Below are 288,358 nucleotides of genomic sequence, written 5' to 3' on the forward strand. Positions count from 1 at the left end.
CAACACGTTCTGTGGATAAAAAGGGATAGAGCGTCTAGATAAGTTTGAGAACCACTACACTAAGCTATGCCTTGGGGGCATATAAAATATATATAAAAAGGGTGATCATATAAACTTCAGAGGTGGATCATTGGATTGGTAATCAGAAGTTCTGGTGCTCTTTTTAAGATTCAGAATGATCGGAGTGTGGATACTCCCCCCACACCTCATATCTTCCCGAAATGCATCTGATAGAAAATTTTAGATGGTCATTTGTTGTCTTATAAACTTTGAAAAGAGCTCATTCGATTGCAAATTGAAAAGGCTAGTGCCCTTTTTAATAGTCGAAAGTGATTGGAGGGCGACCAACCCCTCTTCCACGCCCACCATTTCCCCAAACACATCCAATCAAAGTTTTGAGATAGCCTTTTTGTTCAAAGTAATGAAAGGTCCGGAAATTATGTCTTTGAAGATGACCCCCCCCCCCCCAGAGCCCTCAGGGTAAGGGTTGTAAGCTATCCTGTAGGGATATATAAGGTATATATAGAAATGGTGATCGTATAAACTTCGGAGGGGGCTTGTTGGATTGTTGATCAGAAGTTCTAGTGCCTTTTTTAAGATTCAAAGTAGTCAGAGAGTGGATAACCCCCCCACACACACACACACCTCGATATTTTCCCGAAATGCGTCTGATAGAAATTTTTAGATGGCCATTTGTTGTCGTAGAAACTTCAAAAACAGCTCATTCAACTGTAAATTGAAAGAGCCAGTGCCCTTTTTGATAGTCGAAAGTGATTGGAGGGCAACTAAACCCCCTCCCACGCCAATGATTTCCACAGACACATCCAATCAAAATTTTAAGATAGCCATTCTGTTCAACGTAATTGGAAGAACTGGAAATTATGTCTTTTACAACCCCTATACCTTCTCAAGACCAGAATATAGTTTGCACTTTACTGAAAAAAAAATGGCTGTGGATTGTCAGTTTAGTATACGCATACTGATATATATATTCCTTAAAGTTTTTATAATTTATTAAAGTTAAAACATTTTGAACGTATTTTGTTTATTTAAATCATACAATAGATCACCGAGTCAAACTCAAAACGAGCAAAAATTAGCACGAATAGGGCTGACAACCCCCATGCCTTCTCAAGACAAGAACATAATTTGCACTTTACTGAAAACAAACACATTTAAAATATTTTGGCTTTATTTTCACTTGTTTAAAATGTTTTTACTAGATTTATGAAGGGGGAAGTCCTCCCCCTTGCACTCTAATTACAGAGCGAGTGTCTGGTGCCCTTTTTAAGAGTAACAAGAGATTGGAGGGGGGCAGCCCTTCTCTCAGGCCCATTGATTTTCCAAATGCATCCTGTTAAAATTTTGAAACAATCATTTTGTTCAGCATAGTAGAACGGTCCAGCAACTATGTCTTTTGGGATATTAGGTACCTCTCTACAATTATGCAATTGGTCCATTATGCTTTAAAATAAATCAAAAGGCATTGTGTTTATGGTTGCAAATAAGACACCTTAGCAATATATCGAGAACAACTGGGGGTATTAAGTTGAAACTTTGGGGGGGTACTACTATTACTACTTGTGCTCTTACAATTTAAATAAATAAAAAGAAAGTGAATCCAGGTTGTCAAATAGCATATATATAATCTTTTGGGAATGATATTGAGTTTTATTTTTCAGGTCAACTTCAGAAGCTATAAAATTAAATTAAAAAATAGAGTGTGTCAGGATTGAAATTTGTTGAAAAAGTTTCTCCAATATTCAAATAACAACCCATACTATGGATTCTTATTGAAGAAAACTGAAAAGATATACAATATTGTTTTTTCCATGAAAAAGACTGTGTTAATAAAAAACAAACAGAAATTAACTTCAAGAAAATTTTTCCACAAGACAAGTTTTCCAAAGAAACGTAAAGCTCCATTAAGCCAAAAATAAAGTCAAATAATCTTTCGAGCATAAAACTACCACAAATCAATATCAATAAATAAATGAAACTCAAAACGAACAGAAATTACCATAAATAGCCGAGTCAAACTCAAAACGAGCAAAAATTAACATTAGTAGGTTCTGATAACCCCTATGCCTTCTCGATACCAGAACACAATTTGCGCTTTACTGAAAACAAAATACCTTTGAAATGTTTTCACCCTTCTTACTTTCATAAATGAAAAATCATCAAAACCTTAATGAAAAAATGTCAGTATATGTCAATTAAAGAGCTGGGCACACGCAGCTGATTTCGGGAACTGATTTTAAAATCAGGGCCGATTTGAAAAAAAATCGGCGTCGATTTGAGCTTGAAAAATTTTCTAGTTTTCGGCGCCGATTTAAAAAATCAGCGCCGATTTTCATCATGACCATCACAAGAAAAATAGGGATACAAATAAATAGTCAGCCAGAGATGTATGTTGTGAAAGACCCCGCTACTGAGCTGAGATCAAATCAGGCAACTATTAATAAACTCCAGTTGTGTGCATGATTTTTTGTTTTGAAAATTTCGCGCAATAAATTTTTTCTTTCAACAAATGTTTCTTACTGCTATCGTTTGTCTACTGATGCTGAAATCGGTTTCCGAAATCAGCTGCGTGTGCTGAGCCCTTAAACTGACAATCTACGGTCATTTGTTTGTTTGTTTGTTTTTTTCAGTAAAGCGCAAATTGTGATCTGGTCTTGAGAAGGCATAGGGGTTATCAGCCCTAGTCATGTTAATTTTTGCTCTTTTTGAGTTTGACTCGGCTATTTGTGGTAATTTCTGTTCGTTTTGAGTTTCACTTATTTATTGATAGTGATTTGCGGTAGTTTTGCTTGGAGGATTATTTGACTTTATTTTTGCTCATTCTTGGCTTAAGCGGCGTTCACATACGTCTAGCTAGAATCTTATGTCTAGACACGTGTCTGGCCAAAAATCAATGTCGAGGAAATTACCGTTCACAAGAAGAATTCAGTGATTAGCTAAAACTACAAATTTAGTTTCAAAAAGATTGCAGTTGTGATTTCTAGCCAATCAAGAGAGCTTATGTGGGCAAAAATGAGATAATCCAAACAATTGCCTTAATGTGCTTCACTGTTATGTTTGGTGTTGCATATTTGCTTAAAATGAATAAAAAAAACAATTAATGAGAAAACAAAATTAAATTTCAGTTTAACAATGAAAACAAAAATGATGAAAATAGTGGAACTTGGCACATTCTGACTGGCTGTAATCAAAAATCCTAGACTTTGAGTTCTAGAGTCTAGAACTGAATGCTTAGCTGTAACTTATCTAGTCAAGCACCCAAATCTTACTTGTGAACGGGAGTTGTATAGACATTGATGTTTGGCGAGACAAATGTCTTGACATTGAATTCTAGGCACGCATGTGAACGCCGCTTTATTGGAGCTTTTTAATCTTCTTTGAAAAACTTGTCTTATGGAAAAAGCTTTTAAAATTAACCAAATCAAGAGTAGCATTACCTTTAGTAGTTGAGACGATTTATTTTAAATTAAAAGTACTGCAGGTAGAGTCAAGTTTTAGTTCATTCGCATCACCTAACACGAAGATTCCGGCATTTGGGTAGTTTGATAATACGTAATCAGTACTGGCATGTAATTTTTCGATAAAATTTATTTTGTCAGCAAATTTCTGATTAGAAGAGTAATAAAAATAACACAGGAGAATTAAAATTGAAAGGGTGCGGTAAGATTTTAGGTCGAAAACTCACCCACATTACCTCATCAAAGGGAGCTAAGCACGGAATTGAGATGTCAGTTGGATAAAGATCATTACAGACAAGGAAAAGAATTTGATCACCTTTCTCACCCAGAAGTTGGATTTCAGTTCTGAATTTAATAAACTGGAAGAAATTATTAGTTTTTAACCTTTCTCACCCAGAAGTTGGATTTCAGTTCTGAATTTAATAAACTGGAAGAAATTATTAGTTTTTAATAAATGTGAATTTTTAGCCTGTACTTCAGTTATAGCGATTATATCTGATCTATATATTTTAGAAAGGGAGTCTAATTCATTAAGTAATTCTAAGTTAAGACTTTCAGTGTTGCTTAACAAAAGTGTGGAGAATTGAAAACGACTTGTGAAGGTAACGTTTTTACACTGGACTTTAATTGTTCGGTCAGTCCCTTTGGAACAAGTTTTAACTTCAATTCTTTTGTCAGTGATCGTAGGATGCACAATTTATCCCTCATAGCGGGGTAATTTACAGGACAAGTCGTCAGTGGAGGGGTTGTTGACTTCACGATGAGTAAGAACTGGATTATAGGGCCTTAATAATTGCCCTGCGTCGAAAATAGATTGCTGGTAGCCCAGTTTCAAGCTTTCGGATACGTCCTTAAACTTGTCAATTTTTTGGTGATCGTTCAGCTCAGACAGACTGTTATATAGGAATTCAAGGTTACGTACAAGTTGATTGAGACATCGGTATTAGCAATGAAAGGGAGTAATGCATGGGGAATGTTGTTGTTTTCATGTACATTAGAAGATAATGAGGAGGAATAATCCACAATGGAGGCGAGGGTATGTCCGCCAGGGGTGGATTTAGAACAAAATCGGGGGGGGGGGCAATGTGGCAAGGGTGCCAATAATTGACCAAATCAACAAATTTATTTAAAAAAATAAGGGTTCCAGAAAAATCTTGGGGGGGGGACAGAGTACAACCCCACGACCTGCCTCCTGGATCCGCCACTGTGCACCTCTAAGGTTATTTTCTCAGCTCTATTTTGCTGATGTATCTCGATTACATTAAAGAGGGGATTCTCATCCTATTTAACTATGGAAATATTTGACCATGCACAACCAATTAGGATCTCTTAAGCGATTGCTCTTAGAAAGATCAGCACAGGCCGGGTGTAGCCAGGAATTATAATTTGAACATTGGAACGAGCCAGTTCCCCGATTCCTATAGCATTCACCCACAAGGGCGAATAACGACATTTCCTATAATGACATTTCTAGTCATAATAAAAGGCAAAAATAAAATAAAACGAGAGACAGACCTTATTTACACAAAATGATGATTCTTCAACTAATCTTCGTTGCCTAAGCCAAGATTAGCACTGGTACTTCACATAAAAAAGTTCATAAGGGTGTCCTCTTCACTAAAATACACTTGTTCGCAATTTATTTTGCAAAAGTTAATCCAAGGTAAAAGAGTGTACACGACAAGTGCTAGATAAAAACCGAGTGCTAGATGAATACAGAAATTTAAGGAGAAATTGTTAATCATTTAAGGAGGATTTGCTTGATGTTTTCCAAAGACATTGCCTACGGATTGTTTTGGGTACCCAACTAACTGATCGTATCTCAAACAGTAAGCTGTACGAAAAACATGGGTAAGTCCTGCTTTCTAGAGCTATAATGAGAGGAAAGTTGAGATGCCTAGGACAAGTTCTGTAGATGAAGGATGACAGATTGCCAAAGATAGTGTTTGTCGGCCAACTGCCTAGGGCCAAACAAAAAGTAGGTCGTACTCCAATTAGGTGAGAGGACATCGTAAGGGAAATAGGAACTCTTTGGGAGGTTTATACAGGAAGCCTTTAAATATATTGGGATGGAGGAGTGTGCGCAGCTGTGTTGGCCTGAGACGGCTTGGTACTGCAGTGAGTTGCTAGTATCAGTAGTAACAATTTAAGCATATAACACTTTGACTTACCTGAAATTATTTTTATAAGTAAAAGCCCTTCCTCCATTACATTCAGATAGCATATTCCGTATACGTCTTTGTGTGAGTTTGTCCTTTGATTGTCCGTTGAAGAAATACTCCCGGATAAGATGACTGTAGTTTTCTTGTGAGAGGAGTGATCTAACCAGAACATTTTTGGATATGATAAAACTCTAGTTTCAACATAAGGGGTTGAAATGGCGCATTCTTTATTTTGTGGAAAATTTTGCTCTCCGTCAGTTGGGCCAAAAACCAAAGAAGAGGACTGAGCCACTCGTGCAGCAATTTATGTGGGAAGGAGGGTTGAATTCATAAGAAAGACAAATAAAAAAAACATAGGATGTGATGCATACATTTAAAAGATACTGGTGGTTTTGGGGTGTCACCTTTACACCCCAAGGCTAATAATTGGAAGATCTGTTATGGATGGTTCTATAAAGAAGCTTATGTATGTATGGTCAATCTCTTTCTTTTTTTAAATTAGAATTGTAATTAAAATTGAAATTAGAAAGTCTATTGCATTCTGTTTATTTTACTAAAGGATGGGGATTAAAGTTTCCAGGTTGGAAAGGGCGGGGGAGGGGTGTTGGTAAGCGTCAACAATTTTATAAAGGATGAGGATTAAAGTTTCCACGTTGGAAAGGGCGGGGGAGGGGTGTTGGTAAGCGTCATGCATTTTTGTAAGATATTTGTAAAATTATAAATATCTGACCTTCAATCTATTTCAGAATTGCCAATCCCATTGTAGCTACTGTTCCTTACTGCGGAGACTCGGGAGTGTTTTGGCGGCAAATCATCTGGGTTTTGCTTTTTGACGTAATTTTTGGGCTTTTCAACTACCTGGGATGCTATGTTTTCCTATAATGACTGCAGTTGTATTTTGGTGTCAGGACTTCTGGTGCTTCCTCTGTTCACTTTGCTTCGAACTTCTTAACCAATCATAGGTGCTCTTAGGTTGCCTAGAAATTCTTTAACTGGTTCAAAGTGAATGTCTTTTTTATGTTCAACCTCTCTTTCAGAGTTTCTGGGTTATCGTCAAGGTTTTTTCGGCATTTGTTTGTATAATGGCTCTTGCTGTATTTAATACTTTATTTGCATTATGTTTTAAAATGATTGACCCGATCCTTGTTAGAGTTCTGTCCCTTGGACATTCTTTAGCTCCATGTTCGTGGCAAAACTTCCAGTTTTCCTAGATATAAGGTTCTTTAATTAGCGTGAATAGTCCTCAAAATTCTTTACGGTGCTTTGGCGTAATTATTTTGCTGAATTCGACTCTTTACTTATTTTTACCTCCATTTCGGGTATTTTAATATTTTTTGATGATTCCTTTGCTATATTTGGCTCTTGAATTAGATGAATATTTACAATTCTCGACCCTATCCTCTATCGTCTGATGATTATGTAGTTGTATTTTCGTGCCAGACCTTTTGAGTCTCCAAATCTTGCTTTTTAGGGACAAAATCATATATTGTGAACTTTTCTTTCTTAAATTAGTAGTTTTTCATTAAAAGTCTTTCAGTTAAGAAAATAAGCAGTAAAAAAAAAAAAAAACATATTCAAACATAAATCATAGTTTCATCTATAGACCCAGTCTAGGTTTGCATGAAGCAAGCTTTCCTAGAATTTTTATTTTAGACACTAAGTATCTGATCTTTTGGTATTCTTCAAAGAATTTGAGGCATCAAGTATGCTATCTACCTCCCTCAAGCGAATCGCTATTAGAGCTGACCGGGGTCCATCCGCAAATGCAGGTTTTATGCCTTCAGATCTTAATTGCTTTTATTTCTTTGTCCATTGTATTCCATCAGTTCTATACCTTCTATTCCATTTAACTTTTGTTTTACATGTTTTTTTTATTTTGGTTTACATGTTTTTTTTCCTATCTTGCCATATCATTCTCGATATGGCAAAGCTGTTATGACCTGTGTGAAAATTACTATATATTATTTTCATGTCTTTAGGTTGTTTATCTGTTGGATCTGTGACTACAAGGTTTTGGGGATGAGAATTGTCACTAGATCCTTTCGAATTCTCATAATTCTCTTCTTCTTTAGTAGCCCCAAACACAGATTATACTTCAGCTAATCAGGAGGTCAACCAAGAGTCAAAACTAGCGCTAGTGTCAAAAGAAAAATCACTATCGCCGTCTTCCGTATAGCGTTTCTTGGCATATCTTCAGTGTAATACAAGATCTCAGCCTAATCTCAGTTTCTGAGAAATAAACTCAATTACGAAGCTCGAAAAAAAAACACTAATGAACGCCAAACACTAGATGGCGTTGCTGGTATTTTTATCGATACTAGCTCCAGTTCCCACTCTTGTAAGTGACCAAAACTCTTTGAGGTCAACTGTTAACCAACGCTTGGCGAGTAACGTTAGGATTTTCAATGGGAGACAAAACATTATTGTCGGATCTGTGATGGGACAGAACTAAACCTTCTGTCAGTACTGTCAACGTAATTTATTTTTAATTGATGTTTCTATACCAACTAGTGTTCTAAATCAGCGGCAGCAGATGCATTCTAGCTGAACGCCAAGCCGTTCTACCTTTTTCCTTAATCATCTTGATGGACTTTGTAAGAATTACAGAAATTCTTCCCTGTCAAGGAATTCGTAGTTCAAGTTAAAGGATAATTGTTTAATGGCACAGATAATGATACTAAGCAGTTCATAGTTTGGATTTGTAACATAAGAATTTTTCATTTTTCTATAAGAAATCCAGGTTTATCAGATATTGAGGCCCAATATATTGCAGATGCGCTATTTTGACAACTTATTGAATCTGTTCGGTTGACGTCTGAAATCTGCTCGAGCAAAATCGTAATATAGAACCCTGTGAGGATTAAATAAAACATAGCCAACTATACTGGCTGCCAAAAATTAGTCTATAAACCATCACCGGAAATCTGTGTAATAAAAAAGTTTTTGGTGACGGATAAAATCGGGAGAAATTACAGTAGAATAAAAAGCTTTCGATGGATTCTTTTTCCAAGAACATAATGCATGTAAAACTCAATTTATCTGTTTTAGTAAAGCCTCTTTTTAGCACAGCGACAACACTATTTCCATATAAACTCTTAATACATCCTGAAAAATTAATGTGCTTAAGCCTAGTATAGATTATAGATCTTGAAGCCATCAAAATAATCAGTTTCCTATTTTGTTTTTCCTGCGAATTTTGACGCTATGATATCCCAAGCACATAGTACCTTTTTTAGAGACTTATATTTGTTATTTTAGAAAATTCTCATGTAATAAATGGTTTTTCTAAAAAAAACGTGAACTAACTTCCCAACATTCCTAGTACCGGCATGACATTCCTAACTGGGAGCTTAAAGTTAAACAAGTTACCATAAAACATCTAAATGCTAGAGGGCAGGTGTGGCAGAAAACACCTGGTCCCGCTGCAAATACCCTCTAAAAACAATAAGAATATAAACATCTTTTACGCTAGACAGGGCAGTATACACGAGTCGTCAGAAATATAATCGGCAAGAAAGTTGATGTTGAATCCTAAGTTATGCTTAAAAACTGTATACAGAGATTAAGTAAAAGTACAATGGATGAAATTTGAACCAAGCAATTAGTACCTTTTTTTAGACCCGTGTCATTTATTTTATAGTTTCAAGGAGTTTCTAAGGGATAAATGGATTTTAAGCAAAGGAATGTGGTAAATTGCCTCCCCAACATTGTTTAGTAGGTGGTATATTCCTAGTAACCTAATCAAAACATTAAAATGAGAAAGGAAATCGATAAAAGACTTTCATGCGGCAGTATAAGTCTTAAAGATATTATCCACACCAAGTTTGATGTTAAAATCTAAATTATTTTTAACAAATGGATACCGAAATTAAGTCGGACTACAATGTATGCAATTCTAAATCAGCACTTCGTACCCTTTTTTAGACCCATATTATTCATTTGGTAGCTTCAGGGAAACTAAGGAATAATGGATTTTAAGCAAAGGAAAATGGTAAACCATCTTCTCATCATTGTTCGCCGTTGGTAAAATCCTAGTATACCAATAGTGCTTGGGTTACGAAGTTGAAGTTTTTGGATATAAGCCTTATAATCTTTGAATTGTAAGCTTACCTGCTAGAGCGCTATTTGGAAAGCGTAAATTTGCAGGTGGATTAAATCTCAATACAGAAAATACTTCTCCACTTGTTAGCTAACAGTCAGTCCCAGGCCTTAGGTCATTTACAACAGAGCAAGACGTCTCCGACCACGCTATACCTCTCGGTTGTCAACCATGCAACAGAAAAGGATATAAGACAACCGAAGGTAGTGTCAGAGACGTCGCAGGTCAATAATAATAACAGTTGATAGAGGTTGACGTTAGATAATTAAAATGTTTTCCGAAGGAGCCTCATATCCTTCACAACACCCCTCCCCCCAAAAAAACCTGTTGACAATTATTAAATAGCTCAACTAAATAAATAAAAAAGCTACAGAAAAGTGGAACTGATATTCGATTTAATCTCATTTTTACTATCATCCAGAATGCCGGTCGCGTTTTACCAACATCACTATAAAACCAATTGTAGCCATTGTGAAAAATGGTCACACCTATATTCGAAATGCGTTGGCGCTGGGGATACGGTTTTTTACCCTAATTGGCATTAAAGAGGATCTTTAGTGTTTGGAGATACGTCTGTTAACCATAGTTGGCATTAAAGAGGATCTTTAGTGTTTTTAAATTCATTTGGTGTTTAGAGATACGTTTGTTTACCCTAGATGGCATTGAAGAAGATCTTTAGTGTTTTTACATTCATTTGGTGCTTGGAGATTGGTTTCTTTCCCCTAGTTCGCATTAAAGAGAATCTTAAATGTTTGGATATAGGTTTGTTTATCCTAGTTGGCATTAGACAGGATTTTTAGTGTTTTTACATTCATTTAGTGTTTGGAGATTGTTTGTTTACCCTAGTTGGCATTTAAGATGATCTTTAGTGTTTTTACATTCATGCCTTGAGAAACCTAGTTGAGAAATAGACAAACGTCTAAAGGAGGCCCGAGACGGTCAATCATTTTGATCAAAAGCATCCGTCAATCGATTGATTCAAGCATGGTTCACCGTCTAGGAGCCTATTTGACGCTCGAGTCAAACGTTGACGGTGATTAATAGAAATTTTGAATGACTCAAGCAGTTGACGAGGGTGATTGACCGTACAGACTAGTTTTGCTCAAGTATTGCGTCACTCGCGTGCCAACAACAATGGAAGACACATCGAAAGTAAGCAAAAATGCGGAACGTGAGTTTATCTGTTTATTAAAAGAGTTATACCGGGATCACCCTGAGTTATGGAAAGTTAAAAGTAGAGACTATTATAATCGCAATAACAAAAGCGTGGTGTTTGACAGGATATTGCGGGAGGTAAAGACATTGAAACCAAATTATACAGATTCCGAACTAAAAAAGAAAATTAGTGTTCTTGGAACAAATTTCAGCCGCGGGTACAAGGCGATCGAGCAGAAAAAGAAGTTGTAAACCAACGACGTTTTCTATTTTCTTTTTGTTTTCGCTTGAGCACAACCAAAGTACATGCAAGAAAGCCAAACCAGCATTCGACTGCATTTCACACACGGTAGACACTTCACTACCCGATTCTGAACTGAAACTATAAATCTGGCAGTGAGTTAAAATTAAACTTGAAATTAGCTTTGGTCGAGATTGAAGGGTTGATGGAAGGTTGATTGAAGCACACGTCAATCTATTGACAAAAGCTTTTGATCAAAATGATTGACCGTCTCGGGCCTCCTTAAGGTTAGGGATTTGATATCTTAGCATTTTGATTAATAAAATAGGTCAAATGATTGATGAAAAAAAAAATGTAGTTAAAGGCCTTAAGACAGCATGGAACAAAACAGTCTAAAAAAAACTCTGAAAACAAACATGGCAGATATTAATCACTGCATACAAATAAAGTAACAAAACATGTTCAACAATCAAATCTTTATCAACTCCTGGGTGGAATTAGATGTCCCATTATGGGAAATGGCAGGAATCAAATTAATAGGATTTCTATCATATTGTGTCGCAATACTGTCTTGACTTGTTGCACTATTTAGCACGTGCGGTGCTTCGTTGAATTCTTCTAATTCTTCATCGTAGAACTTTTCATGAGAAAGTAAAAAATATTGTTCGGATCTTGTTGGCCATAACAGTTGCACTAAGGCAGCATTTGCCAAAAAATTCGCAGAATAAGTAATTCCTAAAAAAAAATCGTTGATGAACAATTTAACCTGAAAAACACATTTTGTATGTCATGTGGCTGTCGGAAGACAGTGGCGGTTCAAGGACTGGGCAGGGGAGTACCCTCCCCCCCTATTTTGTTGACATATGACAATAATTTATTTCATTATAACCCTTACTAGACCCTGAGGTGAACCTCCCCCCCCCGCCAGATTATGAGGCCTAAAACTGCTACTGTCAGAAAAGCGGTGGCCAAAATAATATACTAGGCCATTCCCTTGAAAGTACAGCAAAAATGTAATAATCTGTGAACTTTGGCCAAACAATTTTCAGTATTGAGGTCAACTATTGCTTAAAAGTCTAAAGGCAGAGGAAGGCCTAAAATTAAGTTAGTATCGATTATATAGTGCGTACTTTTATTAAAAATAACCACAAAAAAGATTTGTCAAATAAGAACCGCATCCTGATTTTTTTTTTTGGGGGGGGGGAGGGGGGAACTGTCTATACAGAACTTTCGAAATATAAAGAATCACTGCCATTACCTGTCGCAATTGCGCTCTCGTCAAAAAAGAAAAAAAAGGTTATCGGAAGCTTAATACGTTTGAAGAAGCAATCTTATTACTTTGATTTTTAAGATACAGAGAGTGCATAAGAAACAGAGTTCCATGGGAAATAAAACCAGATCTGCAACCCGAGTCCCACAGAGGATAGGTATCCCCCTTCAAGGTTGTAACAATTTTATGATTATTATTCGCAAAAAATCAGAAATGGAGGATAAACATACACAGAATTCGCATTTCCAACGAAATTTGAAGAAACATACACTAAATATGACAAATAACAAAATTTTCCGCATAAAACACAATCAAATGCCATGCTCCCTTATTCCCCCAAAAAATCTACTGTCTTTCTAAATATTTTTTGTTTCTATTTTTGGAAGAAACTAAAAACTCATCTACGAGCACGAAGCACTTTTGATCATGCAACTTCGAAAATTAATACCCGATTCCAAATTACATAAGAGTCTACTTGCCAGAGGCGTCATTTGGAGAGAGCCTAGATTTTGAAAAACACTTTTTGTACTTTCATTAATAAGTCGAAAAAAATGAAATGCCCCTCCCCTCCCCTTCCCAAATTTTGATGTTTTTTTTGTAACTTCATTAAAAAGAAATCCTTGCTTCATTAAAAAGAAATCCTTGCTTCATTAAAATGAAATCCTTAATTAAAAAGAAATCCTGACTTCATTAAAAAGAAACCATCTTTGAGGCCCTTTTGACCATGCAACTTGCTATACAACCCACTTGGAACATTTGGGCATGAAAAGGTGACTTCAGGATATTTCATATCCCACGGAGAGGGCCCTCTGACTGGTAACACTATTAGTATTGGTGGTTGTTTTCAGTGAAGACGTAAAATTTAGAATTTCAAGGATTCTTTTTCACAGTTGGAATTTTTTTTTTTACAAGAACGGAAGATATGTTTCAGATTAGGACACTAGAAGCCGAGATAATGACAGTGGTCAGGCAAGGCATTGTAAGGTGGACACTTCAAAACTCTGAGGAAGATTGGCTAGATTTTGTCCAGATGAATGTTCTACGGAATATTTTAAGTACCCTTTTAAACGACCTTATAGTTTTGCGAAAATATGGTTTAATCCCATTATGTTGGGGCATAAAATAACATCCCAAGCTTTCGGGTATTTTATACCACTATCTTGGGGTCAAAGAATAACCTGTGCGAAAATGGGGTCTAACTTCAATGTCTTGGGGCGTAAATAAATGAAGGTTTATATGGTTAAGCCGTGTTTTATAAATCTAAAGGGATGATACGCCGCCAAGAAGTGTGTTTATTGGCAATCCAGCGGGGGCCACCTTAAACGGGGTGATGAAGTAGTAGAAACTGGGTAGAACAGAGTGAAGCTTTTAAAAAGTGGAGTAGGAGGACAACTCAAGCTCCTATGTTCGTATGAAGTTGAACAATTTGTCAGTAGTAGTAGTGTAAATTAAAATGAAAAAGGTGTTACCATTCTGAACAAATTGGTGTCAGCAATTGAAATTCAAATTCTAACATTTTTATCTGACAATATTTGAGACTGTGAATAAATATCTATAAATATTTTAGTAGTTATCATGTCAGTTTCTTTCAACGGAAAAAAAAACACCTAAAAATATGTACAGGCAATCGACACTAGGCGGAATGGATGAAAATAATTTCAGTGATGAATGGCTAAATAGCAATACGTTAACAATAACAATATATATGCCATAAACTATGAGAAGGGGGGAATGTGTCAGAAGATATTTCACAGGGGAAGAAGTAAAAAACAGAAAAAATCCGTATTATCAGTCCATTGTTTTTTCAAATTTCGGGGAAGAGGAGTTTCTCTTGACCCATCTCTAGTAAGTAGCCCCCCTCTCTGTCTGTAGGCATGCTTTTGCCCTATACCTATTTATTGTCCTGGCTATTTTGAAGAAGTTTCCTTACCAATCAATAGCTTTTGTCTGAACAACGGCGAGACTTGAAAAGAGATCAACGCAACAATTGGCAAATATATAAACCAAACAAGTGACGATGCACCAAAATGAAGGAAAAAATCCAATTTTCGTCTGTTTTTCTCCTGAATCATCGTTTGACGAAGACAAAGAAGAAACCAAATCATGATGGCGACTCGCAAGACTAGAATAAGCCAACCGGGTAATGTTTGATAGGGGTTTATATCTTCAATTACAGCTACTTCAATCTAAAAGGAAAAAAAAGAACTGTAGTTTTATTTTCCTTCCCTTTTTCTTCACAAGCTGTCATATCTGCAACAAAATATTTCACATACTGCAATAAATTTAGAGGCAGTTTTAAGGGGGGCAGAGGGGGTACTCGCCCTGGATGCAGAAAATTTAGGGGCACAAAATTTCAAACAAATAATGTAATGGTTATAATCTTCGTAATTTTTGAAATTTTATTTTTATTAAAATGAAGTAGAGGGCGCAGTTGGCAGTAAGTATAAGCAAATTGAATCCGAAATTTTCATTTTCCCCATATCTTCGTCACCATTCCTAGAAAATAAAATTATGTAGACCGAATTTAATTAATTTTATTGTTTTTTGTGATAGTTTGTATTCAAATTTGTTTAGTAAATGAAAATTTTGTTAATAAGTGTTTTTTTTTTAATTTAGCCTGACAATTTTTGGGAGGCAGGGGGGAAGGCTAATCAAGATTTTGTCCCGGATGCAAGAGAGGCCAGAACCACCATTGAATAAATTAATCTGAAAGAAAAAAGAGCTTCTTTTTAACCAATTTTTGGGAAAAGAAAACAGTCCAGCTGTCAGGCAGAAATGCAGAAACTTATGGAGCATTGGGGGAAGATTCATCAAAAACAACCTAAAACCAGACAAATCATATGCAAATTAAAGGTAACCTATTTTTTTAGAGAAAAAATGAGAATCACAAATCAGGAGGGGGAAGGTTCATATTATATGTCTATGAGATGATCATTAGTAATAAACAAAATAAAATTGTAAATTCAACCCACGCACAAATTATTCCAGAAAAAAGTGCAAATGGATTTTCCATTAGCAAACAAAATAAAATTGTAAATTCAACCCACGCACAAATTATTCCAGAAAAAAGTGCAAATGGATTTTCCATTAGCAAAAGAACTATCAAGACTATAAAGAAATTGTTAAAATAACATGAAAGAAGGCACTCCGTAAATCATTGGGAAAAAATCTAGAGATATCTAGAGTTTCACTAGAGAAAATCTAGAGTTTGAAGTTACTTTTTAATCTTGAAACTTCTTCCTAAATAGAAAAATCACATTAAAATTGGAAAAAAAAATAATTAAAGAGCGTTTCTCTAAGGCTAAGGAGAGCAGTGTTCTCGAAATTAAAAGGGAGCAGTCGTCTGCGTAGTTCGTCATAAAAGGCGCTTTAAATACATATCAGCACTTTTTTATTTAGGAGGACACGTTATACCACACGTGACATACGTCATATCTTGTCCCCCATAATACGTTCAAAAACCAGATTTTAAACGTCAAACCCATCGCAATAGATGGGAAAAGGAAAATTTTGTTACTTTCAAAAAAGTTAAGATTTTGTAGGCAGAGAGGCTTGACCATTCCTTAAAGCTATGAAACGGTCACTAATAATCTTCCTATCAAAATTATACAATTAATTTCAAGGCCATATCTAGGGGGGTTTGGGGGTTTGACCCCCCCCCCCCCCCGAAATGTTTGTCTGACTCGTAAAAACGTAACAAAATGGACATAAACAAATTTTGTATACGTTTTTTGAGTTTTTTTGTGTAAACCCCCCCCCCCCCACAAATTTTTTTTTCAGTAAAACCCCCTCCAAAAAAATCCTGGGTAGGCCTACGGCCTTGATTAATTTACAGGTTTTTAAAAGGATTTTTTTGCGTAGGTTTTTATTGATGTTTTTGAAGCGATATCACGCATGACTTATGAACTTAAATGCGCGTGGTCTACGTTAGACCATCCGTAAAAGTCACACTACAGTTGAAATATATTTTTCCAAAAAGAAGAACAAATCACTATAAGAAACAATATCGGTTGGGAGAGATAAATAAGTAGGGATGGCAATCCTGGGCATAATTAGATCATAGTAAAAACTCCACGTTAACAAAAAACAATGATGCCTAACAAGCACGTAGATGGTTAAAAAACAGACAAAAATAAAAGCAAAAAAACAAACACTACTTCAGAAATTAATTCATTACGCTATAAGTTAAAAGAATCACAAAGAGTTACACCGTGCCAACGGTTTTAACAGTATAACACATTTTTAAAATTTTCGATTTGTTTATGTTTTTTTCTTTTTCTTGTTGCAACAAACTCTACCAGTCGTTTTCGTTATTGGTAGGAAATGGATATTGATCTAAGACAGGCCAGCCAAAAAAATTCAGGTACAGTAATTCGCAAGTTTATTCTAAAGGATACTAAGAAGTTAACTTTCAAAAACTTATAAGTTCAGATGTCTTTATTAAGGCCCAAAATCACGTCTGCTTACAGATTAGGACTGTTTGTCCCTGACCAGAATAAATAGACATGTAAATAGTTTCTATATTTGGGACGCATGAGGATTTTTAATTTCAGAAGTTCAAGAACTTGAAAAAAAAAAAAAAATCCGTTTAGAATTTAAAAAAATTCTATACGGATTTTATTTTGCTACAAAACCTACCATTGTTGTGTGTAAAATTCATGGTCTTTTTCTTGCTAGACTGATAGCTCTATTCTAGCTCCAGCGCTGGGGAAAACATTCTCTGTGTTTTAAATTTATTCCAGTGCATCACCGGAATTTCAAAATTTACAATGAATTAGGAAAACTTCTAGATAAAAAAATTAAAAATTTTTTAGTTTTTAATTTTGACTTTTTCTAAAAAAAAAGAAGCCAGTTTTCAATGCAAATTACCAAACCCTGCAAAATATGTTGTTCATTAAACTTTTTCTTCAAAATACCAAAAAGTACCCCCTCTCCGACCAATTTTTGTTTCTTTACGTCAAGTAAAAACAATGAAGACAAACGAGTAACTTACTCTATCCCAAAAATAAAGTAGAATATGCACAATTCCGTAAATAGTCCACACGCTAAATAACATGCATTTGTTGGTTACTTCAGTCTTAGTTATCGCCCAGCCTTTTGCTAGTAAAAGTAGGACCAACATGAATAGAGCCTAGAAATAAGAAATGAATAAGATGGTTTGATTGTTCTTTCTCAAGTTGACATAGCGGCGTAGAAGGGAAGGAGAGAGGGTGGTTTAAGAGTAAAGACGCCCATGGAAACCAAAAAAACAGTGGAATATAACAGAGAGGTAGGTGATACTTAACTGTATTTCTTCACCCTCTAACTTTATTCTTTATATATAAAAACTACTATTGCTAGAACTACTACTGGCAACTCATCCTAGCAAAAAGCCACATGAGGGCAGTAAAGCAGCATATGCTCCTTCCCAGCCTCACCTTATTCAGAGCTCTACACTCTATTCCCTCCTATGTGGTTTACACCTCCTTTAAATATTTTCTCAGAGCCTTTTACTACCTCATTTGAGGACATCATGCTTTTCTTTTCACCCAGGCTAGGTTGCATTAAAAAAGTAAAATTTTACTCAGTATATTACACCGTATTATTCCTTAAAACAGACATACTCCATAAAACGCAAACCATCATGAAACTTATTTCATCATAGCCCTAGGCAGTAGAATCGAACCGTATTTTTGTCAAGCCTATTGCTCGATATGCAGTTGCTCCAACGCGTTTCTCAAGACTATCCTTCGATAATTCCTCTGGAAAACGAAGCAGATCACCATATCCAATAGTAACAAAATACTCCCCTTAATTTGAAAGTTCATTGTCCTAATTCTTGGTATTTTCGCTTGATCCAGCAAGACTGATCAGTCATTTGACGCCTGTTCCTGGGTTATGACGGGTTGGCGCATGTGCTGAAATGTTTCATTTTACCAGTTAATATGCACGTACCAAAGACCCAAGTTTAGAAATTGTATAGACTAATTTTAAGATAAGGAAGGATAAAGATCCTCCAGAGCCACTGATGGCGCGTAGGGCTTCGAAACAACGTTTCAGTTGCTGAGTATTTTTTACAGGTAGCAACACTGTCACCCAACCTTGCGGCACCTGGAATCGAGTCCTGGGCTCTATATTGCCAAGCAAAGTATCAACCCCCTATGCTATCCCCCCCCCCGGGTAAGATGTATTACACTGAGAAATTAAATTTAGTTGTAAGATGTAAGCCAATCATGTAGGATTAAAATACAATCATTGATGTAAACTCCATTTCCGACTCGAATGGTTATCTTGAAATTTGAGTCTGTTACCATAGGGGGTCCCAGACTGCGAAAGAATGGTTGGTTACCATTCGATCCATTTTCTTATTGAAAAAGGGCCCTATTTTTCACCATTTGAACTCGAATAAGCGCTGTCCCAGCCTTCTGAGAGCCTCTCTCGTGCAAAGCGTGTGATGAGACCAAAAAAGGGGGGAAGGGCCACAGTACAACGAATTAGAAAGTGTAAGAGAAAATAAGACAAATCGTTATTTTAGAAACCTCTCTATTATTTCAGAGACCACTTAACCATTTCTAGCAAAACAATCAGATTCGCCAATCTTAAAAAAGCCTGTCTACAAAAAAGTTTACAAACATGAAATTACACATTACACAATAACCACAGGGAGATAAAAATGTGGTCATTACATCACAATGATACGAAGAATTTGACTAAGACGAATGTACTATGTAAATATATGAAGGCCTATTTTAATCTTTACGTGATTATCCACAAATTAGACTGACAACAAGATTTATCTTAACTTGGCAACAATTCAATTTGTGTTTTTCTTACAAAGTAGCTGTTAGCGTCATTAAATTTTTTAAAGCAGTTTTTGGATGTAATGTTAGTTACGCCTGATACATTGCGATAATCAAGATACGAAATCATTCAAAAACAAACAACGTCAACTGAGCATGAAATAAAATGGGTCTTTTTTCCCCAGGTACTTAATGATGTAAGTTCCAAGCTGTTCGAAAAAATATTCCGACTATTTTTGAGAAAAGTAAATAAAACTGGAAAATGACAGAAGGAACGGATGTTTAGAGGCTTTTGAAACAGCCTCTAAACATCCGTTCCTTTATTAAAAAAAAAAATTCCTGAATTCACTTGAGATTTCTAGGAACGTAGCTACATTAAGAAAGACGATTCTTAATAAAAAGTAGGCTACAGGCTGGTCTGGTTGTTTTATTTCCTTTTTTGCTATATATATGTGGTCACCCAGTATCAAATGCTTTTATGTCTTTCTTTGGGCAGCCACTTGGATTAATGTTGTGTGTTATATCATTTTGTAATTAAATGAATTGAACTAAAAAAAATTGAACTGAAATTGAACTATCATTCTCTAAAGTTTCAAAGTCAGAGGAACATACTACAATTGGAATGGTAGTAATTATTAATATCGGAAAGAGCATTGGATCGCATGTTTCATTTTTGATTATCTGATTTCTGCAGGTGATCTTAGCGCAAGATTTGCCCTTCAATCCTCGCTTTGATCCTCCCGTTTCCTTTCATGACTTTTTAAGGATTTTTTAAATTGTGCGGCATAGTTGTTGAAAAAATAAGAGATGGCTACATCACTAACAAAAGAGCATTTTGACCGGAGAATGGATGAGTTAACTGCTACGATTTCGATGCTACAACAAGAAAATAAGGTGTTGAAGACTGAAAATAAGCTGTTAAAATTGGAACTGATTAAAGTGAAAACGTCTGCACTTCGAGTGGATTTACATACACGGAGAAACAATATTCTGCTCCACGGGATCGATACGCCAAATGAATCTGAAAATCTTCGTGATACAGTAAAAAATTTCTTCGGAAAAAACTCGGGATTTCAGATCCTGATCAAATAGGTATCAGTGTTGCGTATAGGGTCAAAAAATCCACCGCGTCTGATGATGGTGTTGGTCCTAGTCTGCGGAGCGGTAGGAAAAAAAACAGTTGAGCCTATTTTCGTGCAGCTCAAGAATTATGAGTAGACTAAGAAGTACCATTTCTATGGGGCCCCCGTACAAACAGGTTTTTCTGTTAATTTTACTTCTACTGGTCATTACACTGTTTGCCAGGGAATGACGCAATTTCAAAAGTTCAGTCTACGGGTCATTACACCTTTGCCAAGAGGATTTACGCAATTTCAAAGTTCAATGTCTTTTTTTTTAGTGGTAAACCAAAACCAGTGTCTCTTTTTAGTTGCCAATTATTTTTTGTATATATTCAGGTTTCATACTAGATTCTCCACCAGTTTTTTGAATAGTTTATATTCGAGATAACACTACAAGCATTTTTTTTAAAAAACATTTACATAGAAAAATGGATAATTCTAAGCAATTTCTGGTGAGTAAAAGATATTCTCTTTATTATTTTAAAAAGAAATTGTCTTGTCATTAAGTTAAGGAAGAAATTCTTTCCTTACACTAGAACTAAGGGTACTTATGCACTTAGAAGCCTGTTGTTTTTAGGAGCTGAAAAACCTCTAGTTCTCTTATAGGTCGAAATTTACGGTGTGATTTTTATCAAGATCAATGGGTCTTTTTTAGAGATGTTTTTTGAAAAAAGTGCTTAGCTTTCGATCGGTAATTTGGGTTTAGAATAAAATGTTGATTTTTTTAATGTATTAATTCTTACAAAAGCTTCCTTTTTATCAAGATCAGTGACCCTTTTTTAGGGATGTTTTTGAAAATACTTCCAGGCCAGTCTGCAAAAAAAAAAAAAAAATTGTCTTGTCATTAAGTTAAGGAAGAAATTATTTAATTCCACTGTGTGGTTACCTGTTTTAAAAATTTATTAATTGTTACAAAAGATTCCTTTTTATCAAGATCAGCGGCCTTTTTTTTAGGAATGTTTTTGAAAATACTTCCAGGCCAGTCTACATTTACGGTGTGATTTTTATCAAGATTAGTGGCCTTTTTATGGCTGTTTTTGAAAAAGTGCTTAGCTTTCGATCGGTAATTCGGGATTAGAATAAAATGTTGATTCTTTTAATGCATTAATTGTTACAAAAGCTTCATTTTTATTACAGTGTGATTTTTTTTTTTATCAAGATCGGTGGTTTTTTTTTAGGGATGTTTTTTGAAAATATTTCCTGGCCCGTCTGCGTTGAAGAATATATTCCTTAAATTTAATGCATTCAAACCCTCACCCCTCCCCCCATTTCCACAAAAAAAAAATTTTTTAATTTATAACCCACATTAAAAAAAGACAATGTTAGCTTAGCTATCCTTTTTATTTTACGGACCTTATTATCTCATAGGGGGGGATTGACTGAGCCATGTTAATTAACTTTTCCACTTCTTAGTTATGTCTATTTATGTCTACATTTGATTGAAATCTGATAGTTTAAAACAGAAAAAAAGGCTGTTATACCAAAGAGTTTAATAATTTCTGACTAAATTGACTTTGAGTTTCACAAAATGTTCATAACCGCATGATTAGTAACAATTTTACGCTTGAGTATACAAAGAGGGAGGCTCGCTGAAGGAAGTGTCAGTGACCTGATAATCTTGAATAAGAAAAAACAAATCTGTTCTTCATCTTATGAAATACGGAAGTACTTGACTGTCACATGCAATTCTTCTCCATATTGTATAATAAGGAACGAAAATACTTCTTTTTAAGTTTGAATTTACAAATACAGTCACGGAAGCAAGGACGTAGGGGGAGGCCAGTTTATAAAAGGCCCTCCTTCCCACTATCAAAACCCCTGATTTTGAAAATCAAGATGTTTTTTACACTACTTTAAATGTCTAACATAAACTGAATTATTTTCCAAACCCAAAATGCATTTTTGCTACATGCTAAATTTTTGTCTTTTTTTAAAGGAAGAAGAGACGCGCAATAATCCCCCTTCTGAGAAGAAAGCAAGATATGGCGAACCTTCATTAATACATAGCGAAAGGGCGTCTGTTGTCAAATTTGCTGGAAACGTTAAACGTAATCTGGACAATCCATCGAGCACCCAACTTATAGTGACAGAGCCCTCTGACCCCCGCGTTAGCTCCATGGCAACTGGAAGGAAGTCGAAAAGGGAATGGGGTACTTCATACAATGTCACAGCTCAGCCTACTGAAGATTGTGAGCTTGACTCCCTTCAAGTTTTGCAAAGGAGTTCAGATATAGAAGCCCAGTCAGAATTTGTAAGTATATACATAATTTTTTCTATCCCTATTTTCAAAAATAAGACAAAATTTTCTCAGGCGCATAGCTTTTTATTATTAAAAACTTAAAATTTGTTTCTAAGCTATTTCATTTTCTTTCATTAACCAAATTAGCAATATATATATATAAAGGAGTGCTTATCATCAATTTATATAAAAAAAAAAAAAAAATTAAATTGTAACTTATAACCAATATAAATTCTAATGCAATATTTCCTTTTAAACAAAAACAAAAACGATTTGGTATTTCACGCTTGGCAAGTCACCCTTAAACTGATATTATTGCGCTAAAATCATTTGCGCCTTATCAGATCGTCCCATCGCTTTTTAATCTGCTTTGAATTGTAAATGGGTTTCCTGTGACAGGAAGGTTTTTAGTAATCACCAATTATGGGTTTCACATACGAAGAAAATATTATTTTGAACCAACTTAGACAATTATTCTCGTTTTGAAAGGTTCAAGAAAAAGAATTTGAGACTGTTCTTTTTGAACAGTGTTGTGGAGTCCGATATCCCCTCAACTCGGAAAGGGTATCGATCCTCCTACCTCGAAGGAAGCTCCCGGTTCCCAAGGGTTCTCCCCGGGAGGGGTTTGGGGTTTGGGGGAGGGGGGCTCTAAAAATATATATATTTTTTAACATGTTCAGTTGACATTATGAAAGACATAAGGCAATGTAACTTTTTTTTTTCTTCTTCTTACCAACTCAAGCAATTATTTTCGTTTTTGAAAGGTTCAAGAAAAGAATTTGAGACTCGTCTATTTGAACAGTGTTGTGAAGTCCGATACCCCCAACTCGGAAAGGGTATCGATCCTCCTACCTCGAAGGAAGCTCCCGGTTCCCAAGGGTTCTCCCCAGAAGGGGATTGGGGTTTGGGGGAGGGGGGCTCTAAAAAAATATATATTTTTTAACATGTTCAGTTGACATTATGAAAGACATAAGGCAATGTAACTTTTTTTTCTTCTTCTTTTAATTGTTCAGGGGATGATGATGATGGGGCAATGACTATGAGAAATTGACAAAGTTTATTAACTATAAAAAAAAAATGGTTTTTTTACATAAAAAATAAAACTTTTTTTTTCTACAGATTAAAAATATTTCACCACCAGTGGTACCATTGAATGATGAAGCAGGAATATTTACAGTACTAATTCGGTCACCACCAGCAGAGTTCAGGGATGAACCTACACCTGTTCTAGATAATTTGGAGTGGCATGAGAGATTCCTTAACTATGTTTTTTGGGAAATGATCAGCATGGAGGACTTAACTTGCGATATTGACTTGCTTGAGGACCCAGAGTGGGCAAATAGTTTTATGCGTGAATATTTAGATGATGCTACATGTAAATCTGACATGGGTCCTCATAGTAAAATTCAATCACATGACACTACAGTCTGTATCGACCAATTTCCCCCAAACACCTTAGACCATGTACTATTGGCTATCATGTCACATACCTCCACGGTTATTGACCAGACTGGGAGTGGAGATAATGAAAATTCACTTTCACCCTCCTCCACCGTTCACTTAATAGTAGTAGTAGTATTAGTAGTACAACATTAGCTCATTTTTTCGGGGACATTTTTAATGAGAACTTTACAATTAGTGAATTGAGTCCTGAACAAACAGGGTCAGGACATGAAAATAGTGTTACGTCCCCGGAATTGCCTGATTTTTATCTGTTAGAATCTGCTCTAGGTCATTTGCAAACATACAGGGTAGATTTTAGCCTTCCCGAGGAAAACGCGAGCATTATTTTAACTGACCCCGTGAAAGTTCTCCATAGCTATATCGACAGAATTCGAGCGTAAATTGAGATTCAGATCCAGAAATGGGGAGGCCGAGGGGGACTTAAAGCATCGGTGAACAAAAAAGTTTACCTACAAAAGTGAACATCTGGGGACATTTTTTATTTTCATTTTTCGATAGGCAACCAGACTTTTTACCCAGGTCTAAATGATTTTGAAGACAGTTTTTTTTATCGGGCGCATAAAGTGATTTCTACTTTAGACTCGTTTAGTGAGAAAGGGAGTGGGTTCAAAAGTTAATAACTTGAATGAATTGATCTGAATCTTAGCAGTATTAAAAAAAAACTTTTTTTTTAGTGTAGGGCGGGGCAACGAAATAAAATGTCATCCGAATTTATTGACTACCAAAGGAGTTCAAAGTTTTTATTTTGACAAAGGGCTTCAATGCTTTAAGTTCGCATTTTTAGCAGCGGCCCATAAGAAATTAAAAAATTAATCATCAATAAAAAATCTTTAGTAACTTGCACGCAACGGTGGGAAAAATGTCCCTAAAGTAAATTTTGATTGTTAAGAGAGAAAGTATCCGGTGTCCTTTAACGAAATAAGCATAGTCGAGAACTTAAATAAAAATCTCGGGGTGGGGGGGTTGTGTCGCCACGATGACTTAGAAGGGGTCGCTGGGGGGAAAAAAACAATTTAACATGTGTTTTTGTATTCAGCTAGAACACCGAGAGTAGAAAATGGAAAAAATTTGGTCTTAATTATTTACGAACCCCCGACAGAGGTAAATTCTTATGGCAATTTTTTCCCCGTTGTGGCAATCCGTCGGCTCTTCTGTCAAGGTATTCAGAAAGGAGAATGTTTTTATTGCCCCATGTGCCTCTCCTCATTTAGATCTGAGCGAACTTTTTCAGATCACATGGGGCATTGCAAAATTCACGGAAATCAGAGAATAGAAATGCCGGTAGAGGGCAAAGACACAAAACGTCGTTGGTTTACAACTTCTTTTTCTGCTCGATCGCCTTGTACCCGCGGCTGAAATTTGTTCCAAGAACACTAATTTTCTTTTTTAGTTCGGAATCTGTATAATTTGGTTTCAATGTCTTTACCTCCCGCAATATCCTGTCAAACACCACGCTTTTGTTATTGCGATTATAACAGTCTCTACTTTTAACTTTCCATAACTCAGGGTGATCCCGGTATAACTCTATTAATAAACAGATAAACTCACGTTCCGCATTTTTGCTAACTTCCGATGTGTCTTCCATTGTTTTTGGCGCGTGACTGACGCAATACTTTAACAAAACTAGTCTGTACGGTCAATCACCCTCGTCAACTGCTTGAGTCATTCAAAATTTCTATTAATCACCGTCAACGTTTGACTCGAGCGTCAAATAGGCTCCTAGACGGTGAACCATGCTTGAATCAATCGATTGACGGATGCTTTTGATCAAAATGATTGACCGTCTCGGGCCTCCTTTGAGACGTTTGTCTATTTCTCAACTAGGTTTCTCAAGGCATGAATGTAAAAACACTAAAGATCATCTTAAATGCCAACTAGGGTAAACAAACAATCTCCAAACACTAAATGAATGTAAAAACACTAAAAATCCTGTCTAATGCCAACTAGGATAAACAAACCTATATCCAAACATTTAAGATTCTCTTTAATGCGAACTAGGGGAAAGAAACCAATCTCCAAGCACCAAATGAATGTAAAAACACTAAAGATCTTCTTCAATGCCATCTAGGGTAAACAAACGTATCTCTAAACACCAAATGAATTTAAAAACACTAAAGATCCTCTTTAATGCCAACTATGGTTAACAGACGTATCTCCAAACACTAAAGATCCTCTTTAATCCCAAACCCCAAACCCCTCCCGGGGAGAACCCTTGGGAACTTGGAGCTTCCTTCGAGGTAAGAGGATCGATACCCTTTCCGAGTTGGGGATATCGGACTCCACAACACTGTTCAAAAAGAACAGTCTCAAATTCTTTTTCTTGAACCTTTCAAAACGAAAATAATTGCCTAACTTGGTTCAAAAAAATATTTTCTTCGCATGTGAAACCCATAATTGGAGATTACTAAAAACCTTCTTCCTGTCACAGGAAACTCACTTACAATTCAAAGCAGATTAAAAAGCGATGGGACGATCTGATAAGGCGCAAATGGTTTTAGCGCAATAATATCAGTTTAAAGAGTGCTTGCCAAGCTTGAAATAGCAAATTGTTTTTGTTTTTGTTTAAAATTTATTTTTGCATTAGTAAGTTTATTTTGTTTTATTTGAAAGTTAAGTTTTTTTTTTTTTATAGAATATTTATATAATCCGTCATTTATATATATATTGCTAATTTTGTGACTTAAAGAAAATGAAAACTAGTATAAACAAATTTTATTTTTTTTTTAACTAATAAAAAACTATTCGCCTGAGAAAATTTTGTCTTATTTTTGAAAATAGGGATAGAAAAAATTATGTATATACTTACGAATTCTGACTGGGCTTCTATATCTGAACTCCTTTGCAAAACTTGAAGGGGGTCAAGCCCACAACCCTCAGTAGGATGAGCTGTGACATGGTATAAAGTACTCCATTCTCTTTTAAACTTTCTTCTAGGTGGCATGGATATACCTTAGGGGTCAGATGGTGCTGTCGCTCTAAGCTTGGGGGTCGATGCCGGGTCCATATCGCATGTAATTTTTCCAGCGAATTTGATAACAGACGCCCTTGTGCCCTGTATTAATGAAGGTTCGCCATATCTTGCTTTCTTTTCAGAAGGGGGATTATTGCACGTCTCTTCTTCCTTTAAAAAAAAAGACAAAAATTTAGCATGTAGCAAAAATGAATTTTAGGTTTGGAAAATAATTCAGTTTGTTAGACATCTAAAGTAGCGTAAAAAACATCTTGATTTCAAAATCAGGGGTTTTGATAGTGGGATGGAGGGCCTTTTATAAACTGCCCCCCCCCTACGGGCATGTGTCCGTTACTGTATTTGTAATTTCAAACTTAAAAAGCAGTATTTGCGTTCCTTATTATACAATATGGAGAAGAATTGCATGTGACAGTCAAGTACTTCCATATTTCATAAGATGAAGAACAGATTTGTTTTTTCTTAGTCAAGATTATCTGGTCACTGACACTTCCTTCAGCGAGCCTCCCTCTTTGTATACTCAAGCGTAAAATTGTTACTAATTATGCGGTTATTAACATTTTGTGAAGCTCAAAGTCAATTTAGTCAGAAATTATTAAACTCTTTGGTATAACAGCCTTTTTTTTCTCTTTTAAAATATCATATTTCAATCTAATGTATAAATAAATATAAATAAATCCTAATTGGAAAATTTTATAAAAATGGCAAATTCAATCCCCCCCCCCCCTAGTATAAAATTCTTCACTACAAAAAAAATGTTAATAAAAGAAAAAATATTTTATGTTTAATAAGGTTTTTAAGTAAAAAAAATTTATTTTTTTGTAACGGGGGGGGGGGGTGAGGGTTTGACCGCATTAAATTTAATGAAGAGATTCTTAAATGCAGACTGGCCAGGAAGTATTTTCAAAAAAAATCCCTAAAAAAAACCACTGATCTTGATAAAAAAAATCAAACGGTAATAAAAAGGAAGCTTTTGTAACAATTAATACACGCAAATAATCAACATTTTATTCTAATCCCGATTTACCGATCTAAAGTTAAGCACTTTTTCAAAACCAGCCCTAAAAAGGCAACTTACATTTATCAAAATCGAACCTTAAATGCAGACGGGCCTGTAATTAATTTAAAAAAAATACCTAAAAAAAAAGCCACTGATATTTATAAAAAGGAAGCTTTTTTAACAATTAATAAATATTTACAAGATGTAATCACACTGTGTAATTAAAGAATTTATTCCTTAAATTAATGACAAGAAAATTTTTTTTTTTTTTTGCAGACTGGCCTGGAAGTATTTTCAAAAACACCCCTAAAAAAAGGGTCATTGATCTTGATAAAAAGGAAGCTTTTGTAACAATTAATACATTAAAAAAATCAACATTTTATTCTAATCCCAAATTACTGATCGAAAGCTAAGCACTTTTTTTTTCAAAAAACATCTCTAAAAAGGCCATTGATCTTGATAAAAATCACACCGTAAATTTCGACCTATAAGAGAACTAGAGGTTTTTCAGCTCCTAAAAACAACAGGCTTCTAAGTGCATAAGTACCCTTAGTTCCAGTGTAAGGAAAGAATTTCTTCCTTAACTTAATGACAAGACAATTTCTTTTAATATAATAATGAGAATATTTTTACTCATCAGAAATTGCTTAGAATTATCCATTTTTCTATGTAAATGTTTTCTACAAAAAATGCTTGTAGTGTTATCTCGAATAAAACTATTCAAAACTGGTGGAGAATCTAATATGAAACCCGAATATATACAAAAAATAATTGGCAACTAAAAAGAGACACCGGTTTTTGCTTTATCACTAAAAAAAAAAGACATTGAACTTTGAAATTGCGTAAATCCTCTTGGCAAAGGTGTAATAACCAGTAGACTGAACTTTTGAAATTGCGTCATTCCCTGGAAAAGAGTGTAATGACCAGTAAAAGTAAAATTAACAGAAAAACCTGTTTGTACGGGGGCCCCATAGAAATGGTACTTCTTAGTCTACTATTATGATCGCTCATTGATTCTTAAAGAATGTGGTAAACTAAAGAAAACGGGCCACAGCGTGTCAACTGACTTACCTGCTGAATTAGGAAAGCGAAGAAAGGAATTATTGGCTCTCGGTTACAAGCTAAAAAATGCAAAGGGAGCCGAGAAGGTCATTGAGACTCGTGTGGTCCAACGTAATGTGAAACTCGGGCTGGAGACAAAAAAGTCAAAACGCACACAGATGTGGTTTAAATCCGATTATTACTGTTTCGATCCAATAAAACTTTTGGCAAAAAATGATCCAGAGGAGGCTGTTTCCGAACAGTAGTTTTGTCATTTTTTTTTTCTCTGATATTTAATTTTATGTATGTGATATCGTTAAAAGTTTTTTTAATCATTTTTGAAGCCACACAGTAATTCTGTTTTAAGTTGTATGGCAGAGAAGGATGTAAAGCGAAAATTTTGTTTTCTTCTTTTTTTGTTTCATATTTGTTCAATTTTCTTTTCTCTTTTTTCATGTTCCCAAAATTCAAGGTATCTAGTTTATTTTTGTTTTCTTTCAGTGTTCCATAAAGAAGTTCAATTGGGTATGTTCATTGTTTTTTACTCCTTGCTCTTCTTGAATTTTCACGACGGACCGCCGATTGCAGTTGGTAAGTGATGACTTTTTCTTCAGCTTCATCCCCAATAGGTATCAGAGATTTTTATATAGATGGATTAAAGAATTTAGAAGAGTATTATTTAAATCTCAAGCTTATTTTTGATCAAGAAATTGGTCAAGAAAATGATTTCCATTTGTTTGATGATAAAAATGTTCTTAGAAGTAAATATGTAATTTCTAATTTAATTACTGGGAGGTCTTCCGATTCTCCGCCTTTGGTATTTCATTTGAATTGCCAAGGACTGTATTCCTCATTTTCTGATCTAGAGTCGACATGTCGGGAGCTTAGACCAGATTGTATAGGTCTATGTGAAACATTTATTACACAACAAACCGAAAGCCTTTTGGATATTCCAGGTTACACTAGCCATTTTCTCCACAGAAAACAGATGAAAAGGGGTGGTATAGCAATTTATATCCGCGACACACACACTGTTCAAATTAGGCAAGACCTTACACGAAATACTGAAGGAATTTTCGAGTCGTTGTTCTTAGAAGTACGGCTGTCCCCAAATAAAAAATTTATTGTGGGTGAAATTTATAGTTCTCCGTCAGGGTCAACGTCTCAGTTTATGGAACATATGGCTCAAGTTATGGAGCTAGCCCAGTGTAAAAAAATGAGCTTATTCTCATGGGAGATTTCAATATTAAATTCAGTGGTCCGCTACAGGCTAAAGCAGCAGATTTGCTAAGTAATATGGTAGGTTTAGGCCTATACCCTGCCCTCACGGGTCAAACACGGGCTACTGAGATTATATTTTCACTTTTAGACAAAATATTTAGCACCTTGGTCAAAAACTCAGTTACGGTCTTCGTCAGTGACACATCAGACAACATCCCCATTTATGCAACACTCGGCCTTTCAGAATCAGCTAAGATAAGGTCCCGAATCAACCCTATGTTACCGATTATATGTTTAACAGAGGAAAACTTGAAGAATTTAAAACAGGAACTATAGCAATTAAACTGGGATAACGTAATGGAGATTCAAGATGAAAACGAAGCATTTGGGTCATTTCACTCGACGTTCTTGGATGTATACAGTAGATGTTGCGTGAGAAACCCGAGAACTAATAAACGAAAAAAAGACCAGCCAATTAGCCCCTGGATGACGGATGATATTCTGCCCTGTGTGAATAAGAAAAAGCCCATTTTGGGAAAGTATAGACGCTTTCCGAGCTTAGCGCGGCTAGAGGATTAAGAGCAATACAGGAAAGTCCTTCGGACTGTGTTACGAAGAGCAAAGCGTGGCTACCTGCAGCAAAAGCTGACTGAAAGCGGGAATGATGGTCGAAAAGTTTGGCGAAGTATCAACTCAGTACTACGGCCAACCAATAAGTCTTCCACATTACCAGCGAAATTGGTCATGAATGATGAAGAAATTACAGAACCTACACAGGCTGCCGCATAGCTAAGCAAATTTTTCACAAATATCGGCGATACCACAGCAAATTCTGTCGGGATAGCATCTAAGTCATACAAAGAATACCTTGGCCCGAAGTTTATGAAATCAATGGCAGTGAGTCCTGTAACACCAGGTGAGCTCGAATTACTCGTAAAAAATTTGAAGGGCTCTTCTTCTTCAGGTTTCGACCTGGTCCACACAAAGGCACTGAAAGCAGTAGTGACGACCATTGCTGAGCCGCTAACTTACCTTATAAATCTTTCATTAGATAAAGGGGTTTTTCCTGAAATGTTAAAAAAGGCAAAGATAATACCTCTTCACAAAGGTGGAAGTCATATAGACACAGAAAATTATAGACCAATCTCAATCTTATCAGTTTTCTCGAAAGTCTTCGAAACGCCAATGAAAAACCAGCTTTACCAATATTTAGAGGCCAAAGGATTTTTTAACAGCCGCCAATTCGGGTTTAGGGCTGGCCATTCAACCGAAGACGCCCTTACTTCACTAGGTTTATTCGTAAACAGAATCCTAGATTCGGATGCTTTACCTGCAGCAGTGCTTCTAGATATTAAGAAAGCGTTTGAGAGCATGCACCACGAAATATTACTAGGAAAGCTGGATCATATTGGAGTTCGTGGCCAAGTCCTAGATTGGTTTAAGTCTTACCTGGAAAATCGTCGAATTTACACAGGAAATGACCATACAAATGATGTCGTAGTTAAGTGCGGGGTGCCAGAGGGCTCTACATAGGGACCGGTCTTGTTTCTTGTTCAAGTAAATGATCTTCAGCAAGTACTGACTCCTGCAAGTTGTAGCCCATATTGCTGCAAACTATGTCACCCACAAACGACGCCGGGGTCTATGGTAGAATCCGAGGACGAACTAACGGCATTTGCGGATGATTCACTTATGGCAAGCTCAGAATGGAACATCAAGTCTCTCAAAACGAAGCTCCAAGACATTCTTGAAGAAACGTACCTCTGGATGGACGCAGATCGTCTAGTCATCAACATTCACAAATCAAGTGTTTATTTTTTTCACATATAGATTCACTGGCTTCTGATGTGATTGGGATTGAAACCTCTCGTGGACTTATCAAGAGACCAGAAAAAGGACACGTTTGTTACCTAGGGGTTTTGATCGACGAAAACCTCTTGTTCAGACACCAGATAGCAAGTGTCGAGACGAAGATTTCAAGGAACCTTGGAATCTTGAGAAAAATCAGTCACCATTTCCCTAAAAAAAATACTGATCCTGATTTACAATGCAGTTATCAGGCCTCACATTCAATATTGTTCTACGGTTTGGCAATCTAATTTCAAGACACATTTACAGAGACTAAACTCAGTTCACAATAAAGCACTTCAAATTTTAGGCCCAGCACCGAACAGACTATCAATGTCATCACTTTACAGACTTTCTTGCACCGTTTTTTGTTTTAAATATTTTTCAGGAACACTCCCATCACCATTTAGAGGCTTATTCACACTAGCATCACAAATCCATAGTTTAAATACACGATCTTCATCAGATATTTACATACCCCCGACACCGACAGCTAGGTCGGAATTTTCTCCTAGAATTGCGTGTGCTAGAGAGTGGAATGCACTTCCGCAAGAGCTGAGGTCATATAGGTCTCTCGGCTGCTTTAAAAAGAATGTGAAAAAAAATCTAAAAGATTAAATATTTATTTATTAGATTTATTTTATTATTATTATGTTTATAATTTTTCGGTATTATTATTAATTATCATATTTTAGTTTGATACTTCAAGGGGTGTGAGCAGAGGAGAAGTTGTATTAAATTTATCTTTATTTCATGGTAGGTCGGGTTGGAAATTGGAAAGGATAGGAGGCCACGCTGTATTTAGAGTTTGCAATTATTACAGGCCCAAACGTGCATCAATGCACAAGGAACTAAGTTAAGTGTATTTTTATATATATTTTTTTGAATTAAAACCCATATTGAACTGAACTGAACTGAACTGACGCGTAAACCCAATTGAAGCCCCAGGAATGAAGTGTTTCTGCTTGAAATATTCATAGCGTGAACAACAAATAAAGAGAGAGCTCCTCTTGAGCTCGCATAAACGACAGATAAACATGAATCTTGGAGACTCCTGTTATGTTGGAGACTTTCGAAAAAAGCAGCTGTTTGCTTAATATAATTCCTTGTAATTTTTCAGCTAATAAGCCGTTTTTATCGCTCTTAGCGGTAATTAGTTGCACGCATTTCTTTGGATGATTCAAAGGCTATTAGTTCTTTTTATTAATCCTTATATAGGTAGGTTAGTTGAATACAGTAAATTCAATAAGAGTTCTGACTGTGGTTCAGTTATAGGTATGAACGATACAAGTTAACACATGCAAACTTCTAGCAGATTAATAACTTTTAATTAAAAATAGTTTTTGACCCCCCCCCCCCTAGATATAAAATAATACTTTTGCCGTATCTTCAGGAAAATTAAAAAAAAATTCTACCCCCCCCCCCTCAATTTTCGTAAAAAAGTCACCCATTTTTTTTCATTTTAAAGAAAAGGCTAACAATCACATTTTTCCAGTCTAAGCAGCTGTTGCTGATTATGCCAGACTCTCTTCCCTACTTCAATATTAAGTCGAACACTTACGTTATTTGATGTTACTCGTCGAGTTTTAAGAATACTTATACGTCATTAAATTTCAGTTTGATGCTTAATGAATCAATCTCAAACAAAATGAGAACATTAGTAATGATAAACTCTACTTGCTTTTAACCCTTTTCCCAGATAAACATCTAATTCTAATTAGATTATACCTCCGAAAGAAATATGAATCCAGAAAAACTTTAGCTGTGAATAAACGCGTAAAATCGCAACTGTAAAAACACCCTAATGCGGCAAAACATTTTTATGGAGCATGTGACACTTACCTCCCCTCCCCCGGCACAATAATATTCCGTCCTTTTCTTCTTAAACCCAAAAATACAAACAAAAAATTTCTCATCTCCATCATTCGAATTTCTTAAATCAAAATGATGAATTTCCTAGTCTTGGCCATTAATCAACTCACCTGTGACAAGATATCTAAAATATCACCAAGAATCTGAAGCCCGTCTATCCCTGTGCCATCACCAGCAAATTCAATGGCTTGGACCATATTGAAAAATAGACCGGTAGTGACAAGCAAAATGCTGGCAGTGAAGAGCTTGGGAATGGCGTGCTTCTGTCTCCAAATGGCGTATAATTGTAAGGGTGCAAGGAAACCATAACACGCAAAACAGACTAGATAAATTTCTGCTATTCCCTAAAAAAGAATAACGCAATAAAGAAAACCAAAAGGACTCATTTCCCTGACCTTTAGGCTAGCAAAAACATAGACCTTCGCGGCTTTTCGTTGCCACCCTCCAATCCCATGGGCCTTCAGACTCGCACGCATGGCATGTTCTTTCAGTACGTTCTTCTCTTTTAAACCTTAAACTTTGTGACATTTTTTATTCAGCTCCAAGAACTGCCGACACCTCACTCAGTTCTTTGGCCTGCATACTCCAAACCATTAAACAAATAAAAGATGTTTTTCAAACTGTAGAAAATATTAAGTGATAAAACAATAATCCTTAATTACTCTTATTATAACTACAAACAAATCTCTGATATTCCTAAATATTCTTCAGAATCTTAGCGAAACTTACTATGGATAGCTTCAATTATCCGTTGTATACGTTTTAGTCACGCGAGGTTTCCAAACAAATCCAAAAATTGCATAGGAAGAGCATAAAAGTCATTGAAATAATAAAAGCTACTGTGCAGTTAAACTAACATTTTGATAAAAGGTGTACAAAATGTAATTTTCTTTTACTTTACAATTTTCACAGAAATATTTTCGATGCCCCCCCCCCCGTGTATCGATAATTTTTTTTTCATCTACACTATCGGGCTTAAAAGGGTCTATATAATGTAATGTCTATTTAGATTTTACTTTCCAAAAATATACAAAGCAATTCTTTAATTACTACTACTACTACTAACAATTCACCGCAGTACCAAGCCATCTGAGGCCAACAAAGCTACTCACACTCCTCCTCCATCCCAATCTATTCAAATCGTTCCTTTTTACGTCCGTTGACCAAGTTTCTATGTGCCTGAAATATGTCTGTAAAACGTCCTCCCACCCCAGATGAAGACAACTTTCTTTCTACTCAGCCCTAGGCGGCGGGCTGAAAAGGGCAATCTTCAGCAATCTGGCACTCTTTATTCACACAAATTACCCTAGCCACCTCAACCTTTCTTTCATTATAGCCCTAGAGAGCGGTATTGAACCACACTTTACGTATAGCCTATTGTTAGAAATACGGTCAGCCAGCCGGTTACCCAGAACAATCCTTAAGCAATTTCTCTGGAAAATATCTAGCAAATCTTCATTCGCTTTTCTGAGCGCCCATGCTTCAGAGCCATATTTAACCACTGTCATCAATGTAGCTTCGAATATTCCAATCTTGGTTTGCAGACTTATCTTCCATTTCTTCCTAACTTTTTTTAATCGTGAAAAAACACCCTGAGCCTTGGCTATTCTACTTTTAACATCTTCACTGCTTCTACTATCTTTACTAATAATACTACCAAGGTAAGTAAAGCTGCCCACCTGATCAATCTTTTCGTTACCCAATTACAGCTTGTCGTCTTCACTTTCTCCTAGCCTAAGTAACTTAGGATTTCTGGCATTAACATTTAAACCAATACTTGCACCCTGTGCTTGCAAAGCCCCTAAAACTTCATTCATGTTGCTCACACGTCACTTTAGAGTGATTAAGTCATAAACACAACCACAATTCAGGGGAATTTTTCCTTTCCATTTGATTCTACGGTTTCTTGGTGCAGTTTATGTGCTCCTTAAGACAAATCCATCAAAATAATCCATATAAAGGGGGATAGAACACAACCCTTCTTAACTCCTGATTTAATGAAAAACCAGCTGATAACCTTATTTCCTACTTTAACCGCAGCAGTGTTATTCTCGTACATAGCACTAATCACTTTAATGTATTTGTCTGGCATACCATACAAGGATAAAACTTTTACTAAAGCTCTAATATTAACAGAATCGAACGCTTTCTTATTATCTATCAAACTGAAGACCAAAGCTGTTTGACAACTCATGAACTTCTCAATTATTAACCTAAGAGTAAAAGTTTAGTCGAAATATCCTTTACTCTTTCTGAAACAAACCTTTTCAACTCTTAAAGCTTTTTTAACAACATCTCTCAGTGTAAGAACTATTATATTACCAATTGAATTACTACCTACAGAGACTAGACTAATCCCTCGATAATTACCACACTCACATTTATCACCTTTCTTATAGAGGGTTCAATTAAAGTTTCCCTAGAATCGCTAGGTACATCTTTTTTTCAAAATTATTCATATTCTTCAGTAACTTATTTTTAACCTCATAGTCACTATACTTAAGAAACTCATTTACCACCCTATCAGGACCTGGGGCCTTATTATTTTAATCCTTTTAGTACTGTCGCTAATTCTTCCGCACAAAACAATTATTCTTTCGCATCCAACGTATCACAAACTTTTTCATTTCTCTCTATATCTTTCCCTGCAACTCTCTCAGTTAAGCAAATTCTCAAAATGTTCGGCCCATTTCTCTTTAGTTCTTTCCTTATCGCTAATTGTGGCCCCATTTCTGTTTTAACTGGGCCAAGTCCCGATTGGCTACCCCCTCTCAACTTATTAACATGGCAGTACAATATTTTACTATTATGCCGTCTAGCTGTATCTTCCAGATCCTTGGCAATTTTATCCATGGCCTCCACTTCACACCTTCTTAGTTCATATTTTAATGCTTTCTCCACTTTCTTTACATTCCTTTTATTTTCATATGATCTATCACTCAGATAATTCTTGTACAAGTCGTTTCTCCATTCTATTAAACATAAAGCCTTTTCACTAATATTCTTAGCTGCAATCCTGGGTTTCTTCCCTATGATACCTTCAGTAACTTCACATATTTATTTTTCTAAAATACTTACAACCATCCTCGAAATTGCAGAATTTTAAACTCTGAAGTTTAGTATTCAACTGTTCCTGGAAAGTTTCTCTCAAATTCTCATCCTGGACTCTCCCAACATCATAACTTCCCGGGAGGTAATTATGCTTCCGATATTTCAGTTTTAAATTAACCCTTGACACTAGTAGATGGTGATCTTTACTTTAAACATCAATAACAGCACTCCTATACACCCTAGTATCTTGTATTGATCCTGCCAGTCTTCGGTTTACTATAACATAATCAATAAGGTTTGCTGTTTTACCATCACGTGAATACCATGTTAACTTATGAGCCATTTTATGACCAAACACCGTATTGGTAATAACTATATTGTTATACCTACTAAATTGCAAAAATCTGTATCCATTACTGTTTTCTTTTCCTACGTCCAATATACCTAAGCTAGGATATCCTCTATCCTTATCTTTACAGACCTGGGCGTTAAAATCTCCAAGTAAAAACATCATATTTTTACCTGAGTCCCTGTCTATTTGCTCCTGTAACTGTAAGTAAAATTCATCTGAGTCACTAGTATCTCCGTCAGTCTGTTCTACAGGGGCGATTGTAATAGCCTTTGACCTTCACAGACTACCAGAGAGATCAAATGTACAAACAAAATCGGATGACCCGAAAACTTTTTGATGTTTTGACTGGTATAAAATGTTACACGGACAATCCAATAAGCTTCTAGACGATGGGGCTCTTCAAATCCTTTCAAATGTTAAAACTGATAGATTAGACTCCCTTTCTGACGGCGGACGGCGTGTGCCCCCCCCCCGGAAAATACCCCCGTGGAAAATAAGGCTTTCCAAAATTGCGAATTTTATTTCAGTTTAATTTTTTTTTAATTTTCGTTGGGGGAAGGAGTTTTGGTGCTTGTGTATTATGCGCCACTCGCTCAAGTTTACGCTGTTGAAAACTAGAGAACCAACCGGTTTCTTCGTTAGTTTTTTTTTCAGCTTAGCGAAAGAAGACAAAGACAAGTAACAGAAGATATGGGAAATATATAATTTGGGCTATATATTTGCACATAAGAGGGGGGGGGGAGTATTTGGACAGTTTGAAGTAAGAAAACAATTCTTTCTAGGTATATGGTCACTAACAAAATTACGTAAGAATAGCGAGGTATCTGTAAATTTTGTTGTTAAAAAAAAAAGAAAAAAAAAAAAAAAAAAGAAAAAAAAATCCCAGTATAAAGTAAATGTAATGTTTCATTTCAGTGTTTTTTCCAAGCGTTAAGTGTTTTTTTTTTGTTTTAATGACCGTATTTCCAAGTATTAAGTACTATTATTAGGTTAATGTTAGTGTTTCATTTATGTGCTTCATGATGATTTCTGATCAAAGTTTATGTTATTTGTGCCTTTCATTTATGTTATTTTACTGTGTTCATGGCCGTATATTTGGCTTTAAAATACACTTATTTATCTATCTATTTAATATGCCGAATAATTGTGTCAAACATATTATGCATGCACACCCGTTATAATTTACCCCTCCCCCCCCCCCTAATGTGCAAATCTATAGCCCAAATTTATTTCTAAAGTAACGAAGAAACTAACGACAAAAACGGTTTGTTCTCAAGTTTTACATAAGTACCAAAATTCCTTCCGCCTACGGAAATTTGGAAAGCCTTATTTTCCACGGGGGTGAATCTTACCGGGGAGGGTATTTTCCGCGGGGGGGGGGGGGTATTTTCAGCGGGGGTTATTTTCCGGGGGGGTATGCTATATAAATAAAATGATTGGCTTACAAAGCAAAGAACAAGAGAGCGGACCAGTTAACTTAAGGGTTAGGCTACCCTTGGTTCACATTGATCCATTTTTTTTTTTTTTTTTTTTTACACAAACGGCTCATGGGAAATAGCAAAAATTTCCACACAACGGTATATTGCAGCGGTTGAAGTGCAAAAACGAGTGTGAGGTATTTGAACAGCATATGCATAGGAATAGGCTAAATTAAGTTCTAGAAGCCAAGAAAACAATATTCAAATGGCCAGCCTGTATTAGACTAAGCTACCTGTGCCTGGTTAATAATATAATTATTATCTTCTATGTTCATTTCCCTGCAAATGCCCTCCCATGCCTTGAAATTAAAATGTTTTTTTTTATGGACATCATTTCCTTTTTCATTAATGGACAACTTCCGATAAATATGAGTAGTTTCTCATTTATTTGCATTGTATGGTTCTAAAAGCGTTCAATTCAAAATAACGGATGTGTTTTTCAATGGCTCAGTAGAAATACTTAAACACAGCCGTTAAATGTCCTGCGATCATGGTTGCAGTAGTAGCTGCAACCTAATAAAGAGCAAACCACAGCCCATAGTAACCAAAAGATTTGAAAAAAAACTACCTGATGAGAAATAATTGCCATCTGAAGCTGATTCAGGAATGGTAACAGATTTTTCAGTTAATCTTAAAAGTAAAAGTATATTGCGGAAACAAGTTTATGGCGATTCCGAAAAAAAACTGAAACCCCTCAAAAATGACGTCAGATAGACATGAAAAGTGCATGCGACATGCATGGTCCTGCGACAAAAGTCCATGCGACACCTTGTCTGGGAGAATACAGTCCTCCACCTTGAACAACAAGGAAATCACTTTTTTGCATGGGTAGCACTGATCTGTTTCCTTTTTTATTTCTTCTTTTTTCTACCAGAGCTAGCGGGTTACCAGATCATAAGAAAGAGATGTTTAATGTCTCACTTAAAAGCTATTGCTCATATCTATGTGATTTTTAGAGGTTCCACCGTCTTTAGGTGCCATATGGCACAAAAATGGCAGTTTTGGTGCCATTCCTTAAGTATTGGGGCTAGCAGGCTACCAGAATGCTAGTTTTCTATAATTATGCAGACATTAAGAAATATCATCATTTGGTTCATTTGTACTAGTTTTATCAATTGTGCTTTTTTAATTAATAATACAAAAGCCAGCCGCCAACAAAACATTTTAACCTGACGGTATGAAAGGACTCCTGCCAGTTTTCGCAAGCTTTATAGGGACAATTTCGTGGTTTTTCCAAAATAAAAAAAATACTAACAATATACTAAAATCTTTGTTCAGAGTAATAGTTCGCGTTATAGAATAACTTGGAGCTTCAATATTTGTACTAGTAGAAGAATTTTGGGAAAATGAATTTAATATCCTTTGAATAAACTTAAGCACTAAGAGTGGTTAAAGAGTATATTCTGGGTTATTGGGAATAATATTGAGATTATTTGTAAGCCCAAAAAGAAGAAATTTGTTTCTGCATAGCAAGATAAAGATAAGACACTGACATAGATGAATAAATCAAGCCTAAAACGAGTAAAACTTAAAATGGATACCGTACTCAAGTCAAACTTAATATAAACATAAATCACTACAAACAGGAGTTTGACTACTGCCACGCCCCCCCTCCGGTCAATAGCCGTAGACCTTGAAAATTCTATTTGCGTCATTAAAAAGCCATTTGCGTTTAACTGAAAACTACATACATTTTAACAGTGTGCTTTCGTTTTTTAAAAACATTGACAAAAAATAAAATCACTATAATAATCAGGATGACAGGAAAGAACTACGGTAATGAAAATGAAATGAATATTTAATATATAATGATATTATATATTTTAAGGTATTCAATTATTATATACTCTGTACACATATTTAATTATATTTATGTTTTACGTACCAGACTTCATATCCCAAGAAAAAAATATTGTACTGACTGTCGATGATATAATTTGTCTCGTTTCTGCAAAGAACCGGGGATCAAATAATCTTGATCAATTTCTAGTTCTCAAAATTCTTATAGTAGAACAAATACTGAAGCCCGAAGGCATTCAATAGTAGTACCTATTCTTCCAGACAGAGATAAAAATATGTTCTAGTATCACCTTGTGCAGACTTTTGCAAAAAAAAAAAAAAAAAAAAAAAAAATGAATAGAATTAATTTCGTGTTGCTGATTCCTAGTCAACTTTATGGGAAGCCGGGGGAAAAAAATAATTGTAAGGAGTTTCATATGGGTTCCTTAAGCCTTTAATTTATACCCTTAGATATTGCGGATAGGTATTTTTGACAATCTGAATACGCATAGTGTCTATTGATTTAGTCGAAATTCCCCTTCGACATTCCCTGATAAACTTGGCCGTTCCTTAGACATTACTGATACGCCTTCTTGACAACCTGGAAGAACATGGTGAGTTTTGATTTAATTCAACATTCTCCTCAACACTTCCATAAAGTTTCAACTTAAAACCCTTAGCCATTTATGAGATTTTGCAAATAAGCTATTTCAACAAGCTGGATACATATACTGTCTTTGGATTTGGTTCAATATCCCCCTCAACATTTCCTGAAAGTTTCAACTTATCACCCTTAGCTGTTCCTGAAATATTACATATATCATTTTGATAACCTGGATGCACATGGTGTCTCTTGGTTTTTATCCACCCCCCCCCCCCCAATATTCCCTGAAAATTTCGACTAAACACCCTTAGCCGTTCCAGAGATATTGCAGATACATCCTTTGCTAAAATTCAAAAAGGTTTACGCCTTCCAAGGATCAGACACATAGTCATCATTGCGTCAAAACGTAACCTAACTACTTTTATCTCATATAAATAAGAAATGGGCAAAAAAGTCTAGTAACACGGCTTTTTCCATAAAAAATTATTAAACCAAAAGGGTACTAAATCGAGCTTTATTTTCCTTTCGTTAGCCTACTATGTCTGTTCCAGGTTTGAATAAATATGTTTATCCCAATAAAAGTTACAGAACCACACTTGGCAAGATCAATTTACTACCTACAGTATTAACAAAGAGAAAAAGAGTTATAACAGTCCTATAATTCCATGTTAAAAAGTGTACTTTAATCTTATTGGCCTATTTTTGTGACGTAAGTCAACGACGCATCGTGAACCAGGCATATTGTCCTTCTAGCAAATGTCAGAAAAAGAAGCCAAATAACTCTGTATTCTTTATCCTGTTTTCGTATTTGCCGGCTGTTGCTGCTACGTCAAACTATAAACCAGGAAAAAGAACAGAAAACCTGATTGGTTTAAAGTTTAAAGTACCAAGGACAGTAAAAATGAAATCCAATTCTTTAAATCGGTATAGTTGGAACTAACACAACCATAAACACCTAAAACATTAGAATAAATATTTTCCCTCCAGCGCAGAAAAAAATCTACATACGTGCCTTTCCAACACTCCTAATCACCCTCCCACTGACAAAATTTAGAAGAAAGGTAGATTTGTTTTACCTTGTTTGAACTGTAATCCCAAATGACTTTGAAGGTGTATACACAAAGTTGGCCCTTGGCTGCTTAAGAATCACCATCCACTTTTAAATCTTCAGTGAAAAAGTAGGCAGTATAGAGTCAAGTGCCTTTCGTGAATTATTAGTTTGTTTTCCTGGACCCTTCGTATCGAAGGTGTATTAACGCAGGTTTATACAACACAGGTGTGTGTTGTATAGGCTACGAAGTGATAGTTTTTGTTCTTTTAAGAATCAGCAAATCTCTACTTCAATCAGAAACACTTTGTCTATAAATTAGGATAACCCAAGAAATCAATTTTTAATGAAAAAAAGCTCCATGTGCGGTTATATAGTTTTAACACTAAGCGGGAGCCAGGTTAAAAAATAACGAACGCCTGTGAAAAATCAGCAGAAAATAAAAGAAAAAATAAATCATCATGAAGCTCCAGAAAGTGTAACTTCCTGATTGATGTTGCAAAAGACAAACATGCTGATGTTGCAAAAAACAAACAGTGATTGAATAAGGAGAATTGTATAAATATATAACACTAAGATATTATTATCAAATAGGAACTAAAATGAAATACATAAATCATTGAATAGCTAAAAATATAAGTTATACATTAATATACTTTTTATTAAAATTGGTCGCGATTAAAGACTTTAAATTGTTAGTTAATTGATTTACTTACAAGAAAATATTTTTAGATAGACCGATTATTCCATTTTACTATATTTATCCCTTGTTTCGAGCTTATTCACATGTCAATAGAATCCTTATTTTCTTCTTTTTCTGAAAATATCACTTCTATTACTTAATGGCTTTATGGGTGAATTACCCTATTAGGCGTCAGACTTGCCAGTCTTATGTAAATAGAAAAAGTATTGTCAAATTACCGAATTAGTTTCCGATTATTTTTTCACTGATCAATGTGGCAACAACGGTGATACATTGCGCAAGGCTTGTAATCTTCATAAATATTGTAACAACCGAAGGAAAGTAGATATGGAGCAAAGGAGGAGGGGGGAGGACGAAAAATGTTTGCACGTTAATGTCCTTGGTACTTTAAGCTGGTGAAAATAACAAAACTTTTTTTTTTATTTGTATCTTTTTTACAAGTAAACTCTATGTTTCTCTGTCGAATCAATTTCCCTTAGGCAGCTGCCAATATACAGATCTATTACAGAATCAATCTTCATATTGTAAATGAAACCAGATATAGGTACACCTACCTGCTAAGACAATATTGATATCAAATTACCTATAGCCTAAATCAAATCAACAGGAAAATCAATACAGAATAGTTAATTTCTCATTTGCCAAAGAAATAAACATAACCAAGAATAACGCAGGGGTGAAACAAAGTGCAAAACCCCTTTCCGGAACTGTACAAGAATTTTCTTTTTTTATAATCACAAGTAAAAGAGCAATAGCCGACTATCTTACTCTTCTTTTGAAGGATCATAGCCCTTCCCTGAAATTCTCTTCTGACAAACCTTCTTATCTTCCGCTCCAATCAAAGTTTGATTTAGTGTAGGCTACTTGCATTTAATACACTTCAAAAAAGGACCAAAATTAATCTTAGAGGGTTGAAAAACTTCTTTTATGACAAATTATATTTAGTATAAAGCCAAATTCATTAATTCATTAGTATAAAGCCAAATTCATTAATTACAACATAGTGTTTTTATGTTATTGCAATTATATTTGATAAGAACTCCACGCATCAACTCCATTATTTTTTTTTCCTTTTTTAAACTATGCCTTAGTAGGATCAAACGTTTTTTCTTCGGCTGCAGAGTATATGTATATATATATATATATATATATATATATATATATATATATATATATATATATATATATATATATATATATATATATATATATATATATATATATATATATATATATATATATATATATATATATATATATATATATATATATATATATATATATATATATATATATATATATATATATATATATATATATATATATATATATATATATATATATATATATATATATATATATATATAAATACAGTAAAACACCTTACCTGCATTTCAACCGAAAAATGATACTCAAAAGTTGGATGACTATTTGTGCGAGGATTTCCATTTACTAGCCACAGGTCATAGTTTATAGTTGCATTATCTTTTACAGTCTCCCATTGACATGTGGTTGAATTTCTTGTACAAGCAACAAGACTCAAATACCAAAACCTAAAAGAATGATTTGTTCAACATATAATATGTATTGCTAAGCCTAAATTTGATATGAATTTAGCCCTTTCTATTAGTCATATAACCTTTTGTCCAAAACCAAAACAGGACAATGAAACAACTATTGTCCAAAAGCAAAACAGAATACAAGCAAAAATTATTTTGAACCAAACAGTTACTAATATGATTCTTTTACTGGAATTCAAAATCACTAGCACTACTGACAGCAAGGCCGTATCCATGGGAGGGGGCGTTGTTTGAACCCCCTGCCCCCTAAATTTTGTCTGATTTGTATAAACGTAACAAAAATTTACATAAACAAATGTTTGATGAGTTTTTAAAGTTTTAAAGTTTATTAAAAAGTAAATACTACACTAGCACCATAAGCAGTACATGGTACATTACCATGGTCAAAATAATTCTTGACTTAGACAATGAAAATGAATCACCCATGTTTTTTTCTTCTGGACTCATCATAAAGAATGGATGATCATAGAATAAGGGAGGGGACTCAGTCGATTACGAACTCTGAGATTTGGTTTTCTGTTTTGTCACAAAACTAACTGAACTTTTCAACCCCCATCTTTACCGCCCTGTCCCCTAAATTTTTGTCCGATTTGTATAAACATAACAAAAATTTACATAAATCAAATGTTTGATGAGTTTTTTAAAGTTTTAAAGTTTATTAAAAAGTAAATACTACACTAGCGCCATACAGCAGTACATGGTACATTACCATGGTCAAAATAATTCTTGACTTAGACAATGAAAATGAATCACCCATGTTTTTTTCTTCTGGACTCATCATAAAGAATGGATGATCATAGAATAAGGGAGGGGACTCAGTCGATTACGAACTCGGAGATTTGGTTTTCTGTTATGTCACAAAACTAACTGAACTTTTCAACCCCCATCTTTACCGCCCTGTCCCCTAAATTTTTGTCCGATTTGTATAAACATAACAAAAATTTACATAAACAAATGTTTGATGAGTTTTTTAAAGTTTTAAAGTTTATTAAAAAGTAAATACTACACTAGCGCCATAAGCAGTACATGGTACATTACCATGGTCAAAATAATTCTTGACTTAGACAATGAAAATGAATCACCCATGTTTTTTTCTTCTGGACTCATCATAAAGAATGGATGATCATAGAATAAGGGAGGGGACTCAGTCGATTACGAACTCTGAGATTTGGTTTTCTGTTTTGTCACAAAACTAACTGAACTTTTCAACCCCCATCTTTACCGCCCTGTCCCCTAAATTTTTGTCCGATTTGTATAAACATAACAAAAATTTACATAAACAAATGTTTGATGAGTTTTTTAAAGTTTTAAAGTTTATTAAAAAGTAAATACTACACTAGCGCCATAAGCAGTACATGGTACATTACCATGGTCAAAATAATTCTTGACTTAGACAATGAAAATGAATAACCCATGTTTTTTTTTCTGGACTCATCATAAAGAATGGATGATCATAGAATAAGGGAGGGGACTCAGTCGATTACGAACTCTGAGATTTGGTTTTCTGTTTTGTCACAAAACTAACTGAACTTTTCAACTACCATCTTTACGTCCCTTATGCTCTAGGGCCTGAGCTAAACCACGTTTTAACTTGTAATCACTTTTGTGAATCATGGTTGCTTGATAGCTGCAACCTATTAAAGAGCAAACGAAGGCGCAGAGTAACCAAAAGTTTAAAAACACGTTAAAAAAAAATCTCCGAATTGTATCTGATTCACGATTGATAACTATTATTTCGGTTAATCTTCATAATAAAATTTTATTGCAAATCCAGATTTATAGGCATTTCAGGAGAACCTTAAAACCCTCAAAGCAGAATTGGGTCAAAAAGAAAGTGCACCATTGGAATCACCATGGTCGAAAATCCTTCTCAGAAGAATCGCAACTCAGCAAAAATACATTTTATGTATGGGAAGCACCAGGGGCAAATCTCTAACATTTTTATTGGGGGGGGGGGGGGCAAGAGGGGTCCATATCTGGATGGTCAAAAGGCATGGGATCCTTAATATTTTTTTTCTTCACATCATTGGGGGGGGGGGGCAACGGCCTCCCCCCTCTTGCCATCCCCAAACGACGCCCCTGGGAAGCACATATGTATCTCCTTTTTGTCTCTCTGCCATTAGTGAGGCACTGGAATATCATAGAAAGTAAGTTTGATGGCTAATTTTAATGTTAATTTTTACATCTGTGTTTATTTCATTAACCTCATTTGGTAACGCCATCAGTGCCATCACAAAGTGACATATAGCACCCAGAAATGGCACTTTGCGCATCATTTGATAATGGAAAGCATGGAAATCCATCATAATCATTAGGGTATAAAATTGCAAACTTGAGGTTTATGATCCCTCATCTTCTGTACTCCCCCTAACAGCCCTCTCAATAGGTTTCGGAGATCGTCTGCTGACTAACAGAACAAGACTAATTCTAACTGCTAGGGAAAGCTAGTTCTAGGCTAGAGGGGTCAATTAGCAAAAAAATTAGGGAGTGGAAGTGACCTATTTTTCAATATCTAGGGGGGACAGATTTTTCATTTTTTGTTCAATCTGTTCACTAAAATTACCAAAAAGGGGCATTCTTCAACGAAAATACACTGAAAAGGGGAAGTTTTCATAATGGGGGGGGGGGCAAAACCTAGGGGGCCAAAGCCCCCCCCCCCACAAAGACTTGATGCCACTAGAACTAGCATACAAATGCAACATCGTAAGAGATATTGGAAGCCTTAATTCAAACCTCTTCCTCAATGCAAATGTGCATTTTAAAAAAAAAGTCACATTGAGTGGTGACAAAACCTTCGAGTTCTATGTTATCTAATAGTCATAAATTTCTAACCCGTAATATTCGAGTGATTGGGAACAACAAAAAGCATAAATATAATGATCTATCTGGGCTTTTTGCGAACTAATCAGGAATTTTTCGAATTAGTAGAGGCTATGTGACAAAACTGAATATTTTTAAAGGGAAAGTTTAAGAGGGATGTGAAGTAAAACGTAAAATTAATGTCAATGTCTTATTTTAGCAAAAACTTGTATGGACTTCTATAGTTTTTTCACCTCTGCCATTAGTGAGGCACTGGAATATCATAGAGAGTAAGGTTAAGGGCTAATTTTAATGCTAATTTTTATATCTGTGTGTGTTTCATAAGCCTCATTTGGTAAAGCCATCACAAAGTACTTAACGGGTTTAGTCCTATGGCGAAATTTAAATCCAGACTTCTTGAAAGCTGGGATAGTTTATGGCAGCAAAAAAATTTACTTGCTCTTTGGATCACAATCCCTACAGGTTGGAAAATTATTTCTTCCTTAACAGTTTAATTCTGAAAAATATATTTGTAAAAAGGTTCCATGTCAGTATTTCCATTAATATGTATGATACAATTTTTCTACTACCATGTAAACTTTTTTCTTAAATTTCATCAAAAAAAGTTTTTCTTTCTTATTTACATAATTAATTATTTTATTTAATTAAAAAATCATTTATTTAATTATTTTTTTGGATAGAGATCTTTTATACAAGCCCTTTTACATTTTGAAAAAAAAAATGTCTTCTTAGGGGGTATTTTCGTTGAAAAACTTTGGTAATTAAACTGAAAATAAAAAAATTTACCCCTCCCTCTAGATATGAAGAATTCATCTGCCACCCCCTCTCCTAAATTTTAATGAATCGACACCACTGGAGTATATTCATCAAATCAGCTCAGGGGCGTGCTCCAGAATTTTTTATCACTGTTGCCTACATTCAATTTTACACATCTTCTTCTTCATAACTTTGCGAGGTCTGTGGATCCAGTGGGAGGTCCATTCACCTCTATGAAATTCCTGGAAGACATTCACTGGTTATGAATTATTCTAGCCATATTCCAAAAAATATCTGCTAAATGATTACAATCAGCGTGCTGCTAGTACTAATGGCATCTTTTTAGGATCATTCTCAACGACCTATAGATTGTGGCTTCCAAATCATGTGAAAAAGAGCAATTAATAAGAGTATCAAAAGATATTGGGATCTTCAATTGATGACAGTAATTTCTCAGTTTCCTCGAATCTTGATCCCTTGGGTTGCGTTCAAATAGACCATGGTGTGCATTTTCCAAAGTCTGATAGCAATTTCTGCATAGGGGTGTGTGGTGGACTCCCCATTTAAAAAGATCAGAATTAAGTAAAATAGTTCCAGCTTTTAGTTTATAGTAGAGCAAATTAAACTCCTTAGATTGTAAAGGAGGATGCACAAAACGTTGGTAAGCAATTTATGTTTGGGCTCTAACCACCTCTCTAAAATTGAATGTCTTTACATTTCTTGGGTGAGGGATACCTGCTACCTTATTTGCAAAATTATCAGCCATTTCATTATATTTGATTTCTTTATGGCTTGGAATATGAAGAAATGCTATGGAATATCCAGTTGAAAATAGATAACTGGTCTTTTGACATACCCCTTTCAGGTCAAGGTCATCTGCATGATAATTTATTTGGCTAAGAAGATGGATTGAAGAAAGAGAATCTGAAAGGGACAGAAAGTTCCTTGAAGGGGTCTTCAGATCAATTAATGCATCTAATGTAGGTCGTACTGCATATAATTCAGCAGAAAGTACTAATGAATTTTTTGGAATGTGGGCATAAATATTCAAGTTTAGGTCCGGGATACAGGCAACTGCCCCAGCTTTTGAATCTTTAACAGAACCGTTCCTGTAGACACGTACATGACTGGGAAAACGGGTATTCATGCAATTTTCGAAGATTATATTAGCATTTTGGGCAGCATAACATGATTTATTTTTTGTTAGCATGCCCGTAAGCCATTCAACATGGACCATCTACCATGGTGGAGAAATCATAAAGGTAAAAGGGTCCACCACCTGAGAAGACCACTCTGGAAACTCTTTTAGATAGAGATTCCAGGAAGAAGATAAAGAACTCAGAGGGGGCGGATTATTGAATATTTTCTTTTATACAAAATGCTGATACGAAATACCGTCTTGTCTGAATCAACGCTCTTTCCTGTAGAGGGGTGATCCCTGATAGTTTTCTTATTTTAAGAATTGGTATATGCTTATGAAATCCCATTGCAATGCAGACTGCAGAATTTTGCAGTGACTCCAGCATGTTAAACATACGTGAGGAACTATTAGCAAAAAACTGGATGCCATATTCCATCTTTGCTCTAATATAAACTTTATAAAAATCAATCATTGTTTTAGGTGGTGACCCCCATTTGGAATTAGCAAGACTTTTTAGGAGAGCCAGTTTCTGGATAATGTTACTCCTGAGTAATTTGATGTGATCCTGCCATTTTAATTTGGAATCAAAAACAATTCCCAACAATTTTACTGAAGATACATAATTTAGGGGATAACTATTCAAAACAATATTTGGCAGGGATGCATGTTTTTGCCTAGTAAATAGGATTGTTTTGGTTTTAGAAGTGGAGATAGACAGACCTAATGCTTCTAAGAAGTAAGAGATTATGTTGACGTCTTGTTGAGGATCTTGGACTTATTCAACGATGTTTCTGCCATACTTTCATATTACTAGGTCATCTGCATAAAGCCCAAGCGATGCATGGCGTAATTGGAACTCAGATATATATAGATAAAACAGAAGGGGACTAAGGATTGCTCCTTGGGGTAAACCTTCTCTAGTAGGGTATTCATGGCTCCTGGAATTACCAATCTGTACAGCAAATGTTCTGTTGTTAAGAAATCCTCAATGAGGGCCACAACCCCCACGGGAAAGTCAAGATTTAATAGCACTTCCAGTAATTTCTGGTGAATAACACTACCATAGGCATCAATCCAATCAAAAAGCATGACAATGGTTGAATATCCTTGATTAAAGGAAGTTGAAATGTCAGGCTCTAGGCAAGCAATATTGTTCTATGAGCAGTGTCCCTTTCGGAATCCTGTTTGTTCAAGGGGGTATAGGTTGTTTATTTCTACAAAACATTCAAACTTAGTTAAAATCATTTGCTCCAGTATTTTACCTAGTGTTGTTAGCAATGAAATTGGTCTGCAAGATTTAATATTGTTTGACAGCTGGTTAGGCTTAAGGGTGGGGTTAACAATGGCTGTTTTCCATGATCTTGGAATTTTATGATGGGTCTATACATGATTATAGATGTGCAAAAGTGCAAATTTAAATATCTCTGGAGCTTGTGTAATCCCCCCAGGATGAATTTCAGCCCCCCCCCTATATATGCCAATTCAGGGTTAGGCTAGGTATATATAGGGGGGCTGAAATTCATTTCTGATGTAAATGATTATTATATTTGAAAACAGCATAAAAAAAAGGCATCGAATGGTATATTAGCTTTATTTCTAAATAACTAATATGATTTTGTAGAATTTTACCCTTTTTTTATGCTGATAAAAAATATACTAATCCTTTTTATTAGAAATGTATTTTAGCGCCCCCCCCCAATACATACCTAACCTAACCCGGAATTGGCATATAGAAGGGGGGGGGGGGGGGTAAAATTCATTTCCGATAGAAATGATTATTATATTTGTAATAGTAATAGTATATTGTGTAATAGTGTAATAGCATATTTGCATAAAAAAAGGCATCAAATGGTGTGTTCACTTTAGTCCTAACTCAATAATATGATTTGGTAGAACTTTACCCACCATTCAATGCCTTTTTTTATGCTGATTACAAATATAATAATCATTTCTATTGGAAATTAATTTTATCCTCCCCCCTATATATGCCTATTCAGGGTATATATTTCTAGATTAGGGGGGGGGTAAATGTTAAACGTACATCTCAAGTACATCAGAAACAAAATTTGCCCCCCCCCCTAATTCAGAAAAACGTACCTGAACATTATATATATAGGGGGGGGGGGCTAACATTCACTTACAAAATAAAATATTACTATAGGCTATTATTAATCAGCATAAAAAAAGGCCTCAAATAGTGTATTCACTTTATTCCTAACTCAATAATATGATTTGGTATAGCCTATATTTACTGGTTTATAATAACAGACTATTCAGTTAGCTAAGAATACAAATAAAGTGAATATACCACTTGATGCCTTTTTTATGCTCTTTCTAAATATACTAATCATTTTTGTTAGAAATTAATTTTACCCCCACCCCTATATATACCAATTCAGGGTATATATTTGCACATTAGGGGGGTGACGGTAAATTTTATTTCTGATGTAAATGAAAGGTAAGTTTAAACTTATTAACAAAACAGTTCTTGTTTTGTAGTATGTAGGAAAATTGCAGTTAACACATTTTGACTGAAATTCCACAATATTTTACCCTGTCCTCCTCCTTAATGTGCAAATATATAGCCCAAATTATATAATTCCTATGCATTTTTCCATTTAAAATTTAATCAATGTTGATTCAATTTACAGGTTTTAAGTTGAAACACGAGTAAAGCATAGAAAATATATAGTTTGGACTGTGTATTACATTCATTTGCACCAGAAATAAACTTTATATACTCCCCCCTAATGTATAAACATATACCCTGAAACATATATGTGCAATGAAATTTTTATTATTTTGACAAACTGCAAAGTCAATTTTAAGAAAAGAGTCAGATGTAAGGCTAAATCTGAGGCTGTTGAGAAGGAAACATCTTAAGAAAACAATTTTTACTTCATAATATGTAGGAAAATTGTAGTTAACATGTTTTGACTACAATTCTGCTACACTTCATCCCCAACCTTCCCTGTAATATGTAAATATGTAGCCTAACATATATTTCTAGTGTATTTTGCCATGCATCACTCTTGCTTCAACCTGTCTACCTGCAAATTGAATCCACAGGGATTAAATCAAGGAATTAAATCAGGATTAGGAGCAGAATATCCTTAAGTAGCCTGCAGAAAATAAAAGATTAATTTATAAGTATACCAATAGTCCTTTGACAGCCATGAAATCAATAAATTTTATTGTACAATTTTAATTCTCTAAAGAACTAAAGGAAGCTTAGTTTTTAGTAGATCACTAGTTTTTGCAAAATTCTACCAGTATAGGGAAATATGATAAGCCAGTTCATTTGAAGCAGTTTTTCAAAAATATTCTACATAGACTGTGAAGCAGTAATTTTTGTTTGTTTTTAGTTTTAACTTCACTCTTTGCTCATGTCAGAAGGAATTCATTAAAAAAATTATGTTTTTTTTTTTGGTTTTGGAAGTATACACGGATTCTGTCAACATTGAAACAAAACCAGTAGATAAGATAAGATAAGATTTATTAAAAAAATGAACTATCACTAGCCTTTGAAGGCCGAATTCGCATTCTGAGTCAAATAACAGACAATAACACACAAAAAAAACAAAAAACAAAACAACTAAAGTAAAATAAAAAGATAAAAATTCTGAGGGCCGTTAAAAAATAAAAATAAGAAGTAAAAAATAATTTCGAACATGAAATTAAAAAAACAATTTATTAAAAACTTGCTACACTGGCAATACAAGAAATTGGTTAGGTACAAATTAGAAACTATTAATTGTGTCAGTTATATCTAAAGATAATATAAAGATAAGAAAGTAAAAAAAAGAAACTATTGGAACATTTTGTTAAATTTTCCTGTAATAAAGGGAAGAAAAGTTTTTTACTATATCAAAGTAGCACAGTGACTGGGGGACAAAGCAGGGGATAGGATCAGAAACAGCTCGAGGCGGGCGTAATCTGGATGGGGGTGACATTTGGGGAAAATACTTGCCGTCCGAGGGTTAGTTATGGCATTTTTTTGCAAAACGGAGGCACAAATTATTTCTTCCTCTCTCGAGGGTCTCTAGGTTTGAAATATTTAACAAATACAAATACGGTATCTTGCTCTCTTTAAAAATAATTTTTAGAGCTCTCTTTTGGACATTTTCAATTTTTTGTGTTGCTTCATTAGAGAGGCCAGGGTGCCACACAGGACAAGCATACTCTAATATGGGACGCGCAAAAGAAATGTATACTTGTAGTAAATGTGATTAGGGGCAACTGAATTTATTTAAAAGTTTAAGAAGGGAAAGCGAGGAGTTTGCTTGTCGTAGGATATTATTTATATGGACATCCTATTTCAAATTGGAAGAAATTGTAACACCAAGGAGTTTAAGAGATGTGACAGAGGTTTCAGGAGGTATAGGAGTAAGAAAAAGGGGAGGGGATTTAAAAAAACTTACTGAGACTATTGCAGATTTAGAAGGGTTAACAGTCATTTCAAGGGAAGAGGCCTCACAGGCAATATCTTGGAGTATGCCCATTGGGTTGCTAAAGATGTTTTTATGACACATCTCTAAAACTGTCAAGTCATCGACAAATTTCCATCTATTGTCATAAAGGGTTGAAAGGCTATTAATCATAAGTGAAAAAAGAAGAGGGCCTAGAATAGTCCCCTGAGGAATGCCATTAAATATGGGGAGATGATCTGAGAAATAATTTAGATATTTAACTGCTTGAGATCTATTAGAAAGAAAAGAGGCAACGAGCTTAACAAGGAAAGTTTCAATGTGGAAAAATTCTGAAGATGTGGAAGATGTCATTGTTTGAAGTATGTTCAATCACACATCTGGATATTATATCCAGATGTGTAAAAATAAAATTTCAAGAAGAATAATGAAGAATAAAAATTTCAAAATCTGAGCATGCTAGGTTAGAAGCCAAAAATTGAAAAAAGCTTAACTGTTGGACATTTCGAAAAATATATTGTTATTTGGTTTATCCTGTTTTCTACTTTATTGAGGAACAAGTTCATTAATATCCTTTTTGGCCAAGTATTTTTCTTGTTCTATATATATATATATATATATATATATATATATATATATATATATATATATATATATATATATATATATATATATATATATATATATATATATATAGAACAAGAAAAATACTTGGCCAAAAAGGATATTAATGAACTTGTTCCTCAATAAAGTAGAAAACAGGATAAACCAAATAACAATATATTTTTCGAAATGTCCAACAGTTAAGCTTTTTTCAATTTTTGACTTCTAACCTAGCATGCTCAGATTTTGAAATTTTTATTCTTCATTATTTTTCTTGAAATTTTATTTTTACACATCTGGATATAATATCCAGATGTGTGATTGAACATACTTCAAACAATGACATCTACTGGTTTTGTTTCAATGTTGACAGAATCCGTGTATACTTAAAAAACCAAAAAAAAAACATAATTTTTTTAATGAATTCCTTCTGACATGAGCAAAGAGTGAAGTTAAAACTAAAAACAAACAAAAATTACTGCTTCACAGTCTATGTAGAATATTTTTGAAAAACTGCTTCAAATGAACTGGCTTATCATATTTCCCTATACTGGTAGAATTTTGCAAAAACTAGTGATCTACTAAAAACTAAGCTTCCTTTAGTTCTTTAGAGAATTAAAATTGTACAATAAAACTTATTGATTTCATGGTTGTCAAAGGACTATTGGTATATTTATAAATTAATCTTTTATTTTCTGCAGGCTACTTAAGGATATTCTGCTCCTAATCCTGATTTCATTCCTTGATTTAATCCCTGTGGATTCAATTTGCAGGTAGACAGGTTGAAGCAAGAGTGATGCATGGCAAAATACACTAGAAATATATGTTAGGCTACATATTTACATATTACAGGGAAGGTTGGGGATGAAGTGTAGCAGAATTGTAGTCAAAACATGTTAACTACAATTTTCCTACATATTATGAAGTAAGAATTGTTTTCTTAAGATGTTTCCTTCTCAACAGCCTCAGATTTAGCCTTACATCTGACTCTTTTCTTAAAATTGACTTTGCAGTTTGTCAAAATAATAAAAATTTCATTGCACATATATGTTTCAGGGTATATGTTTATACATTAGGGGGGGGGGAGTATATAAAGTTTATTTCTGGTGCAAATGAATGTAATACACAGTCCAAACTATATATTTTCTATGCTTTACTCGTGTTTCAACTTAAAACCTGTAAATTGAATCAACATTGATTAAATTTTAAATGGACAAATGCATAGGAATTATATAATTTGGGCTATATATATGCACATTAAGGAGGAGGACAGGGTAAAATATTGTGGAATTTCAGTCAAAATGTGTTAACTGCAATTTTCCTACATACTACAAAACAAGAACTGTTTTGTTAATAAGTTTGAACTTACCTCTCATTTACATCAGAAATAAAATTTACCCCCACCCCCCTAATGTGCAAATATATACCCTGAATTGTTATATATAGGGGTGGGGGTAAAATTTATTCCCGACTAAAGTGACTATTATATGTAGAAAGAGCATAAAAAAGGCATCAAGTGGTATATTCACTTTATTTGTATTCTTAGCTAACTGAATAGTCTGTTATTATAAACCAGTAAATATAGCCTATACCAAATCATATTATTGAGTTAGGAATAAAGTGAATGTACTCCTTGTTGCCCTTTTTTATGCTGATCAAGAATATAAAAATCATTTATATCGGAAATGAATGTCAGCCCCCCCCCTATACATAACAATTAAGGGAATATATTTGTACATTAGGGGGGATGGGGGCAAATTTTGTTTCTGATGTAAGTGGAAGGTAAGTTCAGGGAGGATAAAATTCATTTCCAATAGAAATGATTATTATATTTGTAATCAGCATAAAAAAGGCATTGAATGGTGGGTAAAGTTCTACCAAATCATATTATTGAGTTAGGACTAAAGTGAACACGTTGATGCCTTTTTTTATGCAAATATACTATTACACTATTACACAATATACTATTACTATTACAAATATAATAATCATTTCTATCAGAAATGAATTTTAGCCCCCCCCTTATATATGCCAATTCAGGGTTAGGTATATATAGGGGGGGGGCTGAAATTCATTTCTGATAAAAATGATTATTATATTTTTTATCAGCATAAAAAAAGGGGTAAAGTTCTACCAAATCATATTATTGAGTTAGGAATAAAGTGAATACACCATTTGATGCCTTTTTTTATGCTGATTAAAAATATAATAAACATTTCTATCGCAAATGTATTTCAGCCCCCCCCATATAATATACCTAACCTAACCCTGAATTGGCATATATAGGGGGGCTGAATTTCATTTCTGATAGAAATGATTATTATATTAGTAATCAGCATAAAAAAAGGCATTGAATGGTGTATTCACTTTTGTCCTAACTCAATAATATGATTTCATAGAACTTTACCAAATGGTGTATTCACTTTATTCCTAACTCAATAATACAATTTGGTAGGCTATATATTTACCTATGAACCTTACCCAAATTTTGTGGCTTAGCATTTTGTAATATAACAATAATTTTTTGTTAAAACCAGATTTGTGTTTTTTTTTGTTTGTTTTTTTCAACTGATGAGTTTTAATCTTTGTTGATAATAAGATATTAAGTAAGTGAGACAAACCTTGGCTGTACTAAGTCCTGCACAGCAAATGTCAGTTGAGATCCTAGTATCACATTATTAGGTAGATCTTCATCTAAACAAACTTCACTAACTGGACATGGGACTTTTCTTAAAAAATCTTCCTTTCCTTCATCATTACATGTTGAATCATAAGCTATACTATTAATTTTATAAAACATTGTTTGACATGCTTTATTCCTATCTATTAATGAAGAATTGCCATAGTAGCCAAGAAAATATCCTCTATCAAGGAGTGCAAATGTATATGTTTTAGATACATGTCCATCTGAAGATATGTTCCCAAAGACATAACCTTGAGTCTCTAATTGATTCTGTAGTAAAGTCTTTTGAAAGCCAAACTTTGTGATAAAATGAAAAAATTGCTGTCCAGTATCCCATGTTCCTTGAATCCTGAGAAGCTCAACTGAAAGAAAGGAGTGGATAAAAACAGTGAGTGTGAAAACTCCAATCATTCTGTTCCATATCTTCAGTAGGATTTTTCAATAAAAAATGTCCAAAGAGTTATTTGGTTCATCACATAAGACTATCAAACACTTTAAGTCAAAGCTGAGATGAGCAATTATCTGTAATACGTTTTCTGTTATTTCTTTCCTAAGGTACTACAGTTGAAAGACAGAAAGTCAGGACGAAACCGAAAAAAATATCTTTCGTGCGAGCGAAAATTCCATTTATAAGGATCACCATTTACATTTCTAGAAGAAGAGTTTTGTTCATCGTCCTATTGAAGTTTTCCTCAACCAAAGCGCTTGAGTGCTAAAAACTATTTATAGTTCGGAATCATTGACACTTTTGCACCATTGGTATTATCCTTTTGTATAATAATTTACTTTAGGCCCGATGTAAAAAAAGAAAAAAAGAAAGCGGAGTAACAAAAAGAAAAGAAACAAACGCTTAGACCAAGGAATTTTATTTCTAACCACCGAAATATGAAGCCGACGGTATAGAGAAGTACCTTCAATAAGTAAATTAGCCAAAATACGATGAGCCTGCTAACAACAACTGGGTATGGGTAAATGTGATCACATCTAAAATGGTACTGCCTACGGTGTGAAAATTGTTGCCAAAAGCCTAACAGATTCATTATTTTTGACTAGCCAAAGCGTTCTGAAATATTTACATCAATTTGGCCTGTAGTAGCATCTTACTTTAATATCGTCCAAAATGTCTTTATTAAGCCTTTAAAGTGAAGTCCCTTGAAATCACCGAAGTATTGCAAGGAAGAAAAACAAATGTACTAGTCAAAACTTCTATTCAGAATACTTTACTGTAATGATTGTAAATTATTCTTAATAAAACTTTCGAATGCGATTTATTTTCGTAGTTAAAAATTCTAACTTTACTGGATTTTCGGATTATTTAAAATGAGGGAATATACTCAGTTTACATGAACAATTGATAGATATCTTTGAAATAAAAGTGTGAGCAAAATGAATGAACTTTTAGAAGTTTTGTGAGTTGAGGGTGCAAGAATATGTTTAAAAATTAATATTAAGACGACAAAGTCACTAAGGCTAGGAATAAATGAAGATGAAAAGGTGACATTCCCTAACGAAAAGAATCATCTGATGGACCGCTTCACTTACCTTGGTAGTATTATTAGCAAAGGCAGTATGGGCAGTGAAGATGTTAAAAGTATAATAGCTAAGGCTCAGGGTGTGTTTTCAGAGTTTAAAAAAGTTTGGAAAAATAGGAGGATAACTCTGCAAACCAAGATCAGAATTTCAGAAGCTACAGTGATGACTGCTCAAATTTGGCTCCAAAGAATGGGCACTCCAAAAAGCGGATGAAGATTTGCTAGATGTTTTCCAGAGAAATGGCCCACGGATTGTTCTGGGTACCCGGCTGACGGACCGTATTTCAAACAGTAGGCTGTAAAAAAAGTGTGGTTCAATGCCACTTTTAAAGGCTATAACGAGAGAAAGGTTGAGATGGCTATGCCTCGTTCTGCGGCTGAAGAACGACAGATTGCCAAAGATGGTCCTTCTTGGCCAACCGTCTAGGGCTAAACGGAAAACAGGTCGTCCGCGGTTGGGGTGGGTGGATGTCATAAAGAAAGAAAGATTTAAAGGAAATGGGAACTTCTTGGGAGTGTATAAAGAGGGAGGCTTTGAGTAGATTGGGATGGAGGAACGTGCGTAGCTGTGTTGGCCTCAGGCAGCTTGGTGACGTGAAGAGTTGTTAGTAATAGTAGCAGTACAATGGGCAAGCCATATGTAGTTAAAAAACGAGTTAATACAAATAATAATAAAAAAATAAATACAAAAGATGTTTAACAATTTATTGAAAAAATAATGGTTTTAGGTAAACAAAGACGAAAAGTGGGTCAGAAGTAAGAGCTCCAAATAGGGTGAAAATTTAGCTTTTGAATGTCAATTATTGATATGCTTGTTTGAAACAATGAGAAAATTTACCTATTATGTATTTAAACCGATTTAAAAAAATCAAATCAAAAAAAGTAACTGCCTATATTTGTTTGAAGACTCAAAATAACAAAATGCAAATTCAAAAATAACAAATACAAAAGACAGTTAAAAATTCATTGGAAAAAGGGGCAAGATTTAGCTTCTGAATATCCATCATTAAAAAAAGAACAATTTCTGAGAATGGAGAAAAATACTTAGCGTTTGAAATCACAAGTACGTTTACTTATTTTGCATGTAAACCGACCATCAAAAAGAAAATTCAGGTCAAAAAAGTAACCATGCCTATATTCCTCTAAAGACTTATTACTATGAATCCCTTGATTCCTGTTCATTTTTAGTTACTAATGGATCTTATTTTGATAAAATTAGCATTTTCTTATTAGACGGATCTCAGTTTACTAACAATTCGAAAGCCGTGAAATCTTTACAATACGACTTGAAACGTGGACAGCAGGGGATAATATCACTAAAAAAAGAAGCTTATTCGATGACAAAATATTTGAGAAGCTGTTGCTACTAAAAGCAAATTCACAACTACATTTCCTACTCCAAATCAGTTTGACATTCATATTTAATCTAGTAATGTCAATCATACATTGACATGCTTTATTCGAAGTGCGTCTGAAGGAAAAGCAGACAATAAATAATGCGAAGTGTCTAGCCTAGTCTTGACTGGCATTATTCACCCTGCCAGCAGCATTTTTTTTAGGTGAATTAATTTTGGACAGCCGCCTGTGATTGGACGGCCTTCTAATATTTCGAAGGCTATAATTGGCTATCGAGTCAAAGCCCGCCCTGTTCATAACAGGGTAAATAATGTCAATCAAGATGAGCCTTTTGGGTATTTAAATACAGGAAAACTCTCCCTTGGTGCCAATTAAAAAAAAATAGAGGGAGGGGGCAATTTTTTTTTCTTTCAATGAAAATACCAAAAAGGTATTACAAAATATACTACCCCATTGGGAATGACTAAATGCAAAATAATTAGTTCGGCTAGTACTTGTAAGAGACTATTCACGTATATTTTTCGTCAAGTCCTTAGTTTTCATGTTTAGCTAGTTTTTAAGTATTTGTTACAACATTACTTAAAACTGGAAAAAGGCAAATCTTTACCTTTACGTCCACAAGGACGAGTGGTGAAGTAAGAGGGGGTTTGCTTATATAAAACAATAAATTAACTGCATATTGTTTAACGGTTTTATTTGATTATATATAAGAACTTATATATATATAAGAGAGTTAAACAATAGTAGGGGGAGAGGTAGTACCACCGTGCGAACAACGGGACAAACAAGAAGACAACCAATCAGTGGAATAGAATCCGTGTACGAACAAGATCAACGACCGGGACATGTGACATCATCAGATAAGGAAATTTCACATCGTGAATATTCTTATCAGGGAGTTAGAAATACTGACGGGATAAGATATCTGTTTGACACAATTTCTCCATGAGACATGTTTATAAATTTGGAAGGTTTCATAGGAATTTAAAATGTATCTGTGCATACTTGCCAGAACATAGGAAACGTCAGAGATTAATTGACATTTGAGGGGATTTGAAAGTAGAAACAGAAGGGTAAGGCATCTCAGGGAATGCTAACTCAATTAAGAGATAAATAATAATTTTTATTTTGGTGGTTCTCGACTGTTTTCTGTATAATACATAAGTACCATTTAAGCAGCGTTGTCAATATAAAATATGCTTTAACATTCTAGGATACTAAAAAGTTGATACTAATAAAGAAATTCAGAACAATCTTTAGAAAACAACTCATGAGACGATTATGAGTATGAACCATCAAGGACTGAAACCACCAAGGACTTCAACCTCCAAGGTTCCCTCTCCGCAACCTCCAAGGAGCCCCCGCTCCCTTCCCCACCAACTTTTTCGGCCCATCTCCCCATTTTTTTATACTTTTTTGAAGGGTATTCTTTTAACATGATTATTTTATTTCGACTTTTTTTTTTACATGTCTTAGAATGAACTTAGAGTGAACTTATAGCACAATATGAAATTAGTGAGATGATTATAGGTTTGAACATCAAGCACCGCAACCACCAATAACCCTAGCCACCAAGGACCTCAACCTCCAAGGTCCCCTTTCCTCAACCTCCAAGGGGCCCCCTCCCCCAACTATTTGGGCCCATCCCCCATATTTTTTTTACACTTTTTTGAAGTTTATTTTTTTAAGATGATAATTTTATTTCAACTTTTTTTTACATGTCTTAGAATGACATAAAACATACTTAAAGCATAAAAAATTCACTTTTAAGCTAGATTTCTTAACGTATGTAGATGTATGTTGCCTCAAACCTATGATGTGGGGTGCATGGTTTACTATTTCGCACTTTTATGACCTAGGTTTCTTAGCCTGTCGTAGGTGTGTGTTGTCTGAAATCTATGATTTGGAATGTTTGGTTTACTATTTTAGATTTTTCTTAGCTAGGTTTCTTAACCTTTCGTGGATGTGTGTTGCATGAAACTCATGATTTGGGATGTCTAGTTTTCTACTTTGGACTTTTCTGAGCTAGATTTCCTAACCTTTCGTAGGCCTATGTCTGGTTTTATTAATAATATTTGGTTTTCTAATAAAGTTGGGTTTTAATTTTCAGAAATAAGAAAATCCATGTTTAAATACATCTGATGATTTTATTAATAGTATTTGATTTCCTCTAATAATTGGGTACATTTTTGAATAATTGTTTAGTAAAGTCGGGTTTTAGTTTTCAGAAATATGATCATCCCACTTTAAAATACATCTGATTTTATTAAAAATATTTTCATAGCTAGGTTTCTTAACCTTTCATAGGTGTTTGTCTGGTTTTATTAATAATATTTGATTTTCTAATAAAGTTGGGTTTTAATTTTCAGAAATAAGAACATCCATGATTAAAATACATCTGATTTTATTAATAACATTTTCTTAGCCCAGTTTCTTAACCCTTCGTAGGTGTATGTCTGGTTTTATAATATTTGATTTTCTAATAAAGTTGGGTTTTAATTTTCAGAAATAAGAACATCCATGTTTAAAATGCATCTGATTTTGTTAATAATATTTGATTTCCTTTAATAATTGGGTACATTTTTGCATATTTTTTTAATAAAGTTGGGTTTTAGTTTTCAGAAATATGAACATCCCAGTTTAAAATACATCAGATTTTATTAATAACATTTTCTTAGCTAGGTTTTGCTAACCTTTCGTAGGTGTATGTCTGGTTTCATTAATAATATTTGATTTTCTAATAAAGTTGGGTTTTAATTTTCAGAAATAAAAGCATCCATGTTTAAAGAACATCTGATTTTATTAATAACATTTTCTTAGCTAGGTTTCTTAACCTTTCCTAGGTGTATGTCTGGTTTTATTAATAATATTTGATTTCCTAATAAAGTTGGGTTTTAATTTTCAGAAATAGGAACATCCATGTTTAAAATACATCTGATTTTATTAATAGTATTTGACTTCCTTTAATAATTGGGTACATTTTTGCACATTAAAAAAAATAAAGTTGGGCTTTAGTTTTCAGAAATATGAACATCCCAGTTTAAAATACATCTAATTTTATTAATAACATTTTCATAGCTAGGTTTCTTAACCTCTCGTAGATGTGTGTTGCATGAAACTCATGATTTGGAATGTCTAGTTTGCTATTTTGGACTTTTCTGAGCTAGATTTCCTAACCTTTCGTAGGTGTATGTATGGTTTTAGTTTTCAGGAATAAGATCATCTATGTTTGAAATGTATCTTATTCTGTTCATAATATTAGATTTATTTTAATAATTGGGCGCATTTTTTCATACTTTTAAAAATTAATTTGGGTGTTATTATTCCGAAAGATGGACATTCCACTTTAACATACATTTTGTTTTATTAACAACATTTTCTTAGCTAGGTCCCTTAACCTTTCTTAGGTGTATGTCTGGTTTTATTAATAACATTTGATTTTCTAATAAAGTTGGGTTTTAATTTTCAGAAATAAGAACATACATGTTTAAAATACATCTAAATGTTCAAGTTCTCTTCTGAATTTTCTTAAAGAAGAGAAAAAGTCAGTTCAATTCTGAATTTTACCAACGACGAGTTACAGTTTAATTCTAATTTTTCCAAAGAAAATAAAAAAAAGCTTCCACTTCACTTCTTAATTTAGAAAAGACATAAAATAAATTTTAAGCTCCGTTCTAAATTCTTCCGTAGAAGATAGAACAAGTTATACTATTGTTGTGAATATTCTCCACGAAGATAAAAAGTTGCACTTTAATTCTAAAACTTTTCAACGAACTGAAGAAAAATTCCAGGTATCTTCTGAGGTTTCCCAATTAAAAAGAAATAGTTTAAAGATTAATTCTAAGTTGTTCCAAGAAAGTAAAAAGGTTCCACTTCAGTTCTGATTTTTCTCAAAGAGATGAAAAAATTTAAAGTTCTTTTTCAAATTTTTCATAGAAGACAGAAAAAGTTATACGTTGATCGTGAATATTCGCCAGGAAGATAAGGAGCTCCACTTTATTTCTGAGTTTTCTCAAAAAAGTACAAAATTGTTCAAGTTCTCTTCTGAATTTTCTTAAAGAAGAGAAAAATTTACCTCAATTCTGAATTTTACCAAAGAAGATTTACAGTTCAATTCTAGTTTTTCCAAAGAAAATAAAAAGCTTCCATTTCAGTTCTGAATTTCCCAAAGACATAAAAAATTTAAAGTTCTGTTCCAAATTGTTCGTAGAAGATTGAAAAAAGTTATACCTTGTTTGTGAATATTCGCCATGAAGATAAGGAGCTCCACTTTAATTCTGAATTTTCTCAAAGAAGTGCAAAAATGTTCAAGTTCTCTTCTGAATTTTTCCAATTAATATGGACTAGGATACGTGCACGCACGTAACCTAGTCTAAATTAATTGAAAAAATTAGAATTGAACTGTAACTCCTCTTTGGTAAATTTCAGAATTGAGCTAACTTTTTCTCCTCTTTAAGAAAATTCAGAAGAGAACATGAACATTTTTGCACTTCTTTGAGAAAACTGAGTATTAAAGTGAAGCTCCTTATCTTCATGGCGAATATTCACGCTCAAAGTAAAACTTTTTTCTATCTTCTACGAAAAATTTGGAACATAACTTTAAATTTTTTTCAACTCTTCGAGAAAAATCAGAACTGAAGGGGAACCTTTTTATTTTCTTTGGAAAAAATTAGAATTGATCTGTAACTTATTTCTTTTTTATTGAGAAAATTCAGAAGAGAAGTTGAACTTTTCTTCAATTTGTTGAGAAAATTTAGAATTAAAGTGCAACGTTTTATCCTTATGCAGAATGTTCACAATCGTAGAATAACTTTTTTCTATCTTCTACGGAAAAATTTAGAAAAGAACTTTATATTTTTTATGTTTTCTGGAAATTAAGAAGTGAAGTGGAAGCTTTTTAATTTTCTTTGGAAAAAATAGAATTGAAATGTAACTCTTCTTTGGTAAAATTCAGAATTGAGCTAACTTTTTTCTCTTCTTTAAGAAAATTCAGAAGAAAACTTGAACGTTTTTGCAATTCTTTGAGAAAACTCAGAATTAAAGATGAGCTCCTTATCTTCATGGCGAATATTCATGATCAAAGTACAACTTTTTCTATCTTCTATGAAAAATTTGGAACAGAACTTAAAATTTTTCATCTCTTTGAGAAAAATCATAACTGAAGTGGAACCTTTTTATTTTCTTGGAAAAAATTAAAATTGATTTGTAACTTATTTTTTTCACTGAGAAAATTCAGATGAGAACTTGAACTTTTTTTCAATTCGTTACGAAAATTTAGAATTAAAGTGCGACTTTTTATCTTCATGGAGAATATTCACAACCATAGCATAACTTTTTCTATCTTCTACGTAAAATATTTAGAACATAACTTTAAATCTTTTTAGGTGTTTGGGAAATTACGAAGTGAAGCGGAAGCTTTTTTTTATTTCCTTTGGAAAAATTAAAATTGAACTGTAAATCGTCTTTGGTAAAATTCAGAATTGAGGTAACTTTTTTTCTTCTTTAAGAAAATTCAGAAGAGAACTTAAAACATTTAGATGTATTTTGAACATGTATGTTCTTATTTCTGAAAATTAAAGCCCCACTTTATTAGAAAATCAAATATTATTAATAAAACCAGACATACACCTACGAAAGGTTAAGAAACCTAGCTAAGAAAATGTTATTATTAAAATCAGATGTATTCTAAACTGGGATGTTCATATTTCTGAAAACTAAAATCCAACTTTATTAAAAAAATAAACAAAAATGTACCCAATTATTAAAAGAAATCAAATATTATCTACAAAATCAGATGTATTTTAAACATGGATATTCTTATTTCTGAAAACTAAAACCCAACTTTATTATAAAATCAAATATTATTAATAAAAGCAGACATGCACCTACGAAAATTTAAGAAACCTAGCTAAGAAAATATTATTAATAAAATCATATGTATTTTAAACTGTGAATGTTCCTATTTCTGAAAACTAAAACCCAACTTTATTTAAAAAAAACATGCAAAAATGTACCCAATTATTAAAAGAAATCAAATATTATTTACAAAATCAGATGTATTTCAAACATGGATGTGCTTATTTCTGAAAATTAAAACCCAATTTTATTAGAAAGTCAAATATTATTAATAAAACCAGACATACACCGACGAAAGCTTAGGAAATATAGCTCAGAAAAGTCCAAAATAGCAAACTAGCCATCCCAAGTCATGAGTTTCATGCAACACACATCTACGAAAGGTTAAGCAACCTAGCTAAGAAAATGGTATTATTAAAATCAGATATATTTTAAACTGGGATGTTCAGATTTCTGAAAACTAAAACCCAACTTTATTAAAAAAATATGCAAAAATGTACCCAATTATTAAAGGAAATCAAATATTATTAATAAAATCAGATGTATTTTAAACATGGATGTTCTTATTTCTGAAACTAAAAACTCAACTTGATTAGAAAATCAAATATTACTAATAAAACCAGACATACACCTACGAAAGGTTAAAAGATCTAGCCCAAGAAGTCCAAAATAGCAAACGTGACATACTAAACAATGAGTTTCATGTAAGACACACCTACGAATGGTTGCTAAACATAGTTAAGCAAACATTATTCGTAAAACCAGACTCATTTTAAACTATGAATATTCTTATTTCTGAAAACTAATACACAACTTTATTTAAAAAAATACAAAAATGTACCAAGTTATTAAAGAAATCAAATATTATCAATAAAATCAGATGTATTTTAATCATGGATGTTCTTATTTCTAAAAATTAAAACCCAATTTTATTAGAAAATCAAATATTATTAATAAAAATAGACATACACCTTAGAAAGGTTAAGAAGCCTAGCTAGGAAACTGTTATTAATAAAATCAGATGTATTTTAAACTGGGATGTTCGTATTTCTGAAAACTAAAACAAAAATTTATTTAAAAAAAATATGCAAAAGTGACCCAATTATTAAAAGAAATCAAATATTACTAATAAAATCAGATGTATTTTAAACATAGATGTTCTTATTTCTGAAAATTAAAACCCAACTTGATTCTAAAATCAAATATTATTAATAAAACAAAACATACACCTACGAAAGGTTAGGAGATCTAGCTCAGAAAAGTCCAAATTAGCAAACTTGACATCCCAAATCATGAGTTTCATGCAACCCACATCTACGAAAGGTTAAGAAAACCTAGCTAAGAAAATGTTATTAATTAAATCAGATGTATTTTAAACTGGGATGTTCTTATTTCTGAAAGCTAAAACCCAGCTTTACTAAAAAATATGCAAAAATGTACCCAATTATTAAAGAAAGTCAAATATTATTAATAAAATCAGATGTATTTTAAACATAGATGTTCTTATTTCTGAAAATTAAAACCCAACTTGAATCTAAAATCAAATATTATTAATAAAACCAGACATACACCTAGGAAAGGTTATGAAATCTAGCTCAGAAAAGTCCAAAATAGCAAACTAGACATCAAAAATCATGAGTTTCATGCAACAGACATCTACGAAAGGCTAAGATACCTAGCTAAGAAAATGTTATTAATAAAATCAGATGTATTTTAAACTGGGATGTTCTTATTTCTGAAAACTAAAACCCGGCATTACTAAAAAATATTCAAAAATGTACCCAATTATTAAAGGAAGTCAAATATTATTAATAAAATCAGATGTATTTTAAACATGGATGTTCTTATTTCTGAAAACTAAAACCCAACTTTATTATAAAATCAAATATTATTAATAAAACCAGACATACATATACGAAAAGTTAAGAAACTTAGCTAAGAAAATATTAATAATAAAATCAAATGTATTATATACTGTGATGCTCATATTTCTGAAAACTAAAACCTGGCTTTATTAAAAAAATATGCCAAAATTTGTCAAATTGTTAAAGGATATTAAATATTATTCATGAAATCAGTTATATTTTAAACATAGATGCTATTATTTATGAAAATTAAAACCCAACTTTATTACAAAATCAAATATTATTAATAAAACCAGACATACACCTACGAAAGGTTAAGAAACCTAGCTAAGAAAATATCATAGGCAGCGCGCTAGCCCTGCCTAGGTAAAGAACGATGGGGCCACAATGTGTTTTTGGTTTTTCCTCTATACCCGGGCACTTGGAATAGAAGGATTTGTCGTAGAAGCTTCGAAAAGGGCTCATTCGATTGGAGTGTCTAGTGCCCTTTTTAATAGTCGAAAGTTATTGGAGGGCAACAAGCCCCCCCCCCGCCCGTCATTCTCCAAAAGAAATCCAGTCAAAATTTTGAGATAGCCATTTTATTCAGCGTAGTTTATTTTCAGATAGAAAATATCTTTTTTAGGAGGACACTCCCCCACAGTTCTCAGGGCAAGGGTTTTAAGTTATGCCCTGAGGGCATATAAGATCAATGTTGACACAATGTACAGTTTATTATTTTTTTTCTTTAAAGCAGGGTACTTCATATAGAAGGGGTGGTCAGATTTTCATAGAAGGCGTTGTTCAGCGTAGCCATTTTGTTCAGCGTAGTTGATTTACCGATAGAAAATATGTTTTTGAGGAAAACACTCCCCCACAACCCTCAGGGCAAGGGTTTTAAGTTATGCCCTGGGGGCATATAAGGTTTTTATAGAAGGCGTTTTCGTAGAAACTTCAAAAACGGTCATTCAATTGGAAATTAAAAGGGCTAGTAAAGAAGGATGTGGGCACAATGTGTTTTTGGTTTTTTCTCCATACCCGGGCACTTCGTATCGAAGGAGTTGTCGTAGAAACATCGAAAAGGGCTCATTCGATTGGAAATTGGAGTGGCTAGTGCCCTTTTTAATAGTCGAAAGTGATTAAAGGGCAATTAGTCCCCTCCCCCCCGCCCGTCATTCCCCCAAACAAATCCAATCAAAATTTTGTGATAGCCATTTTGTTCAGCGTAGTTGATTTCTAGATAGAAAATATCTTTTTGAGGAGGACACTCCCAGACAACCCTCGGGGCAAGGGTTTTAAGTTATGCCCTGAGGGCAGATAAGATCAATGTTGACACAATGTACTTATTATTATTTTTTTTCTTTAAAGCAGGGCACTTCATATAAAATGGATCGTCATAGAAACTTCAAAAGGGGCTCATTCGATTAGAAATCAAGAGTTCTAGTGCCCTTTTTAATAGTCGAAAGTGATTAGACGGCAACTAGACCCCCCTCCCCGACGCCAATCATTCCCCCAACCACATCCAATCGAAATTTTGAGATAGCCATTTTGTTGAGCGTAGTTGATTTCCAGATAGAATAAATGTTTTGAGGAGGACACTCCCCCGTAACCCTTAGGGCAAGGGTTTTAAGTTATGCCCTGGGGGCATATAAGGTTTTCATAGAAGGCGTTGCCCTAGAAACTTCAAAACAGGTCCATTCGATTGGAAATTCAAAGGGCTAGTACCTTTTTTAATAGTCGAAAGTGATCGGAGGGCAACTAGACCCCCCTCCCACGCCCATAATTCCCCCAAACATATCCAATCAAAATTTTGAGATAGCCAATTTGTTCAGCGTACTTGATTTCCCGATAGGAAATATGTTTTGAGGAGGACCCTCCCCCTGAATCCTCAGGGCAAGGGTTTTCAGTTATGCCCTGGGGGCATATAAGGTTTTTATAGAAGGCGTTTTCATAGAAACTTCAAAAACGGTCATTCAATTGGATATTAAAAGGGCTAGTAAAGAAGGATGTGGGCACAATGTGTTTTTGGTTTTTTCTCCATACCCGGGCAATTCGTATCGAAGGAGTTGTCGTAGAAACATCGAAAAGGGCTCATTCGATTGGAAATTGGAGTGGCTAGTGCCCTTTTTAATAGTCGAAAGTAATTAAAGGGCAATTAGTCCCCCCCCATGCCCGTCATTCCCTCAAACACATCCAATCAAAATTTTGAGATAGCCATTTTGTTCAGCGTAGTTGATTTCCAGATAGAAAATATCTTTTTGAGGAGGACAATCCCAGACATCAGGGCAAGGGTTTTAAGTTATGCCCTGAGGGCATATAAGATCAACGTTGACACAATGTAGAGTTTATTAATTTTTTTTCTTTAAAGCAGGGCACTTCATATAGAAGGGGTCGTCATAGAGACTTCAAAAGGGGCTCGTTCGATTAGAAATCAAGAGTTCTAGCGTCCTTTTTAATAGTCAAAAGTGATTGGAGGGCAACTAGCTCTCCCCCTCACGCCAATCATTCCCCCAAACACATCCAATCGAAATTTTGAGATAGCCATTTTGTTCAGCGTACTTGATTTCCAGATAGAATAAATGTTTTGAGGAGGACAGTCCCCCGTAATCCTTAGGGCAAGGTTTTTAAGTTATGGCCTGGGGGCATATAAGGTTATCATAGAAGGCGTTGCCATAGAAACTTCAAAACAGGCCCATTCGATTGGAAATTCAAAGGGCTAGTACTTTTTCTAATATTCGAAAGTGATCGGACGGCACCTAGACCCCCCTCCCCGTCCAAAAATCCCCCAAACACAGCCAATTAAAATTTTGAGATAGCCAATTTGTTCAGCGTACTTGATTTCCCGATAGGAAATATGTTTTGAGGAGGACCCTCCTCCAAAGCCCTCAGGGCAAGGGTTTTAAGTTATGCCCTGGGGGCATATAAGGTTTTTATAGAAGGGGTTGTCGTAAAAACTTCAAAAAACGCTCATTCAATTGGAAATTAAAAGGGCTAGTGCCTTTTTTAATAGTTGAAAGTGATTTGATAGCGACTAACGCCCCTTTCACGCCCACCATTTTCCAAAACACATCCAATCTAAATTTCTGATATCCATTTTGTTCAACGTAGTTGAACGTTCTGGAAATTAGGTCTTTAAGGATGATACCCCCCTCAGAGCCCTCAGTGCAAGGATTGTAAGTTAATCCCTGGGGGCATATAAGGTTTATATAGAAAGTTGCTGTATAAAATCATAGGCAGCACGATCGCGCTGCCTAAGTAAAGAAATGGGGACATTCAAGAACGAGACAAGAAACGGGGACTAAGTAAAGAGGAGGACACTCCCTCACAACCCTCAGGGCAAGGGTTTTAAGTTACACCCTGGGGGGATATAAGAACGATGTTGGCGCAATGTATTATTTATTGATTTTTTCCTTTAGAGCAGGGCACTTCGTATCGAACAAGTAGTCGCAGAAACTTCGAAATGCGCTCATTCAATTGGAAATTGGAGTGGCTAGTGCCCTTTTTAATAGTCGAAAGTCATTGGAAGGCGACTAACACCCCTCTCACGCCCACCATTTCCCCAAACACGTCCAATCAAAAATTTTGATATAGCCATGTTGTTTAACATAGTTGAAAGGTCAGGAAATTCGGTCTTAGAGGATGAAAACCACCCTAACAGACCTTGAAGTAAGGGTTGTAATTTATGCCCTGGGGTCATATAAGGTTTTTAGAGAAAGCGTTGTCGTTTCCAAAAGGGCTCATTCGATTGGAAATCGAAAGGCCTAGTGCCCTTTTTAACATTCGAAAGTGATTGGAAGGCTGGACATTTTTATAGTAAAGATCGAAGTGGGTATAATGTATTATTTGTTGTTGTTTAGACCAGGGCACTTCGTATCGAAGGAGTTGTCGCGAGAACTTCGAAAAGGGCTCATTCGATTAGAAATAGAAAGGGCTGATGCCCTTCTTAATAGTCGAAAGTGGTTTGAGGGCAACTAATCCCCCTCAAACTCCCACCCTCCCACTCCAACCCACCCATTTCAGCTCTTAAAATTTAACCAAATCAAAATAGCGCAAGGGTTCATTTTGTTCAAGGGTTTATTTTGCCCAAACGTTCATCTACAGCAGCCCAGAGGTCTCCTGTTTATAAATCAATTCAATTATGGAATTCAATCTCACCGGATGTCCCGTTATTTCTGTCTGCAAAGGCAGTTATTCGTCGTGTCTTTCCATTTTAGTAATTTCTCTCTCCTTCGTTTATTTTCCCTGTTTTCTCTTTTCCTAGTGTTTCTCCTTTTTTTTTTTTCCCTTATATATCGTTATTATTTTTTTTTTTTTTTTTTTTTTTTTTTTTTTTTTTTTTTACTGTATGGTAGTGCTTATTCTCTTTAATCTTTATTTCATATATATTGTTTGATTTAGAGTAATATTTACGGTTGTTTTAGTACTTTATTATTGTGTTGTAAGGCCCACAACAAGCCAAGCTTCTTGGGCCAAATAATTTTTCTTTACGTTTGTAATACAGTTTAGTATTAATAAAATGATTGATTGATTGATTGATTGGGTATCCAAGCTATCAAAGAAAGTAAATTTTTTGCGAATGGTATCAAGTTTTCTATTTCAGTTCAACCAGAGGAGGTATGAAAATAAATTAAACAGTACTATTTGTGTCAAGATTTTTAAAAGGGTGTATGTTTTCAGTAATATTTGATTTTCTAATAAAGTTGGGTTTTAATTTTCAGAAATAAGAACTTTACTGAAAATTGACTGCAAAATTTGCATTTTACTGAAAAAATACAAACGAATGTGCATTGTCAGTTTAATATAGATATACTGATATTTAGTCATCAAAATGTTAATATTATTTGATTAATTTAAGTTATAAAAGTAAAAACATGTATATATTTTAAAGTAAAGTGCAAATTTTGTTCTGGCCTTGGGAAAGAACAGGGGTTTTGTGACCAACTTATGTTAATTTCTGCTCGTTTTAAGTTTGACTCGGTTAATTATTGTAAATTCTGTTCGTTTTGGGTTTCATTTATTTATCGATGCTGATTTGGGGTAGTTACACGCTTTGTAGATTATTTGATTTTATTTTTGCTCATTTTTTGTTTAATGGAGTTCTTTACTTTTCTTTGAAAAACTTGTTTTGTGGAAAAATTTCTTTAAATTAATTACTAATAAAATCAGATGTATTATAAACTGGGATGTTTATATTTCTGAAAACAAAACCCCAACTATATTAAAAAAAAAGAAGCAAAAATGTACCCAATTATTAAAAGAAATCAAATATTATTAATAAAATCAGATGTATTTTAAACATGGATGTTCTTATTTCTGAAAATTAAAACCCAACTTTATTAAAAAATGGAATATTATTAATAAAACCAGACATAGACCTACGAAAGGTTAGGAAATCTAGCTAAAAAAAAAACAAGTCCAAAATAGCAAACTAGTCATCCCAAATCATGAATTTCATGCAACACGCCTCTACGAAAGGTTAAGAAACCTAGCTAAGAAAATGTTATTCATAAAGTCAGGTGTATTATTAAGATGTTCATATTTCTGAAAACTAAAACCCAACTTTATTCAAAAATATTCAAAAATGTACCCAATTATTAAAAGATATCAAATATTGTTAATAAAATCAGATGTATTTTAAACATGGATGTTCTTGTTTCTGAAAATTAAAACCCAACTTTATTACAAAATCAAATATTATTAAAATAAAACCTGACATACATCTACGAAAGGTTAGGAAATCTTGCTCAGAAAAGTCCAAAATAGCAAACTATATATCCCAAATCATGAGTTTCATGCGACACACATCTATAAAAGGTTAAGAAACCTAGCTAAGAAAATGACATTAATAAAATCAGATATATTTTAAACTGGGATGTTCATATATCTGAAAACTAAAGCCCAACTTTATTAAAAAAAAATTTTGCCAAAATGTACCCAAGTATTAAATTAAGTCAAATATTATTAATAAAATCAGATGTATTTTAAACATGGATGCTTCATATTTCTGAAAATTAAAACCCAACTTGATTAAAAAATCCTATATTATTAATAAAACCAGACATACACTTACGAAAGGTTAAGAAATCTAGCTAAGAAAATGTTATTAATAAAAGCTGCTGTATTTTAAACTGGGATGTTCATATTTCTGAAAACTAAAACCGAACTTTATTTAAAAAAAAAAATGCAAAAATGTACCCAATTATGAAAAGAAATCAAATATTATTAATAGAATCAGATACAACTTAAACATGGATATCCTTATTTCTGAAAATTAAAAGCCAACTTTATTAGGAAATCAAATATTATTAATAAAACCAGACATACACCTAGGAAGGGTTAAGAAACTTTACTAAGAAAATGTTATTAATAAAATCAGATGTGTAGTAAACACAGAGGCTTTTATTTCTTAAAAATGAAACCAAGCTTGATAAGAAAATCAAATATTATTAATGAAACCAGTCATACACCTACAAAAGGTTAAGAAACTCAGCTAAGAAAATGTTATTAATAAAATCAGATGTCTTTTAAACTGGGATGTTCATATTTCTAAAAACTAAAACCCAAACTTAAAAAAAAAATGCAAAATGTGCCTAATTATCAAAAGAAATCAAATATTATTAATAAAATCAGACGTATTTTAAACATGGATGTTCTTATTTCTGGAAATTAAAACCCAACTTTATTAGATAATCAAATATTATTAATAAAACCAGACATACACCTACGAAAGGTTAGGAATTCTAGCTCAGAAAAGTCCAAAATGCAAACTAGACATCCTAAATCATGAGTTTCGCGCAACACACATCCACGAAAGATTTAGAGACCTAGCTCAGAAAAGTCTAAAATAGTACACCAAACATCCCAAATCATAGATTTCAGACAACACACACCTACGACAGGCTAAGAAACCTACGTCAGAAAAGCGCAAAATAGTAAACCATGGACCCCAAATCATAGGTTTCAGACAACACACATCTACATACGATAAGAAATCGACCTTAAAAGTTAATTTTTTATGCTTTAAGCATGTTTTATGTCATTCTAAGAAATTTAAAAAAAGTTGAAAGAAAATTATCATGTTAAAAAAATAAACTTCAAAAAAGAATAAAAAAATGGGGGACGGGCCCAAAACGTTGGGGGGGGGCCTGGGAGGTTGGGAACAGGGGACCTTGGAAGTTGAGGTCCATGGTGGCTAGGGTCATTGGTGGTTGCGGTCCTTTATGTTCAAATCCATAATCGTCTAACTAATCCCATATTGTGTACTTGTTCATTCTAAGATATGTAAAAAAAGTTGTAATGAAATTATTATGTTAAAAAAATAAACTTCAAAAAAGCATAAAAAATGGAGGGATGGGGCCAAAAAGTTGGGGGGGGGGTCATTGGAGGTTGGGAGAGGGGACCTTGGAGGTTGAGGTCCTTAGTGGCTAGGATCATTAGTGGTTGCGGTCCTGTAAGAAAAAGTTGAAATAAAATTATCAAGTTAAAAAAATTAACTTCAAAAAGTATTAAAAAAATGACGAAATGGGCCCAAAAAGTTGAAGGGAGCCCCTTGGAGGATGGGGTCCTGAGTAGCTAGGGTCATTGATGGTGGTGGTCCTTGATGTTTAAATCAATAATAATCTCACTAATACCATTTTGTGCACATTTTCATGGTAAGACATGTAAAAAAAAAGTTGAAATAAAATTATCATGTTAAAAAAAACTTCAAAAAAGAATAAAAAAATGGGGGAATGGGCCCAAAAAGATGGGGGGGGGGTAGGGGGCTCCTTGGGGGAGAAGAGACCTTGTAGGTTGAGGTCCTGGGTGGTTGCAGTTATTGATGGTTCACACTCATAATCGTCTCACTAGTTGTTTTCTAAGGATTTCCCAGGATTGTCCCGAATTTCTTTATTAGTATCAACTTTTTAGTATACTAGAATGTTAAACCATATTTTATATTGACAACACTGCTTAAATGGTACTTATGTATTATACAGAACACAGTCGCGAAACACACAAAAAAAAAATATGTATCTCTTAATAGAGTTAGCATTCCCAGAGATGCCTTACCTTTTTCGTTTCTACTTTCAAATCCCCTAAAATGTCAGTTGATTTCTGACGATTCCTATGTTCTTACAAGTGTGCACAGATGCATTTTAAATTCCTATGAAACCTTCCAAATTTATATACACATTTCATGGACAAATTGTGTCAAACAGATATCTTGCCCCGTTAGTATTTCTAACTCCCTGATAAGAATATTCACGATGTGAAATTTCCTTATCTGATGATGTCACATGTCCCGGTCGTTGATCTTGTTCGTCCACGGATTCTAGCCCTCTGATTGGTTGTGATCTTGTTCGTACACGGATTCTAGCCCTCTGATTGTATTGTATTGTATCTAGCCCTCTGATTATCTGCTAAAGATGGACATTGCATATGTGACCGAAATATCCAGAGATTTTGTTGTTGTTGTTTCATTGTCAAATAAAAGGATTTGTCACAACTGAACTGTTATTTGTACGTCATGAAAAGGCAGTGTGGTCTTCGAAAATACCTACTTCTTCCTTGGGTGTTAAGTCTTCTAAGAGGACTGCTTATTTAATTTTCTACTTCAAATTATTTGTAAATAAACAAGCAGTTTTCGATAGCATAACATAGCTAGAGCACGACAATGCAAGGCTTCATTCTGCACGTCACACTCAAAACTAGTAGAGTTTTGTGCTAGTATTTTGTGCAAGCTAGACTTGAAATCCTTTGTCCGTAAGGAGGGAGGTTGGAGTCCTGATGGCGCTGGTATTTCGGTTTGGAAGAGGGTCAACAGCCTGACTCTGTAAGCTCAGTCAGAGTCGACCTAGCTCTAAATGGGTACCTGGAGAAATCTAGGGGAAGTAAACAAAAAAGGTGTGCGAAAGCACAGGATGACAGGCCCCGAGCCCCCCGTTGCACTTCCAGGCTCAAGGGCAATCAAACGGAGATCAAAGTAAAGTTAAATGCCATGTTATTTTCCCTCACCTTATTCCCACGTTTTTGTTGTAAGCAATTTTCAAGTTTTTTAAAAGATCATCTTAAGCCGGAAATTTTTTATCATAAAATAAATTTTACCAATTAAAATAGGATAATAGACCAATTCCAAACATAAGTGGTCAGTAGACATTAGAAGATCATCAAAAATTAGTACTTGTATTACTATATTAGATTAAAATGTACTTCCAAATGACAAATGACAGACATGAGGGGGATTGATTTTAAAAATCAACTTTTTATCAACACTTTGTAATTTTGAAACGTACTTAATGTCAAGAGGCTATTATACAGAGGTGTACCAGGGCTAGGGTAGTTGAGAGAGACACGAACTTACATTGCGTGCGCCCCTTGTGCCCCGACCCCAAATTTTTTAAATTGACTAATACCATCATCCTTTATTTTTTAAATGTATATAATATCAAGAGCCTACTAAACGGTAACGCATAATTTACAGGTGCTTTATTTCGTTTTCAAGTCTGTTTCGTTCAAAATGGCAGCTATGAATCGTGCAAGTAGGCGAAGAAAACAGGCACATAAATTCACTTTGCCAGCACCTATGGTACTCCACTTCCCAAATTTTTTCATCACAAAAATTAGTACTAACCATCAAAATCATCAATTGACACAGCTACTAGCTGATTAATATAATAATAAACAGAGCGAGTTGTTAATATTCTTAAAGTGTTCATATCAATTAGACAGCAACCTTCGACATTGGTTTCGGATAATACTCATAATGTTATGTATAGTAGTTAAAGATCGAAACCTGACACATAAAAAAAAAAAAATGCACATAGACTGGAACTTTGAATATAAAGACTATAATTAGATTTAAAGTATATGCTTTAATGTTTTAAATTTTAAGGGCTATATTAAAAATCTTAAATCAATTGATGATCAAAATTCAACATTAAAACAAGAACCTAATGCGAAAATTAGAAAAAAGGAAGCAGAAATTAATTCTAGGGTTCCAAGTAAATACAACTTGAAAATGCGAAAATGACAACTCTGAAATTGGTGTTAAAGTATAACCTAAATGTTAAACAACATATTTTGAATTTTAAGTCCTATGTTAAAATTTCTGTATTAATTGGAGAACAACCTTTGACATTAAAAAAAAACTTCATGTACAAATTAGAAAAAAGGACGCAGAAATGAATTTCAGGGTTTGAAGTGCACACAACTTGGAACTAAGAAAATAAATACTCCAAAATAGGTTTTAAAGCATATCCCTAAATGCTAAACAACATATCTTAAAATTTAACACCTATATTAGAATCCCTATATTAATTGGAGGACAATCTTTAACATTAGAAAAAGAACTTAATATCATAATATAAAACTAATGTCCATGGAACATTGTCAAGAATAAAGGTAAAACTGATCCAACAACAAGACAAACCAACTCTGTCTTAGTGAAACCATTTTTTTCTCTTCTAGAAGAATCTCGACTAGACGAATGAGATCCGCCCCCGTAAGCGATTTCTGGTAGCACGTGAACTGCGGCTACGTATAAAAACGTACCAGCACTAAATAACATTGCGATCGCAGTACCATTGACGGACGATAATGTGGCCTTGCCCTCCTAGAATAAAAAAAACGATTTGATAATATTAAAATTAGCAAGTTTAAAACCATAAATTTTTCAAGTATAATTGTTGGCTAATATGATGTTTCAAGAAATCAATTAAAGAAAGTTTTTCCCCAAAATAAATTTTTCAAGGAAAAGTAAAGAACTCCTCTAATCAAAAATGAGCTAAAATAGAATCAAATAATCTACCAAGCGCAAAACTACAACAAATTATTATCAATAAATAAATGAAACCCAAAACGAAAAGAAATTACAATAAATAACAGAGTCAGACTCAAAACGAGCAGAAAATAACATGATTAGGGCTCACAACCTCTACGGCATCTCAAGGCCAGATCATAATTTGTACTTTACTGGACAAAAGCAAATACAAATGAATAAGTATTGTCAATTTAATATACATATGCTGATATTAAATCTCTAAAATCTTAATAATTTTTGATTTAATAAAATTGTAAAAGTGGAAACATTAAAAAAAACTTATATTCAATAAAGTGTAAATTATGTTCTGGCCTTGAGAAGGCATAAGGGTTGTGAGTCCTAATCATGTTAATTTCTGCTTGTTTTGAGTTTGAATTGGTTATTTATTGTGATTTCTGTTCAGTTCTGTTCATATTTATTGATGTTGATTTGTGGTAGTTTTACGCTTGGTAGATTATTTGATTCTATTTTTGCTCATTTTTGTTTTAATGGAGTTCTTTACTTTTCCTTGAAAAAATTATTTTGTGGAAAAAGTATTTTCAATTAATTTCTGTTCATTTTATCACTGAGGGTAAAACTATCTGAACATGATACCCCTGAGGTTTCCTCTTGATACAATAATATGTTCTAAAAATATTGCTGATATGCCCGTATCAGCAATCTGTTTGAACATAATATGCTTTGATTTAGTCCAACGTTTCCCCTGAACGTTTCCTCACCTGTTTATTTCAATACCCTCAGCCTCGGTAGTACCCGCCACAGAAGTAGTAGTTTTAGTGATAATAGTGGTAGTAGTTGTAATAGCAGTAGAAGCAGCGAAAGTTGTAGTAGTAGAAGCGTGCAAATATTGCCTCTTTGGTCAACTGATCATCTCCCTTATCATTTCCCTGAAAGTCCCAAATTAATATACTCAGTCATTTCTGAGTTACGCCTTATTGACAACCCATATACACATAACATGTTTTGATTTATTTCAACACTCCCCTCAACATTCCCTGAAAGACTCACCTTAGTGCCCTCCGTATTTTGGGGAAGCAGTGGTCAAACATGAATATCTTTTCTCAATGTCATATACTATGTGTAAACAATGAACAAATTGCCTAACTTACAGCCCTTGCCCTGAGGCCTCGGGGGGTTGACATCCCCAAAAGCACAAATACTGAACCTTTCAACAATACTGAAAAAATAGATGTCCCAAATGTGTGTTTGAAGGTTTGTTTTTGGGAAATGATGGGCAAGGGGATGAGGGGGGAGCTAGTTGCTCTCAAATCACTTTTGACTCTTAAAATGTGTATTATAACTCTCAATTTCAAATCAAATGAGCCCCAGCTGAAGTTTATACAACAAGTCATTCCAAAAAACCTTATATGCCCCCAGAGCATAACTTACAACCCTTGCCCCAGGCTCTGGGGGGTTGTGTCAACCCTAGAGGCATTGTTATAGGCTTTTTGGGCTATTTTAAACAAAATGGCTATCTCACAATTTCAATCAGAGGTGTTTGGTGAAAAGAGGGGTAGTCAGGGGGGGCGTCTAGATGCCCTCCACCACTTTTGACTCTTAAAAGGGAACTAGGACCAATTTTCAACCAAATGAGACTCCTCTAAAATTAATACAAACATCCCTTCCATAAAAACCTTAAATGCACCGGGGCCATACCTTACAATCCTTGCCCCGTAGCTCTGGGAGTTTGCTTCGACCCCAAAAGCCTTGTTATATGATCTTTGGAAATTTTATTTTGAATAGAATTACTTTCTCAAAATTCAAATTGGATGCATTTCGGGACAATACGACCTGTATGTGGGGGGGGGGGGGGGGTTAGCTGACCTCCAATCACTCTTACTCTTAAAAAAAGACTGGAAATTTTAATAACCAATCCAATGAGCCACTTCAAAGTTTATACGACAACCCTTTCTATAAAAAACTTATGTACCCCCGGGGCACAACTTACAACCCATGCTCTGAGGACCGTGGGAAAGGGGTGGTCATCTTCAAATGCATAATTTCCGGAGTTTTCAACAACGCTGAACAAAATGGCTATCTCAACATTTTAATTGGATGTGTTAGGGGAAATGATGGGCGTCAGGGGGGCTGGTTACCCTCCAATCACTTTAGACTATTAAAAAAGACACTAGTACGTTCAATTTCTAACCGAATGAGCCCTTTTTGAAGATTCTACGACAACTTCTCTACAAAGTACCCTGGTCTAAAAAAAAAAAAAAAACCAAAAAAAACACAAACCCACCCCAAATATATACCACAACAAAAAAAAAAGATAATACATTGTGCCAACATCGTTCTTTACTTAGATTATTTGAAAAAAAAATACGTTTTCTAAAGAGTTAAAGAGGCTGAGTCAAAAGTTCGAACCTTAAAACGTACAAAGATTAGGAGGTACAGTTGGGGGGGGGGGCTGCCGCCCCCCAAACCCCCGCTTTTGCAGCCTCTTTTGTTAAGATCTTTTAAGTCATGTAGCCTGCAAAAAGTTGGTCGTAGCAACACGAATGAAACTGTTTCAACGGCACTTTTTTTTTAATCTTCAGAGAATTTAGCAATGACAACTCAGTCTGTTACAGTTATAACTACAAACTTGTCTCTGTGCCAGGTATAGTTATGTATTCAGTGTGATTATGTATGATGGAAAAATAGATGAACCTGAACCTACCTGAAACTAAACTGCTTGTTTATGCTGAGCCCTTCTTCTGTTCCCTGTTTTTTCTGTTCAAACTTGTTAAGTTCACCACATTATAGCTTGTTATCGGTTAGGTAAAAATTACCTGTAAAAAATCCAGCAAACAGGCTCAGTACTGTTTCTAATCAAAGAGATGCAATAGGATGTTCTTACGGTAAAAAATTCAATCAGACTTAGTTCGTGTTGCAAAGCATTTCTTTGCAAAGGAAAAAGCGGGGGTTGAGGGGGGCGGTAGACGCCCAAAATAAAAATCTTTAAAAAAGAGGCTGCAAAAGTGAGGGGGTTGGGGGGCGGCAGCCCCCCAACTCTACCTCCTAATCCCTGTACGTTTTAAGGTTCGAACTTGTGACTCAGCCTCTTTAACTCTTTAGAAAACGTAGTTTTTTTTCAAATAATTTCTGCACGTATTTTTACAGTTTATTACTTATTATTGCTTGATTAACTGTTAGCTGATCGTGTCAGGAGTTAAAGTTGGGGGGCTGCTGCCCCCCAAACCCCCCGCCTTTGAAGATTCTTGTGTTAAGGCTTTTAATTCCCGAATACTCAAATCAAATGCACAGTAAGATTTTCTTTTTTCAACTTTTCTTTGAGCATGTGGGTATACGGCATCTTATCAAAAGCAGGGGAGACTTGCCTGTAAGCTGAAGGCCGACTGTGATACTCTTCTGGAGATGTCTATTGAGCCGAAGAATTTAAAAGATTGGATTTGAAAAAGAAACTGAGTTTATTTTTTAACTTTAAATTTAAGAGATACTACTTTAAATTCAATATATAAAACATTTACTATGACGGGGAATCGAACCCGGGTCTTCCGCATGACAGACAGGAATAGTGACCACTGTGCTATAAGAGACTCTTGCTGAGTTATTTTTATTGGTTCGGCAACAGAAAAAAACCAAACGGTTTTTTTTGTCGAAGTCTCTGCAATCTATTTTCGACGCAAGCAAATACAAAGTATGATTTTCGTTTTTCGACAAAAAAACTTCTGGGAAAGAGCTGGAATTTTTGGAAGCTTGCAGTCGGTCTTGTCATGTTAAGAGGACTTTTTTGATCTAATTTAATAATGAAATACTATGCTTTTAGGAATTTCAAAAATTAACATGGGCTCTTATGGGAAAACGAGGTTTTTCGTAAATGTAAATTCGGGGGAAAATTTTTTTGTCTGAAAATATCAAAAGGCGCTAACAGGTCAAACTCCTCTTCGAATGAGTCCTCATTCACCCGGATACGTTGTCAACTGTGGCCTGTAGGCGTGGCTGATAAAAAAAAACTTGATGAACATTAAAAAACATTTGGAAAACAGGAGTCATCGTATTGAGCTGAAAATTTTGAGGATAAGCTCCCAGGTCCTAGGAAAGCTTATCCTATAAATTTCAGCCCGATCGGACAGCGTGAAAGGGGGGCTGTGGTGGGAGGGTCGAAACTTCCGGCCCACTTTCCTCCTTGAAAAACGAGGTTTCTCGTAAATGTAAATTCGGGGGATAATTTTTTCGGTCTGAAAATATCAAAAGGCCCTAACAGGTCGAATTCCGCTTTGAATGAGTCCTCATTCACCCAGATCTGTTGCCAACAGTGGCCTGTAGGCGTGGCCGATAAAAAAAATAACTTGATGAACATTAAGGGGCTATATTTGGTTTTTGGAAAACAGGGAAGGAGAGATCGGATTGAGCTGAAATGTTAAGGGTAAGCTCCCAGGCCCTAGGAAAGCTTATCCTATAAATTTCAGCCCGATCGGACAGCGTGAAAGGGGGGCTGTAGTGGGAGGGTCGAAACTTCCGGCCCACTTTCCTCCTTGAAAAACGAGGTTTTTCGTAAATGTAAATTCGGGGGATAATTTTTTCGGTCTGAAAGTATCGAAAGGCCCTAAAAAGTCAAATTCCAGTTTGAATGAGCCCTCATTCCCCCAAATCTGTTGCCAACTGTGGCCTGTAGGCGTGGCTGATATAAAAAATAACTTGATGAACATCATATGGCTATATTTGGTTTTTGGAAAACAGGGAAGGAGTGCTCGGATTGAGCTGAAATTTTGAGGATAAGCTCCCAGGCCCTAGGAAAGCTTATCCTATAAATTTCAGCCGGATCGAACAACATTAACGGGGGGCTGTGGTGGAAGGGTCGAAACTTCCGACCCACTTTCCCCCATGAAGATAAAGTTAGAGGGGGTTGAAGCTTTGCATGTTTCTTAGTTTCAGCTTAGGCTACAAAATGCGATTACCGCCGTCTCTCTGCGATCGCTAGGACCGGAAATCGCTTAACATTGTGGTGGGTCGCCTCTTTAAAGAGACACAAGTGTGCCTCCTTGATTAAATAAAAAAAAACAAGTTTTTTCAACTGAAAGTAAGGAGCAAAACTAAAACTTAAAACGAACAGAAATTATTAAGTATATAAAGGTGGTTGCCGCCTCCTCAACACCTCGCTCTTTGCGCTAAAGTTTTTTTTAGTACTTTTAAAAAAGCGTCTTATTGTTCTAATTAAATGGCCATAGTGTTTCAGGGGTCATTATTAAATATTTGCGACAAACTCCAAACTTCAGAGCTAAGAGTAAAGTTTTAAGTAGCGGGAAACCCCCTTTATATACGTAATAATTTCTGCTCGTTTTAAGTTTTAATATTGCTCCTTACTTTCAGTTGATTTGTTTTATTAAATTTAATTTCTGATCGTTTTTTAAATAATATCAGGAAATCTGGCCCCACTTCCATGGAGAAACCCCCTCTCACTGAAATATCCTCTAGACAATTCAATCCCGGTGAAAATTTACTGCGGACAAATACTCTTAATCACTCCGTGCGTAAAATTGAGACGGAAAAGAGAAAGCAAGACATACATGTATAAGAATTCTGGCAAATTCCCCCAGTGTATAGTTTCCCTTGACAAGTTCACTCCCTGGAATCTTCCCTCCCCACGGAAAATTTCCCCGTGGAAAAACCCCCAGCGGGAAATTTGTCCCCCCCACCCGAAAATGTATGCCAACATCCCAATAACAAATATGATGCGCAAATAATGGGGAATTTTTTAACTTAAAGACCTTTCCCCTGGGACTTTGGATGGGGGGTCATGTTATATCCAAAGGCATAGTTATTGGGCCTTTCAACTATGATGAACAAAATGGTAATCTCAAAATTTTGATCAGACAGTTTTGGGGAAAAAGGGCGGGGGAGGAGGCCTAGTTGAAAAAGGTCATACCCAAACTCTTGTTTGTGGTGATTTTTGTTCGTTTCAAGCTTGATTTACATATTCAATTTAAGTTACACTCGTTTTAAGAATTATTTATTGATTTACAATAATATCTATTGTATGTTTTTTTGCATTGATTGTTTATTTAATTTCTGTTCGTTTCTAGATTCAATTACACTTCAATAGGAAAATATTTTTTTCGCTTTAAGCTTTATATTCATATTCAATCTAAGCATTACTCGCTTTAAGATCTGTTTATTCATTTATATTATTACTTGTTGTATGTTTTTGCTATGATTGTTTATTTAATTTCTGTTTGTTTTGGGTTTCATTTATTCTTTAATAGTAATTTCTGGCCGTTTTGAGTTTGAATCTTAAAAGGTATTTGTATCTGCTGAGCTTAAGTTTAAAATGGCCTTTACTTTTCTTTGAAAAACTTATTTTTCGCCCGGAAAGTCTTTTTTTAAATAATTTTTGTTCGTTATTGATTGCAAAAAATTTCAAGTTTTAAAAATTTCCTCATTTCAAAATAAAGCTTAAAAAAAAAAATAATCAAGTATTCATCGAAGTAACAAAACTGATATCAAAGTAACAATATAAAAGTGAAATAATTGGCTTGTGTCAACCTCGGAGTTTTTATTATGTGATGTTTGAACTATTTTTAACAAAATTTTTATCGGATGGGTTTGGGGAAAAATGGCGTGGGAGGACTACATTGAGATTCGGTCTCTTTTGTCTCTTTAAAAATGAACTAGAACTTTCTATTTTCAATCAAATGAGCCCTCTCTGAAGTTTATACGAGTATCACTTCTATAAAAACCATATATCCCCAGAGTATAACTTACAACGGCTATCCCTGGGCCCTGGGGGGTTGTGTCGAACCTGGAGTTTTAATATCTGATGGTTGAAATATTTTTAACAAAATGGTCACCTGAAATCTTTATCGGATGGGTTTATAAATCCGATAAACTCAAAGGCGTGGAGGGCGGGAGGGGCTAGTTGCCTTCTGATCTTTTTTCATTTTGAGAAAATGAACAACAACTTTTAATTTCCATTCAAATGAACCCTCTCTGAAGTTTATAGGAGCATACCTTCCATAAGAACCATATATGCCCCCAGAGCAGAGCAATACTTACAACGCCTGCCAAGGCCCTGACGGGAGGGGGGGGGGGTTTGTCAAAACAGGAGTTTTTCTTATCTGATCTTTGTACTATTTTTAACGAAATGACCATATGCAAGGAAGTTTTTGTTATATGATCTTTGAACGATTTTTAACAAAATGGCTATCTCAAATTTTTTTTTATCGGATGTATTTGGGGAAAAGGGCTGAGGCGGGGGGGGGCAGTTGCCCTCTGATCACTTTTGACTCTTAAAAGGGCACTACAACTCTCGATTTCCAATCGAATGAGCCCACTTTGAAGTTTATACGACGATCCCTTCTAAATGAAGTGCCTCTGGGAAAAAAATAAATTGAGTGTGGGGGGAGGCTAGCTGCCCTCCAATCTATAAAATATCATTGGAGTATATTTTATATCATCAGATATAAAATATCTGGTATTTTTTGTGAATTTTCTATGCACTGTCTATTAAAAAGGATTTTATCCCTATTTTGAACTTTTATTCTATCGACTCTTAAAAAGTGAATTATAATTATCAATTTACAATCAAATGAGCCCTCTAGGAAGTTTATACGAGCAGCTTCCTTAACAACCATATATGCCCCCAGGGCATAACTTAAAACACCTACCCCCGAGCCATGGGGGGCTGTGTCGACACCTGAGTTTTCATGTTATCAGAACTTTGAACTGTTTTTAACAAAACATCTATCCCAAAATTTTTATCTGATGCATTTAGGGCGTGGTGGAGAGGGGGGAGGGGCTAGTTGCCCTCTGATCTCTTTTGACTCTTAAAAGTGGACAAGAGCTTTCAATTTCCAATCAAATGAGCCCTCTCCGAATTTTATACGAGCATCCCTTCCATAAGAACTATATATGCCCCTAGAGCATTACTCATAACGCCTGCCTCCGGGCCCTGGCAGGTTCCGTCAACACAGGAATTTTTCTTATCTGACCTTTGAACTATTTTTAATGAAATGGCTATTATAAACAATTTATCGGCTTGGCTTGGGGAAAAAAGGGTGTGGGGGGGGGGCTAATTGACCTCGGATGTCTTTTGACTCTTAAAAATTGAACTAGAATTTTCAATTTCAAATCAAATGAGCCCCCTCTGAAGTTTATACGAGCATCCCTTTCATAAGAACAATATACGCCCCCAGGACAACACTTACAACGCCTATCCCCAGGGCTTTGGGGGGCGTTTTGTTATCTAATTTTTTAAAAATTTCCAAAACACTGGCAATCTCAAAATTTGTAGCGGACGGGTTTGGGGAAAAAAGAGGAGCTAGTTTAACTCTCTTGACTCTTAAAAAGTGAACTGGAACTTCCAATTTCCAATCAAATGAGCCCTCTATGAAGTTTATACGAGCATCCCTTTCATAAGAACCATACATGCCCTTAGAGCATAACTTAGAACACCATCCCCTGTGCCCTGGGGGGAGGGGTGTATTGACACTGGAGTTTTTCTTATCCGACCTTTGAACTATTTTTTAACAAGATGTCTATCTCAAAATTTTAATCAGATGGATTTGAAAAATAAGGAGTGGGGGGATAGATTCCCTCGGATCTCTTTTGATTATTAAAAAGTGAGCTCGAACTTTCAATATCCAATCAAATGAGCCCTCTCTGAAGTTTATACAAGCATCCCTTCCGTAAGACCAATATATGCCCTCAGGGCATAAATTACAACCCCTGTCCCCGGGCCCTGGTGGGATGTGTCAACACCGGAATTTTTGTTATATGATCTTTGAACTATTTTTAACAAGATAGCTATCTTAAAATTTTTATTGGATGCATTTGGGAAAAAGGGTTTGGGGGTGGGGGGGGCTGGTTACCCTCCAACATCCTATGAAACTTAAAAGTTAACTAGAAATTTCAATTTCCAATCAAGTGACCCCTCTCTGAAGTTTATACGACAATTTTGTCTATATAAAACCTTACATGCCCCCAGAGCATAACTTACAACCCTTGCCCTGAGGGTTGTGGGGGAGTTGCCCTGAGGGCTGTGGTCATCCACAAAGATCTAATTTTCAGAACATAAAACTACGTTGAATAAATTGGGTATATCAAAATTTTGATTGGATGTGTTTGGGGAAAAGGTGGGCGTGAGAGGGGGGGTTAGTTTCTGTACAATCACTTTCGACTATTAAAAAGGGCGCTAGCCCTTTGAATTTCTAATCGAATGAGCCTTTTTTGAAGTTTCTACGACACCGCCTTCTATAAAAACCTTATATGCCCCCAGGGTATAACTTAAAACGTGCCTTGAGGGTTGTGGGGGAGTGTCCTCCTCAAAAACGTTTTTTCTATCTGAAAAAAGTTGATTTTTTAAATCAACTACGCTGAACAAAATGTCTATCTCAAAATTTTGATCGGATGTGTTTAGGGGAATGATGGGCGTGCGGGGGGGGGGGGGGGCGCTAGTTGCCCACCAATCACTTTCGAATATTAAAAAGGGCAGTAGCCCTTCCAAATTACAATAGAATGAGCCTTTTTTGAAGTTTCTACGACAATGCCTTCTATAAAAACCTTATATGCACCCAGGGCATAACTTAAAACCCTTGCCATGAGGGTTGTGGGGAAGTGCTCTCCTCAAAAACATATTTTCCATCTGGAAATCAAATATGCTGAACGAAATGGCTATCTCCAAAATTTTGATTGGATGTGTTTGGGGGAATGATGGGCGTGGGGGAGGGGCTAGTTCCCCTCCAATCACTTTCGACTATTAAAAAGGGCACTATCCCTTTGAAATTCCAATCAAATGAACCTTTTTTGAAGTTTCTACGACAACACCTTCTATAAAAACCTTATATGTCCCCAGGGCATAACTTAAAACCCTTGCCCTGAGGGTTGTGGGAGAGCGTCCTCCTCAAAAACATATTTTCTATCTGGAAATCAACTACGCTGAACAAAATGGCTATCTCAAAATTTTGATTGGATGAGTTTGGGGAAATGATGGGCGTGGGGGGGCTAGTTGCCCTTCAATCACTTTCGACTATTAAAAAGGCTCTAGCCCTTTGAATTTCCAATCGAATGAGCCTGTTTTGAAGTTTTTACGACAACGCTTTCTATAAAAACCTTATATGCCCCCGGGTTATAACTTAAAACCCTTGCCCTGAGGGTTGTGAGGGAGTGTCCTCCTCAAAAATTTATTCTCTACCTGGAAATCAACTACGCTGAACAAAATGACAATCTCAAAATTTTGATTGGATGTGTTTGGGGGAATAATGGGCGGGGGGGGGGGGCTAGTTGCCCCCAATCACTTTCGACTATTAAAAAGGGCACTAGAACTCTCGATTTCCAATCGTATGAGCCTGTATTGAAGTTTCTACGACATTGCCTTCTATAAAAACCTTATATGCCCCCAGGGCATAACTTAAAGCCCTTGCCCTGAGGGTTGTGGGGGAGTGTCCTCCTCAAAAACATATTTTATATCTGGAAATCAACCACGCTGAACAAAATGGCTATCTCAAAATTTTGATTGGATGTGTTTGGGGGAATGATGGGCGTTGGGGGGGGCGCTTGGTGCCCTTCAATCACTTTTGACTATTAAAAAGGGCACGAGAACTCTCAATTTTCAGTCGGATAAGCCTTCTTTGAAGTCTGGACAACAACCCCTTCCATACGAAGTGCCTCTGGGAAAAAAATAATAATAATAATAATAAATAAATAATAAAACACTGGAGCCGTGTGGTCTTTACAATAGGCAACGCTATAGCGTTGCCTGTGATAGGAGCTTGAAACCTTTACAGTAGGGTCTCTGATACGCTGAATTTGATGGCTTGATTTTCTTTGAGATCTCTTGACTTTTAGGGGCTGTTTTCCCCTTTTTTCGAAAATCAAGAAAATGTTCTCAGGGTCGTAACCTTTGATAAGTAAGATTAAACTTAATGAAATTTATATATTTGGAATCAGCATAAAAAGGCGATTCTTTTGATATATCTATTTGTATCAAAATTTTAGTTTTTAGAGTTTCGGTTACTATTGAGCCGGGTCGCTCATTACTTTCAGTTCATTACCACGAACTGTTTGATAAATTGAAACTACGAACCTATGACACGTTAATATGATAAATTGAAGAAATTAAGTTAGAGAATGGGTTTTTTTTTAAGGCTAACGAAAATACTGGACGAAAGAAAACGAATATTTTGGGAGGACGACCGCTTCGCTTCTTCAGCGCTATAAGTGAAAGTTACGAGGAAACAGGTCCACGTTTTCCGAACGAAACAAAGCGGATAAAAACAAAAATAACATGGGAAGCAAACACAAAAAAACAAATAAAAACCAAAATTGGAACAAATTAAAAACCTAAAATAACAAACAACGCGGAAAAACCAACAACAGATATTCAGAGACAACAAATTCAAAGAATTTAAGATTTTAAAAGCAAAAAAAAATTAATTTCAAAACTGAATCACTCACCAATATCTACGATTAACAAAAACAACGTTATCGCTTAATAACAGATAAGTGACTAGTTATTTAAAATTATATATAATTTTTCAGATACATCAGTATTTTTAAGGCCCTATTAAACAACAGTGCGTATCCAAAACGCTCTTAAAATTCCAACTTCTACATTTCTAGAGTCGAAATTTCACAAAAATCAGTAATTAGTTGATGAAAAATTGACTACTAGAAATTAAATTGAATGCTAAGAAGATAAAGAAAATTAAGAGCTACGCTAATATTCACAAGCGTCTATGAAACCGCTATTAAATCTGTTCTCGTCTATGCAGCTGAGACTTGGCCATTGAAATGGCCTCATGTCCGTGATTTGGAAGACTTTGACCAACATATTCTACAAAAATTCCTGACGTTTATGATACTCCAAAATAATTTCAAATGTTGATGTACGCCGCCACAGCCGCTGTATCATCAAGCCCAGTGACATGATTGTCAAACAGAGAATACTACGTTGGCTTGACCATGCCAGAGAAGACTCAATGACCGGATAAACAAGCAAGCGCTTCTAGCTGCTCCTTGGCCTGATTGGCTTGGGCGAGCAGGTGGTAAATTGAAAAATCGGTGGAAAGCTCTCGGAAATAACGTCAAACTCATTTGCAGATTTCGAAAGTTTGGTAGAAGTTAAGAGATATCAAAACTGGATCAAACCGGTAAGAGAGAGCTGTTTGATCCGGTTTGTCGAAGAGCTGGGACAAGATCATGAGAGATGGGAGTCAACTATACGGAATCTTCTAGATGCCGAGCAAGGCGTTCGGTTTGGTCCCGCAACAAGTACAAGTAAGGACAATAATCCCAAGATCCCCGTTCAAAAATATTGCAAAAAGAAATTGAGAGTGGGATAGACCACCCTGAGACTAGACTGGCTAATATAGTAGTAAACACAAAAAAAAACTTTCGTCAGCTCAACTCTGATTTGGGCACAACTGGCTGGCTACTGGAAATAGACAGTAGAATAGATTGAAAAGCTTTAAGGCTACACTAGCTAGATATAACAGTCAAACAAATGAAAACAAGAAAAGTTTGGCTAACACTAACTGAAAATTTCCTCTTTTTTGTCTAATATTGGCTACTAAAACAACACTGCTTTGGCTAAATAATTTGGGCTACCATATTATGGCTCACACTGGCTGGCTAGTTTAAATAGAAAATTAGGCTTAGGATAAACTAGTAAGTTTTGAGACCAAAATGGCTAAAAATAATAATCAAACAAACAAAAAACGAGGAGGATTTTGGCTAGCACTGGCTGAAAATTACACTTTTTGGCCAACACGGGCTGTTAACTTTATAGTTGTTTGTCTAAAAAATTTGGCATTTTGGCACTTGCTGGCTAACTGGAACAAAAGTAGGGTAAATTGATAAGTTCTGAAACTAGACTCACTGCATATAAAAATAATAATGAAAAAAAGGAAAAAACGTAGGAAATTCTGGCTAACACCAAGTAAAAATTTTCAAATTTTTTCTCTTATTTTTTGTTTGGACAAACTGATTGTTTCTTTGTTTCATTTCACTTTCACTTTTTAGCCTTGACAGCAGAGGTAGTATGTTCTTTTTTATTATTATCTTTTATTATTTTTTCTTTGTTGTACTCTGCCTTATTATTTTTATGATTCATTATTTTCTTTTCCTTCATTAGTACTCCCCAGTATATATGATCATCGACCATTTGACAATAAAAAAGTAAATTACAAAAAGGTGAACCTTTCAGGTTCACTTTTTTGGTAACTTTTGACAGTAAATCGCAAAATGAAATGCACTTAGCAGTAACGAAAATTCCAAAAAAGAGTTTTTTTCGATGATGCTGAGTACAATCCCTGACGCCAAGAAGTCGATCAAGATTCTGCAATGGTTTTAAGCACACTGTTTTAGCAAGGCCTTGTCGTTCTGTTTTATATTATTTTCGGTCAAAGATTTGAACGCATTATACTTTAGCAAGGCACTAACATTAACAACCAACGCTACACTGTTACATTTTTACAAGTAAAGCTTTTCAAATGTCAAAAAGAGTTTGCAAGAGAACATTATTTCTTTCGATGCTGCATTGTATCAAAAAACTTCTATACTACGTAAATGATTGAAACTGTTAATAATGCGGCACGATTTACATAATAAACTCTTTATTACAATTTACTTTTTATAGTTACTTAAAAAAAAAAACTGAAAGTGCTGAAAAATATTTTTGCAATGTCCGTCTTTTCTTATTATTTTGATAGTAAAACGAAAGATACTTTAGTTTATTAAAAAACTTCCCTTTTACCATGTTAATCTAACGCCGAGTTGCAACCTGTACGTACTCAGGGGCAGATACCGAATTACTGTTGGGGGGACGGGCAACGAAAGTTGGGATCCCTCATTGGTATTTTGCAACTCCACTACTTTAATTGGTGCAACTTTCAAAGTTCTGGACGAACACACACTCCAAAAACCACCCGTGTACGTGAAGGATAGGTAACGTCTAAAAATGTTTATAACAAATTATCCTAATATAAAAGATACACAAGGATTTTGAACTAGATACAGACAGCTTCAGGGTAAAGGTTAATTTTTCTTCATTTCTGATCATCCATCTGAGGCCAAAAAAATGCAGTTTGGCCCAAAATGGGGAGGGAAGAGGTCATAAGCGATGATTTAAAGAAAATTGAAACTTCACAGGGGCAAAGAGAGTAGCTTTGGGTAGATTATGACGGCGGGAGAGCGTATACAGCTGTGTTGGCCTCAGGTAGCTTGGTCTCGCAGTGAGTCATTAGAAGTAGTAGCATCAGTTCTGAACTTTAACGTCAATATGTACTTTAATTTGGGAAAACATATTTTTTTTTACTATTTTACGTATTCTACACACTTGTATACTTTAATTTAAATAATATTTTTTATTTGAGCTAAATTCAAGGGCTAATTTAAGAATCCAGGATTTGTTAATCATATTCCTGGCTGAAAATCTATCATAAACAGTAGATCCGATCATGTGAGTTTTTAAAACAAGCTGTGGAGAGGGGGAGGCGGATTCGTCAAAATAGCAAAGCACAGGTGAAATACACAAACATAAATATAAAATAGGGAGGGGACCTAGAAATAATGATGTTTCTTAGGGTAATCACAAAGACTACCCCTGCATTTATGGCTTATTTAGTAAGATTTGTGTAGCCTATACAAATATTTTTTTTTTAAATAAATGTGTCTTTTGTGGAATATTTGATAATAAATATAAAGAGGGCCTTAAGGACCATAAGTATCATTATAGCAGAAATATAAGGATTTAAAGATTTAATCTTGACGTATTACTCTCATGGACGCTTGCGCAAAAGCCAGAAGAACATATAATCCAATGAAATTTTATGCAATGTTAGCATACTTAAATGAATTATTACAGGCTTTGCTCATAGACTCATACCATAAGAAGAAGAACAAGAAGAATTTACCTGACTTAATCCATAAAAAGTGATGAGTGCTGCCATTGGTGCAGCTGAAGAAAATACAAATAAATGTCTTCTTATGGTATTTCGAACCAAATTTTCATGCATCAAAAATTTAACTAAGCCAAAAGCATCAGGTGCCTGAATTTGTAAAAATTTAGTGATTACATTTTACGCACATCTATACAGAGAAAGGAGTGATGAGGGGGAGGGGGGTAGCTCAACATAAAATTTAAAACAATTAATTTTTAGCAACTGAAGAAAACATAAAAAATTATCATTTTGACACATCACTGCCAGGCCAACAACCATAACTAAGCCCGATCATATAATATCTGAATCGGAATAAAAGTGAATTTTTCTATCAGTTCTCGGTCAGTTTAAAATTCAACTTAACTAGAATTGGAGTCATTGACAATAGTACATAAATCCAGTCCCTGGTAGGTCTTCATTTACTTTCAATTTAATTGGAATCGAAGTGATTGATAAGAAGTAAACCATATTTTTAGTAGTTTCCCAAACTGTAATTCATAGACAATAGAAAAATCCAGTTATTAGTAGCTTTTCAAGCTTCAGTTTGAATTTGAATAGGATCAGAGTTAATGTAAATGCGTAAATCCTGTCTTTAGTGGCTTTTCAAACATAAAATCATAGGCAGCAAAATAGAGCTGCCTAAGTGAAGAGCGATGTGGGCACAATGTATCGTTTATTTGTCGTTCTTCTGACAAGGTCACTTAGTATAGAAGGAGTTGTCGTAACAATTTCGAAAGGGGCTCATTCGATTAATAATAGAAAGTTCTAGTGGTCTTTTAAGAGTTGAAAGTGATTGGAGGGAAACTAGCCCCCCGCTCTCATCACTTCCCCAAACACACCCAACCAAAATTTTGAGATAGCCCTTTTGTTCAGCATAGTGAAAGTTTCAGTAATTACATCTCTGGTAATGACACTACCCCACAGCCCTCAGGGCGATGGTTGTATGTTATGCCCCGGAGGCATATAAGGTTTTTATGGAAGTGGTGGTCGAATAAACTTCGGAGGGGGCTCATTTGATTGGAAATCTGAAGTTCTAGTGCCCTTTATAAGGGTCAAAGCGATCAGGGGGCAACTAGTCCAACCACGTCCCTTTTTGACAATACCTCCAGGGTGGACACAACCCCCCAGAGCCCAGGGGAAAGGGTTGTAACTTATGCCCAGGATCATATGTTTTTTATGGAACAGATGGTCGTTTAAACTTCGGATGGAGCCCATTTGATAGGAAATCGGAAGTTCTAGTGCTCTTTTTAAGAATCAAAAGTGATTGGAGGGCAACAAGCCCCCCACGGCCATCATTTCCCAAAACACATCTGTTGAGGTTCCATCCCTGTTTCTTTTCTTTTCAGATAAATGACTCATTTTCTTTTCTGTAGGTACATTTGCCTATAAGATAATTTTTAATCCTAAGTTGAATTCTGGTTTCTAAGTTAGATTCTGTCGCAATAAGTAAGCTTTGAATTAAATTCTATTTTGGACTTCCTGATTTGAGTCATTGAAAGGTAAAGTTAAGAAAAAGTAGAATGGATTTTGAATGGGGATTTAGAGGATTAGCTAGGGCCAAGCGAAGGTCCACCCCTATGCAAAGTTTGTGTACAGAATGAATATTATTTTTTGGTAGTCTATTTTGAGACCCCCGTATGGGAGTCTGTAATGAGAGTTTATAGTTGTGTTTGTTGTGACATTTTGGAAGAATACAAGTAAGCTTCGAACTTGAATTTTCTACAGCCGTGTAAGATTATTTTTCCAGGAACTCAGACAGGGTAGGAACAGAGTTACGAGATACTGTCATTATTATATTGACAGGGGGGTTCGTTACCTCCAAGGAGATATTTAGAAATTAGAGGTAACCCAGGGTGGGTAGCCTTGGCCTTAAAGTGGCCATTTGACCACTCGATCACGTTATCATACCCTGGGGCAGGGTATACTGTAAATTGGGTATTACCAAACCCGATATTTACAGAACCGGTGAGGTAGACGCGGGCATCATATAATATTTGGCGCCGCCAGGGGCTTTCCCCTCCAGTAAGTGGTGTAACACCATTTTTGCACCAATAAGTGGTGACACCCGTACCTTACCATACCAATACTGGTGGCATCGTAACCTACCGGTATAACACTGGTGGCAAGCGGTGGCCTACCAGTATAACATTGGTGGCAGCAATAAAAGGAGCTATCAACAGCACTGATAGTAAAAGAATTCCGCGTATTCGAAGAGACAAGTTAATTTAGCCTAAGAGTGGCCTATTGTGATTACATATATAGAGAAAAAAAAAATACAGAATCAATTAACAGAATTATGAAGGTCTATAATGGGCTGTGCCTGGTTAGACAAAAATAAAAAAGAATAACGTGAAATTAACTGAGTTTGAGTTTACAGTGGGGGAATCTCCGTATTGAAAAGTATTAGAGGGTTTAAGGACAGATAAGAACACGTTGAAAGGTGGGTTATTATTTGAGTGAATTGGCGGACTTATGAAGATATAATCTTCAGTGACGAAGGCTATAAGGGTATTGAAGACGGCAAAAAAGGAGGATTTGGTTTGTGCGCACATTGGACAAGGAAGGTGGGAGGCACCTGTCCTATTGAGTAATCTGCCCAGGAGGAGATTATATTTGGAGTACGAGTATCCAGGGAGGAAATGTGGTTTGTTTTTCAGGGTAGTTCCCCTGTTTGAGTTTAGTCCGGCTAATTCACTAGTGGAATATTCGCGCGGTTTTTCGGTTAAGTTTCTCGTTCAAGCCCTGTTAATTTATTTTTCGGAGATATATTTCACTCACGTAATATTGCTTGCTGCGAAAGAAGTCGTTATTCCCTAATGAAGTCTAGATATTCCAGTTATTTAAAAAATTGTTGAATCTCATTACACGGAGCTGATAATTCACGATCATTCACAATCGCGGTAAAATGAGGGGGTACGAAATAAGCAAGGAAGAAATAATACGTGAAAAAACAAAACGAACTCACCCCTCAGAGGCTGTGCCAAATGAATCGGATTTACGGGTAAGAGAAAATACGGAGAGAGAACGAACAGATTCAGAAAATGAATTAAGAAGAAATAATGACAGAGGGAATCAAAGTAGTCCGAATAGAAGGAGCAGTGTTGAATCGAGATCCAGCAGGGGCTCGCGAAAAAGTAGTCAGAGTAGAAGGAGCAGTGTTGAATCGAGATCCAGCAGGGGCTCGCGAAAAAGTACTCAAATAGGTACGACACAACAACTATTGAATTTCATGGAGAAAGAGAGAATAGTTAGAGAACGAAAGGAGAAGGAAGATAGAAAAGAAAGAAAGAGAGATACAAAGGAAAGAGAGAAAGAAAGAATAGCCAGAGAACGAAAGGAAGAGGCTGATAGAATAGCCAGAGAACGAAAGGAAGAAGCAGATAGAGAGGATAGAAGAGAACTAATGCAAATAATTGCAGGGAAAATTTTCAAATGTATAAGAGAACCGCATGGGTTAGAATCCTGGAAAAATATACAACTTCGTTGACTACGGGGTGAGGTGGGCCAGCCCATAAAACAAATTGGGAGGCTGTGTCGCCCTGTCGGAAAAACGAAATACTTGATACTCGTGTTCAAAATGTTGATAATCCACAAAAATGGGAAGCGGAAGTAAAAAGACAACATAATAGTGAAAATAAGACGCGCAAAAATGATTTTTCGGGAAAATTTCCAGAAAATGGAAAACTTGAGAAAATTTTTAACGAGTGGGAGACGCCGAAAAATGTTTGCCAAAATGAAGCGCTGATTGTACCAGAGAAAAAGAAGACGAAATTTATTGTACGTGTTTTTCCTCACGAAGTTCGAGAAATTTTAGTACAATATGAAAAACCAAATGTCAGAATTCAGTTCCCATTTGATAAGTAACTATTTGTTTCGGTGGTTAAAGTAAAGAAAACTAAGAGGGAGAAAAGAGATATTAAACGGAGCTACAATGAAATAATGCAGTTAAAGATGGTGGACACTGGAGTCCAAATCAGATTTAACGATGATTGATTTTTTTGCGCGAATGACAAAATTGAGAAAAGTATAGATGAAAAGAGAAGTATAAAAAAGAGACAAAATTTGGAGATTCAGCTAGCAGTGGCGAAAAATAAAAAAATGTTGGATGCATAAATAATAGTTTGACTTACTAATTTGACTCAAAGTTCTTGCTCGGCAGCGTCGCCAGCGTAGAGGGAACCAGACGTCAGCGCGGTCAGTCGTCTCCAGAGTGGCCTGCTTTGTGCCAGGGTAGGAGCTTCACTAGGGTCAATGCAACACGCCGTGAGTCGATCGTGGATGATATCCGCCCATCTCATACGTGGTCTACCTCTGGGGCACTTCCAGCCGTTCGCAGTTGGATCGAAGTCAAATATAACTCGGGCAGGTGTTTCAGTGGGTAGGCGAAGTAGATGACCGTACCAACGCAGCGAGCGGGACTCAAGTTGTTCGGACAGGGGTGGTAATTTAAAAGACAAGAGGATATCCATGTTCCGTACCCTGTCTAGCCACCTAACGTGTTCAATTTTGCGGAGGTGTTTTGTCTGGACAGCATCTACCTTCATCATCTGCGACTGCGTCAAAGGCCAAGTCTCTGACGAGTACAACACGACACTTGCTACTGAGGCATAGTAGATGCAAACTTTCGTGAAACGACTGATCTGGGTTTTGTGAAATATTGTTCTCAGTAAGCGGCCAAAAACGGTGTTCGCCTTTGCCACCCTCGCTGTTATCTCTGCATCTAGATTTCTGTTTGAGCAAGCAATTGAACCAAGGTAGGTAACTGCTTGACTATCTCAACATATTGGCCACATACTTCTGTAGATGTCTGGGGGCTGCATGGTGCGTTGTCCACAGGCAAAATTTTGGTCTTAGTCCAGTTTACATTTAAAACAAGTTTTCCTGCAACATATGCAAGCGTTTCCAGTGCAGTTTTGATGTTAGTAAGATTTTCGCATACCAATGCAACATCGTCAGCGAAGTCGACATCTGCAAGAACTCTTCCAGCAAAATCGATGCCAAACGGATGCACCAGCAGTGTTTTGTTGAGAACATGGTCCATGACACAGTTGAAGAGTTCGGGAGCAGCAGCGCAGCCTTACCGAACACCATGTCTAATTTGAAAATCTGATGAGAGCTGGCCATTACAAGATCAACAGTTTCGGTCTTATTGTATAGTTCTTTGAACAGATTGACAATTTTCTTTGGTACACCAGCAGATTGAAGGATCAACCACAGTGACTGTCTGTCGACTGTGTCGAAAGCAGATCGAAAATCGACGAAGGCAATGTATGCTTTCCTTTTATATTCTAGAGTTTTCTCTGTCAGCTGTCTAATTGTATGGATTTGCTCAGTAGTGGACTTACCCAGCATGAATCCAGCTTGCTGGTGGCGACGAAGCGGATGGAGGTACTTTGTTGCCCGCTTGAGGAGCAGCATGTTGAAGAGTTTGCCGGGTACCGAGAGCAGAGTTATTCCACGATAGTTACTACATTCTGCTTTACTTCCTTTCCTCTTGAAAACTGGCAAAAGTAAACCAGTCTTCCAGTCTGATGGTATTATTTCAGAGCGCCAAACAGTATTAAACAGCATTTGTAGACAGAGGGTCATGGATGAATCGCCATTTTTAAGGAGTTCTGATGTCAGGCCACATATTCCAGGCACTCTGTTCTTCTTCAGATTTCGTGCTACTGCTTTAATTTCTTCTGCCGTAAATTCAGTTCCATCGGGGGCAAGTGTAGCATTCTCAGCAGCAGCAGTAATCTGGTCGTTAATTTGGTCCGGTGAGTCTGAGTTTAGTAGCTTTTCGAAGTGTTGCTCTCACTGGCGAAGGCACTGTGATTTGTCGTAAATATTTTCGTCACTGGCGTTACGGAGATACGATATAGTTTGAGTGTATTGACCTGAGAGCTCATGGAGGATCTTATATGTGGCTCCGATGTCCTTTTTTGGCGGCCTCTTGGAGCTCACGTGCTTTTTTTTCAATAAAGGTCTTATGGCCTTTGTGCAGCATGATGTTTTACTATGTATTTAATTGCTTATACGCTGTCATATTCCCGCGGAAGCGGGCTTCCCGTCTGTAATCAATACTGGTAAGGGACTTGTTACTGATCAAGTCTTTGTGCTTACACTGATTCATTCCAGCACCGCTAGTTGCAGCTGCAAGAGCATTCTATTTGAAGACCATCCACACACCTTCACTATCATCACATTGCGTAAGAAACTCAAATCTGTTACTGCTTAGTAACAGATGTTACTGCTTAGCTGTGACCTGATACTGCTTAGCCAAAGCGGGGTCTTGCTGGATACGGTAGGTATCAATTTTCCGAGGTTTCTGGCTGGCTTTTGTAGCTTTCAGGCGAAGCCGGATTTTGGCAGCAACAAGACGATGGTCGGTGTCCAAGTTCGGCGCCTCGGTAGGTGCAACAATTCTACATAGACGACAGCCATCGCCGGCGTATGATGATGTAGTCCAGCATCTTCTTCGTTGGTCCATAATTGCTATACCAGGTGTACTTGGCTATATTGGGTCTCTGAAACCATGTGTTTGCAATGTTAAGATTGTGGGCGAGACAGCAGTTCAACATTCTCTCTCCGTTGTCGTTTAGGCTATCTACTGTTACGGGTTCGACAGCAAAATCCCACAGGCCAAACTCATTTGAAATGCTAGCATTCATATCTCCTAGAAGGACGAGGTAGTCATGAGGAGGTACTGACGAGAGCTCAGAACTTAAAAGGGTATAGATGTCATCCTTATCTTCTTTCTGGGCTTCATTTGTGGGGGCATAACCGGCGATTATGGTTATTTTTCTATGTTTACCATAGAGCCATGCTCTGAGGAGCCTGGGTGTAACTGGTGTGAATGACAGGAGGGCCTTGCGTGCTGTACTGTTCAGCACTAGCCCAAAGCCTGCTCGTTTCTGGTGACCACCAGAACAGAGCAGTGTGCGCCCTACACCGATATATTCCTCACCATCACCAGATAGATGTATTTAAGTAATGCCAGCAATTGTAGCTTTATATTTTTTTAGTTCTTTGCCTAATAGAGGCATTGAACCGGGTTGGTTCAGTGTAAAAACATTCCAGGTGGCCACATTGACGCCACCCTGGTCAGCAATATTCAGAGGGAAGTGTCCGTGGGCGTTGCGAGGTCGAGACGGGGTTTGAGATGATATACATGAGGCTGAGAACCAGGGGTCCAAGAACCAGGGGGAATAAAACAAGATGATTACAAAACAGAGATGAATGACTTACAACGGGTTGGGGGAAAGTTGGGAGATATTGAATGTCGAGTCGGTTTGGAAAAACTTGGAAAGGAATCTAAGATTAGTATTATCAACTCAAAAGATATGTCGATCCTTTATGAGGGGGAGGAATCCCTTGGGGAAGATCCCCTGCGGGAATTCGCGAAAGATAGCCATTTTCCTAAATGCAAAACTGGCGGACAAATTGTGATCCCTTTACCGAGGTTTTGCCTCTCTGATCTGGAGTCCTTGGGGGATACTCTCTACCAGTAACTTCACATTTCATCCAAACCTTTTTCCAGTAACCCTATTCATAGTTTTTACTCTTCATTGGAACCGAAAATTATTATCGGCAAATAGTATTCGGTGCGAGATGTATCTAGATTTCATTTTCAATTAGGATCAATACATATTCTGCATTTGATTATCCAAGAGGAGGGAGCCCAGAAAAAAGGCGAGTCATGGCTCGCTCAAAATTGTACTTCAGTCACAGTACCCTTATCGTTTTCACTGGCCTGTGCATTTTTGACCTTATATTATTTGACATTCTGCCAAAGGACAACTTACAGTTTAATTGAGATGTGGAGTTGTTTCCACAGATGGAAATTAAGAGGCTAGTACAGTCAATTTTTCAGGATGGTTGGCATCATCGAATGTGCCAGAAACTAACTCTTTGCTCCTCTCAAATGTAAATTTCGTAAGAGCGAGAAATTTTTTATTTTGCTGTGCAAGATAAAGTGCCAGAAATCTCGTGGATTATTCCTTCTTTGAAATCCCAAGCTTGATGAATAGAGCTGTACAAACAATATCTTTGATTGGTTGGACAGAAATACGGAATGGCAATAGAACAAAGCCAAGGGGATGGTATAGTCGTGAAGCCATAAGCCAACGGTTAGCTGCAGTGGAGATGTACAAAAAAAGGAAGAATAGAAGATAGAAAAGTTTGGTGATTTGGAAGTTAGGTGTTATATTTGTACGGTGGGACCAGCGCGGCGCATGGGTGGTCGTTTATCTTACGGAGGGAGATACTGGGGTTACAGCCCTTGTTTCTTTTCTTTTCAGATAAATGACCCATTTTCTTTTCTGTAATTATAGTTGCCTATAGGATAATTTTCAATCCTAAGTTGAATTCTGGTTGCTAAGTTAGATTCTTTTGCAATAAGTAAGCTTTGAACTAAATGCTATTTTGGACTTCCTGGTTTGAGTCATTGAAAGGTAATGTTAAGAAAAAGTAGAATGGATTTTGAATGGGGATTTAGAGGATTGGCCAGGGCGAAGCGAAGGTCCACGCCTATGCAAAGTTTGTGCACAGAATGATCATTATTTTTTAGTAGTCTACTTTGAGACCCCGTATAGGGAGTCTGTAATGAGAGTTTATAGATGTGTTTGTTGTGACTTTTTGGAAGAATACAAGTAAGCTATTTTCTACAGCCGTGTAAGATTATTTTCCAGGAACCCAGACAGGGTAGGAATAGAGTTACGAGATACCCTCATTATTATATTGACAGGGGGGTTCGTTACTTCCAAGGAAATAGTTAGAAATTAGCGGTAACCCAGGGTGGGTAGCCTTGGCCTTAAAGTGGCCATTTGACCGCTCGATCACGTTATCATACCCTGGGGCAGTTTATACTGTAAATTGGGTATTACCAAACCCGATATTTACAGAACTGGTGTGGTAGACACGGGCATCCTATAATATTTGGCGCCGCCAGGGACTTTTCCCTCCAGTAAGTGGTATAGCACCATTTTTGCACCAACTAGTGATGAAACCCGTACCTTACCACACTAATACTGATGGCATTGTAACCTACCGGTATAACACTGGTGGCAAGCGGTGGCCTACCAGTATAACAACATCCAATCAAAATTTTAAGAGAGCTATTTTATTCAGCATTGTTGAAGGGTCTAGTAATTATGTCTTTGGAGATGTTAATCTCCCCACAGTCCTCAGGGCAAGGGCTGTAAGTTAGGCAATTCATCCATCGTTTACATACAGTATATTTTATTAAGAAAGGTGGGCATGTTCGACCTTTAATTTCCAAAAAAACGAAGGGCATTTTGGCGAGCCTTTCAGAGAAAGTTGAGGATAGTGTTGAACTAAATCAATACATCTTATGTGCATACGGGTTGTCAAATGAGCGTAACTCATAAATGACTAATTATATTAGTTTGGAACATTAAGAAAATGATAAGGGAGATTATGAATTGACCAAAAAGGAAGTATTTACACGCTACTGCAACTACTACAACTACAGCTACTACTACTGCTACCGCTTCTACTGCTACAACTCCTACCACTGAAACTACTGCTTCTGTAGCGAGTACTATTAAGGCTGAGGATATTGAAACAAATCTCTGAGGAAGCGTTAAGGGAAAGTTGAACTAAATAAAAACATACGATTTACAATAAGATTGCTGATACAGGCGTATCAGCAATATTTTTGGAACTGCTCACCTTACCAAGATGAAACTTCTGGGACATCAAGAGGGGATACTCAACTGACCAAAAGGCAACATTTACCTGCTACTACTGCTATTAATACTGCTGCTACTGATACTTCTAATACAGCATAATTACTGCTACTGCTACAACTTAATTTGTAGTTGTACAAATTAATAGGCTACCATAAGGCTGCTCGTATGAAGATGAAAATTTGACTGAATATTGAGGGGGATTTAAACTAAATCAAAATGCACTATATAAATGCAGATTGTCAAGAGGGCATAAGTCAAGAATGGATTTGGGTATTAAGTTGGACCCCTCAGAGAATGCTTAAAGTGGAGGATTAATCGACCAAAAGTGTTGAGGGGAAAGTTCAATTAACTTGTACCCCAGTTATAGCGCAAGTTTCATTTGTGCTTTACTGAAAGCAATATATATTTTAAGTGATTTCTCTTTTATCATTACAACATTGAGGAATAAATTGATTAGCGAAAGCTCCCAAAATTAATGCGATTATATTTTTAAATATCAACCTAATTCTATTGGTCTGATATGCGCTAAAGTTCCATTCATGCTACTATTACTACCACTACTACTACCTCTATTACCACTGCAATTACTGCTTCTTTAGCGAGTACCACCAACGCTCAGGATATCCAAGTAAAATTTGAAGATACGTGCCCCCCCCCCCCCGCGGAAGATTCCCCCTGGATAATCTCGGACGTTCATTAGAAGGGAAATCGAAAGTTCTACTCACCTGTTAAAGTCAGAGGCAGTCTTATAGCGTTGCTTATAGTAAAGAGCCATAAGGGTTCAATATGTTGATATTTATTTATTTTCAAGCTGCTACACCAAGTTTAGAACAAAAAGTGCCCAAACCTGGGTACTGAAGTTCCGATTTAAGCGATAGTCCAATAAATGCATTCATTTTATACGCGCATTTTTACATTAAAAAAATCTCTTTTCCACTTCACTTATGAGGTAGAGGTGCAGACACCCTTTTTTAAAGAGGTATCGCCAGTTTGTTTTACTCGTTAATACTAGTCAAAAGTTACTTGTAACTAGTCCAAGCGAGTAAGAAACTATTAGCCAACTTATTAATTGGCTACTGTAGCCGCTAATCCATTGTTTGATTTTTACTAATTGTACTTATTCAAATTTAATATATGTATATTTTGAAAAAGTATTGAATATTGTCCATTAAGGCTACATAAGGCTACCCGAATTTTTCCATATGAAACACTTTTAAGGGACAAGTTTTTTTTAATACAATCTAAAGAACATGTAACAGTCAGTGTAACTAAAAAAAAAAAATCCAGTTTTCGAACTCTTTTAGATATTTTAAATAGTAGATCTAGAAAATAGCGGATCTCTGTTTGAATATGAATTAAAAGTCTTGCTCACTAAAAACGTATTGGGTATCATCCACTGAACATACATCAGAGCCCCATTTAGCAGTAATGACAATTTTTTATCGTTAGTGGCAATTCTTATTGCTATTTGTTTCTTAAATGTTTTTATTAATTTATCTTGAACGGTATACAAATAATTTTGTCATACCTAGAGTACTGATTACCTGGTTTTCATAAAAGACAGATGGGAATGCATGGTTATGTTCTTACAAAATACAATAGTTTTTTTTTACAAAATCCAATATAGTTCTTAAAATCCAAAATAGTTCTTGCAAAACCCAAAATAGTTCTTACAAAGTCCAAAATAGTCCTTATTTTCCACCCGGAAATCCCCCCCCCCCCATATTCCCGCTGAATAATTTCGGATGTTCATTAGAAGGAAAATTGAAAGTTCTACTCCCTGTTTAAGTCAGAGGCAATCCAATAGCGTTGCCTATAGTAAAGAGTCATACGGGCAAAAGTTTTAGGGAACGTTTGGGGGGGGGGGATCAATTAAATGAAAAGACTATGTGCACGCAGGTTTTGAAAACGGGATACAAACAATATCATAGGCTCAATCATGGATAGCAACACTATCAAAACTTTTAAAGGAGCTAGTTCGATTGGAAATTAAAAGTTTTAGTGCCCTTTTCAAGGGTCAAAAGTGACTGGATGGCAAACAGCCCCTTCCAAAACCCTCTAATTTTCCAAAGACATCCGATCAAAATTTTGAGATAGCTATTTTGTTCAGCATAGTTGAACGGCCAAATAACTACGTCTCTAGGGATATTGGGTTTTTCAATCCTCGCCCCCCCCCCCCACACAGCTATACAATTTGCCCATTATGCTGTAAAACTAAATCTTTCTTTAAAACTAATTCAAAAGGCACTGTGTGTAAGCTGGTTGCAAATAAGACATCTCAGCAATATCCCAAGAACGACAGAGGGTATTAAGTTGAAGCCTTCAGATATGAAATATTATTTTCTTTTTCCATGAAAAACGAAAAAAAAAATAATTTAAAAACCTGCTTAGTACCATGGCCCAAGGGCTTTTAAACTTTAACGTTTACGGGCTTTTAATCTTTAATTACGTACTCTTTTCAATTTTGCAACTTGATCTCACAGTTCATTTACAATTAATTGCAATATTATTGCAAACATCCCAAGTACATATGTTATATAAGCTAGCACACATATAGGGTGGGAGAGGGGCCTCCAAGTCAACGCTTACCCGAGAGTTCAAGATTGTTACAATTGCCCCTAAATTTTTCTATCATTTGCATAAACTGGGCAAGGAAGCAGATAGAAATCGCCCCCTTACATTTTAAAACAAACCTTTTTTTCACTGAAAATACCATTTTTGAGATTTTACATAGACAAATAAATTCAAGATAACAACAGATTTCTCTCCCAAATTTTTTAAAATACGTTTCGTTCCCTCTACATTTTCGTGAATTGGTACCCCTGGGTAAGGTAAGTTTCGTTTTGTGGGGTCAGGGCCAAACGGTTTTCTCCGGTGCTCAACTAATAGTATACTCTACATTTTCTTACATGGGCGTCCATAGGCTGAATTTTAGGGGGGTGCTTACCTGGTCTAATTGGCACTTCCAATGTTGTATAATAGAAACCTCAAAACAAAAATTTAAAAATATAATGCAACGTCATTCAGCCAGGGGGCTGGCACATCCTCCCCCCCTCTTTTGGGCACCCATGTTTTCTTATACCTATCGACCGAAAGGCTCTTTGGCAAGTTATAAATGTGCGAAACACAAACAAACACAAAAAAATAGCAGAAAGTCAGAAGAGAAAATCTCGGAGAAAAAAAGAGATGAACTAAATCAGATGAGCTTATGATAATACCTTATGAAGCATAATAGCTAAGAATACAATTGCTTCAACATCTTTTTGTGCAGTTGTTGCAGCTGCTCCAAGCGCAATTCCATCAGCTAAAAGAAATAATAATTTTATTAGACAAGTTTTATGAATAAACAACGACTATTCGTCTATGATTATACTTTTTCGCAACCCAGCAGAGTTAAAAAATAATAAAAATTAGTGGCTCCTTGAGTGAGGCAGGAAATTGTCATGAGAAAAATTTTAAGGAAGAGGGAACTTGATCGGAAAGAGGAATATAAAAGCTTTAATAGAGTCGGGTAGAGTAGGAACGTCGTAGCTGTGTTGGCCTCCGGTGGCTTAATCCTGAAATGAATTTTAGCAATTAAAAATTTGACACATATTAATCAATCTAGTCCCAAATCTATGGAAGGACTAAGAAGGTGTCAAATAACTTAATTGTGGTACTTCCCCCCTCTCTTTCTCTCTTATCTCTCTTACCTGTTTTTTTTTTTTTTTTTTTTTCTTTATTTGACAAAAAAGTTATCCTAGTCATGATCTAACACTTTATTTTTTCGTAATGATGTTTTACTACCAATGTTTTCAAAGTGTATTTACTACCATATTCTTCCTCTATTATTAATGAATATCAGTGTTATTGCTCTTTTTGTTTGTGTTTGCCGAATAGACAGTTAGCCTTGCGGTGGGACGCTATTATTCTTTTTCAATTGGTATTTTTTATTCACTAGCCTAATTCAACTAAGTTCTATTCAACAATGTTTGGAGCGCTATTCTGATCTCGACAGCATTTTTCTTTCCCTAAGGAAACTGTTGAAGCTCGTACGAACAAGTTCTGGCGATTTACTAAAACAATCCCCCCCCCCAAAAAAAGACATTACAGACGTTTCCAGAAATTAATATTATTATATTTCAACCAATATATTTGTTCCAATCCATCATTCCGGTATATAAATATATAATATGCTCTGTATTGCTATAAAAGCATAAAGCTAGTAGCGAACACCAAACGACAAGAAAATATTACATACAATAAAATGAAAGACATAAAAATTAATTTTCAAAATTTTAAACAACATTTTCAAGTAATTCCTCATTGTAGTACAGAACAAAGGACTATATATACCATTTTGATGCCTTTTGGGGTGGAGGAAAGGTATTCGCATGACGAAGTGCTACATCTTTTTGGTCGACTGGTTTGTGGTTCTTGAAAATCTGGTTAAATTTTGAGGTGGGCATAAGAATTGAGGCATTTAAAAAAAAACGTGAGATGGTGGCTTCAGATAGCTTCTGAAGGCTCAGTGGCTGCAGGCTGTCCTAATAAGATGTGTAATTCGCCCTAAGCATTATTTCGCACGCCGGCTTCTGAATAGGCATAGTAAATTTTTAGTGAATAAACAAACACGAATATAGTATATATTCATTATTTATATGTATTTACAAAATTTTTATTATATAGTTTATAATGAAATATTATAAATATATATATATATATATATATATATATATATATATATATATATATATATAAATATATATATATATATATATATATATATATATATATATATATATATATATATATATATACATATATATATATATATATATATATATATATATATATATATATATATATATATATATATATATATAATGTTTATCCATTCTTTCTTCCTATTAAACATACTTGTTCCAAAAGTATTGTAAATCAATCAGTAAACCATGTATTGATTCGTCAATTCAAAAAAACACCACAACAACTATCGAGATTTCTTAGAAAGTCACTAATATTAATTTTAAAATTTTATTTAGGTATCAATTTTATTTGAATTAAATAGGTTCAAAAGGAAAAGTTATAACAAAAGAAGTTTCTTTTAACATGCTAAAATTAATTGAAAGTAATTAATGAGTTATTGATAAGTTTTAATTGCTATAACTTTATTTAAGCTCGTTTTAAGTTTTAATATGGCTCCCTATTTTTCTTTGAATTTTTTTTGTTGAAGAGAATATTCTTTTACATGAAACATTGAAAAAAAAAATGGCAAAGTATTCAATTGTTTCCAGTTTCAAAAATACCAGATCCAAAAAAAAATCCAAAATACTCGTACTATACATAATGAGGGGAGCCCCCCTCCATAAAAGATACAAAAGTATCCTTCAGAACTGATACATATAAACTTTCTAATATCCTCGATCCATTAAAATTTGAGATCCATCTCCCCCTCCCTGGTGAAATTAAAACCTGTCACGCATGATAATTTAAAATATTAGACTATACCTGCTGCATGGACAACAAGGCCGACAGTGGCAGTAAATGTTTTCTTGGTTGAACCTTCGGAATCTAAAAGAAAGAATAAAATATAATTTCAACAAGTAAAACATTGTAATTATATTCAGATAAAATGTTTTTTTTACGAAACTACGATCACGGATCTTAAATAAAATCAAATTCGTGTTTCCTGCCATAAAATAAATCAAAGCGACGATTGAAAAAAATATAAAAGTATTAAAGTGATAGGCTAATTCAGTATCAGGAATGATCAGAGTTAGTGCTGAAAAAAGAACCAAAATCTGTATTTTCTTTTTTAAACCAGAGTACTTCCCGTTTTATTAAGCTCTATACAAACCATTCTTGGAAGAGCAGACAGGGAAGAGGAAGAGCCAAACACGAAAAGGTACCTCCTTCTAAAAAGCTTCCTTTCCTTGGACCAGCATTCGTAAAGGCATTCAGACAAACTTGTATGCGAACGGCTAGCTCTGACTGGCATAAGGAAGAAACGTCTAGCGAAGAGGTCCTGAAAAGTTTATTATTCCAAGCAAAAGTTCTATAGATATCCAAACATGGTGCTTAATCTGAGGTGACAGGCTCTCATGAAATGCCTAGCACCTCGACCTGCCTAGCACCTGTGAAAAAAAGTAATACTTCATCCGTGCGTACTTTGAAATAGATGTATACCCTGCAACATTGCACCCCCCGCCAACAAATTTCGGGCACATACTTCTGAGAAGATGCTATACTCAATTATCCTTGGGCTGCTCAATAGATATACCTGCATACAGCTGAGACCCAAGCCCCCAAAATTAACTCAAATATTTCTTGCGGAAACGTAGTTTTAGTAGAGTCCTATGTTCCATTTTGGGGGCATTATGTTCTTTGCCATGCTATTTGGGGGCATTATGTTCCTTGCCATGCTATTTGGGGGCATTATGTACCTTGCCGCCTTTCCAAGCAAAGTGATCAAACACGTTATATTTGGAACTAGGGACGAGATTGTATAATGTAACCAGACTGGTTTATGTTCCTTGACATGCATCAATTGATACGGACAGTACAAGACTTGGCACACATATTTTTCTAAGTTCAGTGGCCAAAACTAGAGATCGTCAAATTGCGTATTCAAAGGTGGTCTCTTTGAAAAACTACTAGTTTTCAGCTGGAGGGCTTATAATCAAGTTGAATCATTTACCAAAAAATAACTCTATTTGCAAGAAAAGGATCGCATTTGCGAATTGGACTGTATGAACGATATTAATTGTTGATGGAATAAAAGGGGTGTGAATGATCCTAATTAGTGATCGGATGGTATGAAGGTGGTAAAAAAAGGGCTAAACTGATTATCAGTTAAGGTAACTGTAAAGGGCTTATTAGCTCAAAAAATATGTTCTTAATGTGAAAAAGAACATATCTACAAAAATGGATAACGAAGATAGAATGACATTGTGACCTGACCTAACTTTACTTCTTCGATGTGTTCTGCATAATATACAAGTGGCGTTTGAACATGTTGCCAATTTAAAATAGGGTCTAACGTTATAGTATACTAAAAAGTTGATACTAAGAGAGATTTTGATAGCAAGAAAAGAATTTTAATAAGGACATTCAGAACAATCCATAGAAATCCTTACAAATCAAGTAGTGAGGTGATTATAGATTTGAAGCATCATGGATCATAAGCAACAATGACCCTAACCACCAGGGATCTCAACCCCAAAGGTCCCCTATCCCCAAACTCCAAGGGGGCCCCCTCCCCTCCAACTTTTTGGCCCCCTCCCCCCATTTTTTATTTTATGAATTTTTTTTAGTTTTTTAACTTTTTTTTAATTTTTTTTTAACATTTATTTTTTCAACTTTTTATTACAGGTCTTAGAATGGCATGAAACATACTTAAAACATAAAAAATCATATTTAATACTTTCCAGAATCAAAATGAGAATGGTATAGAAATGTTAGTCGTGACTTTTACCATTAGAAAAATATTATCTGTAGTAGCACTTTTTTTTTAATGGACAAAATTTTTTTTTGGACTTAGAAATGATTCAACTTTTTTTTCACGTATCTTAAAATGATATGAAATATGCTTATAACTTTAACAATTCTACTCTGTGCTTGCTCAGAGAGACGATGCGGCTTTCCCACTGATGCTTTATGGCGGGTTATCGACACTACCTAGTTTATCGCATGTATTAAATCAGTATTTTTTACGCAGTGGAATGATAAACACATAAGTCATATCTTTAAAAAAGTGAAGATGGAGCATTTTAATAAAGTGTGTTCACATGCCTGTGTTATTGTAGCATTGAATGCTGACAAGGAGAAGTATTTAAACTATGAAATAAGTGCAAGTGGTAGCACTATCGGAAACGTATGCGTGCATTGTCATGACAGTAAGGAATTAAATTTCTTTGAGGTACTGAAAAAGTTCAAATCCTGTGAAGCTGCTTATGCGCGATTCAGCTCCCTAGAGACTATTGCACTCGAAAAGAATGCAAACATAAAAATATTTGTTGATGTTAGAGTACAACTTCTTGCTACTGTTGCAGGTAACACATTACCTACTGATACATCCTATCGTCAGCTTTCGGGCATTAGCATTCAACGGAAGGTCAAAAGAAGAAAGGTCTACTCTTCTACTAATATAATAAACCATATCTTGTCAACGTGCCAAAACTGTTACCTTTATAAAAATAATGTTGTAATAGACAGTGAAATTGCCGGAAAAATAAAAAGGGCATTTGTAGAAAATATCACTAAGGAATATAAAGATGAATCGATTAAAAACAAAGTGTCAGCAAGCGTTACTACCATTAATCAAACAGTCAATGAATCAAATAGTACCAAAGACAAAAAGCATATTGAACCTTTCGGTGACACACCAGTAAATATTGTGTATGACTCAAAATGGAATAATGATTATTCTACCGATTACGAGCTAAGAGAAGACAATAGCTACAATATCAAGAAAGAACATGTTGAACTATTTTATGGAACAGATTCAAAATGCCAAAAGTTGCACACTGATATTAATAATTTATCATAATAAATTTTTGTATTAATATTTTACATGTCATTATTTCATTAAAAATATACTATGAATTACATTGCTATGCATTCATTATTATTAGAGTTTGCTAACATATCAAACGTTTAGAATGTCCCTTGAAACATCGGAGATGTAAGAAAAGGATTTTGCATGCATCTATTGTCAGACACATGGGATAACATCGACAAAATCTATGTATTAGAACGAATAAATTCTTTATCAACATCCGTTGTTGGATATGTCATTATGAAAAAATTGTAAGTAAGTAAGTAACAAACTCTTTCTTGAATTCACCTCTTGGATACACAATACGGAAATTTAATTAAGGAAATTATGAAAAAAATTGTAAGTATGTAACAAACTCTTTCTTGAAGCCACCTCTTGGATACACAATACAGAAATTTAATTCAGGAAATTATGAAAAAAAATTCTAAGTAACAAACTCTTTCTTGAATTCACCGTTTGGATGCACAATACATAAATTTAATTCAGGAAACTATGAAAAAAAATTGTAAGTAAGTAACAGACTCTTTCTTGAAGTCACCTCTTGGATAAACAATGCAGAAATTTCATTTAAGAAATTATGAAAAAAATGTAAGTAAGTAGCAATTTCTTTCTTGAATTCGCCTGCTGGATAAACAAAAAAGGCATTTCATTCAAGAAATTATGACAAAATTCTAAGTAAGTAACAAATTCTTTATTGTTTTCACGTCTTAGATACACGATGCAGAAATTTCATTCAAGAAATTATAAAAAAAATTCTAAGTAAGTAAAAATCTCTTTCTTGAAGTCCCTTCTTGGATACACAACATGAAAGTTTCATTCAAGGAAATTATGAAAATATTTGTAAGTAAGTAACAAACTCTTTATTGATTTCACCTCTTGGATACACAATACAGATATTTCATTCAAGAAATTATGAAAAAATTGCAAGTAAGTAAAAAACTCTTTAATGTTTTCTCCTCTTGGATATACAATACAGAAATTTCATTTAGTAAATTATGAAAAAATTGTAAGTAAGTAGCAAACTCTTTCCTGAAGTCACCTCTTGGATACAAAAGGCAGAAACTTCATTTAGGAAATTCTGAAAAAATTGTAAGTAAGTAAGTAACAAATTCTTTCTTGAATTCGCCTCTTGGATAAATAAAAAAAACATTTCATTCAAGAAATAATGACAAAATTCTAAGTAAGTAACAAACTCTTTCTTGAATTCGCCATTTGGATGCACAATACAGAAATTGAATTCAGGAAGATATGAAAAAAATTACAAACAAACTCTTTCTTATACTCGCTTCCTGGACAGACAATACAGCGATTTCACTTAAAAAATTATGAAAAATTGTAAGTAAGTAACAAACTCTTTCTTTAATTCTCCTCCTGGATACACAATACAGATATTTCATTCAAAAAATTATAAAAAATTTGTAAGTAAGTAACAAACTCTTTCTTGAATACACCTCTTGGATACACAATACGGAAATTTCATTCAAGAAATTATGAAAAAATTGTAAGTAAGTAACAAACTCTTTCTTGAATTCTCCTCCTGGATACCCAATACAGATATTTCATTCTAGAAATTATAAAAAAACTTCCAAGTAAGTAACAAACTCTTTCTTGAATTCGCCGTTTGCATGCACAATACAGAAATTTTATTCAAGAAATTATGAAAAAATTCTAAGTAAGTAACAATCTCTTTCTTGAAGTCCCCTCTTGAATATACAATGCGGAAATTTCACTCAAAAAATTATGAAAATATTCGTAAGTAAGTAAAAAACTCTTTCTTGAAGTCACCTCTTGGATACACAATGCAGAAAATTCATTTAAGAAATTAGGAAAAAATGTAAATCAGTAAGTAACAAACTCTTTCTTGAATTCACCGTTTGGATGCACAATACAGAAATTTAATTAAGAAAATTATGAAAAAAATTGTAAGTAAGTAACAAACTCTTTCCTTGAAGTCACCTCTTGGATACACAATGCAGAAATTTCATTTAAGAAGTTATGAAAAAATTGTAAGTAAGTAGCAAATTCTTTCTTGAATTCGCCTCCTGGATAAACAAAAGATATTTCATTCAAGAAATTATGACAGAATTCAAAGTAAGTAACAAACTCTTTATTGTTTTCACGTCTTGGATACACGATGTAGAAATTTCATTCAAGAAATTATGAAAAAATTCTAAGTAAGTAACAATCTCTTTCTTGAAGTCCCCTCTTGGATACACAATACGGAAATTTCATTCAAGAAATTATGAAAATATTTGTAAGTAAGTAACAAACTCTTTATTGATTTCACCTCTTGGATACATAGTACAGATATTTCATTCAAGAAATTATGAAAAAATTGCAAGTAGGTAACAAACTCTTTATTGTTTTCACCTCTTGGATACATAGTACAGATATTTCATTCAAGAAATTATGAAAAAATCGCAAGTAAGTAACAAACTCTTTCTTGAAGTCACCTCTTGAATAGACAATACAAAAACTTCATTTAAAAAATGATGAAAAAATTGTAAGTAAGTAACAAATTCTTACTTGAATTCACCACCTGGATAAACAAAAAAGACATTTAATTCAAGAAATTATAACAAACTTCTAAATAAGTAACAAACTCTTTCTTGAATTCACCATTTGGATGCACAATACAGAAATTTAATTCAGGAAATTATGAAAACAAAAATCGTAAGAAGTAACACATTCTTTCTTGAATTCACCGCTTGGATACAAGATGCAGAAATTTCATTTTAAGAAATTATGAAAAAATTGTAAGTAAGTAGCAAATTATTTCTTGAATTCGCCTGCTGGATAAACAACAGACATTTCATTCAAGAAATTATGACAAAATTCTAAGTAAGTAACAAACTCTTTATTGTTTTCACGTCTTAGATACACGATGCAGAAATTTCATTCAATAAATTATTACAAAATTCTCAGTAAGTAACAATCTCTTTCTTGAAGTCTCCTCTTGAATACACAACACGGATATTTCATTCAAGAAATTATGAAAAAAATTCTAAGTTAGTAACAAACTCTTTATTTATTTCACCTCTTGGATACACAACACGGATACTTCATTTAAAAAATTATGAAAAAATCACAAGTAAGTAATAAACACTTTATAGTTTTCACCTCTTGGATACATAACACGGAAATTTAATTCAAGAAATTACGAAATAATTGTAAACAAACTCTTTCTTGAATTCACCTCTTCGATAGACACTACAGATACTTCATTCAAGAAATTTGGAAAAAATCGCAAGTAAGTAACCAACTCTTTATTGTTTTCAACTCTTGGATATACAATACAGAAATTTCCTTCAATAAATTATGAAAAAATTGTAAGTAAGTAATAAACTCTTCCTTGACGTCACCTCTTGGATACACAATGCAGAAACTTCATTTAAGAAATTATGAAAAAATTGTAAGTAAGTAAGTAACAAATTCTTTCTTGAATACGCCTCTTGGATAAACAAAAAAGACATTTCATTCAAGAAATTGTGACAAAATTCCAAGTATGTAACAAACTCTTTATTGAATTCACCGTTCGGATGCAAAATACAGAAATTTAATTCAGGAAATTATGAAAAAAAAAATCGTAAGTAAGTAACCCATTCTTTCTTGAAGTCACCTTTTGGATACACAATGCAGAAATTTCATTTAAGAAATTATGAAAAAATTGTAAGTAAGTAGCAAATTATTTCTTGAATTCGCCTGCTGGATAAACGACAGACATTTCATTCAAGAAATTATGACAAAATTCTAAGTAAGTAACAAACTCTTTATTGTTTTCACGTCTTAGATACACGATGCAGAAATTTCATTCAAGAAATTATGACAAAATTCTAAGTAAGTAACAATCTCTTTCTTGAAGTCCCTCTTGGATACACAATACAAAAATTTCATTCAAGAAATTATGAAAATATTTGTAAGTAAGTAACAAACTCTTTATTGATTTCACCTCTTGGATACACAATACGGATACTTCATTCAAGAAATTATGAAAAAATCACAAGTAAGTAATAAACACTTTATTGTTTTCACCTCTTGGATATATAATACGAAAATTTCATTCAATAAATTACGAAATAATTGTAAGTAAGTAACAAACTCTTTCTTCAAGTCACCTCTTCGATAGACACTACAGATACTTCATTCAAGAAATTTGGAAAAAATCGCAAGTAAGTAACCAACTCTTTATTGTTTTCAACTCTTGGATATACAATACAGAAATTTCCTTCAATAAATTATGAAAAAATTGTAAGTAAGTAATAAACTCTTTCTTGAAGTCACCTCTTGGATACAAAATGCAGAAACTTCATTTAAGAAATTATGAAAAAATTATAAGTAAGTAAGTAACAAATTCGTTCTTGAATTCGCCTCTTGGATAAACAAAAAGACATTTCATTCAAGAAATTATGACAAAATTCTAAGTAAGTAACAAACTCTTTCTTGAATTCGCCGTTTGGATGCACAATACAGAAATTTAATTCAGGAAATTATGAAAAAATTGCAAACAAACTCTTTCTTGAACTCGCTTCCTGGACATATAATACTGTAATTTCACTTTAAAAGTTATGAAAAACTGTAAGTAAGTAAAACGCTCTTTCTTTATTTCACTTCTTGGGAACATAATACATACATTTCATTTAAGAAATTATAAAAAAATTGCAAGTAAGTAACTCACTCCTTCTTGAACACACCAGTTGGATACACAATACAGAAATTTCATTCAAGAAATTATGAAAAAATTGTAAGTAAGTAACAAACTCTTTCTTGAATTCTCTTCCTGGATACACAATACAGACATTTCATTCAAGAAGTTATAAAAAAAATGGTAAGTAAGTAAAAAACTTTCTTGAATTCACCTCTTGGGTACACAATACGGAAATTTCTTTCAAGAAATTAGGAAAGAATTGTAAGTAAGTAAGTAACAAAATCTTTCTTGAATTCAACTCATAGAAACACAATACAGAGATTTCATCCAAGAAATTATGAAAAAATTGTAAGTAAGTAATAAACTCATTGGATACATCAGATAACATTCATAAGATCCAAGTTCTATTTATTTTGACTTTATGCATCATTACGTTGGATTTAGGTTAGACTGGTTATAGATGGCAGCACACCTGCTCAGACAAACACTCATAGTAAGAGAGACATGCAAAAAGTTGGGTTAATTCAGGTTCACTTAGAGCGGGGCCACTCTAAGTGAACCTGAATTAACCCAACTTTTTGCATGTCTCTTTCACTACGAGTGTGTTTTTGAGTGACAGTTCTGCCATCCATAAGTGGTCTAAGCTAAATTCAATGTAATTGTGCATAAAGTCAAAATAAATAGAACTTGGATCTTATGAATGTTATCTGATGTATCCAATGAGTTTGTTACTTACTTACAATTTTTTCATAATTTCTTGAATGAAATTTCTGTATTGTGTAACCATGAGTTAAATTCAAGAAAGATTTTGTTACTTACTTGCTTACAATTCTTTCGTAATTTCTTGAACGAATTTTCCGTATTGTGTACCCAAGAGGTGAATTCAAGAAACAGTTTGTTACTTACTTACCATTTTTTTGTAATTTCTTGAATAAAATGTCTGTATTGTGTATCCAGGAGAAGAATTCAAGAAACAGTTTGTTACTTACTTGCAATTTTTTCATAATTTATTGAATGAAATTTCCGTATTGTGTATCCAAAAGGTATATTCAAGAAAGAGTTTGCTACTTACTTACAATTTTTTTGAATGAAATATCTGTAATTGAATGAAATAATTTTTGAATGAAATATCTGTATTGTGTATCCAGGAGGAGAATTCAAGAAAGAGTTTGTTACTTACTTAAAATTTTTTCATAATTTCTTGAGTGAAATTGCTGTATTGTCTGTCCAGGAAGCGAGTTCAAGCAAGAGTTCAAGAAACTCGCTTCCTGGACAAACAAGAGTTCAAGAAAGAGTTTGTTTGCAATTTTTTTCATAATTTCCAGAATTAAATTTCTGTATTGTTCATCCAAACGGCGAATTCAAGAAAGAGTTTGTTACTTACTTAGAATTTTTTCATAATTTCTTGAATGAAATGTCTTTTTGTTTATCCAAGAGGCGAATTCAAGAAGGAATTGTTTACTTACTTTCCTATAATTTTTTCACAGTTTCTTAAATGAAATTTTTGCATTGTGCGTCCAAGACGTGACTTCAAAAAAGAGTTTGGTACTTACTAACATTTTTTTCATAATTTATTGAATGAAATTTCCGTATTGTATATCCAAGAGGTGAAAACAATAAAGAGTTTGTTACTTCTTGCGATTTTTTCATAATTTCTTGAATGAAATATTTGTATGGTGTATCCAAGAGGTGAAACAATAAAGAGTTTGTTACTTACTTACAAATATTTTCATAATTTCTTGAATGAAATTTCTGTATTGTGTATCCAAGAGGGGACTTCAAGAAAGAGATTGTTACTTTCTTAGAATTTTTTCATAATTTCTTGAATGAAATTTCTGCATCGTGTATTTAAGACGTGAAAATAATAGAGTTTTTTACTTACTTAGAATTGTGTCATAATTTCTTGAATGAAATGTCTTTTTCGTTTATCCAGCAGGCGAATTCAAGAAATAATTTGCTACTTACTTACAATTTTTTCATAATTTCTTAAATGAAATTTCTGTATTGTGTATCCAAGAGGTGACTTCAAGAAAGTTTGTTATTTACTTACATTTTTTTTCATAATTTCCTGAATGAAATTTCTGTACTGTGTATGCAAACGGTGAATTCAAGAAAGATTCTTTTAATTACTTAGAATTGTTTCATAATTTCTTGAATAAAATGTCTTTTTTGTTTATCAAGCGGGCAAAATCAGGAATTAGTTTGCTGGTTAATTACAATTTTTTTCAAAATTTTTGGAACTGAGGTTTTTCATCGTTCGTCTATGTAGTAGCTTCATGAAAGATTGCTATTTATTTACATTTTTTTCATAATTTCTTTAACGAAATTTCCATATTGTGTATCCAAACGGTGAATTCAAGAAAGAGTTTGTTACTTACTTAGAATTTTTTCATAATTTCTTGAACTAAATGTCTTTTTTGTTTATGCAGGTGGCGAATTCAAGGAAGAATTTGTTATTTACTCACTTACTTGCAATTTTTTCATAATTTCATAAATGAAGTTTCTGCAATGTGTATCCAAGAGGTGACTTCAAGAAACAGTTTGTTTCTGAAATGCAATTTTTTCGTAATTTCCTGAATGAAATATCTGTACTGTGTATCTAAGAGGTGAGATAAACATACAGTTCGTCACTTACTTGCAATTTTTCAGAACTTCCTCAATAAATTATTAATAATTAGTGTCAAAGCGGTATAATCGGTAAAGAGTTTTGTTCTTGCTTAAAAATATTTTCATAGCTCCTTGAAGGAAATTTCCGTATTGTGTATCCGAGAGGGGCCTTTTAGAAAGGTAATTCCACTTGATTTGAATTTTTCATAGTTTCTTATATATCATTTCCGCATCATGTATCCAGGAGAGGCTAATATTAAAGAGTTTGTTACCTACTTATAATTTTTTCATAATTTCTTGAATGAAATGTCTTTTTTTGTTCATCCAGGAGGCGAATTCAAGAAAGAATTTGCTACTTACTTACAATTTTTTCATACATTCTTTAATGAAATTTCTGCATTGTGTATCCAAGAGGTGATTTCAAGAAAGAGTTTGTTACTTACTGACAATTTTTTCATAATATCCTGAATTAAATTTCTTTATTTTGCATCCAAACGGTGAATTCAAGAAAGTTTGTTACTCACTTACTTACATTTTTTCCTAGTTTCTTAAATGAAGTTTCTGCATTGTGTATCCAAGAGGTGACTCCAAGATAGAGTTTTTTACTTAATTAAAAATTTTTTTATAGCATGTTGACTGAAATTTCCGTATTGCCTATCCAAGAGGGGACTTAAAGAAAGAGATTGTTACTTACGAAGGATTTTTTCATAATTTCTTGAATGAAATTTCTGTATTGTGCATGCAAACGGCGAATTCAAGAAAGAGTTTGTTACTTACTTAGAATTTTGTAAGAATTTCTTGAATGAAATGTCTTTTTTGTGTATCCAAGAGGTGAAATCAATAGAGTTTGTAACTTACTTACCATTTTTTTAATAATTTCTTGAATGAAATGTCTGTATGGTGTACCCAAGAGGAGAATTCAAGAAAGAGTTTGTTACTAACTTGCAATTTTTTCATAATTTCTTGAATGAAATTTCCGTATTGTGTATCCAAGAGGTGTATTCAAGAAAGAGTTTGTTACTTACTTACAATTTTTTTATAATTTCTTGAATGAAATATCTGTATTATGTATCCAGGACGAGAATTCAACAAAGAGTTTGTTACTTACTTACAATTTTTTCATACTTTCTTGAGTGAAATTGTTGTATTGTCTGTCCAGGAAGTGAATCCAAGAAAGAGTTTGTTTACAATTTTTTTCTTAACTTTTGGAGTGCTATTTCTTTTCTGTACATCCATGTGGCGAATTCAAGAAAGGGTTTGTTACTTGCTTAGAATTTTGTCATAATTTCTTGAATGAAATGTCTTTTTTTTTATCCAAGAGGCAAATTCAAGAAAGAATTTGTTACTTGCTTACTTACAATTTTTTTTCAGAATTTCTTAAATGAAGTTCCTGCATTGTGTATCCAAGAGGTGACTGCAGGAAAGAGTTTGTTACTTACTTACAATTTTGTCATAATTTATTGAATGAAATTTCTGTATTGTATATCCAAGAGGTGAAAACAATAAAGAGTTTGTTACTTACTTGCGATTTTTTCATAATTTCTTGAATGAAGTATCTGTATTGTGTATCCAAGAGGTGAAATCAATAAAGAGTTTGTAACTTACTTACCATTTTTTTAATAATTTCTTGAATGAAATGTCTGTATTGTGTACCCAAGAGGTGAATTCAAGAAAGAGTTTGTTACTGACTTGCAATTTTTTCATAATTTCTTGAATGAAATTTCCGTATTGTGTATCCAAGAGGTGTATTCAAGAAAGAGTTTGTTACTTACTTACAATTTTTTTATAATTTCTTGAATGAAATATCTGTATTATGTATCTAGGAGGAGAAATAAACAAAGAGTTTGTTACTTACTTACAATTTTTTCATACCTTTTTAATTGAAATTGGTGTGTTATCTGTCCAGGAAGCCAATACAAGAAAGATGGTTTACAATTTTTTTCATAGTTTCCTGAATTTTATTTCTGTATTATAAATCCATATGACGAATTCAAGAAAGAGTTTGTTACTTACTTAGAATTTTGTCATAATTTCTTGAATGAAATGTCTTTTTGTTTATACAAGGGGCGAATTCAAGAAAGAATTTTTTACTTACTTACTTACAATTTTTTTCAGAATTTCTTAAATGAAGTTCCTGCATTGTGTATCCAAGAGGTGACTGCAGGAAAGAGTTTGTTACTTACTTACAATTTTGTCATAATTTATTGAATGAAGTATCTGTATTGTGTATCCAAGAGGTGAAATCAATAAGGAGTTTGCTACTTACTTGCAATTCTATCATAATTTCTTGAATGCAGTATCTGTATTTTGTATCCAAGAGCTGAAATCAATAAAGAGTTTGTTAGTTACTAACAAATATTTTCATAATTTATTGAATGAAATTTCCCTATTTTGCATCAAAGAGGGAACTTCAAGAAAGAGATTGTTACTTACTTAAATTTTTTTCATAATTTCTTGAATGAAATTTCTGCATCGTGTATCTAAGACGTGAAAACAATAAAGAGTTAGAATTTTTTCATAATTTCTTGAATGAAATGTCTTTTTTGTTTATCCAGAAGGCGAATTCAAGAAAGAATTTGCTACTTACTTAAAAAATTTTTCATAATTTCTTAAACGAAATTTCTGCATTGTGTATCCAAGAGGTGACTTCAAGAAAGAGTTTGTTACTTACTTACAATGAATTTTTCATAATTTCTTGAATGAAATTTCTGCTTCGTGTATTTAAGACGTGAAAACAATAAAGAGTTTGTTACTTACTTAGAATTTGTCGTAATTTCTTGAATAAAATATCTTTTTCGTTCATCCAGCAAGTGAATTCAAGAAAGAATTTGCTACTTACTTACAATTTTTTCATAATTTATTAAAATGAAATTTCTGAATTGTGTATCCAAAAGGGGAATTCAAGAAAGAGTTTGTAACAGAAATTATTCCGTTTATGAAGGGGGATGTCCCCTCCTCAACGCTTCGCTCTTTAGGCTAAAGTTTTTTTTATTGTTTAAAAAAATAGAGTTGTGAGAAAGTCAAACTTTAGCGTAAAGAGCGAGAAGTTGAGGAGATGACATCCCCCTTCATAAACGGAATAATTTCTGTTCGTTTTAAGTTTTAACGTCGTTCATTACTTTCAGTTAAAAAAAAACTTATTTTTCTTGTTTTAGTTTTGAATGTTTTTTTAAATAATCCAGGTTTTGATTTTGGCTCACTGAAAATGAATAATTAAAACAAAATTTGCGTGTTAATTTGAATTCTATTTGGTTAAATTGCTTCCTCAAAAGTCGTTAAATTTTATTTACGAACGTTTTAATTAGTAATATATATATATACGTAACTTACGAATTAACTTACGTAACGAACTTCTATATCCCTAGATTTTTAATACGTATTAATTTAAATAACTTTTTCCACAAAATAAGTTGTTCAAAGAAAAGTAAAGAACTCCATTAAACAAAAAATTAGCAAAAATAAAATCAAATAATGTACCAAGCATGAAACTACCACAAATCAGCATCGATAAATAAATGAAACCCAAAACGAACAGAAATTACAATAATTAACCGAGTCAAACTCAAAACGAGCAGATATTAACATAAGTTGGGCGCAAAACCCCTATGCCTTCCCAAGGCCAGAACAAAATTTGCACTTTACTGAAAAATTATAAATGTTTTTACTTTTACAACTATAATAAATCAAATAATATAAACATTTTGATTACTAAATATCAGTATATGTATATTAAAATGACACTGCACATTCATTTGTTTTTTTTAGTAAAGTGCAGATTTTGCTCTGGCCTTGGGAAGGCATAGGGGTTTTGCGCCCAACTTATGTTAATTTCTGCTCGTTTTAAGTTTGACTCGGTTAATTATTGTAATTTCTGCAAACGTCTGTATACTTCCCAATAACCAATAACATATGTTAACATTGGGTAAAGTTCATAACTTTCAGCGCTCCCCCCGGGGACTTCGGGGGATTAAGTCATCCTAAAAGACACTGTTATCATATTTTCGACCATGCTGAACAAAATGGCTATCTCAAACTTTTGATCGGGTGACTTTGGGAAAAAATGAGCGTGGGAGGGGCCCTAGTTGCCCTCCATTTTTTGGTCACTTAAAAAGGGCACTAGAACTTTTAATTTCCGTTCCAGCGAGCCCTCCCACGATATTCTAGGACAATTTGGTCAATAAGATCACCCCTGGGGGAAAAAAACAAAAAAACAAATAAACACGCATCCGCGATCTTTCTTCTGGCCAAAAATGCAAAATTCCACATTTTTGTAGATAGGTACTTGAACCCTCTACAGTAGGGTTCTCTGATACGCTGAATATGATGGTGTGATTTCATAAAGGTTCTATAACTTTTAGGGGGTCTTTCCCCCCTTTTTCGTAAATCAGGCAAATTTTCTCAAGCAGTTAACTTTCAATAAATATGACCAAACTTGACGAAAGTTATATATTTGAAATCAGCATTAAAATATGATTCTTTTAATGTTTATATTGTTATCAAAATTCTACTTTTAAAACTTTTGGTTACCATTATGTCGGGTCCCTACTTAATTACAGTTCATTACCACGAACTGTTTGATTAGTGGCATTACTATTAGTGGGATACGTAATGATGTAATTAATGGGATAACTAGCATGGGTGCCGCCCGGAGTGAAGTCTAAAATTGCCATCCCATTTCTAAATCTAATAAGAAACCATTCTCCCTCCATGCCTTGAAACGGACCATTTTAGAAAATGATAAGGATAACAATAACACTATTCAACCGCATAGATTTTTTTTTTAATGCTACTTAGAACAGAGTGGAACCATAAATACAATTAATAATACATAATAAATGGCTGGATTACGTCCATGATGCTCTAGGATGAAAATAAATTAATACTGTGAACTCCAGGTTTGTAAATCCCTGTGATCGCGGTTTCGGAGGCGTAGTCTCCATCGTCAACCTTGGCTAATACTGGCATATTCTTCTCTGTTGACAATATCACAAAGCTTGGCGAGGAGAGCTTGAGGAGGGAAGGCGTCAGGACATCGACACGTCAGGACCACTAACGTCAGGACATCGAAAAAATTAGTCATAACATGGACAAAAAGATTATTAGAACCACTAACCGTCAGGACATCGACAGTCATAACATCAACACGTCATTTCATCAACAGTCGCAATAGCTACCCATCAGAATGTCGACAGTCATAACATCGACACGTCAGGACATCGACAAAATCTGTCATAACATTTAAAATTTTAAAACTTTATTTTTGTGGGTTTAGGGGGGGAAAGGTACCTAAGTTAGGTTAGGTTACGTATTTAATATGCTATGCTTTACCCCCACCCCCCTAATGTGCTAATATATAGCCGAAATTTGTTTTTAAACTATTATATAACTTATTACTATTATATAAACTTATATAGACATTCTGAACTAGTGTTAGGATTTAACACTGAGTGCATAGGCCCACTGAGTCAACTACGCTAGTGTATACTCTGGTTTTATGATTGAACCTTACTCTAGTTTCAAAACAGATGCTTCTATCAGCCAAAAGACTTGACGGATTTTGTCGTTGTCCTGACGTGTCGATGTTGACTGTCGATGTTCTGACGGGTAGCGATTGTGACTGTCGATGTTATGACTGTCGAAGTTCTGACGGTTAGTGGTTCTGACGGATTTACCTTGTCGACGAAATGACGTTTAGTGCTTGTGACGGTTAGATGAAATGGTAAAACCCCTGTTTCTACCGTATCACATTCAACTTTAGTACCAACAATTTCCACATTTGTATACAGACCACGATTTATAACGATAATTTCTAACGGTTGTTACGATGTCTTCACAAATCAGACCTCGATCTTTCGTGGTCTTACTATACTTCAGAAGAGACTCTTGACCCTTTTTGTTCTTCTGTTCTCTCCGTGCCATCCCTGGAAAGTCCTACTCGGAGCATTTCTCACCCCCTCCCTAGTTACGCCACTGATCACCATCATGGACGAGACAAATCGGACACATTTTGTTCTAGAGGAGGGACATTCTGAACTAGTGTTAGGATTTAACACTGAGTACATAGGGCCTATGTCAACTACGAAAGTGTATACTCTGGTTTTATGATCGAATCTTACTCTAGTTTCAAAACAGATGCTTCTATCAGCCAAAAGACTTGTTTAGACAATTTTGCCATTGATGCTGATCAAGTTCGAGACTAGGATGAAATATGACAACCACAAGTTAGAAGTTGCCTAAGGAAGACATAACGGTCTTACGGGCCGCGCACCATTTCATGTAAGGGGGATAAAGAGTACAACTCATTCTCCAAATAATGATTGGAAATTTTGTTACACTTTTTAGACTTCAGCAATTTTTATAGCCATTGCGCAGATCATTTCCATGCTTTTTGCCTCAACAATACGCACTTCAGTCACAGAGAAATAAAAAGTTTCCTTTAAAAAATGTTATTGCGAAAAAATTACATTTTTGAATTGGCTTAAGATCATAGGCAGCGCGACAGCGCTGCCTAAGTAAAGAACGATGTGGGCACAATGTATTATTTTTTTTCCTCCATATCCGGGCACTTCGTAAAGAAGGAGTTGTCGTAGAAACTTCGAAAAGGGCTCATTCGATTGGAAATTGGAGTGGCTAGTGTCCTTTTTAATAGTCGAAAGTGATTGGAGGGCAGCTAGCCCCCTCCCCATGCCCATCATTCCCCCAAATGTGCCCAATTTCAATGTTTAGATAGTCATTTTATTCACCATAGTTGTTTCCCCCATAGAAATATCTTTTTGAGGAGGGAACTCCTCCATAACTGTCAGGGAAACAATTGTAGTTTTTGCCCTGGGGAAATCTAAGGTTTTTATAGAAGGCGTTGTCATAGAAACTCAAAACAGGCTCATTCAATTGGAAATTCAAAGGGCTATTGCCCTTTGTAATAGTCAAAAGTGATTGGAGGGCAACTAGCCCCCCCCAACGCCAATCACTCCCCCAAACACATCCAATCCAAATTGTGAGATAGCCATTTTGTTCAGCGTAGTTGATTTCCAGATAGAAAATATGTTTTGAGGAGGACACTCCCCCTCAACCCTCAGGGCAAGGGTTTTGAGTTATGGCATGGGGGCATATAAGGTTTTTTATAGAAGGCGTTGTCCTAGAAACTTCAAAACAGGCTCATTCGATTGGAAATACAAAGGGCTGTTGACCTTTTTAATAGTCAAAAGTCATTGGAGGGCAACTTGCCCCCCCACGCCCATCATTCCCCCAAACACATCCAATCAAAATTTTGAGATAGCCATTTGGTTCAGCGTAGTTGATTTCCGGATAGAAAATGTGCTTTTGAGGAGGACACTCCCCCAAAACCCTCAGGGCAAGGGTTTTAAGTTATGCCCTGGGGGCATATAAGGTTTTTATAGAAGGCTTTGTTGTAGACACTTCAAAAGGGGCTCATTCGATTGAGCTAGTGCCATTTTTAATAGTCGAAAGTGATTGGAGGGCAACTAGCCCCCCCCCCCACGCCCATCATTCCCCCAAACACATCAAATCAAAATTTGGAGATATCCATTTTGTTCAGCGTAGTTGATTTCCAGATAGAAAATATTTTTTGAGGAGGACACCCCCACAACCCTCAGGGCAAGGGTTTTAAGTTATACCCTGGGGGCATATAAGGTTTTTATAGAAGGCGTTGTCGTAGAAACTTCAAACAAGCTCATTCAGTTGGAAATTCAAAGGGCTAGTGCCCTTTTTAATAGTCAAAAGTGATTTGGGGGCAACTATCCCAGCCCCACGCCCATCATTCCCGCAAAAACAGCCACTAAAAATTTTAAGATAGCCATTTTCTTCAGCGCAGTTGATTTCGGGATAGAAAATAAGTTTTGAGGAGGACACACCCCCACAACCCTCAGGGCAGGGGTTTTAAGTTACGCCATGGGGGCATAAAAGGTTTTTATAGAAGGCGTTGTCCTAGAAACTTCAAAATAGGCTCATTCGATTGTAAATTCAAAGGGCTATTGCCCTTTTTAATAGTCGAAAGTGATTGTAGGGCAACTTGCCCCCCCACGCCCATCATTCCCCCAAACACATCAAATCAAAATTTTGAGATAGCCATTTTGTTCAGCGTAGTTGATTTCCAGATAGAAAATATGTTTTTGAGGAGGACAAACACCCACAACCCTCAGGGCAAGGGTTTTACGTTATGTCCTGGGGGCATAGAAGATTTTTATTGAAGGCGTTGTCGTAGAAACTTCAAAACAGGCTCATTCGATTAGAAATTCAAAGAGCTAGAGCCCTTGATAATAGTCAAAAGTGATTGGAAGGCAACTAGCCCCCCTCCCCCACGTCCATCATTCCCCCAAAAGCATCCAATCAAAATTTTTAGATAGCCATTTTTTTCAGCGTAGTTGATTTCCAGATAGAAAATATGTTTTTAAGGAGGACACTCCCCCACAACCCTCAGGGCAAGGGTTTTAAGTTATGCCCTGGGGGTATTTAAGGTTTTATAGAAGGTGTTGTCTTTGAAACTTCAAAAGGGGCTAATCCAATTGGAAATTCAAAAGATTAGTGCCCTTTTTAATAGTCGAAAGTGATTGAAGGGCAACTTCCCCCCCCCTAACGCCCATCATTCCCCCAAACACATCCAATCAAAATTTTTTACATAGTCATTTTGTTCAGCGTAGTTAATTTCCAAATAGAAAATATATTTTTGAGGAGGACACTACCCGAGAACCCTCAGGGCGAGGGCTGTAAGTTATGTCCAGGGGGCATATAAGGTTTTTTATAGAAGGCGTTATCGTAGAAACTTCAAAACAGGCTCATTCGATTGGAAATTCAAAGGGCTAGTGCCCTTTTTAATAGTAGAAAGGGATTGGAGAGCAACAAGTCCCCCCAAGCCCATCATTCCCCCAAACACATCCAATCAAAATTTTGAGATAGCCATTTTGTTCAGCGTAGTTGACTTCCAAATAGAAAATGTGTTTTTGAGGAGGACACTCCCCCACAACCCTCAGGGCAAGGGTTTTAAGTTATGCCTTGGGGGCATATAAGGTTTTATAGAAGACGTTGTCGTAGAAACTTCAAAAAAGGCCCATTTGATTGGAAATTCAAAGGGCTAGTTTCCTTTTCAATAGTCAAAAGTGATTGGAGGGCAACTAGCCCCCCCCCCCCAACGCCCATCATTATCCCAAACATAACCACTCACAATTTTGAGAAAGCAACTTTCTCCAGCGTAATTGATTTCCGTATATGAAATATATTTTTTAGGTGGATACTCCCCCACAGCCCTCAGGGCAAGGGTTTTAAGTTATGCCCTGGTGGCATATAAGGTTTTTGTAGAAGGCGTTGTCGTAGAAAATTCAAAAAAAGCTCATTCGACTGAAAATTCAAAGGGCTAGTGCCCCTTTTAATAGTCGAAAGTGATTGGAGGGCAACTACCCCCCCCCCCCCAATGCCCATCATTCCCCCAAACACATCCAATAAAATTTTTGAGATAGCCGATTTGTTCAGCGTAGTTGCTTTCCAGATATAAAATTTGTTTTTGAGGAGGACACTTCCCCACAACCCTCAGGGCAAGGGTTATAGATTATACCCTGGGGGCATATAAGGTTTTTATTGAAATCTTTGTTGTAAAAACTTGAAAAAGGGCTAGTACCCTTTTTAATAGTCGAAAGTGATTAGTGATATTTTTTGTTGTTGTTGTTTAGACCAGGGCACTTCGTATCGAAGGAGTTGTCGTGGCAACTTCGAAAAGGGCTCATTCGATTAAAAATAGAAAGGCTGATGCCCTTTTTATTGGTCGAAAGTGATTGGAGGGCAACTAATCCCCCGTCCACTCCCACCCTCCCATTTGCCCATTATGTTTAAAAACTAAATGTTGCCTTAAGATTAAATCAAAATGCACTGTAATAATGCTAATTCTCAATAAGGCATCTCAGCACTATCCCAAGAACTACTGAGGGCATTATGTTCAAGCTTTCGGCGCTACTTCTGCTCTTAAAATTTAACCAAATTAAAATAGCGTAAGTGTATCCAAGCTATCAAAGAAATTAAACAGATTTTTTTGCGAATGTTATCTAGTTTTCTATTTCAGGTCAACTAGAGGAGGTACGAAACTAGATTAAACACTACTATTTGTGTCCATATTTTTAAAAGGGTGTATGTTTTTAAAAATTGCCGAAAATGTTTCTCCAGCATACAAATAGCAGGCCAAACTGTAAAGTCTTAAAAAAACGAAAAGATTTTTTTTCCCTCAAAAGACTATGTCAATATAAAATGAACAGAAATAAATTTAAATAACTTTTTCCACAAAATAAGTTGTTCAAAGAAAAGTAAAGAACTCTATTAAACAAAAAATGAGCAAAAATAAAATCAAATAATCTACCAAGCGTGAAACTACCCCAAATCAGCATCGATAAATAAATGAAACCGAAAACGAACAGAAATTACAATAAATAGCCGAGTCGAACTCAAAACGAACAGAAATTGACATAAGTTGGGCGCAAAACCCCTATGCCTTCCCAAGGCCAGAACAAAATTTGCACTTCACTGAAAAAATACAAATGAATGTGCATTGTCAGTTTAATATACATATACTGATATTTAGTAATCAAAATGTTAATATTATTTGATTTATTAAAGTTATATAAGTAAAAATATTTATATTTTTCCAGTAAAATGCAAATTTTGCTCTGGCCTTGGGAAGGCATAGGGGTTTTGCACCCAACTTATGTTAATTTCTGCTCGTTTTGAGTTTGACTAGGTTATTTATTGTAATTTCTGTTCGTTTTGGGTTTCATTTATTTATCGATGCTGATTTGTGGTAGTTTCACGCTTGGTAGATTATTTAATTTTATTTTTGCTATTTTTTTTAATGGAGTTCTTTACTTTCTTTGAAAAACTTCTTATGTGGAAAAAGTTTTTTTAATTAATTTCATACAAAAACAATAATAATCAGCTTTTGAAGAACACACTTTCATTAAAGTCTAGTAAGTTTTAAAAGACAAATAGTTATTTAATGGTTATAACACACAATTGGTAATTAAATGGCAAAGTCGTTTGGTAATTAACTACGACTTGAAATCCACAGAAACACACTTAATATTGTATAATTTTGTTTTTCGTACACAGTTTTTGTCAAAAGTAACCATGAAATCTGCAATTCCATAATTTTGTTATCGACATAAATGAAACTCAATAGGACAAAAAGGCGTATAAAAGCAGAAAAAAATATTCAAAAAGCATTTACTACAACTTTGCAAAAATAGGTTAAATTTTTTATTAAACCTACTGACAGTATACTCGCTTGTGAAATACATGTAAAATACTCACTTGGCTTCAAGGTACCCCTTAAATACCGTCACAAGTTTGTTTTCAGATCTGAAGATTGATGATTGGCTGAAAGTAACCGAATTCTCACAGAAAGTTAGTAGAAAGTTAGAATTCTCCACATTTGCTAAATCAGGGAGATTATAATGGAATCACAAATTGCTTTTTAACAGTAAATACAAATACAGCTACCATACAGTGCTTTCACTGCTACTATTACTACTACTAGCAACTCAATGCAGCACCAAGCCATCTCAGGCCAACACGGCTACGTATGCTCCTCGTCCATCCCCATCTATTCAAAGCCTCCCTCTTTACACCTTTCCAAAAAGTTCTCATTTCCCATAGATCTTTCCTTACCATATTCTCTCACCTTTTACTATCCCGGAAGAGGTTAAGATTAAAATTAGGTTCTAAGAAATTAGGTTCAAAAAGAAAATTAGGTTCTCAGAAATCTCTGGTGCTTAAATTAGCTGAAAAAAAAGAAGAAATAGATAATTTCAGGTCTTAAAATTTAATTAAGGTAAAAAAAAAATACAAACAGAAAATGCCTTCAAATCGGGATTGTCATAAAAAGTTAATTTCAATAATCCAAGATGCACCAGAGCAGTAAATAAATAACCCATACAGGCAACCTAAAGGCTCTCCATCAAATGTTCACTATCATATTCAGGACTGCAACAACTTCACGGGGACCACAGTTCCCCTCAAATCTTCAGTCTTCGAAATTTAAACTAAACTTTTTTTTAACAATACTATCTCAATAACCATAAAAACTGAACATGCTGGCGGGAATCTAGTTTAAATAAGGTACATGAAACCAACCTTTTTTCCCAGAATTTCATCAAAATTTCCCGAATTTCCCCTTCCACTTTCCCAGAATTTCCCCAAAAGAAAATTGGGTTCTCCAACTCTTCCCAAAAATTAATGTTAATTAAAATGTACGATTTATATATCCTGTTAACGTTTGTCATTTACGAACGTTAATTTCCATTGAGATTTCAGATAACCTAATTTTCTTTTGGGGATATACAGAAAAATCCCAAAAATTTGAGGATAGTGGAAGGACTGCTTTCATATCACGCAACATACCCTTAATGCTTCCATTGATTACCAGTTTGCCAACTGTAAAAGAACCATCGCAAGTAGGCAACAATAGCGTCAGTGTCCACGTTACTCCACACAATATAACTAAAAAAACAACAACATAGTTTTACAATGAAAAAAACTTACCTTTTCTTTGACTAGACAATTGATCCACTAACATCATAAAAATGAAACCAAAGACGAGCGATGCTCCAATATAGATATGTAAATTTGGATTCCTATTCTCAGGATCTTGACCCACAACAGTAACTCCTGGCGGAAGAGTAGCAATCTTCAATTCTATTCAAAACATATAAAACAATAAAAACAAATATACTGTAACAAGTACACATAAATCATGTTTGAATCTTAAATAAATTGAAATGTGACCCCCTTTACACAGCTTTTGTAAAAATTAATCATTTATTGAATAGAAAAATAAACACAACAACAAAACGAAGGTCCTTGTGTGTTCTTCTGCAACATAAAGCATAGCAGACCACAGATATCACAAGAAATCCCTCCAAGAAGGGGAAGAGGAATGAGCCTAAAAAATATTTCCAAAGGGAGGGGTCAAATGTCACACAGAGGCAGTTTCCGTATTATATATATATATATATATATATATATATATATATATATATATATATATATATATATATATATATATATATATATATATATATATATATATATATATATATATATATATATATATATATATATATATATATATATATATATATATATATAATATATATATATATATATATATATATTGATCTTCCCAAAGGGACGGGGTAAAAATTTGGTCAGGTCCCCCTTGCATAGGCAACAATGGTCGACACAAATTGTTAACAGTACACACAAATTTCACTCAAACAAATCTAAAGACAAAAATGTTAAAGAAGAAAATAGGGAGTGACACCGTTTTAAAAGCTTTCAAGATGTTAAACCAGGTGTTGAAAAACTATAATGTGTTGATCCCATTCACAATATGGATACAACATTTTTTCTATTGATGGGACACGAGATGGGAGAGGGTTGAGAGTTGAAGGAAGCATGCTGTAAGCTGGATATCCAAGCTTGTTTGAACTCTACAATTTTCATTTTCCAGGGTACTTTCCAGTTTTCTAATCCATTGTATTCCAGAAATGACACCAAAAATCGGCAATTTGTACTCTCATCTGGCACACAAACGGGACACTATCAGTACCAATTTATAATAAGTACACGACAATTAGCCCTACTTTCTTACTTGAACTAGATTTTCTTACTTTGACTGGAAATAGACACTGCCCCACCTCGCCCAATATACAGAATTTTCCTAGCAGAAGTTATCCATGAGGCACAGTCCATTGCAACGCTTCGATAATAGTACATCCAGTCACTGTCTCACAGCCGGCTGACGAGGCGAAGGCCTCCAAAAAACCCTGTGTTATTTTTCACCAGTTAACGCCATTTTTTCCAGATTCCAGGTCACATTTGCAGTTTTCATGAGACTAGGCTTTAAAAGTGGATTTAGAGACGCATCGCTCGTCATGACGGTGTAAACATAGGCCCAGCCATTAAAGGTGTCGTCTCTTTACAAATTCATAGATTATGTGCTGTTGTTTAGAGCTCTCACTGATTTCCTTTTTGAATATTTGCTCATAGCATTGGAGAATTAGCATTCGCTCTCATACAACAACTTCTCGTTCTCTCTATGATCATTTGTTCCATTTTATGAACCCATGAAAAAAAGAGGGAAAAAGTAAGAAGGAGAAGGAAAAAAGATACATCAGTGCTAAGGGAAAAAGCTACCTATCCAAAGATGTGGTTTTCCTTATTTCATAGATGGAGGACTGCAAATCTCCAGTTAAGCTTCTCAACGATGGAAATTTCAATGGTGTGCCTTTTTTTATTTTACGTCACGTCTAAGGTGTTACAGGTTCTTCCAGTTATATCAGTTATTATGGACCTTGACTTGCTTTTTGCTAAGTTTCAATCATCACTACGACCATGATTTTCAAAATTCGTTTCGTGATAAGAAAAATTACTGTTATGTTGAATCTGAATAGAAAATCATTGCACCTGAAACAGTGTCAATTAGGCAAGCATTCTCACAAGACAGTTTCTTTGAAAACATGCTAATTTTTGTATGATATTTCAGTTTCCTGTTAGCACTTGAAATGAAGGAAAAAGGGAGACACATCCTTGCTACTTACTGAATAACGTAATTTTCAATATTCTTTCAGATAGCGGATTGTCGAATTTTCGACAATAGCAATTTAAGTAGCTTTGACAGTTCTAATAAAATTGATTATTTCTAAATGAACATTACACAAAAAATTGTTTTATTAGAGAGTTTCACTGAACTTTTTTTTTCATATTTCTGTTAGAAGGGGCAATAGTATGATTTTGCCTAGGTTGCAACTACTACTGTAAACATGAAATGAATAATATATATACATATTTTTTTAAATAAAATTTGTTTTCATAATGAACAAAATATTTTTTTCTTTCGAGAATCTATGAATATAAGTAAAAGCGAGGAGCAAAAAACGGATTGGGATTTACATAATATAGAAATCAAATCGATCAAAGTTATAAATGGGTAAATGAAAAAAAATCGGTGAGTTGAGGAAAACAAGCTAAAAAGACCAAGTTGTGTAAGGCCCAGTCCGTTTGGGCCCCTTGTTTTCACTCATATCTTTATATTCTTGAAGAAAATATCGTTTTCTACTTCTAAGTCCATTTTAAAAACGAGAGTAGTAAGGGTATAATAGATTGAAAAAATACATGAAAAAATACATTGAATTGCGCAAGGAAAACCCATGCCTGAGACACTAAATTTACGCGTGAACATTTTAAAAGTTGGCAAGGTTTTTGTTTTTGATAAGAATTTCATAAGAATGTACGTCGTGAGTTCACGTCCACATTCTTAAAAACTGGTATGATATAAAGTAGTCAAACATGTTTTGGGAGCATGCATGAAATTATGTAACTCAACCAGTGTGTTTTCGAGTCAACATCCGTTTTTATTCGTCCTTGAAATTCCGTAAAAAATGTTAATGCATAACAATTTAATTTTCATTATGTTTTAACATTTCGTACAATACACTGAATTTTATTAACTTTGAAACAATGGATCCGTCAATAGTCAATGTGAGTACAGCTTACTAAATTTCTTAATTTATTTCCAGATAAAAAAATCATTTTACCAGTAAATTCAAATTTCAGGGGGACTTAGCCCCCCCCCTCCCACCAACAATACAAACCCAAAAATATGATGTATATACTCGTTAGAAAATACTAAGTATGCTTTTTTCTATTATGCAAACCAAAAACCACCTCCTCCATCGCTTTATTGCGACCATAATTCCTTACTTTTTAGCTCTTTCGCTCAACAATATTCTTTTCCCATCGTCCATCTAAAATGTGCTGTCTTTTCCCGGTTTGAATAAAACCATCCGTGTTTATAATCCTGTTAACAAGAGGGGTTGGTTTCAAAACAACATTGGCATGCATCTTATCGGGGTTAAGATAACAAAGGATGGATATGCACGATTCAAGACTCGTTGACATGAGTTTCTTTTTTTGGCCAAATTAGATGAGATGAATTTGATGAATGCAAAAGGATTTAACAGATGATTAAGAGGCTTTTATAGAAATATAAGACAGGGACGGGGGCAATGAATCAATTATAACACGTTCAATGTAAGTTTACAAAACACTATTTCTTCGAATGAAAGGTAAAGGGGGGAGGGGTGAGTTCTTTGTGCAGAAACGTATATCCTTTGACAAGAAAACTAATGTGGTCATTCCGACAAACACCACTGAAGTTTAGTGTTTGGTTAGGTTTTAATATAGTTGACTATTTTTTAGATCTATATTTTAAATCATTGTATTGGATTTGGTGCACTGGGAGGGGAGGGAGAGGGGGATTCTTTGTGCAGACTAATTTTTTCTTCTGTAAAAAAGGGAATCGTTTTTTTTTCCATACTATATTTTTTCTTATTTTTAATAAAGAGGATTACTAAAATTAACCCCCACCAAAAAAGAGAACAATACGGAATGCTACCACATCAATGCAATCTACACGGCCATCCATTACAAGTTTTTTGGACCAACCAGGACCCTCTCATGCCAGTGCCAGCCCTGCACAGACCACTATGCAACCTGGTAGAAAATTCAAGAGGGAATGGATGCTTTCTCATAATGCATCGGTCTTGTCTGCTCAAGATCGGGAGGAGCTCCCCCTTCATGCTATGCCAGGGACTTTAGATGTACAAATGCAGTCTGAATATGTATGTGTATATATTTTACCTCTAGCTTATGCGTGATTATCTACTTTAAAATGCTAGGATGACCTGGGTTTTGTTGGATGGTATTGATAACTGGTATGTGTTAAATATTCGGGAAACATACGAGTAGAAAAATGCTTCACTACAGATAAGACTATTGTGTTTTTTTCTGAACTTTCTGAGGGAGGAGCGCGGGGATAACTTTTTAGTTTTAAAAAATAGTTTACGACTAGAAAAATGCTTCACTACAGATACGACTATTGTGTGTTTTTTTTTAACTTTCTGAGGGAGGAGGGCAGGGGTAACTATTTAGTTTAAGAAATTAGTTTACGACTAGAAAAATGCTTCACTAGAGATAAGACTATTGTGTTTTTCTGAACTTTCTGAGGGAGGAGGGCGGGGGTAACTATTTAGTTTAAGAAATTAGTTTACGAGTATAAAATGCTTCACTACAGATAAGGATATTGTGTTTTTTTTTCTGAATTTTCTGATGGAGGAGGGCAGGGGTAACTATTTAGTTTAAAAAATTAGTTTATGAGTAGAAAAATGCTCCACTACAGATAAGGCTATTGTATTTTTATGAACTTTCTGAGGGAGGAGGATGGGGGTAACTATTTAGTTTAAGAAATTAGTTTACAAGTAGAAAAATGCTTCACTTAAGGCTATTGTGTTTTTCTGAACTTTCTGAGGGAGGAGGGGGTAACTATTTAGTTTAAGAAATTAGTTTACGAGTAGAAAAATGCTTTACTACAGATAAGGCTATTGTTTTTTTCTGAACTTTCTGAGGGAGGAGGGCGGGTATAATCTCTTATTTTTAAAAATTAGTTTACGACTAGAAAAATGCTTCACTAAAGATAAGGCTATTGTGTTTTCTTCTGAACTTTCTGAGGGAGGTGGGCGGGGGTAACTATTTAGTTTAAGAAATTATTTTATGTGTAGAAAAATGCTTCACTAGAGATAAGGCTATTTTGTTTTTTTTTCTAAACTTTCTGAGGGAGGAGGGCAGGGGTAACTTTTTAGTTTAAAAAATTAGTTTACGAGTAAAAAAATGCTTCACTACAGATAAGGCTATTGTGTTTTTCTGAACTTTCTGAGGGAGGAGGACGGGGGGGGGGGTAACTATTTAGTTTAAAAAATTTGTTTACGAGTAGAAAAATGCTTCACTACAGATAAGGCTATTGTGTTTTTTTTTCTGAACTTTCTGAGGGAGCAGGGCGGTGGTAACTATTTAGTTTAAGAAATTAGTTTACGAGTAGAAAAATGCTTCACTACAGATAAGGCTATTATGTTTTTCTGAACTTTCGAGGGCGGGGGGTATGTATTTAGTTTAAATAATTCTAGGAGGAGGAATTGAGTTTTATGGGGGGCTGGTGTGGAAAAATGGTACATGTTAAATATTCAGGTAAACACACGACTAGAAATGAACGTGATTTTTCAAATTTATGAAATAATGCGTATTTCACATAAAAAATAAAACCTTTTTCTATAGATTAATGATATAGCACCGCCATTGGGTGATGAGACATCAGCATTTACTGGGCCAATTCTATCCCCACCAATGAAGTTCAGGGACGAACCTTCATTAGTTCTAGAGAATATGGAGTGGCATGGAAGTTTTCTTAATGATGTTTTTGGGGATATGGCTAGCCTAGACGATTTAACTTGTGATATTGACATGTTGGAGGACCCGGAGTGGGCAGATAGATTTATGCTTGAGCATTTAGGGGATGTTACTAGTGCATCTGAACTGGGTCCTCATAAAGAAATTCCAACACAGGACAATACAGGCTGGCTCGATCAATTGTCCCCAAACACCTTGGAATATGTGCTATCAGGCTTAGGGGACCTCATGTCATCTCCAACCAATGTTATTGAACAGACTGGGAGTGGTGTTATTGACAATTCTGTGTCACCCCCCACCATTCCGATTAATGATATACCTAGTACTAGTAGTAGTAGTAGTAATACAGCAACAACAACAACACTAGTATCCTCTCTTCCATATTTTTTTCCGTCAAACTCTGCCTTGCACCACACAAAGTTCTACTGTACTAAATTCCCTGACCCCTTCAACTCTTCAGGTTCGAGGGATATAACAAAAGATCCCTCGGCACTTCCACGTTCATATAATAATAATTTTTAAGCAATTTTTAAACAACAGATGGGAGTGTGGGGAGTGGCGGCCAGTTAAAAAGCAGCAATAACGGTAAAAATATTTTTTTTTAATGAGAATGTGGGTGAGATGTATTTGAAATAATTGCACACAGAGATGTTGGCAATTCACCCGAATTTATCAAATTATGGGAATGTTTTTATAAGTTGGGATAATAGTATTAAAAGTATGTGGTAAAATTATAACGAGGGGGGTAGTGGATCTGTGGTTTTATTTATTGAAAGTTTATATGTTAATATTTGTAGATTCAAAAATGATTTTATTGTAAGAAGTAGGGCGGTGGAGAGGATTATAGTTTTAAAATATCACTCAGATTTAGAGGAATGTAGGGGGATACAAAGAATCTGTTTCGATACGAGGTTAAAGTGTTTCAAGTATGCATTTTTAATTGCAGCATACAAACTTCTTCAAATATATTTATCTAAGAAAAAATTAGATGAAATGGCAGATAATGGTAGGGAGGGTTCAAAGTTCCCCAAAGTAGATTTTAATTGTTTAAACGGTCAATTTCCCATGACACTAAAAGGAATAGATAGTTTTGAGCTGGATAATGAACATTTAAAGACTGGTGTAACGGTGTTTCATCATGAAGCAGAATTGGAAGAGGGCTAGCAATCTAATATGAAGGGTCTATTATTTCCAGTGTGAGCACCTTCAACTAAATCAGTAGAATGTTGGGTGTATCTTCTATATCCCAAAACCATAGACCCTGATTCAGTCAGTTATTTTAATCTGATTACTGATATTAGTAGGGTTCTAAGTGAGGGTAAAAAGGGGAAAGGTGTGTGTTATTACTGTCCAACATGTCTCTCAGTATTTCACTCTGATTTAAAGTTAAAGTATCACATGAAACACTGAAAACGTCATGGATACCAGGCTGTGGAGACGGTAAGCGGAGATAGAGCGATCTTACGTTTTAAAAATTTTCAAAACACGCTCCTGCAGAGCAATAAGATCGCTTTGGACTGCGAAGCTAAACTGACAGATGTGTGCGATTCGTCAAATTCAAATCGTGTGAAAATACATGAAGCCATAGGGGTCTCTTACGCTCACGCACAACGAGATTCAAATAATACCATGCAAGTGCTGGATGTAGTTGAGATGTTGGGTGACGGTGAAGACTGCATACGCTCGGCATTGGCCAGTCTAATCAAAAAAGTAGACGCTACAATTTCGCGTCTTCGTAATACAAAATATCTTATAATCTTATCAACAGATTACAGAGTTGCTATTAAAAATTGTAAAATGTACGGAGTGGTCAAGTAAAAATTTGATGATTGTGTTAGGACTGGGGGGAGGAGGACTGTGATCTAACAGGATTATTTTTTCCATGAATTTAAATATGGAGGGATTAACTTTAGGGGGATAGCACACCAGTCATGCAATTTAAACTTTAGACAACAACTTTGCGCGCCTGCTTCCCTATGATAGTCCGATGGTGACATAAAGTTTGTTTTTCTAGTGTGGGCCCGCATAGTCTATGGAGGAGGTATAAGTAGTACTGGAACGGGTGGTTCGTTGCCATGTATTATCCTGCCCAAATCATCGGAGAAACTATTGCATCTAGAATGCATGTGAAAGTAACCTATCAAGGAACGCTCGCGTCAGAATAGAATCCGTTTCGTAGACTCTTTCAGTTTCTTTTCCTGGTCCTCCTGCCCGTTGATTACGGTGCAGAAAAGAGACGATTTTAACAGAGCTCTTCTCTACGATCAGCATGTTTCCGAATATGACATGTATGATTTCTTAACGTGTAAGGGTATATATCCATATGATTATTACAACTCTGTCTCGAGGCTAGATGAGGTGTCATTACCGCCCAATGAAGCTTTTTACAATTCTCTTACTGAGAGTGAGTGCACCACTAGCGACTACGAATTTGCTAAGAGGGTTTGGGAAAAGGGTGGAGGTAAAAATGGGTAGGATTATTGTAAACTATACGTGGCCAGTGACGTACTCACTCTTCTGGACATCGTGTGCAAAAATACGGATAAAATCTATGAGGAGTTTGGGTTAGATTTTATGTTATGTTTAAAAACTCTTCAGTTGGTAATATAATTTATAACGATAATAATAAAATATGGAATAGTGCGAACTATTGTTGCTTATAAACACTTATTTGTACCACTATCAATGCGACAGTAGTATGTCTTTAATGGTGACTTCTTTAAAAAAGCTGATCTGAGCAGACAGCACATCGGTGAAAAGTTAGACGCAGTTTTTTTAGATGTGAATTCTCTTTACCCATCGGCAATGTCTCACTACTGTTTGCCGTGTGGCAATTATAAATGGCTTGACAATCCATGTGCTTCGAATTTCCCCGACATTGCCTGTGTTGAGGAGAATAGGGCACAAGGATGGTTTTTTGAAATTGACGGTGAAATACCCATGGAAATCCATGACTCGATAAAAGGCTTTGTTTTTCCGTGCATAAATAGACCGGTGGGTAGGAACTCTCTGAGCCCCTAGAATTTATCTTTAGTAGAGGACGGGAGTATGCACTGGGTACCTTCAAACAAAAAACTAATTGCCGACCTCAACCCGAAACAGAATATCAGTGTTCATCACGTGCTATTGAAATGGATGGTGTCCAATGGTTTCAAGGTCACAAAGATTCATAGAGCCTTCCAATTTGATCAAAAGTCTTACATGAAAACGTTTATTGACACCTTTGTCAGTCAGCGTTCATAAGCGAAAACGAAGGTTGAAAAAGAAGTCTGTAAACTCATTTTGAACTCAGCTTTCGGTAAAATGTGCGAGAGCGTACGAAACAGAAGTAGATGTGACATTGTAACCAATCCCAAAGATTGTGCTTGAATCATTGCGGATCCAAACTTCACATCGTTCACAATCATAGACTCTGATATGCTGCTCCTACATCGTAAGAAAAGAATCATTGTTTTAAATAAACAATACCAAATGCTGTAAATAAAAGTGATATTATTTCAAGTGCTTTATTCTAATAAATGTTGTATTTTTTCTATAAATAAACAATTTAGGGTATTTATTTAAGTGTTTTTTTTTCTCTGTGCCTATGTAAATATTGTATTTCTTATTATAAATAAATTAAAAAAGTGTATTTTTTCATGTTTAATGTCCTTTCATGTTCGATGTAATATTTTTTTTAAGTATTGTTACTTTTTTATGCGTATAATAAAAGAAAATATGATTCTTTATTCGTCTTCTTCTTATTATTCTTGAACTGAGTAGTAATAGAGGTATTATTTACTCATTAGACAGCTATAGTCTACAGTTAGTTGGCTAGGTGAACTGTCGAAGGGAACATGCATCAATATCAACCACCAGTCTGATAGTTTCTGTGTGGGCCGTTAATGTCAGGCAAAACAAAACTCCTAACTAAAAGAATTAAAAATGGCGATAAAATGTTTGTGGAAAAGCCGAAAAAAACCTACTATTGTTACAGTATTTGGCAGGAGTCATACGATAAAATAAAAGCAATTGCCACTACGGGATTTGTACAGATACAATTCACGCAGGGACTATAGGTTTTAAGAATTGTTGAACCGGAACTTTAGTAGATTATTGACGATCTGTTACAGCCTATTGAACAATGGTCCTAGGACGGGATGCAGTTATTTAGCGTTTGCTGTCATAATGAACAGATTTCCTTTACTCTTGTTCCACAAACTCTCTCATCTGAGCAAATGTGTGCGAACACTTGCATTGAACTGCACCTATTATATCATCTACAGAGTTGTTCGTGATTCTATCTCGCTAATAACCCTCAATAAAAAAATCTATCCGGGCGCCCCCAAATTTCTGCTCTCAGCATACAATCAGGCAACAAATAAACCCTACGGCTACATCCTATTAGATCTTAATCAAAATACACCCGAGGATCTGCGCGTAGTCACAGACATTTTTGACAATAAAATTACAGTATATCTCCCTGTGAAAACTAAAAAGAACTATTAGTTGCTATCATGAGCCTGAAGAAAATAAATTAAAATAGCCATCTGTTTTCAGTTCTAAGCAGTTCACAACCTTTGCCTAAGACAGCTATACTGAAACATCGTATTGACAATGATTTCATTAATCTAATGTCTGAACTTTGTTTAAATTTGACCGAGGGTAATGTTCAACTGCCAAAAGTAGTTAAGCAACAGGCAAAGCAACATCGTTCCATTGTACGTACATTGGCCTCTAAAAAGAAACGAAAGCATTTTAAACAGAAATTACTTCTTCAGGCGGGTCGTTGCCTTTTCCCACTTTTAATCCCAATAATTTCAGGACTCGTAAATAGTTTTCTGTAGAGAATGGCAAAACATTATCAATTGACCCCGAGAAAACTCAGCCTCTCAGCTGTTGAACACCTTGAGAACAATCTGAGCAAATTCCTTGACACTGAGAATATTAAGCATGTTACAAAGCTACTTTTACTTCAAGATGCACTTCGCTGAGTGGACAAACATAGGGACTATAGTATGAAGACCATTGCTGTTGCTACTGATCACCAAAAAGAATCATCTCAGTATTCTGCTGCTGGAAAAACTTTAAATAAGTAGTAATGATTTTAATTTTTATTGAAATTTATAATTATATTGCCCGACTCATATCGTGAAAAAATTAAACGACTCATAATCTATCTCATAGAAAGTGGTCAAGATCATATTCAAGTTGAGAGCAATGGGAAAGGGATTATAATTCAGGGCAAGAGCTATAATCTGGTTGATTTAATCTATGATATGGTTACAAATCGTAAAGGACTATTATCATTTGACGATCATCTATACAACTTTCTAAATACATTAAACTTCCCCAAAAGACTTATTAGCAATAGACAAATTATAAAAAAATTAAATGAACATGCATCATCATCTACAGCAACAACAACACCATTAAAATATGAAGAAGAAGAAGAAGAAGAAGAAGAAGATTTTAAATAAATCTTGGAAAATAACAGCACATCTAGTGGAAATTTGACAATGGTGTCAAGGAAAAAGCGAAAATGTATCATTTCACCAACCACAACTAGTATACAAAAGGGTAGCGGAGGTGACACAGCGTGTTTTCGTTCGAAATGGTTGAAAATATTATTGCGATGAGGAGTTTAAGTTCATCCACAACTCTTTCCAAAGTCTATGATTTTCAAACTAAAAGTTTACAAGACTATCTACACAATTAATCAATTTACACTCTCCATAGAAATCATATACTTCTTGCTAATAATTATCGAAAAACTAAAGCCTTCTTCCCACTGCATATAAGGCAAGCAAATCTCCTGACTCTATATGAGATTCAAAAACGACACAAAACAGCGTAAAAGTACACTCTGGCTACTATCAGTGCTCTTATTCGCTTTGCATATACCTCTCTTTTGCAATCTAATACATGCGCTGAAGTTCCTCAGGCCATAGAAAGTGTTCTCGAACAGGATTTGTATAAAAAAAATTCAAACAGATCACGATAGTGAATTCGTTAATCCTCATGTTACAAAAGTACTAGTGAAATATAATACACTGCACTATCCTAGTCATAGTCCTATAAAGGCTGCATTGGCCGAACGGTTGATCAGAAGTATTCAATTTTTAATTTCAAGATATTGCACATTGAAAAATACACCTGCTTTTATTCATGATCTAGATAAAATCATGTTGATTTATAATCAACAAGCTCATCGACCATTGTCCAACTCTACGCCAACGGAAGTTCATCATTCTGATCATGATACAATTGACACCTTTCTTAAACAATATTCCAATGAAACGATTGTCAAGAAGAAAAATAAATTTCATGTTGGTGATATTTTTCGAATTAATAGAACAACTAGTTTTTTTGAAAAGAGTGATTATTTGTGGTTCACAGAACTTTTTAAAGTGGCAAAAACTCTAGACTAAACCCATAGCTTATCGTCTTCGTCATACCAAGGATGAAGAGATTCTTGGCGGATTTTATCATTATGAGTTGTAAAATGTTAAAAACAATATTGGAATAAATAGAACTTAAAAGTTATTGAATACACGTACTCGAAGGAGTAAGAAATAGTTACTTGTTTTGGGTCTAGGATCGATCTAGGATTTTGATTCTTGGATCGGTGTTGAAGATACTGAAAATGCCCAATGATTTCTATTTAAATTTTAAGTCAAACCTTTCCAATCACCTCTAGAATAACTAGAATATAACAGTGAATTTGTGGACAAAACTCTCTCTTGCCGTGAAACTTCAAAGTATCTATGAAGTGGCTTCTTTCAATTGTTTTCTCAAAAATACTTTTGACTTTCATGGAAAGGCATTCGCGTACGATATAAGGATTATACCCTTGGATTGGACACTCTTTGTTGATTGTGAATGGTTTGAAGCACTTAAATCTAGCGAATATCCACATGCCAAATTGAAATATATTGAATACGATAATAAGACAGATTTGTGTCTTACAATCAATAGAAAAATCTCATATCGTAGGAAAGGCGAAGCTCATTTGAATGATTGATTGGAAAAAAACAGGACTACAGTTGGTACACCTCTTGACAGCGAAATAATAATCTTCAGCGACACTATTAGAAATGTCCTTGTATTTTAAAAAAAAACGATCCATTGGGATAGCGAATTTGCTGATTAACGGATGAATCAAGTTTTTTTTGCATATTAACAGCTCAGTTATACTTCATAGTTTTACATGTTTTTCTAAGCATCTTTTGCGGAAACGTCGATAGTCGGTAATTCAAATGTCCCCCTCCTACATTTTCTTGAACAAGAAACAAATCAAGAACCTTCTTATCACGGTAAGATGAAGAGTCTTCATTATCCTCCTATAAGAATCGTAAATTTGGAACTGCGCCAGTCTATACTACGAAGGGCCTTGGGTGATCCTCTAGCTATAAAACAACGCTTAACAGTGATTACATGTCATTTTCGACCCATTGTTGGCGATAGCACAATCACCTAAAATGAACAATAGAAGAATTCCATTTGTCTGTCCCAATATCGATTGTTATATTTGGGCTCTGAGTCCACGTCAAAGAGGCAATGTATTCAACTACTACAAGGGTCGCACTAGAGTGTCTGGCTATGATTTTGGTAGTTGCTTTGATAGGCCATTTCGTTCTGAACTACACCTCGCCAGAAAATATCTTTTAAATGCTGCATCAACTATTGCTGCCTCCACACTACAGGACTGGGGGTCAGGCAAGAATTTCAAGGAGAGTGTTAAGGAAAATATTAGATCTTCAGCAAAAGCCGTTGGTGAGCAATTAAAATCTCGACAAAATGGGGAGGGATTGAAAAGGATGCGTGCAGGTCATTCACTCATCAGTCTCCACCCAGGCGGGAAGCGAAGGACATCAACAAGGACTTTGAAAAATAAAACAAGGAAGACCAATAAGCAGAAAAAGAAAAAGAAAGATTGTTAGATAAAGAAGGATTTCTTCTTTAAAGATGACTTATCTCCCCACAAGGCATCGTGTCCATCAACCAAGTTTTCATTTAATCCATTCAATGTTTAAAATGTGGATGTTAGTGTAATTAATGAATATTCTTATTAAGTTCACCCCCAACAACCCCTCTTAGGACATATCCAATGTCAAATATTTTATAATGAAGACTATTGCATTGATTTGCCGTCAACATTTATTGATTTAAATGTTGCGGTGAAGAAAAAGTCAGATAATACAACTCCAAATGCTGGCGATGGTCTCTCCTATGAAAACTGTATTCTACACAACCTATTCAAACAAATTAATGTATTCATTAATGGAACATTGGTGAGTACTAGCAATAATTTGTCCAACTATGCAAGCTACACACAGTTTATGATGATTACACCAAAGACATAAAAGGAGTTGAGAGGAGAATCATTGGCCTATGATTATCGATTAGGTTTTGATACTGACGGCAATTTGACTACTGCAGTGACCCAGGAGTAACATCTGGTTGGAAAATTAAATCATGAGATATTCGATATATCCAAATATCTCCTCCCAATGTCAAGATTGACATAAAGTTACAGCTTGCCCCATCGAATTTCATTTTAAGAAAAACACTTCCTGCGGCACCCGATGCACATGTCATTATCACATCGGCAATTCTCCACGTTCGAGAACCACGAGTTATGAGCTCTGTTGCATAGGCAGTGGAAAAGCTAAGAGCCAATGGTAACAACATTAAACTTCTTGTCCCCCACACGATCACCAATCAACGTCACATTGCCACTGACTCTCGTAGCTATAGCGATTCATCATTTACGAGGTATCAATGGAGAAATTCCATCAAAAGTAGTTTCAGCCTCTTTAAAGAGAGGCAGTGCGATTGAATCTTGGACTAAATCCCCCCAAGATTTTAATTTATTCGGTATGTCTAGCCTTTTGTGTAAAGTGAATAGTATTCCACTGTACACTCTATCTTTTGACAAAAAATCCTATAGAACTCTGTACAAGTTGACCATGCAATCCCTAGATCATGACTCTCAACTATTTGAAAATGGAATAACCGATTTAATGTTTTCAAAAAATCAAGGGGTAAATGTTTTGGACTTGTCGGGGAATCAGGACATGAACATAGTAAAAACAGGGAATGTACTATTCGAGTGGACATTTGCCGATGCTTTGGCTGAGAGTATCAAACTAATGGTATTTTCTTTCTTGAGCTATCTGGAGATCAGGTTCCTTTGGGAGCATTTACCATGGAGACTGGCGAACTAGTTACCTATTATCGGACTAGACTCAGACATATAAGAGAAACAAACACATGTGAAAGGACAAGAGATTTATTTAACTTACATGCTTGGTCGCATAGGAAAAATTCACTTCTATGACAATCACGGTGACCAAAATACATTAAATTCGTCAGAATCTCTCTAGTTCTAAGTTACTAATCGCTTCAAATCTGGATAGAGATTACAATTAAAAAGGCACATTTACCCCACTCCCAAACGCAGTTCTTTCGTCCTGCGCTATAGGGACTGCCTGCCATTGGCTTACGTGGCCCAAGGACGCGACCCCGCGTCCAGTAATACGTCTTAAATATTTTTGATGATTTAGGCGTTCACACGGTTCTTATCGTTTACACTTCCTTAAAAATATTGTGCGTAGCACTTTTCTTATTGCTCACTGTCTTAGCGAAATCCAAAGACTGCAGTTTCTTTTCTTTGCTGATTAAAGAATTTTTCATTTTTGAAACTAGATTTAGCTTAATTATAGGAGTCCGAATTAAAGAAGGAACTTTATTTTTGTATTTCAAATATATCGTGTTTTACTCCCGGTACATAAGTAAGTAACAAACTCTTTCTTGAAGTCACCTTTTGGATACACGACGCAGAAATTTCATTTAAGAAATTATGAAAAAATTGTAAGTAAGTAGCAAATTATTTCTTGAATTCGCCTGCTGGATAAACAACAGACATTTCATTCAAGAAATTATGACAAAATTCTAAGTAAGTAACAAACTCTTTATTGTTTTTACGTCTTGGATACACGATGTAGAAATTTCATTCCAGAAATTATGAAAAAATTCTAAGTAATTAACAATCTCTTTCTTGAAGTTCCCTCCTGGATACACAATACAGAAATTTCATTAAAAAATTATAAAAAAATGGTAAGTAAGTAACAAACTCTTTATTGATTTCACCTCTTGGATACGCAATACAGATACTTCATTCAAGAAATTATGAAAAAATCACAAGTAAGTAACAAACACTTTATTGTTTTCACCTCTTGGATATATAATACGAAAATTTCATTCAATAAATTACGAAATAATTGTAAGTAAGTAACAAACTCTTTCTTCAAGTCACCTCTTCGATAGACACTACAGATACTTCATTCAAGAAATTTGGAAAAAATCGCAAGTAAGTAACCAACTCTTTATTGTTTTCAACTCTTGGATATACAATACAGAAATTTCCTTCAATAAATTATGAAAAAATTGTAAGTAAGTAACAAACTCTTTCTTGAAGTCACCTCTTGGATACACAATGCAGAAACTTCATTTAAGAAATTATGAAAAAATTGTAAGTAAGTAAGTAGAGAATCCTTTCTTTAATTCACCTCTTGGATAAACAAAAAGACATTTCATTCAAGAAATTATGACAAAATTCTAAGTAAGTAACAAACTCTTTCTTAAATTCGCCGTTTGGATGCACAATACAGAAATTTAATTCAGGAAATTATGAAAAAATTGCAAACAAACTCTTTCTTGAACTCGCTTCCTGGACATACAATACAGCAATTTCAGTTTATAAGTAATGACAAAATTGTAAGTAAGTAACACACTCTTTTTTTATTTTTGCTCCTGGATACACAATACAGATATTTCATTTATGAAATTATAAAAAAATTGTAAGTAAGCAACAAAATCTTTCTTGAATACACCTTTTAGATACACAATACGGAAATTTCATTCAAGAAATTATGAAAAAATTGCAAGTAAGTAACAAACTCTTTCTTGAATTCTCTTCCTGGATACACAATACAGACATTTCATTCAAGAAGTTATAAAAAAAATGGTAAGTAAGTAAAAAACTTTCTTGAATTCACCTCTTGGGTACACAATACGGAAATTTCTTTCAAGAAATTAGGAAAGAATTGTAAGTAAGTAAGTAACAAAATCTTTCTTGAATTCAACTCATAGAAACACAATACAGAGATTTCATCCAAGAAATTATGAAAAAATTGTAAGTAAGTAATAAACTCATTGGATACATCAGATAACATTCATAAGATCCAAGTTCTATTTATTTTGACTTTATGCATCATTACGTTGGATTTAGGTTAGACTGGTTATAGATGGCAGCACACCTGCTCAGACAAACACTCATAGTAAGAGAGACATGCAAAAAGTTGGGTTAATTCAGGTTCACTTAGAGCGGGGCCACTCTAAGTGAACCTGAATTAACCCGACTTTTTGCATGTCTCTCTCACCATAAGTTTGTGTCTGAGTGGGTATGCTGCCATCTATAACTGGTCCAACCTAAATTCAACGTAATTAAGCAAAATGTCAAAATAAATAGAACTTAGATCTTGTGTATTTTATCTGATGTATCCAATGAGTTTGTTTCTTACTTACAATTTTTTCATTATTTATTGAATGAAATCTCTGTATTGTGTATCCACGAGTTGAATTCAAGAAAGATTTTGTTACTTACTTGCTTACAATTCTTTCGTAATTTCTTGAACGAATTTTCCGTATTGTGTACCCAAGAGGTGAATTCAAGAAACAGTTTGTTACTTACTTACCATTTTTTTGTAATTTCTTGAATAAAATGTCTGTATTGTGTATCCAGGAGAAGAATTCAAGAAACAGTTTGTTACTTACTTGCAATTTTTTCATAATTTATTGAATGAAATTTCCGTATTGTGTATCCAAAAGGTATATTCAAGAAAGAGTTTGCTACTTACTTACAATTTTTTTGAATGAAATATCTGTAATTGAATGAAATAATTTTTGAATGAAATATCTGTATTGTGTATCCAGGAGGAGAATTCAAGAAAGAGTTTGTTACTTACTTAAAATTTTTTCATAATTTCTTGAGTGAAATTGCTGTATTGTCTGTCCAGGAAGCGAGTTCAAGCAAGAGTTCAAGAAACTCGCTTCCTGGACAAACAAGAGTTCAAGAAAGAGTTTGTTTGTAATTTTTTCATAATTTCCTGAATTAAATTTCTGTATTGTGCATCCAAACGGCGAATTCAAGAAAGAGTTTGTTACTTACTTAGAATTTTTTCATAATTTCTTGAATGAAATTTCTTTTTGTTTATCCAAGAGGTGAAGTCAGGAAGGAATTGTTTACTTACTTTCCTATAATTTTTTTACAGTTTCTCGAATGAAGTTTATGCATTGTGTATCCAAGACCTGACGTCCAGAAAGAGTTTGGTACTTACTAAAATTTGTATTATAAATTATTGAATGAAATTTCCGTATTGTATATCCAAGAGGTGAAAACAATAAAGAGTTTGTTACTTCTTGCAATTTTTTCATAATTTCTTGAAAGGAATATTTGCATTGTTTATCCAAGAGGTGAAACAAAAAAGAGTTTGTTACTTACTTACGAATTTTTTCATAATTTCTTGAATGAAATTTCTGTATTGTGTATCCAAGAGGGGACTTCAAGAAAGAGATTGTTACTTGCTTAGAATTTTTTCATAATTTCTTGAATGAAATTTCTGCATCGTGTATTTAAGACGTGAAAATAATAGAGTTTTTTACTTACTTAGAATTGTGTCATAATTTCTTGAATGAAATGTCTTTTTTGTTTATCCAGCAGGCGAATTCAAGAAATAATTTGCTACTTATAATTTTTTCATAATTTCTTAAATGAAATTTCTGAATTGTTTATCCAAGAGGTAACTTCAAGAAAGAGTTTGTTTTTTACTTACATTTTTTTTCATAATTTCCTGAATTAAATTTCTGTATTGTGCATCCAAACGGTTAATTAAAGAAAGAGTTTGTTACTTACTTAGAATTATGTCATAATTTCTTGAATGAAATGTCTTTTTTGTTTATCCAGCAGGCGAATTCAAGAAATAATTTGCTACTTACTTACAATTTTTTCATAATTTCTTAAATGAAATTTCTGTATTGTGTATCCAAGAGGTGACTTCAAGAAAGTTTGTTACTTACTTACATTTTTTTTCATAATTTCCTGAATTAAATTTCTGTATTGTGCATCCAAACGGTGAATTAAAGAAAGAGTTTGTTACTTACTTAGAAGTTTGTCATAATTTCTTGAACTAAATGTCTTTTTTGTTTATGCAGGTGGCGAATTCAAGGAAGAATTTGTTATTTACTTACTTACTTACAATTTTTTCATAATTTCTTAAATGAAGTTTCTGCATTGTGTATCCAAGAGGTGACTTCAAGAAACAGTTTGTTACTGATATGCGATTTTTTCATAATTTCCTGAATGAAATATCTGTACTGTGTATCTAAGAGGTGAAAACAATAAAGAGTTTGTTACCTACTTGCAATTTTTTCATAATTTATTGAATGAAATAACTACATTTATTTTTTAATATTGGTAATCGATAAGGAGTTTGTTACATACTTAAATTTTTGTTCCTAGTTTACTAAATGAAGCTATAGTGTTTTTTATCCAAAAGGTGATTTAATGAAAGATTTTTTTACCTACTAGGAATTTTTTCACTTTATCTTAAAAGGCATTTCCAAATCGTGTATCCAAGACGTGAAAACAATAAAGAGTTTGTTACTTACTTATAACTTTGTCATAATTTCTTGAATGAAATGTCTTTTTTTGTTTATCCAGGAGGCGAATTCAAGAAAGAATTTGCTACTTACTTACAATTTTTTCATAAATTCTTTAATGAAGTTTCTGAATTGTGTATCCAAGAGGTGATTTCAAGAAAGAGTTTGTTACTTACTTACAATTTTTTCATAATTTCCTGAATTAAATTTCTGTATTGTGCATCCAAACGGTGAATTCAAGAAAGAGTTTGTTACTTACTTACATTTTTTCCTAATTTCTTAAATGAAGTTTCTGCATTGTGTATCCAAGAGGTGACTTCAAGAAAGAGTTTTTTACTTACTTAAACATATTTTCATAATTTCTCGAATGAAAATTCCGTATTGCCTATCCAAGAGGGGACTTCAAGAAAGAGATTGTTACTTACTTAGAATTTTTTCATAATTTCTTGAATGAAATTTCTGTACTGTGCATGCAAACGGCGAATTCAAGAAAGAGTTTGTTACTTACTTAGAATTTTGTCATAATTTCTTGAATGAAATGTCTTTTTTGTGTATCCAAGAGGTGAAATCAATAGAGTTTGTAACTTACTTACCATTTTTTTAATAGTTTCTTGAATGAAATGTCTGTATGGTGTACCCAAGAGGAGAATTCAAGAAAGAGTTTGTTACTAACTTGCAATTTTTTCATAATTTCTTGAATGAAATTTCCGTATTGTGTATCCAAGAGGTGTATTCAAGAAAGAGTTTGTTACTTACTTACAATTTTTTTATAATTTCTTGAATGAAATATCTGTATTATGTATCCAGGAGGAGAATTCAAGAAAGAGTTTGTTACTTACTTACTATTTTTTCATAATTTCGTGAGTGAAATTGCTGTATTGTCTGTCCAGGAAGCAAGTTCAAAAAAGAGTTTGTTTACAATTTTTTTCATAATTTCCTGAATTAAATTTCTGTACTGTGCATCCAATCGGCGAATTCAAGAAAGAGTTTGTTACTTACTTAGAATTTTGTCATAATTTCTTGAATGAAATGTCTTTTTTTTTATCCAAGAGGCAAATTCAAGAAAGAATTTGTTACTTGCTTACTTACAATTTTTTTCCGAATTTCCTAAATGAAGTTCCTGCATTGTGTATCCAAGAGGTGACTGCAGGAAAGAGTTTGTTACTTACTTACAATTTTGTCATAATTTATTGAATGAAATTTCTGTATTGTATATCCAAGAGGTGAAAACAATAAAGAGTTTGTTACTTACTTGCGATTTTTTCATAATTTCTTGAATGAAGTATCTGTATTGTGTATCCAAGAGGTGAAATCAATAAAGAGTTTGTAACTTACTTACCATTTTTTTAATAATTTCTTGAATGAAATGTCTGTATTGTGTACCCAAGAGGAGAATTCAAGAAAGAGTTTGTTACTAACTTGCAATTTTTTCATAATTTCTTGAATGAAATTTCCGTATAGTGTATCCAAAGGGTGAAATCAGGAAAGAGTTTATTACTTACGTACAATTTTTTTATAATTTCTTGAGTGAAATTTCTTTAGTGTGTACATAGCAGGTGAAATAAAAAAAGAGTGTTCTAATTACTTACAATTTTTCAATTGCTTTGTGACTTACAGTAGAATGATATCTTTCCGAAAGGTGAATACAAGAAAGAGTTGGTTTATAATTTTTTTCATAACTTTCTGAATTCAATTTACTTAGTGTCCATCCTAGTGATGAAATCAAGAAACGGTTTTTTACTTACTTAGAATTTTTTCATAATTTCTTGAATGAGATGTCTTTTTGTTTATACAAGGGGCGAATTCAAGAAAGAATTTTTTACTTACTTACTTACAATTTTTTTCAGAATTTCTTAAATGAAGTTCCTGCATTGTGTATCCAAGAGGTGACTGCAGGAAAGAGTTTGTTACTTACTTACAATTTTGTCATAATTTATTGAATGAAATTTCTGTATTGTATATCCAAGAGGTGAAAACAATAAAGAGTTTGCCACTCACTAACGATTCTTTCATAATTTATTGAATGAAGTATCTGTATTTTGCAATCAAAAGTAGAAGTCAATAAATAGTTTGTTACTTAGTAACAAATATTTTCATAACTTCTTGAATGAAATTTCCGTATTGTCTATCACAGAGGTGGTTTAAAGAAAGAGATTGTTACTTACTTAAATTTTTTTCATAATTTCTTGAATGAAATTTCTGCATCGTGTATCTAAGACGTGAAAACAATAAAGACTTAGAATTGTGTGATAATTTCTTGAATTAATTGTCTATTTGTTTATCCAGAATGCGAGTAAAGTAAATAATTGGATAGTTACTTACAATCTTGTCATAATTTCTTAAACGCAATTTCTCCTTTTTGTATCCAAGAGTTGATTTCAAGGAAGAGTTTTTTACTTACTTACAATTTTTTCATAATTTTCTTAATGAAATTTCTGCTTCGTGTATTTAAGAGGTGAAAACAATAAAGAGTTTGTTACTTACTTAGAATTTTGTCATTATTTCTTGAATGAAATGTTTTTTTATTTATCCAGCAGGCGAATTCAAGAAATAATTTGCTACTTACTTACAATTTTTTCATAATTTCTTAAATGAAATTTCTGCATTGTGTATCCAAGAGGTGACTTCAAGAAAGAGTTTGTAACAGAAATTATTCCGTTTATGAAGGGGGATGTCCCCTCCTCAACGCTTCGCTCTTTAGGCTAAAGTTTTTTTTATTGTTTAAAAAAATAGAGTTGTGAGAAAGTCAAACTTTAGCGTAAAGAGCGAGAAGTTGAGGAGATGACATCCCCCTTCATAAACGGAATAATTTCTGTTCGTTTTAAGTTTTAACGTCGTTCATTACTTTCAGTTAAAAAAAGAACTTATTTTTCTAGTTTAATTTCTGAGCGCTTTTGAATAAATCATGCTTTTGAAATCGGCTCACCGTCCATGAATAATTAAAACAAAATTTGCATATTAATTTTAATTTTATTTGGTTAAATGGCTTCCTCAAAAGTCGTTAAATTTTATTTACGAACGTTTTAATTAGTAATATATATATATACGTAACTTACGAATTAACTTACGTAACGAACTTCTATATCCCTAGATTTTTAATACGTATTAATTTAAATAACTTTTTCCACAAAATAAGTTTTTTAAAGAAAAGTAAAGAACTCCATTAAACAAAAAATGAGCAAAAATAAAATCAAATAATGTACCAAGCATGAAACTACCACAAATCAGCATCGATAAATAAATGAAACCCAAAATGAACAGAAATTACAATAATTAACCGAGTCAAACTCAAAAGGGGCAGAAATTAACATAATTTGGGTGCAAAACCACTAAGTCTTTCCAAGGCCAGAACAAAATTTGCACTTTACTGAAAAAATATAAATGTTTTTATTTTCATAACTATAATAAATCAAATAATATAAACATTTTGATTACTAAATATCAGTATATGTATATTAAAATGACACTGCACATTCATTTGTTTTTTTTAGTAAAGTGCAGATTTTGCTCTGGCCTTGGGAAGGCATAGGGGTTTTGCGCCCAACTTATGTTAATTTCTGCTCGTTTTAAGTTTGACTCGGTTAATTATTGTAATTTCTGCAAACGTCTGTATACTTCCCAATAACCAATAACATATGTTAACATTGGGTAAAGTTCATAACTTTCAGCGCTCCCCCCGGGGACTTCGGGGGATTAAGTCATCCTAAAAGACACTGTTATCATATTTTCGACCATGCTGAACAAAATGGCTATCTCAAACTTTTGATCGGGTGACTTTGGGAAAAAATGAGCGTGGGAGGGGCCCTAGTTGCCCTCCATTTTTTGGTCACTTAAAAAGGGCACTAGAACTTTTAATTTCCGTTCCAGCGAGCCCTCCCACGATATTCTAGGACAATTTGGTCAATAAGATCACCCCTGGGGGAAAAAAACAAAAAAACAAATAAACACGCATCCGCGATCTTTCTTCTGGCCAAAAATGCAAAATTCCACATTTTTGTAGATAGGTACTTGAACCCTCTACAGTAGGGTTCTCTGATACGCTGAATATGATGGTGTGATTTCATAAAGGTTCTATAACTTTTATGGGGTCTTTCCCCCTTTTTTCTAAAATCAGCCAAATTTTCTCAGGCACGTAACTTTCAATGGGTAAGACTAAACTTGATGAAACTTATATATTTGAAATCAGCATTAAAATCTGATTCGTTTGATGTTTCTATTGGTATCAAAATTCCGTTTTTTAGAGTTTCGGTTACCACTGAGCCGGGTCGCTCTTTACTTACAGTTCGTTACCACGAACTGTTTGATTAGTGGCATTACTATTAGTGGGATACGTAATGATGTAATTAATGGGATAACTAGCATGGGTGCCGCCCGGAGTGAAGTCTAAAATTGCCATCCCATTTCTAAATCTAATAAGAAACCATTCTCCCTCCATGCCTTGAAACGGACCATTTTAGAAAATGATAAGGATAACAATAACACTATTCAACCGCATAGATTTTTTTTTTAATGCTACTTAGAACAGAGTGGAACCATAAATACAATTAATAATACATAATAAATGGCTGGATTACGTCCATGATGCTCTAGGATGAAAATAAATTAATACTGTGAACTCCAGGTTTGTAAATCCCTGTGATCGCGGTTTCGGAGGCGTAGTCTCCATCGTCAACCTTGGCTAATACTGGCATATTCTTCTCTGTTGACAATATCACAAAGCTTGGCGAGGAGAGCTTGAGGAGGGAAGGCGTCAGGACATCGACACGTCAGGACCACTAACGTCAGGACATCGAAAAAATTAGTCATAACATGGACAAAAAGATTATTAGAACCACTAACCGTCAGGACATCGACAGTCATAACATCGACACGTCAGTTCATCAACAGTCACAATAGCTACCCATCAGAATGTCGACAGTCATAACATCGAAACATCAGGACATCGACAAAATCCGTCATAACATTTAAAATTTTAAAACTTTATTTTTGTGGGTTTAGGGGGGGAAAGGTACCTAAGTTAGGTTAGGTTACGTATTTAATATGCTATGCTTTACCCCCACCCCCCTAATGTGCTAATATATAGCCGAAATTTGTTTTTAAACTATTATATAACTTATTACTATTATATAAACTTATATAGACATTCTGAACTAGTGTTAGGATTTAACACTGAGTGCATAGGCCCACTGAGTCAACTACGCTAGTGTATACTCTGGTTTTATGATTGAACCTTACTCTAGTTTCAAAACAGATGCTTCTATCAGCCAAAAGACTTGACGGATTTTGTCGATGTCCTGACGTGTCGATGTTATGACTGTCGATGTTCTGACGGGTAGCGATTGTGACTGTCGATGTTATGACTGTCGACGTTCTGACGGTTAGTGGTTCTGACGGATTTACCTTGTCGACGAAATGACGTTTAGTCCTTGTGACGGTTAGATGAAATGGCAGAACCCCTGTTTCTACCGTATCACATTCAACTTTAGTACCAACAATTTCCACATTTGTATACAGACCACGATTTATAACGATAATTTCTAACGGTTGTTACGATGTCTTCACAAATCAGACCTCGATCTTTCGTGGTCTTACTATACTTCAGAAGAGACTCTTGACCCTTTTTGTTCTTCTGTTCTCTCCGTGCCATCCCTGGAAAGTCCTACTCGGAGCATTTCTCACCCCCTCCCTAGTTACGCCACTGATCACCATCATGGACGAGACAAATCGGACACATTTTGTTCTAGAGGAGGGACATTCTGAACTAGTGTTAGGATTTAACACTGAGTACATAGGGCCTATGTCAACTACGAAAGTGTATACTCTGGTTTTATGATCGAATCTTACTCTAGTTTCAAAACAGATGCTTCTATCAGCCAAAAGACTTGCCTAAGTTAGAAGTTAGAAAGTTAGAAGTTGCCTAAGGAAGACATAACGGTCTTACGGGCCGCGCACCATTTCATGTAAGGGGGATAAAGAGTACAACTCATTCTCCAAATAATGATTGGAAATTTTGTTACACTTTTTAGACTTCAGCAATTTTTATAGCCATTGCGCAGATCATTTCCATGCTTTTTGCCTCAACAATACGCACTTCAGTCACAGAGAAATAAAAAGTTTCCTTTAAAAAATGTTATTGCGAAAAAATTACATTTTTGAATTGGCTTAAGATCATAGGCAGCGCGACAGCGCTGCCTAAGTAAAGAACGATGTGGGCACAATGTATTATTTTTTTTCCTCCATATCCGGGCACTTCGTAAAGAAGGAGTTGTCGTAGAAACTTCGAAAAGGGCTCATTCGATTGGAAATTGGAGTGGCTAGTGTCCTTTTTAATAGTCGAAAGTGATTGGAGGGCAGCTAGCCCCCTCCCCATGCACATCAATCCCCAAAACACATCCAATCAAAATTTTGAGATAGCCATTTTGTTCAGCGTAATTGATTTCCAGATAGAAAATATGTTTTTGAGGAGGACACTCCCCCACAACCCTCAGGGCAAGGGTTGTAAGTTGTGCCCTGGGTGCATATAAGTTTTTTATAGAAGGTGTTGTCGTAGAAACATCAAAACAGGCTCATTCAATTGGAAATTCAAAGGGCTATTGCCCTTTTTAATAGTCAAAAGTAATTGGAGGGCAACTAGCCCCCCCCAACGCCCATCATTCCCCCAAACACATCCAATCAAATTTTGAGATAGCCATTTTGTGCAGCGTAGTTGGTTTCCAGATAGAAAATATATTTTGAGGAGGAAACTCCCCCAAAACCCTCAGGGCAAGTGTTTTAAGTTATGCCATGGGGGCATATAAGGTTTTTATAGAAGGCGTTGTCCTAGAAACTTCAAAACAGGCTCATTCGATTGGAAATACAAAGGGCTGTTGACCTTTTTAATAGTCAAAAGTCATTGGAGGGCAACTTGCCCCCCCACGCCCATCATTCCCCCAAACACATCCAATCAAAATTTTGAGATAGCAATTTTGTTCAGAGTAGTTGATTTCCAGATAGAAAATGTGCTTTTGAGGAGGACCCTCCCCCAAAACCCTCAGGGCAAGGGTTTTAAATTATGCCCTGGGGGCATATACGATTTTTATAGAAGGCGTTGTCGTAGAAACTTCAAAAGGGGCTCATTCGATTGAGCTAGTGCCCTTTTTAATAGTCGAAAGTGATTGGAGGGAAACTAGCGCCCCCCCTCCCCTACACCCATCATTGCCCCAAACACATCCAATCAAAATTTTGAGATAGCCATTTTGTTCAACTTTGTTGATTTCCAGATAGAAAATATTTTTTGAGGAGGACACTCCCCCACAACCCTCAGGGCAAGGGTTTTAAGTTATACCCTGGGGGCATATAAGGTTTTTATAGAAGGCGTTTTCGTAGAAACTTCAGAACAGGCTAATTCAATTGGAAATTCAAAGGGCTAGTGCCCTTTTTAATAGTCAAAAGTGAATTGGAGGGCAACTAGCCCAGCCCTACGCCCATCATTTCCCCAAACACATCCAATAAAAATTTTGAGATAGCCATTTTGTTCAGCATAGATGATTTCCGGATAGAAAATATGTTTTGAGGAGGACACACCCCCACAACCCTCAGGGCAGGGGTTTTAAGTTACGCCATGGGGGCATAAAAGGTTTTTATAGAAGGCGTTGTCCTAGAAACTTCAAAATAGGCTCATTCGATTGTAAATTCAAAGGGCTATTGCCCTTTTTAATAGTCGAAAGTGATTGTAGGGCAACTTGCCCCCCCACGCCCATCATTCCCCCAACCACATCAAATCAAAATTTTGAGATAGCCATTTTGTTCAGCGTAGTTGATTTCCAGATAGAAAATATGTTTTTGAGGAGGACAAACACCCACAACCCTCAGGGCAAGGGTTTTACGTTATGTCCTGGGGGCATAGAAGATTTTTATTGAAGGCGTTGTCGTAGAAACTTCAAAACAGGCTCATTCGATTGGAAATTCAAAGAGCTAGTGCCCTTTTTAATAGTCGAAAGTGATTGGAGGGCAACTAGCCCCCCTCCCCCACGTCCATCATTCCCCCAAAAGCATCCAATCAAAATTTTTAGATAGCCAATTTTTTTCAGCGTAGTTGATTTCCAGATAGAAAATATGTTTTTAAGGAGGACACTCCCCCACAACCCTCAGGGTAAGGGTCTTAAGTTATGCCTTGGGGGTATTTAAGGTTTTATAGAAGGTGTTGTCTTTGAAACTTCAAAAGGGGCTAATCCAATTGGAAATTCAAAAGATTAGTGCCCTTTTTAATAGTCGAAAGTGATTGAAGGGCAACTTCCCCCCCCCTAACGCCCATCATTCCCCCAAACACATCCAATCAAAATTTTTTACATAGTCATTTTGTTCAGCGTTGTTGATTTCCAGATAGAAAATATGTTTTTGAGGGGGACACTCCCCCACAACCCTCAGGGCAAGGGTTTTAAATTATGCCCTGGGGGCATATAAGGTTTTTTATAGAAGGCGTTGTCGTAGAAACTTCAAAACAGGCTCATTCGATTGGAAATTCAAAGGGCTAGTAACCTTTTTAATAGTAGAAAGGGATTGGAGAGCAACAAGTCCCCCCAAGCCCATCATTCCCCCAAACACTTCCAATGAAAATTTTGAGATAGCCATTTTGTTCAGCGTAGTTGACTTCCAAATAGAAAATGTGTTTTTGAGGAGGACACTCCCCCACAACCCTCAGGGCAAGGGTTTTAAGTTATGCCTTGGGGGCATATAAGGTTTTATAGAAGACGTTGTCGTAGAAACTTCAAAAAAGGCCCATTTGATTGGAAATTCAAAGGGCTAGTTTCCTTTTCAATAGTCAAAAGTGATTGGAGGGCAACTAGCCCCCCCCCCCCAACGCCCAACATTCCCCCAAACACATCCAATCAAAATTTTAAGAATGTCATTTTGTTCAGCGTAGTTGATTTCCAGATAAGAAATATATTTTTGAGGAGGATACTCCCCCAGAGCCCTCAGGGCAAGGGTTTTAAGTTATGCCCTGGTGGCATATAAGGTTTTTGTAGAAGGCGTTGTCGTAGAAAATTCAAAAAAAGCTCATTCGACTGAAAATTCAAAGGGCTAGTGCCCCTTTTAATAGTCGAAAGTGATTGGAGGGCAACTACCCCCCCCCCCCCAATGCCCATCATTCCCCCAAACACATCCAATAAAATTTTTGAGATAGCCGATTTGTTCAGCGTAGTTGCTTTCCAGATAGGAAATATGTTTTTGAGGAGGACATTCCCCCACAGCCCTCAGGGCTAGGGTTTTAGGTTATGCCCTGGGGGCATATACGGTTTTTATTTAAATCTTTGTCGTAGAAACTTGAAAAAGTGTTAATCTGATTTGAAAATCAAGGGCTAGTACCCTTTTTAATAGTCGAAAGTGATTAGTGATATTTTTTGTTGTTGTTGTTTTTTAGACCAGGGCACTTCGTATCGAAGGAGTTGTCGTGGCAACTTCGAAAAGGGCTCATTCGATTAAAAATAGAAAGGCTGATGCCCTTTTTATTGGTCGAAAGTGATTGGAGGGCAACTAATCCCCCGTCCACTCCCACCCTCCCATTTGCCCATTATGTTTAAAAACTAAATGTTGCCTTAAGATTAAATCAAAATGCACTGTAATAATGCTAATTCTCAATAAGGCATCTCAGCACTATCCCAAGAACTACTGAGGGCATTATGTTCAAGCTTTCGGCGCTACTTCTGCTCTTAAAATTTAACCAAATTAAAATAGCGTAAGTGTATCAAAGCTACCAAAGAAATTAAACAGATTTTTTTGCGAATGGTATCAAGTTTTCTATTTCAGGTCAACTAGAAGAGGTATGAAACTAAATAAAACACTACTATTTGTGTCCAGATTTTTAAAAGGGTGTATGTTGTTAAAAATTGCCGAAAATGTTTCTCCAGCATACAAATAGCAGGCCAAACTATTAAGTCTTAAAAAAACGAAAAGATTTTTTTTCCCTCAAAAGACTATGTCAATATAAAATGAACAGAAATAAATTTAAAAAACATATTCCCCAAGATGGGTTTTCTAAAGAAAAGTAAAGAACTCCATTTAACCAAAAATGAGCAAAAATAAAATCAAATAATCTACCAAGCATGAAACTACCACAAATCAGCATCGATAAATAAATGAAACCCAAAACGAACAGAAATTACAATAAATAGCCGAGTCGAACTCAAAACGAACAGAAATTGACATAAGTTGGGCGCAAAACCCCTATGCCTTCCCAAAGCCAGAACAAAATTTGCACTTCACTGAAAAAATACAAATGAATGTGCATTGTCAGTTTAATATACATATACTGATATTTAGTAATCAAAATGTTAATATTATTTGATTTATTAAAGTTATATAAGTAAAAATATTTATATTTTTCCAGTAAAATGCAAATTTTGCTCTGGCCTTGGGAAGGAATAGGGGTTTTGCGCCCAACTTATGTTAATTTCTGCTCGTTTTGAGTTTGACTCGGTTATTTATTGTAATTTCTGTTCGTTTTGGGTTTCATTTATTTATCGATACAGATTTGTGGTAGTTTCACGCTTGGTAGATTATTTGATTTTATTTTTGCTCTTTTTTTTAATGGAGTTCTTTACTTTCTTTGAAAAACTTATTATGTGGAAAAAGTTTTTTTAATTAATTTCATACAAAAACAATAATAATCAGCTTTTGAAGAACACACTTTCATTAAAGTCTAGTAAGTTTTAAAAGACAAATAGTTATTTAATGGTTATAACACACAATTGGTAATTAAATGGCAAAGTCGTTTGGTAATTAACTACGACTTGAAATCCACAGAAACACACTTAATATTGTATAATTTTGTTTTTCGTACACAGTTTTTGTCAAAAGTAACCATGAAATCTGCAATTCCATAATTTTGTTATCGACATAAATGAAACTCAATAGGACAAAAAGGCGTATAAAAGCAGAAAAAAATATTCAAAAAGCATTTACTACAACTTTGCAAAAATAGGTTAAATTTTTTATTAAACCTACTGACAGTATACTCGCTTGTGAAATACATGTAAAATACTCACTTGGCTTCAAGGTACCCCTTAAATACCGTCACAAGTTTGTTTTCAGATCTGAAGATTGATGATTGGCTGAAAGTAACCGAATTCTCACAGAAAGTTAGTAGAAAGTTAGAATTCTCCACATTTGCTAAATCAGGGAGATTATAATGGAATCACAAATTGCTTTTTAACAGTAAATACAAATACAGCTACCATACAGTGCTTTCACTGCTACTATTACTACTACTAGCAACTCAATGCAGCACCAAGCCATCTCAGGCCAACACGGCTACGTATGCTCCTCGTCCATCCCCATCTATTCAAAGCCTCCCTCTTTACACCTTTCCAAAAAGTTCTCATTTCCCATAGATCTTTCCTTACCATATTCTCTCACCTTTTACTATCCCGGAAGAGGTTAAGATTAAAATTAGGTTCTAAGAAATTAGGTTCAAAAAGAAAATTAGGTTCTCAGAAATCTCTGGTGCTTAAATTAGCTGAAAAAAAAGAAGAAATAGATAATTTCAGGTCTTAAAATTTAATTAAGGTAAAAAAAAAATACAAACAGAAAATGCCTTCAAATCGGGATTGTCATAAAAAGTTAATTTCAATAATCCAAGATGCACCAGAGCAGTAAATAAATAACCCATACAGGCAACCTAAAGGCTCTCCATCAAATGTTCACTATCATATTCAGGACTGCAACAACTTCACGGGGACCACAGTTCCCCTCAAATCTTCAGTCTTCGAAATTTAAACTAAACTTTTTTTTAACAATACTATCTCAATAACCATAAAAACTGAACATGCTGGCGGGAATCTAGTTTAAATAAGGTACATGAAACCAACCTTTTTTCCCAGAATTTCATCAAAATTTCCCGAATTTCCCCTTCCACTTTCCCAGAATTTCCCCAAAAGAAAATTGGGTTCTCCAACTCTTCCCAAAAATTAATGTTAATTAAAATGTACGATTTATATATCCTGTTAACGTTTGTCATTTACGAACGTTAATTTCCATTGAGATTTCAGATAACCTAATTTTCTTTTGGGGATATACAGAAAAATCCCAAAAATTTGAGGATAGTGGAAGGACTGCTTTCATATCACGCAACATACCCTTAATGCTTCCATTGATTACCAGTTTGCCAACTGTAAAAGAACCATCGCAAGTAGGCAACAATAGCGTCAGTGTCCACGTTACTCCACACAATATAACTAAAAAAACAACAACATAGTTTTACAATGAAAAAAACTTACCTTTTCTTTGACTAGACAATTGATCCACTAACATCATAAAAATGAAACCAAAGACGAGCGATGCTCCAATATAGATATGTAAATTTGGATTCCTATTCTCAGGATCTTGACCCACAACAGTAACTCCTGGCGGAAGAGTAGCAATCTTCAATTCTATTCAAAACATATAAAACAATAAAAACAAATATACTGTAACAAGTACACATAAATCATGTTTGAATCTTAAATAAATTGAAATGTGACCCCCTTTACACAGCTTTTGTAAAAATTAATCATTTATTGAATAGAAAAATAAACACAACAACAAAACGAAGGTCCTTGTGTGTTCTTCTGCAACATAAAGCATAGCAGACCACAGATATCACAAGAAATCCCTCCAAGAAGGGGAAGAGGAATGAGCCTAAAAAATATTTCCAAAGGGAGGGGTCAAATGTCACACAGAGGCAGTTTCCGTATTATATATATATATATATATATATATATATATATATATATATATATATATATATATATATATATATATATATATATATATATATATATATATATATATATATATATATATATATATATATATATATATATATATATATATATATATATATATATATATATATATATATATATATTGATCTTCCCAAAGGGACGGGGTAAAAATTTGGTCAGGTCCCCCTTGCATAGGCAACAATGGTCGACACAAATTGTTAACAGTACACACAAATTTCACTCAAACAAATCTAAAGACAAAAATGTTAAAGAAGAAAATAGGGAGTGACACCGTTTTAAAAGCTTTCAAGATGTTAAACCAGGTGTTGAAAAACTATAATGTGTTGATCCCATTCACAATATGGATACAACATTTTTTCTATTGATGGGACACGAGATGGGAGAGGGTTGAGAGTTGAAGGAAGCATGCTGTAAGCTGGATATCCAAGCTTGTTTGAACTCTACAATTTTCATTTTCCAGGGTACTTTCCAGTTTTCTAATCCATTGTATTCCAGAAATGACACCAAAAATCGGCAATTTGTACTCTCATCTGGCACACAAACGGGACACTATCAGTACCAATTTATAATAAGTACACGACAATTAGCCCTACTTTCTTACTTGAACTAGATTTTCTTACTTTGACTGGAAATAGACACTGCCCCACCTCGCCCAATATACAGAATTTTCCTAGCAGAAGTTATCCATGAGGCACAGTCCATTGCAACGCTTCGATAATAGTACATCCAGTCACTGTCTCACAGCCGGCTGACGAGGCGAAGGCCTCCAAAAAACCCTGTGTTATTTTTCACCAGTTAACGCCATTTTTTCCAGATTCCAGGTCACATTTGCAGTTTTCATGAGACTAGGCTTTAAAAGTGGATTTAGAGACGCATCGCTCGTCATGACGGTGTAAACATAGGCCCAGCCATTAAAGGTGTCGTCTCTTTACAAATTCATAGATTATGTGCTGTTGTTTAGAGCTCTCACTGATTTCCTTTTTGAATATTTGCTCATAGCATTGGAGAATTAGCATTCGCTCTCATACAACAACTTCTCGTTCTCTCTATGATCATTTGTTCCATTTTATGAACCCATGAAAAAAAGAGGGAAAAAGTAAGAAGGAGAAGGAAAAAAGATACATCAGTGCTAAGGGAAAAAGCTACCTATCCAAAGATGTGGTTTTCCTTATTTCATAGATGGAGGACTGCAAATCTCCAGTTAAGCTTCTCAACGATGGAAATTTCAATGGTGTGCCTTTTTTTATTTTACGTCACGTCTAAGGTGTTACAGGTTCTTCCAGTTATATCAGTTATTATGGACCTTGACTTGCTTTTTGCTAAGTTTCAATCATCACTACGACCATGATTTTCAAAATTCGTTTCGTGATAAGAAAAATTACTGTTATGTTGAATCTGAATAGAAAATCATTGCACCTGAAACAGTGTCAATTAGGCAAGCATTCTCACAAGACAGTTTCTTTGAAAACATGCTAATTTTTGTATGATATTTCAGTTTCCTGTTAGCACTTGAAATGAAGGAAAAAGGGAGACACATCCTTGCTACTTACTGAATAACGTAATTTTCAATATTCTTTCAGATAGCGGATTGTCGAATTTTCGACAATAGCAATTTAAGTAGCTTTGACAGTTCTAATAAAATTGATTATTTCTAAATGAACATTACACAAAAAATTGTTTTATTAGAGAGTTTCACTGAACTTTTTTTTTCATATTTCTGTTAGAAGGGGCAATAGTATGATTTTGCCTAGGTTGCAACTACTACTGTAAACATGAAATGAATAATATATATACATATTTTTTTAAATAAAATTTGTTTTCATAATGAACAAAATATTTTTTTCTTTCGAGAATCTATGAATATAAGTAAAAGCGAGGAGCAAAAAACGGATTGGGATTTACATAATATAGAAATCAAATCGATCAAAGTTATAAATGGGTAAATGAAAAAAAATCGGTGAGTTGAGGAAAACAAGCTAAAAAGACCAAGTTGTGTAAGGCCCAGTCCGTTTGGGCCCCTTGTTTTCACTCATATCTTTATATTCTTGAAGAAAATATCGTTTTCTACTTCTAAGTCCATTTTAAAAACGAGAGTAGTAAGGGTATAATAGATTGAAAAAATACATGAAAAAATACATTGAATTGCGCAAGGAAAACCCATGCCTGAGACATTAAACTTACGCGTGAACATTTTAAAAGTTGGCAAGGTTTTTGTTTTTGATAAGAATTTCATAAGAATGTACGTCGTGAGTTCACGTCCACATTCTTAAAAACTGGTATGATATAAAGTAGTCAAACATGTTTTGGGAGCATGCATGAAATTATGTAACTCAACCAGTGTGTTTTCGAGTCAACATCCGTTTTTATTCGTCCTTGAAATTCCGTATAAAATGTTCATGCATAACAATTTAATTTTCATTATGTTTTAACATTTCGTACAGTACACTGAATTTTATTAACTTTGAAACAATGGATCTGTCAATAGTCAATGTGAGTACAGCTTACTAAATTTCTTAATTTATTTCCAGATAAAAAAATCATTTTACCAGTAAATTCAAATTTCAGGGGGACTTAGCCCCCCCTCTCCTCCAACAATACAAACCCTAAAATATAACGGGTATATTCGTTAGAAAACGCTAAGTATGCTTTTTTCTATTATGTAAACCAAAAACTCCCTCCTCCACTACTCTGTTTACGACCATAATTCCTTACTTTTAGTTATTTCGTTCAAAAATATTCTTTTCCCATCGTCCATCTAAAATGTGCTGTCTTTTTCCGGTTTGAATAAAACCATCCATGTTTATAATCCTGTTACCAAGAGGGGATGATTTCAAAACAACATTGGCATGCGTCTTATCGGGGTTCAGATAACAAAGGATGGAAATGCGCGATTCAAGACTCGTTGACAAGAGTTTTTTTGCCAAATTAGACTAGATGTATTTGATGAAAGCAAAAGGGTTTAACAGATGATTAAGAGGCTTTTATAAAAATATAAGACAGGGAAGGGGCCAATGTATCAATTCTAACACGTTCATTGTAAGGTGACAAAACAAACTATTTCTTCGAATGAAAAGTAAAGGGGGGAGGGGTGAGGTCTTTGTGCAGACACGTATATCCTTTGACAAGAAAACTAATGTGGTCATTCCGACACACACCACTGAAGTTTAGTGTTTGGTTAGGTTTTAATATAGTTGACTATTTTTTAAGATCTATATTTTAAATCATTGTATTGGATTTGGTGTAGTGGGAGGGGCGGGAGAGGGTGATTCTTTGTGCAGACTAATTTTTTCTCCTTTAAAAAAGGGAATCGTTTTTTTTCCATCCTATATTTTTTATTATTTTCAATGAAGAAGATTACTACAAATAATCCCCACAGAAATAGACACCAACACGGAATGCTTCCACAACGATGCAATCTACACGGCGATCCATTACAATTTTTTTGGACCAACAAGGACCCTCTCATGCCAGTGCCAGCCCTGCACAGACCACTATGCAACCAGGTAGAAAATTCAAGAGGGAATGGATGCTTTCTCATAATGCATCGGTCTTGTCTGCTCAAGATCGGGAGGAGGTCCCCCTTCATGCTTTGCCAGGGACTTTAGATGTACAAGTGCAGTCTGAATATGTAAATGTATATATTTTAGCTCTAACTTATGGGTGATTGTCTACTTTAAAATGCTAGGAGGAATTGGGTTTTGTTGGATGGTATGGAAAAATGGTATGTGTTAAATATTCGGGAAACATACGAGTAGAAAAATGCTTCACTACAGATAAGACTATTGTGTTTTTTTCTGAACTTTCTGAGGGAGGAGGGCGGGGATAACTATTTAGTTTTAAAAATTAGTTTACGACTAGAAAAATGCTTCACTACAGATAAGACTATTGTGTTTTTCTGAACTTTCTGAGGGGGGAAGGCGGGGGTAAATATTTAGTTTAAGAAATTAGTTTGTGAGTAGAAGAATGCTCCACTAGAGATAAGGCTTTGGTGTTTTTCTGAACTTTCTGAGGGAGGAGGGCGGGGGTAACTATTTATTTTAAGAAATTAGTTTACGAGTAGAAAATGCATCACTACAGATAAGGCTATTGTGTTTTTTTTCTGAACTTTCTGAGGAAGGAGGGCGGGGGTAACTATTTAGTTTAAAAAATTAGTTTGCGACTAGAAAAATGCTTTACTAGAGATAAGTCTATGGTGTTTTTCTGAACTGTCTGAGTGAGGAGGGCGTAGCTAACTATTTAGTTTAAGAAATTAGTTTATAAGTAGAAAAATGCTTCACTACAGATAAGGCTATTGTGTTTTTCTGAACTCTCTGAGGGAGGAGGGGGTAACTATTTAGTTTAAGAAATTAGTTTACGAGTAGAAAAATGCTTTACTACAGATAAGGCTATTGTGTTTTTTTTTCTGAACTTTCTGAGGGAGGAGGGCGGGTATAACTTTTAGTTTTAAAAATTAGTTTACGACTAGAAAAATGCTTCACTAAAGATAAGACTATTGTGTTTTTTTCTGAAATTTCTGTGGGAGGTGGGCGGGGATAACTATTTAGTTTAAGAAATTATTTTACGACTAGAAAAATGCTTCACTAGAGATAAGTCTATTTTGTTTTTTTCTGAACTTTCTGAGGGAGGAGGGCAGGGGTAACTATTTAGTTTAAGAAAAAAGTTTAAGACTAGAGAAATGCTTCACTACAGATAAGGCTATTGTGTTTTTCTGAACTTTCTGAGGGAGGAGGACGGGGGGGGGGGTAACTATTTAGTTTAAAAAATTTGTTTACGAGTAGAAAAATGCTTCACTACAGATAAGGCTATTGTGTTTTTTTTTCTGAACTTTCTGAGGGAGCAGGGCGGTGGTAACTATTTAGTTTAAGAAATTAGTTTACGAGTAGAAAAATGCTTCACTACAGATAAGGCTATTATGTTTTTCTGAACTTTCGAGGGCGGGGGGTATGTATTTAGTTTAAATAATTCTAGGGGGAGGAATTGAGTTTTATCGGGAGCTGGTGTGGAAAAATGGTACATTTTAAATATTCAGGTAAACACACGACTAGAAATGAACGTGATTTTTCAAAATTATGAAATAATGCGTATTTCACATAGAAAATAAAACCTTTTTTCTATAGATTAATGATATAGCACCGCCATTGAGTGATTAGACATCAGCATTTACTGGGCCAATTCTATCCCCACCAATGAAGTTCAGGGACGAACCTTCATTAGTTCTAGAGAATATGGAGTGGCATAGAGGTTTTCTTAATGATGTTTTTGGGGACATGGCTAACCTAGACGATTTAACTTGTGATATTGACATGTTGGAGGACCTGGAATGGGCAGATAGATTTAAGCGTGAGCATTTAGGGGGTATTACTAGTCCATCTGAACCGGGTCTTCATAAAGATATTCCAGCACAGGAAAATACAGGCTGGCTTGATTAATTGTCCTAAACCACCTTGGAATATGTGCTTGCAGGCCTAGGGGACTTCAAGCCACATCCAATCAATGTATTTGAACAGACTGGGGATGGTGTTATTGACTATTCTGTGTCACCCCCCACCATTCCGCTTAATGATATAGCTAGTAGTAGTAGTAGTAATACAACAACAACAACAACACAAGTATCCCCTCTTCCAGATTTCTTTCTGTCCAACTCTGCCTTGCACCACACAAAGTTCTACTGCGCCAAATTCGGTGATCCCTTCAACTCTCTAGTGTCGAGGGATATAATAACAGATCCCTCGACCATTACAAATTCATATACTAATAGTATTTGAGCAATTCTTGAACAACAGATGGGGGTGTGGGGAGTGTTTAAAAGCAGCAATAGCACAAAAAATATTTTTTTTAAATGAAAATACGGGCGAGATGTATTCGAAATACTTGCACACAGAGATGTTGGCAATTCGCCCGAATTTATAAATTTATGGGGAGGTGTTTATAAATTGGGATACTTGTATTCAAAGTAAGTGGGAAAATTATAACGAGGGGGGTAGTGGATCTGTTGTTTTATTTATTGAAAGTTTAAATGTTAATATTTGTAGGTTTAAAAAGGATTTTATTGTAAGAGGTGGGGCGGGGGAGAGGGTTATAGTTTTAAAATATCATTCATATTTAGAGGGGTGTAAGGGGGTACAACGAATCTTTTTTGATACGAGGCTGCAGTGCTTCAAGTATGCATTTTGAATTGCAGCATACAGACCACTTCGTATAGATGAATCTAAGAGAGAGTTGGATGAAATGTCAGTTAATGGTTGGGAGGGTTCAAAGTTCCCCAAAGTAGATTTTAATTGTTTAAACGGTCAATTTCCCGTGACACTAAAAGGAATAGATATTTTTGAGCGGGCTAATGCATATTTAAGGATTGGTGTCACGGTGTTTCAGTACGAAACCAAATTTGAGGAGGGCGAGCGTTCTAATAAGAAGGGTGTGTTATTTCCAGTGCGAGCTCCTTCAATTGAATCAGTAGAACATTGGGTGTGGCTTCTATACACCCCACCCACAGACTCCGATTCAATTAGTCATTTCAATCCAATTACGGGTATTAGTAGGGTTCTAAGTGAGGGTAAAAAGGGGAAAGGTGTGTGTTATTACTGTCCAACATGTCTCTCAGTATTTCACTCTGATTTAAAGTTAAAGTATCACATGAAACACTGCAAACGTCATGGATACCAGGCTGTGGAGACGGTAAGCGGAGATAGAGCGATCTTACGTTTTAAAAATTTCCAAAACACGCTCCTGCAGAGCAATATGATCGCTTTAGACTGCGAAGCTAAACTGACAGATGTGTGCGATTCGTCAAATTCAAATCGTGTGAAAATACATGAAGCCATAGGGGTCTCTTACGCTCACGTACAACGAGATTCAAATAATACCATGCAAGTGCTGGATGTAGTTGAGATGTTGGGTGACGGTGAAGACTTCATACGCTCGGCATTGGTCAGTCTAATCAAAACAGCGAACGGTGCAATTTCGCGCCTTCGTTACACAAACTATACTATGATCCTATCAACAGATGACAGAGCGGCCATTAAAAATCGTAAACTTGATTGGGTGTGCAAGGGAGAATTTGATGAGGTTATTGGGACTGGGGTGACGAGGAAGGTGATCTACCATGATTATTTTTGCCAGGAATTTACATCGAAGGGAAGTAAATTTAGGCGGATAGCACATCAGTCATACAATTTAAACGTTAGACAACAATATTTCGTATCAGTTTTTATACACAATTCCAATTACGACTTAAAGTTTGTTCTACCGGCGTTGGCCCGCATTGCCAAGGGTGGAGTTGTAGATGACACATGGATAGATGGTTCTTTTTCATATAATATCATACCCAAATCATCGGAGAAGCTACTGCTGCTAGAATTCATGTAGAAAACAGTTGACAAGGGTAACACGTGCCTGAATAAAATCCGTTTTTTAGACTCTTTCAGCTTCTTCCCCAAATCCTTAAGTGAATTAATTCAGATACAGAAAAGTGACAATTTTGATAGCTTCCCCCTCCTTAAACAGCGCTTCCTCGATGATGAAATGTATGATTTATTAAAGTTTAAGAGCTTATATCCATATGATTATTACAACTCTGGCTCGAGGCTAGATGAGGTGTCACTACCGCCCATTGAAGCTTTTTACAATTCTCTTACTGAGAGTGAGTGCAACACTAGCGACTACGAATTCGCTAAGTAGGTTTTGTAAAAGGGCGGGTGTAAAAATGGGTAGGAACACTTTAAAATTTAATTTGCCAGTGGTACACTCACTTTTTTGTGCAATGTGTGCAAAATACAGGCAAAATATAGGGGTACTGGGTGTTGGATTTTGGTTTATTTGTTTCATATTTCCCTCTTGGGAGAAATTTGAGGATTAAAAGCAGCAAAGAAGAAATAGGTCTACTTATTAACGTTGTGGGACATTAGTTAGTGGACCGACAAATGTGGCGTGGGTATTTTTTTCACGGGGATTGTATCATGAAAACTGATCCTAACGGACATTATACCGATGAAAAGTCGGACGCGGTTTTTTGGATAGGAACTTCCTTTACCCATTGGCAATGATTCACTACTGTTTGCCGTGTTGCAATTATAAATGGCTTGACAATCCATGTGCTTCGAATTTCCCCGACATTGCCAGTGTTGAGGAGAATGGGGCACAGGGTTGGTTTTTTTAAATTGACGGTGAAATACCCATGGATATCCATGACTCGGTAAAAGACTTTGTTTTTCCGTGCATAACTAGACCGGTGAATAGTGACTCTCTGAGCATCTACAATTTATATTTAGTAGAGCAGGGTAGTATGCGCTGGGTACCTTCAAACCAAAAAGTATTTGCCGACCTCAACCTAAAACATAATATTGCCGTTCATAACGTGCTATTGACATTCACGGTGGCCAATGGTTTCAAGGTCACAAAAATTCATAGAGCCCTCCAATTTGATCAAAAGTCTTTCATGAAAACGTTTATTGACACCTTTGTCAGTCAGCGTTCGTAAGCGGAAACAAAAGTTGAAAAAGAAGTCTATAAACTCATTTTGAACTCAGCTTTTGGTAAAATGTGCGAAAGCGTACGAAACAGAAGTTGATGTGACATTGTAACCAATCCCAAAGATTGTGCTCGAATCATTGCGGATCCAAACTTCACATCGTTCACAATCATAGACTCTGATATGGTGCTCCTACACCGTAAGAAAAGAAACATTGTTTTAAATAAACAATACCAAATGCTGTAAATAAAAGTGATATTATTTCAAGTGCTTTATTCTAATAAATGTTGTATTTTTTCTATAAATAAACAATTTAGGGTATTTATTTAAGTGTTTTTTCTCTGTGCCTATGTAAATATTGTATTTTTTATTATAAATAAATTTTTTAAAAAAGTGTATTTTTTCATGTTTAATGTGCTTTCATGTTCGATGTAATATCTTTTTTTAAGTATTGTTACTTTTTTATGCGTATAATAAAAGAAAATATGATTCTTTATTCGTCTTCTTCTTATTATTCTTGAACGGAGTAGTAATAGGGAAATTATTTAGTCATTTGAAAGCTATAGTCTAGAGATAGTTGTCTAAGTGACCTGTTGAAGGGAAATAGTATCAATTTAAAACACAATTTTGATCATTTCTTTGTGGGCTGTCAATGTCAGGCAAAACAACACTCTTAACTAAAATAATTAAAAATGGCGATAAAATGTTTGTGGAAAAGCCGAAAAAAACCTACTATTGTTACAGTATTTGGCAGGAGTCATACGATAAAATAAAAAGCAATTGCCACTACGGGATTGGTGCAGATACAATTCATACAAGGACTTGATGTTTTCAGCATTATTGAACCAAACTCTTGGCTGATCATTGACGATCTGGCTGAGTCTATTGAACAATGGTCCTAGGAAATGCTACAACTGTTCACTGTTCGCTCTCATCATGAACAGATATCCGTTACTCTGGTTCTACAAAATCTCTTTCATCAGAGCAAATGTGGGCGAACACTTGCATTGAACTGCACCTACTATATTATCTACAGAGTTGTTCGTGATTCTATCTCACTAATAACTCTCAATACACAAATCGACCCAAGCACACTTAATTGTCTGCTCTTATCATACAATCAGGCAACTAATAAACCCGACGGCTACACCGTGATGGTTCTTAACCAGAATAAACTCGAGGATCTGCGTGCAGCCCAAGATATATTCGACAATAAAATTACATTTTATCTCACTGTGTACACTAAAAAGACCTATTAGTTGGTATTATGACACTGAAGAAACTGGATGAAAATTGACATCCGTTTTCTGTTCTAAGCAGTTCTAAACCCTCGCTTAAGGAAAGCCAAACTCAAACATGGTATTGACAATGATTTCATTAATCTAATATCTGAACTTTGTTTAAATTTGACTGAGGGTAATGTTCAACTGCCAGAAGTAGTTAAGCAACAGGCAAAGCAACATCGTTTCATTGTACGTACATTGGCCTCTAAAAAGAAATGAAAGAATTTTAAAAAGAAAATACTTCTTCAGGCGGGCGTTAGACTTTTCACAATTTTAATGAGAATAACTAAAGGCACGTAAATAGTTTTCTCTAGAGAATGGCAAAACACTATTAATTGACCCCGATAAAACTTGCTCTCTCCCCGGTGGAACACTGAGAATAATCTGAGTAAATTCCTTTACAATGAGAATATTGAGGAAGATACAAAACTTCTTTTACTTCAAGATGCACTTCACAGAGTGGACAAACATAAGCCCTATCGTGTGAAGGCCACTGCTGGTACTGATCACAAAAAAGAATCATCTCCTATGTATTCTGATGATGCTGTAACACAATTAAAGACGTAGTATTTGTATTCAATTGTATTTAATATTGTAATTCTAAGCCCCAACACTTTGGGTGAAAAAAGAACACGACTCCTAACATATATCTCGGATATTGATCAATTTCACATTCAAATTTATAACGAAAGAGAAGAGGTTATAATTCAAGGCAAGACCCATATTCTAGTCTACGTAATCTATTGCTTGGCTACAAATTGTGAAGTCCTATTACCATTTGACGATCATTTTTAAAGCTTTCTTAATACATTAAACCTCTCCAAAAGCCTTATTAGCAATAGGCAATTTCAAAAAAAATTAAATGAACATGCATCATCATCTACAGCAACAACAACACCTTTAAAATATGAAGAAGAAGAAGAAGAAGAAGAAGAAGAAGATTTTAAATCAATCTTGGAAAATACTAGCACACCTAGTTGAAACTTGACAATGGTGTCGAGGAAAAAGCGAAAACGTATCATGTCACCATCCACAACTAGTATACAAAGGGTAACGGACGTTACACAAAGTGTTTTCGTTCAAAACGGTTGAAGCTCTGAAAAGTTTTTATGAAAATATTGGTGAAACGTGGAGTTTAAGTACATCCACAACTTTTTCCAAATTCACTGGTGTTCCCACTAAAAGTGTACAAGACTATCTACACAATTAATCAATTTACACTCTGCATATAAATCATAGACTTCTTGCCAATCATTATCGAAAAACTCAAGCCTTTTTCCAATTGCATATAATGAAAGCAGATCTCCTGACTCTAGATGAGATTCAACGACGTCAAAATACACCATACAAGTACTTTCTACTTGCAATAAGTTTTTATAGTCGCTTTGCACATACAATTCCAGGGTTGTCGAAGGGAGACACTTAAGTTGCTAAGGCTATAGAAAGTATTCTCGAACAGGATTTATATAAAAAAAATTCAAACAGATCAGGATAATGAATTCGTTAATCCCTATGCTGCAAAAGTATTAGTGAAATATAATACACTGCTCTATCATAGTCATAGTCTTATAAAGGCTGCATTGGCCGAACGGTTGATAAGAACTATTCGACTTTTAATTTCAAGATATTATACATTGAAAAATACATCGGCTTTTATTCATGATTTAAATAAAATTATGTTGATTTATAATCAACGACCTCATCGACCATTGTCCAACTCTACGCCAACGGAAGTTCATCATTCTGATCATGACACAATTGACACCTTTCTTAAACAATATTCCAATGAAACGATTGTCAAGAAGAAAAATAAATTCCATGTTGGTGATACTGTTCGAATTAATAGAACAACTAATTTTTTTGAAAAGGGGAATTACTTGTGGTTCACAGAACTTTTTAAAGTGGCAAAAATCCTAGACACTAAACCAATAGCTTATCGTCTACGTGATACCAAAGATGAAGAGATTCTCCGCGGCTTTTATGACAATTAACTACAAAAAGTTAAAAATAATAGTGAAATCAATCAAATTGAAAAGATATTAAAGACTCGTACTCGCAGGGGTAAGAAACAGTTACTTGTTCGGTGGCTAGGATACAACTCTGATTTTGATTCTTGGATCGGTGTTGAAGATATTGACAATGCCCAATGATTTCTATTTAACTGTCAAGTCCAATGTTTCAGATCCTCTGTACAACAACTTAAATATTACAAGTAATTTTTGGAAAAAAATCTCTCCCGCCGTCAAATTTCAAGGTGTCTAGGAAGTGTCTCTTTTCAATTGTATTCTGAAAAATACCTATGAAATCCTTGTAAAGGAATTCTTGTATGATATAAAAATCATAGCATTCAAGTGGACAATCTTTGTCGACTATGAATGGGTTAAAGCACTTAAATCTAGCGAATATCCAGATACCAAATTGAAATATATTGAATACGATAATAAGACAGATTTGTGTCGTACAATCAATAGAAAAATCTCATATCGTAGGAATGGTAAATTCCCTTTTAATTATTCATTGGAACACGATAGTATTTACAATACCTCACCTGTTGACACTGAAATAATTATTCTCAATGATAATCTGAGTGACGTTCTTGGCTTTAAACAGAATATGATCAATGGTGAAAATGCTGGCACCGTTTACGGGATGAATCAAGTTATTTTTGCTGATTATCCACCTGGTTTTGCCTCGGACTCTTGCATATTTCTCTATGCATCCTTTGTGGAAACATCGAGAGTTGGTAATCCAAATGTCCCCCTCCTACGTGTTCTTCAACGAAAAACAAATCATGAACTTGTTCATCACTATATTATAAAGCATTTTCAGTATGTTCCTGTAAACACTTTGAATTTGGAACTCTGCCAGTTAACACTAAGAAGTGAATTGGGCGATCCTCTAGCAATAACAAAACGCTTAGCAGTGATTTCATGTCATTTTCGACCCATTGTTGGCGATAGCACAATCACCTAAAATGAACAATAGAAGAATTCCATTTGTCTGTCCCAATATCGATTGCTATGTTGGTGCTTTGAGTCCACTTCAAAGAGGCAATGGATTGAACTACTACAAGGGTCGCACTACAATGTCTGGCTATCGTTTTGGTAGCTGTTTTGCTAGGGCATTTCGTTCTTCACTACCCCTTGACTGAAAATATCTTGTGCCTGCAGCATCAAATTTTGCTGCCTCTACACTACAGGACTGGGGTTCAGGCAATAATTTCAAGGAGAGTGTTAAGGAAAATATTAGATCATCAGCAAGAGCCGTTGGTTAGCAATTAAAATCTCGACAAAATGGGGAGGGATTGAAAAGGATGCGTGCAGGTCATTCACTCATCAGTTTCCACCCAGGCGGGAAGCGAAGGACATCAACAAGGACTTTGAAAAATAAAACAAGGAAGACCAATAAGCAGAAATAGAAAAAGAAAAAGATTGTTAGATAAAGAAGGATTTCTTCTTTTAAGATTACTTATCTCCACCACAAGGCATCGTGTCCATCAATCAGTTTTTCATTTAATCTATTCAATGCTGAAAATATTGATGTTAGTGCCAAGTATGGCAATTATTAACAATTTCATCTCCAACAATCCCTCTTAGGAAATATACACTTTCAAATATTTTCTAATGAAGACTATTTCATTGATTTGCCCTCAACATTTATTGATTTAAATGTTGCGGTGAAGAAAAATTCAGATAAGACACTCCAAATGCTGGCTATGGTCTCTCCTATGAAAAATGTATTCTACACAACCTATTCAAACAAATTAATGTATTCATTAATGGAACATTGTTGAGCACTATCAATAATTTGTCCAACTATGCAAGCTACATACAATTTATGATGATGACACCAAAGGAATACAAGGAGTTGAGAGGACAATCATTGGGCTATGAATATCGATCAGGTGTTAATACTGACGGTGAGTTGACTACTGCAGTGACCCAGGAGTATCATCTGGTTGGAAAATGAAATCATGAGATATTTAATATATCTCAATGGCTACCCCCCAATGTCAAGATTGACATAAAGTTACAGCTGGCCCCATCGAATTTTATTTTGAGAAGAACACTTCCTGCAGCACCCGATGCAAATGTCATTATCACATCGGCAATTCTCCACGTCCGAAAACAACAGGTTGTGATCTCTGTTGCATAGGCAGTGGAAAAGCTAAGAGCCAATGGTAACAACATTAAACTTCTTGTCCCCCATACGATCACCAATCAACGTCACATTGCCACCGGCTCTCGTAGCTATAGCAATTCATCATTTATCAATGGAGAAATCCCATCAAAAGTGGCTTTGGCCTTTGTAAAGAGCGACAGTGCCGTTGGATGCTAGACTGAAACCCCCCATGTTTTAAGTTTTTTCGGTCTATCTAGCCTTGTGTGCAAAGTGAATGGTATTCCACTGTACACTCTATCTTTTGACAAAAAATCCTATAGAACTCTGTACAAGTTGACCATGAAATCCCTGGATCACTACTCTCCATAACACGAAAATGGAATTACTATCTCCAAGGTTTAAAGAAACCGTGTGATAATTGTTTTATACCCGTTAGGGACTCAGAACATGAGCAAAGTACAAACGGAGAATGCATGTTGGAAGTGCACATCGGCTAATGCCCTGACCCAGAGCGTCTCTCTAATATCACTGAGTCAATTTGAAACCTATTGGGAAATCACACGCGACGGCAGTGTTCTACTAGACCTAGCACCATGAACACGAACCAAAGAATCAACGTATTTAGTATGGATCCATACATGTCCCAGTACAAGTCCTATTGCATACCTTCGGACTTCATTGAAAAAGTTCCAAGTGTTAACAATACCTTAATCATTGTTAATAGCAGTCCATCGACTTTGAAGACCGGTCATTGGCTATGCATCTTTCAAACAGCGAAGAATATAAAATTTTTTGATCCTTTTGGCCTATCGTATAAATACTACACGCCATACATCACCAACTTTATTGAAAGCAGTGGGAAAACCATTATTCAAAATCAACAAAGAGTACAAGATTTAATGACTAAGACATGTGGCTTTCATGCACTACTCTTTTTCATGTTCAGATGTCTTGGCTACACCTATAAGCAGTTTCTCAACATCTACGTTGACTTACCTCGATTGAACGACTTTCTAGTGGAAAATACACTTACAAGCATATTTAATATTGATTTTAGTGACCTACTAATAAAATTTTCAAAAAATATATTTGAATTTGTTTATTACTAAATGATAAACATTTATACACATGATAAAACGACTTTTTCTACTCTTTAGATTTCATCTTCTACTAGGTATAGATATTAGTCGGCAACAACTAATGGCGGTGGATTATCTGAATTCACAGTGTGCTGATCCTGATGTGCTGCAATGCCGGGATCACATTTCTACAATAGAGTGTGCCCACTCTTGTCATATCTCTTTGTATAGTCAATGATACTATTCTCATTCATTCTATAGAATTCACATGTTTCAATTTGCTTATTTGAAGCAATTTCACAAACAGTGTCCTCAAGTGTCGAATCACATTCCGTCACAGCCAAATAAAAATCAGTTGGCTTATAATCATAACACCCATTGTCTTCACAACGATGACGTAGAAACCATATTCTTTTGCTGTTCCAACAGTTGAATCACTGACCCGGCTCATCCTCCCAGAACAATCTAATACAACGACGAGACCAATCTCTTAACAATAAATTATAATCACGCATAGGATTCTTTCCAGTCATACCAGCATATTTATTCTCCCACTGCTTACATTTAACATAGTGACACTTGGAGCATAGGTAACCTCTAGGATGAGATTCACACACCCCTTCAAGACATAAATTACAATCTTTAATTTGTACAGCATATCCTCTATGCAATTTACACGGGTTGCATAATCTACGCTCTTCATCATACTCATCAATCATTGTGCAATTCTCACATCATGACCAGCTGCCCAGTGTGTGCATACATAGGGGGCATGTATGGAACATTTTTCATGTGTGGAAACTCTCACTGCCACAATGAAACTGAGCTAGTAACAACAAAAAATTGTCTGAGATAGAGATAGAGAGAGGAGTAAATCATCCTTGAACACCATCTTTCTCATGAAAAAAAAGTCCTAAATTTCTAAACTAATGTTTAAAAGCATATCCACAATATCATTTTGCCGTGTCGTGATCAATATATCAATAAATTCTGTAAATGCATTTGGACCACGATGTAGAAGCTTCATACAATAGTCTAATGATGGAGAATCAGTTTTCATTATATCGACAAGCGTTCCCCGAGAAAATATATTCCTTTGAATAGACAGCTCTAGAAAATCGTCATCTAGAATCAAACGATTTTCCAAAAACACTAGATTCCCCAAGATTTACTCTTTGTCGAACCTATCCATTTTTTAGAGTCCTAACACTCTCACAACGAACTTCAGACTAACCAGAATTTTTTCTACTCTATAAAACATACACTAGTCTACTTTAGAAAGAAAAATAGCTTTGATTTAGAAACAAATTTTATTGAAAGTAAATACAATAATAATATTCACTGATGCATTTTGTTCTCATCAATATATTTCAATAGGACATCTAATGCTGACCGAAGTTTATTTATATGCATAATATTCACTTTTCCAGCAAAACATAGTTGCTCCTCCTGCTTAAATTTGCTTAATGATATCACGTATCTAGCATACATACTGTCCCATTCAGGGCATAGTCTACAGCCAGCGGTTATTTCCACAGCCACATTGGGTACTCGTATATCGTTGCTGCTGCTGTCGGCTCCATCATTAATCTCCAATAATGTAAATGCACCACTCATTTTTTTTTCTCCACTAATATCCTCTCAAATAAACTGTTCTCTCTGAATTCAATTGCCTTACTAATATTAATTTTAGTGAAAACTAGTTCTTTTATGCAAATCACAACCACAAATCAGACTACTGTATATTAAATACACACCACTGTCTCTAATTGGCTCATAAAATGTACACGTCAAACGGTACATTCATTTTACAATTCTTATCAATAACAAAAACCTTGCCTACTTTTTAAACGTTCACGCATGAATTTAGTGTCTCAAACATGGGTTATTCTTTCGCAACTCCATTGTATTTTTTCATGTATTTTTTCAATCTATTATACCCTTACTACTAACGAGTTAAAAAAAAGACATATTCATTATTTTCAACTTTTCTGTCTTCTTTAAGACTGAAAAGTTATTAAGTCTTCTTATAACCAGGTCTTTCCTCAACTTGCCAATTAGACCTGGACGTACTTAGAACCTATGTCAAGTGAATTTTTGACTCACCGGTTTACGTGAACTTAGAACCTAAGGGAATTTGACTTAGCTAAGATTCAAAACTAAGTTACCATGGCCTAAGGCAACTGTTCTAATAGCTAAGCTATTAAATCTTGTATTATAGCGTTCATTTTAGTTACTTAATGTCCCCAATCACCCACTTAAGTTGTTTTATTTATATATGGGGGAGTTTACAAGAGGGGGAAATTTGATATTGTTTTACAATACTCATCAGAAGTGCACAAACTCAAATCAAATTTAGAAGTAATTGAACATTTGGAAATGACCAAAAAAGGGCTCACAAATTTATCACCCATTTAAGTTGTTTCATTTATATAAGGCGGAGTATACAAGACGGGAAAATTTGATAGTGTTTTATGACATTGTCATCAGAATTGCACAAACTGATCAAATTTAGCAGTAATTGAACATTTGGAAGTGACCAAACAGGGGATCAAAAATTTATGAGACAAACAAAAAAGCAACAAAATACAAGACGGCGAGAACAATAATATAATAAAAACAAAAGAAGTGGTACCAAAGGTTGAACCAGAGATGTACTCTTTTAAGGGAGAGGTTGTAACCATTAGTGCCACGAGAATGAAAACTTCATGTTTACAGATTGTATATATAAACAATGCGTTGGTGTCAGAAACTACCATTAGAGGAGATCCTAGGTAGTGAAGATTCCAGGCATCACCCAGTTCTCGAAATGGTGCTGATTTGGATGACATATAACATGTTTACAAAGCGAGGTAGTGGCACCAGGTCTTTTTTTTGCGTTGAATCTGAATTACCCTATTGATAGCTCTTTGGTCTTAGAATCATGTTTTATCTTTTCTGTTCTTAACAGTAGGAATCTGATAAAGCCCCCTTTAAGCATAATTCCAATGCGAGGTCCCAATATGGCGCACCCAGTTTATAGTAGCTTTTGTGCAAGAGATAATGGGCCTTTTTCATCCATGGCTTGTCTCTCTATTTCATATTATGTAATTTTCCTTTTACAAAAGCAATCAGCAATACAAAAAAAAAACCTAAGAGAAGTGTCAAAAGCAAAATCATTCATTTTTGAAAAAAAAGGTAAGAAACCTTTTAGTGTATGCACAACAATGTAAAAAGGAAAATAAATTAATTTTAGATCTAGTATAATTTGTTTATTATAATAGAATAGATTACAGATAGACTTTGGGTAAGAGGCACCTATTTTAATGAAACTAACTATCTAACAAATTTTTCTATACAAAAGACTTAGCATGATTAAATTATATTATTCATTCATAAAATTGAACTATGTAGTACTAATAAATAACTTTTTCTTTATCTTTGCTTACATACATTGATGTTCAAATGGATCAAACTTGAAGACAGGAGTCAGATGGTTCTTCCTAGAGTGTGGGGGAGAGATCCAATATGAGAATAGTCTGTTTTAACTCAACATTTTTTGGGCTTATGAGTGTACCCCATTGTCTATGGGGAGGGGAGCTTTTTTATATTTTTTTTCTATAATAATACAAAAAAAGTATTGTTCAAAATTTAAAGTGCGATTCTCTCCATCTGTCCCCAATGTGCACCCTTGGAAAATATAGTGAGAAGACAGGGTATCCCACCCAAGCTTTTTTAAAGGACCTCTTCCTTGAATAACATCTGAAAACCTAAGATATTATTATGAATGAGTTTGGCCCTATAGCTACATTTGCCCTAGCTAAATCATATCATAATATTATCAAAATACGTATTAGGGGAACTACAAAATTTGGCTGAGAGAAAAAAAATCAATCAAAATTCCAAAACATCCTGATAATATGTCTTTTTAATGTGCTTTTTGAAAATTAAACCTCAAATTGTTTGATGAAAAATTGTCAAATCAATTTAATCAATTACAATGCAATCACCCATTTGAACCAATATTAGAGCACAATATAGAAGTTTACAAGATTGAAAAAAAAAGTTGTGACAGAATAGAGGGAATGCAAGTCAAGCCAAATACTTAAAAAATTAAAAATAAAACTTCACATAATTTATAATGTCATGAAACTGTCAAAAACATAACAGGTACCAAAATTGGCTTCAGAAGGTATCTTTAAAATCAAGGTTATGACTGAGATTTTTGTCAGGGGTGAGGGAGGAGGAAAGACCATTATCAAAGGAAATTTTTGTCCAGGAATAGGGAGTTCAAAAAGAATAAAGACAAAGGAGTTTACTTCCAGTCCTGTGAATTTGTGTAATGGTCTCAAATAAAAGTGTTTTTTGCCTGCATCTTCAAGACCAATTTATGAGCCAGGAAAACTCAGAAGGGGGGGGGGGTCAGAATTGGCATCCCTTCTCCTCCCCTGGATACAGTCTTGCTTAAAACACACAATAAACTGTCACATTGAATTTTAGCATTTTGTAAGCTCTGTAGCTATTTAATTATTTTGAGGTTATTAAAATACAAGTGATTTTTCTTTTTATTTCTAAAAATTACATCAAAATTTCAGAAACTTAATGTACTAAACTGCTCTATTAATCCCATCTCCCCTTGTGCAGGTACTATATGATTGCTAAGAAATAATATAAAGCTATAAATTGAAAGTAATCTAACCTCTTATCTTCTCAGAGAACAGCATATTCACTCCTTCTGGAATTATGACTGCCAAAGCAGCACCAACCAGCAAGCCAGCCCCAAATGTAGAAACAAGATCCAGGTTTGACTAAAATATTACCAAACCATTCTGACTAAATACACAAATTGATATTTCTACTAAGCAAAAGTAGTTTTTTTGCACTCTTTATTATATATAATTAATTAAAAAAAACTTTTTCTACAAAATAAGTTTTTCAAGGAAAAGTAAAGAACTCCATTAAACAAAAATGAGCAAAAATAAAATCACATAATCTACCAAGCTCGAAACTACCACAAATCAGCATCGATAAATAAATGAAACCCAAATCGAACAGAAATTCCAATAAATAACAGAGTCAAACTCAAAACGAGCAGAAATTAACATAAGTTGGGAGCAAAACCCCTATGCCTTCCTATGCCCAGAACAAAATTTGCACTTTACTGAAAAAAATATAAATGTTTTTACTTTTACAAATTTAATAAATCAAATATATTAACATTTTGATTGCTAAATATCAGTATATGTATATTAAACTGACAATGCAAAGTCATTTGTATTTTTTCAGTAAAGTAAAAATTCTGTTCTGGCCTTGGGATGGAATAGAGGTTTTGTGCACAACTTATGTTAATTTCTGCTCGTTTTGAGTTTGACTCGGTTATTTATTATAATTTCTGTTCGTTTTGGGTTTCATTTATTTATCGATGCTGATTTGTGGTAGTTTCGAGCTTGGTAGATTATTTTATTTTTGCTCATTTTTGTTTAATGGAGTTCTTTACTTTTCTTTGAAAAACTTATTTTGTGGAAAAAGTTTTTTTAATTAATTTCTGTTCGTTTTATATTGACACAGCCTTCTCAGGGAAAAAAAATCTTTTCGTTTTTTTAAGACTTTATAGTTTGGCCTGCTATTTGTATGCTGAAGAAAAATTTTCAGCAATTTTTAACAACATAAACCCTTTTAAAAATCTGGACACAAATAGTACTGTTTAACTTAGTTTCATACCTCCTCTAGTTTACCTGAAATGCAAAACTTGGTACCATTCGCAAAAAAAAACCTGTTTACTTTCTTTCATTGCTTGGATACACTTACACTATTTTGATTTGGTTAAATTTTAAGAGCAGAAGTAGTCTCGAAAGTTTGAACATAATACCCTTAGTCGTTCTTGGGATACTGCTGAGATGCCTTATTGGGAATTAGTATTATCACAGTGCATTTTGGTTTAATCTTAAGGCAAAATTTAGTTTTTTAAACATAACGGGCAAATAGGAGGGTGGGAGTGGAAGGGGGATTAGTTGCCCTCCAATCACTTTCGACTATTAAAACGGGCACCAGCCCTTTCTACTTTCAATCGAACGAGCTCTTTTCGAAGTTCCCACGACAACTCCTTCGATACGAAGTGCCCTGGTCAAAACAAAAACAACAACAAAAAATATTACTTATCACTTTCGACTATTAAAAAGGGCACTAGCCCTTTCAATTTCAAATCGAATGAGCCCTTTTCTGAAGTTTCTATGACAACACCTTCTATAAAAACCTTATATGTCCCAAGGGCATAACTTAAAACCCTTGCCCTGAGGGCTGTTGCGGAGTATCCTCCTCAAAAACATATTTTCTATCTGTAAATCAACTACGCTGAACAAAATAGTTATCTCAAAATTTTTATTGGATGTGTGTGGGGGAATGATGGGCGTGGGGGGTTGCTAGTTACCCTCTAATCACTTTCGACTATTAAAAAGGTCACTAGCCCTTTGAATTTTCAATCGAATGAGCTTTTTTTGAAGTTTCTACGACAACACCTTCTATAAAAACATTATTAGCCCCCTGGGCATAACTTAAAACTCTTGCCCTGAGGGTTGTAGGAGAGGTTCCTTCTCAAAAACGTAATTCATTTGTGGAACTCAACTTAGTTGAACAAAATGGCTATTTCACCACATTGGTGGGAGGTGAGTGGGGTAAGGATGGGGATGGGGGGGGACTAGTTGCCCTCCAGTCCCTTTCGATTATTAAAAAGTGCTCTAGTCCTTCGAATTCTCAATTGAATGAGCCTTTTTTGAAGTTTCTACGACAACGACTTTTATACAAACCTTATATGCCCCCAAGGCATAACTTAAACCCTTTGCCCTGGGGATTGTGGGGGAGTGTCCTTCTCAAAAACACATTTTCTATCTGGAAATCAACTAGCCTACACTAAACAAAATGGCTATCTCAAAATTTTGATTGGATGTGTTTGGGGGATTGATGTATGTGGGGGCTGGGGGCAGCTAGTTGCCCTCCAATCACTTTCGACTATTAAAAAGGGCACTAGCCTTTTGAATTTCCAGTCGAATGAGCCTGTTTTGATGTTTCTACGACAAAGCCTTCTATAAAAACCTTATATACCCCAGGGCATAACTTAGAACTCTTGCTCTGAGGGTCGTGTGGGAGTGTCCTCTTCAAGAACATATTTTCAATGTGGAAATCAACTACGCTGAATAAAATGACTTTCTCAAAATTCTGATTGGTTGTTTATTGGAGAATGATGGACGTGGCGGGGCTAGTTGCCCCCCAATTACTTTTGACTACTAAAGAGGGCACTAGCGCTTGGAATTTTCAATCGAATGAACCTGTTTTGAAGTGTCTACGGCAACATCTTCAATAAAAATCTTATACATCCCCAGGGCAAAACTTAAAACCCGTGCACTGAGTGTTGTTGGGGAGTGTCCTCCTCAAAAAGATATTTTCTAATTGGAAATCAGCTACGCTGACAAAATACCTGTCTCAAAATTTTGATTGGATGTGTTTGGTGGAATGATAGGCGTGGGGGGGGGAGGGGCTAGTTGTCCTCCAATCACTTTCGACTATTAAAAAGGGCACTAGCCCTTTGAATTTCCAATTTGAATGCCCTCCAATCACTTTCGACTATTAAAAAGGGCACTAGCCCTTTGAATTTCCTATGCTGACAAAATGCCTATCTCAAAATTTTGATTGGATGTGTTTGGGGGAATGATGGACATGCGGGGGGAGGGGGGCTAGTTGCCCTCCAATCACTTTCGACTATTAAAAAGGGCACTAGCCCTTTGAATTTCCTGAGGGTTGTGGGGGAGTATCCTCCTCAAAACACATTTTCTATCAAGAAATCAACTACGCTGAACAAAATGGCTATCTCAAAATTTCGATTGGATGTGTTTGGGGGAATGATTGGCGTGAGGGGGGGGGCTAGTTGCCCTTCAATCACTTTCGACTATTAAAAAGGGCACTAGAACTCTTGATTTCCAATCGACGACCCCTTCTATATGAAGTGTCCTGCTTTAAAAAATAATAAACTGTACATTGTGTCAACATTGATCTTATATGCCCTCAGGGCATAACTTAAAAACCTTGCCCCGAGGGTTTTGGGGGAGTGTCCTCCTCAAGAATATATTTTCAATCTGGAAAGCAACTACGCTGAACAAATTGGCTATCTCAAAATTTTGATTGGATGTGTGTGGGGGAATGATAGGCGTAGGGGGGGGGGGCTAGTTGCCCTTCAACTCCTCTCCACTATTTAAAAGGGCACGAGCCATTCCAATTTCCATTCGAGTAAGGCCTTTTCGAAGTTTCTTCGACAAATCTTTCGATACGAAGTGCCGTATGGAGAAAAAAAAAACACATTGTGCCCACATTGTTCTTTACTTAGTCAGTGCTAGCGCGCTGCCTATGATGGTTGGTGTGAGCAGGCAAAATTCAGCATTGGAAAATAAATGGTTTAATACATGTAGCAAGGGTTAAACATTTTTGCACAGATCTTGCACAGCAAAAGAATTACATTGATTAGAAACTAATGCTTTACATTTGACCAATGTATATTTGTCAAGCCTTGTGAAATAGCTTTTGTTAAACTTTTAGTTTTTTTTAATAGTAAAGAGCCAAAGATTTTTTTTTCTTTTTAGAAGGGGGGAGGATAGAAAGGGGTAACCTCACCCACCCATGATCTGTACTAGGAAAGGAAAACAAATACTATGCCTCTGACCAATGTACTGTTGTCAAGTTTTACACAAGAGAGGAGAACTGACCAATTGTTGGTTCAAGGCGGCTTGACTTTAAAAAACTTAAGATTAAGTGAAGATTTTTTATGAAGAGCATAAGACAAAAGACTCATAAAATCTAGTAAAACTGTTATCTTTTGCTTAGTTGCAAGAAATGTTCCATTTTTCTACCTATTACTTAAAAAAACTTTTTCCACAAAAAAAGTTTTTTAAAGAAAAGTAAAGTACTCCATTAAACAAAAACGAGCAAAAATAAAATGAGCAATACAACCGAGTCAAACTCCAAACGAGCAGAAATTAACATAAGTTGGGCTCAAAACCCCTATGCCTTCTCAAGGCCAGAACAAAATTTGCACTTTACTGAAAAAAAATATAAATGTTTTTACTCTTATAAGTACAATAAATCAAATAATATTAACGTTTTAACTATTAAATATTATTTTATTTATATTAAACTGACTATGCACATTCATTTGTATTTTTTTCCGTAAAGAGAAAATTCTATTTTCGCCTTGGGAATGCATAGGGGTTTTCAGCCCAACTTATGTTAATTTCTGCTCGTTTTAAGTTTGACTCGGTTATTTATTTTGTAATTTCTGTTCGTTTTGGGTTTCATTTATTTATCGATGCTGATTTGTAGTAGTTTCACGGTTGGTAGATTATTTGATTCTATTTTTGCTCATTTTTGGTTGAATGGAGTTCTTTACTTTTTTTGAAAAACTTATTTTGCGGAAAAAGTTTTTTTTAATTAATTTCTGTTCGTTTTATATTGACATAGTCTTTTCAGGGAAAAAGAATATATTACTTTAAATCTTTTCTTTTTTTTTAAGAATTTGTAGTTTGGCCTGCTACTTGTATGCTGGAGAAAAATTTTCAGCAATTTTTATCAACATACACCTTTTTAAAAATCTGGACACAAATAGTAGTATTTAATTTAGTTTCATACCTCCTCTAGCTGACCTGTAATGCAAAACTTGATACCATTCGCAAAAAAATCTGTTTACTTTCTTTGAAAGCTTGAATACACTTACGCTATTTTGATTTGGTTAAATTTTAAGAGCACAAGTAGCCCCAAAAGTTTGAACATAATACCCTCAGTCGTTCTTGGGATACTGCTGAGATGTCTTACTGGGAATTAGCATTAACACAGTGCATTTTGACTTAACGTTAAGACAACATTTAGTTTTTAAACATAAAGGCAAATAAGAGGGTGCGTGTGGGAGGGGGATTAGTTTCCTTCCAATCACTTTCAACAATTAAAAAGGGCACTAGCCCATTCAATTTCCATTCAAATGAGCCCTTTTGAAGTTTCTATGACAAAACTTTCTATAAAAGCCTTATATGCCCCCAGGGCATAACTTACAACATTTGCCATGAGGGCTGTGGGGGGTTGTCATCCTCAAAGACCTAGTTTCCAGAACTTTCAACTACGTTGGATAAAATGGCTATCTCAAAATTTTGATTTGATGTGTTTGGGGAAATGGTAGGCGTGAGAGGGGCCTTAGTTGCGCTCAAATCACTTTCAACTATTAAAAAAAGCACTAACCCTTTCAATTTCCACTCAAATGAGTCCTTTTGAAGTTTCTACGGCAACGTTTTCAATAAAAACCTTATATGCCCCCAGGGCATAACTTACAACACTTGCCCTGAGGGCTGGGGGGGTGTCATCCTCAAATATCTAATTTCCAGAACTTTCAATTACGTTGAAAAAAATAGCTATCTCAAAATTTTGATTCGACGTGTTTGGGAAAGTGGTGAGCATGAGAGGGGGGCTAGTTGCCCTCCGATCACTTCCGAATATTAAAACGAGCAATAGCCCTTTCAATTTGCAATCGAATTAGCCCCTTTTGAAATTTCTACAACAACGCTTTCTATAAAAACCTTATATACCCCACGGCATATGTTTCAACCCTTGCCCTGAGCGCTGTGAGGGGGTTGACATCCTCAAACACAAAATTCCTGGACCTTTGAACTACGTTGAACAAAATGGCTATCTCAAAATTTTGATTGGATGGGATTGGGGAAAAGGTGGGCATAAGAGGGGGGTTACTTGCCATCCAATCACTTTCAACTATTAAAAAGGGCACTAGTCGTTTAAATATACTATCCAATGATTCCTTTTTAAAATTTCTACGACAACGGTTTCTATAAAAAAAAAACTTATATGCCTCCAGCGCAAAATTTATAAACCATTAACCGAGGTCTGTGGGGGGAGTGTTATCTTCAAAAACATAATTTCTCGACTTGTCTACTAGGTCGAAGAAAAGGGCTATCTCAAAATTCCGATTGGATGCATTTGGGGAAATGTTGGGTGTGAGCGGGGTGTTAGTTATCCTCCAATCACTTTCGACTATTAAAAAGGGCAGAAGCCCTTCTAATTTCCAATGGAATGAGCCCTTTTTGAAGTTTCTACAACATCACTATCTATAAAATCTTATATGGAAATGTTGGAGATGTATTTGGGGAAATGGTGGGCGTGAGAGAAGGGTTAGTTACCTACCAATCACTTTCAGTTTATAGCCCAAGTACTAGTCTTTTGTATTTCTTTTCGAACCCGCCCTTTTTGAATTTTTTATGACAAAACTTTCAATAAAAACCTAATATGCCCCCAAGGCATAAATTGCATCCCATGCCTTGAGGACTGTGGGGGAGTATTATCCACTTAGATACAATATCCGGATCTTTCAACTACTTTGAATGAAATGGCCGTCTCAAAGTTTTGATTTGATGTGCTTGAATACATGACGGGAATTAAAGGGGTGTTAATTTCCTTCCAATTACTTTTTACTATTAATAAGAGCGCTAGCAATTGCAGATTCCAATCAGATGAGCCATTTTTGTATTCTCTACAACAACTTTCTATATAAACCTTATATGCCCCCAGGGCATAACTTACAACCCTTGCACTGAGAGCTCTGAGGGGGGTTATCATCCTAAAAGTCCTAATTTCCAGAATTTTCAACTACGTTGAACAAAATCGATCTAAAAATTTGGATTGGAAGTGTTTGGGGAAATGGTGGGCGTGAGAGGAGCGTTAGTCGCTATCCAATCACTTTCAACTATTAAAGAAGGCAATAGCCCTTTTGATTTCCTATTGAATGAGCCCTTTTGAAATTTCTACGACAACGCTTTCAATAAAAACTTTATATGCCCCCAGTGCATAACTTACAACCCTTACCCTGAGAGCAGTGGGGGAAGGGTTGTCATCCTTAAAGACCTAATTTCCAAAACTTCCAACTACGTTGAATAAAATGGCTATCTAAAAATTTTGATTGGACGTGTTAAAGGGAAAAGGTGGGCGTGAGAGGGGGGTTAGTTACCCTCCAATCACTTTCGACTGTTAAAAAGGGCACTAGCCCTTAGAATCTCAAATCGAATGAGCCCTTTTTCAAGTTTCTACGACAAAAATTCCAATAAAAACCTTATATGCCCCCATGGCATAACTTATGACCCTTGCCCTGAAGACTGTGGGGGGAGTGTCCTGCTCAAAGGTATAATTTCTTGAACTTTGAACTGCGTTGGACAAAATGGCTACCTCAAAATTTGTATTGGATGTGTTTGGGGAAATGGATGGCGTGAAAAGGGTGTTAGTTGCCTTCCAATCACTTTCGACTATTAAAAATGGGCACTAGCGGATGAGCCCTTTTTGAAGTTTCTACGACAACGCGTTCTATTAAAACCTTATATGTCCCCAGGGCATAACTTACAACCCCTGCCCTGAGGGCTGTGGTGGGGTTGTCATCTTCAAACACCTAATTTCCAGAACTTAAAACTACGTTGAATAAAATGGCTATCAAAATTTTGATTGGATGTGGTCGGGGAAAAGGTGGGCGTGAGAGCGGGGTTAGTTGCCCTCCAATCACTTTCGAATATCAAAAATGGCACTAGCCAATTCAATTTCCAATCGAATGAGCTTTTTTTGAAGTTTCTATGACAACACTTTCTATAAAAATCTTATATGCCCCCGGGGCATAGCTTACAACCCTTGCCCTGAAGGCTTTGGGGGAGTGTCCTCCCTACATGACACCCAGGGGGTTGTCATCCTCAATGACCTAATTTACAGAACTTAAAACGACAAACTTACAGAAGTTAACTGGTGGGCGTGGAAGGGGTGTTAGTTGCCTTCCAATCGCATTCCACTTTTAAAAAGGGCACAAGCCACTCCAATTTACAATTGAATGAACCCTTTTCGAAGTTTCTATGACAACTTCTTTGATACGAAGTGCCCAGCTCTAAAGAAAAAATAATAAATAATCCCATTGTGCCAACATCGTTCTTATATGCCCTCAGGGCATAACTTAAAAACCTCGCCCCAAGGGTTGTGGGGGAGTGTCCTCCTCAAAAACATATTTTCTATCTGGTAATCAACTACGCTGAACAAAATGACAATCTCAAAATTTTGATTGGATTTGTTTGGGGGAATGATTGGCGTGGGGGGGGGCTATATGCCCTCCAATGACTTTCGACTATTAAAAAGGGCACTAGCCCTTTGAATTTCCAATCAAATGAGCCTTTTTTGAAGTTTCTACAACAATACTTTCTATAAAAACCTTAAATGCCCCCAAGGCATAACTTACAGCCCTTGCCTTAAAGGATGTGGGGGAGTGTCCTCCTCAAAAACATAATTTCTATTTGGAAATCAACTTCGCTGAACAAAATGGCTATGTCAAGATTCTGATTGGATGTGTCTCGGGAAATGGTGGGTGTGGAAGGGGTGTTAGTTGCCTTCAATCACTTTCAACTATTAACAAGGGCAATAGCCCTTTGAAATTCCAATCGAATGAGCCTTTTTTGAAGTTTCTACAACAACACCTTCTATAAAAACCTTATATGCCCCAGGGAATAGCTTAAAACCCTTGCCCTGAAGGCTGCGGGGGAGTTTACTCCTCAAAAACCTAATCTATATCTGAAAATCAACTACGCTGAACAAAATGGCTATCTCATAATTTCGACTGGATGTGTTTCGGGAAATGGTGGTCGTGGAAGGGGTGTTAGTTGCCTTCTAATCACTTTCGACTATTAAAAAGGGCACAAGCCACTCCAACTTCCAATTAAATTAGCCCTTTTCGAAGTTTCTACGACAACTTCTTCGATACAAAGTGCCATGCTCTAAAGGAACAAAATAAAAAATAATACATTGTGCCAAAATCGTTCTTATATGCCCTCAGGGCATAACTTAAAACCCTTTCCCCGAGGGTTGTGGGGGAGTCTCCTCCTCAAAAACATATTTACTATCTGGAAATCAACTACGCTGAATAAAATGGCTATCCCAAATTTTGATTGGATGTGTTTGGGGGAGTGATGGGAGAGGGGGGAGGGCTAGTAGCCCTCCAATCACTTTCAACTATTAAAAATGGCACTAGCCCTTTGAAATTCCAATCAAAAGTTTATACAACAACGCCTTCTATAAAAACCTTATATGCCCCCAGGGCATAACTTAGAACCCTTGCCCTGAAGGCTGTGGGGGAGTGAAAAAAAATGGCTATCTAAAAATTTTGACTGGATGTGTTTTGGAAAATGGTGGGTGTAGAAGGGATGTTAGTTGCCTTCCAATCACTTTCGACTATTAACAAGGGCACAAGCCACTCCAATTTCCAATTGAATGAGCCATTTTCGAAGTTTCTACAACAAATTCTTTGATATAAAGTGTCCTGCTCGAAAGAAAAAAATAATAAATACTACATTGCGCCAACATCGTTCTTATATGCCCTCAGGGCATAACTTAAAACCCTTGCCCCGAGGGTTGTGGGGGAGTGTCCTCCTCAAAAACATATTTTCTATCTGAAAATCAACTACGCTGAACAAAATGGCTATCTCAAAATTTTGATTGGATGTGTTTGGGGGAATGATGGGCGTTGGGGGGTGTAGTTGCCCTCCAATGACTTTCGACTATTAAAAATGGCACTAGGCCTTTCAGTTTCCAATTGAATGAGCCTTTTTTTAAGTTTCTACAACAATGCCTTCAATAAAAATCTTATATGTCCCAAGGGCATAGATTACAACGCTTGCCCTGAAGACATTGGGAGAGTGTTCCTCTCAAAAACATAATTTCTATCTGGAAATCAGCTACACTGAACAAAATGGCTATCTCAAAATTTTGATTGGATTTGTTTCAGGAAATGGTGGGCATTTGAGGGGTGTTAGTTGCCTTCCAATCACTTTCGACTATTAAAAAGGGCACAAGCCACTCCAATTTCCAATTGAATGAGCCATTTCGAAGTTTCTACGACAACTTCTTCGATACGAAGTGCCCTGCTCTAAAGAAAAAAAATAATAAATAATACATTGGGGCCAAATCGTTCTTATATGCCCTCAGGGCATAGTTTCAGGAAATGGTGGGCATTGGAGGGATGTCAGTTACCTTCCAATCACTTTTGACTATTAAAAAGGGCACAAGCCACTCCAATTTCCAATTGAATAAGCCCTTTTAGAAGTTCTATGACAACTTCTTCGATAAAAAGCGCCCTGCTCTAAAGGAAAAAAATAATAAATAATACATTGTGCCAAAATCGTTCTTATACGCCCTCAGGGCATAACTTAAAACCCTTACCCTGAGGGTTGTGGGGCAGTGTCCTCCTCAAAAACATATTTTCTATTTGGAAATCAACTACGCTGAACATAAGAGCTACCTCAAAATTTTCATTGGATGTGTTTGGTGAAAAGATGGGCGTGGGGGAGGGGTTAGTTTCCCTCCCAATCACTTTCGACTATTAAAAAGAGCACTAGCCCTTTGAATTTCCAACCGATTGAGCCTTTTTTGAAGTTTCTACAACAACGCCTTCTATAAAAACCTTATATGCCCCTAGGGCATAACTTACAACTTCTCTATGACAGTTGTCATATGACTCTATGACAACTTCTTCGATCTGAAGTGCACTGCTCTAAAGGAAAAAAATAATAAATAATACATTGTGCCAAAATCGTTCTTATATGCCCTCGGGGCATAACTTAAAACCCTTGCCCCGAGGGTTACGGGGGAGTGTCCTCCACAAAAACATATTTTCTATCTGGAAATAAACTACGCTGAACAAAATGGCTATCTCAAAATCTTGATTGGATCTGTTTGGGGGAATGACGGGCATGGGGAGTGGGCTAGTTCCCCTCAATCACTTTCGACTATTAAAAAGCGCACTAGCCCTTTGAATTTCCAATCGAATGATCCTTTTTTGAAGTTTCAACAACAACGCCTTCTACAAAATCCTTATATGCCCGTAGGGCATAACTTAAAACCCTTGCCCTGAAGGCTGTGAGGGAGTGTCCTACTCAAAAACAAAATTTCTTTCTTGAAATCAACTATGCTGAACAAAATGGTTATCTCAAAATTTTGATTGGATGTGTCTGGGTAAATGATGGGCGTGTGGGGGGGGGGAGAGGGGCTAGTTGCCCTCCAATCACTTTCGACTATTAAAAAGAGTACTGGCCCTAATTTCCAATCGATTGAGCCTTTTTTGAAGTTTCTACAACAACGCCTTCTATAAGAACCTTATATGCCCACACGGCATAACTTACAACTCTTGCCCTGAAGGCTGTGGGGGAGTTTCCTCCTCAAAAACATAATTTCTATCTGGAAATCAACTACGCTGAACAAAATGGCTATGTCAAAATTTTTATTGGATGTATTTAAGGAAATGGTGGGCGTGGAAGGGGTGTTAGTTGCCTTCAAGTAAATTTCGACCATCGAATAGGCCACAAGCCACTCCAATTTCCAAGTGAATAAGCGCTTTTCGAAGTTTCTACGACAAATTCTTCGATACGAAGTGCCTTGCTCTTAAGGAAAAAAAAATAATACATTGTGCCAAAATCGTTGTTATATGCTCTCAGGGCATAACTTAAAATCCTTGCCCCGAGGGTTGTGGGGGAGTGTCCTCCTCAAAAACATATTTTCTCTTGAAATCAACTACGCTAAACAAAATGGCTATCTCAGAATTTTGATTGGATGTGTTTAGGGGAATGATGGGTGTGGGGTGGGGGGGAATAGTTGCCCTCCAATCACTTTCAACAATTAAAAAGGGCACTAGCCCTTTGAAATTCCAGTCGAATGAGCCTTTTTTGACGTTTCTACAACTACGCCTTCTATAAAAACCTTATATGCCCCCAGGGCATAACTTACAACATTTGCCCTGAAGGCTGTGGGGGAGTTTCCTCCTCAAAAACCTAATTTCTATCTGGAAATTAACTACGCTGAACAAAATGGCTATCTCAAAATTTTGATTGGATGTGTTTGGGGAAAGTATGGGCGTGGAAGGGGTTATAGTTGCCTTCCAATCACTTTCAACTATTAAAAAGGGGACAAGCCACTCCAATTTCCAATTGAATAAGCCCTTTTCGAAGTTTCTACAACAACTTCTTTGATTCGAAGTGCCCTGCACTAAAGGAAAAAAAATAATAAATAATACATTGTGCCAATATCATTCTTAAATGCCCGAAGAGAATAACATAAAAATTATGCTTTTAATGCTGTGCGAGAAGATCTTCTCCAAAAATATGTTTCCTTTATGCAAGTTCCATGCACCGAAGAAATTAGCTATCTCAAAATTTTGATTGGATGTGTTTGGGGGAATGATGGGCGTGGGAAGGGGGAATAGTTGTCCTCCAATCACTTTCGACTATTAAAAAGGGCACTAGCCCTTTGAATTTCCAGTCGAATGTGCCTTTTTGGAAGTTTTTACGACAACGCCTTCTATAGAAACCTTATTTGCCCCAGTGCATAACTTACAACCTTTGCCCTGAGGGCTGTGGGGGACTGTCTTCCTCAAAAACGTAATTTCTATCTGGAAATCAAATATACTGAACAAAATGGCTACCTCAAAATCTTGATTGGATGTGTTTCAGGAAATGGTGGGCATTGGATAGGTGTTAGTTGCCTTCCAATCACTTTTGACTATTAAAAAGGGCACAAGCCACTCCAATTTCAAATTGAACGAGCCATTTCGAAGTTTCTATGACAACTTCTTCCATATGAAGTGCCCTGCTCTAAAGGAAAAAAATAATAAATAATACATTGTGCCAAAATCGTTCTTATATGTCCTCAGGGCATAACTTAAAACCCTTGCCCCGAGGGTTATGGGGAGTTTCCTCCTCAAAAACATATTTTATATCTGGAAATAAACTACGCTGAACAAAATGGCTATCTCAAAATTTTGATTGGATGTGTCTGGGTAAATCATGGGCGTGGGGGGGGGGGCTAGTTGCCCTCCAATCAGTTTCAACTATTAAAAAGAGTACTGTCCCTATAAATTTCCAATCGAATTATCCTTTTTTGAAGTTTCTACAACACCACCGGCTATAAAAATGATATATGCCCCCAAGGCATAACTTAAAACCCTTGCCCTGAAGGTTGTTCTATGACAACGCCTTCTATAAAAACCTTATATGTCTCAAACCTTATATGCCCGACAACGTCTTCTATTAGAAAGGGCACAAGCAACTCCAATTTCCAATTGAATGAACCCTTTTCAAAGTTTCTACAACAACTAAAGTGCCCTGCTCTAAAGGAAATAAATAATAAATAATACATTGTGCAAAAATCGTTCTTATATGCCCTCAGGGCATAACTTAAAACCCTTGCCCAAGGATTGTGGGGGAGTGTCCTCCTCAAAAACATATTTTCTATTAGGAAATCAACTACGCTGAACAAAATGGCTATCTTTCTCAAAATTTTGATTGGATGTGTTTGGGGGAATGATGGGCGTAGGGGGGGGGGGCTAGTTGCCCTCCAATCACTTTTGACTATTAAAAAGAGCACTAGGCCTTTGAATTTCCGATCAAATGAGCATTTTTTGAAGTTTCTACGTCAACATCTTAGATAAAAACCTTATATTCCCCCATGGCATAACTTACAACCCTTGCTCTGAGGGCTGTGGGGGAGTGCACTCCTCAAAAACATAATATCTGGAAATCAACTATGCAGAACAGAAAGGCTATCTCAAAAATTTTCATTGGATGCGTTTAGGGAAATGATTGGCGTAGGGAGGGGGCTAGTTGCCCTCCAATCACTTTTGACTATTAAAAAGTACACCAGCTCTTTGAATTTCCAATTGAATGAGCCTTTTTTGAAGTTTCTACGACAATGCCTTCTATAAAAACCTTATATGCCCCCAGGGCATAACTTACAACCCTTGCCCTGAAGGCTGTGGGGGAGTGTCCTCCTCAAAAATATAATTTCTATCCGGAAATCAAATATACTGAACAAAATGGCTACCTCAAAATCCTGATTGGATGTGTTTCAGGAAATGGTGGGCATTGGATAGGTGTTAGTTGCCTTCCAATCACTTTTGACCATTAAAAAGGGCACAAGCCACTCCAATTTCAAATTGAACGAGCCATTTCGAAGTTTCTATGACAACTTTTTCGATATGAAGTGCCCTGCTCTAAAGGAAAAAAATAATAAATAATACATTGTACCGAAATCGTTCTTATATGCCCTCAGGGCATAACTTAAAACCCTTGCCCCGAGGGTTACGGGGGAGTGTCCTCCTCAAAAACATATTTTCTATCTGGAAATAAACTACGCTGAACAAAATGGCTGTCCCAAAATTTTTATTGGATGTGTTTGGGGGAATGATGGGCGTGGGGAGTGGGCTAGTTGCCCTCCAATCACTTTCGACTATTAAAAAGCGCACTAGCCCTTTGAATTTCCAATCGAATGAGCCTATTTTGAAGTTTCTAAAACAACGCCTTCTATAAAATCCTTATATGCCCCTAGGGCATAACTTACAACCCTTGCTCTGAAGGCTGTGTAGGAGTGTCCTACTCAAATACAAAATTTCTTTCTTGAAATCAACTATGCTGAACAAAATGGTTATCTCAAAATTTTGATTGGATGTGTCTGGGTAAATGATGGGCGTGTGGGGGGGGGCTAGTTGCCCTCCAATCACTTTCGACTATTAAAAAGGGCACTAGCCCTTTGAATTTCCAATTGAATTATCCTTTTTGGAAGTTTCTACAACAACGCCTTCAATAAAAACGTTATATGCCCCCAGGGCATAACTTACAACCCTTGCCCTGAAGGCTGTGGGGGAGTGTCTTCCTCAAAAACAAATTCATTTATGGAAATCAACCCTAATGAACAAAATGGTTATCTCGAAATTTTGATTGGATGTGTTTGGGGGAAGGATGGGCGTGTGGGGGGCTAGTTTCCCTCCAATCATTTTCGACAATTAAAAAGGGCACTAGCCCTTTGAATTTCCAAATGAATGAGCCTTTTTTGAAGTTTTTATGACAACGCCTTCTATAAAAACCTTATATGTCTCAAAACTTATATGCCCAACAACGCCTTCTATTAGAAAGGGCACAAGCAACTCCAATTTCCAATTGAATGAGCTTTTTTCAAAGTTTCTACAACAACTTCTTTGATACAAAGTGCCCTGCTCTAAAGGAAAAAAATAATAAATAATACATTGTGCCAACATCGTTCTTATATGTCATCGGGGCATAACTTAAAACCTTTGCCATGAAGGTTGTGGGGGAGTGTCCTCCTCAAAAACTTATTTTCTATCTGGAAATCAATTACGCTGAACAAAATGGCTGTCTCAAAATGTTGATTGGATCGGGTTTGGAGAATGATGGGCGTGGGGCGGCGGGGGGGGGGGAATATTTGCCCTCCAATCACTTTCGACTATTAGAATGGGCACTAGCTCTTTGAATTTCCAATCGAATGAGCCTTTTTTGAAGATTCTACAACAACGCCTTCAATAAAACCTTATATGCCTCCAGGATATAACTTACAACCCTTGCCCTGAAGGCTGTGGGGGAGTGTCCTCCTCAAATACATAATTTCTATCCGGAAATCAACTATGCTGAACAAAATGGCTATCTCAAAATTTTGATTGGATGTGTTTCAGGAAATGGTGGGCATTGGAGGGGTGTTGAGCCCTTTTTGAAGTTTCTACAACAACTTGCCCTGAACTTGCCCCTTGCCCTGAAGGCTGTGGGGGAGTGTCCTCCTAAAAAAAATAATTTCTCTCTGGAAATCAACTATGCTGAACAGAATGGCTATCTAAAAAATTTTGATTGGATGTGTTTGGGGAAATGATGGGCGTGGGGGGGGGGCTAGTTGCCCTCCAATCACTTCTGACTATTAACAAGGCCACTAGTTCTTTGAATTTTCAATTGAATGAGCCTTTTTTGAAGTTTCTACAACAATGCCTTCTATAAAATCCTTATGTGCCCCCAGGGCGTAAGTTACCACCCTTGCCCTGAAGGCTGTGGGGGGTGCCTTCCTCAAAAATATAATTTCTATCTGGAAATCAACTATGCTGAACAAAATGGTTATCTTAAAATTTTGATTGGATGTGTTTCAGGAAATGGTGGGCATTTGAGGGGTGTTAGTTGCCTTCCAATCACTTCTGACTATTAAAAAGGGCACAAGCCACTCCAATTTCCAATTGAATGAGCCCTTTTCGAAGTTTCTACGACAACTTCTTCGATACAAAGCGCCATGCTCATAAGGAAAAAAAATAAATAATACATTGTGCGAAAATCGTTCCTATATGCCCATAGGGCATAACTTAAAACCGTTGCCCTGAGGGTTGTGGGGGAGTGTCCTCCTCAAAAACATATTTTCTAGTTGGAAATCAACTACGTTGAACAAAATGGCTATCTCAAAATTTTGATTGGATGTGTTAAAGAAAATGGGGGGTGTGGAAGGGGTTTTAGTTGCCTTCCAATCACTTTCGACTATTAAAAAGGGCACAAGCCACTCCAATTACCAATTGAATGAGCCCTTTTCGAAGTTTCTACGACAACTTCTTCAGTAAAAAGTGCCCTGCTCTAAAGGAAAAAAAAATAATAAATAATACATTGTGCCAACATTGTTCTTATTTGCCCTCAGGGCATAACTTAAACCCTTGCCCCGAGGGTTTTGGGGGAGTTTTCTCCTCAAAAACATATTTTCTATCTGGAAATCAACTACGCTGAACAGTGACTGTCCCAAAATTTTGATTGGATGTGTTTGGGGGAATGATGGGCGTGGGGGGGGGAATAGTTGCCCTCCAATCACTCTCGACTATTAAAATGGGCACTAGCCCTTTGAATTTCCAATCGAACGAGCCTTTTTTGAAGTTTCTACAACATATAAAAAAACCTTATATGCCCCCAGTGCATAACTTACTACCCTTGCCCTGAAGGCTGTGGGGGAGTGTCCTCCTCAAAAACATAATTTCTGTCCGGAAATGAACTATGCTGAACAAAATGAACTATCTCAAAATTTTGATTGGATGTATTTCAGGAAATGGTGGGCATTAGGGGGGTGTTAGTTGCCTTCCAATCACTTTCAACTATTAAAAAGGGCGCAAGCTACTCCAATTTTCAATTGACTGGTTCCTTTTCGAAGTTTCTACAACAACTTCTTCGATACGTAGCGCCCTGCTCTAAAGGAAAAAAATAATAAATAATACATTGTGCCAAAATCGTTCTTATATGCCCTCAGGGCATAAGTTAAAACCCTTGCCTCGAGGGTTGTGGGGGAGTGTCCTCAAAAACAAATTTTCTATCTGGAAATCAACTATGCTGAACAAAATGGCTATCTTAAAATTTTGATTGGATGTGTTTGGGGGAATGATGGGCATGGGGGAGGCTACTTGCCCTCCAATCACTTTCAACTATTAAAAAGGGCACTAGCCCTTTGAATTTCCAATCGAATGAGCCTATTTTGAAGTTTCTACGACAACGCCTTCTATAAGAACCTTATATGCCCCCAGGGCATAACTTACAACCCTTGCCCTGAAGGCTGTGGAGGAGTGTCCTCCTCAAAAACATAATTTCTATCTGGAAATCAACTACGCTGAACAAAATACCTATCTCAAAATTTTGATTGGATGTGTTTCAGGAAATGGTGGGCATTGGAGGGGTGTTAGTTGCCTTCCAATCACTTTTAACTATTAAACACAAGCCACTCCAATTTCCAATTGAATGAGCCCTTTTCGAAGTTTGTATGACAACTTCTTCAATGTGAAGTGCCCTGCTCTAAAGAAAAAAAAATAATAAATAATACATTGTGCCAAAATTGTTCTTATATGCCCTCAGGTTATAACTTAAAACCCTTGCCCCGAGGGTTGTGGGGGAGTGTCCTACTCAAAAAAATATTTTCTATCTGGAAATCAACTATGCAGAACAAGATGGCTATCTCTAAATTTTGATTGGATGTCTTCGGGGGAATGATGGGTTCTGGAGGGGGGGGGGGCTAGTTGCCCTCCAATCACTCTTTCGACTATTAAAAACGGCAATAGCCCTTTGAATTTCCAATTGAATGAGCCTTTTATGAAGTTTCTACAACAATGCCTTCTATAAAAACCTTGTATGCCCCCAGCGCATAACTTACAACCCTTGCCTAGAGGGCTTTTGGGGAGTGTCCTCCTCAAAAACACAATTTCTAAATGAAAATCAACTACGCTGAACAAAATGGCTATGTCAAAATTTTGATTGGATGTGTTCCGGGAAAAAGTGGGCGTGGAAGGGGTGTTAGTTGCCTTCCAATCACTTTTGACTTTTAAAAAGGGCACAAGCCACTCTAATTTCCAATTGAATGAGCCCTTTTTAAAGTTTCTATGACAAATTATTTGATACAAAGTGCCCTGTTCTAAAGGAAAAGAAAAATTAATAATACATTGTGCCAACATCATTCTTATATGCCCTCAGGACATATATTAAAACCTTTGCCACAAGGGCTGTGGGGGAGTGTCCTCCCCAAAAACTTATTTTCTATCTGGAAATCAACTACGCTGAACAAAGTAATTATCTCAAAATTTTTATTGGATGTGTTTGGGGGAATGATGGGGGTGTGTGGGGGGGGGCTTGTTGCCCTCCAATCACTTTTGACAACTAAAAAGGGCACTAGCCACTCCAATTTCCAATCAAATGAGCCTTTTTCAAAGTTTCTATGACAACTCTTTTGATACAAAGTGCCTGGGTATGGAAACAAAAAAATAAATAATACATTGTGCCAACATCATTCTTTACTTAGGCAGTGCTATTGTGCTGCCTATGATTTTGTGCATTATGAAGGCCAGAATCCCCACAATATTTACACTCTTGCAAAGAGGGCTTGGTAGGCTCTTCAGATAACTAAAAGGCAGATTTTCATCAGCTCTCCTCCATTTGTTTGGGCCTTTTACAAATATTGTCCTTCATCACACCCTTACCTGGCTTGGGCCTTTAGCCCTAGCAAGCTATGCTTGACAGAGTAGGTCTTGCCAGCATTAAGCATGGGCCTCTGGTTTTTGCAAATATAACCTCATGTTGCCCACTTTTGCTTGTTAAGATTGGAAGCTTATGTCTTATGCTTTAGTAAATTATGAATTTGGGCCCTTGGCTCTTGCCCATTTTTTCTAATGGTATCACATTTCTAGCTTTGTTTAGTTTATATTTTTCAAAAATTCATGTTGAATTTATTTGTTTCTATCTGTCTACTGGCTGTCAAATAGCAGATCATTGTTTTGATCTTGTAATAAACTTAAGCAATTAAACCAAGGCATTAAATTTTACTGAATAGAATAGATTAGAAACAGGTTTTACATGCTCTGGTTCCTAGCTTTTGAGTTGTTTATTTGTAAGAAAGTTGAAGCTTGATTCTCAGGGCACATTCTGCAGAAGAAGGATGACAGATTGCCAAAGATCACCCTTTCTGGCCAACTATCTAGAACAAAAAAAAAGTAGATCATCCCTGAATAGGGTGGGGGGAGGTCATAGGGAAAGATTTTATGGAAATAGGAACCTCTTTGGAGAGTTTAAAGAGGGAGACTTTGAATAAATTAGGATGGAGGAGTGTGCTTAGCTATGTTGGCCTCAGGAGACTTAGTGCTGCACAAGTTATTAGTTGTAATAGTAATGAAAATACAAAGAGTATATACAATTTGTAATATATATTTGTCCATTAGAGGGTGGTGGTTGGTAAAGTAAAGCATTCTAAATTTAGGAATGATAAAAGGTAACTATTTCAGAAAGTTTTAAGGCTGTTTTTGGAATTTTATAGTGTTTTCAGTACATTTCTAGGTGGCCCTATAATTTAGCTAGGATGAAAGTGAAAACCTCATTTGATGCCTTTTTTATGCTATTTCATAATTCAATAATTGCTTCTGGGGCTAATTGCATCTTAAGGCCTTAAAGGAGCCCCAAAGGTATTTTATATGAATTATGAAAGAGCATAGAAAAGCATCAAATGATGTTTTTGCTTTCATCCTAGCCAAATTATATGGCCCACTGCAAATTCACTGTGAAATTTACCCCCCCCTGCACCCCTCTAATGTGTAAGTATATACCCTGATTTGGAATATACCCTGAACTGTCAATGGCAAAGTTTTAAATTACAAAATTCAGCACTATTTTTGTCAATGGCATTTGAAAAACTTGAAACAGTAGGAAAATGGTTTGAATTGAAAATCAAGTATTTTGTAGGTTAGGTTATAACTTCTTAGTGTTGTTACAAAATGAAATACATTTGAGGCCCCTTTAAGGGTTCAAGATGCAACTAGCTGCAGAAGCAATTATTGAATTATGAAAGAGCATAAAAAAGGCATCAAATGATGTTTTCACTTTCATCCTAGCTAAATTATAGGGCCACCCAGAAATTTACCATGTTTTCTTATGGAGAGTAAATTACTAAACTAATGCTGAGAAATATATTATTAAGATCATATACTAGACCATCAACAGAGGGGGGGGGGGGTATTGTCAGAAAACTGAATAGAATAGATGGAAAGAGCATAAAAGAAGGAATCTACTGGTACTACTTTTGGTAAATACATATGAGAATCTATATATGATATATTGGATAAGCTGAACATACTATTCAACTCCTCTTTTTGTACTCTTTCTAAATACAGGCTAGGCTAACAATCAATTCAAGTGTAAATTCAACCTCCCCTTGCCTGATGGTCCTATATATAGTCCAAAGAACATGTAAAACTAAAAAAAGCACTAAATAATAAAATTTTCTAAAATAATAATGTTTTTTTTTGTTTGTTCTCTAAAATTTACAATCATTTTAAATAATATTTTGGTAAATAATGTACTTATTCAAACATAATGATAAATTCTATAGAGAAAAGATATTGGTATAAGTTTAGAATTGTGGCCATAAGTTTAGAAGAAAACAATTCTTACTTTAAAATATGTATAATGATCCTAGTTAACATATATCCAAGGGGAGAATCTTTATTATCAAGTCTTTCCTCTAAAAATCCTTCTTTTTCCAGCTTAAAAGAAAAAAATTACAATAAACCACCATGTTGACAAAATGCATTATCTTTTGAAATTGCTGCTATAAATTGTCAAATAAGTTGTTTTACAGATAGAACTAGGCTATCCAGGCCATTGTTAATTCTGTTTTTTTAATGAGCAGTGTCAAAAATGCAAAATATTAATACAACCTACCCTAAACTAACTTAAACTCAAAATCAACATCAGCCAGGAACTCATCCCTTGAACTTGGCCAGAATGAATGCAATCTGTAAAAACAATTTATTATAGCAGCTATTTCAAATTTCATTTTAGCATGGAGGTTTATTGTAAACTTTTTCTTTCAAGTTGGAAAAAGAAGGATTTTTAGAGGAAAGACTTGCGGATAAAGATTCTCCCCTTGGATAATATGTTAACTATGATCATTATACTTATTATAAAGTAAGAATTGTTTTCTTAACATGTCTCCTTATGAGGGGCCAAAATTCTAAATTTATACCAAGACATTTGGTTTAATTTAGGGGCTTATAACATATGACTAGGCCAATGGAGAAATACATTCTTAGGACTGTATATGGTAGGGTCTACCATCTACTACAAGTGTACTGATTAGGCCTATTATAATTGAAAAGAGCATAGAAAAAGCAATAAAGTGGTTTGTTCACATTGTCTCTATGTCAATTATCAAATTTTGTAGGCCTATATCTACCCTAGCCTATTACAATTTCTCCTTTTGAATAGCTGTCAAACTAGCTAATTTGGCTGCACTGCTTTGAGGAGAGCATATTTGTGTGTCGTGGGGGGGGGGCTAAATACTATCAATATAGTTTATTTATGAGCTACTCTAAATTACTTGTGTTGTGTTATTTCAGTGGTAGCTACAAAAGACCCTGGCTACAACAAACAAACTTAGCTGTTTATCATGGCTTTCTTAAAAAGCAGAAAAATCAAGGGCAGATTTTAAATTTTTTGTTACCTCTGAAAAACTGCATACAAGCGGAACTAAGCCAGCAGCCAAGCTTCCAATAAACATCAAAAACGACAACACTACGATTCCAGCTGAGTCACTCATTTTTTAACTACAAAATAGTTCGCCATTGAAACGACATCTGTTTTGTAAGATCTTGAAAACGCTTTGTTAACACAATTTAGGCTTCATTACATTCATAAAATTTCTATTTGTTATGTTCTCAGAGTCACTTCAAGTTTAACTATATCCCAACCCTTACGCCTACTGTCTGAATTTAGCCCTAGGATATATTCAAAAGTTGAATGGCTTTGTTGGTTTGTGTTTTTTTGCGTGTCTAATTTTCATTATTTGAAAATTATTTCAGTGATAGAACATTTGAAAATAAGAGGAATGCAAAGAAAGTGGAGAAAACACTAGAATGTGAATTAAAGGAGGTGTAGAGTGCAGACCATGGATAAAATTTCGAAATATCTAGAAGATGTAGCCAAAGGCAATAATTGCATAATGCTGCACTGGTGTGTTAATAAATTCAGGAGCATAGTCAATCTGGACTTGTCTCAGTTAAAGATAGGATCGGTGGTCAAAATTATTGAGAAGGAAAGAATTAAAAAGTAATGGGCAGAATATTTTGAGAACGTGCTAAACCATGATGAAGTTACAGGGAAAAATATAAAAAAGAATGAAAGAGTTTGTGACACTTTGGATGTGAAACAAGATTTATTTTGTGAGGAATAATTACTGACAGCACTAAATGGATAGAAAAATATTATGGTTCCAAGCGCTGAAAGTGTCTTAAATTGTTTTTCACATGGTGGTTGCGAGGTTAATGATTAGCTATTGACGATTATGAAGATGATTTTGAAGCTAGGGGCAGCACCTAGCGATTTAAAAAAAAACATAATTAAACCTCTTCATAAGAAAGGTGACAAAAGTAAATATGGTAATTTTAGAGGCATTGACCTTTTTCTTTAGGAAGTAAAATAACTAGTATGATGATATTTCTTAGACTTAGAGATGCTGTTTATAAAGTTTTAATAGAAAAAGAGAGTGGCTTTAGGAAAGGTTGAGGATGCATTGACCAAATTTTACTTTTAGTTTAATAACTGAGGAGTTCCTAGGTTATCAAATGCCTTTAGTCCTCAGTTTTATAGATTATGATCCTGCGTTTGATTCATCTGGTAGGAAAACCTTATCGAAGGCCCTATTTTTTTTATGGTATACCAGATAAAGACATTAAAGTGATTAGTGCTATGTATGAGAATAACATTGCTGCGGCTAAAATAGATACTGAGGTTAGTAGCTATTTTTGTACTAAATCAGGATCACTGTGATTGACTTTTACATAAAGAGCAGAGCAAAGGCAATGAGAGAACAAGAAATTAGATGGGGAAGTAAACCTCTTCTGGACTTAGATTATGCTGATGATTTAAGCATCCTAGATAAAAATGTTGGCAAAATGAATGAACTTTTAGATTTTTTGTGAGTTCAGCGCGTAAAAATAGGTTTGAAAATTAATGTCAAGAGGGCTAAATCGCTAAGGGTAGGAATAAGTAAAAGTGAAGTGATGACGTTGGGTAGCGAAACGTTAAATAAAGTGAACAGCTTCATATACCTACGTAGTATTGTTATTAAAAATGGTGGGTGCAGTGAAGATGTTAAAAGTAGAATAGCCAAGGCCCAAGGTTTTTTTCACAGTTGAAAAAGTTTTGAAGCATAGGAATATAAGTTTGTGAACTAATATTAAAATTATTAGAAGCTACAGTGATGACAGTGGTGTTCAAGTATAGTTCTGAAGCATGGGCTCTTTGAAAAACGGAAGAGGAGTTGCAAATTTTTTCCATGGAAATTGCCTACGGATTGTCTTGGGTACCGACTGACTGACCTTATTTCAAACAGTAGGCTGCTTGGAAAGTGTGGCTCAGTCTTGCTTTCTTGGGTTAAAATTACGGAAAGGATGAGATGGCTAGGACATGATCTGTGGATGATGGATTGCCAAAGATTGTCCTTGTTCGCCTACTGTCTAGGGCCAAACGAAAAGCAAATCCTCCCTGAATGGGGCGACAAGATGTCATAAGGGAATATTTAAGAAAACTTCTTGGGAGGGTGTATAGATGAAGGCTTTAAATATATTGGGATGGGAGAAGAGCGTGCATAGCTGTGTTGGCTTCAGGCGGTCTAGTGCTGTAGTGAGCTATTAGTAGTAGTAGTACACAATTTTCATTAGCAGTTATTTAATAATGCTAATTCTGAAAAAAAAACAGCCAAATCAGGAAATTCTGAATCTCCAATTATTTGGTCACATAAAAAGGGCACTAGAACCTTTCATTCCCAATAGAATGAGCCCTCTATCGACTGGTTAGGCCCGCTGGGTCGATACGATCACCTTTGGACAAAAAAACAACAAATAAATACGCATCCGTGATCTTTCTTCTGGCAATAATTACAAAATTCCACATTGTTGTAGATAGGAGCTTGAAACTTCTAGAATAGGGTTTTCTGATACGCTGAATTTGATGGTGTGATTCTCATTAAGATCCTGTCACTTTTAAGGGGTGTTTCTCTCTTTTTTAAAAATAAGACAAACCTTCTTAGGCTCGTAGCCATTAATGGGTAATACTAAACTTAATGAAACTTATATATTTAGAATCATCATAATAAGCCAATTTTCTTATATTAATTTGTATCACGATTCTGTTTTTTAAAATTTTGGTTACTATTGATCTGGGTCACTTCTTACTTAAAGTTCATTACCACAGTCTGTTTTATATATAGACTCATTAGCCAATAAACCCAAAAAAATATTTGATCTTCGGGATTTTCTGAAGGCAATGTCAATAGCGTATTCTAAAATTTTGAAAATTATGCAAATCTTCATTGCTCTGTCCATCACAACAGCTAGTAATAAGAGATTCTTGTCTACAAGCCTGATTAAAACCTATTTAAGATCAACACTGGATGACAAAAGGCTCACTGATCTGATGTTGATATTTAGTGAAAAGGCTCTTGTGGAATATTTGGATTTCAATGCTCTGGTTGATATCTTCGAAAAAATGAGACCTTGTCGGTTCCCAGTGTTGCAAATAAAACTGCAAATTACTTTACAACTTAAGTTCTTTCTGTATTTATTAAACACTTTTAAATTGCTTTTTACTATTATTATTATTCAATTTTGGGAGAGACCTGTGCTACCGACTGTAAAGAAATATTGCTCTTCAACAACTGTGAGCCGGCCAATTTAGGTGGCCCACAGAGGTTGCTTAGCCCCCCCCCTTAGCTCAGAATGAAATGACACCACTGTCTAGATACAGCGTAGAGCTATATAAAGAAATTAAATTATCAACTGGAGTGCCGTTAAACCTAACGGTAAACTTGAATTCCAAAAAATATAAAAATTTAAATGTAATGAACAAGGAATTTTGTTGTCATAATGATGAAGTCATCATTGGTCATAATGTATGCAATACAAAAACATTTTACCGAATGAAAGTGCCGACCCTCATTAATACTGAAAGAGAACAGAATTTACTATTTATATGAGGTATGCTATCCTTTCATCCAACTGCAATCTTTACAATAAGTTTGATGTTTGTTCCCCGACACCTCATGAACGACAACTCAAACACAGATACTACTGTAACGGAATATAAAAACTTTTAATTGTCCATTAACTACCTTTGTTGTAATAAATAGGTTTAGTGTAGCACCGAAAAATTTTATCCGAAGGTTGTTGTTCTAAGGAAATGGTTATCGCACTCATAAGCGGAAAACTTCTGTTTGTTCTGTTTTAATATCACCCTTTACGTAAATGTGAAAAAGCTAGTTTCTTTTTAAATATTTTTTTTTAACCATACCAAAGGTTACATTAAATATGAGAAGAGTAATCGCCCCCTAGAACCTCACTCTTTAAATAACAGCTGAACTTTTGCTGAATAATATTTCTTGAAATTGATTTCACTTGATGCATTTGCTTTTCGAGATCACGTATAATCTTTCTAAATAAACTTCGACTTAACAACACTAGTTGAGTCACTCAGCACCAATACTTACCTTTAATCCTGTATTAATCCCCATAAATAAATATTTTCTAATGCAGGGAAATTTCAGGTTAGATACAAAAATAATCTTAACAATCCTTTCATTCAAACAAAGTACCTATTTTTGAAAATTTGAAATAAATTACCATGCATGTCTAGTCTACCTTAGAAAAATAAAGAGTTTCATAATTAATTGATTGCGATTTTAATTTTTTTCTAAGAGTTGAATTTCATTCTATAATGTGGACTACGATTATATCTTTTGAGAAAGCTTAACCACTGTCTCTAAGGTTATATAAACATTTATTCGCTAATAGCATATGAGGAGGAAGTTCAGAGTTAATAAAAGTTAAATATTTAGAATTAGCATAAATCATTGATTTTTGTTGCTGCTGGTATAATGAACAAACTTTTTTTTAGTCTTGGTTTCTATTTACAAGAGTTCCTCTTTACTTCTAGTTTGTCACTACAATGACTACAAACTATTGTGTCTGAGGGTCTCTTAAATCTGACGATGGCTACCACTCCCATCTGAAACCCCCTGTTTTTACATTCAGCTTTGATATCCAAACAAAATTAATAATCATACATGAAAAATGGAACCTTTTCAAATACTTTTCAAGAGGAGGGGGGGCTTGTTTGAAACAAGAAATATGAATTAGAGGGTCATTACTTCCACGGTTATCAAGGTGAGTTTTTTTGATCATTTTCTTTATGAAAATCCCCCATAGACGCCAAGGGGCAACGCTTCCGCAGAAAACAAGAAGACGAAAATAGCAGGAAGACAAAACAGCAGAAAAAATAAAATAAATATACAAATGAGAAGTATTAAAATCTTAGTAAAAACAAAGCACCTAATTACAATCGCCTCCCTGGAGAATTTTCCTGCGGTACTCATGATCTCTTCCTTTCCCAATGTCTTCCATTTGCAAAGGTAGGCATATGAGTACAATTTTTTTTAAGAAAATATTTCTGCAATAAGCGTAGAAATGTCATCCCGCATCATGCACTATTTGTGGTTTCAATTACACCTCCCCCCACCTACATAAAAGCAAACCGATACTTTTTTGTATGATGTGCATACAAAACTGTATGTAATTTTCATCAACCCTCAAAGGAATGAACTTAGTTAATTGAAGCTTTAAGATAATTGTCTATATTAACCATCTATTTTGCTTTGATTACCTGGATCTTTGAGAACAAAAGTATCATTGTTTGGCATTGGCATCTCTGAAACTGGAATTTTCAATACACCGTTTTTAGATAGTCTTATATCGATTGGCTCACACAGAATTTTCAGTCGAGGGCTTCTTGGCCCTTTTTGGGCCAAAATTGTTGTTTTGCGCCATAAAATGGCAGACAACGCTGCTCTGCCGTGTCAAAATATCTTTTGATAGTAAAATGAGCAATACAAATTTCAGTTTCTCTTCAATTTATACCCTATCCAGATGATCCAGGGTCATTGGTTCGATACTATCGCTACTGGGACAAACAAAGAAACATACATTTAAGTCATCCCTCTCTTATAAAATAGTAAAATTCACTTTTCTATTTATAGGATCTTTTGACCTGTACGACAGGGTGCTCCTATAATATGAAGATGATGATGCAATTGTAATCAATATCACTCGTCTTATATATCGTGTGCTTCATTTTTTTTTTTATTCCGGCAAATTTTCTCAGGCTCGTAACTTTTGGTGGGGAGCTACAAACAAGATGAACTTTACAAATTTAGAATTTTCTTTGCGAGTATATTGTTATCAAGACACCCTTTTCTAGAGTTTTGGTGAATATTAGCACGAGTCACTCGTTACTTACAGTTACAGATCATTATCTTGTGTTTGAAACTATGTCCTTTGTTTTGTATAGTCTAGGAAAAAATTGCGGCAGCAATTTTGCTGTTACCAAACTAAGTTCATAAAATTACAAGCATTTTTCTAAGAAATTATAAGGCCAGTTCCTTTCTCTTTTCTAATTCTATCTTAAAATTTTAGTACTATTGTCTTTGACAGGCTTCAAAGATAAGTAAAAATAGGTACAAAATATCCATTTTTTCAACTTTTTGAATAATGTGCTAATTAAAATTTCTTTACATTATCCGACTACGAGGATTTTAAAATTGTAAATTTAGTTTTCCTTTTACAATCCTATGGGATTGTAAAACGAAAAGCAGCCAATCTGAAACGCCTAATGTTAAATTTACGACCTGTTTTTCTTTAGATAAATTCATTCCATTCCAATCCTCACTTTCTATGTTATATCAAGGAATAATGCTTTGTTATTCTATTACTAGGGAGTGGTATTTTACCTGTCCAACCAAGTGAAGTAATGATAAGAGCTGGCTACTTTACCAAGTTCCCTTTAAAAGTTTCCCATTTTTGAGCTAGGACCAAGATAAATACAACACAGCCTGCGTCTTTTTATGCTCTTACGGAACATAAAAAGTGCTTCGTGCACCACTACCCCCTAACGGACAAATACATAGTCAAATTAAATATAGTCGTTGTATTTGCGTTATCTTGTTTTGAATGCTGTGCTTGTAATTCTCAATCAATTTACTGCAACAATAATTTGATCTGCTAAGGAAATTTTCTAACAGTCTTATCAGAAAGTTTTTTGTTTAGATGGCAGAAACATGATTGTTGGTAAAATTGTTACATAACATCATTGTCCGAACAGCAGAAAAAATTTTAGGCGTTGAAGCAAAAATGACTAGTTTTCATGCTTGAGAACATTGACAAGGAGTTCAAAAACTGCTAATATTTCTAACATTTAGCATATTTTTTGTTTCTTTAGGTCCCCTTGGCTCCAACAATAATCCCTGAAACTTTTAAATTTGTTTTCAAGCCTGTGGTTTTTAAATTTACCATTCAATCATTTACGTTTCCAAGATTTGTTAGCAAACAGTTTTTGTTAACTAGCTTGATGTTCAAACTTACAATTGCGTTGCGGAAAACGCAATGCGGTGCGTATTCTGTATTGCATCGGCAGACTCTGTTCACATCAAAAGTTGCATTTCCTAGCTGCCTCATTATGGTCCTATGTTCTAAATTCACCAGGATCTTTTTAGTTGGTCGCCTTTTGCATCTGAGTTACAAAATTCACTTTTTTTTAAAACAAGTTTGTCCTGCATGACCCCTGACATAGGAAATTGCATCTTCCTATGACTGTGGCTCATCTACGATTCATTGTTCAGATCTACATAGCCTAGGCTTGGCTATTAGTGCAAAATTACCAAATCAAAAGTTGCATTTGTAAAAAAGGATGAGAATAAAAAATGGTAAATCAGATATCTCCCCCATTCCTTTCAATGGATTGTAAACTTTAGTTATATATCAGTGGATAGCTTGCTCTTAAAACAGTCCAGTGCACTGTTCATCACATTCTAACTGACAAATCCGTATCTTTCCAGATATCCTCCCATGCCTTCTTAATTAAATTGGATCTTTTATACTCAGGATAACTTTTGTCATTTATTATTTGACGAAACTTGACACCTAAAACCAGCCTCTCAATTATCTCTATGTTATTTGCTTCCGCAATCCGCAAGCGTTGGATTTTTTCAACCCTTGAGTCTTGCGGAATACCTGAAGGATAAACAGCAAGAAATGCATGCTTTCCTCCGTGAAACACAATCTGCAGTGGTTTTCCACAGATCCGTTTTCTCTTTGAATCTAGGGTAGCCCTATATTCACAAAGAGAATGCAATATCCTATGTCAGGGATCATTCAGAGCAAAAATGTTTAAAAAAAGTAAATCTAGTGACTCAAATGCAGAAAATGTGACCAACTGCAAGAATCATGGTAAATTTGAAATATAGGACCATATTGAGATAGCTAGGAAATGCAACTTTTGATGTAAACAGAGTCTGTAGTTTCACCGCTGCGACGATGCAGTGTAGAATACACACTGCTTTGCGTTAACCGCAGCGCACCTGTCTGTGTGAACCACAGATTTATAATTTTAATACATCTTTTCTAGATTTAATAATACGTCTTTGGTGTGAACATAGCTAGTGATTTCCTAGTGAAATAAACTCTTCCCTGGTTATTTCTGGCTTTGGCAAGAGCATGTCAAAATACTTGAATAGGTAACGACTTTGTTCCCACCGCAAATATTTCAAGCAAACAACTGGACGGCGAAAAAAAAGTCTTTGGTAACTCTGAATGAGTGAAACTATTCAAAATTAAACCACGAGAAGAATCATGGAGAGTAAAGAGAATTGTAACGTGGAACATGTTCCGTGTAAAATTTCTTTCTCAGGCTCGGCTAAAGTTTCAGAATACTTTACAAGCAACATCAGCAGTAATGTCAATGACAGTAAGATTTTTGTGAGGAATTGTGTTTAATTTTGGCAGTAAAAAGTTGAGCTAATTTCTGGAAGAAGTGCCTTGGGTGGTTATTAAAGAATATTGTAAGGCTCAGATATCAGTGTATATTTGGAACTGTTGAGAAGGAAACATTTTAAAATTCAAAAAAAAACTTTTAACCCTAAAATAGGCTACTTACTTAGCCTATAGGCTATCATTTCTATTTACTTTAGCACTTCAGTTTACTTTACCCCCCCCCCTTGGTAAATTTTTACCAAATCATATTACTGACTTATGGATAAAGTGAATATCCCACTTGATGCCTTTTTTATGCTCTTTCCAAATATAATAGGCTAATCATTTTTGTTGGAAATGAATTTCACCCCACCCCTATAGCCTATATACCAATTCAGGGTATATATTTGCACATTAGGGGGGGTAGGGGTAAATTTTATGGTAAAATTCTACTTTAGCTACTTTTGGTTATCTTGGAAAGAGGTTAGGTTAGGAAAATGAAACTTTCAGGGATAGGGCTACATGCTTAAGTAGGTCCTATGTCCCGGGAAGGTATTTTGAAATACCTATCTCCACTCCTTCTCTCCCTAGAGGGTCCTGACCTTTCATAACCTTTAAAAATTTGTGTGTTATAGAAGTGAAACCTTACAAAATATATTCTCTGTTTGAATGAAGTGCAAAAAAAAATGTTTTCAGCTTCACAATATTGGTCCATCTAAATCTAGGTGGTTTTAAAGATATGCAAATACATTTCCTAAATTTTGAAAAAAAAAAATTTGATAGCCTATTGCTTAAAATTATTCTTAAATAACAGGAATTGTATTTTTAGAACTAAAGACAGATAAAAAGAAACTGACAACTGAAAATTAAAGTAAAATGTTGTTTTGTCAAAATTTCAATAGGCATAGACCTGTCATGTAGGGAAATTTCAGGACCCTCTAGAGAGAGAAGGGTGGAGGTAAAACCTTCAAAATATCTTCCCAGGACATACTTTAACCTGTAGATCAATCCCTGTAAGTTTCATTTTTGTAACCTAACCTTTTTCTAAGATAGCCAAAAGTAGCTAAAGTATAATTTTACCAATTTTATTTCTGATGTAAATGGGAGGTAAGTTTAAACTTCACCCCACCCCCCTAACAGGGGCATTGTTTAGGAGGGGCAAGGGGGCATTTTCCTCTCCAATAATGTGAAGAAAAATCTATTATATAGACCATGCTACTTGAATATCCAGATCTTGACCCCTCTTGCCCCCCCCCCAATGAAAATGCTGTAGATTTGCTCCTGCCCCCTAATGTGCAAATATATACCCTGGATTGGTATATAGGGGTGGGAGTTAAAGTCATTTCCGAAAGAAATGATTATTATATTTGAAAAGAGCATAAAAAAGGCATTCAGTAGTATAGCTATTTAGTTTATTCATTATTCAATAGGCCTAATGTGATTTGGTAAAAATTTACCCCCCCCCTCCTAATGTGCAAATATATTGCCCAAATTATATTTTCCCCTATATCTTGTTGACATTACTAGTAAGATTTAATATCAAAGAAGAAATTTCCACTAGATTAAGAAACAAAAAATTAATAGGAAATATATAATTTGGGCTTCCCAATAGCCCAGATACTGGTAAATTTACAGTTTTCAACATATTTTAGCTAGGATGAAAGTGAATATATCACTTGATGCCCTTCTTTCTGCTCTTTCATAGTTCAGTAAATACTTTCAGGCTAGGGCAGATTATAGGCCTATTTTGAGCCCTTAAAGGGCTCAAAAAAGCCTCTAGCCAATTCAGGAATGTTAATTATGATTTTAATCAGTCTTAATAGTAACATGTTAGTTAAAAAAAATGCTGAAAATTTTGAAAAGAGCTAGAGACCCCTAAAATATACTGCAAGTTTTTCTGTGATGTCATTTTCAAGGAATTTCAGGTTCTTTTTGAAAATTTCTAAAGATGTGTTTTCAAAACAAAATATTCTACTATTCAGAAATCAGAAAATAATAATTACCATTCCTGACTCAGCTGTACATTCTAATTTTTTTTTTTTTTCATTTGACAGTCTTTGTCAGAAGCATGTTTTTAAACTTTTAGTTACTATGGAATATTTTAAGTTTTGGGGCCCAATTATGGGCTCATAATAGAATTTCCCTCAGAAGCATGGGTGCCCATAAGGGGGACAGGGTAGGGGGGCTGCAGCCCTCCTGGCTGAGTGTCGCTGCCTTATATTTGTATTAATTAAAAAACAAATTCTACAAAACAATTTACTTTTAAGTAAAGAGCTCCATTAAGCCAAAAATTGGTAGAAATAAAGTCAAATAATCTTCAAAGCATAAAACTACCAAAAATCACTATCAATAAATAAATTAAACTCAAAATGAACAGAAATTAGGATAAACAGCCAAGTCAAACTCAAAACAAGCAAAAATTAATAATAGTAGGGCTGATAACCCCCATGCCTTCTCAAGATCAGAACATAATTCAGGCTTAACTAAAAAAAAACATGACTATGGATTGTCCATTTAGTATACATATATTGATATTTATTCCTTAAAGTCTTAATTCTTTTTTTTATTTAATAAAAAAAATAAAGACCAGAAAATAACTTGCACTTTACTAGAAACAAAATATGTTTTAAATGTTTTTTTATTAAATAAATAAAAAAATTTAAGACTTTAAGGAATATATGTATACTAAATTGACAATCCAGTCATTTTTTTTTTTTTTTTTTTTTTTTTTTTTTTTTAGTAAAGCCTGAATTATGTTCTGAACAAAATGGTTGTCTTAAAATTTTGACTGGATGTGTTTGGAAAATGAATCACCTTGAGAGATGGGTTGATTGTCCTCCAATCTCTTTTTACTCTTAAAAAGGACACTAAAACTTTTAATTTTGTTTTGAATTAGCTCCTTTCAATGTTTCAATGATATTTCTAGCTATTATAGAGTAGTGCTGCCTATCATACTGCTTATATGCCCTTTTGAAAACCTGCATGCATATAGTTTTTTGCTTAATTGAAACTCCCCTAAACGCTTTTTAAGGAAGTTTCACCTTAATACTCTTAGTGTCTTTAGGTACAGTAACTGTAGTGGTAGCATTAAAAGTATACACATAGTACCTTCTGGCTAGATAAAAATCCCCCACAACTTACTCTTTAGGTCTAACTTAATAATATAAGTGGTTCTTGAGATATTGCTTTGTCACTTTTCCAAAAGTTCACATACTCATAGTTTGTTTTGATTTAGTTCAACATCTGCCTAAATATTCCTTATATTTGATTACTGAAGACATTGTTAAGTGTTCTTTGGACTATTTGTTACTAAATGGATGTCTTGCAATTTCAATTGAATGTGTTTGGGTAAAAGAGGGAGGGCGGGCTATTTTTCCTCCATCACGTTTGACTCTTAAAATGGAACTAGAACTATACATTTCCAATCAAATGAGTCTCCTTTAAAGTTCACAAGACCACCCCTTCTATAAGAACATTACATGCCCCCTGGGCATAACTTACAACCCTTACCCCCAGACTCTGGGGGAAGGGTTAACCCCAAAGGCCTTGTTGTGTGGTATTGGACTATTTTTGAACAAATGACTATCTAAAAATTTCTATTGTATGCATTTGGGAAAAATATGGCATGGGGGGGGGTATAGCTGCCCTCTGAACAATTTGACTCTTAAAAGGGCACTTAAACTTCCAATTTCCAATGCAATGAGCCCCCTTCAAAGTTTATACAACCACACTTTCCATAAAAAACCTTATATTCCCTTGGACATAGCTTAAAAACCTTGCCCTGAAGGCTCTGGGGGGGGGGTCTCATCCTCAAAGACATAATTTCTGGACTTTTAAACTATGTCAAACAAAATAGCTATATCAAAATTTTGATTGGAAGTGTCCAGAGAAATGATTGGCATGGGGGGGGGCTGGTTGCCCTCCCACCACTTTTGGCTATTAAAGAGTGCACTATCCCTTTAGATGTCCAACCAAATGAGCCATTTTTGAAGTTTTTACAACATCAAATGACAATCTTACAATTTCTATCAGATACGTTTTGAGAAAATACAATGTGTGTGTGTGGGGGAGGGGAATATCTGCCCTCTGATCACTTTGGCTCTTAAAAAGAGCACTATAACTTTTGATTAACAATCCAATGAGCCCTCTCTGAAGTTTATATGACCAACCTTTCTGTAAAGACCTTATATGCCCCCAGGGCATAATTTACAACCCTTGTCCTGAGGGCTATGGGGGGGGGGGGAATTTCATCCTCAAAGACATAATTTCTGGACTTTTTAACTGTGTAGAACAAAATGTCTATCTCAAAATTTTGATTGGATGTGTTTGGAGAAATGATTGGTATAGGGGGGGGGGCTGGTTGACCTACAATTGCTTTTGACTGTTGAAAAGGCCACTAGAACATCTGATTTCCAATCCAATGAGCCATCTCTGAGGTTTATACAGCCACCCATTCTACAAAAACCTTATATGCCCCAGGCCATAACTTACAACCCTTGCCCTGAAGGTTGGGGGGGGGGAGGTTGTCATCCTCAAAGTCATAGTTTCCAGGCGTCTAAACTATGCTGAACAAATAGTTATCTCAAATTGTTTTTGATATGTTTGGGGAAAATGATTGGCATGGGGGATTGGTGCTGGTTGCCCTCCAATCACTTTTGACTATTAAAAGGGCACTAACCCTTTCAATTTCCAATTGAATGAGCTCTTTTTGAGGTTTCTAAAAATTTCTTTCTATAAGAAGTGCCCTGGTAAAAAAAAATACTACATTGTGCCCACATTGTTCTTTACTTAGGCAGTGCTATTGCACTGCCTGTGATATTTTTATTTTGTGATTTCTTTTATACAGTATAGGAAGTGCTGATTAGACCAAGTAAGCCCCTTCCCCCTAAAATTCAGCTTATGGGTGCCCATGCCCAGAAGCAATTATTGAATTATCCAAGAGCACAAAGAAAGGCATAAAGGGATACATTCACTTTCATCATAGCTAAATTGTGTTCAAAACTGCAAATTTACCCTGGTACCATCAGTTTTTGAAGTAAAATGTACAGAAGCTCCATTACCTAGCTCAAGTATTTTTCCTGAAATGTAGACCTATAAGAAAGCTTTGCTTGAAAGCAATTGTTGATCCCTACAAGCAATTAGATTAGCCTTTTAGTTTACGAGTTGACTCTGTTTAAACTACTAATGCATAAGAATTCATTTTGGGAGGGCTTTCTCCCTAAAATGTTCAGGTTTTATGCATTTTTTTTTTATTTAGCCAAACCTAGGCTACAAGGAGCAGCAAAGGTAAAATGTTTTGTTAATTTGCAAGCTAAAGACTGGACATATTGCTGTATGCACCTTCTCATACTCTTTCCAAATATACTTTTTAGACATGGAGATACTTTAGATAAAGCTTTAAGACAAGAATAGTGTGCTTTAGGAAAGGGAGATGATGAATTAACCAAATTTTCATCCTTAGATTAATAATTGACAAGTGCCTGAGTCATCAGACCTCCTCAGCCCTTAGCTTTATAGATTATGTCAACACATTTGATTCAGCCAATAGAAGAGCTTTAGCAAAGATCCTATCCATTGTATAGAATACTATATAAATGCATTAAAGTGATTAGTGGTAAGTACAAAAATAACTTTGCTGCATATAAGGTAGGAAATGAGGCTAGTAGAACGTTTTGCATTGAATCAGGCATTAAAAGAGCTCATCCATGTAATTAATTGCAGGGCAGATCTAGAGCAAAATCTTGGGAGAGGCCCAATGTGATAAGGGCACCAATGAGCAAAACCCTGGGGGCCCAATGTGACAAAGGTGCCAATAATTGACAAATTTATTCTAAAAAAAAAGATGAAAATAGAAAATAATGGGGAAAGAGGGGACCAGAATTTTTTTTTTTTGGGGGGGGGGGGGAAAGGGCCCCCCTGGGCCTCTCTGGATCTGCCAGTAATTAATTGTTTGTCATTTGCTTGGCAAATGAATTGTTCACTAGGCAGTCATTCACTAATATCTAACAAGAGGAGTAAAAGATTTTCAGATTTTTGCTAGTTTTTAGAATTGGTGAGTGACTTGCCTTTGGTGTGTGCTTTTAATTCTTCTAATTTTGATTTTTATTGAATTTTATTTATCTTATAATTTTGGCATTGATTGGTTTGTTTTTCATGTTGAATCCATGTGTTGTTTTGTTTTCTTTGTCTTTCCACATTTTGCATTTTGAGCATAGAATTAAGTGGCAAAATAACACTCTCCTAGACTTAGACTATACTGATGATTTGAGCATCCTAGATAAAAATGTTGGCGAAATAAAGGATTTTTTAGGGTGTTATGAGAGCTCAGGGGACAAGAATAAGCTTGAAAATTAATGTTAAGAAGACTAAATCACGTAGACTAGGAATAAGAGAAGGTGAAGAGGTGATGTTGGGTAAAAAGAAGATAAATCAAGTGGATAGATTCTCTTGACTAGGAAGTAGTGTTAGTAAAGATGATGGATATAATGAAGATGTTAAAAGTAGAATACCCAAGACCCAGGGTGTTTTTTCACAATTGAGTTTGGAAGTATAAGAAGATTAGTCTGCAAATCAAGATTAAAATATTGGAATATACAGTGATGACAGTGGTCAAGTATGGTTTGGAAGCATGGGTGCTCCAAAAGACAAAGGAAAATCAATTAAGATGTTTTACAGGGAAATCTTTTACAGATTGTTTTGGGTACCTCTCTCACTGACAGTATTTGAAACAGTAAGCCATATGAAAACATGATTCTATCCTGCTACCTAGGGCTATAAAAAGAGATATCTAGAGATGGCTAGGCTGCACTTTGGCTCTTTGATTTTGATTCTCCCTATTTTCATACCAATATTTCCTAAAATTCTTTGAGTCAAGGTCTGATTTCTCCCTAGAATCAAAAGGATATATTCTCTCAGATTTCCACATAATTTACATGAAAAGCACAGCACAACATAAAATTATTACATTTTACTTCAGATAATAATGATAACATACAACATATTTTACACTAACTAGAAAATATAAAAAAAAGAAATTCATATAAGCATCATTTCCAAGATGTCATCACATGTAGTGTTTACCTTTGTCTTGAAGCCAGCAGCAGCTTTCAGTATCATGACAGTTGACAAAGATTTATATTTGTTTCCAATCAGTAATTGACTTGAATAAGGGAGACTTGAGTGAAATTCTGGAGACTATTTTGGATGTCTGTTTTTATAATTTCAGGAGGCAAAACAAAAACTTAGCTGAAACACTGCTGAAAGGTAACAAGAAGATCGGCAATATTCACTTTTTGTGTTCTGGGTACTTGATATTGCTACTGAAAGTCTTCAGACCAAGTATCTTTTACCAGTACTGCTCAAATGACAGTTCTTCAACTTGGGCATCTTCCAAGTCAAGTGCACTTACATCTGTCATTGCCTGTAACCTCAATTCTGAATCTGTTTCTGGGAGGGAATATTATTATGTTAGGACATGAAATCTCACAAATAATGGTCTTAGAGATTTCATAAATTTTGCCTTTCAACTTGAACTAGTGTTTTTTCTGCTTGGTTAGGATTTATGGTATTTTTGACAAGACTGGTAAAAGAGATGTGTGTTGTCTGTGCCTCTTGAGGAACTTTGAGTTTTTTGCATGGAATTAATTGCAGCAATTCCCCCATATGTCTGGTTTAAAAGCAGGTACTCATTTGAATTATAAAGATCTAGATCAGTAAACAAATCAACACTGCATATACAATCCAGTTCAAAGAAAGTTAGATGCAATACCATTCACAAGTTTTCTGAAACTTGCCTTTAGGGAGTGAAGAAGCAGGGGCTCAGATTGAAAAACTATATTGAATTCATTGGAGAGGCTTGCACGGAATTAACTGCAGCAATTCCCCCATATGTCTGGTTTAAAAGCAGGTACTCACTTGAATGATAAGGATCTAGATCAGTAAACAAATCAACACTGCATATACAATCCAGTTCAAAGAAAGTTAGATGCAATACCATTCATAAATTTTCTGAAACTTGCCTTAAGGGAGTGAAGAAGCTGGAGCTCAGATTGAAAAACTATGTTGAATTCATTGGAGAGGCCAAAAGAGTAGTTCATGAATTGAAAGTGTGGCACTTAGAATCCAAGACAGCCTCTCTTCTGTATCTTACAGGAGAAAGCTAAAGACCCTTCCATGCATGACCAAGGAAATTAAGAAGCAGCTCAGTAAAAAAAAGAGGTCTTGGAAAAAATACAAAGCAACTGAGAGTCAAGACCAGTGCAAGAAGTTCAAAAGAGCAAGAGATAAGTTGATAAAATTTAACCAGGAAACTTTATCAGAACCATGAAGCCACACTAGCTAGAGAATACCAGCACAACCCAAAGAAATTTTGGTAATATGTGTCATGTAAAAGTCCTGGTAGGTGATCAATACCTAAATTAACTTCTTCAGGAGCTGAACTGACAGATGTCAATGAAATTGCAGATGAACTAAACCACCAGTTTCTGTCTGTTGTTTAGTAGTGCATCAGATACAGATCTACCCAATGTTGAACCTACACAAATCCACCATCCAACAGAGCCCATTGAGATTGATAGTTCAAGTATCCTCAAACGACTTAAATTGCTAGATGTCAACAAATCAGTTGGGTCAGATAGGTTAATCCATGCCTTCTAAAAGAAGTTGCTGCCATCCCATAAGTATAACTTCTGCTGTTGCTAAAATCCTGGAAAGAGTGGTAAATGACTCAGTCATGAAGCATCTCACACTTAATCAGATACTATTGCCCAGCCAATATGGTTTTCAACCAGGAAAGTCTATAGAAACAAATTTGCTGGAGACTTATGATGTTATAACAGACCTGATTGATCATGGCTTACCTGTGAATGTCTGGTTGCTTGACCTTGCAAAAACATTAGACAAAGTTCCACATCCACACTTGGACAAAAAAACTTATGTCCAGTGGAATTAATGCAGAGATTGTGGGCTGGATCTCAGCTTTTCTTACAGAGAGAACACAGAGAGTGAGACTTTTTACTAATGAAGGAGAATCAATCCTCTCTGAGAGATGTGGAGTCACCAGTGATGTCCTGCAAGGTAGTGTCTTAGGACCTACCTTATTCAATTTCTATATAACTGATATTTTTCAATTAACTACAAATCATCTAACCCTTTATGCTGACAATTCAATATTGTTTGATGCAGTCAATCATGACTCACTACAAGCAGATCTTGACCATATTCAAAACTGGGCAACAACCGTGGCACATGAGCTTCAATATTAACAAATATAGTGTTATTCATTTTGGCAAGTACAACCCAGGTTTCAAGTATGCTATGATCAATCCAGCTGTAAATGACATTCAAGAGCTGCAAAGTATAGATGAAGAAAGGGATCTTGGAATCATTGTTGGCAACCAGTGTAAATTCCATTCGAACTGCAAGAAGACTGTGTCTCATGCAAACTTTGTTCTAGCACTCTTAAAGAAAATAATATCCTGTTGATCTTTCTGTCTTATTGTGAGATTCCGCAAGGCCCTTGTCAGGCCAGAACTTGATTTAAGAATGTGCGTAACATCACCAGGGTACAGGGGTGATGTACAACTTCTGAAAGGAGTGAAAAGGAAAGCCACAAAGGCAGTATCTAAGATGGAAGACAAATCTTATGATGAACGTTTAAAGGAGCTCAAATTATCTACACTGGTTTACCAACGATGAAGAGCTGATGGTTATGACATATACCAAAGACCACACGAACAAGGAATTCTGTAGACGCCGGAGTTTTCACCTATTGGGATAGGGTCTTTACCTTGATAAATTTGGGAACTGATAGTTTTTCTGGGTCTATAGTAAGTGTAAATGTTATCTTTTCTTAGATTTTTTAAATGCGGTCTGAAACCCCTTTAAAGTACAGGAGACCAAGATAAACTGAATTTTCCCTTTGATTTGCGTTTTCTGTGTAACCATCTGATAATCTTTTGATGCGTTTTGCAACTAAATAATTTATTAAGCTAATTGGATAACCATTCTCAAATAAAATATCTCTAAGGTGGTTGAGTTCTGAATCCAAGAATTGTGTTGAACAAACTTTCAATGCTCTATCAACTAGTCATTCCCCTGCTCTAGCCTCTAATCGTTCTCCTGCTGTGAAAAGAGGAGTTGTCACTTCTCTAGTCACATCTAGGGCCAAACAGATAGCAGGTTGTCCCCATACTGGGTGGGAGAAAGTTATAGCAAAGAATTTAAGAGAAACTGGAACTTCTTGGGAGAGTGTAAAGAGGAAGGCTTTAAATGGATTGGGATGAAGGAGGAGTTTATACAGCTCTGTTGGCCTCAAGCGGCTTGGTGCTGCATTGAGTTGTTAGTAGCAATAGTTCATAGGCAAAAAATTTGTTCATATATTAGTCTTTAATTTTAGGGAGTGTCCTTATGGATTCTGCAAATTAATATCAGTAAGGATTTTGCCTTCTGAAATAACTATTTCCATTGGGTGTGTCTAGCAATTTTACAGCAAGCTTAAATAAGGTTGATAAGTCTTTGGAAATTCACATAGAGAAATTTATGAAAATTAAAGTTTGCAGCTAGATAATGTTGATTCAACATACTATCTCATACTTCATCAACATACTTCAACAACATAATAATCCTCAAATAAAACTCTAAGTGATGGACTCCTGGATATGGGTTAGGATCTTGCAGAGCTTGATGACAAACTTCCCCAGTCTACAGACAAGTGTCTACCACCCACATTGCCCTTATTCATCTGGATGTGTTTGGTACTAATCTTAGTGATACTCCGCTTTTATAAATGTTTAAAAAATGAAATGATTATTTTTTCAATATTTATTCCTAAAATATTTACAGAACACAAAGTATCTCTTCATGGTTACCCTTTACATGGTGAAAACATTTCCATTCCTGAGGGGTATGTTGGGGCTATATTGGAACCCACAAAAGAAGACAGTAGCTCACCAAAACTAAAACCAGTTTCAAAATTCAACCAATTCCGTTACTGGAACTGGGATATGCCTACAAGTAAAGACGATGCTATACAGCAGATAAAACAATGGACTTCAATTACCAAAGTGGTGAGTACAATCCTTTTTGACTCAGTATTTATTTGAACTAGGAATACTTGCTGGAGAAGGGGCAGAAAATTGCTTAGGACTGCTTCCCTCCACAATAGACCTTATAATAAGTGCAGTTTCTATCATGTGTCCTATAATTTTGATGCAATTTGCCTCTTCTTGGTCGTTTTGACACCTCACCCCTAAAATAGGCTATTTGGTGTATGTCCTATTTAAACAGATTCATAAGTTGCCTTTTCTTTTGAAACAGGCTGTATAGAACTTATGACCAACTGTTGTCACTTAGCACTGCATATTTTTTTTTCTTTCCCTGTTGAGGAGTCTTAGCTATCATTGTAAAATTGTATGATTTAATTTCATAAGGGATGTGAAATTTTTTTTTAAATTTTCTTCAGTCTTGACATATTTCATTTTATCTAGTGTTTAACTTGATGGTTATAAACTTTGAAAAGCTTTTGAATTCAGGGTAAATACTCATTTTTCAGACGTTTCTTTAACATTTTAAAGACAAGATTAAAATTAATATAGTACTTAATATTTTTAATTCAAATTAGTTAATTTATTAATGAATAGAATAATTTAATATTGAAAGATGCAACAACAAGGACGTTTTTCAATAAAGAGAAGTCTAAATTTAGTATTTATAATTAATTAATTACTTTGAAAAAAAATGTATCTAAAGATACAAAAACATAGACGTTTCTTTAATGTGTTAAGCAAGATGAATGAAAGTTGCTGAGTTTTCAGGGCTTGATATTTAAGATGTTTTCTGAAGGATTTGCTCATTTAGTTTTATTATTTTGTGTAAAATGTAAAAGAAAGTGTGTCTAAAGGTGGTGTTTACCCTACTTGTAATTGTCTAACTATATTTATTTCTGTCTTTCCATAAGGCTCTTTATATATCCCAGGAAAAACTAACAACCTTTTTTCTGTTGTCTTAACACCATTTTTTGATAAAATTTTTTTGAAAGGAGGCTAATTTTCTTATTTTACAATTTTTTTTTTTTAATTTATGTAGGATATTACCTAGTGCTACAGCTGGACAATTAATTTTAACAAATTGATTTTAAAATGATAGAAAATGTGCAATTATAGTAAGATTTTCCAAGTATAGCAAAGAACTGTGCAGTATTGCTAAGTCAGGCTCATTCAAATTGCTTCAGGCTATTAAAATTTGTCAAAATTAGCTCAGTTGAATAAAATACTAGTTAAAAATTTTTGTGGAAGGAAATAGAAAATGATTGACAATGATCATGAAAACCTGGCACCACTTGCCTCGTGATGCTATTATGATTTGTGATAGCCTATTGGGAGTATTCCTGATTTAAAACGTCTTCAATATTGTTAAAAATTAATCTTATTGGTTTAATATAGCAACCAGTCTCGTGACCATAAGAGAGGGTATGAAACCCCCAAATGTGGAATGTTTGGATCTTTGGTTTGATTTGTGGTTCCAATAAGCAAAGACAATGCCTTGCTGAATGAGTAGTTATGCAAGCAGGTTAATACTTCTACATTTTTGAATGCCCAATTTTCAGGAATTCAGAAACTTCTGGAAGAAGGGCAAAAGTTTCTCCCAGGTTCATGAAATATTTTCGTCACTTGATTTGAACACATTCTAGTTAACATAAAAGTTATAAAAAAAATTTTGTGACTATTCAATTGTATCTCTAGTGATAAAAAAGTGGAATGAAATTATTTCTCATTAAATATTCTATATCAATAGTAAAATGGGATCAAAAATTGAAAAAAAATGAAATAAAATATCAGTCTCCTAGCATTGCTTTTCAGTACTAAATTAGTGCAAGTGAACTAGCCTGGCATAACTGCATAGAGAAATGATGGTTTTCTATCTGGGATGTCAAACTATTAGCGATGTTTTAGTCCTTAATTATTGGTGTATAAAATAAAGTTTCACGAATATTTGTAAATAAATTTTCCAGTCCAAGACGTCTATATATCATTATTACCAGACAAAGGCTTTAAAATTTAGATATCAAATTTGGGGATGTCAAACACATACAAGATAAACGCTTTTAGGGAAACGATTTCAAGTCTGTATTTGTTATTTTCTTACAAATATGAATTCTTGCAATTAGAGAAACATTGTTTTGCCCTCTCCCCAGAAACAAATTCAAGGTCGCTTACCCCTCCCCCTAAAAAAATTTCCCTGAAAGTTTGGTCTGGATCCTCCACCCGTTAGACAAAATACAAAAGGCTTTTGAAAACTATAACTTAAGGAATGCTCATTTACAAAGTGTAAAGACTTTAATTGGTTTCTTTAGTAAGCTGCATGTGTAAAATAATCTAATCACGACTTCTTTTTTTTTAATAGAGACACTTGCATAAAGTATGATTATAATCGCCCAAAGTAATCTATAAAATCTCTTTTTATAGCTGATGGAAGACGATGAACAAGATGCATCATCGTCGGCAAAGTGATGAAATATTAATGCGTCTTGTATGCGGCACATGTCGTATAGTCAGTGATACGCGTGTTTTTCTAGCGATTGTTCTGCTCTTGATTTCTTCTGGAAGACTGTCCCAATTTAACAGATCAGGATTGACTTCATCTTCTTTCTGTTCTTCTATGCCATGCAAATACTTTTGATAAAAGTCACCTTTCACTATAAGCAAACTTCTTGGAAATAGTAGTAATGATGAGAGTTTTGTTCGAGTCATCTTTGTTTCTTGTCTTATCTGTAAATTGAATATTTATTATTATTATTTTTTTTAATCCAATATATGCACACACATTTTTTACTCTTGTTTTATATACTAATTTTTAATAAATATATATATTCAGCATCATGGTTTTTTTTTTATAAGAAAGGCTTTAGTTTTTTTTAGATTTTAATTTTAAAGTTTCCAACATGTAAGTTTAGGCAAAGATTTAATCAAGATTTAAAAATAAAAAAAAAATACGAAGTTATGTAGAAATGGGTAATTTTGGAAAAACAGGGACTAGAATGAAACTTAAGCAAATATTTCGGCTGTATATTCATCGACCATCATCAGCAAAGATTAATGACTGAATGAAAAACATGAAATCTTGAAATTAAAAAGAACCATCCAAGAAACTACAAAATACTACAACGAACCATATCACCCACTTAGGTTTTATTCTTAGGTTTCAGCAAAAAGTTCCATCCTGATGGACTTGTGATACAGTTAACATAGTTAATACCAAATGTATCTCTTATTATAAATAACTATAAATACTATCTACGCGCATAATCTAGAAAATGGGGGAAGGGGGAGGCGTAATTCCTCCATATTCATGATCCAAAGAACCTTTCTGAAATGATTTTAAATGATTTAAAAAAAAACGTTTTAATTTGTTTACCCCCCCCCCCCCAAAAAAAAAAATAATTATAATAATGTATTTTTTTCTAGCCAATATCTAATAATTTAATTGTCTAAAGTTATAAAGTGATTTTTTTTTATCAAGACTGTCCAATAAACTTTTGATGTATCTCCTGCTTGACTCCACTTTTATGACTCCCGTAGTGGGGGTCTACTGTTCGACCATCTGAGCTGGCCGGGATGGATATTTAACAATACACCTTTGGTGCACTAATCAATAGGCTACAAATAAACGGGTTTTCCTACCGACTCTACCAATTATATGTAGTAGAGTATTATTATCATAATTGACTTGGAAAATAGGATATGATGCTTATAACGGTTCTAGATATTTACCCCCCCCCTGCGGAAAATACCCTCCCCCCTCCCCGTGGAAAATAAGGCTTTCCGAAAATTTTATTTGAGCTTTGTTTTTTTTCTATTTTCCGTACATATAAAACACAAATACATATTTTCCAAAAAACAAAATACATATTATGCATTCAGACCTGCTATGCTTTACCCCCCCCCCCTCCTTAATGTGCAAATATTTAACACAAATTTGTTTCTAAAGTAACGAAGAAACCGGTTTGTTCTCGAGTTTTACGCATCGTAAACTTGAGTGAGTGGCGTTTTTTCAACTGAAAGTAAGGAGCAACATCAAAACTTGAACAGAAATTATTACGTATATGAAAGGGGTTGCGTCCTCCTCAAGACTTTGCTCTTTACGCCAAAGGTTTTTTATTTAGAATTTTAAAGCAAAGCTAATTATCAGAGGCAACACTATAGCATTGCCTATAGAAAAGGCCATACGGCTCCAATGTTTTATTATTATTATTATTTTTTTCCAGAGGCACTTCACGTGGAAGGGGTCGTCGCATAAACTTCGGATGGGGCTCATTCGATTGGAAATCGAGAGTTCTAGTGCCCTTTTTAAGAGTCAAAAGATATAGGAGGGTAACCACCCTCCCCCTCCACGCCCTTTTTTCTCAAATGCATCCGATAAAAATTTCAAGATAGCCATTTTGTTAAAAACAGTTCAAAGATCATATAAGAAAATTCCGGTGTCAACACAACCCCCCAGGGGCCGGGGATAGACGTTGTAAATTATGCCCTGGGGGCATATATGGTTCTTATGGAAGGGATGCTCGTATAAACTTCAGAGAGGGCTCATTTGATTGGAAATTGAAAGTTTTAGTACACTTTTTAAGAGTCAAAAGATATCAGAGGGTAACCACTCCCCACGCCCTTTTTTCTCAAATGCATCCGATAAAAATTTGAGATAGCCATTTCGTTAAAAATAGTTCACAGATCATATAACAAAACTCCGGTGTCGACACAAATCCCAGGGCCCAAGTGCAGGCGTTGTAAGTTATGCCGTGGGGCATATATGGTTCTTATGGAAGGGATGCTCGTAAAAACTTCAGAGAGGGCCCATTTGATTGGAAATTGAAAGTTCTAGTTCAGTTTTTGAGAGTCAAAAGAGATTGGAGGGCAAATATCCCCCCACGACTCATTTCCCCTAAATGCATCCGATAAAATTTTGAGATAGCCATTTTGTTAAAAATAGTTGAAAATTCAGACATTGAAAGTTTGAGTTCATTTTTTAAGAGTTAAAACAGATCCAAGGGCAACTAGCCCCCCCCCCACGCCTTTTTCCCCAAAACTATCCGATGAAAATTTTGAGATAGCCATTTTGTTAAAAATAGTTCAAAGGTTGGATAAGAAAAACTCAGGTGTCGATACAACCCCCTAGGGCTCAGGGGCAGGCATTCTAAGTCATACCCTGGGGGCATATATGGTTCTTATGAAAGGGGCGCTCGTATAAACTTCATAGAGGGATCATTTGATTGGAAATTGAAAGTTCTAGTTCACTTTTTAAGAGTCAAGTGATCAAAGAGCAACTAGCCTCCTCCCATGCCCGTATCCCCCCCCAAGCGCATCCTCTACAAATTTTGAGATAGCCATTTTTTCTAAAAATAGTTCAAACATTAGATAACAAAAACTCCATTGCAGACACAACCCCCCGGGGCCTGGGGGTAGACGTTGTACGTGTTGTCTTGGGGGCGTTTATGGTTCTTATGAAAGGGATGCTTGTATAAACGTCAGAGAGGGCCCATTTGATTGGAAATTGAAAGTTCTAGTTCACTTTTTAAGAGTAAAAACTGATCCGGGGGCAAATACCTCCCCCCCCCCCAACGGACACCCTTTTTTCCCCAAACCCATCCGATAAAAGTTTTGAGATAGCCATTTAAAAAAAAAAAAAACTTCAAAGGTCAGATAAGAAAAACACATGTATCGACGCGACCCCCCAGGGCCCGGGGGCAGGCGTTGTAAGTAATGCGCTGGGGGCATATATAGTTCTTATGGAAGGGATACTCGTATAAACTTCGGAGAGGGCTCATTTGATTTGAAATTGAAGTTTCTAGTTCACTTTTTAAGAGTCAAAAGAGATTGGAGGGCAACTAACCCCTCCACGCCCTGTTTTCATCAAACCCACCCGATAAGAACTTAGAGAGAGCCATTTTTTTCAAATGGTTCAAAGATCATATAACGAAACTCCGGGGTCGACACAATCCTTCAGGGTCTGGGGTAGGCGTTGTAAGTTATACCCGGGGGCATATATAGTTGTTATGGAAGGGATGATCGTATAAACTTCAGAGAGGGCTCATTTGATACGAAATTGAAAGTTCTAGTTCACTTTTTAAGAGTCAAAAGAGATCAAAGGGCAACCCCCACGCCCTTTTCCCCCAAACCCATCCGATACAAATTTTGAGATAGCTATTTTTTTTAAATAGTTCAAAGGTCAGATAACAAAACTTCATGGTGTCGACACAAACCCCAAAGGCATGGGGGGCAGGCGTTGTAAGTTATGTCCTGGGAGCGTATATGGTTCTTATGAAAGGAATTCTCATATAAACTTCAGTGAAGGCTAACTTGATCTGAATTTAAAATTGCTTGCTCTCTTTTTAAGAGTCAGAAGATATCGGGGGCAAATAATCCCTCCACCCTCAACGCCTTTTTTCCCCAAACCCATCCGATAAAAATTTTGAGGTGAAAATTTTGTTAAAAATAGTTCAAACATCAGATATTAAAGTTCCGGGGTCTACACAACCACCCAGGGTCCGGGGACAGGCGTTGTAAGTTATGCCCTGGGGGTATATATGGATCTCATTGAAGGTATCGTATAAACTTCACAGACGGCTCATTTGATTGAAAGTGGAAAGTTCTAGTTAACTTTTAAAGAGTCAAAAGAGATCGAAGGGCAATTAGCCCCTGCCCCTACGCCCTTTTTCCTCAAACCCATCCGATAAAAATTTTGAGATAGCCATTTTGTTAAAAATAGTTCAAACCTCACATAATAAAAACTCCGAGGTTGACAAAAACCAATTTTTTTACTTTGATATTGTTATTTTGATACTACTTTTGATACTTTGATGAGCATTTGATGTTGAAAAAAAGTTTTATTTTGAAATAAGGAATTTTTAAAAATTTGAAACTTTTTGCAATCAAAAACGAACAAAAATTAATTAAAAAAAAAAAAATTCCGAAAAAGAAGTTTTTCAAAGAAAAGTAAAGGCAATTTTAAGCTTAAGATCAGCAGATACAAATACCTGTTAAAATTCAAACTCAAAACGAACAGAAATTAAATAAGCCATCATAGTAAAAAAACGTAGTAGTAAAACGTAGTAAAAAAACAAGTAATAATATAAATGTATAAGTAAATCTCAAAGCGAGTAATGCTTAAATTGAATATGCAAATCAAGCTTAAAATGAAAAAAAATTGTTGCTATTGAAGCATAAATGAAACTTAAAACGAACAGAAATATAAATGAATAATATAATAACTAATATAAATGAATAAATAAGCATTAAAACGAGTGAAACTTAAATTGAATATGCAAATCAAACTTGAAACGAACAAAAATCACTACACATAAAAGTTTGGGAATCGCCTCCTTCTCTCACTGTAGAAGTCTAAAACCTACTGCGTCATTGGCGCTTTATTGAAAACTATATGAGTTTTAAACAGTCTTGGAAAGTATAAACAAAATCAAATTGAATATTTCATATATAATTATATTAATTGTTGAAAGATCTATCAGTTTAAGATCTTATTTCACCGTGATTTTATTTTCATTTTCAATGCTGTAAGAACTGGAAAAGTAAATATGTGTAATATAATTCGTTTTCAGTGAAGCTCCAATGACGCAGTAGTCTTTAGGTTTTTACAGTCGAGGAAGGGGGCAGTATCCAAACTCTTGTTTGTAGTGAAACTATATTCGTCTTGAACAATTTTAAAAACAACTAATAGATTAAACTGAATATTTGATACATAATAATATTAATTGCCGAAAGATTATCAGCTCAAAACTTTATTGCAATTTTAATGTTTATTTTGAATATTAAGTACAAAGGAAAATATTTGTAATACACTTCGTATTCAGTAAATCACCAATGACGTTATAGGTTTTAGGCTTTTACAATGAGAGAAGGAGGCGATGCCCAAACTCTTGTTTGCAGTGATTCGTGTTCGTTTCAAGCTTGATTTGCATATTCAATTTAATTTTCATATTCATTTACATTAGGATCTATTATATGTTTGTTTGCATTGATTGTTTATTTAATTTCTGTTCGTTTTGGATTTCATTTATGCTTCAATAGCAATATTTTTTTTTTCATTTTAAGCTTGATTTGCATATTCAACTCAAGCATTACAAGTTTTGATGTTGCTCCTTACTTTCCGTTGAAAAAAGTTGTTTTTTATTATTTAATTTTTGATCGTTTTTAATAATGCTGGAAAATCCGGCTCTCTCTCCAGGAAAAATTCCGGTACTTGTGTATTATACGCCACTCATTCAAGTTTATGATGTGTAAAACTCGAGAACAAACCAGCTTATTTGTTAGTTTCTTCATTACTTTAGAAACAAATTTGGGCTATATAGTTTCACATTAGGGAGGGGGATAAAGTATAGCGGGTCTACATGCAAATGGTACAATTATTCTGCACATCATTAGGTAAGAATTGTTTTCTGTCTTCAAACTGTCCCAATACTTCACCCACCCCCCTTATGTGCATATATATATAGCCCAAATTATATATTTACAATCTACTCTGTCACTTGCCTTTGTCTTGCGTCACGCTAAGCTGAAAGAAACTAAGGAAGAAACCGGTTTTTTCTCGAGTTTTACACAGCATAAACTTGAGTGAGTGGCGTAGGCTACAATACACAAGTACCAAAATGCCTTCCCCCTACGGAAAATTAAAAAACAAAGCTAAAATAAAAGCCTCAAACTTGGAAAGCCTTATTTTCCACGGGGGGTATTTTCTGCGTAGGGGTATTTTCCGCGGGGGGGGGGTAAACCCCGGTCACCACTTATAACACTAAAAGCCGTCATTAACAATAATATAAAATTACAAAGTGAAAACTCACCCCTTATTCCAAACTAATAAACAAATAAGTTAAATAATATGTTCCCTATGTGCCCTAGGTTACCTGTACCCACCAACCTTCTCAGCTTCTTAATCTCTATAAAACTTAGATCTCTAATAGAAAATTCTTACAAATTCTCCTTTATAGACCCCACAAAAATTTCCTCCCGCAATCCATTTAATTCCTTACAAAAACCCAAGTAGTGAATTAAGTCATTCTTCCAGCTCAAAAGATGGGTGCGTTATACAGAAAAAAAAATTCAGAAGATTTTAAAACTGAAAAAGTATTTCGAATTTTTAATTCTTAATAAGTACCAAGGACAGTGAAAATAATATTTTGATTGTTTAAACTGTTTAAGGGAACTTACATTAACAATGTACTTCTTAAAAAATTAGGAAAAATAGGCAAATAAATCTTTATTGAAAAAGACCTCCATATGCTGTTATGCAGTATCTGGTAAAAGCAGGTGCCAAATTTAAAAAGAGAATCATAGTTGAGAAATCAGCAGAACTATAATAAAAACAAATAATACGAAACGCCTAAAGAAGGTGTAGTTTTCCTTTGAAGGTGAGTTGTCCTTGAGAATCAGTAGATTATTACTGTTTGAATGTTTACGAACGAAAAGATTGGTCAAATTTACCTAAATTGCTTTTGTTTATTTATTTTTCTCGTTGAACCTGGCAACACTGGCGAAAATGTGGTACCGCCCTGAAAAGTTAAGAATTTTGAAACCACCAAAAGAAAAAGTTGAGAAAATCATGTTTTAAGGTATGAGTAGACTTAGAGGGGTCCAGGGATCAAAACAATCTTTGCTTTGATGACCTTCGCCCTTTCGACAACAGTTGCTTGTAAAAGAAAAGTTTGTGTTGGGCCTTCAACATAAGATACGGGTGAATTTGATACCAGCAGCTCCAGACTCCAGCTACACCCTCACTACAAAAGGAGGTGTCACGCACCTTGGCCAAACGCAGACTTATTACTTTGAGAACTTAATGTCCAGGGATCTTTGTTTCGATGATCTTGGTACTTTAAATAACAGTTATTCGCGAAAGGAAAGTTTGAGTCTGGCCTTCACGATAAAATACATTCAGCACCAGCAGCTTCAATTCCAACTATTTCCAGCTATGTCGCACAACTTTGACAAAAACTTGGACTTATTACCTTGAGAACTAAATAAAATACAAATCCACAAATTAAACAATTAATCCGCGGGTAGCCGATAAAATCTTCATTAGGGTAAGTCAATTTATCAAAATTATGATATTCTGTCTTTTGAATTACCACATTTGACTTTTGACAGAACAAGCAAAAACTCACATCTCTATGTTCTTCTTCGACATAATAATCTAGAACTGCATGAGACTTGAGACTGATCGTTGTTATCGTAGGAAAAAACAGTGGACCATCAAGATGGGGCTAAAAAATAAAAGAGTATACCAACGCACTATTTTTTTATGATGAATAGTTAATGTCATGTTTGTGAATGAACATAAAGTAAATCTCTAGTGTAAGTTTTCTATAAGAAAAAAAAGAAGCGTTATTCGCCCCGGAACTGGGTCGTACTGTACACTGTTTGATAAGGGTACCTTTATCATATTTTCAAAAAGTTCTTGACTTAGTTAAGCGTTGTCAAAAATACATTCGAACTAGTAAATTAATTGCCCGTTTTTCAGAGTAATATATATATATATATATATATATATATATATATATATATATATATATATATATATATATATATATATATATATATATATATATATATACTCTCTATATATATCTATTTATTTACTCGAAAACGGCTTCATATTTTTTCGGGAAAATTGACATCTTGGGATATTCTCGCATAAAAAAAACAAACTATCTAGATAGGTCAGAACTCCAAGAAAATTCGTTACACACGTACTTATAAGAAGAGCGGCGGCGCGTCACAAAGGAAAATGAAGAGCAAAGACACGCGGTTAGAAGACATGCAACACCGAAGATGTGAGCAAGTCAAAAATGAAAATGAAGAGCAAAGATACACGCGGTTAGAAGATGTGTGCCCCTGAACATGTGAGCGAGTCAATCAAAATCAACCTGGACAGCGAGAATCAAAATTTGTCAAAACTGAAAATGATAGCGATGATGATAGGGTTTAGGATTTTGACATGGATAAGGTCATCAGTGCCTACCATACCTTTAAAAATCAAAAATATGGACTAGATAAAACGTTGGAAGAAAAAGAAGTTTTTTGTCCAACCACCTGAACAATTAAACGAAATAAAGGTTCAGCATCGACAATGTGTATTTTATAATCACAAAAGACAAGTCGAGGCAAAAGTTAAAGCTTCAATAAAAAAAAATATAATTTTACAGAGCCACTACTTCTAATCTAATGTCCATTTGGACGTTATGACATCAAGAAAAGGCTCACATTTTCTGTGTTTTGAAGACAAGCAACAGTAAGAATCTATATATAAAAGCCTGCCGAGTGCCGGGGCCGGGCGTACAGCGAGAATCAAGACCTGTCAAAATTGAAAATGATGGCGATGATGATTGGGCTTAGGATTTTGATATGGATAAGGTCATCAATGCCTACCATACCTTTGAAAGTCATAAATATGGACTAGATAAATCGTTGGAAGAAAAAGAAGTTTCTGTCCCACCACTTGAACAATTAAAAGAAACAAAGGTTCGGCATCGACAATGTGTATTTTATAATAACAAAAGACAAGTCGAGGCAAAAGTTAAAGGTTCATTAAAAAAAAATATAATTTTACAAAGGCACCACTTCTAATCTAAGGTCCATTTGGACGTCATGACATCAAGAAAAGGCTCAAATTGCCTGTGCCGGGGCCGGGCGGACAGCGAGAATCAAGACCTGTCAAAATTGAAAATGATGGCGATGATGATTGGGTTTAGGATTTTTACATGGATAAGGTCATCAATGCCTACCATACCTTTGAAAATCAAAAATATGGACTGGATAAATAGCTGGAAGAAAAAGAAGTTTTTATCCCACCACTTGAACCATTAAAAGAAACAAAGGTTTGGCAATATGTCTTTCATAATCACAAAATACAAGCCAAGGCAAAAGAAGACGTTTTTGTCCTACCTCCTGAAGAATAAAAAAACACAAAGGTTGTCGTCAATGCCTTCCATACCTTTGAAAATCAAAAACCTGGACTAGATAAATCGTTGGAAGAAAAAGAAGTTTTTGCCCCACAACCTGAACAATTGAAAGAAACAAAGGTTCGGCGATATTTATTTCATAATGACAAAATACAAGCCGAGGCAGAAGTTATAGGTCCTATAAAAAAATGCAATTTTAAAAAAGCACTACTTCTAATTTAAGGTCCATTTGAATGTCATGACATCCATAAAAGGCTCAGATTGTCAGCATTTAGAAGATAAGTGACAGTGAGAATATATATATATATATATATATATATATATATATATATATATATATATATATATATATATATATATATATTATATATGGACCGTGCCGAGTGCCGGGGCCGGCGGCGAAGCCGCTGTGCTCCCGGTGCGCGCGCGTGCGCGCGTACGTACGTACGTGCATGCATGCACGTGCATGTGTGTGTGTGTGTGTGCATACGTGCATATATATATATATATATATATATATATATATATATATATATATATATATATATATATATATATATATATGTATATGTGTGTGTGTGTGTGTGTGTTACCGTACATATTCGAAATCTGGTTAATGTCGACATTCACCAGTGAATGTCCGAAATTCCTTTTTCTCTGCTTGGATTCAATTAGCTTTGCGAGTCAGCTTTTTCAGTCTTATGCAAGCTATGATGGTAAAAGTTAGGTTAGGTTAGATTATGTTACTTCAGGTTAGGTTTGGTTGAGTTGTGTTCTAAAGATCAGTAATGGGTAAATAACCTAAGCTAACCGAACCAATCAAACCTAATCTAACATAGCCTAACCTTCGTGAAACTCTTTAGAGAGCACGTGACGTTCTATAAAAGACCAAACCAGTTCATCTGGATATTGTGGAGGTGTCAATACAATTCGACCAAGCAAGCAGCAACCTCCAAATGAATAACATTTGTTGGCTACGCGTTCCTCGGGAAAAGGGAGGACAACACATTGAATACATTCAACCCTGAAGGGTCCCAATAACTTTTAATTAACACTTGTGTAGTTTATTTCGTCTTTATAGGTTTGTACTGGGTTTTGTGCCACAGTTTGTTGGCTTTGAAGATTGCAATGGTGTTGTTGGTCTAACTTAATATTTCTTTCAATTCACTTTCGTTTTTGATTCGTTCTGATTCTCGCTGTTTTTTGCCTGCTAAGAGTACAATTCTTTGTTCTTTACTTTAATTTTTACATGTTGTAATTCTCGCTGTCCCTAGTAATTTTCGCTGCATTTTATCTGGTCTAACCTCGTTTTCTTTTTCCTAGCTGTTGCATATCTTCTAACCCCTGGTTGCTTTGTTCTTCATTTTATTTTTGATCCGTTCTGGTCCTCACTGTCGCATGTCTTAGAATCGTATATTTTCTTGTTCTTACTTCCGTTTTGACTCGTTGCAATTGTCAGTGTCTGCAATTATTGTTTTAGCAACTCTTCTGACCACATATTTTTTTGTTCTTCATTTTCGTTTATCATTACTTCAGACATTTTTTCAATACCCTTTACCTTAGTAGTGATAGCCTAATAGATATCACCCTAGATCTAAAAATCGCCTATGATGATAATAGATTCTTAGACCACACTGGCTATACATGACAAACGAAACTCAGAGAGGAGAGAAAATAACAAAATGAAAAATAAAATCAAAAAGGGTGAAAAAACGAGGATTTTGTCAGCCAGCGAACCATGAAGATGACAAAATATAAGCAAATATTTCGACAAGGACCTCCGCCAAGTCGTCCTCAGTGCAAAACAAAAAAAAAAAAAAGAAGAAAAAAAAAAAAAAAAAAAAGAAAATCTAACCTTTCGAAGTTTACTGTACAAAGACAGAACAGACACTCAAAGTCTGTTCTGTCAGTGTCTGTTCTGTCTTTGTACAGTAAACTACGAAAGGTTAGATTTTCGTTTTTTTTTTTTTTTCTCCTTCTTTTTTTTTTCTTTTTTTGTTTAGCACTGAGGACGACTTGGCGGAGGTCCTTGTCGAAATATTTTCTTATATTTTGTCATCTTCATGGTTCGCTGGCTGACAAAATCCTAGTTTTTTCACCCTTTTTGATTTTATTTTTCATTTTGTTACTTTCTCTCTTCTCTGAGTTTCGTTTGCCTATGATGATAACGGGAACTCCAAATATGGAGGACTAAAAATAACCAAGAGGTCCTAGCAACCTAGAGGCTCATAGCAACCACAACTAATATAAGGAAGGATTTTCTGTGAAGTTCATATTTGTAAGAGAATAGAATTCAGAGAGAACAGTTTGTTTATACTCTTTTTTATTTGCCAAGATATATATTTGCAATAATGAGTGGTATGTTTACATTATTAGAAGTTTATAGTGGAGCTGGTAGCAACAGCAATGATACGAAGAAAAGAGTACCAAACATTGCAGTAGAATTTACAAGCGGATCTCGACTATGAATGAATGAATGAATGATTTTTATTACCCATCTCTAGCAATACAAAAAAGTAAAAATGGAGTAGAGAAAAAAATGAAAAGAAAACAACAAAACACATCCAACAAACGAACAACTTAAATTAATACTTAAATAACTAAAAAAAAAAAAAAAAAAAAACCAATGGTGAAACTATTTACATAAAAAGAAAACCATTACACATTGCTCACTACAGCTTCATACGTACTATGCGTTAGGTCTAAAGATTTCAGGAACTTTTCCCTCCTGGTTGCGATCACGACGAAGGGGTCATCGAGTACGTAACGTGCTGAAATCTGGCGGTTTCTTCGCCAGGGGGAAGGCTAAGCAGATATTCTGCAAACTTATAGAAGACAGTACGGATTGTTTTTTTATCATCAAAAGTAAACAAAGACCAGAAAGGTGACAAAGCTAAGATATGAGGGGTGGCAAAGGAATTGAAGATCCGTACTAGAATGCGGCGGTTATAGGCGGTTATAGAATAGGCGTTTGCATGACAAAATCACCCCATACGCTTTTCGGACTTTCTGTTTGAGATCATTCATTAGACAGGACTGGGTAACATTAAGATTATACCCAAAGGATAAACCAAGGTAAGTCATTGTTGCTGCTGCAGTAACATCATTATTACTAAATCAAAACATTAGAGATACCGACTCTTCTTTACAACAGTCAAAAGCAACAACTTCAGTTTTGCTTGAGTTAAGTTCAAGGCCTAGATTAGCACATTCGTCAGAAAAAAATTTTAAACTATTCTCTACACCACTGAAGGATTTACTCAGATTTAAAATGTCGTCGGCATAATTAACAAGATACAAATCAATTCCATGAAAAAAGAACGTTTTCACCGTCTTCTGAGCCTCGATGATACTGTCATTATAAAGAGGCGGTGATGATAAAGCCCCATGGTGAATGCCTTTTCGTACTGGTAGGAGGAAGTCGAATACTGTCGGGCTCTGGTTTTTTAGTACGCTTACTCTAACCTTCAACTTAATATAAATGTTCCAATAAGCAGCAATTATAGATATGTCAAGAACTCTTTTAAATGCAGAGATAAGCTGTTGAGCATGGATACCCGAATAAAACGCTCTGTAAACGTCGTCGTTCGCGAGTACGATGGTTTCTCTTTTAGCATCTGCATCCAACAAAACATTAGACAATAGGCTATGCACGTGCTCGCGGCTAATATTTCCTTTGAAACCGCACTTCGAATTTGGCGTACTACAAACATACTTCATCTCCTAATAATTAATAACTTCATCAATTTAAAAAACACGGAAGCAATGGTTGTCGGGCGATAAAAACAACATTCAGATGGGTCTTTACCTTTCTTGATGACAGGGGTGATTACACAGGTACAAAAATTATCTGGCACTAGACCGCAACTAAAAATCATTTGGAACATAAGTGCTAGATGTACTGTTAACAGTTCACTACCGAGAATCAGATGCATACCACAGATATTATCTACTCCTTTAGAGTACTTTTTTTAGTTTAGGGATAGCCGAACGAACATCCGACACACTGACTGCGGGGCCAGGATCTGGTTCCAAAGATTCTAAACAGAAATCAAGGTCTCTCTCGAACTTGCACTCCAATTCAGGGTCAGGTGAAGCAAATTCACTCGTGAAATAACTATTCCATTAATTTTGATTAGGGGCGGATTTGTTACTGTGCGCTTCTTCAGGTGGATTTTTCTTCATGAATTTCCAAATTTTATTTGGATCGACTCTTAGCGACGCACTGATTTCGTCAATCACACAAGAGCGGTCCACGGCGAGACATTTGGAAAACTACCGCTTCATACAAAATCGAGTACTGTTTACAACGCCTTGTTTAGGACTGCCCGAATCAATCCACACACTATACCACATTTTAGCTTGTTGACACGCATTAACCAAAGCTGGGTTTTCCGACCATCCTGGAACTTCTGACCCAATTCTCACTTTGCGAATAGGACCCGCGGTTTTTCTGCACAGCACAAGGCGTGAATTATTTCACTACAGAAGATATTTAGAAGTATTTGTTTCTCATCACATGCAATCGGCGAGCTTTGGAGTAGTATCTGGAAAGGGACTTCAATCTTTTCCAGGATTCCGTAACATACAGACCTGAACGTGGCTAAATTAGCTTTTTGCCATTCAGTCTTCTGGAACCATTTTTTCTGCTTTGGAGCATCATTTGGGGCATTATTTAGGAGGTCATTGATAATGAAGGTATTAGCCACTGGAAGGTGATCAGAAATATAGAAGCCGATATCAACATAACAGTCACCGTGAGTTCTCAAGTCAAGAGAGCAAAGCAGAAAGTCGAGCGAGGAAGTGGAACTGGAATTATGCACATACGTGAAGTCTACTCTGTTTCTCAATACTCGCGGACTTGGGCAGGCATCGAGCAGGATTTCACCTCTCGGATCATTAGCATCACAGAGGTTAGAGTTTATATCTCCGGCAATAATACATGAAAGTTTTTCTGCCGTGCATAATGTAGCAACAGCGTTTACTTTCCCACAAGCAATATTAAACTTATTGTCAGATTGGATATTCCTGTAGTTTGTTGGCTTATAGACTGAGAGCACAACAGTATTTTTAATTTTCACAGCAATATAAAAGTCCGCTTCTTTAAACGTCTAGACACAGACAATAATAGCAACACCGCCAGAGGGATGCCCTTTTCCCAACCTCCTAGAAAGAATGCCAAACACATTTACGTTTTCGTTTAGTTGTAAGAGCTGGAGTCCCTCAGCCGACAGGAAATGTTCTTGCTCGCACACAATGTCAAATTTGTTAGCAAGATTTTCGAAAAGGGGTAATTTAGATAGTACTTCGCCATTTATGTTCCACGTCACTATTCTCAGAGTGCTGGAGCTAGTCATCGCTTAGATAGGGCCTTTTTGACTTCTGGACAACTGAAACGGTAGCAGGGGTGCTTATCGGAGCCACAGAGGACGCACTTCATCTGGTTGTGGCACGGGGTATCTTTAGAATTAGTGTGGCCTCCTCCGCAGTTTGAGCATCTTGCTTTATTAGATCAGTCCTTTGCAATATGCATATAGGCCTGACACTTATTAGCAACGCCTCGGGAGAAAATGAAAGTTCTCGACTGGAATTCGTTCGTAGCCTATAATAAGCGGAGATTTCATTGCGGAGGCTAGATGCTGTTTGGTCCAAAATTTCAGTCCGAACGATTTCGTTTTACCGACCTGAGAGGCTTCGGCACAATTATTCACATGACCGAGAAGATCCTCCTCACTAACGCTGGTAGATACGCGCCTGATTATGCCAAATAACACAGAAACGGGCACTTTTCTTTAATAATTGAGTTGGACTTAGTAATAGCCTGTGCAACTGATTTTGCAGCCTCTTGATGACTTAGAACAACTTTCCAGACGGTTTTGCGAGATTTCAGTTCCACAATATTTCCACAGTTGCTTCCAAATACTTTATCGAGATAATCCTTTCGTGAAACGGGATCGTCCAGTCCTTTGAGGGGATTCTTTAGCACGACTGCATAAGTCGACACTGTCGCAGTTTGCAGTAAAACAGAGGAGGCTGCCGGTTGGGACTGACTCGCGGATCTCACAAAACTGTCAAACTTAGCACTAAGCTCATTCACTTTCCTGGTCAGTGTCGCTGAGAATTCACCGGAAATCATAGGAACCTCGCCAGGCTCATAGATAACAAAACACGGCAAATTGACTTTGTTGTCATCGCAGTATTTCAGTGCTTTTAGGATATCGAATATCTGGTCAGTGGGTTTGTCGCGATTAGTTGGCCTAGTTGACTGGACTGCCTCAGACCACAGTAATTTCTTTGCATTCCGTATATCATCCAACTCGAAGAACTCTGCAGCCATGCTCATTATATCCGCACTCTGATTTCCTGCTTTATACACCCTTACTACGAAATTGAACACAGCATTCCATTTTAATCTCTCTTTTACACTAGTATCATCCGGTGACATATTTTGTAGATAACGTAATCACACAAAATCCAATATTAGTCCTTTGGTAGAGTCGACAAAGTGAATAGCAGAAATTTACTTACAAGAGAAGTAACGGAACTGTTGGAGGCTGTTTACCTTGTCCCCACAATTTAAGGGGTAAGTCCAGCGGGTACCACAGTTCTTGCAGACAACTCTCTCACCCCTCTTCTGCTTACTTCTCTCCTATCACTTTTATCGCAGCGTAGTTGCCTATTCTGTTCCGAAAACTATTTTTGAATTTTGGCTTATTTCGCATCGTATGTCCAATTTATATTCGTACTGCTTAGCTTGATGGCTTTTCTCCGATATTATCACTCTTGACCTTGACCTATATCATATAGGTCACTGCTATGAAAATATCAATAAGAAAATCCACAGTCCCAAGGGAATTCTCACTCAAGTTGCAACACTTATTCAAATTATAATCCTTTGTTCACTCAATTAATGACTTTCAAAATATTGGCTGAAGGTCAAGAAGCGACTATAATTCTTTACCAATTATTAGCAATCGGTTAAATCCAAAAAGAGGTCTTAACACCATGAACTCTGAATCTAGACTATGTCTTGAATGGGATGAAATGTATGCAAGATATGTGAAATATTTGAATAAATTCAAATTGAATGATTGATTATGCTTCGCAGTAAACGCTGACAGAGGACATATACATAGACATGAACTGCTTTAAATGCGAAAATGAAAAATTTTGAGGAAAATATATTATATCAGTAATTTGATGCGTAATATAAATTATTGTTGTTGTAATTATACACACACAATAAAAATGTTTCGAAATCGAAAATGTTCTCTTTCTTCTTGTTATATTTTCTTTAAAGTAGTTTAGCGAATATTCTTGAAGTAGAACGAATCCCGGTCAGTCTAAAGTCAGCAGTGAGAGTGTTAGGATTGAAAAAATGTATTAATTTGATAAAGAGAGAATTATGTCGAATCTTGTGATTATGGAAAAATGTTTGATTCTAGATGATGATTTTCTGGATTTATCTCTTCAAAGAAAAATATTTTCTCAGAAAACACTTGACAATGTAATTAGAAATGATTCTCCATCATAGGACTATTGTATGCAACTTTTGAGACGTGACTCAAATGCATTTACTCAATTTACTGATATATTAATTAAAACAAAGCAAAACAATGTCGTGGATTTACACTACCTTTTGAATACACTACCTTAGATTCTATCTACATGAGAGAGAGAAGATTCTCTTCAAAACAGATTTTTGTAACGTCACATAGTTACAATTCAAAGACTCAAGACGTCACAATTTAAAGACTGTAGTTCTTGTCTTGAAGAGAGTTGTGACTCTCACCCTAGAGGACCTCTATGCTCCAATTGTCACTATGAAAAATGTGATCAGTGGGAAAATACTTATCCTGGTATGATTGGGAAGAACCCTAAACGAGATTTTAGTTTATTTCTACGCCACTGGTATCGTCGTGGCTCTAAATTATTTTGGGAGGAAGAATCAGGAGTACGATTCAGCTGTTGGGGTAACAAGACAGTTTGGTTTCTACGTCATCGTTGTGAAGACGCTGAATATTATAACTATAAACCTAATGATTTTTATTTAGCTGCTACAGAATGTGATTCACCATTTGAAAACACTGTATGTGATATTGCTTCAAATTGGCAAATTTAAACACGTGAATTTTACAATATGAATGCAAAAAGTATCATTGACTATACAAAGACATACAATAAGAGTGAAGTTACATTGTACTATAGAAAATGTGACCCTGAATTTCCAGCCAATCAAGATCAATATACAGTGAATTAGTGAATTATATGAACTGTGAATTAGTTGTTCTCGACAATTGCGTATGTACGCTAGAAGAAGAAATCTAAAGTTGAGATTAAAGTCATTGTTGTTTATATGCATTATTTGTTTTATCAACAAACGAATTTACATAAAATTTAAATACATTTTATTTGTAGTGCACTAAAATCAATATTATACAGGTCTGAGAGTGTATTTTCCACCATAAAGTCATTAAGACACGGATTGTCCACGTGTTGAGAACCTGTTTGTAAGAATAACCAGGACATCTGAAAGCAAAATATAATAGCGCATGAAAACCACAGCTTTTAGTCGTTAGATTCTGAACTCTTTTCTGGTTTTGAATAATAGTTTTCCCACTGCTGGGAAAGTTGTTGATGTACGGTGTGTAGAATGCATTGAATAGGCCAAGAGGATCAAAAAGTTGTATCTTCTTTGATGTTTGAAAGATGCACAGCCAGTGACCTGTCTTTACACTCAATGGAATTCAATTAAGAATGCCAATAGTATTGCTTGCACATTTAATTTTTTCAAGGAAGTCGAATGGTATATAATAGGATCTGTATTTGGACATGTATGGATCCATATTAAATACGCTGATTATTTGACTTGTGTTCATGGTGCAAGGTCTAGTAGAACACTACCTTCGGGAGTGATTTTCCAATAGGTTTCAAATTAATTTAACAAGATTAGTGCAATGCTCTCAGGTAATAGGTCGTCAAATGTGCATTCTAAACGCACGCTCCCCATTCGTACTCTACTCATATCTTGAGTGCCAGATTATTCCAGTACTATGATATCATGTGTTTTTGCAAACATTTCTTCGGTTATACCATTTTCAAATAGTTGTGAATCTCGATCTAGGGATTGTATTGTCAACTCATACAGTGCCCTATAGGATTAATCAAAATATAGATTGTAGAGTGGGATTACATTTATTTTACACACAAGATATGAAAGCCCAACCATCTCAAATTTATATGTGCAATTTGTCCACGACCTTATTGCACTAGCACTTTTTACAAATGCCAATGCTAATTTTGATGGAATTTCACCATTAATAAAGGATGAGTCGGTGAAGGTGCGTGAGCCCGAGGCAATATGACGTTGATTGAGGATTGTAGGAGGAACAATTAGTTCAATATTATTTCCACTAGCTTTCAGTTTTTCTAATATCAAAGCAACATGAACTCATAACCTGCTGCTTTCACACATGAAGTATTGCCGAGGTGAGAGAGAGTTGGATCAGGATTGACAGGAAAATCCTTTCGTAAAATGAAATTGGATGGAGCAAGCGTAAATTTTATATTCAATTTAATATTTGGTGGTTGGTAGCCATTGGGGTATATTAAATATCTCATCATTTATTTTCCAAACTGGATGTAGGCTAATTCACTAGTTGTAGCATTTTTAAATGCATCTGTACTATCAGTATCTGTAATATATTCATATCCATTGGAGGAACCTCTTAATTCCTTGTATGAATTTGGTGTCATCAACATAATTGTATATAGCTCGTATAATTTGAGAGATCATTGCTAGTGCTCACCAGTGTTCCATTTATGTAGACACTGAATTTTCAAAATAGATAGTGTAATATACATTTTTAATAAAACACTCCTTCGGCAAAAATTCTCACTGTATTGTAAGATTTCTTGACTACTACTAGTAAACCTATAAATTTCGAAGACTTATCCATAAAGTAGAATCAAAAGAAGACTCATTACAATAAATTTGAAAATAGATATTATCGGAGAGCGGTTGTTGCGGATAGAACTGTTCATAATAATCATTTTTTAAGATCATATAGACATTTTCTGCATTGAATAGATTTAAAGATGAAGTTATTGAAGGATGGGAATTCCTGTGTGGTAGACATGCCATTGTTCAGTCTAGGAAAAGAAATCCTGTTTTTATCTAACAATTCTCTTCCTTGGGCTTCTTCTTCTTATTGTAGTTTTTTCTTCCTTTCTTTGACAAGAGTGATGTCTTTCGTTTCTGACCTGAGTAGAGACTGATGAGTGATGCACTGTTTCTCAACTTTTTTAAACCTTTTCTATTTTATTGAGATTTCAATTGCTCGCCAGGGTTCGTGCACTGGACCTAAGATTTTCCGAAACAATTTGTTAAAATCCTTGCCAGAGCCCCAATCGTATAGTGTAGAGGATGCAAAATCTGTTGCAGCCGATACAATATATATTTTTAGCCAAGGGTAGTGCAGAGAGAAACAGCTTAGCAAACCAACTGCCAAGACCATAGTCCGACATTGATGAACGACTTTTGTAATAGTCCATTCCATTGCCCAGTTGTCTTGGACCAAGAGTAGCAACATCGTAGTCAATATCAAGACAATAGAATACCATTTTTCTATTAGACATCTTGCTATTGAACGCCGACAACGGTGGCTTAAAAATGAAACGCAATGGCGCCAAAACCTTTTGATATTGCTTAAGATTCATGTAATTTAGATTTTAGTTTTAAGTGACATATATCCGAATGGGAAGTTTTTACAGGGATATAGTGAAAATACTCTATATTTTAAGGACGAATGGAATTTTGACTGGTTTTTCGTTCAAAAATTCGTAGGAGGGGAACATTGCTATTGCCAACTCTGGATGTTTCAACGAATGAAGCATAGATAAATATACAAGTGTCCGAGGAGAAAGCAGGCGGATAGTCAGCAAAAATAAAACTAGTGTTTCCGGCATCTTTGCTACCGATTATTTCGCGTTAAATAAAAAGATCTTCTCTTAGATTATTATTGAGAATAATCTTTTCACTTGCAATGAGTGAACTGATGTAGATCCTACCTTTATCCTTTGAGTAGTTGAATTAAACGGCTCTTTTTTTACGAGCAGAAATTCTTTCATTGATAGCACGACAAAAATCATTCATACAAATGAGTTCCTTGTATGGTAATATGACAAATGGATATTCAAATGAATTTATCTCCTCAATTTCATGCCGATTGCTTACGAATGGCCAATCACAAGGTTCAATTTTTATATCATACATAAGACCCTTTATCATGATATCAAATCTATTTTCGAAAATATAATCAACAGGAGCAACTTCATTTTTACCATTAAATTTCAGGGCGGGAGAGACTTTGTCCGAAAATCACTTGTTTTATTCAAATCATTGTAGAGTGCATCAGATATATTGGACATAAATGTCACATAGAAATCATTGGGAATTGTCGATGTCTTCAACTGCTACCCAAGAACTAAAATCAGAGTTGTATCCTAGCCAAAAAACAAGCAACTGTCTCTTGCCCCTGCGAGTACGACTCTTTAATATATTTTCAATTTGGTAAATTTCACTATTATTTCTAACTTTTCGTAATTCATAATCATAAAAGCCGCCGAAAATCTCATCATCTTTTGAGTCGCGTAGACAATATGTTAGGTGCTTAGCGTCTAGCATTTTTGACACTTTAAAAAGTTCGGTGGACCATAAGACATTCCCCTTTTCAAAAATATTACCGGTTCTATTAATCCGAACAATATTGCCAACATTGAATTTTTTCTTCACAATTTTTTTCACTGGAATATTGTTTAAGAGAAAGATTAAATTTATTTTCACTGTGATAAATTTCCCGAGAGCTAACACTGGATAGATATCTATGAGCTTTTTGGTTATAAATCTACATAGTTTTACCTAAATCATGAATGAAAGCAGCAGTATTTTTCAATGTACAATATCTGGAAATTAAAAGTCGAATAGTTCGTATCAATCGTTCGGCCAATGCAGCCTTTATTGGGCTATGACTATGATAGAGCATTGTATTATATTTTTAAATAATACCTTTTCCACATGTGAATTAACAAATTTGAAAACACGATCACTTTGAATTTTCCTATAGCTATCTTGTTCAACCATACTTCTTATAGCCTGAGCAACTTCAATACATTTCATTGTCCGTATTGAAATAGCATATGCATAGCTTCAAAGGGCAGTGATTACAACTAGTATATATTTGTGGCGTTTACTGTGACTTCCTTGAATATAGAGGCGAAAAGTGTATATGTATTATATGTAGTGGGATAAAGGCTTTACTTTGTCAAAAATGATTGCCACGAACCCTATGATTTCATTGTAGAGTGTAACTCGGTTCATTTTGTAGATACTCCCTTGTACTTTTTAAAGTGTTGGCACCGCCACTGACGACTTTAGAAAGTGTTGCTGGGGAACTTAACTTCCCACTTCACCAATATTTTTATAAACATGTTTCAAAACTTCATCCATTTTGAACGCAAACACGTAGTGTAGTGACCGCTACCCTTTTGCGTACTAGAGAGTTGGTTGTAGTGTCGATGAGTTGATATCAATACGTCTTCGCTTTTGTCTAGCCACCGGTGTTATCGAATCAATGCTACTGCTGCTGCTAGGTGTACTAGTATTTTCCAAGATTAGCTTAAAATCTTCTTTATCTCTTTATTAAATGCTGTTGTTGTTTTTAGGGGACTGGCACTATATTCCTTTAATTTCTTTAGAATTTCCTTATTGCTAATAAGACTTTTCGGATAGTTTAATGTATTTTTAAAATCTGTATAGATTATTGTCAAATGATAAAAGTTCTTTACGATTTGTAACGATATCACAAATGAAATCAAGTAGATTGTAACTTATTCCTTGAATTATAATAAGTTTCCCTGTGCTATCGACATGAACTTGTCGACCATCTCTTTCCAACATGAGATATGTTAATACTTTTTTACTCTGTTCACGATATGAGTGTGGCAGTAGGTTTCCAATAGTTGCCACAATTGAATTCAATTCCTTCTCCTTTGGTTGTGTTGTTGCTGCTGATGTTCCAGCAGCATCAGCAGCAGCAATAGAATCTTGAAGAGATTTTTCCTTTTCGGGGGATCAATGACACTTACATTGACTGGTCTCTCACGATAGGGTTTATGTTTGTCCACGCGTCGAAGTGCATATTGAAGTAAAATTAGCTTTTTATCATCGGCAATATTTGTATAATTAATGAATTTGCTTAGATTGTCCTCAAAGTGTTCAACTGATGAAAGGAGGAGTTCTATTGGGGTCAATTTGTAGGGTTTAGTCATCTAGAGAAAAATGTTTAAAAGTCCTGCAATTATTGGCAGTAAAAGTGTAAAAAAGCTACCACTCGCTTGGAGAAGACGTTTTCTTTTAAAATATTTTCCTTTGTTTTTGGAAGCCGAGGCACGTACAGTGGAACGATGTTGCTTTGTCTGTTGTCAACACCTTCTGGCAACTGCACATTTCCCTCGGTTAAATTTAAACAAAGTTCAGATATTAGATTAATAAATTCTTTGTCAATGCCATGTATGTGTATGGCTTTTTTAAGTGGTGATTTTGAATTGCTTAGAACGGAAAATAAGTGTCTATTTTCATGTAGTTTCTTCAGTGTCATTATGGCAACTAATAGCCTTTTTTACTGTTCACCGGAAGATATAGTGAAATTTCATTGTAAAAAAATTTTCTGACTACACCCAAATCCTCGAGTGTATTCTGGTTAAGATCCAACAGAATGTAGCCGTAGGGTTTATTTGTTGCCTGACTGTAAGCTGAAAGTAGAAATTTTGGAGCACCTGGATATATTTGTTTATTGAGAGTTATTAGAGAACTTGAATCACGAATAACTCTGTAGATAATATAGTAGGTGTAATTTAAAGCAGGTGTCTTCATGCACTTATTCTGATGAAACATATAGTATAGAACTAAGGATATGAAAATGTGTTCAAAATGTGAGCGAACATTGAACAGTTGCAGCATTTCCTGACAGTATTTTTCTATGGATTCAGCTAAATCATCAATAATCAGCCAAGAGTTTTGTTCAATACTATTGAAAACATCAAGTCCCCGTATGAATTGTATGGGAATAGATGTAGCAGCAGCAATAGTATTTATTTGATCATATAACTCTTGCCAAACGCTAAAATAATAGTAGATTTTTTTCGGTTTTTCCAAAAACATTTTATTATAATTTTTGATTATTTTTGTTAAAACTGTTGTTTTCCTCGACATTGATAGACCACAGAGAAACGATCTGAATGGTGTTTTAAATTGATATATTCTGTTGATGCAGTGCAACAGTTGGACTACAACTAACTGTAAACCATGCTTGTCTAATGAATAAATAATAATAATTTCACCTAGACGGCATTCTACCTAGTACGATATTAAGTAAATACAACAGCAACAACAACAACAATTCAGAATCATATTCTCTTCTATTAACACTTTACAACAACAATACCCATTACCTGAGAGTATTGCACTAATCTTGTGAAATCATTTTGAAACCTATTAGGAAATCACTCCCGAAGATAGTGTTCTACTAGACCTTGCACCATGAACACAATTCAAACAGTCAGAGTTATTTAATATCGATCCCTAAGTGTCCAAATACAGATCCTATTTTATACTATCGGACTTTCTTAAAAAAGTTCAAAGTGCATACAATACCATTATCATTGTTAATAGCAGTCCATTGAGTGTAAAGACAAGTCATGGACTGTGCATCTTTCAAAAAACGAAGACTATTGAATTTTTTTGATCCTCATGGCCTATCATATACATTCTAAACTCCGCACATCAACAACTATATTGTAAGCAGTGGAAAAACTATTATTCGAAACCAGAAGAGAGTGCAGGATCTAACAACTCAAAGCTGTGGTTTTCATACGCTACTATATTGCGTTTTCAGATGTCGTGGTTAAACTTACAAGCAATTTCTCAATATTTACGTTGACAATTCTTGTCTGAACAACTCCATGGTGGAAAATATACTCTCAGACCTGTATAATATTGATTTTAGTGCCCTACGAATAAAGTGTTTTAAAAAAGGTATGTAAATTTGTTTATTAATACAAAAAAATGTATATACACAACAATGTCTTTATTCTCCCCTTTAGATTTCTTCTTCTAGCGTGTATAGGCAAGTGTCAAAAACAACTAATGCTGGTAGATCATTTGAATTCACTGTATATTGATCTTGATTGGCTGCATAGTCAGGGTCACGTTTTCTACAGTACAATTGAACTTCAATCGTATTATATCTATTTGAATAGTAAAATATAGTTTTTGCATTCATATTGTAAAATTCACTTGTTTCAATTTGCTTATTTGAAGCGATATCACATAAAGTGTTTCCAAATGGTGAATCACATTCTTTAATAGCTAAATAAAAATTACTAGGTTTAAAGTCATAATAGCCAGTCTCTTCAACAATAACGTAGAAACCAAAATGTTCTTGTTACCCCAACAGTTGAATCGTAGTCCTAATTCTTCCTCCAAAAATAATTTAAAACCACGACAATATCAGTCTCGTAGAAATAAACTAAAATCTTGTTTAGGTTTCTTTCGAATCATATCAGGATAAGTATTCCCCACTGATCACATTTATCATACTGACAATTGGAGCATAGAAGTCCTCTAGGGTGAGAGTCACAAATCTCTTCAAGACAAGAATTACAGTCTTTAATTTGTACTGCATATCCTCTATGTAATTTGCATGGATTGCATAATTTTCACTTTTCATCATACTCACCAATAAATGTATAATTCTCACAAGATGACCAACTGGCAAGGGTATATATACATAGTGGACATGTATAGAACATTTTTTTCCACTGTTAACTCTCTCACAGCTAAAATGAAACTGATCTACGATCGAAAAATTCTGAGAGAGAGAGAGAGAGAGAGAGAGAGAAAAAAAAAGAGAAAGAGAGAGAGAGAGAGAGAGAGAAAGAGAGAGAGAGAGAGAGAGAGAGAGAGAGAGAGAGAGAGAGAGAGAGAGAGAGAGAGAGAGAGAGAGAGAGAGAGAGAGAGAGAGAGAGAGAGAGAGAGAAGAGAGAGAGAGAGAGAGAGAGAGAGAGAGAGAGAGAGAGAGAGAGAGAGAGAGACAGACAGACAGACAGACAGAGAGAGACAGAGAGAGAGGAGAGACAGAAAGAGACAGAGAGAGAGGAGAGACAGAGAGGAGTAACTATATGACGTTACAAAAAACCTGTTTTGAAGAGAATCTTCTCTCTCTCATCTAGATAGAATCTAAGGCAGTGTATTCAAAAGCAAATCCAAGATGTTATTTTGCTTTGTTCAATTAGTACATCAATAAACTGAGTAAATGCATTTGAGACGAGTTTCGAAAGTTTCATACAGCACTTCAAAGATGGAGAATCATTTTTAATTATGTCGATAGGTGTTTTTTTAGAAAATATCTTACTTTGAAAAGATAACCCTAGAATATACTCATCCAGAATCAAATACTTATACATAATCACAAGATTCAACATAATTCTCTCTTTTTCAAATTCATTCATTTTTTCTCTCTCTTTACACTCTCACTGCTGACTTTAGACTAACGAGGATTCGTTCTACTTCAATAATATTCGCTAACCTACTTAAAAAAATCGAACAAGAAGAAAGAGACCATTTTCCATTTCGACATATTTTTATTGTGTGTTATTCTCCTCAATATGTTTCACTATTGTATTTAAAGCAGTTTGAAGTCTATGTATGTGCACTATATGAACTTTCGCAGCGAAGCATAATTGATCCTCCAATTTAAATTTACTCAATGATGTCACGTATCTTGCATACACATCATCCCATTCAGGACATAGTCGAGATCCTCTTGTAATTTCTACTGCAATGTTTGGTACTCTTTTCTTTGTATCATTGCTACTGCTACCAGCTCCACTATCAACTTCTAATAGTGTTTAACCACAGTTGTCGGTACCAGACATATATATATATATATATATATATATATATATATATATATATATATATATATATATATATATATATATATATATATATATATATATATATATATATATATATATATATATATATATATATATATATATATATATATATATATATATATATATATATATATATATATATATATATAATTTATATCGGCGCGTACAAACAGCTCCTCTCATTTGATCTGCCATCAGCGGTCCAAATACCCTGGAACACGTATTTTGGCAGAAACTTTCTCAAAATGCCTTTGAAACCAACTTGGACTTCGAAACCTATTTTTAATTCCTAAAAACATCTAATAATAACATTACACTACTAACTACCGATTTTCATGTATGTATTGGAATAAATTAATTTAAAATTAGTTTCTTCAAAATTAGTGTTCCAACGTTGAAGCCAAAGTTTCGCGTCCAAGAGAAATCTGACTTGTCTACCCGTGAAAAGATCTGACTTCGCTTATGTTTATGTCTGCAAAAACGTTCTCCGGAGCACTCGCACCCCGGTCCGGGTTTTTATAATGGGTGAGATAGAGAATGATCATACTGGATAATTATATGAACTGTGGTGTAAACATACCACTCATTATTGCAAATATATATCTTGGAAAATAAAAACAAGTATAAACAAACTGTTCTCTCTGAATTCTATTCTCTTACTAATATGAACTATGCTGAAAATCCTTCCTTATATTAGTTGTGGTTGCTATGAACGGTTGCTAGGATTTCTTGGTTATTTTTATTTCTCCATATTTGGAGTTCCCGTTATCATCATAGGCTATTTGTAGATCTAGGGTGATATCTATTAGGCTATCACAACTTACCTTAGTAACTTAAATTGATCTTGTCACATTTGACCGTTTAGGTTGTTCATTTTCACCCTTGAATTTACATTTCTCAGGTCGTCCTCTTGATCTTTTTCGTTTGATGGTCCAATTTGTTCATTTGAGCAATTGTTAACTTACGGCTTTGTTCTCTGGGTATTATGAAACTGCTTAAAACGCCTTCTTGATTATTACAGTTTTATGTCAAGTCCAGTTGCTCCTAGCCCCAGTTGTTGTAGCTGTTATTTGTAAAACTTTAATAGAGACACTATTTTCTTCTTTTCTTGTGTTGAAAAACTAAATTTATTCATTAGTTTACTTTATTGTGATATGCGTCTACCATACAGAAGAACAGCATATTAAAACAGAATTGTATTGTCTCTTAGAGCGTTGTGCTTGTGACTTTTTTTAATTTCTGGCTTTTACTGCCTGTTCACTTTCCACTTGCACTCCGCTTTTGCCGGTACTATCTTATTTGCGTTTTTATCAGCTTGCAATAAATTGAGCTTTCCTTATATTATCGGCTTTGCTATCATCAAATAGTTTGTGGTAACGAACTGTAAGTAAGAAGCGACCCGGCTCAATAGCAACCGAAACTCTAAAAAATAGAATTTTGATACCAATAGATACATTAAAAGAATCATATTTTTATGCTGATTTCAAATATATAAGTTTCATCAAGTTTAGTCTTACCTGAGAAAATTTGCCTTGTTTTGGAAAAAAAGGGGGAAACACCCCTTAAAAGTCTTAAAACTTAATTGAAAATCACACCATCAGATTCAGCGTATCAGAGAACCCTACTGTAGAGGTTTAAAGTTCCTATCTCAAAAAGTGTGGAATTCTGTAATTTTTCCCAGAAGAAATATCACGGATGCGTGTTTATTTGTTGTTGTTTTTTTTTTCCAGGGGTTATCGTATCGACCCAGTGGTCCTAGAATAACGCGAAAGGGCTCATTAAATCGGAAATTAAAAGTTTTAGTGACCTTTTTAAGTGAACAAAAAATGGAGGGCAACTAGGCCCCCTCCCACGCTCATTTTTTTCCAAAGTCATCCAATCAAAATTGTGTTCAGCATTTTGTTCAGCATGGTCGAAAAATACAATAACTATGTCTTTGAGGATGACTTAATCACCCACAGTCCCCGGGGGAAGGTCTGCAAGTTATGAACTTTGCCCAATGTTCACATATAGTATTGGTTATTGGGAAGTATACAGAAGTTTTCAGGGGGGATTTTTTTGGTAGTTGGGGGGTGGGGTGGGTCGGGTGTTACGTGGGAGGATATGTCCATGTAGGAAGTCCTCATGGGGGATGGAGCATTGGTGCCAATGGGGCGCCGTATTTCACAGCATTATTAAAAAAAAGATCAGAAATGAAATAATAAAAAAAACAATTTTTTCAACTGAAAGTGAGGGGCAACATCAAAATTGAAGACGAACAGAAATTATAATTTTTATGATTGGGTTCGCCCCCTACTCATTACCTCGCTCTATATGCTAAAGTTTTTTTTGTACTGTCATCAGAGCTATATATTCTAATTAATGCCCTTTTGTGATTAAGGGGTTATTCTTAAAGAATTGAACAAAATTTGAACTTAGCGTAAAGAGCGAGGTATTGGCTAGGGGGCGAACCCCCTAATAAATGTAATAAAAACATACGAAAATGGAACTTCGTTACGTAAGTTAATTCGTAAGTTACGTCTGAACAAAATTTTGAGAAGGCCATTTAGCAAAAAAAAGTAAAATTAATATGCAAATTTTGTTTTAATTATTCACGTACGGTGAGCCAAAGTAAAAGCTGTATTAACTCAAGAACGCTCAGTAATTAAATAAACAAAACAAGTTTTTTTAACTGAAAGCAAGGAGCGACATTAAAACTTAAAACGAACAGAAAATATTTCGTGTATGAAAGGTTGCCCCCTCCTCAACCCCTCGCTCTTTACGCTAAAGTTAGACTGTTTCTCACAACTTTGTTTTTTAAAACAATAAAAAAATTTAGCGTAAAGCGCGAGGGGTTGAGGAGGGGGCAGCCCCTTTCATATGCGGAATAATTTCTGTTCGTTTTAATTTTTAATGTCGCTCCTTGCTTTCAGTTAAAATGCCTTGTTTTTTTTTTATTTAATTTTCAAGAAGAATCATAAATTGTTGTCAAACTGAGGTGGAAATATTAGAAAATGTCAACTAGTATTGGATTTTAATTGAATATTCTTGCAGGAAATCCAGTCATTTTTTTTTTTTTTTATAATAGCAGTAATATTAATGAATTAGAGGTAGCCTAACATTATTTTTGAATATTAGAATGCAGCGGATTATGATTCTTATTGAAAATATCTATTGAAGATTTATATTTCAAATAAACACGAAAAAAAAAGTACATACATGTAGGTTTCCAGAAGGGTATATAAGCAATGTGCCCTTATGATAGCAATGATAGTAATATCATTGAAACTTTTAAAGGACATAATTTAATTAGAAATTAAAAGTTCTAATGCCCATTTTAAGAGTCAAAAGTGATTAGAGGGTCAGCAGCCCTCCTCCCGAGCCCATTAATTTTACAAACACGTCCAGTAAAATTTTTGAGACATTCATTTTGCTCAGCATAGTTGAACGGCCCAGTAACTATGTTTCTTGGGATATTAGGTATATCAAAACCCCACAGTTATGAAATTTTCTTATTGTGCTTTAAAATTAAATGTTGATTTAAAACCAAACCAAAAAGCACTGTGTGTATGCTGGTTGGCAATAGGACATCTCAGATTCCCACGAACAACTGAGGGTATTAAGTTGAAACTTTCAGGGCTACTACCATTACTACTTCTGCCATTACAATTTAATTAAATCAAAAGAGTGTAATTGTACCCTGGTTTTCAAGAGCACAGATATAATTTTGTGGGAATGGTATTAAGTTTTATTTTTCAGGTCAACTTCAGCTCAAGATCAACAAAAGGGTGTAGGTTGTCAGAAATTGTTGGAAAAGTTTCTTCAACATACAAATAGCAAGCGAAACTAAGGGTTCTTATAGAAAAAAAAACGAAAAGATTTAAAATAGTATTTTCTTTTTCCATGAAAAAGACTAAGTCAATAAAAAACGGACAAAATTACTTTAATTTTTTTTTTCCACCAAAAAAGACTCTTTGTCTAGCCGAGTGTGGAAGACTTAGAATTCACTTCCATCGGAAATAGGTGCGAGTACCACGGTCCAGTCTTTCAAAAGTAGTTTAGCCTCTACAGATTTCTATACTAGGTCCTATCACAATCCATTTTGAGAATATTTTTACTTTTGTATTAGCTGATTTGTGACAGTGTGTTTTCAGTTATTTTGTAGGGTTACTTTTTGATATGTTTCAATTATTAACAGATATGTTTCAGTTAGTTTGGTATGCTACTGTATGTTTCAGTTATTATGTTTTCAATGTTTTCAGTTACTGTATGTTTTCGTTATGTCATTGACATTGTTATAGACTTTTTTATAATTGTTTAGTGCGACAAGCTTATTAAAGCTTGCCGTATTTTGGTATTAATAAATAAATAAACAAGCTTTTCAAAGGAAAGCAAAGAGCTCCATTAAACCGAAAATGAGAAGAAATAAAGTCAAATAATCTTCCAAGCGTTAAACTACAACAAATCACCATCAATAAATAAATTAAACCCAAAACGAACATAAATTACAATAAAAATTCAAACTTAAAACCAGCAGAAGTTAACATGAGTAGGGCTGACAGCCCCCATGCTTTCTCAAGATCGGAACATAGTTTGCACTTCACTGAAAACAAAATACTTGTTAAAGACTTTCTCTTTTTTCCTCGGTCATTCATCCTCGTTCATTCGTTCCTCGTTTGTTTGTTGTTTTTTTTTGTCTTTTTTATGACGTTCATTTGCTTGTTTTGTCTTTTCAATGACACAGTAGGTTTTATACTTTTACAGTTAGAGAAGGGGTCTTAGTTATTTTTGCTCGTTTTAAGCTTGATTGGCATATTCAATTTAAGTTTTACTCGTTTTAAGATTTATGAATTCATTTGTATTAGTTGTATGTTCGTTTGCCATGATTGTTTATTTAATTTCTGTTCGGTTTGGATTTCGTTTATTCTTTAATAGTAATTTCTGTTCGTTTTGGGTTTCATTTATTCTTTAATAGTAAGTTCTGGTCGTTTTGAGTTTGATTTATAATAGGTTTTTATTTCTGCTGATCTTAAGTTTAACATGGTCTTTACTTTTCTTTGAAAAGCTTTTTCGGAAAGTTTCTTTTTAATTAATCCATAAAAATTTGTGTGGACTTCAAGTTAAATTTCAGCATGAGGTAAGCGGTCTTACCATTATTCCTTGTCCAGGAAGGTATTCGTTAACCAAAACATGGTTTGATTGTTTTCCACCAAAAATGTTTAAATCGTCAATACGTTTCATTACTCGCCTTAACCACTGAAACAAACAGATAATTTCCATTAATGACACTCAGCAACGAACAGCAATTGAAAATGCCTATTGGGGAGGGCAGGAAATTGCTAGGGGAGTTATTCTCCGATCCAGCCCTAATTTTGGCTCAAGATTCTTGCTTACACTCTTCAACAGCTTCAAGAACGAACCATTTTAGATGATTATGTTTGTGATTAGGATTATATAATTTTCTACACCATATACCTTGCTATCCTTACAACACAAATTGCTCGCCATTAGATTTGACTTGATTCTACCCTCTATTGGAATTTCCCTCTCCAGGATTCTTTTGAACTTGTGCCAATGATTTTAGGCAGAGACGTACACAGAAATGTTTTTTTAGGGGTGGGGTGATATTTTTCTTATTGTCGATAAATTGAATAAGAACTGCCCAGAAATTGGCAAAAATGAAGATTTTTTTGGGGGGGGGGGAGACTGAACCCTGAAGCCATCCTATTGCATACGTCTCTGATTTTAGGCAAAATTAAAAGGAGGTGTTTAAGCTCACCTGCAGCCAGTGGCGTCGTTTCGGGGGGGGGGCAGTTACCCCCACCCCTAATAATTTGGAGAAAAATTTATTATATAGACTATGTCTCTTGACTCTCCGGATGGAGACCCCTCTCGCCCCCCCCCTGCTGATGCAGCTATCAAACAGTTCGTGGCAACGTACTGTAAGTAAGGAGCGACCCGGCTCAATAGTAACCGAAACTCTAAAAAATCGAATTTTGATACCAACATATACATAAAAAGAATCAAATTTTCATACTGATTTTAAGTACACAAGTTTCAACAAGTTTAATCTTACTCATAAACAGTTACGAGCCTGAGAAAATTTGCCTTATTTTCGAAAAAAGGGGGAAACATCCCATAAAAGTCGTAGGATAAAATGAAAATCACACCATCAGATTCAGCGTATTAGATAACCCTACTGTAGAGGTTTCTAGCTCCCATCTGCAAAAAATGTGAAATTTTGTATTTTTTACCAGAAGAAAGATCACGCATGCATGTTTATTTGTTTTCCCTCCCAGGGGAGATCGTATTGAACCAGTGATCCTAGAATGCCACGAGAGGGCTCATTCAAACGGAAATTAAAAGCTCTAGTACCCTTTTTAAGTGATCAAAAAAAATTGAAGGGCGACTAGGCCCCCTCCCACACTCGTTTTTACCCAAAGTCCCCGGATCAAAATGTTGAGATAGCCATTGTGTTCAGCATAGTCAAAAATCTAATAACTATGTCTTTGAGGACGACTTAATCCCCCACAATTCCCCGGGGAAGGGCTGCAGGTTCTGAACTTTACCCATTGTTTACACATAGTAGTGGGAAGTATACAGACGTTTTCAGGGGGGATTTTTTCTGGTGGGGGGAGGGGTCGGGGAGAGGAGCTTACATGGGAGGATCTTTCCATTGGGGAAGAGAATTTTCATGAAGGAAGCCCTGAATTTCCCAGCATTATTTAAAAAACAATCAGAAATTAAATAAAAATATAAGTTTTTTTCAACTGAAAGTAAGCAGCATTAAAGGTTAAAACGAACAGAAAATATGACGTAAATAGGGGGGGGTGGCTGCCTCTCCTCAATAGCTCGCTCTTACGCTAAGGTGTTTTTTTAACTTACAAAAGATATTATTATTCTAATTAAACAGCCTTTGTGATTCAGGAGTCCTTGTCTGAGGTTATCATTAGTTAAGAAAAAGGTAAAGTTAATATGCGAATTTCGTTTTAATTATTCATGTACAGTGAGCCAAATTCAAAACCTGCATTGATTCAAAAACGATCAGAAATCAAATAAAAAGAAACAAGTTTTTTTTAACTGAAAGTAAGGAGCGACATTAAAACTTGAAAAGAACAGAAATTATTCCGTATATAAAAGGGGCTGTCCCCTCCTCAGCGCCTCACTCTTTACGCTAAAATTTGACTCGTTCTCAAAACTCTACTTTTTAAAACAATAAAAAACTTTAGCGTAAAAAGCGAGGCGTTGAGAAGGAGACAGTCTCTTTCATATACGAAATAATTTCTGTTCGTTTTAAGTTTTAATGTCGCTCCTTACTTTCAGTTAAAATTTGTTTTATTATTTATTTGATTATAAGGCATTAATTTTTCAGTCAAGGGACAATTCTACTGGTCCTTCCCTTGGCATGATCAGGCTTATTAAAATTTATTTTTCCATGCTTTATCACTGGTCTGCTAGCCTATTTGAGAAAATACCTAGAGTCTTGAAGACTTGCATATTTGTATATAAAGCTCGAAAATATATTATATGAAAAGTGCAAAGTCTATCCGATTTCATCAAAGTTCAACGTGCTTTAGCAGGGAACGGATGTAGAGGTACATACTTCAGAAGACTGAAGCATGGTTTGACGAGTATTATTCTGAAGGGGGCATAGGAGGACAGTTTATAGGTTAAACCGCACAAACTCGATATTTCGAGGGAAGGGATTTTGGGAGGGATGGAGTTTCTGTACAGGTTTTAGATGACTTTCGGCCAATTTTCTAGTTCAGAATTTGTGCTTGATTGAACTTTGGTCGTATTTCGCCATAGTTGTTGTTTTGATGTAGAAAATCTCACTTTTTTTGTGACACGATCTCTTGTAGATTAAAAAAAAATGTATACCAGAAACGTTAATTTCCATTCAGACTAGCACCGCCATGATCTTCCACTATCTCTGGATTGATAAAATCACATTTAGGAGGGAGGGAGGTTAACAGAAGTGCTACCAGTGTTATATGCGATTTCCTCGGTTTTCAATGCAGGAAACTGTAAACCCCCAATCACCGTTTTAGAGCATCAAAACTTGATTGGCTTTTTCAGAATGTGCATTCTCCAGAGTTTTATCCCTACTTCGGCCAAAACTGATCTTTTACATCAAATAATGGCAGAAAACGGTACGTTACTGTGGTAACAATAAACCCCATTGCTTATAAAGGGCATAAGATATTTTCGTTTCCATTCAAATGAGCCCTCTTAGAATATCCAACGAACTTTGGCATCAATACGGTCGCCACTGGGAAAAAACGGAGACACATTGGTGATATCCACACAAAAACTTGATTTTCCTTGTTGTTTGAAGTGGGGGGGGGGGGTGGAACGGGAACATCCAGTTGATTTTGACAATTACCGTTTTGATGGCGTACCTTTTATTTTGATTCATTTTATTTCAAGCTTTTTCCAAGCTCTCAAAACTTCTTTTTCTAGTTATAATAGTTATAAATTGCTATTCTGTTGAATCTGAATGAAATTTCTATGTCAAAAATAATATTACATGGGAAACATTCGTTGCTAAACAGTTTAAAACTGTAAATAAGGAGCAACTCTCCGCAATAGCACCCGAAATTCTAAAACGAAATTTTGATAACAATAGATGCATCAAAGGAGTTGGATTTTTATGCTAATTCCAAATACATAAAGTTCATAAACTTTAATGTTAGCCATCAAAAACTACGAGCCTGAGAAAGTTTGCCTGATTTTCGAAGAAGTGGGAAACACCCCCACACCCAAAGTTCAAGTAATCCGAACGAAAATCGCACCTTCAATTCCAGCATATCAGAGGATCCTATTGTACAGATTTCAGGCTCCTGTTTAGAAGAATGTGGAACTTGGTATTTTTCAGCAGAAGAAAGATCACAGATGCATGTATATTTTTTATTATTATTAATTAAAAAAAAAACTTTCCGAAAAAGCATTTTTTAAAAGAAAAGTAAACGACATTTTAAGCTTAAGATTAGCAGATACCAATGCATGTTAAAATTCAAACTCAAAACGACCAGATATTACTATTAAAGAATAGATAAAACCCAAAACGAATAGAAGTTGAATAAATAATTATAGTAAAAAGTTACAACAAGTGATAATATAAATGAATAAACAGTTCTTAAAGCGAGTATTGATTCGATTGAATATCAAAATCTATCTTAAAACGAAAACAAGTAGTTTGCTATTGAATTCTAAATGAGAATTAAAACAAGCAAAAATTAAATAAACAATCAATACGAAAAAGCATAAAATATATATTAATGTAAATGAATAAATAAATCTTAAAACGAGTGAAACTTAAATTAAATATACAAATCAAGTTTGAATCGAATAAAAATAACTACAAACAAAGGTCTGGGTATTGCCTCAATGCAGAAGTCTAAAACTTACTGCGTTATTGGCACTTAACTGAAAACGATTCAACGAAATTTTTTTACTTTTGTACATTTAAGAAATCTAAAATTAACTTATATTTTAGGGAATAAATATCAGAATATGTATATTAAATTGACAATGCACATTTTTTTTCAGTAAACTCATTTGAATTTTTTTCAGTAAAGTACAAATTATATTCTGGCTTTTAGAAAGCATAGGGGGTTTTGAACCCTACTCACATTAATTTATGCTCGTTTTGAGTTTGACTCTAATATTTATTTTAATTTTTGCTCGTTTTGGGTTTCATTTATTTATTGATACTGATTTGGGGTAGCTGTATGTTTGGTAGATTATATGATAGTCCGGACGCAAGGTGTTGAAAATGTCAACCATACCACGACGGAATGGGGCTGCTACGAGAATTATCCTACCCTCCACCCCCTTAAATTGACCATGCGGATTCAAAATACCAATGGCACTTGCTTGCCAGTGGTGGAACACTCCGAAACTTGACATTTTATTATATTTTGGTGCTTCATGCAAGAAAATGCGTGTTCCACAAAGTTTGAGGTGCAGTTTTCCGCTCAAATAGAAATGCCTAGAAGCCATAGAATGCTTTCATAACGATCTAACACGATTAGTTACAAAAAAAATGGTAGAGTTAAAAAAAATGGCAAAACTATATGAGTCTTGAGCAGTCTTGGAAAGTATAAACAAAATCAAATTGAATATTAGATATATAATAATATTAATTGTTGAAAGATCCATCAGTTAAAGATTTTTTTTCACTGTATTTTTTATTTTCATTTTAAATGCTGTAAGAACTGAAAAAGAATAAATATGTAATATACAAGTAAATCATTTTCAGTGAAGCACTAATGACGCAGAAGGCTTTAGGTTTTTACAGTTAAAGAAGGGGGCAGTATCCAAATTATGCTTGTAGTGAAACTATATTTGTCTTGATCAATCTTGAAAAGAACTAATAAATTAAACTGAATATTTGATGCATAATGATATTATTTGCTAAAAGATCATCAGTTCAAAATTTTACTGTAATTTTAATATTTATTGTCAATATTAAGTACAAAAGAAAACATTTGTAATATAATTATTACAAATAATTCGTTTTCAGTAAACGAATTATTATTTATATAATTATTTATTATTTATTATTTATAATAATTATTTATATAATTCGTTTTCAGTAAAGCGCCAATGACGCAGTAGGTTTTAGGCTTCTGCAGTGAGACGATACCCAAACTCTTGTTTGTAGTTATTTTTATTCGATTCAAACTTGATTTGGATATTCAATTTAAGTTTCACTCGTTTTAAGATTTATTTATACATTTACATTAATATATATTGTATGTTTGTTCGCATTGATTGTTTATTTAATTTCTGTTCGTTTTAAGTTTCATTTATACTTTAATAGCAAAATATTTGTTTTCGTTTTAAGCTTGATTTTCATATTCAATCTAAGCATTACTCGGTTCAACATCTATTTATTTATTAATATTATTATTTGTTGTATGTTTTTTGCTATGATTGTTTATTTAATTTCTGTTCGTTTTGGGTTTCTTTTATTATCTAATAGTAATTTCTGGTCGTTTTTAGTTTTAATTTTAACAGGTATTTGTATCTGCTGATGTTAAGTTTAAAATTGCCTTTAATTTTATTTGAAAAAACTATTTTTCGGAAAGTTTTTTTTTTAATTAATTTTTGTTCGTTTTTTATTGAAAAAATTTTCAAGTTTCTATAGTATGGGGAGGGGGTGCTTACTGTCTGATTATTTTTTACTTTAAAAAACGGATCTAGAACTTTCAATTTAAATCGAATGGGACTTTTTTCAAAGTCTATACAATTACCTCTTTGATAAAAACCTTATATATGAACAATAGACAGCTTGCATAACTTGTGAGCAGCGATTGACAACAATGAATGGATTGAAATAATAGCTCCAATAAGGGGGTTTAGACCATTTCACTTGCTGACACAAAGAGATCACGACTGTTTGGAATTGACCTTAATAGGAATTTGTGTGCCAAAGCAATTTTGCATCTATCACAGAGTATGTATTTTAACCTTATAATTGGATAACTATAATAGATTTCCTATGTGTTCTTCCCATACAAAACCCCTTCCCATAAGTTATAACCCTCCCTTAATAAGTTATGCCACAGGGCATAATTTACAACGCCTACCCCTGGGCCCTGGTGGGGCTGTGTCGACACCGGAGTTTTTCGTTATCAGAACTTTGAACTATTTTAACAAAATGTGTATCTAAAAATTTTTATCTGATGTATTTACGGCGTGGAGGAGGGAGAGGGGTTAGTTGCCCTTCAGTCTCTTTTGACTCTTAAAAAGTGAACAAGAACTTTCAATCAAATGAGCCCTCTCTAAAGTTTATACGAGCATCCCTTCCATAAGAAATAATATGAAGGATTCAGAGAATCCTTAAATTACAACCCTTGCCCTGAGGGCTATGGGGGAGTTGTAATCCTCAAAGACCTAATTTCCAGAACTTAAAACTACGTTTAATAAAATGGCTGTCTTAAAATTTTGATTGGACGTGTTTGGGGAAGAGGTGGGCGTGAGAGGGGGGTCAGTTGTCCTCAAATCACTTTCGACTATTAAAAAGGGCACCAGCCCTCGGAATTTCCAATCAAATGAGCATTTTTTGAAGTTTCTACGACACCACCTTCTATAAAAACCTTATATGCCCCCAGGGCAAAACTTAAAACCCTTGCCCTGAGGGTTGTGGGGGAGTGTCCTCCTCAAAATATATTTTCAATCTGGAAATCAACTACGCTGAACAAAAAAGGCTATCTCAAAATTTTGATTGGATGTGTTTGGGGAAAAGGTGGGCGTGAGAGGGGGGTTAGTTGCCCTCAAATCACTTTCGTCTATTACAAAGGGCACTAGCCCTCAGAATTTCCAATCGAATGAGCCTTTTTTGAAGTTTCTACTACATCGCCTTCTATAAAAACCTTATTTGCCCCCAGGGCATAACTTAAAACTCTTGCCCTGAGGGTTGTTGGGGAGTGTCCTCCTCAAAAACATATTTTCTATTAGGGAATCAACTACACTGAACAAAATGGCTATCTCAGAAGTTTGATTGGATGTGTTTGGGGAAATGATGGGCGTGGGGGGGGCTAGTTGCCCTCCAATCTTTTTCGACTATTAAAAGGGCACTAGCCCTTTAATTTCCAATCGAATGAGCCTGTTTTTAAGTTTCTACGACAACGCCTTCTATAAAAACCTTATATGCCCCCAGGGCATAACTTAAAACCCTTGCCCTGAGGGTTGTGGGGGAGTGTCCGCCTCAAAATATATTTACAATTTGGAAAATAACTACGCGGAACAAAAATAGCTATCACAAAATCTTGACTGGATGTGTTGGGGGGAATAATGGGCGTAGGGGGGGGGCTAGTAGCCCTCCAATCACTTTTGACTATTAAAAAGGGCACTAGCCTTTTGAATTTCCAACCGAATGAGCCTTTTTTGAAGTTTCTACGACAACGCCTTCTATGAAAACCTTATATGCCCCCAGGGCATAACTTAAAACCCTTGCCCTGAGGGTTGGGGGGGAGTGTCCTCCTCCAAAATATATTTTCTATCTGGAAATCAACTACGCTGAACAAAATGGCTATCTGAAAATTTTGATTGGATGTGTTTGGGGAAATGATGGGCGTGAGGGGGGCTAGTTACACTCCAATCGCTTTCGACTATTTAAAATGGCACTAGCTCTTTAACTTCCAATCGAATGAGCATGTTTTGAAGTTTCTACGACAACGCCTTCTATAAAAACATTATATGCCCCCAGGGCATAACTTAAAACCCTTGCCCTGAGGGTTGTGGGGGAGTATCCTCCTCAAAAATATAGTTTCTTTTTGAAATCAACTACGCTGAACAAAATGGCTATCTCAAAATTTTGATTGGATGTTTTTGGGGGAGTGATGGGGGGGGCTAGTTGCCCTCAAATCATTTTCGACTATTAAAAAGGGCACTAGCCCTTTAATTTCCCATCGAATGAGCCTGTTTTGAAGTTTCTACGACAACGCCTTCTATAATAACCTTATATGCCCCCAGGGCATAACTTAAAACCCTTGTCCTGCGGGTTGTGGGGGAGTTTCCTCCTCAAAAATATATTTTCTATGTGGAAATCAACTACACTGAACAAAATGGCTAACTGAAAATTTTGATTGGATGTGTTTGGGGAAATGATGGGCATGGGGGGCGGGGGGCTAGTTACACTCCAATCACTTTCGAATTTTAAAAAGGGCACTAGCTCTTTAATTCCAATCGAATGAGCCTGTTTTGAAGTTTCTACGACAACGCCTTCTATAAAAACCTTATATGCCCCCAGGTTATAACTTAAAACCCTTGCCCTGAGGCATGTGGGGGGGTGTCCTCTTCAAAAACATATTTTTTATCAGAAAGAAAACTACGCTGAACAAAATGGTCATATAAAAACTTTGTTTGTATGTGTTCGGGGGAATGATGGGCATGGGCGGGAGGGCTAGTTACCTTCCCATAATTATCTACTTCTAAAAAGGGCCATAGAATTCTTGATTTCCAAATTGTTTATCCCATTTTGAAGTTTCTATGATGACTCCTTCTATATTATTTGCCTCTGGAAAAAAAAAATAAATAAATAATAATAAAACATTGGAGCCGCAAGGCTTTTATTATAGGCAACGCTACTGCGTTGCCTCTGACTTGTTTTTCCTAGGTGTGATCCTATCGAACAAATGGTCCTATAAGATCGGGAGGAATATTATTCGAACGGAAATCAAGATTCCTAGTGTGCCTTATAAGCGACCTAAAAGATTGAAGGGCACCTAGCCCCCCCCCCCTCCCATGCCCATTTTTCTCCAAAGACATCTGATCAAAATTTTAAGGTAGCCATTTAATTCAACGTACTTGAAAGGTCCAATAACTGTGCTTTTGGTGAGGACATGACCCTCCCTAGTTCCTGAGGAAAGGGCTGCATGTTACGAAATTTACTCATATTGTTCACGTTTTGTACTTGTTATTGGGAATATGCGGAAAATTTTCTGCGGGGAGGAGGGGGAATTTTCCACGGGGTGAGTTTTTCGTGAAGAGAGAAGTTTCTGGGGAAATTTTCCAGGAGAAATATTACATGGGGGGGTAAGGGGATTTCTCGGCATGATTTGAAAAAAAAGGTCAGAAATTAAATATAAAAAACAAGTGTTTTCAACTGAAAGTAAGGAGCAACATCAAAACTCAAAACAAATAGAAATTATTCTGTGTGTGATGGGGGCTGCCCTTTCCTCAATCCCCGCTCTTTACGCTAAAGTTTGACTTTTCGTCCAGGTTCTTTAGGGAAGACTACTCATACACAAGGACCATTGATTTTCAATGAGAAGTATTTTTAAAGAGCTTTGAAGCATTAGCGTAAAAAGTGAGGGTTGAGGAAGCGGTAGCCCCCTTAGATAGCCTACAGAATAATTTCTTTTCGTTTGAAGTTTCAATGTTTTATTCATATTTTCAGATTCATTCTAGATTTGCATATTCATATTTTCTTCTTTTGGAAAAAAAATACGATTCTTTCTCAATGATCTCAAAAGAAGATATAGATGTAATTATTTATAGCAGAACTTGATTGTTAACAGTGATAGATAACAATTGACAGTTAACACTCCAAGTGAGTGTCGAGCAAGATAAGCTATCTGCTAATTTTTTAAATGAGGTTTTATGTATATTTATGTAAAAATCAGATAAATACATTCAAAAATTGATATTTAAGTGATATTAGAGGGCTAGTTGCCCTCGGAAATCTTTTGATTCTTAAAAATTGAACTAGAACTTTCAATTTCCAATCAAATGAGCCCTCTCTGAAGTTTACAGGAGCATCCCTTTCATAAGAACCATATACGTCCTCAGGTACAACTTTTAAGTATTTAGGGTTTGTATTAAATAATAAAGGAAATTGGAAGGATCATGTGAAAGAAATGGTGGGTAGAGGTAAAGCGGTTTCTTCAGCAGTTTTAAGGAATTCAGCTTTAAATAAAATTAAAAATATTACAATACATAAGTATTTATTTCAATCGAAAATTCGCCCCACTATTCATTATGGTGCGGAGCTTTGGGGATATGAGGTGATCCCGCAATTAGAAATGGTTCAATTACAATATTATAAAAGATTGGTTAGGGTACATGCTACAACTCATACACAGGCTCTTTAGAGAGATCTAGCTTTGTTTCCGCTGCTTAAAGAAAGGTTACTACAAGTAGTAAAATTTTGGCTGAAAATTATCCAACTACCAGATGAGAGGCTTATGAAAGCCGCATATTTTGAATTATAAAAAGATCATGGCCGTTCCATGTTAAAGCCCTCCTTGATAAAGCCGGACTTTCATACGCTTGGAATGAAGGTCTTGGTCCAACAGACGATCCAGAAGAAATCTGGATCGGAAGCTAAAACATGTTAAGGAGGATCAAGAGATCTAACTCTGGCATGAACTGATTTGAAAATCTGAAACCTTGCGCCAGCATTCGAAAATAAAAGAGTCTTTTGGACTAGAATATTATTTTAAGCTGAATTTGCCACCGGAAAACTTGCGTCTGTGGCTCTAGGTCTGTGCGAACAGTTCGCCCCTAAAAATTAGATTTGAAGTTTTCTAAAGAAATGCTTAAGGCCCTAGATGATGTATACTTGCTCTTTATGTGACGTGGAGGAAGCAAATTTGCTCAATTTTTTATGTCGAGCCAGCAGCTGTCAGATTTTGGATTGAAGTATTTAGGTGATGAGGAAGTCTCTTTTCCTTGGATCCTTAAATATTCATCCCGGGAGACGATTATAGCAGTGACTGGATTTATAAAAGAGGGTTTAAAAAGATGTAAATATTGGGTTTAATGTTTTGTTTGTTGTTAGTAGTTATACCATTTATTTAAGTGTAAACTGGCTGTTGTGTTATATAATCATTGCAATGTTTGTGTATGGCCTAGCGGCTGAATAAATTATCTATCTATCTATCTATTGATATCATATTGATATGATATCAATTGATATTAATTTTTAAGTGACTGCAAGCTTCTAACTAAGATTTCCATTTGACGCTATTATCACAGTATAAATATATATAAACAGTAGCGAAAAGTTTCTTCAGAAATGACACAGATCAAAGCGCACGGAAATGGAAATCCGTCTGCGTCACAGCAATAGTTTTCCATAAGCCCTTCACGTTGCGCTAAACATTTGCCTTTGCGCGTGTGTGAAGGCTGAATCATGAAGAAAGGTCTAGACTGATGTATGTCAAAAATCTTTAATGTAGAGTATAGGACTTTTAGCTACTGTTTATATATATTTGTTCTGTGGCTATTATAGACTGAAAGCAATGAAGTTGTAGCATTGTTTCTGCAACAAATAAGAAAAGACTGAAATCAATGAAGTCGCAACATTGTTTCTGCAACAAATAAGAAGACTGAAAGCAATGAAGTTGCAGTATTATTTATGCAACGAACATGAAGCACGGCAGAATTGTTGAACAGCATTTGTGTTATTATAGATATACTAACAACTCACTGAACCACCATGCTACCTTAGGCCAACACGCCAACAAACCACTTGTAGCTTCCAATATTCAAGTGTTGTTTCACAGATCATTCTTCCCATTCTTCCAAACGTGAAAAAAAAATCCTGAGCCTTGAATAAACCATCAGCATAATTAAGTCCAGGAAAGTTTTTCCTCCACATTTAATTACGTGTTCTCCCGTTGCCATTCCCGTGCTCCTTAGGACAACCTAAGAGTGGAAATTTGTTCCATTCTCTACCCTTCCTAAAACCGCACTGTTTTTCTCTTAAAACTTTGTCTAGAGAATCTCTAAGTCTAAAATGTATTATCATACTAAGTTATTTGTTACCTACAGAAACCAAACTAATGCCTCTATAATTACCACACTTACTCTTATTGCCTTTCTCATACAGGGGTTTAATTAGGGTTTACTTAAAATCGCTAGGTACTTCAACATTTTCAAAAATCATATTCATAATCTTCAGTAACTTATTTATAACCTCATAGTAACCATATTTAAGAAACTCATTTACCACACCAGGGGCCTTATTATTTTTCAATCATTTTAGCACTGCCACTAATCCATCTTAAAAAAAAAAATCTTCCATCCCATCCACGGTGTCACGAACTATTTTCCTCTATATCTCTTCCTGTAACTCCATCCCGGCATAGCCCATTCTCAAAACGAAACTCTTTCTTTATCACTAATTGTGGACCCGTTCTCTTCTTTAACTGGGACGAGTCCGGATTGGCTACTCCCTATCTATTTATTAACACGTCAGCACAATATTTTACTGTTATGCCGTTATGCTGTTATGCCGTACTGTTATTCACTAACATTACTAGCTGTGTTTTCAACTTTCTTCCCTAAGATACAATCAGCTACTTCATAAATTATTTTCCTAAAATTATTCTATCCAACTTCTAACTAACAACTCATTGCAGCACCTAGCCACCTGAGGCCAACACAGCTACGCACGCTCCTCCTCAATCCTAATCTATTCAAAGCCTCCCTTCTTACGCCCGCCCATGAAGTTCCCATTTCCTTTAAATCTTTCTTTATGACGTCCTCCCACCCCAGACGAGGATGACCTGCTTTCCATTTAGCCCTAGAAGGTTGGCCGAAAAGAACAATCTTCGGCAATCTGTCATCCGCACAACGTGCCCTAGCCACCTCAACCTTTCTTTCGTTATAGCCCTAGAGAGCGGCATTGAACCACATTTTTGTATAGCCTATTGTTTGAAATACGGTCAATCAGCCTGGTACCCAGAACAATCCTTCAGCAATTTCTCTGGAAAACATCTAGCAAATCTTCATCCGCTTTTCCGAGCGCCCATGATTCAGAGTTATATTTGACCACTATCATCACTGTAGCTTCTAATATCTAATCTTGGTTTGCAGACTTATCTTCCTATTCTTCCAAACTTTTTTAACTGTGAAAAAACACCCTGAGCCTTGGCTATTCTACTTTTGACATCTTCACTGCTCCAACCATCTTTACTAATAATACTACCAAGGTAAGTGAAGCTGTCCACCTGATCAATCTTTTCATTACCCAACTTCACCTTTTCATCTTCATTTATTCATAGCCTTAGTGACTTAGTCTTTTTAACATTAATTTTAAAACCTATTCTAGCACCCTGACCTTGCAAAACTTTTAAAACTTCATTCATCTTTCTCATAGGTCCATTTTGGATGCTTAAATCATCAGCATAATCAAGGTCTAGGATAATTTTTCCTCCCCATTTGATTCCATGGTCTTCCGTCGCCATTCCCGTGATCTTTAAGAGTGACTCCATCAAAATGGCCCGTGTAAAAGGGGATAGAACACATCCCTGCTTAACTCCTGATTTAATACAAAACCAGCTACTAACCTCATTTCCTACCTTAACCGCAGCAGTGTTATTCTCGTACATGCACTAATCACTTTAATGTATCTGTCTGGTATACCATACAAGGGTAAAACCTTTACTAAAGCTCATCTATCAACAGAATCGAACGCTTACTCATAATCTATAAAACTGAGGATCATAGGTGTTTGAAAACTCAGGCACTTCTCAATTATTAACCTAAGAGTGAAAATTTGGTCGACACATTCTCTACCTTTTCTAAACCCGCATTGTTCTTCTCTTAAAACTTTGTCTACGGCATCTCTCAGTCTAAAAAGTATCAAATTACTAAGTAATTTATTACCTACAGAGACCAGACTAATTCCTCGATAATTACCACACTCACTTTTATCACCTTTCTTGTAAAGTGGCTTAATTAAGGTTTTCCTAAAATTGTTAGGTACTTCCCCTTTTTCAAAAATCATATTCATAATCTTCAGTAACTTATTTCTAACCTCAGAGCCACCATATTTAAGAAACTCATTTACCACCCTATCAGCACCTGGAGCCTTATTATTTTTTAATTCTTTTAGTACTGTCGCTAATTCTTCCTCACAAAACAAATCTTCCTTCACGTCCAAGGTATCACAAACTTTTTCATTTTCCTCTATATCTCCTCCTTCAACTCTATCTCGGTTAAGCAAATTCTTAAAATTTTCGGCCCATCTCTCTTTAGTTTTTTCCTTATCATTAATTGCGGCCCCATTCCTATGTTTAACTGGGCAAAGTCCGTATTAACTCAATTTGTTAACATGCCAGTATAATATTTTACTATTATCCCGTCTAGCTGCATCTTCCAGATCCTTGGCAATTTTATCCATGGCCTCTACTTCACACCTCCTGAGTTCATATTTTAATTGTTAAAATTTAAACTCTCCAGTTTAGTATTCAAATTCCTGGAAAGTTTCTCTCAAACTCTGGTCCTGGAGTCTACCAACATCATAACTTCCCGTCATTCTTTAGAAATTTTAGCTTTAAATTAACCCTAGGCACTACTAGATGGTGATCTTTTATTTTAAACATCAACAACAGCATTCCTATATACCGTAGTATCTTGTATTGATCCTGCCAGTCTTCGGTTTACAATAACTTAGCTGTCTTACCATCATGTGAATACCATGTTAACTTATGGGCCATTTTATGAACAACTGCTATATTTGTTATAATTAGATTCTTTACCTACAAAATTGCAGCAGTCTGTATCCATTACTGTTTATTTTCCTAAAGGAAATTTACCAAGGCTAGGATACCATCTGCCCCTATTTTTACCAACCTGTGCGTTAGAATCATCTAATAAAAATACTTTATTCCTATCTAGGACCCTGACTAATTGTTTCTGTAGCTATAAGTAAAATTTATGAGTCAGTACCATCCACGTCAGTCGGTTCTAAAGGGACATATACTACCTTGACTGATACCCTGCACTTTTAGTCATAGGCAGCACAACAGCGCTTCCTAAGTAAAGAGCGATTTGGGCGCAATGTATTTTTTTTGGGGGGGGGGGAGGGGGGTACACCAGGGTGCTTCGTATCGAAGGAGTTGTCGTAGAAACTTCGAAAAGGGCTCATTAGCTTGGAAATTGGAAGGACTAGTGCCCTTTTTAATACTCAAGAGCAACTAACCCCCTCCCATGCCCACCACTTCCCCAAACACATCCAATTAAAATTTTGAGATAGCCATTTTATTCAACGTAGTTAAAAGATCCGGAAGTTATGTCTTTGAGGATGACAACTCCCCACAGCCCTCAGGGCAAGGGTTGTAAGTTATGCCCTGGGGATATATAAGGTAAATATAGCAAGGGGGATCTTTTTATCAAGAACAGAGGGCATGTATAATCCTATAAATAAAAAAAAAGCATTAAGCTCAAACCTAAGGGAAATGTCAAGAAGAATGTCAAACACTATCAAAAGACATTTTTTTCTTTTATTGGTTGTGAAAAGAAAATACCAGTACTATCTACAATGGCTGATAATATCAGCCATCCCATCATTCGAAAAATGTTTAGGAGCATCTTCAACTAAATCAAGAGGTACTTTGTGCATCCAGGTTTACAAGACGACATATCTGCAATGTGTCGTAACAGGTGAGGTAAAAACATGAGAGTATGAAGTTTAAACTTTCTGGGCATGTTGAAAAAAAGGCTGGAGTGCAATCAGTCCCCCTCCCATATCCTTTTTGCTGATATCTCCACAAAGGCATTCGATCAAAATTCGTCATCTAGATTGACAAAGGTCAAATATGTTAAACACACATGTTTATTACTTAACGTGAAGAAAGGTCTGATTCATCTGAAAAAAAGAGAAATAAAATCAGCTTTAATGGTTTGTGACATCAGATCTTCTTTTTTTTGCAAAACTGAAACGAAACTTTTTTATGAATGATCTTGACGGCCGTTTATATAATGACTTTAAGAAACAAACAATTCCAACAAGGTTGAACATGTAAAAATTCTAACTTGTGTTTTTTTTTTTACCCAGTTATATTGCCTCATATTTTTAGAATACTGAAAACTGAGTTCAGTGGTTTAGTTGCAAGGTGGTTCAGTTAGACGAGGGATCAGTTGCAAGGTGGCTCAGTTGCACGGTGGTTCAGTTGCACGGGGTTTCAGTTACGGGGGTTCAGTTAAATTGGTTTAAGTTGCACGGGGGTCTAGTTACACGAGGGTTTAGTTAAATGGGGTTCAGTTACCTCGTGGTTCACTTACACGAGGGTTCAGTTGCACAGGGGTTCGGTTATACAAGTGCTCAGTTGTACGGTGGTTCAATTACACGATGGTTCATTTGCACGGTGGCTCAGTTTCAGGGGTTCAGTGACCTGTGGTTTAGTTACATGCACACCGTCTAAGCCTACTGCGTCATTTGCGCTTTACAGAAAACTATATGCGTCTTGAACAGTCATGGAAAGAACTAATAAAGTTAAACTGAATATTTGATATATAGTGGTATTAATTGCCGAAAACTCATCAGTTTACGATTTTATTTTACTGTAATTTGTATTTTTGTTTTCAATGTTGTAATAAGTACAAAAAAAAAAAAAAAATTCCTAACATAATTCTAGTTGTATTTTGTGCCTGTTATATTTTTGTTTGCTACGAATTTTTATTTAGTTTTTGTTCGTTTTTGGTTTTACTTATGCTTCAACGGTAAAATATTTTTCTTTGTTTTACGCTTTGTTTCCATATTCAGTTTAAGTTTTACACGTATTAATATTTATTTATTTATTTATGTTAACACTGTTTCTATGTTTGTTTGCTATGATTGCTTATTTAACTTCTGTTCGTTTTGGGTTTTATTATTCTTAAATAGGAATTGGTCATTTTGAGTTTGAATTATTATAGGTTTTTATTTCTGCGGATCTTCAGTCTAATATGGCCTTTACTTTTCCTTAAAAAACTTTTTTTTTCGGAAAATCTTTTTTTAATTAATTTCTGTTCGTTTTTGATTGCCAAAGTTTCCAGTTTTTCAAAATTAAACATTTCAAAATCATAATTTTTTCAATATAAAAGTAAAAAACTAGCAAAGTAACAATGTTAAAGTATGTATGTAACAAGGCAAACAAAGTATCAAAAGTAAACATATTATCAAAATAAAAGTAATCAGCATGCATAACTTACAACCCTAGCCCTGCAAATAAAAGTTGCCGCGTAAATCGGTCAATCAAAGTAATCAAGTATAAAACGAATAAAAATCCCCAAAAACAAGAGTTTGGCTACTGCCCCTTCCTTAACCGAAAAAGTCTAAAGCCTACTGCGTCATTAAAGCTTATTGAAAACTATGTGTGACTTGAACAGTCTTGGAAAGAAGTAATAAAATTAAGCTACATACTTGATATATAATGATATTAATTGCTAAAATCTCATCAGTTCAACATTTTACTTCATGGTAACTTTTATTTTCAATATTGTAATAAGTACAAAAGAAAATATTTGTACTATAAATCGTTTGAAAACTGTGTGTGTCTTAAAAAGACCTTATAAAGAACTGATACAATTAAACTTAATGTTTGATAAAGAATGAGATTAATTGCTGAAAGCTCAGCAGTTCAAGATTTTATTTCACTGTAATTTTTATTTTTATTTTCAATGTTGTAAGTAAATAAAAAAATATTTTAATTCGTTTTTAGTAAAGGACCAATGACGCAGTAGGCTTTAGACTTTGACTGTTAGGGAAGGGGACATTTGGCTAACTTTTGTTCCTTTTAAACTTGATTTGCATATTCAATATAAGTTTTATTCTTTTTAAGATGTATTTATTCATTTATAAATTTAAAAAGCTTTTTCCAGTTTTTCAAAGAAAATTACAGCTCCATTAAACCAAAACCGAGCAGAAATTAAGTAAAATAATCTTTTAAGTATAAAACTACCACAAATCCCCATCAATAAATAAATGAAACCCAAAACGAACTGAAATTCTAATAAATAACCAAGTCAAACTCAAAACGACCAGAAATTAGTAGGGCTGACACCCCGTATGCCTTCTGAAGACCAGAACATAATTTGCACTTTATTAAAAACAAAATATATGAAATATTTCCAATTTTTAACTTTAATAAATCAAAACTTTTTAAGACTTTGAGGAATGAATATCAGTATATGTATTTTAAACTGTCAGTCCACATTCACTTCTTTTTTTTTTTTTTTTTTTTTTGAGTAAAAATTATGTTCTGGTATGGCATGGGAAAATAGGGTGTCAGCCCTACTAATTTCTGGTCGTTTTGAGTTTGAATTGGTTATTTATTGGAATTTCTGTTCGTTTTGGGTTTTATTTATTATTGATGGTGGTTTGTGCTAGTTTTACGCTTGAAAGATTATTTTAATGAATTTTTGCTCAGTTTTGGTTTAATGGAGCTCTTTACTTTTCTTTGAAAAACTTATTTTTTGGGAAAAGTTTTTTAAATTAATTTAAAAAAGGAAGAGACAATAGCGCAATTCCAAAGAGAAGAAAGAATTAGAAAAAGTGCGACAATATATGATTGGCTACTTTTTCGTCTTGGGTTGTTGCTTCTGAGGACAATCATCATTTGTTTTAAATTAGAAAGCTTACCTCTGGCATAGGCTCTTCTATCATCCCCTTCGGAGTAGGGTATCCACCCCAGTTCTGAAGCCTCCTATTATTTAGCTGGGTCCATTTTGGCTTTGGTGCAGAATATATATTTCTTAACAACTGTTCCTCTTCTTGGTTATTTATGAAGTCTGGAACATAATACAAAGTATTGAACGCCTGAAATTAAATAGATGTCAGAACTATTATTCTCCATGACCACACTGCCTTTTCTATGACGAAAACAATAAGAATTCCAAATAGGGATAGGTCCTTTTATTAGACAGTGAAACGATAATATAAAACAAAGACTCTAAATATTTCGATGACACAGTCGGTCGTCATCATCAGTAGAGTTACTCTCTGATGATGATGACCGACTGTGTCATCGAAATATTTAGAGTCTTTGTTTTATATTATCGTTTCAATGTCTAATAAAAGGACCTATCCCTATTTGGAATTCTTATAGATGTCAGAATAACTTTCAAAAACGCATATCTTCAACTTTTGATAAAAATTGAAGTCGCAGAGAATGAAAACTTCCTGTTTTGATTTTCAGTGATTTATTTTACGTGTTTTCTCCTGTTTGGACCTTTTTCACTCTCTAATTTATCCTTTCATCTCCTTGATTTCTATTTGAACGCTCTTATTTAACTTAGTCAGTTCAGTTAGGAGATCAAAATCTAAAAGAAAAGTTGTTCAAAAGAAATCATAGAACAGTATGCAGGCACGGCATTCATCATATGTGGCTTTTCGTTATTTAAATAGGGTGGAAGTTGTTTCAGTATGAAAAATTAAATAACAAATACAAGGTCTTTCAACTGAAAGTAAAAAAAAGTAAAGGAGCAGCAATAAAAGTTAAAATGAACAGAAATTATTACGTATGTGAGGCGGGTCACCCCTCATCAATACCTCACTCTTTACGCTAAAGTTGGAAATTTGTCCCAATTCTTTAAGAAGGACTCCTGAATCACAAAGGCCGTTTAATTAGAATAAATAGCTATTTTATAAGTACCAAAAAAACTTCAGTGTAAAGAGAGAGGTGTTGAGGAGGTGCAAACCCACTCATATACGTAATAATTTCATATATGTAGACTATAACTGCTACTGCCACTTTTACTACTACCGCTGCTGCATATAATACTATTGCTATTGGAATAAATTAAAAGAGCTTAAGTGCATCTAGCTTGTCAAAATGGCATAATTAAATACCTCAGGAACGGAAATATTAAATTGAAATTTCAGGGAAAGTTGAGGAGGATGTAAAACTGGATGAAAAGGCACAAGATGTGTATTTAGATTGTCTAAAGGGCGTCTGCACAATAGGCCAGGAAATATAAGAGTACTAGGTTGGAACGTTTAAGGCATGTTGTTGGGGATGTTGAACTAAATCAAAAGACACTATGTACATCCAGGGTGTATTTGCGATATCTCAGGAATGACTTAGAGAATTAATCTTTAAACTTTCAGGACATGTTGAGGGGGGCTGGGGGTGTAATCGACCAATATTTGTATATACTCAAGGTTGCTACATGATGGGGGATCAGAATTCTTTCATCCCTATGTAAGATCAAAGACTTTGAAGATATTCACTCTATTAGTTTTTGAAAAATATTCCTCGTACCCGTCCATCCAAAGCGTCTTGGTTCAACTATTATTATTTTTTTTTTTTACAAAACCTTGTCGAAAATATAAATAGTAAGCCAAAATTTTGATTCTTAAGAAGAACCGGACAGCTACATTAAACCAAATACGATCAGAAATAGAGTCAAATAACATTTATAATGATTCAGTCAAAGTCAGAAATTGGCACAAACAGGAGTAAGGCTAACGCCCCCTATGCCTTCTAAAGATCACAACGTCATTTGGACCTTACTGAAAGCAAAATGAGTTTCAAATATTTCCTCTTTTATAACGTTAATAAATCGTAAATTGCTGAGGATTTCAGGAATGAATATCAATAAATATTAAACTGTCAATCTACATTCATTTGTTCTTTTCAGTAATCTTGGTTATTTGGGTGACTTTTATTTCAATATTACTACTACTACTACTACTAGCAACTCACCGTAGCACCAAACCGCCTGAGGCCAACACAGCTACGGACGATTCTCCTCCCCCCCAATCTATTCAAAGCCTCCCTCTTTACACCCGCCCACGAAGTTCCCATTTCCTTTAAATTCCCCATTTCCCCATTCCTATCTTTAACTGGGCCAAGTCCGGATTGACTACTCCCTCTCAATTTGTTTACATGCCAGTACAATATTTTACTATTATGCCGTCTAGCTGCATCTTCCAGATCCTCGGAAATTTTATCCGTGGCCTCCACTTCACACCTCCTTAGTTCATATTTTAATGCTTTCTCCACTTTCTTTACATTTCTTTTGTTTTCATACGATTTATCACTCAGATAATTCTGAGATTCTGAGAATACATGTCCTTTCTCCTTTCTATTAAACATAAAGCTTTTTCACTAATATTCTTAGCTGCAGTTCTAGCTTTCTTCCCTAATACACCTTCAGCAACTTAACAAATTATTTTTCTAAAATTATTCCAACCATCTTCCACATTATCAAATTCTAAACTCTCAAGTTTAGTATTCAGCTGTTCCTGGAAAGTTTCTCCCAAATTCTCATTCAGGAGTCTACCAACATCATAGCTTCCCTGGAGGTAGTTACCCTTCCGATCTTTCATCATTAAATTAACCCTTGATACTACTAGATGGTCATCTTTACTTTTAACATCAGTAACAGCACTCCTATATACAATAGTATCTTGTACTGATCCTGCAAGTCTTTTGATTCTAATATCATAGTGAGTTAGGTTAGCTGTCTTACCGTCATGGGAATGACGTATTAACTTATGAGATATTTTATCACCAAACACCGCATTGATTGTAACTTGATTATGTTACCTACAACACTATAAAAATTTTTGTACATTACTATTTTCTTTTCCTACACCAGATTTACCTAAGCTGTGATACCATCTATCCCTATTTCTACCAACCTGGGCGTTAAAATCTCCCAGTAATAACATCATATTTCTACCTGGGACCCTGTCTATTTGCTCCTGTAACTGTAAGTAAAATTCATCTGAGTAAAATTCATTATTATGATGAATTAAAACACATAACTCGAAACAAAAATTGTTTCAGTAAAGAGCAAATAACATTCTGGTCTTTGAAAGGCGTAGGGGGCATTGACCCTACTCTCGTTTGTGATAATTTCTGTTTTTTTTAAGTTTGAATTGGTTATTTATTGTAATTTCTGTTCGTTTTGGATTTTATACTTTAATTATTATTGGACTTCATTTCTGCTCGTCTTTGGTTTACTATGGGTCTTTACTTTTTTTTTGAAGAACTCCTTTCATGAAAAAAGGTATTCTAAAGTAATTGCATGAAAAGACAGGTATGAAGCCGTTTTGAGTCAAACAAGTCACCCAACTCTAGATGACTTTGGTGATTTTTTTTCACACTAGGGCCTTTTTTGACTCTTTTACGTTCCCACACTCATTGCTGTGAGTCATTATCTAGTGAGTATCTAGGATTTTTGTTTGGGGAGGTCATTTTTTTTAGAGCGTTTTCCAAAAAAAATTTTAAAAACGCATTAAAAATTTATTTATAGGCATTTTTATTGCGTCTTTATAAATCGGAAAAAAAAATTTCGAGGGCAGCGAGCTTTAAAACCCGTGCCTCCCCCCTCTGGATACGTCCTTGGTCACAATATTAGCATAAAGTATGAAAAGATATACATTTATGTCCAAAAAGATTTACCAAAGACTAAAAAGAGTAAAAAACATTAAAAGCGATTTTATATCCAACCGCAATAAAAAGTAAAGGATATTTCCTGCTACCCCCCCCCACCCGAAAAATTGAAAACTAAAAAAGGAACACGTAAGGCAGTAATGACTTGTTTTAAGACTATTTAAGGATAGCTTCCTATGTATTTACCATCAGGGGTGGGTCCAGGATTTTTTTTAGGGGGGGGGGGCAAAATTGGTTGATCTGATAAACTTGCGTTAGGAACAAGTTTAATTAACGCAAACTTGCGCTATTTTAGTAAATTACAATACTTCAGACTACGTTAAGGGAGAGCGCCCCACTCACTCCCCCCTCTGGATCCGCCACTGTTTACCATCCAAAGCTTTCAATTCTGGTCTCCATTTTCAATTTTTCAGGGAAGGAAAGAAAAATATTTTCTGAGTTTTGGTGCATTTGGAGATAGGGGCACCAATTCCCCAAGGGAAGGGGGCTCGAAGAAAGTTTTCATCCTAGGATTTGTCATTCCCCCAAGATTTTCAAAAACCCTTCTTTTGATGTTTTTCTTGAAAATACCTTTATTGGTGTTTTCTTTGAAAATACCCTTAGATTGCCCTTAAGTTTCGAAATATACATTTCAACCCCCCTTAGATTTTGACAAGTACATTTCAACAGGTCCAATGCAGGTTCAGCCAAAATTCTATGATTCAATAGAGAGATAGATAGATAGATCGTGTATTTCAAAAGCCCAAGAGCCATATACACACAAAAATTTATGAAAAATAAAGAAATCACAAGAACAAATTAAAGAACAAATTATGAAACACACATTAACATAGCGAAAAATACCTTATGGTAATTTATCGAGAAAATAAATTTAATTCCATATAATAAATAATAATTAATTGTAAAAACTTTTCCTTCTTCCTAATCCCTTCTCTATGTACGCACCAATACGAAGTATTGTGGTTGGATTACTACTTTGTAAAATTTTTGGAAGCAGCAAAACAATCCCATGTAAGTAATTTTCCCTTAAATCAGAGACCACCGGGCACTTTCTGAGAAAATGGTCCAAATCTTCGTCCTCATCCCTACAAAGAGGACACACATACCGACCATCAGGATGTACTATCCCCCTGTCGAACACTATTTTCCTGCTCTGGATTGGAAGGCAATTCGCCCTAAGCTGAATCCATCGACATAAAATCATAGCGGGTAAATTGAATTTAAAATAAATTTCCTCTCCAAAACTATAGGTTTAACCTGATTATATTGATTCAATGTAGCAGAATATGGCTGAATGGCCACTCACTTGCTTAGACATGGAAGTCCAGTCAGAAATGCATGTAAATGTTATTTTTAAGAACAAAAGATGAATATAGTGACAAAAGTAGCACACTAATTTGCAGAATTTAAACACTAGGCACAGAGTTCTAAACTCTAGAACAAGTTGCTTCGCTGTAATTTGTGAAACAAATTTTTTGGGTGAAGGAGAGCTGCCTGAACAAGCAGCTCTCATTATAGTCATCAGAAAAAAAAGTTTTCGACCACTTTCCGGGTCCATATTTCGGGGGACCGAGCCCTAATTAAAAAAAATTGGTTCTTTTTGTGGCCCTCATTTTCGGGGAAACCAGTCTTTCGTTTGATATTTTCTCGAGTATTCTGGTCCCCATGGCCGAAGATCTAAAGCATATAAGATTCAAAGGAGTCTAGCAAGACACACATGTGAATGCTGCCTAAGAAACACATCAAACCTTTGAGAAAGAAAAAGAATAGAGGCCAAAATCTGCAACACTTCACCATTAACCTGGAATCACACTAAATTTTTAAATTTGAAATAATGGTCGTAATTTCAAGAGATCAGTTTAAATCAATATAGCTATATTTGTTCTTTCCTATACCCTACAACAGCTGAGCAACTAGCCGGCTAAGCTCTTGAAATTTCGACTTGATTTTGAGAATTGGATGATTCCAAGTTAACGGCAACATCTGCGGGCAAAATCTTGCAGAATCTATGAATCAGACAAAGTAACAAAATCCATCCCCTTTCAAAAATTCAATGGTCAATTGTTTGCATTATAACGTGTTTTTTATAATTCTTCTATTGGAGAGTCGTTTAGGCCAATTTTAGAAAGGGCCTTCTTTCTGCGCTTGTATTTTCAAATCCGAACCTGATTTATGCTTGACAATTAATAGTTCCGATTTTGGTGCCACAGTCTTATATCGTTTTGTTTAGATTGTCATTTCCACTTAATCGAAGTCCTAATATCTAACAGGTCACTGATCTTAGTCAAAGGTGCTTACATTTTTGTTTTTACACCCAACGTGACATTAAACAGAGGAATTTGACGATATTCTCACTAAAGTCCTTAGACAAAAATGAGTTTCCATTTTCCGGAAAGATAGCCTGAGAAGTTCAGAGTCTGCAGACTTTCTTTGCAGACTTTCTGGCATCTTTCTTTTTTCTTTCTGTATGTATCAGACAAAGTGACCGATTTCAGCCATAAATAAATTTTATGGTCAATAGCACGCATTTTAACGTATTTTTGTCAAAATTCTTCAGATCGAGGGTTATTCAGACCAACCCAAAAGTATGGGTGCCTTAAAAACTGACGCTAGCTTAAAAAAAAATAAATCACCAACGCTAGCTAGTGTTTGGCATTTTTAATGTTACAATAAGGGAAAATCCATGTAATTCGTTAGATTGGAAAAATTAGAGTAGCAATAAATATATAATCTCAGCTTCTAAAAAAAAAACAGTTATGGAGTTTGGAACAATTGTCAAGAAACGCTAAGCGCTAGATTGCGTTGGCGATTTTTTCGACAGTAGTGCCAGATTCCACTCTAATAAGTTGCCTATACTTTTTACGCCAATCTGTGAAAAATGCACCTTTCCTTCTGTGTGTAAGTGTATTTAGAAATCACTAGCTCTCAAAGATGTGGCTTTTCTATGCGGAAATGCATATACTTGAAAATAAATCTTACCCCTTTTAATGGGATGCTTCAGAGGCTTTTTACTAACAGTTGGGGGGGGGAATAACACGGAAAAGATACTTCTTTAGACCATTATTGTTTTATTTCCTTTGTATTCCTTTGAATCCATCTACTCAGTTTTTTTTGCAGGAAGGGTGTGCGAAAGCGCAGGATGGCTGGCCCCCAACAACCCATTGCACTTCCTGGCTGAAAGGCCTTGAAGTGGAGATCAGCACTGGTGGTTTGGACTTTAAGGGTCTAGTGCCGTATCCTTTACCTTTTTAATCACCTCTTTTCTCCCTTTATGTGCACAAGTTTACTCATGTGTCATTTGTATATATAGAAAATTACGCACAATTGTTATCGAAGTTACAAAATATGGTTTATTCATATGTTTATATAAAAAGAAATATATAAAATCGAAATAAATCTTACCCCTTTAATGCGGAACTTCTCTAGCTTGTCCATCGATAAATTCTCGTCTTTCAAAAAAACACTTGCTTCTTCCATTCTTTTTGAGTAGTGACAAAGCGATTTCACAACTATAAAATAACAAAAATAATTTTATAGTAAAATATTTACCAAAAATGAAAGAGATGACCCCGCAATTTGTCCGCAGTAAAGATGGGAGAACTATAACGTGAAATCTGAAATGTATTTCCTCTTTAAGATGTACATGGCGATCCTTGGATTTTTATTTTTGTTTTGCTCATTATAGCCAGACAGTGAAGTATCAACTGAAAAGATAAGTAACCGGTTTAGTTAATGCCTGAATCTAAATTCTTGACACCAATCTTTTTTGTGATAGCTATAGAATTATGAAGAAGAGCATTTTCGGTGAAGTTGACGGCATTTTGGTGTATAGTTACACAACTTCCAATAAAAATGGTGTTGAGCTAGTTGTTCATACATATGGTGCAGCGATACAGTCCCTTCGACTACCAGGAAAGAACTTTGACAACGATGTTATCCTTGGATTTGATACACTTGAAGGTAAGTGATTTGTAGTAAGTTGCTGGTTCTGGTTGGTAAGTAGCGGTAAGTGAAGTTAAGTTGTTATTATTTCATCATGCCCAAATCGAAACTTTCCTTACAAATAGTTTTGGAAGTTAAAGAGCTTTCAGACCAAATACGTGACTTACATTTCCCCTTTATCCTTAATTCCCATAAACTGCGTTTTGCAGAAAATTGCGGCGATTTTGTGGATTGCTGGTGATTTTTTTTCACTGACATTTTGCGAAAAAATGGAAATCAGGGTGCGTTGGAATTTCCACCACATTTGATGAAACATATTCAGGAGTTGAATGAATAGCTGATTGTTCGATTGTTTATTGAAGGGCGTCCACTTTCAGAAATCGCATACATCAGGTGACGCATAGCGGTAGTGTGTCGAGCGTGGTGGAAACTTTGCCAAGCGTTGCAGAGACTATACCAAGGATGATGGAGTTATGTGGCACATGTGGTGTCCTGAGAAATGTGCCAGGTGACGGAAAGTGCATCCCCTTGTTGTGTATACCCTATAATATGTAAATTACCATTTTTTCCTTCTGGGAAGCAATAATAAAAGTTCAATTACAGTAAATGGATTGAAACTCAACTTCTGGAAGATAGGTGTAGTCGGAATTTTTCCGCAGCATACCAGCAATTTTCAAAGTATTTTTGTGCGTGTTTTCTCAAGATTGCTTCGTTCAAATTGCAGTCTTTTGGAAGTCGCAGCATGTGGGAACAAAGGGTTAAACTGACCTTTTCAACGATTATTACGGAGCTTACAGTCGGATTAATCATTCCGTGACTTAAAAAAGGGTTTTCTGACATCAAAATAGCCTACAGTAATCTCTAGCTAATGCTGTTCTGACGATGATAATAAAGAATAGCATAGATTTCTTGTTAGAAAGTGGGATTTTTCAATACACGCTATTTTTAGCGTTATTGCTTTAATAACGTTTATTCTAAGCGTTTAACGTTCTTTTTAACGTACGCTACTACGATGTCGGAAAAATAAATGTAAGGAATAGAAATGATTTTTTTTTAACTTTACGGCAACATAAGCATAAAAATGGAGGAGCTTGAAAAAAAAAATGTAAGGTTATTCTAGAAAATGTATTTAGTTACTGTTCTATTAGCTGGGCAACACGTGAGAAAGTCAGTCGAGATAAGCAAATACTAAATAGGTATTATCCGGCAATTCCAATCTGACGCTGAATAAACAAGGGGTTTCTCACTCCAGGAAATATATTTAAACTTTAGTTTTCTGGGGTTTAGGGGAAAAAAGGTACCTAGGTTAGGTTACGTATTTAATATATCCTATGCTTTACCCCCAGCCCCCTAATGTGCAAATATATAGCCGAAATTTGCTTCTAAACTATTATATTTTCATAATATTTTGTTTTGTTTCATTAGCATTAACCAAACTTCACTTCACGCGTGTTGCCCAGCTAATAGAACAGTACCTATATTTATCAAACAGTTCGTGGTAACGAACTGTAAGTAAGGAGCGACCCGGCTCTATAGCAACCAAAACTCTAAAAAACGGAATTTTGATACGAAAAGATACATCAAAAGAATCAGATTTTTAAGCTGATTTCAAATATATGTTTCATCAAGTTTAGTTTTACCCATCAAAAGTTACGCACCTGAGAAAATTTGCCTTATGTTCGAAAAAAGGGAGAAACACCCCCTAAAATTCATAGGACCTTAATGAAAATCACACCATCGGATTCAGCGTATCAGAGAACCCTACTATAGAAGTTTCAAGCTGCTATCTGCAAAATGTGGAATTTTGTATTTTTTGCCAGAAGAAAGATCACGGATGCGTGTTTATTTGTTATTTTTTTCTTCCCAGGGGTGGTCGTATCGACCCAGTGGTCCTAGAAATTTGCAGGAGGGCTGATTCGGACGGAAATTAAAAGTTCTAGTGCCCTTTTTAAGTGACTAAAAAAAATGGAAGGCAACTAGGCCCCTCCCACGCTGATTTTTCCCCAAAGTCACCCGATCAAAATTTCGAGATAGCTATTTTGTTCAGCATGGTCGAAAAATACAATAAATATGTCTTTGAGGATGACTTAATCCCCCATAGTCTCCGGAGAAAGGTCTACAAGTTATGAACTTTGCCCAATGTTTACACATAATATTGGTTATGGGAAGTATACAGAAGTTTTCAGGGGAATTTTTTCTGGTATTTGGCGGGGGGGGGGGGGGTCAGGTGTTACTCGGGAGAATCTTTCCATGGAGAAAGTTTTCATGGGAGAAGGGAAATTGCTATGAAGGGAGCGCCTGATTTCCCAGCATTATTTAAAAAACAATCAGAAATTAAATAAAAAAAAGCTATTTTTTTCAATTGAAAGCAAGGAGCAACATAAAAACTTAAAAGGAACAGAAATTATTACGTATACGATTGGGTTCGCCCCCTAGTCATTAACTCGTTCTTTACGCTAAAGTTTTTTTGTACTTTCATCTGAGCTATTTATTCTAATTAACGGTCTTTGTGATTAAGGGGTCATTCTTAAAGAATCAGAACAAAATTTGAACTTTAGCGTAAACAGCCAGGTATTGACTAAGGGGTGAACTCCCTAATATACGTAATACAAATATACGAATATAGAAGTTCGTTACGTAAGTTAATTCGTAAGTTAAGTCAGAATAAAATTTCGAGAAAGCCATTTAGCCAAAAAAAGGTAAAATTAATATGCAAATTTAGTTTTAATTATTCATGTACGGTGAGCCAAAATCAAAGCTGCATTAATTCAAAAACGATCAGAAATTAAATAAAAATAAACAAGTTTTTTTTAACTGAGAGTAAGGAGCGACATTAAAACTTAAAACGAACAGAAAGTAGTCCGTATATGAAAGGGACTGTCCCCTTCTCAACGCCTTGCTCTTTATGCTAAAGTTTGACTCTGTCTCACAACTCTATTTTTTAAAACAATAAAAACTTTAGCGTAAAGAGCGAGGCGCTGAGGAGAAGACAGCCCCTTTTATATACGGAATAATTTCTGTTCGTTTTAAGTTTTAATGCCGCTCCTTACTTTCAGTTAAAAAACAAACTTGTTTTTTTTATTTAATTAATTAAAAAAACTTTTTCCGCAAATTAAGTTTTTCAAATAAACGTAAAGAACTCCATTAAACAAAAAATGAGCAAAAATAAAAT

At 35.1% G+C, this 288,358-nt stretch overlaps 4 protein-coding genes across 6 annotated transcripts; 1 reads left to right on the plus strand and 3 right to left on the minus strand.

The window, feature by feature from the left end:
* Nucleotides 1–11,539: 11,539 nt before the first annotated feature.
* Nucleotides 11,540–57,603, minus strand: LOC148954194 (integral membrane protein GPR180). Its single transcript, XM_089086969.1, has 6 exons — nucleotides 56,923–57,603; nucleotides 44,362–44,527; nucleotides 34,070–34,303; nucleotides 17,400–17,537; nucleotides 14,337–14,592; nucleotides 11,540–11,871 (listed from the first exon to the last, which is right to left on the minus strand). Exons 1-6 carry the CDS (start codon nucleotides 57,393–57,395, stop codon nucleotides 11,606–11,608), a joined length of 1,533 nt encoding a protein of 510 aa, XP_088943095.1. The 5' UTR covers nucleotides 57,396–57,603; the 3' UTR covers nucleotides 11,540–11,605.
* Nucleotides 57,604–76,808: 19,205 nt separating this feature from the next.
* Nucleotides 76,809–205,555, minus strand: Zip102B (Zinc/iron regulated transporter-related protein 102B). Its single transcript, XM_089086970.1, has 7 exons — nucleotides 205,305–205,555; nucleotides 183,130–183,238; nucleotides 162,994–163,146; nucleotides 108,441–108,503; nucleotides 106,169–106,254; nucleotides 93,226–93,360; nucleotides 76,809–78,163 (listed from the first exon to the last, which is right to left on the minus strand). Exons 1-7 carry the CDS (start codon nucleotides 205,398–205,400, stop codon nucleotides 77,921–77,923), a joined length of 885 nt encoding a protein of 294 aa, XP_088943096.1. The 5' UTR covers nucleotides 205,401–205,555; the 3' UTR covers nucleotides 76,809–77,920.
* A 7,944-nt stretch (nucleotides 205,556–213,499) lies between these two features.
* On the plus strand, nucleotides 213,500–227,259 carry LOC148954196 (uncharacterized). The gene is made up of 3 exons (XM_089086975.1): nucleotides 213,500–213,652; nucleotides 224,500–224,723; nucleotides 227,121–227,259. The coding sequence occupies exons 1-3, from the start codon at nucleotides 213,538–213,540 to the stop codon at nucleotides 227,163–227,165; spliced, it is 384 nt and encodes a 127-aa protein (XP_088943101.1). The 5' UTR covers nucleotides 213,500–213,537; the 3' UTR covers nucleotides 227,166–227,259.
* LOC148954197 (putative RNA/DNA demethylase ALKBH6) lies at nucleotides 227,148–284,926 on the minus strand. Of its 3 annotated transcripts, XM_089086971.1 has the most exons (5): nucleotides 284,647–284,926; nucleotides 277,482–277,658; nucleotides 258,767–258,871; nucleotides 234,821–234,919; nucleotides 227,148–227,423 (listed from the first exon to the last, which is right to left on the minus strand). In XM_089086971.1, exons 1-5 carry the CDS (start codon nucleotides 284,719–284,721, stop codon nucleotides 227,148–227,150), a joined length of 732 nt encoding a protein of 243 aa, XP_088943097.1. In that variant the 5' UTR covers nucleotides 284,722–284,926. The 3 variants fall into 3 exon arrangements, with proteins under 3 accessions (XP_088943097.1, XP_088943099.1, XP_088943098.1); XM_089086973.1 differs by lacking the exon at nucleotides 258,767–258,871; XM_089086972.1 differs by lacking the exon at nucleotides 234,821–234,919.
* Nucleotides 284,927–288,358: the final 3,432 nt, after the last annotated feature.

This window comes from Artemia sp. Qi Xiang Cuo, chromosome 3 (genome assembly GCF_049724085.1).
Source record: "Artemia sp. Qi Xiang Cuo chromosome 3, ASM4972408v1, whole genome shotgun sequence".
NCBI lineage: Eukaryota > Metazoa > Arthropoda > Branchiopoda > Anostraca > Artemiidae > Artemia > Artemia sp. Qi Xiang Cuo.

Coding starts and splice junctions, on each gene's coding strand:
- LOC148954197 (XM_089086971.1), bottom strand. CDS start 284,721: ATGGAAGAAGCAAGTGTTTTTTTGAAAGACGAGAATTTATCGATGGAC. Junction 234,920..258,766: donor TTCCTGGACAAGGAATAATG/GTAAGACCGCTT, acceptor TTTATTTTTTAG/CCCCATCTTGATGGTCCACT. Junction 227,424..234,820: donor TCGAAGAAGAACATAGAGAT/GTGAGTTTTTGC, acceptor TTCAATTTACAG/ATAAGACAAGAAACAAAGAT.
- Zip102B (XM_089086970.1), bottom strand. CDS start 205,400: ATGAGTGACTCAGCTGGAATCGTAGTGTTGTCGTTTTTGATGTTTATT. Junction 163,147..183,129: donor GTTCTCTGAGAAGATAAGAG/GTTAGATTACTT, acceptor TGTTTTGAATAG/AATTGAAGATTGCTACTCTT. Junction 108,504..162,993: donor ATTGTCTAGTCAAAGAAAAG/GTAAGTTTTTTT, acceptor TCTTTCTTTTAG/ATTCCGAAGGTTCAACCAAG.
- LOC148954194 (XM_089086969.1), bottom strand. CDS start 57,395: ATGATTGGAGTTTTCACACTCACTGTTTTTATCCACTCCTTTCTTTCA. Junction 14,593..17,399: donor TACTTTATTTTTGGGATAGA/GTAAGTTACTCG, acceptor TTTTCCTTTTAG/ATTGAAGTAGCTGTAATTGA. Junction 11,872..14,336: donor CAGACAAAAGCTATTGATTG/GTAAGGAAACTT, acceptor ATTTTTTTTTAG/GAATTACTTATTCTGCGAAT.
- LOC148954196 (XM_089086975.1), top strand. CDS start 213,538: ATGGAGAGTAAAGAGAATTGTAACGTGGAACATGTTCCGTGTAAAATT. Junction 213,653..224,499: donor CAGCAGTAATGTCAATGACA/GTAAGATTTTTG, acceptor AAATATTTACAG/AACACAAAGTATCTCTTCAT. Junction 224,724..227,120: donor GGACTTCAATTACCAAAGTG/GTGAGTACAATC, acceptor CTCTTTTTATAG/CTGATGGAAGACGATGAACA.